The 288,358-nt window shown below is 37.9% G+C and overlaps 1 protein-coding gene, 1 long non-coding RNA gene and 1 pseudogene across 2 annotated transcripts; 2 read left to right on the plus strand and 1 right to left on the minus strand.

The window, feature by feature from the left end:
- Positions 1-577: 577 nt before the first annotated feature.
- LOC137237089 (uncharacterized) lies at positions 578-80,584 on the plus strand. Its single transcript, XR_010948808.1, has 3 exons — positions 578-796; positions 67,210-67,403; positions 80,484-80,584. It is a non-coding gene; the product is annotated as an uncharacterized lncRNA (long non-coding RNA).
- On the minus strand, positions 41,044-218,109 carry amon (amontillado). Its single transcript, XM_067760325.1, has 12 exons — positions 217,254-218,109; positions 100,640-100,747; positions 87,967-88,234; positions 87,860-87,897; positions 86,843-86,919; positions 74,768-74,856; positions 63,405-63,580; positions 62,154-62,467; positions 50,847-51,080; positions 49,919-50,083; positions 47,687-47,804; positions 41,044-47,627 (listed from the first exon to the last, which is right to left on the minus strand). The coding sequence occupies exons 1-12, from the start codon at positions 217,497-217,499 to the stop codon at positions 47,466-47,468; spliced, it is 1,995 nt and encodes a 664-aa protein (XP_067616426.1). The 5' UTR covers positions 217,500-218,109; the 3' UTR covers positions 41,044-47,465.
- Positions 218,110-286,854: 68,745 nt separating this feature from the next.
- The window catches only part of LOC137240361 (putative nuclease HARBI1), a 1,544-nt pseudogene continuing 40 nt past the window's right edge, over positions 286,855-288,358 (plus strand).

Genomic DNA, 288,358 nt, shown 5'->3' on the forward strand with positions numbered 1-288,358 from the left:
TTTGGTTTTATGCATAACAAAAATAAACATATAGTATGCAAGACCAACAGCTGCACACAAATCGGCTCACTGAATTTAAGTACCTGTAAAAGAATAACCATGGAAGAAATCAAAGAAAGAAGAGATTGCGTCGTGCAAAGCATTAAGTTAAGCGCCAAATACACGACACGAACATTTCCGCGAACATTCCGCAATCTTGTGCGCAGCTTTGGCCATACACCATACGAACTTTTGGCCGAACATTAGTTATCTTTCAGACAGCGATGAATACGGACAACAATTGTGCTGCAGCAATATTTAATTATATTACAATAATCTTTGCTTTTTACTTGCCACAATGATGGCAAAGATTTATACATTTCAATAAATTCACTCAGAAATTTTTTATTGTCCATTTTACTTTTCCGCGCACGTCTGTTCCGTTCAGAAATTACTACGATTATGAGCTATTTCGCGCAAATGTTCGCCAAAAATTAAAATATTTTGATTTTTGGCGAACATTTGCGCGAACTGGCAAACACCACCATACACGACAGAAAAGGTCGCAGAAACATGACATAACGGGAATGTTCGCGGAAATGTTCGTGTCGTGTATTTGGCGCTTTAGTCTCGTCTTTCGATGGAGACAGAAATTACCTATCGCTCTTCTTTGGCAATATTGACAACATCATTCCGCCACTCACTTCTCTTACAAATGAAGAGAAACCCTTCTACTTCTAGTGTGTAGTAATCACACTACGTGGAGCAGCTTTGGATGTAATAAGGAGAGAACAACCATCTGTTTGGCTTATACTACGTGAGTTATTAATTAGTGAATTTACGTAGCATACACCCATAACTACTCTAATATTGTCAATTGATAATATTAAGCTTAGCAAGAGTGTAAAACAATTATGTGATGATATTAACCAAGAAGTATGTAAAATAAGAGATCGTATTAAATTAAGTAATTTAGGTATTTCTCAGGAAAATTTTTTGAAAACGGAATTACAACAAATAAGTTTAAAAACATTGAAAAGAGATTTACCAAATCATCTTATTGCTTTGATTAATATTAATTCACCAGCTGATTTAAGAGCTGCTATTCAAATTTTGAAAGAAAATGGTGAATATAAAGATAGTGGTGAGTACAATGAAAATAAGCAAATCGTAAATCTTAGTAAGCAAAATACTGTTGCGCAAAATATGCACAAAGACAACAATTTCCAAGATTATGTACCAAATCCTATTTTTAAGCCCTATCCACTTTCTTCTGCAGTAGATACTAGTTTTTATCCGTACCAACCCCCTTTCCCCAGTAGTAGAGTGCAAAATATGCCGCAATACAACCAGCAAAGTGCTCAACACCGCGTTCCTTCTATGCCAGTACCTGATTCAAATAAGTTTCGTTCTAATCAGCGTAGCGTTCAAGCTGGTCCTCGAACAAATCGAGCTAACTCTAATCAGTCTCGCATTAGACGATTCGGCTCTCCAGTACCAATGGAGCAAGATGAGCAAAATTTTCATTTGCAGGCATCGAGAAATTACCAAGAATTCAGTTGAATATTCAAAACAAACTGTGCGTGAGTTATGTTAGTGAATAATTTCCTCTCTGGTAACTAACATGAATGTTAATTTTAATTTATTTGTTATGTAAAGTGTACATATAAGCTATAGTCCTTAAGTCATTTCTAACTTTTTAGTGTAACCTTTGAATGAGTAAGTACTCAATAAAGAAATTAAAACTTAAATTGTGTTTACTTAAAAAGTAAGGTCGTTACTGGCGCAGTCGTGTTTTCGAGCCGAAGTGTTTAACCAAAGTTAAAACTAAATTCTAATTTAAAGTTATATAAAACTAAAACTGGAAGTATATATATTAGGGCGGGTCGATTTAAAAATCGCTCATTGCTCTGTGAAAATCGTATTCTAGGGATCAAAATAAGAAACTTTGCCGAAGGAACCATACCTCTAAAGCGAATTCTGATGTCCCCCCCTTTGGGTCGAACTTTTGGGTAGGGGCAATTTCAATTTTACCTGCTGTGTCTTGTGGTGGCTTAAAAAAACAACACAAGCAATTTTACGATCTGCAATTGTGTCACAGTGATACCTTCATTTTTTAAAACGGTTGAATAAAAAACCCACACAACTATGTTTACGACATGGAAATGCATCACGGTGATGCCTTGGTTTTAAAACGGGGTTGTAAAAACGCTAATTTCTAAAAATTTTTTTTAATTTTTTTTCTATTACTAAGTTAAATTCATTTTTTCATTTACATATGTTATGACTAAATAAGTTTCTAAAGGGAAAAATAAACTCCAAAAAGAAAAAACATAGGCATTTAAAAGTGGGATTTTTCAAAATTTGCCCCTACGACCCAAAGGGGGGCCATCAGAATTCGTTTTAGAGGTATGGTTCCTTCGGCAAAGTTTCTTATTTTGATCCCTAGAATATGATTTTCATAGAGCAATGGGCGATTTTTTTGCCTCCCCACAAATCGACCCGGCCTAATATATCTATATATATATATATATATATATATATTTGTTATATATATTTGTTATATATACATGAAGCGAAAACTTTCGTGATAACTTAACGAAAAAAAAATGTGTATACACACATATATGTGAACTTATAAACTATATATATATATATATATATATAAGGGAAAAAGGAGTGAGATGTGTTAAGACATTATATTCATGGGTTGTTTAAAATAATTTCAAATATCTAAGTGAAAAATCAACGGGCTAAAAAACGGTACGTTGTAAACCCGTTATGACGCCACTATCTTAAACCGGCCAATCCAAGATGCATGCAGTTATGACGCCACTTGGGAAAACCGTTTCACTAAAACAGCAACAACAATGTGAAATAGACCGAAAATGAAAATACAAATTTAAAGCAAAAAGTTAAACAAAGAAGACAACAAAGAAGAGTTAATTGTTATGCTTTAAATTAACAGTAAACAAAATATGTGAAAATAAGCTAACAAATGCAACTACGTGACATATTTGAACATTGATAAATTAGCAACCTAGAATGTAAAATGAAATGAATACCAAGTGATTTACATTATAAGCAAAGTTAAGTGATAAAAAGCAAAAATGAGTAAGTGCACAAAGGACTTGCGTAAATGTAAACAAAACATGCAAATAAACAAAGTTTTCAAGGACAAATTATAAACAAAACAACAAGACAAATATAAAAAAGAACATCTATACACAAGCGACAAAGAAGAAACAGGAAAATCAGCAAGCAGTACTATTTAACGCACATTGTGGAGAAAACAACAAAAATAACAACAATCAACAGCTGGTATAAACACGATGATTGATAAGGCAAGCAAATTCGTTAATTATAGAATAGAGCAGTGCGTAATTTAAGCGAGAGGGAAATAAAAGAGAGTACAATTACATTAACTTACATTGAAAGTTGTTAGTTAAGCTTAAAAGTAGGCAAATAAGAGACTATATTATTTTTATTTTTTATTAGAGCTTTGAGAGAAATTTTATAAAAGAAAGCTAATCATGACAATTGTAATAACAGTCAATGAAGTGCTTCAGGAAGCACAGCGTATTAAAGAGTTTAGAGGTAATGATGGGTACGCCTTAACTTCCTTTATTAGAGAAGTTAAAATGGTGCAATCTCTCTCAGTAAGTGACCAACATTTTAATTTTTATGTTTATTTGAGAGCAATAATAAATAAAATATTCAAGTGCCCGCTCTACATGTTTTACGAACTTTGGGTCCCAATCCGCCATGGGCTGAGGTTAAAAAGGCGCTGACTACTAACTTTGCATTAAAGATACATATCATCAATTGTATCAGCAAGCTTTCGCTGCAATAAATACAGATCTAGTAACATATTACAAAACTTTGATTAATATTTTATGTAAAATAAACGAAAAATATGAGTTCGATAGCGAAAAACCACGTGAATTAAACCCAATATAAATGTAGACAAAATTATTTTAAGATCATTTTTGAATAACATTGATTTGAATTCAGCATCAATTATCCTAAATAACAATATTCAAAATATAAAGAATGCATTTAATATGTTGGAAAATCAAGGCCTTATCAGATATGACTCTAATAGAAATTTAGTAAACAATAATTACCAAAGAAATGAAGTAAGGAGATGCAATTGTATAAATAATGCAATGCAATATCCAAACTCTTCAATTAGTACTGGTATTTGTTCTCGAAATTCTCAACCAATTCCAAGACAATATAACTCGCCAGTGTTCTTAAATCAGTCTCTTCAACCAACGGGTCGTTATAACCCAAACAGAAGTACGTATAGTAGGAATTATAATAATAATAACCCTAACAATTTTAATAATAACAATAGGAATGTTTCAAACCAATCCAGACGCTATAATAACAATAATACTAGTAATAGGGGATTTATGCACAGTTTATCTACACCAATGGAAGTTGAATGTATGCATCCAATTTTAGATGAACACGAAAATGAGTAAGTAAGTTTTCATATCAAAGCCTCCAGAAACCATTACCCCTCATAGAATTACATATAGGAAAGGATAAAATAATTGCACTTATAGAAATACTTAACAAGGATAAACTTATACATTATAAACGTTTAAAAATAAAGAAAACTATTTCTTTTATATCTTTAAATAATAAAACAGACATAAATAATGAAATAGTAACAGGTTTACCTTTTGAATTTAATGAATATGGAACAATGTCATGGTTGTTGACAGATTTTAAAAACAAACCATTTGATGCAATAATAGGACAAAATATTTTAAAACCAATGAAAGCTATAGTAAATATGGACAACGACAACGTTTCGTTGAATGGAAATATAATACATTTTATAAAAGCATTTCCGTATAATATTAATGAAATTCATTAGCTTAAAATTATAGATTTAAGTTCTAAAATAGTGTAAAATATATTGAGTGGTTTAAATAATGACGAAATTAGAGCTGTAAAGGAAATTTTAAACACATACAAAGATCTCATTTACACAGAAGGACAAACGTTGAGTAATACAGATATAATTCAGCATGAAATACGTACGACAACAGATAGGCCTATTTATTCGAAATTATACCGATATCCTCGCGTTCATGAACAGGAAATTTGTAAACAAATTGAAGAAATGATGAAGCATGGCATAATAAAAGACAGTAATTCACCATATAATAGCTCTTTATGGATTGTTCCCAAAAAGTCAGATTGTTCAGGTGAAAAGAAATGGAGACTGGTTGTCGACTACAGAACAGTTTCAGTTGATGATAAATTTCCGATCCCTAATATTGATGATATCCTTGATAAGTTAGGACGTTCTCATTTTTTTTTTCGATAATTGACTTAGCGAAGGATTTTCACCAAATTCTTGTCAGACAAGAAGACCGGTCGAAAACAGCATTCTCTACACCTTACGGTCACTACGAGTTCATCAGGATGCCGTTTGGGCTTAAAAATGCTGCAGCCACATTTCAGCGGCTCATTAGTAACGTGCTTAAAGACCTAATTAACAAGATATGCGTAGTTTATATGGATGATATCCTTATATTCTCAACTAGCTTCCAAGAGCACTTAAATGACGTTAATCGAGTTTTGAAAAGATTAAGGGAAGCCAAGCTTAGAACACAAATAAGCAAATGCAAATTTTTTAGTAAAGAAACTTTGCATTTGGGTCACATTTTAACACCTGAAGGTGTAAAGCCTAATCCTAAAAAGTTTAGTCAAATTTTAATCTAAAACTGCCAAAAACAGTGAAGCAAATTAAGTCCTTTCTTAGTATGTCCGGATATTATAGGAAATTTATAAGAGATTACTCAAAAGTAGCCTACCCCATGATAAAATATTTAAAAAAGGACGTAAAATTAAATTTGAAGGATCCTAACTTTATAAATAGTTTTGAAAAAGTAAAAACTATTTTGACTGAACCACCGGTACTTAAGTATCCGGATTTCAAAAAACCTATCCAACTTATAACTGATACGAGTAATAACGCCTTTAGAGGCGTTTTACAACAAGAACATCACCCAATTTGCCAGCAGAACTCTTAATGACCACGAGAAGAATTATGCAGCTACAGAGAAAGAAATTTTTGCAATTATTTGGGCAACCAACTATTTTAGGCCCTATCTTTATGGTAACACCTTCGAAATATTATCCGACCACCAACCAATAAAATGGCTTTTCGCTAAAGCATAAACAAAATGTTTAAATCCAAGACTTTCCAGGTGGATTCTAAAATTAAGTGAATTTAATATCACCGTGAATTACGTAAAAGGAAAAGACAATCAAGTAGCAGACTTTTTGAGCAGGATAAATAAGTCAACATGGCAATCAACATGGCAAATATATCTGATAACGATTCTCTCTATAATAATCGTGACGATGATATAGATACCATGCATTCACAAGTAGAGAATATTTGCTTTGGTATAAGTATTGTAACGAATTTACTGCAAATCCTTTAATTCACAGCCTTCTGCTAAGTTCGAATCACTAAACTGTTGAATAAATGACTCCAATATTTAATAATGCAAAATGGCCTTTATTAAAGTACTTCACAATAACACTGATACTTTCACAACCAATAGCTTGCTTAAATGAAACTGCTTTTCTAAATAATACTGCTATTGCTCGCTAGATAGCGTCTTAAATCCAACTGATTGTCGCGCCTCTACTGTTGCTGCCTTTTATAGTGTTTGGTTCCCTCCTTCACATTTCTAGGCGGTTCCGTTCTAGAATCTACTAGTTGGTTATCTGCTATAAGTTTCTCGATCTAAACAAACGCTGCCAGCCTTTCCAAATGGAGCACTTTCATTTTGGTTCGTGGTTTACCGATGGTTTGTATGCGGTACACTACATCGTTGATCCGTTTTACAACTTTGTATGGGCCTTCCCAATTACACTGCAATTTCGGGGATACACTTTTTTTCATTGTGGGTTGTATAACAGCACCAAATCTCCTTCCTGAAAACCTTCCGAAATATTGCTTTATCGTATCTGGCTTTCATCTTGTCAATCATAATCTTTGTTCGTTGCCTTATCAGATCGTGTATTTCTCTCAGCTCCTCTTCCAAATCACCAGTGGATTTCTTGGCATTTCTCTCCGCATCGACATCTATCCCAAACTTCAAATTAGCTGGCAGTCTAAGGTCGTTGCCAAAAATTACTTTTGCAGGGGTTTGGCCCGTTATCTCATGCACTGCTGATCGGTAAGCCATCAAGAATAACGATATGCGGGTATCCCACTCTTTATGGAACTTGTCCACTACTTTCCTTAAGTGCTCCTCCAATGTTCTATTGAATCGTTCCACCATACCATCGGACTGAGGATGCAATGCACTTGTCCGTGTTTTTCGAATGCCCAATGATTTACACATTTCCTGGAACACAGCTGATTCGAAATTCCTGCCTTGGTCAGAATGTAACTCCCTTGGTGCACCATACCTTGCAACCCAATTGTTTATAAACACTTCTGCTACTGTTTCTGCTTCTTGATTTGGGATTGGGTATAATTCTGGAAATTTGCTGAAATAATCCATAACTACCAGTACATATTTGTTTCCGCAGTTGCCAGTAGGAAATGGACTTACGACATCCATAGCGATCCTTTCAAATGGCGCACCTGAGTTATATTGCTTCATCTGGCCATGACTTCGGGTTCTGGGCCCTTTCGCTCTGCTGCAAACCTCGCAGTTCGCAATCCAATCAGTGACCGACTGACGGCAACCAACCCAATGGAATCTCTGTTTAATCTTCTCGAGCGTCTTCGTGATTCCAAGATGACCTCCGCTTGGACCATTATGCAGCTCGCTGAGGACGTCAGGAATCCTATTTCTGGGAACAACTATGAGTTTCTTTTTTCTTTGACCATCCTCACTCTCCATTCTCGATGCAGGCAAACGGATATCAATTCTAAACTGTTCCACTGTGCCCAATACGACTTCACAATGGGACTCTCTGCTGACATCTCCTCTCTGCTGATCTTTCGTTTCGTTCGAGCCCTTGCATAACATGTGACAGATCTGTATTTTCTAGCTGACACTTTCTTAGTTGTTCCTTGTCCCATTCATCCGTACACGTTATAGTCATTAGGCGGACATCTATGTCTTTTTTAGCCTCGGCCTTTGAACAGTGCTTGCATTCCAAACTACATGGTATTCGTGATATTGCGTCGGCATTTCCATGGGTACTACCTTTCCGATGCTCAATGGAAAAGTCATAGCTTTGCAGCCGCTCGATCCACCGGGCCAATTGTCCTTCTGAATTACGGAACTGCAGAAGCCGTTTCAACGCTGCGTGATCTGTCCCGACGCGGAATCGCTGGCCGTAGAGGTATTTGTGAAAATGTTTAATGCACTCTACCAATTCCAACAGCTCTCTCCGTGTAACGCAATATTTCCACTCTGGTTTTCCAATCGAACGGCTGTAGTATGCAACTACCTTCTCTTGTCCATCGACCAGTTGTGATAAAACGCTTCCTATAGCATATGCACTCGCTTCTGTATCTAGAATAAAGGTTGCTCCTGGAATCGGAGATGCCAACATTGGGGGGTTTTAATTTGATGTTTCACAACGTTGGTGCGGCCTGGTTTGGAACCATCCTGGTCAAATATGTTCGCGTACTTTAGGAGCAGTTGTTTTGCCTTAGTCTGATAGGCTTCCTCTAGCCCCTGCGTCCATGCCATGATGTCATTTGAAAGATCAGTATTACTACATGAAACGTGTTCCTGGAGCTGTTCACAGATAATAACTATTTCAGCCTCTTGGCATCCTCGCAAAATAGCTCCTTTGTTCAGTTTGAGTGGTGACTTGAACTCATTGAGTACTCTTACCGGAATACGTCCATCTTGTTTTGTCATAGCCAGGATTTTTCCTACAAGTATGTTCAGTGCTGATTTGTTTGCTGCTTCGAAAACCCACAATTTGTTTGTCCCACAATCTCCATCAACCTTTGCCCAGATGACTGCTTCGGATTTTGGTGGTATTTGCTGACTCTCTTCCACCAGCACTCGTTTACTGCTGTAGCCTCTCTCGTAGCCGAAATTAAGTGGCACATCCACATCTTGATGCCTTGGTCGATTAAGAAGTCCACTCCAATTATGATTTCATCAACAATCTCTGCCACTAAAAACTTGTGTAATACCGTGACGTTCCCAATTGCTACTTCACATGCTACTTCTCCAATTACCTGTGTGTTCTCTCCCGTGCCTGTACGTAATCTTGCTCCAAGCAATGGTCTTAATGTCTTGTTGACTAAATCTGATCGATTGATGGACCCGAATCTACAGTCGGTAAACGTTCCTTTCCATCCACATATCCTCCGACAGTAAGATTGCTTGACCTTCTTGCAATTTGCGAAATAGAGATTATGGGGCATTCAATTGAGGGAGCCAGCTGTCGCCCCTTGCGGCTGACTCTCTTTAGTTTAACGATTGAGTGGACTTGGAGAATTGCTCACCTCCGTCAGCTCTGCGTTTACGGCCACCCAGAGTGTTGGAACTATTAGGACCGGTGCTGCAATGACGTGCAATGTGGCCTGGGTTTCCGCACTTGAAACATTTCATAACTCCAGACTTTTCTGGTGTGATCCCTTCAGTGCTTCCAAAATTGTGTCCACTCAATCTGGCCTTTCTACTTCCACACGATGGGCTTCGTACGCTGGCTTACTCAAAAGTGAGGCAGTTTCCTGAGTCAGTGCATGGGATACCGTTTCAGCGAATGTTTGCTTTGGGTTCGCGTATGTAGTTTGCTTCTTTTCGACGTCCCGTATGCCGTTTATAAAGCTCTGAATCTTTACCCTTTCATTGTATTCCACGGGTGCGCCCGCATTTGCAATATGAGCCAATATTTCAACATCCGAAGCAAACTCCTGCAATGTCTCATTTGCTTTTTGGTAACGGTTTTGCAACTCAATTTGATATATCTGTTTTCTGTGTTCGCTTCCGTATCGCCGTTCTACAGCAGCGATTAATGCTTCATAACTGTTATGTTCGTACTCTGGGATGGTCTGTAATATCTCAGCAGCTGGTCCTTTTAAAGCCACGAACAATGCAGCAACTTTATCTTCAGCATTCCAGTTGTTCACTGCTGCGGTCTTCTCAAACTGTAGGTTAAAGGCCTGGAAAGGAACAGAACCGTCAAAGGATGGTGCTTTTACCTTTGGGTTGCTTGCTGAAACAGCTGGGCGATTTAATTGCAACTCCTGTATACGACGTCTCAAAGCATCCACCTCTGCCTCGAATTTTTCTTCAAACTGCATTATTTTTTCGTCCATGCGCGCTTCGAGTTTTGATGATATACACGTGTCTCTTGTTCTTTCAGTTGAGTTGTCATATATACATTTTCTTCTTCTAGCTGTCATGACACTTCTGTTATACATGCCTCTTGCGCTTCAATTTGGGATGCCAATTGCGACGACATTGATGCTACTGTCGATGTTTGTGCAGATATTGCAGCCAATATCATGTTCAAGTCTGTGCTAGTAACTGTCTGCGATGATTCGTTTTTCTCTTCAATTTTTGTTGTCTTGTCGACATCAAGATGAAAGACATACTCTTGCACGTTAATTCCTTCTGCTTCCATTTCCTCTCGTAGTCGTGCCTGAAGTTCGAGTTTAATGCCAGTTGTATTCAATCCACGGCTCTCCAACTCCTTCTTCAGTTGCTGGATCTTCAATTCACTGAACTTTGCCATGTCCTTGTTGTCCTCTGGAATTTATTCAACAATTCCTCTTCTGACACCAATTGTAACGAATTTACAGCAAATCCTCTTATTTGCAACTTCTGCTAAGTTCGAATCTCTAAACTGTTGAATAAATAACTCCAATATTTAATAATGCAAAATGGCCTTTATTAAAGTACTTCCCAATAACACTGATACTTTCACAACCAATAGCTTGCTTAAATGAAACTGCTTTTCAAAATAATACTGCTATTGCTCGCTAGATAGCGTCTTAAATACAACTGATTGTCGCGAATCTACTAGTTGGTTATCTGCTATAAGTTTCTCAGCTATGCTGCAGATGTACAATTTTTATAGCTTCTCTCACAACTCATGCGCGTGTGTTTGTGCGTTGCTTCTCCGCAAGCAACCCTTCTACGTACATATGTGTAGACATAATGATTGAATTACTGATGATTGATACACGTCACTGCTTAGCATCGGCTTAGAGATGAAAATATCTTAGTGTTGCTAATATTCGTTACAGTATTTTAGACACAGCAGTAAACAGGTTTAAAACTCAATTATCCTTACGGATGAAAAACAAAAGGATATTGAAATAAAACATAAAAATAAAAAGATATTTATTGATAGTTCGGATTTAGAAACTAATTTAAGAAGACATGTAGCTAAAGGGAAAGTTGGAATTTATACAGACTTAGGCGATGAGAAATTCCTAATTTTACAAAATAAATTATTAGAAATATTTGAAGGAAACAGTAGCATAAAATTTGTGCGTTGTTCCTATCATGCAAAAGATATTTCATCCGAAGATGAAACCTACAAATACATACACAATTACCATAAAAAGGAAACAGGTCATACAGGAATAAATGAAAACTACGAAGGACTTAAAAGAAAGATCTATTTTCCAAATTTAAAAAATTTAATTCATAAGTATATCAATAGTTGTTCGGTGTGTTTAAGGGTGAAATTCGATAGAAATCCCATAAAGGAAAAAAATTTTTAACAGAAACTCCAAATGACATAAGAAAGATTGTGCATATGAATATTTGCACGAATTCTAAGTCTAATTTCTTAACCTTTATAGATAGGTTTTCTAAATTTGGTACGGCATATTATTTGGAAGATAGGACCAGCCAAACCATTATAGAAAGATAAGTTTTTATAAATCCCAAGGAGGTTATTTTAATACACTAATTTGTGATAATGAATTAAAAAGCGTAAATATTAAGGATTTTTTAAGGAAAGAAAATATTACTTTACATTATTCAAGACCTAATAACCACACAGGAAATGCTGATATTGAAAGACTGCATAGTAGCATTGGCGAGAAAGTACGAATGCTCTCTTTAGAAAGTAAGTTTTTAAACATCAAGGATAAGATGAGCAAAGCAATTGAGCTATATAACAACAGCTACCATTCAGTTATAAAAGGGAAGCCGTTAATTGCTGAGTTTGGAAATTGCAACAAAACTAAAATTTATAATAATATTGTTTCTTATAAAAATAGTATATAAATAAGAGAAATCAGAGAAGAGAAGTGTACGAAGATAGCCGCCAACAAGGCTGTATCAAAAATTACAAAGATTAAGGCACAAAGCGGCCACCGTGGTGTGATGGTAGCGTGCTCCGCCTACCACACCGGATGCCCTGGGTCAAACCCCGGACAAAGCAACATCAAAAATTTTAGAAATAAGGTTTTTCAATTAGAAGACAATTTTTCTAAGCGGGGTCGCCCCTCGGCAGTGTTTGGCAAGCGCTCCGGGTGTATTTCTGCCATGAAAAGCTCTCAGTCAAAACTCATCTGCCTTGCAGATGCCGTTCGGAGTCGGCATAAAATCATGTAGGTCCCGTCCGGCCAATTTGTAGGGAAAATCAAGAGGAGCACGAAGCAAATTGGAAGAGAAGCTCGGCCTTAGATCTCTTCGGAGGTTATCGCGCCTTACATTTATTTTTTTTTTTAAGACACAAAGAAGAACCAAAATTTAAATTTCAAAACTTAGATAATATACATAGCTCAAATGTTAAAAGAAAAAATAAATATTAAGGAGCAATTAATATAAAGTATTTAGAAAATAATAATTCTTTAATATAATTACTAGTAAATTGCACTAAGGTCCAGGTGTATCTTTATATAAATGGAGGAGAAGTTATGTTAGCGAATAATTTCCTCTCTGGTAACTAATATGAATGTTAATTTGATTTTATTTGTTATGTAAAGTATACATATAAGCTATAGTCCTTAAGTCATTTCTTACTTTTTAGTGTAACCTTTGAATGAGTAATTACTCAATAAAGAAATTAAAACTAAAATTGTGTTTACTTAAAAAGTAAGGTCGTTACTCGTGTTTTTGATTGATATTGGCTCTTCAGTAAGTTTAATCAAACCAAATATTATAAATAGTGAAATAATTTCTTCCGACCCTATAACTTTAAAAACCGTTACCGGATCAATAAAAATAAATTTCATGCAGGAATTAGTTGACGATAAAAGAAATAAAATAATATTTTACGTATATGATTTTTCTAATAGTTTCGATGGCTTGTTAGGATGGAATGCGCTCAACCAATTATGCGCAGATATAGACATACCAAGCAAAACTATTACTTTGAATGGAGTAAAATTCAAGTTCGTGGATGAAGTCTTTCGTAGTGAGTATATCAACCTCTTGGATGAATTAGGCATAAGACAAGATTCAAAAGAAAATACGTTTAGGTTAGACCACTTAAATAAAGAAGAGCGTGAAAATCTCTCTAAAACTCTTTTAGATAAATACAGTAGCTTATTTTATAAGGAAGGCGAAAAATTAACGTTTACAAGCTCAGTGAAGCATCAAATTAGAACAATCAATGATAATCCTATTTATGTAAAGTCCTATAGATACCCAGAAGTTCACAAGGAGGAGGTGAACAAGCAAATTAGAGAAATGTTAGACCAGAAAATTATCTATAATAGTAGTTCGCCATACTCTGCACCTATTTGGGTTGTGCTAAAAAAGGTCAATGCATCGGGCATTCAAGACTGGCGTATCGTTGTCGATTATCGTAAGTTGAACGATATTACCATAAGCGATAAATTCCCCATACCGAATATGGATGAAATTCTGGACAAATTGGGCAGGTGTATGTATTTTACCACTTTAGATTTAGCAAAGGGGTTCCACCAAATAGAAATGGATCCCCAAGATCGTAGAAAGACAGAATTTTCAACACAAAATGGCCACTACGAATTTCTCAGAACGCATTTTGGGTTGAAAAATACTCCGGCGACCTTCCAGAGGCTGATGAATATGGTGTTGGATGGTTTAATCGATGTCAATTGCAGAGTTTACTTGGATGACATAACTGTTTTTAGTACATCCTTACAGGAGCATATCGACTCGCTTGATAAAGTTTTTGATAGATTGAGTAAAGCTAATTTAAAAATCCAATTAAACTCTTAATGACCACGAGAAGAATTATGCAGCTACAGAGAAAGAAATTTTTGCAATTATTTGGGCAACCAACTATTTTAGGCCCTATCTTTATGGTAACACCTTCGAAATATTATCCGACCACCAACCAATAAAATGGCTTTTCGCTAAAGCATAAACAAAATGTTTAAATCCAAGACTTTCCAGGTGGATTCTAAAATTAAGTGAATTTAATATCACCGTGAATTACGTAAAAGGAAAAGACAATCAAGTAGCAGACTTTTTGAGCAGGATAAATAAGTCAACATGGCAATCAACATGGCAAATATATCTGATAACGATTCTCTCTATAATAATCGTGACGATGATATAGATACCATGCATTCACAAGTAGAGAATATTTGCTTTGGTATAAGTATTGTAACGAATTTACTGCAAATCCTTTAATTCACAGCCTTCTGCTAAGTTCGAATCACTAAACTGTTGAATAAATGACTCCAATATTTAATAATGCAAAATGGCCTTTATTAAAGTACTTCACAATAACACTGATACTTTCACAACCAATAGCTTGCTTAAATGAAACTGCTTTTCTAAATAATACTGCTATTGCTCGCTAGATAGCGTCTTAAATCCAACTGATTGTCGCGCCTCTACTGTTGCTGCCTTTTATAGTGTTTGGTTCCCTCCTTCACATTTCTAGGCGGTTCCGTTCTAGAATCTACTAGTTGGTTATCTGCTATAAGTTTCTCGATCTAAACAAACGCTGCCAGCCTTTCCAAATGGAGCACTTTCATTTTGGTTCGTGGTTTACCGATGGTTTGTATGCGGTACACTACATCGTTGATCCGTTTTACAACTTTGTATGGGCCTTCCCAATTACACTGCAATTTCGGGGATACACTTTTTTTCATTGTGGGTTGTATAACAGCACCAAATCTCCTTCCTGAAAACCTTCCGAAATATTGCTTTATCGTATCTGGCTTTCATCTTGTCAATCATAATCTTTGTTCGTTGCCTTATCAGATCGTGTATTTCTCTCAGCTCCTCTTCCAAATCACCAGTGGATTTCTTGGCATTTCTCTCCGCATCGACATCTATCCCAAACTTCAAATTAGCTGGCAGTCTAAGGTCGTTGCCAAAAATTACTTTTGCAGGGGTTTGGCCCGTTATCTCATGCACTGCTGATCGGTAAGCCATCAAGAATAACGATATGCGGGTATCCCACTCTTTATGGAACTTGTCCACTACTTTCCTTAAGTGCTCCTCCAATGTTCTATTGAATCGTTCCACCATACCATCGGACTGAGGATGCAATGCACTTGTCCGTGTTTTTCGAATGCCCAATGATTTACACATTTCCTGGAACACAGCTGATTCGAAATTCCTGCCTTGGTCAGAATGTAACTCCCTTGGTGCACCATACCTTGCAACCCAATTGTTTATAAACACTTCTGCTACTGTTTCTGCTTCTTGATTTGGGATTGGGTATAATTCTGGAAATTTGCTGAAATAATCCATAACTACCAGTACATATTTGTTTCCGCAGTTGCCAGTAGGAAATGGACTTACGACATCCATAGCGATCCTTTCAAATGGCGCACCTGAGTTATATTGCTTCATCTGGCCATGACTTCGGGTTCTGGGCCCTTTCGCTCTGCTGCAAACCTCGCAGTTCGCAATCCAATCAGTGACCGACTGACGGCAACCAACCCAATGGAATCTCTGTTTAATCTTCTCGAGCGTCTTCGTGATTCCAAGATGACCTCCGCTTGGACCATTATGCAGCTCGCTGAGGACGTCAGGAATCCTATTTCTGGGAACAACTATGAGTTTCTTTTTTCTTTGACCATCCTCACTCTCCATTCTCGATGCAGGCAAACGGATATCAATTCTAAACTGTTCCACTGTGCCCAATACGACTTCACAATGGGACTCTCTGCTGACATCTCCTCTCTGCTGATCTTTCGTTTCGTTCGAGCCCTTGCATAACATGTGACAGATCTGTATTTTCTAGCTGACACTTTCTTAGTTGTTCCTTGTCCCATTCATCCGTACACGTTATAGTCATTAGGCGGACATCTATGTCTTTTTTAGCCTCGGCCTTTGAACAGTGCTTGCATTCCAAACTACATGGTATTCGTGATATTGCGTCGGCATTTCCATGGGTACTACCTTTCCGATGCTCAATGGAAAAGTCATAGCTTTGCAGCCGCTCGATCCACCGGGCCAATTGTCCTTCTGAATTACGGAACTGCAGAAGCCGTTTCAACGCTGCGTGATCTGTCCCGACGCGGAATCGCTGGCCGTAGAGGTATTTGTGAAAATGTTTAATGCACTCTACCAATTCCAACAGCTCTCTCCGTGTAACGCAATATTTCCACTCTGGTTTTCCAATCGAACGGCTGTAGTATGCAACTACCTTCTCTTGTCCATCGACCAGTTGTGATAAAACGCTTCCTATAGCATATGCACTCGCTTCTGTATCTAGAATAAAGGTTGCTCCTGGAATCGGAGATGCCAACATTGGGGGGTTTTAATTTGATGTTTCACAACGTTGGTGCGGCCTGGTTTGGAACCATCCTGGTCAAATATGTTCGCGTACTTTAGGAGCAGTTGTTTTGCCTTAGTCTGATAGGCTTCCTCTAGCCCCTGCGTCCATGCCATGATGTCATTTGAAAGATCAGTATTACTACATGAAACGTGTTCCTGGAGCTGTTCACAGATAATAACTATTTCAGCCTCTTGGCATCCTCGCAAAATAGCTCCTTTGTTCAGTTTGAGTGGTGACTTGAACTCATTGAGTACTCTTACCGGAATACGTCCATCTTGTTTTGTCATAGCCAGGATTTTTCCTACAAGTATGTTCAGTGCTGATTTGTTTGCTGCTTCGAAAACCCACAATTTGTTTGTCCCACAATCTCCATCAACCTTTGCCCAGATGACTGCTTCGGATTTTGGTGGTATTTGCTGACTCTCTTCCACCAGCACTCGTTTACTGCTGTAGCCTCTCTCGTAGCCGAAATTAAGTGGCACATCCACATCTTGATGCCTTGGTCGATTAAGAAGTCCACTCCAATTATGATTTCATCAACAATCTCTGCCACTAAAAACTTGTGTAATACCGTGACGTTCCCAATTGCTACTTCACATGCTACTTCTCCAATTACCTGTGTGTTCTCTCCCGTGCCTGTACGTAATCTTGCTCCAAGCAATGGTCTTAATGTCTTGTTGACTAAATCTGATCGATTGATGGACCCGAATCTACAGTCGATAAACGTTCCTTTCCATCCACATATCCTCCGACAGTAAGATTGCTTGACCTTCTTGCAATTTGCGAAATAGAGATTATGGGGCATTCAATTGAGGGAGCCAGCTGTCGCCCCTTGCGGCTGACTCTCTTTAGTTTAACGATTGAGTGGACTTGGAGAATTGCTCACCTCCGTCAGCTCTGCGTTTACGGCCACCCAGAGTGTTGGAACTATTAGGACCGGTGCTGCAATGACGTGCAATGTGGCCTGGGTTTCCGCACTTGAAACATTTCATAACTCCAGACTTTTCTGGTGTGATCCCTTCAGTGCTTCCAAAATTGTGTCCACTCAATCTGGCCTTTCTACTTCCACACGATGGGCTTCGTACGCTGGCTTACTCAAAAGTGAGGCAGTTTCCTGAGTCAGTGCATGGGATACCGTTTCAGCGAATGTTTGCTTTGGGTTCGCGTATGTAGTTTGCTTCTTTTCGACGTCCCGTATGCCGTTTATAAAGCTCTGAATCTTTACCCTTTCATTGTATTCCACGGGTGCGCCCGCATTTGCAATATGAGCCAATATTTCAACATCCGAAGCAAACTCCTGCAATGTCTCATTTGCTTTTTGGTAACGGTTTTGCAACTCAATTTGATATATCTGTTTTCTGTGTTCGCTTCCGTATCGCCGTTCTACAGCAGCGATTAATGCTTCATAACTGTTATGTTCGTACTCTGGGATGGTCTGTAATATCTCAGCAGCTGGTCCTTTTAAAGCCACGAACAATGCAGCAACTTTATCTTCAGCATTCCAGTTGTTCACTGCTGCGGTCTTCTCAAACTGTAGGTTAAAGGCCTGGAAAGGAACAGAACCGTCAAAGGATGGTGCTTTTACCTTTGGGTTGCTTGCTGAAACAGCTGGGCGATTTAATTGCAACTCCTGTATACGACGTCTCAAAGCATCCACCTCTGCCTCGAATTTTTCTTCAAACTGCATTATTTTTTCGTCCATGCGCGCTTCGAGTTTTGATGATATACACGTGTCTCTTGTTCTTTCAGTTGAGTTGTCATATATACATTTTCTTCTTCTAGCTGTCATGACACTTCTGTTATACATGCCTCTTGCGCTTCAATTTGGGATGCCAATTGCGACGACATTGATGCTACTGTCGATGTTTGTGCAGATATTGCAGCCAATATCATGTTCAAGTCTGTGCTAGTAACTGTCTGCGATGATTCGTTTTTCTCTTCAATTTTTGTTGTCTTGTCGACATCAAGATGAAAGACATACTCTTGCACGTTAATTCCTTCTGCTTCCATTTCCTCTCGTAGTCGTGCCTGAAGTTCGAGTTTAATGCCAGTTGTATTCAATCCACGGCTCTCCAACTCCTTCTTCAGTTGCTGGATCTTCAATTCACTGAACTTTGCCATGTCCTTGTTGTCCTCTGGAATTTATTCAACAATTCCTCTTCTGACACCAATTGTAACGAATTTACAGCAAATCCTCTTATTTGCAACTTCTGCTAAGTTCGAATCTCTAAACTGTTGAATAAATAACTCCAATATTTAATAATGCAAAATGGCCTTTATTAAAGTACTTCCCAATAACACTGATACTTTCACAACCAATAGCTTGCTTAAATGAAACTGCTTTTCAAAATAATACTGCTATTGCTCGCTAGATAGCGTCTTAAATACAACTGATTGTCGCGAATCTACTAGTTGGTTATCTGCTATAAGTTTCTCAGCTATGCTGCAGATGTACAATTTTTATAGCTTCTCTCACAACTCATGCGCGTGTGTTTGTGCGTTGCTTCTCCGCAAGCAACCCTTCTACGTACATATGTGTAGACATAATGATTGAATTATTGATGATTGATACACGTCACTGCTTAGCATCGGCTTAGAGATGAAAATATCTTAGTGTTGCTAATATTCGTTACAGTATTTTAGACACAGCAGTAAACAGGTTTAAAACTCAATTATCCTTACGGATGAAAAACAAAAGGATATTGAAATAAAACATAAAAATAAAAAGATATTTATTGATAGTTCGGATTTAGAAACTAATTTAAGAAGACATGTAGCTAAAGGGAAAGTTGGAATTTATACAGACTTAGGCGATGAGAAATTCCTAATTTTACAAAATAAATTATTAGAAATATTTGAAGGAAACAGTAGCATAAAATTTGTGCGTTGTTCCTATCATGCAAAAGATATTTCATCCGAAGATGAAACCTACAAATACATACACAATTACCATAAAAAGGAAACAGGTCATACAGGAATAAATGAAAACTACGAAGGACTTAAAAGAAAGATCTATTTTCCAAATTTAAAAAATTTAATTCATAAGTATATCAATAGTTGTTCGGTGTGTTTAAGGGTGAAATTCGATAGAAATCCCATAAAGGAAAAAAATTTTTAACAGAAACTCCAAATGACATAAGAAAGATTGTGCATATGAATATTTGCACGAATTCTAAGTCTAATTTCTTAACCTTTATAGATAGGTTTTCTAAATTTGGTACGGCATATTATTTGGAAGATAGGACCAGCCAAACCATTATAGAAAGATAAGTTTTTATAAATCCCAAGGAGGTTATTTTAATACACTAATTTGTGATAATGAATTAAAAAGCGTAAATATTAAGGATTTTTTAAGGAAAGAAAATATTACTTTACATTATTCAAGACCTAATAACCACACAGGAAATGCTGATATTGAAAGACTGCATAGTAGCATTGGCGAGAAAGTACGAATGCTCTCTTTAGAAAGTAAGTTTTTAAACATCAAGGATAAGATGAGCAAAGCAATTGAGCTATATAACAACAGCTACCATTCAGTTATAAAAGGGAAGCCGTTAATTGCTGAGTTTGGAAATTGCAACAAAACTAAAATTTATAATAATATTGTTTCTTATAAAAATAGTATATAAATAAGAGAAATCAGAGAAGAGAAGTGTACGAAGATAGCCGCCAACAAGGCTGTATCAAAAATTACAAAGATTAAGGCACAAAGCGGCCACCGTGGTGTGATGGTAGCGTGCTCCGCCTACCACACCGGATGCCCTGGGTCAAACCCCGGACAAAGCAACATCAAAAATTTTAGAAATAAGGTTTTTCAATTAGAAGACAATTTTTCTAAGCGGGGTCGCCCCTCGGCAGTGTTTGGCAAGCGCTCCGGGTGTATTTCTGCCATGAAAAGCTCTCAGTCAAAACTCATCTGCCTTGCAGATGCCGTTCGGAGTCGGCATAAAATCATGTAGGTCCCGTCCGGCCAATTTGTAGGGAAAATCAAGAGGAGCACGAAGCAAATTGGAAGAGAAGCTCGGCCTTAGATCTCTTCGGAGGTTATCGCGCCTTACATTTATTTTTTTTTTTAAGACACAAAGAAGAACCAAAATTTAAATTTCAAAACTTAGATAATATACATAGCTCAAATGTTAAAAGAAAAAATAAATATTAAGGAGCAATTAATATAAAGTATTTAGAAAATAATAATTCTTTAATATAATTACTAGTAAATTGCACTAAGGTCCAGGTGTATCTTTATATAAATGGAGGAGAAGTTATGTTAGCGAATAATTTCCTCTCTGGTAACTAATATGAATGTTAATTTGATTTTATTTGTTATGTAAAGTATACATATAAGCTATAGTCCTTAAGTCATTTCTTACTTTTTAGTGTAACCTTTGAATGAGTAATTACTCAATAAAGAAATTAAAACTAAAATTGTGTTTACTTAAAAAGTAAGGTCGTTACTCGTGTTTTTGATTGATATTGGCTCTTCAGTAAGTTTAATCAAACCAAATATTATAAATAGTGAAATAATTTCTTCCGACCCTATAACTTTAAAAACCGTTACCGGATCAATAAAAATAAATTTCATGCAGGAATTAGTTGACGATAAAAGAAATAAAATAATATTTTACGTATATGATTTTTCTAATAGTTTCGATGGCTTGTTAGGATGGAATGCGCTCAACCAATTATGCGCAGATATAGACATACCAAGCAAAACTATTACTTTGAATGGAGTAAAATTCAAGTTCGTGGATGAAGTCTTTCGTAGTGAGTATATCAACCTCTTGGATGAATTAGGCATAAGACAAGATTCAAAAGAAAATACGTTTAGGTTAGACCACTTAAATAAAGAAGAGCGTGAAAATCTCTCTAAAACTCTTTTAGATAAATACAGTAGCTTATTTTATAAGGAAGGCGAAAAATTAACGTTTACAAGCTCAGTGAAGCATCAAATTAGAACAATCAATGATAATCCTATTTATGTAAAGTCCTATAGATACCCAGAAGTTCACAAGGAGGAGGTGAACAAGCAAATTAGAGAAATGTTAGACCAGAAAATTATCTATAATAGTAGTTCGCCATACTCTGCACCTATTTGGGTTGTGCTAAAAAAGGTCAATGCATCGGGCATTCAAGACTGGCGTATCGTTGTCGATTATCGTAAGTTGAACGATATTACCATAAGCGATAAATTCCCCATACCGAATATGGATGAAATTCTGGACAAATTGGGCAGGTGTATGTATTTTACCACTTTAGATTTAGCAAAGGGGTTCCACCAAATAGAAATGGATCCCCAAGATCGTAGAAAGACAGAATTTTCAACACAAAATGGCCACTACGAATTTCTCAGAACGCATTTTGGGTTGAAAAATACTCCGGCGACCTTCCAGAGGCTGATGAATATGGTGTTGGATGGTTTAATCGATGTCAATTGCAGAGTTTACTTGGATGACATAACTGTTTTTAGTACATCCTTACAGGAGCATATCGACTCGCTTGATAAAGTTTTTGATAGATTGAGTAAAGCTAATTTAAAAATCCAATTAAACTAGTGTGAATTTTTAAAGAAAGAGACAGAATTTCTTGGCCACATTATTACCAGAGACGGGATAAAACCAAATCCCAATAAAGTGGCATCAATTCTTAAATATCCCATTCCTAAAACGGAAAAAGAAATAAAACAATTTCTTGGTTTAACAGGGTTCTACCGCATATTTATCAAAGATTTCTCAAACATAACTAAATCTTACGCATTGTTTAAAAAAAGGTAACAAAATCAACTCAAGTAATGAAAAGTATTTAAGAGCAATCGAGACAATTAAGCTGCTGATTACTAAGGATCCGATATTGCCTTATTCTGATTACAGCAAAATTTTTACTCTTACAACAGATGCGTCGGATAAAGCTCTAGGGGCAGTCCTAAGCCAAGATGGGCGACCCGTGTGCTATGCGAGTCGTACGTTAAATGAGCATGAGCTTAACTACTGAGCAACCGAAAAGGAATTGCTAGCTTTAGTGTGGGCAACAAAGTATTTTCGGCCATACTTATATGGTAGGAAATTTGTTATTCACACTGACCATCGACCTTTGCAATGGCTACATAATTTGAAGGAGCCGAATTCAAAGTTGCAAAGGTGGAAAATTAAATTGAACGAGTTTGATTTTGAAGTGAAAGAAAATTACGTTGCTGATGCGTTATCAAGAACTAAAATTCAGGAGTGTAACTATGGCGAAGCTGATTCAATTGTTGCAACTATTCACTCTGCTTCTGAATACTCTCAAGACTTCATAAGAATTACAGAAAGACCCTTAAATATATTCAAGCGGCAATTAAAGTTAATACGAGGTGAGTAAGTATCTGCTTAATTTTAAAGCTGCTATTTATATACCAAACGATTATGACTTTATAATTTTTCAAAACGTATATAAATCGGTCTTTCAAAATAAACCAAATTCACTGGTTAGAACAACGAAGTTGTTAGAAAATATATTTGAATACGCTGGCTTTAAAACAAAAATTTTACAAATTCACATTGAAGGGCTGCATCAGGACATTGAAAAGGTTGCCAATCGTTTTAAACTAAAATACTACTTTCCTAATTATTTAAAAGAACTCACCAAAGTCATAAATGAGTGTGAATTGTGTAATCATTGCAAAAATGATCAGATCGCATTTAAAATTCCCCTAAAAGTCACACCTCCTGTCAACGAGACAAGAGAAAAATTTGTTGTTGACATTTGGGAATGGGATAAACATCACTACTTGACATGTATAGACATTTATTCTAAATATGCTATAGTGGAAGAAAAAAGTTCACTAAATTGGCTAGAAACAAAGAAAGCGCTATTAAAAGTATTTAATGTTATGGGTCCTCCAAAAGTACTTAAAATGAATCAAGACCGAGGTATAAATAATACTAATATAAAGCAGTGGTGTGAACAACTAAATGTAAAGTTAGAAGTGACTACAGGAAAAAGTGGTATTGGAGACATCGAGCGCTTACATAAAAGCTTGAACGAAAAACTTCGAATAATAACACTTCCGATAATCAAGAATTAAAATATTATAAAATAGAGCAAACAATTTTTAATTATAACCATAATATCGTACATTCTACTACTGGTGAGACTCCATATAATATATTTTTTAACAATCTCTCTCCAAAACTAAATCCGCAACTAATTAAAGAGAAAATAATATAATATATTAATTCTACACGAAAAGATACTGTATTGATTCAAATTTCGTAAGTGCGAAAAATTCCTGAAAACGTTTAGATAAATCGAAAAACCCATTTCGACAAGTAAAATTAGTCAAAGCAGAGGATGATAATGAGCATTTTGTCGTTAAATTTAAAAATAGAAATTTAAAAAAATACAAAAGCCAATTCAAGCGAAAAAGGAAAATGTGTAACCAAATTAATATAAATTAAATAAAAAGTGTTTGGTATTTACTAAAATCCTTTAACATAATTAAATTTAAGAAATTTTAATTTTACGTATTTAGTTTAAGTACACAGCAATTTCTTAGGAAGGGAGGAGTGACATTATGTCTCTACAACAATTCCCTAAAACACTGTTATTCTCTCTAACTGTATATAATTTCAATTACTACTTTAGAGTAAGCTCTTAGCTCATATCGTTTTATACAATGGTTTTTGTTATTAATATTAGAGAAAAATTGTAAGTTTACAAACTGCGATGGTTACTAGGACATGTTTCTGAATTTCACTTCTTCATCAGCTAGCTTTTAAAAAGCGAGCCTAAAAATCATATCCACACTATTAGGAATAAACTACATACAGAGTGTATGTGCCTACATGGTGATTAAAAGTAATAGAAACAAAAAGGCAACTTTTAGAGACGAATTGTACAGCGAACAACGGGACATTCATATGGCTCAGCAGCTAAAGGCATCAGCCTTTGCACTGATATGAATGTTGGAGATTCGAGTTCAATGCTCAGCTCCCGAAAAGCTAGCTGATGAACAAGTGAAATTCAGATACATGTCCTAGTAACCATCGCCGTTTGTAAACTTACAATTTTTCTCTAATATCAATAACAAAAACCATTGTAAGCTCTTAGCTTTTAAGTTCTTCCTGATTTACTCTTGTTTCTGATTTCGAACCGCTTAGACGCGTGTGAACAATATTCTGAATAAAATTATAGAATCAACTTAAATTTGTGGGCAGGCGTTGTTCTGCCCTAAATTTGGCCTATCTGCATACAGTTTAATAAGATTTTTTTTCCTAACTCTGCCCTACCGCTCTACACTTTTTCCTAATCTTTTTATTCACTCCTCCCTCCGTCTTTTTCGCCCCATCTCCATCTTCGTCTCATTCTATCTCTTTCTCAGTCTCCTTCTCTCTTTTCTCTTCTCTGAAGTTTTTCCCCTTCTTCATCTCTTATTGCCAGTCCCTGAGGGTGGTATGTATTTTGTTCCAGTCCCATTCCGAGTCTCAGTCCCAGTTCCACTCCGAGTCTCAGTCTCAGTCCCAGTCCTAGTCCTAATCCCAGTCCCAGTCCGTTTCTGGTATACTTCCCGGAAAAAAGCATCGTAAATACTAATATAGGCAAATCTATATACGAAATTTCAGGCAAATCGAATAGGACGTATGTAAATAGGTATGTGGGTATTATTAATTCTTGTCTTTATTTCGGCATCGCATGCATATTTATCAGTTTTGGCAGGTTGATGCGACTAAGTCGAATATCACAATGAACTTTAGAGCTCTCAGCAACGGCTTTCATTTGACATCCATAATACACACACATTCTAGGGGTATCCGGTCCATGTTTTGGCCTATATCTCGAGACCGTAGTCACCCAGCGGTGTAAAACTTACTCTGTACTAAAGCATACATCAACAGCTTCAATTTGATACCCATAATGTAAAAATACATTCTAGGTGTATCCGGGTCCACGTTTCCGTCTCGAGATATAGACCCTAGCCTCCCAATTGTATGAAAATTATCCTGTACTATAGCACTCATCAACAGCTTTCATTTTATATCCATATTATGGAGTGACAATCAAAATGTACACTTCTTTTTATTTTTTTTTTTTTCAAATTTTGAATTTTTTCTAAAAAAAATCATAACTCAAGAATGGCTAAACCGATTTGAGATTACAAAATCAACTAACCATCATCTCTCCTTCCTGTATCTTTCCTAAAAATTTCATGGCAATCTTTCTATCCGTTCTCGAGTTATGGAGTGACAATCAAAATGTACACTTCTTTTTATATATATAGAATATATATATGTTCACACGCGTCTAAGCATATATATATATGTATATACGAAATGGTATGTGCAAGTTTTGGCGGGAAATTGAGAAAATTTGGCGGGAAATGAGTATTATTGGCGTGAAATAATAATCCTCGAAAATGAAAACTGCCTTGATTTTTCGTTTCTTATGTATTTTTCCGTGATGGAAAATAGGTATTAAATTTGATTTACTACTCACGGTTTATAAAGGGTACTAATTATTTTGTGTTGCTGGTTCCAATAGTGGCGTCGAAGGACCACTGTTTAGGGGGGCTGGCAATACAAAATGTACCTTCCTTTTTGCTGTAGGTTGTAGCTGTTTTGGATACGGCGATGGCTGGACACGGCGTTGTCGACGATGTGGTGGTGGTATGGCGCTTCGATGATGGCGATGGTTGGTTATGGTGGCTGAACACTATTAAAACTCGCTGATTGCAGTAGGTAGTTTCACGATGATGGACAAGTTTTCTTGCTTACTTGCACAGCTATGGAACTCACCAATCTTACACTCAAACGATTTCGTTGAAATTTGTGGAAAAAAGACCTTTTATATAACTCAATATATTCCGAGTAAATTTACACTTTATTTTGATCAAATTTTAGTTAGCGCAAAGGGCACACACGAGTTTATCAATAATAACTTATCAAACTGTAGAAACAAATCTCCTTTTAACTTCAAAGGGTTCTTACAATCTTATTTCATAAAAAATTCAATGCGAGAAAAATGTCACAACCGCGGGAGGTAAATTTTTCGAGATATACAGGCCTGTTCTGAATTCCGACTCGGAATGAAAAGTAAAACGACATTGATTGCGACTCGGTTTCTATTTGGTGTTTTCAATTCCGATTGTAAAAAATCGATTCGAAGTCGATTTCGAATCGTTTTCATTCAGATTCGGCAACCAGTTTAATCAGCTGTTTTTGTTTATGTGTTTTGTTTTAAGTATCATAAAATTTTATTTTAATTAAAAAATGTCAGCAGATATGATTTTTGGATGCGCAGAAGCAAGAAGACGTGCTATTGTGCGTGCGAATCGTAAAAATGCGCTGGATCGGAATTCAGAACAGGTCGACTTCATTTCGATCAGCATCGATTTGTTTGCCTAATAGATTTCTTGATAGAAGTTTTTAAAGAAAGATTTATTATGCCAATTTAACTCAAATTTAAACAAAAAAATACATACAACTCTTCCAAATAAAATGAAGAATTAAAAACAAATTATTTGAAAGACAAATATCGCAACATTTGTGTATAATCTGCCAATTAATTTTCATTCCGACTGCTCAGAGGCAATACTTTTCAAACCGATAATTTTTGGTCGGAATTGAAATTGAGAACACCAATCCATTTCGATTCCGAAAAAATTGATCGGAATCGGAATTCAGAACAGGCCTGATAATAATAATAAAAGAAGTGTCAACAATATATATATGTACATGCAAAACCCATCTGTCAACTCACGGATGGGGTTGCCAAAGCGGCGAATTGTGAACTGTTATACGCCTTGGCAAAACTTATGAGTCGTAAATATAATGGATTCATAATCTTAAGTATAATGAATATACATTAAATAATAATGTAGTATATGTAGCGTATTTAGTAAATACTTATATATACGTAGAAGCTACATCTAAATTCAATCACAAATTCAGTATAAATTCAGTTCAAATTCAGGGTTTTTAAAATAGTTATAAAAAAAATACGAGGTTGATGAAGTTGGCTGTTGATGACTGTCACTTAAACAAACAAATATCGTGCAAAAATTTTTCAGAAAAATAGACCTTTCTTTCGTCATTTTATAAACACTGATTTTCATATATGGCCTTCGTCACGATATAAGAAGCCATTAGCCTCATTGCCAGACACTTTCTATAGTGGCTTTGATTAGCCAGACACTTTTAATCCTTCTAAACTTCAAAGAACATGGAAGCAATTTTATACTAAAATTCGAATACAAAATGTTTAAAAAAAACTTTTGAAATTCTGTTTCCGTAAAAAACTTTCAGCTTTCATTTTATGAAAAAGGTTTTTCTTTACAAAAAGTGTCTCGCTGCGCAAAGCCACTATGGAAAGTGCCTGGCAATGAGGCTAGTGGCTTCTTATATCATGACGAAGACCATATATGAAAATCAGTCTTTATAAAATGACGAAAGAAAGGTCTATTTTTCTGCAAAATTTTTGCACGATATCTGTTAAAGCCACCATGACTCAAGTTCTATAATAGACCAACGATCCTGCTTCAGTTGGAAGTATGCACTGACGAAATTTCAACTTTTATAAAATGACAAAGGTCTGGCCGTCACGGGCTCATACTCTAGTAGTAGTTTTACAAAAAAATTTAAATACGTTTATTCGAAAAAAAAATTTTGTTTACAAATTTACTGCCCGATGTGAGTGAGAGTTTTCAAATTTCGATTATCCTTATTTTTAAACCAGGACCTGTGTTATAAAACAACTCAATCCTCTAGCGAAATATTAAAAGATTTCTAGGACCTGTCACTTAATGCTTCTAGATCTGATAGATGTATCACTTCTGCTGAGTCTTAGCCTGGCAAGCGCAGGGCACGAACACCAAACATGCTCGATCGTTTCCTCCTCCAACCTGCACTGCCTACATCTGCTATCACTGGTCAAGCTTAATTTAAAGGTATGTGACGCCGGAAGGCAGCGTCCAGGCAGAATACCCGTCATGAGTCTACAGTCCTCTCTTTTTATACTCAGTTGAGCAGAGCTCACAGAGTATATTTACTTTGATTGGATAACGGTTGGTTGTACAGATATAAAGGAATCGAGATAGATATAGACTTCCATATATCAAAATCATCAGAATCGAAAAAAAATTCGATTGAGCCATGTCCGTCCGTCCGTCCGTTAACACGATAACTTGAGTAAATTTTGAGGTATCTTGATGTAGGTTCCTGGGTACTCATCTCAGATCGCTATTTAAAATGAACGATATCGGACTATAACCACGCCCACTTTTTCGATATCGAAAATTTCGAAAAATCGAAAAAGTGCGATAATTCATTGCCAAATACGGATAAAGCGATGAAACTTGGTAGGTGAGTTTAACTTATCACGCAGAATAGAAAACTAGTAAAATTTTGGACAACGGGAGTGGCACCGCCCACTTTAAAAAGAAGGTAATTTAGAAGTTTTGCAAGCTGTAATTTGGCAGTCGTTGAAGATATCATGATGAAATTTGGCAGGAACGTTACTCTTATTACTATATGTATGCTTAATAAAAACTAGCAAAATCGGAGAACGACCACGCCCACTTTTAAAAAAAAAAAAATTTAAGTAAAATTTTAAAAGAAGAGTTAATATCTTTACAGTATATAAGTAAATTATGTCAACATTCAACCCCAGTAATGACATGGTGTAACAAAATACAAAAATAAAAGAAATTTTCAAAATTGGCGTGGCTCCGCCCTTTTTCATTTAATTTGTCTAGGATACTTTTAATGCCATATATCGAACAAAACATTACCAATCCTTGTGAAATTTGGTAGAGGCTTAGATTCTAGGACGGTAACTGTTTTCTGTGAATAAGGGCGAAATCGGTTGAAGCCACGCCCAGTTTTTATACACAGTCGACCGTCTGTCCTTCCGCTCGCCCGTTAACATGATAACTTGAGCAAAAATCGACATATCTTTACTAAACTCAGTTCACTTACTTATCTGAACTCACTTTATATTGGTGTAAAAAATGGCCGAAATCCAACTATGACCACGCCCACTTTTTCGATATCGAAAATACTAAAAATGAAAAAAATGACATAATAATATACCAAATACGAAAAAAGGGATGAAACATGGTAATTGGATTGGTCTATTGACGCAAAATATAACTTTAGAAAAAAACTTTGTAAAATGGGTGTGACACGTACCATATTAAGTAGAAGGAAATGAAAAGTTCTTCGGGGCGAAATCAAAAGCCCTTGGAATCTTGGCAGAAATACTGTTCGTGGTATTACATATATAAATAAATTACCGGTACCCGACAGATGATGGTCTGGGTCACCCTGGTCCACATTTTGGTCGATATCTCGAAAACGCCTTCACATATGCAAATACCACCACTCCCTTTTAAAACCCTCATTAATACATTTAATTTGCTACCCATATCGTACACAGACATTATAGCGTCACCCCTGGTCCACCTTTATGGCGATATCTCGAAAAGTCCAATCCTTTTTAAAATACTCATTATCACCTTTCGTTTGATACCCATATTGTACAAACACATTCTAGAGTCAACCCTGGTCCACCTTTATAACGATATCCCGAAAAGGCGTCCAACTATAGAACTAAGACCCACTCCCTTTTAAAATACTCATTAACACCTTTCATTTGATATCCATATCGTACAAAAAAATTCTAGAGTCACCCCTGGTCCACCTTTATGGCGATATCTCGAAAAGGCGTTCACCCATAGAACTAAGGCCTACTCCCTTTTAAAATGCTCATTAACACCTTTCGGTTGATACCCATATTGTACAAACGCATTCTAGAGTCACCCCTTGTCCACGTTTATGGCGATATCTCGAAAAGGCGTCCACCCATAGAACTAAGGCCCACTCCCTTTTAAAATACTCATTAACACCTTTCATTTGATATCCATATCGTACAAAAAAATTCTAGAGTCAGCCCTGGTCCACCTTAATGGCGATATCCCTAAATGGCGTCCACCTATAGAACTAAGGCCCACTCCCTCTGAAAATACTTATTAACACCTTTCGTTTGATACCCATATTGGACAAAAGCATTCTAGAGTCAACCCTGGTCCACCTTTATAACGATATTCCGAAAAGGCGCCCACCTATAGAACTAAGGTACACTCCCTTTTAAAATAATCCTTAACACTTTTCATTTGATACCCATATCGTACAAGCAAATTCTAGAGTCACCCCTGGTCCACCTTTATGGCGATATCTCGAATAGGCGTCCACCTATAGAACTAAGGCCCACGCCCTTTTAAAATACTCATTAACACCTTTCATTTGATACCCATATAGTACAAACAAATTCTAGAGTCACCCCTGGTCCACCTTTATGGCGATATCTCGAAAAGGCGTCCTCCTATAGAACTTTGGCCCACTCCCTTTTAAAATACTCATTAATACTTTCATTTGATACCCATATCGTACAAACAAATTCTAGAGTCACCCCTGGTCCACCTTTATGGCGATATCTCGAAAAGGCGTCCACCTATAGAACTAAGACCCACTCCCTTTTAAAATACTCATTAACACCTTTCATTTGATACCCATATCGTACAAACAAATTCTAGATTCACCCCTGGTACACCTTTATGGCGATATCTCGAAAAGGCGTCCACCCATAGAACTAAGGCCCACTTCCCTTTAAAATACTCATTAACACCTTTCATTTGATACCCATATCGTAGAAACAAATTCTAGAGTCAGCCCTGGTCCACCGTTATGGCGATATCCCTAAATGGCGTCCATCTATAGAACTATGGCCCACTCCCTCTAAAATACTCTTTAATACCTTCCATTTGATACACATGTCATACAAACACATTCCAGGGTTACCCTAGGTTCATTTTACTACGAGGTGATTTTCCCTTATTTTGTCTCCATAGCTCTCAGCTGAGTATGTAATGTTCGGTTACACCCGAACTTAGCCTTCCTTACTTGTTTATGATAGGAGTAACTTCGTTAGTCTAAGGTTGTAAGACCTACACATTATCTTCGAAACTTAACAGCCCCACGCTTGGGTACAAGACTTTCCCGCTTGTATATGTAATTTGAGATAAATAACGGTGCATGAAGCAACAGCATTTTTAAAATCTAGTAAGAAATAATCCTATAATTTTGCACACTTTTGAAACACTTCTCTCCTCTCCTGTTTTTACTCTAACGGACCAATTAAAATAACATCACTTACTAGGTATTTCCAGATTTTGCACCACTTAAACTTATTTACCTGAGTTTTGAGCTACATAATATAAAAATGTCCCACGTATTGAGGATTGAAGTAGTTCACTACGTTGTTCACCAATTACCTCTTCTTTACGACGCATTCGAAATTATAATTTAACTACTTTCCATGGTCAGGGCAAGTGTTGTTCTGACACCACCTTGCACTCGATACCTGTACTCATTTAAAAAGATTGAGGAAACTTATTGATACCAAAAGTATCGGGGGAAATTAATCAATACCTACTTGTGTGAAGATTGATGGACGTTGTGGCAGGGCACTGCCTTCGTAACATACGATCACGGAACGGAAACTATTTTCACTCAAGTGTTAAAAATTGGGCTGTACAACTATTTGAAAAAATAATAATATATTTGTGATCTAGTGAGTACGCGTTGTCCATAGTTCACATATTTCCTTTATCCGATACACCAGTTCGAAACTATTGTAATTTAGAAAACGGCATTCGATCACGGATCGTATGTTAAGTACTAATCCCGTCCATGCGATAATTTTATTTTAATATTTATATTTTTTTTTTTTGCCGAGGAGTTGATGGGCAGCTACACAAGTGATATCATCAGCTGAGCGTAATACTTAAATTAATAAAACAGAAAAAAACATATTATACATTAACTATTAGGAGAAGTAAGAATAGTCCTTTTTATAGAAAGAAGCGAGTCCGCGCTTTAAAATGTGTTTGTGTGAGAGTTATAATTTTGGCACAAACACCAGGAAGGGTTGTTCAGTCGAAATTAGTTCTACATTGTTTCGGAAGCAGAGGTTTGAAGTGTCTCGGAGCTCGAGATCGAAGATTGATAAGCTTTAATTGATAAATGTAAGGTGGAAGATTATATAAGAAGTCCCATAGAAAATTTCTTACGGCAAATAGTAAAAATTGTTTTTGTATTGATTCGAGACTGTCTGTGGGTCCAGACTACTGAGCCGTATTCCAATCTTGGCCTTACTAATGTTTTAAAAAGAGCTTTAGTTACGTAGGGGTCGTTAAAATCGTTTGACCAACGTTTAACAAATGCAAAAACACCTTTGGCTTTATTGAATGTAGCATTAATGAGAAGTTGGAAATTAAGTTTCGTGTCCATCATGACTCCCTAGGCAATAAAATTATTTGCAATTTCTAAACTATAGTTGTTAATTGTATATGAAGATGGTAGCTAATTTCTCCGAGAAAACACATGAATTTACATTTTTTAAGATTGAGCGACATATAATTTTCAACGTACCAGATAACCAAGAGTGGTTTATGTCCGTTTAGAGCAAGGAATGTCTTTTACCGATGCATATGACTTGAAAAGTTTTACATCGTCAGCATACATCAAGATTTTTGAATATATTATTGCATTTTATATATCGTTTATGAACAACAATAACAGAATTGAATTGAGAAAAACCAGAAGAAACATTTATGACCTCAGAAAGTGTATTTTTAAAGATTACATTTGGGTACGATTAAAAAGATACGAAGAAATCCAACATGTAAGGCCTGATTGAAAACCAAGCTGACCGAGCTTATAAATAACAAATGAGTGTAATTCTATGTCGAATGCTTTACTGAAGTGTAAATTACATCAGTGTGAATATTTTCTTTAAAAAACATTAGAAAAGTGAGTGCTGAATTCCAGTAAATTGGTGATAGTTGATTTTCCTTACAAAACCTATGTTTCGAGCTTGCAGTTTTTGGGGAAATAGATAACATAAGGTAATGGGCAGCAATAGCTTCAAATAACTTTGGGCTAGCAGACAACTTTGAAATGCCCCGATAGCTTTCTATGGAAAACCTGGTTTCATTTTTATGAGGCGGAATAAGAAAAATTTAAATAAATAAAATTTAAATAACACAAATTTAATAAATCTGTTAGCGGCTGATAGATGTGCACATTTTTTAGAAAGTGTATCGGGATCCTGTCTGGTCCGTAGATATATGATTCTTTTACAGTTTTTAAAGAATATAATGCATCTTCTGAAGATACAAATGGAGTGCTGATTGAATTACATGAATCAGATGGTTTTGAGTGTTTATTACGCGTTGTGTACAATTGAGTAATTTCCGAGAATCCGTAAAATGCCTTCGGATTAAAAGTTATATTCTTTTCGTTTTGCATATGTGTCATTATTTTACAAATCTTACGGATTTGAGGAAAAAATGTTTTCACTTTTTTAAAAGACACCAAATTAATTTGTTGGAATCTTTTCGCAATTTAAGTCAACACATATATCAGGATTTCCTCGAAAAAAAATTTTTTTTTTAGAGATCTGCATGTGCTCAGATTCGATTGGTAAATAAACTTGCCCACATTCAAAATGCTATATCTTTGGTTCCACTCGTCGGATCTTATTCATTTGGTTTTATTTTGAAGGTAATAATATTTACTTTATAACTGTGTTAAAAAAATATTTAATTATAGAAAATTAAAATAATGATTTTGTTGAGAAATGAGACACCCGTTAGTTGAGGTTGCTAAACTTCGAAACGGCACACCCTTTACTTCCAGTCATCCACTTTACCCATACCGTAAGCGCAGATATGAATGCAAATATATGTATATCTATTGTCTTTGTTAACAGTTAAGAATATTATCATACAGTCCATTTCATGTACACATATTTGTAACTGCTTAAACAGGTTCGCCTAGTATCAGTAAAATTACACCATAGTCAGTACAACTTAAACAAATAAAGAGATCGGTTCGTCCGCCTTTAAGAAAAACGTTGTGCACTTTTTCTTGGTTAACATCAACGCCGTTAGTAATTCGCGCCCAAAACTGGTTGGTTCTGAACCATACAATTTCTGATCCATTCGAGCCGGATAATAGAATTAGTGCTCGTGAATTTCTTTCGGTCGGTCGTAAAAATTTTGTACGCTTAAGCCAGCACTGTAATGGAGCTGCTTCAGCGTAATCGAGCTTGGGCTAAGTTAACTATAGACCGTGCTTATAAGGCTGCCAAGCAACAAGGCCAAACTCTTACACGAGAAGAGCTGGTATACCGATTAGAAAAGTTGGAAGCTGCTTATAACGATTTCGTGCGCATAAGTCAAGAGCTGTATGCATATTCTGCAGAAGAAAACTTTGTCGACCCTATCGAAGATGTGGAAGTAACAGAGGAAAAGCATTTTCAAACGCACGCCCTCTTGCACACCCAACTTTCTAACTTGGCATCAACGAATCAAGCATCGACCTTTAGGGAAGATGACGTAATTGAGCGTCTAGCAACACAACAAGCGTCATTTTTGGAAACATTTTCCGCGAGTCGTTATGACCAAAATGTTCATTTAGCAAAAATTCAATTACCTAAGTTCAACGGAAGGTATGAAGATTGGATTACCTTTCGTGACTTATTTCTTAGCGCAGTTGGAAATAAACCTGGGCTCAGTCTTACACATAAATTTCAATATTTAGTTTCATATTTGGAAGGCGATGCCTTAGCCACCATAAAACATATTAGTGTTGCTGAAAATAATTATGAGCAGGCATGGGACCGTTTGGTCAAACGATATGAGCGCAAACCGCTCATAATTAAGTCACTTGTGCAATCGTTTCTGTCGTTGCCCACTCATACTTCGAACAACACAGCGGTTCTTCGGCAGATAGTTGATGGGGCAGATCAGGCTATCAGAGGCCTGGACGCATTGAATGTTACATCTCGTGACCCTTGGCTTATCCAACTTATGCTAAATAAATTAGACGAAGAAACTCGGAAGAAGTGGGCAGACATATGCGATAACAAGAGTGAAAAAACGTTCGCGGAGTTTATAGACTTTCTTTCTCATCGCTGTGACTCATTTGAAGCTTGCTTAACTTCTCGCTCGGCACACATTCGTCGCGTCGCTTTGTTGGCAAATGCCCATGATACTAAAAATAAACAATGTATAATCTGCAAGGACAAGCATACGCTTTGGCAATGCACTAAATTCAAACAGTTGTCACCATCTACACGTCGAGCAACTGTACAAAAGCAAAAGCTATGCTTCAACTGCTTAGCACCTTCGCATTCCGTTGGTTCATGTCAATCGAAGCATACCTGTAAAAAATGTAATTTACGTCACCATACACTTTTGCACGATGAGCGGTACGCTATCTCGTCTTCTTCTTTACCCTCATCGAACCAACAAGAAACCGCATCTGCTGTCACCACTCAATGCTCGCATTTGCCAACATCAAAACACGCTGGAACAACGCTAACCTCGAGTATTGCTCCCATACCTCATACATTTCTTCCAACAGTTACCGCTGCGGTTGAAGATAAATGGGGCAATAAAGTAGTTTGCCGGATATTGCTCGACTCAGGGTCAACAATAACCTTTGCGTCAGAAGCGTTTGTACAACGCGTCGGTCTGTCACGCAGTAATGGTCGCGTATCAGTTTCGGGTTTAGCAGCGTGTAATGCTGGTGTAACACGAGGTCGAGTTAACTTTACTATACACTCTAAAGTAAGCGATGCGACCCTTAATATCAACGCCTTTGTTTTAAGTAAGCTTACTTCGCAAATTCCTGTTCAGACCGTGAATGTACCTTCAACATTGTGGAATTCCATTGCGAAACTCCCACTCGCTGACCCTACATTTGCGGAATCAGCTCCTATTGATATACTTATTGGCTCTGATCAACTGTGGAGCATTTATACTGGTGAGCAAAAACAACTCGGGTCTGATATGCCTATTTTGATAAACAGCGTGTTCGGCTGGGTGGTAGCGGGAGCGTATTTATTAAACCATCAAAGTAATCTAAATGTTGCCACTCATCACGCGACTATTAATATTGATACCCTGTTCCGATCATTTATGGAGGTGGAAGAAGTCCAACCTCCCCCTGAAAAGATCGACCGAGCAGACCCAGCAGAGGACCACTTTGTCCGAACACACACCCGTCGAACTGACGGTACCTACGTAGTAAGTTATCCCTTCAAGGATAAGATTCCAGTAATATCATCGACGCTGCAGCAAGCTGTAACCAGATTAAAACACATGGAACGCCGGTTCAAACGAGATACCTTGCTAAAATCGCAATACATTCAGTTTATGCGTGAGTATATATCACTTGGCCATATGACTCGTATTGCGCCCCACGAGATTGACTGCGATCCATCGAAGTGCTTTTATCTGGCTCACCACGCGGTTTTTAAGCCGGAGAGTTCCACCACAAAATGTCGAGTCGTGTTTGATGGATCTTGCAAAGATTCTAGTGGGTACTCACTCAACGAGCGATTACATATTGGCCCGCCAATTCAGCGCGACTTGTTTGGAGTTTGTGTTCGTTTTCGTCAGCATCGTTACGTTTTCTCTGCCGACATTGAAAAAATGTTTCGCGGAATTTTGATATCAAAGCCGGACACTAACTTTCAGCGTATAGCATGGCGTGAAGATGAGTTGTCACCAATCGAATATTACCGGCTACTCACGGTGACATATGGGTTGGCGTCGTCGCCATTTCTCGCCGTGCGTGTGCTTAAGCAACTAGCAGAGGACCATAAAACAATTTATCCACAAGCAGCGCGTGTAATTCTACATGATACCTATGTTGACGATGTAGCTACCGGATGCAATACAGTTGATGAGCTTCTTGAACTTAAATCAGAACTTTAAGATCTCCTAAATTGTGCAAATTTTAAGTTGCAAAAATGGTGTTCGAATTGCAAACCTTTATTGGAAACGCTACCCACAGAGCTATGTGAACATAAGCCCGTTGATATTGCTGCTGAACCACATAACTTTTGCATTAAACTACTAGGACTACAGTGGAGTCCTGACACAGACGAATTCCAGATATCAATTAAAATGCCTCAGGAGTCATACAAAGAGCCTACGAAACGCCACGTGCTATCGACTACAGCCAAAATCTTTGATCCACTGGGCATAATCTCACCTAGCGTGGTGCTCTTTAAAATCTTTCTACAAGCAACATGGTGTCAAGGGGTAGACTGGAATGATACTCTACCTCCAACCTTGAGCGAACGCTGGAAGAAAATGATGTCCGAGTTACATTTTCTCGCTAATGTCAAGATTCCACGTCAAGTAGCCGTACCCAGTGTCTCCGTTGAAATACACGGATTCGCAGATGCTTCATCGTCTGCATACGCAGCAGCAGTTTATAGCAGGTCCAAATTAGGTGATGGTTATTACGTTGTAAACCTAATTGCCTCAAAAACAAGGGTTGCCCCATTGAAACCCCTATCAGTCCCACGCCTTGAATTAAGCGCTGCCCATTTGCTAACTAAGTTGATAACATCTATTAATTCGTCTCTCAGCATACAAATTTCTGATATCTGGTGTTGGAGCGATTCGGAAATCGTTCTACACTGGCTCTCATCACCACCCCGTAAATGGACTCCTTTCGTGTGCAACCGAACTGCAGAGATATTAGATGTCTGCCCACGGAAAAACTGGCAACATGTACGGTCTGCTGACAACCCTGCTGATTGCGCATCGCGAGGGGTACTTCCATCTGAACTGAGTCGCCACCCACTTTGGTGGAACGGACCGTCGTGGCTATCCTTGCCTCGAAGGGAATGGCCAACCAGCAGCAAGAAGATCACATCTAATGACACTTGCGTCATCGCCGAACAACGTAAAAAGCACCCAGGCATAGTCCTTTATGCTGAAAACGAAGTTCATACTTTGGACAAACTTATAAATAGAACATCAACATGGCTACGTTTACTACGGGTGGTAGCATACTGCCAACGGTTTATTCAGAGGTGTGGTCGAAATAAAGCAGAACGAAGCACGTATTCAAACGCCCTGAGTGCCCGCGACCTTAAACTTGCTGCTAATACTATTTTTCGCCATTCGCAAGAGACCACATTTAAAGAGGAAATTCACCAGTTAAAAGGAGGCCAACAATTGAAAAAAAAGTCGAAGCTCCTACGTTTCACCCCCTATTTAGACGAATCTGGTGTTCTTCGCGTTGGAGGGCGTATCAAAAATGCTTCCTTGCCCAATTCGGCCAAGCATCCTATTTTATTGTCTAAAGTTTCTAATGTTTCTCAGCTTATTTGCAGGTACATTCATATTAAGTACTTGCATCCTGGGGTTGACGCGACTTTTGCGCTTATAAGACAAAACTATTGGATAATTGGCTGTCGTAATATCGTACGAAAGATAGTGTTTTCTTGCAAAAGCTGCTTCATGCAACGTCGAAGTACAAGTGAGCAGCTGATGGCTGATCTTCCTGCTGTACGATTACAGCCTACTCGTTGTTTCCAACACTGTGGCCTAGATTATGCTGGGCCTGTCCAAATCAAACTCTCCCGAACTCGCAACGCCAAAACTGGAAAGGCATGGTTCACTCTTTTCATTTGCATGTCCACAAAGGCTATACATATTGAGCTCGTCAGCGATCTCACAACTGACGCATTCTTAGCAGCCTTTCGTCGCTTTGTCGCTCGTCGTGGACTCCCAACCGATTTATATTCAGACAATGGTACAACCTTTCACGGAGCGAATCGGGTGTTAAATGAGCTTCAAAGGTTCGCTGTATCGGAAGCGCATATTCACCAAGTATTGGACACCCTAGCTGCTGAAGGCGTTCAGTGGCATTTTATTCCACCATCCGCACCACATTTTGGTGGACTTTGGGAGTCCGGCATACGATCAATAAAATTGCATCTTCGGCGAGTTGTCGGGAACAACGTATTTACATTCGAGGAATATTCTACCATTCTCACACAAATTGAGGCGATCATCAATTCTCGACCATTATGCACATCATCAGATACCGAGTCCGATGCACCAGCCCATTTTTTGATTGGGGCACCATATACGTCGATTCCGGAACCTTCACTGTTGGATGTAAATCCAAATCGTCTTCAGCATTGGCGACACCTACAAGCACTGGTTCAGGGGTTTTGGAAGCGATGGCACGTAGAATACCTGACATCTTTGCAACCACGAAACAAGTGGCAACAACAGCAAATTAATATCGAGCCAAACACGGTAGTTCTCCTGAAAGAGCCAATTCTACCCCCATCCAAATGGCTTATGGGTCGTGTTGTAGCCGTAACCCGAGGTACCGATGGCTTGGTTCGTGTGGCGACAGTAAAAACAACCAGTGGTCAATATGTGCGGCCAATAGCAAAACTTGCTGTCTTACCACTTAACTGAACCAATTGTTCAGCGGGGGCGGTATGTTGAGAAATGAGACACCCGTTAGTTGAGGTTGCTAAACTTCGAAACGGCACACCCTTTACTTCCAGTCATCCACTTTACCCATACCGTAAGCGCACATATGAATGCAAATATATGTATATCTATTGTCTTTGTTAACAGTTAAGAATATTATCATACAGTCCATTTCATGTACACATATTTGTAACTGCTTAAACAGGTTCGCCTAGCATCAGTAAAATTACACCATAGTCAGTACAACTTAAACAAATAAAGAGATCGGTTCGTCCGCCTTTAAGAAAAACGTTGTGCACTTTTTCTTGGTTAACATCAACGCCGTGAGTAATTCGCGCCCAAAACTGGTTGGTTCTGAACCAGATTTAAATTGTCCAAATTAAAATAAAAACGATTTTTTAGATGAAAGTGTATCGCATATTATATATATTTTTTCGAAAATATTCGTGGGGGAAAACAGTATGTAATAATTATTTTAAAAATTAATTTTTTATTCATTATTTTCATTTTTATAATTATATATTTTTTAACGCAGTGATAAAGTAAATATTATTACCTTCAAAATAAAACAAAAATTAGTAAGATACGACGAGTGGAACCAAGGATATAGAATTTTGAATGTGGGCAAGTTTGCTTACCCATCGAATCTGAGCACATGCAGATCTCTGAAAAAAAATTATTTCGAGGAAATTCTGATTGTGTGACTTAAAATGCGAAAAGATTCAAACAAATAAATTTGGTGTCTTTTAAAAAAGTGAAAAAAATTTGTTCTACAAATCCGTACGATTTGTAAAATAATGACCCATATACATATAAGCTTTGTAACACTTTTTATTCAGTTGAAAATACTCATGGTATAGAATTGAGTACTGTAAATAATAGGTATGTAAACCCCTCTTTTTAAGGAACTTAAAAGACCGAGACTTTTTATTATTATCACGGGCATTGCTTTCAAATTGGAAAACTATTTTGAGGGACGGGTGGTAAGCATCTTCGGGTTCAATAATGGGATCGCACCCACTAACGGGTTGGGTAAAAAATTTAGATTCCGGATTCTTAATCTTGGAATAAACACTTCTTTGTTTATTTCAGTAAAAAAATATAAGGCCAATTTTCGGTGCAGTTTATGCGGCTTATGCGCAGCTGTAGATAAGCGGTTTTTTAGTCGCAGGTATAGATACATTTCAAAAAACGGCTAGTAAGAAAAAAGGAAAAATAAGAGTAGAAGCGCATAAATCATGAGCTATTCTAAGCTTTTTTTTATAAATACATACTTTTACAATTTCTGCCGCAGCAAAACTCCGGATAATAACTATTCAATAAAATTCTTTGAACAACTGAAATAACTCATGAAAAAGATGCCTTAGGTGATATGTCGTTTTTTTGGGCGGATCATTTTTTTTCGCAAGTGCATGTGCCACAAAGTAGTCGCCTTCCTAATCCTGCTGAAACTGTCGCATACTTTTTTACCTCTCGAAGATATTCACACCACAAAAGTAGAAGTGGAAATAAATTTGAGTGGGTATAATAAATATACATTTTTATTTATTTACAAAACCCTAACGAAAGCCAGATGTTAACAGAAAATCTTGTACTATAAAAAAATGAAATCAATTGTTATGAGTTGTTTGTTGTTAGGTATGTATCTGTAGATTTTACGTATGTATATATGTAAGTATGTATGTATGTATGTATGTATGTATGTATGTAGAGATGTGTCAAATTTCAAATAAATATTACATAAATAATTAAGGTATGCTTGCAAATAAATATATGTATCTGTATTTTTGTAACTAAAATATTATCTACAACATCAATGGATTATTTAAATTTTTATTATATTTATACTTGTATACGTATTATTGTTATTATGTTCAAATATAGTTTTATGTATCATTATTACTCTATGTATACTTTATAGCCTTATTTAATTCTATACAATAATTTTGCCACAGTTCTTTATTATTCCTTCATTCTTTTTTATGTAGTAAGGTTGATTTTATTTTTATTTTATTTATATCATTATATGTATGTGTGTATATTATATCTTTTTGTGCATACAAATGTACGTCTGCAAGTGCACATTTTTTACCATCCACAAACTTTAACAAATAACATTTTATGTATTTAAAATTTTTTTTTTTGTCACCATCAGCATTACTTTTGACATTCATTATCTCAATAATTGCGTCAATATTTCACACATCTATACATATCTATATTGTATTTATATTAAGTAACTACACCTCACTTGTAAATAATCATTTCTCAATCGATAGGAGTGTATGGTAGTTACATAAACCTTGTTTTTTTTTTTTTGCTTAATTTGGCCCCCGAAAGAAATTAAAAAATATTTATTTAGCAACGGAACCAGACAATTTTTTACAGAAATATATTTGTAAATAATCATTTCTCAATCGATAGGAGTGTATGGTAGTTACATAAACCTTGTTTTTTTTTTTTTTTGCTTAATTTGGCCCCCGAAAGAAATTAAAAAATATTTATTTAGCAACGGAACCAGAAAATTTTTTACAGAAATATATTTGCTCCACAGTGTTAAGGATAATATTAGTATGTTACATTAACAACAGTTAGATACCTAAATCCTGCTAAAATTCGACCCTGACATTCTTCTGCTTTACTTGCACTTATTATTGTACGAGTATGATCGAACATACATATGTACGTGTGTGTGTACAGTGGTGGGCATATAGTTGGGGATATCAGATATAGAAGTACAACACTCGGTTGGATGTTGAAACAAATTTGTTTTTTGAAGAGATTGGTCCATGAGCAAACAAGTAGTTTCCCCGTTTTTCGAAGTTAACCTCCTATCTGTCCGATGATAGGAACCTTGCTTTGCTACTAAGAGGTAAACGTACTAATGTTTAGTGGTCGAGTCAAAATGAACTTGTTCATATAGATGCGTTCCACGCAATCTTATGCATGATGAGTAATTGCACGTATTTTTATCAAGGATGCATCGTAACGTTTTTCTGTTGAAACGATTCAGATTTTACACGTTAAGGTAATATACGGAATAATATAATTTTGTTTTTTAACATATGCGAAGTCCGATCGTTGATTTTGAACACGTAATAGCAGTAGCAGGTAGATACCCCGTGAGACACTCGCACACAAAGATCATGCAAGCACAAGTACATACGAAGCCTACTCCGTTGATACAACAGCAACAAGCACAGAGATTTATTTCTTTATTTCATTTGTTTCCAACGTTAACGATTGACTTTCGTTTCGGTAATTTAGTTCTTAACCAAAAAAAAATTATTTTGATAAGCTACTTTGCGCTATAACGAAACGAAATGGATTTCTATAGTTTGTTAAGCATCTCTGATTTTTATGGAGAACGGCAATCTTCAACATTCACTTAATGTAAAGTATAAGAAGAAGACCTCGAAAATTGCTTTGGCTATGAGTGCCTTGCAAGTGAAATTATTTTTCCTACCCTCGGGCACTTTTCCTACATTTTTCACAGTTATAAACTACATTTTAAGAAAAGAATAGAAAATAAAATATGTAAGCAAGTATTTTTCTTGTAGTGAGAATATTTATAACAGTGCTTCGCGAAATTTTATATGTGAATGGGCAAGGCTAAATAATTTTCAATTGCGAACTCTATATTTACAAATGCAACACCCTATGGGATTGTGGCGATGTTACTGGCACGCATAAGATTGCGTTGAACGAGCTTGTATGAAAAAATTGATTGTGACCCGGCCATAAGTAGCTCACGGTTTATTTTATCAGCTTTTTATATCAGTCTCCTTAGATTTCATTTCCTTAATCGATCACCCATTTTCAAATAACGGTGCTTTTCACATTGCGTGTAAGAGTAATTGAAGCACCTTGTGTATAAATAAGCACACTGTTCTCTAAAGCTTCGCCACACTCAAATTACTTCATCGATACACGGTTACTTTTTTGTAAATGCGTACCTCTACACATAGATATTCGCTTTCGAAATGGAACCGACTGTAATAAATTTTTTTTATCTTCTGTGTTTAAAAAATTAAAAAAATATATATCTAGACGTTGTTTGTCTATTTTTTTGGTTGTTAAGCTAATACGCACATGATCAATTCCAGCTTTTTAAGCTAGGGCCGGAACACGATGCGTATGACCAACTTTGATGTTAATTTAATTTATGGTGGCCGCCCTGGTGTGGTTGAAGCGTACTCCGCCTATCGCACCGAAGATTCAAGCTTCAAGCTCCGGGTAAAGCAACGTTAAACATTTTGAAAAAAAGCTTTTTCAATTTTTCTAAGCGGAGTCATCCCTCGGTAGTGATTTAGCAAACATTCCAAGTGTGTTTCTGCCTTGCAAAGCTTCTCAGTTCATCTGCTTTGCATGATGTAGGTGCGGCGAATTTGTAGGGCAAATTAAAAAGGCGCACGAAGCAAATTGGAAGATTAGGTCGATATTTATTTATCGCTTCTAATTTTTTTCAAGATCGGCTTCTGAACTCTATATAATATCTGAAATATAAGCTTTAAAAAAATTAGAGATTTCAAGCAAGAAAGGAAGGCACACCATTCGAAAGCCAAAATTTATGTTTTGGATGCTTACAAGTCTTTGTTTTGCTTACGGCCACATTTCTTAAAAAAACATATTTTAATTCCATACCCAGCCGGGTGCTGTAAAGATTGATTGTGTTTAATTAAAACCAAAATACGGGACGAAATTACACTTTAAAACCTAGTGAAAACTAGTGAAAACTCATCTGCCTTGAAGATGCCTTTTGGAGTCGGCATAAAACATGTAGGTCCCATCCCACCAATTTGTAGAAAAAGTTAAAGGAGCACGACGCAAAATGGAAGAGAAGCTCGGCGGAGACTATCGCGCCTTGTATTTATTTATTTGAAACTGAAAATAATAAGCAATCATAAACCAGCATTGTGCGCATTCAGAAAGCACAACTGTAAATCAACTGTTTAGTGGTCATTCGCCATGTTTTTTTTACACATATATACGTCTACGTTTACGCGTAAAAAACGCTCATCCTCACTTAGATAATGCTTAGGAGACCCATCTAGCGGCAACTGGCTACAGAACATGTTGTATCGAAAAGCACAGACACAAACCTCTGGTGTCCATAGTGTATCACATATAGCTGAACCGGTTGCGATGAATAGTGGACACACACCATTTGAAAAGGTGATACATAGAATTAGTGTAGAGGTGAAACATAGACACATATTTCAGTTGCATCTGAGTATAATGCGTATTGAAATTTAGGAGTACTAATTTTATGCGCAGCAATTTCAGAAGAGTAGATAAAGTTTAACGCTTGGCACTCCATATATATAAAGTTTAAGCGTAAACGTAGATAGGTGTAAAAAAAAACACAGCTATTATCTCTTGGGTAGTTTTTTACCATTTCGAAGTGATGTTCGTGATTCAAATTTTTTGTTTAAATATTATATTGATGTGTAGAAAACAATTAAAGTAATCCTTTTTCTCAGAATTCAATAGAAATTAATTCACTTCACAGTTGACTCAACACACAGTTTATAAAACAATCTCTAGCATTTTTTCAGCACATCGCTGAGGGGATGTACGTTTTGAAAGCGACCAGTGATAGGATGAAGGGATTAGATTCGTTTCCTCGTCCTAGGCGTTTCTACTGTTTTAGTTATTTTGGCATATCTGCACACATGTTGGCATTTATTTGAAACCATACACATTTTCTGACCTCTTTTTAATATTTTAGGGAAAATTAAGTATGGTACCGGATTTTGTGCGCTAAGTGAAGTACCCTGCAGAAAAAACTTTCAAGGGCTAAAACGAGCTAGCAAGTCGTTACTTGTTTTACAGAAAGACCGCAAATACCTCACTTATATTTATTTAAAAAAAAGTAGTCTATTAAACTAGTTGTAAAGTCATGTAGCCTTACAATAGAAGTAACCACTGCTCACTACTTTCTGGTTATCATGCAAAGCAGGGTTAACGATCTGACTTTCTTCGGTCATCGTCAAACTAAAAGTTGTCAGCTTATCCAATAATGCTCATTAGTTTATAAAACTTTTTAACACCAACTCGTAGTTAGCTACTTTTCCTTCAGGTCATAATCAAAGCTACGTAAAACTAATGACAGCTTCGAGATGAATTCAATGACGTTATATTTGAATAATCGAATCGTCAACTAGTCAATTATGAACGAAGAACCGATGTAGAGTATTCCCTTAATTGCTGAAACAATATTAATCGATTAAAAGGAGCTTTGGTATTTTTATACAAATATTGATGTCCCTAATCTTTGGCCACCACTGTGTTTATGTGAATTAGGTAGTTTATGAATTCAGTGTCAAATATTTTATATAAAAATTATTTATAATGCAGAGATAAATACATTGTGTATCTAAGTTTGAGTGTGTGTATGTGTATAGGAATGTTTTGGTAAATATGTTCGTTTATAGTTTGACTTTCTACACAAATTTAGTTAGAAAGGAAGTGCGAGTCATGGCTTAAGTAAAACAAAACTTTATTTGTATATATCTTTGTATAAATGTGTGGTATATGTATATGTAGTTATAGCTAAAATGGACTCAAGATATAGTACATTTATTTATTAGTTTGATAAACTTTTTATAATATATTTGAGACACGTAGTCATGCGTGTGTCCAACAAAATGATTTTCCTATGGATTTAATATTTTGGAAGTTTTATTAAAATAGTATAATGACACATTGATTAACACAGATATACAGTTATTTCTTGTATAGGGAAACTCATCGTTTTCAAGTGAAAGTTATTGGAAACTAACAGTAGAAATCAAATATAAAAAAATCATATGTAGTCATTAATTTAGTTTATTCAAAAGATCAGTTTTTGATGGTAGATAGTACAGACGAGTGCAGTTTTTTTTAATTTACTGTGTATTATTTTCAAATAATATTCAAATCGACTGCAATGTTAATGTGTGTTATAAAAGATTTTTAATTTTTTTTTTATCCGTATGAAGTATTAAAAATACTTTAGCAAATAAAAATTTTTTTATCGGATAATTAAACTTTAAAGTTTACTTGAAAAACGGCTCTTAAAATGGTGTACTTTAAAAATAGGGCTAATAAAACCAACAAAAGTATGCCAATACTTTGTAGAAGACTTTTCAATATACATTAAATTGAATAGTGTGAAAACTAAAGAAAAAGATCAAGATCGCATATTTTAATTTATCCACAATCTTTGTAGAGACAATTTCATTATCGCAGTTGATGCAAACTTTGTTTTTGAATTTTATTCAAATGGAAAACGTTTTTTGAAGTTACTTTTTTTCCTACTATTTGATTATTGAGAATTTTGAAATTCTGTTTTCTTGGCCTTGCCACCTGTATTAATTTCGACAGTTTTATTTTTATTTTGTTCGTTTGCTCTATTGTTTTGTTTCAGCTACCTTTTACAAAGTTTTGCTCAGCTTTATGGTTTGAAATGTTTTAATTGCAATTAGTGAATTTATTTCATTTTACGATCTTCATGCGCCTTTTTCACAATAGCTAACTTGGAATGTGGTGAAGCAGGTGAGAGTGTACGATAAGGTGCCTCCTTGGTTCCATGTAAAACTAGCGACCATTCGGCAAGCCAACCGGAACGTGGTTGAGGTGAGTTGAATCTTGCCTTTAATTAAAGAAATTATTGATTCCCTTAAGTAGAAATATATATTGATTTTGACTTACCTCTAACTTCCAAGTTCCATGTGGATATTCCCCCCAAGAGTGCGTGGTCATAAATGGCCACTTTGTGAAGCCATCTCTATGATCATCGTCATTGGCGCGTCGCGACAAGATCATTGATCTGAAAATAAACAAGTAAAGGAAATCTAAGTTCGGGTGAAACCGAACATTACATACCCAGCTGTGCACTTGAAAGGCTTTTGTTTTTTGTTTTGTGTCCTCAATAGTGTTACAAGGCTATGCAATAATACATATACATACATATGGTTCTATTCTGAACTAATTTTTCTTCGAGTTATGGCTCCCGAAACATAGAAAATTGCTTAGTCATAAAAGGGTCAGTGCCACGGCCATTTTCTTAAATTTGAAGTTTTTCCTATTTATTGTTATAAATCCACTTGGGAAATGAAATACCATTGATATACAGCTCTTTTTTGCAAAGATATAGCTTATTTTATTCGTCCACGACCCTTTTAAAAATCTTTTATATAAAAGTGGGCGTGGTCCTTACAGATTTCGTTAATTTTTCTTTTCCATTCCTTATAGTAAAGGCAACCTCTCTGCCGAATTTTGTTACGATAGGTTTAACCATTTTTGATTTATGATTAATAATATTTGTAAAATTGATTTTATCACAAGTGGGCGGCGCCACGCCCATTTTAAAATTTGTTTTCAAATTTATATGAAGAGTCTCAATATCAGTCCACACGTCAAATTTCAACATTCTAGGTGTATTATTTACTAATTAATCAGGTTTTTTGTGTTTTGCAAAATGTTATATATATAAAAAGTGGGCGTGGTTATCATCCGATTTCGTTCATTTTCAATACCAATCTATTCTGGGCCCAGGTAAACTCGTGAACCAAATTTGGTGAAGATATCTCAATACTTACTCAAGATATCGTGTTAACGGACAGACGGACGGAAGGACAGACGGACGGACAGACATGACTTAATAAAATTTTTTATCGATACTGATGATTTTGATATATGGAAGTCTATATCTATCTCGATTCCTTTATACCTGTACAACCAACCGTTATCCAATCAAAGTACCCTGTGTACTAGTACAGCTGGGTATAAAAATGTAATAAATTGTATTATTAAAAAAAGTAACCAATAAAGATGAACATCTATTTTTTCGTCGTATATGGGCCTAATGACTGTGTTTTTTATTTCATACTTCCCTGTAGCGAATGGTACTAGTTCTGAGCGAACTACTGAATTCATTACAAGAATGAATGTTGGAAACATTTTACCCTTCCGCGCTTCTTCGACTCATTTGAGCAAGAACCTGACTTTTTACTAAAATTTTCATACAAAACCAAACGTTCTAGCTCGGATTAGGACAAACTTCTAGAATTGCAATTGTCTATATAGGAAAATGAATGAAAATTATTATATCATAATAAATAATGAGACTGAAAAGAAATAAACATTTACTAATATTGCATTGTTGCCACCTCGAAAACATTAAAAAAAATTATATTAAAGTCGCGTCAATATATATATTGATAGTCAGGCGACGAGTAAGGCAATCATCTCACACAGTACTTCATCACGAAGGGTTCTGGAATGTATAGAAGCATTGGAAAAACTATGCTCAGGGCGGAACATACTTCTATAGGGTTCACGGTCATACAGGGAAATTTAAAAAAGATAGGAGCTGTATATGATTCATCAATATTCCTAAGATCATGTGCAAAGCCTACGATATTAGACTCACAAAGTGGCTCATATCTCTGAGGAGAAAGACTTAAGGCTGACGATGGACATACTTATGGGACACTGCCTTCTGGCGTGCCATGCTTATAAGTTAGGTCTCGTCAGTAACAGCAGGTGTAGGAAGTGCGCGCTGCAGGAAGAAAAGGATGGGCTCGTTCTGTGTTCGTGTCCTGCGCTCGCCAGATCAAGGCTCCAGTTATTAGCGGCAGAGATCGAGGCATCAATTAAGTTAGGTCTAAGAAAACTTCTAGTATTTCCCAAGAGGTCGGAGTTATTCTAAACCATAAGTCCTGGTTCTTCCGTTTGGTACTTAAACAAATTCTGCGAACACTACGGAAACATTCAATCTATGTGAGATCTTTACTGAGCGGCCAGTTCAACCTAACCTAATACACTTCTTAAGAGGCTCCCTGAAGAAGCTTTAACGGTAAATTTACTAGAACGTTAAAGATCTGAATACTGATTTTCACATAAAAATAAAGCAACAATCCAGAAATTCGGTTTACCCACCTCGTCCCCATGGGTGATGTAAGGAATAACTCCAAGTCTCCTCGTCTTGTGGCATTGGCTGAAACCACGGCTTGCACGTGCTCTAAATAATTAACCTCGGTATCAGTGCCTTTACAAGAATTCGTTTTTATTTCCAAGAAAAGTGATCGTCCAGTATAAATCGGCCTGCAATAAAGGAATTTGATAAAAAATTGCAATCAATCAACATTTTTTAAGTATTTCAGAAACAAAAAACACACAGAATAGTACAGGTGTTGCGACAATTGTTACAGCATAAGTTTCTAACGTCTACTATAAATAGCTACATATAGCCAGCTTCACAATGTCCAGATAAGAGATTTTTCACACATTCTTCTTCAGTTTAACTGCTACTTTATTGATGTTTTCATATATGCCTTGCAATGTTGTCAGACAAAATGTTCAAGATTGGCTATGTCAGTAGGGTATCCCATAAAACCGATAAGAGGGTCATCGTCAAAACGCCCCCATGTCAAACATGTTTACGCAACCGACCATCACCACGTCTTGCTGTTACATACCTTTTTCCACAATTGCCTTCTGCTTTATTTATTATACTTCCTTATAGAACATAATTTCTCTATGTTCGTTTCAAACACGTTTTTTTTTCTGTTTCTATGTTTTCTATACAACTAAATATTTTTAGAATTTTTATTTTATAGAATTTTTTATATTTGATCAGGTTATTTCTTTTTCAGCCAAAGTTGTAAAGGTCATGTTAAGCGGCAAAGTTTTATTAAACATGGCCTTTTATATTACTGCTTTTATATAAGTATTTCATGCTTCAACATGTGTTTTCTTACAGTGATCCAAGCTTTTAAAAAAAGGATAGCATTTCCCCATAGCATTTCAATTTTGTTCTTAACATTGGCAGTGTTATATTTCCATATTATTTTTTTTTCCTACTTACTGAGGATCCACTATCTCTCCAGCTTCGCAATGATAACGCGCCGGCACTGATCGCCATTGTTTAGCCAATGTAACCATAGCTCCAGCATCCAACACTCCAAAGCCAAACAAGTGATTGAATTCTAACCCAACACCATTCATGGTCCAGTGGAAACGATTTTTAGCATCAAATAATGAATTACGTTTTGAAGTCAGTACAGTTAAATGCTGTATATCGCGCCATGTAAGAGATGGACTGTAAAGAAAAAGAGTTTTTAGTAGCACATTATATGTGAAATAATTACGTCCATCGCTAGTGTTATACATACGATATTTACAATGCTTTGTGGAATGGGGCTTAATGCGAACTTAAAAAAAAAAAAGCAGCGCATAAATATCACCCTAAATTTTGAAGCAAGCCAATTTTCCAATACTTATTAAAAACAAGTAAGGAAGGCTAAGTTCGGGTGTAACCGAACATTACATACCTACTCAGTTGAGAGCTATGGAGACAAAATAAGGGAAATCACCATGTAGGAAAATGAACCTAGGATAACCCTGGAATGTGTTTGTATGACATGGGTTTCAAATGGAAGGTATTAAAGAGTATTTAAAGAGGGAGTGGGCCATAGTTCTGTAGGTGGATGCCATTTAAGGATATCGTCAAAAAGGTACACCAGGGCTGACTCTATAATTTTTTTGTACGATATGAGTATCAAATGAAAGGTGTTAATGAATATTTTAAAAGGGAGTGGGCCTTAGTTCTATATGTGGACGTGTTTGCGAGATATCACCATAAAGGTGACTCTAGAATTTGTTTGTACGATATGGGTATCAAATGAAAGGTGTTAATGAGTATTTTAAAAGGGCGTGGGCCTTAGTTCTATAGATGGACGCCTTTTCGAGATATCTCCATAAAGGTGGACCAGGGGTGGCTCTAGAATTTGTTTGTACGATATGGGTATCAAATGAAAGGTGTTAGTGAGTATTTTAAAAAGGAATGGGCCTTAGTTCTATAGGTGGACGCCTTTTCGAGATATCGCCATAAAGGTGGTAACAGGGGTGACTCTAGAATTTGTTTGTACGATATGAATATCAAACGAAAGGTGTCATTGATGTTTTTAAAAGGGAGTGGGCCTTAGTTCTATGGGTGGACGCCTTTTCGAGACATCGCCATAAAGGTGGACCAGGGGTGGCTCTAGAATTTGTTTGTACGATGTGGGCATCAAATGAAAGGTGTTAATGAGTATTTTAAAAGGGAGCGGGCCTTAGTTCTATAGGTGGATGCCTTTTCGAGATATCGCCATAAAGGTGGTAACAGGGGTGACTCTAGAATTTGTTTGTACGATATGGGCATCAAAAGAAAGGTGACAATGAGTTCTATAGGTAGACCAGGGATGACTCTAGAATATGTTTGTACGATATGTGTATCAAATTAAAGGAATAAAGGGTTTTAAAAGGGACTGGTGGTAGTTGTATATGTGAAGGCGTTTTCGAGATATCGGCCAAAATGTGGACCAGGGTGACCCAGAACATCATCTGTCGGGTACTGGTTATTTATTTATATATGTAATACCACGAATAGTATTCCTACCAAGGGCTTTTGATTTCGCCCTGCAGAACTTTTTCATTTTCTTCTACTTAATATGGTAGGTGTCACGCCCATTTTACAAAGTTTTTTTCTAAAGTTATATTTTGCGTCAATAAACCAATCCAATTACCATGTTTCATCCCTTTTTTCGTATTTGGTATAGAATTATGGCAATTTTTTCATTTTTCGTAATTTTCGATATCGAAAAAGTGGGCGTGTCATAGTAGGATTTCGGCCATTTTTTATACCAATATAAACTGAGTTCAGATAAGTACGTGAACTGAGTTTAGTAAAGATATATCGATGTTTGCTCAAGTTATCGTGTTAACGGCCGAGCGGAAGGACAGATGGTTGACTGTGTATAAAAACTGGGCGTGACTTCAACCGATTTCGCCCTTTTTCACAAAAAACAGTCGTCGTCCTATGATCTACGCCCCTACCAAATTTCACAAGGATTGGTAATGTTTTGTTCGACATATGGCATTAAAAGTGTCCTAGACAAATGAAATGAAAAAGGGCGGAGCCACGCCCATTTTGAAATTTTCTTTTATTTTTGTATTTTGTTGCATCATATCATTACTGGAGTTGAATGTTGACATGATTTACTTATATACTGTAAAGATATTAAATTCTTTGTTAAAATTTGACTTAAAAAAAAAAAAAAAATTTAAGTGGGCGTGGTCTTCTCCGATTTTGCTAATTTTTATTAAGCATACATATAGTAATAGTAGTAACGTTCCTGCCAAATTTCATCATGATATCTTCAACGACTGCCAAATTACAGCTTGCAAAACTTTTAAAAAATTACTTCTTTTAAAAGTGAGCGGTGCGACGCCCATTGTCCAAAATTTTAATAATTTTCCATTTTGCGTCATAAGTTCAACTCACCTCCTAAGTTTCATCGCTTTATCCGTCTTTGGTAATGAATTATCGCACTTTTTCGGTTTTTCGAAATTTTCTATATCGAAAAAGTGGGCGTGGTTATAGTCCGATATTGTTCATTTTAAATAGCGATATGAGATGAGTGCCCAGGAATCTACATACCAAAGTTCATCAAGATACCTCAAAATTTACTCAAGTTATCGTGTTAACGGACGGACGGACGAAAGGACGGACATGGCTCAATCAAATCTTTTTTCGATACTGATGATTTTGATATATGGAAGTCTATATCTATTTTGATTCCTTTATACCTGTACAACCAACCGTTATTCAATCAAAGTTAATACACTCTGTGAGCTCTGCTCAACTGAGTATAAAAATTATATGAACACATTCGAGCATGCACTAATCTACAATAAATCCTCCCACAACAGTTAATTTAGGCGTCCACATGTGTCCCACCCCTATACACGAATTTATTAGCTGTTTTATTTCGCGCCTTAATTTACAGGCAGCACCATTGAGATGATTGTAAAACTAAGAAAAAAACCTGCATCTCTAAAATTTTTTCATACCCTGCAGCGAAAATAAGAAAGAGTCACGCAAATCACCAGTTTCGAACTACAGGTTCAATAACTACCTCCGAACTAGTGATAATCGGATGCAGAGCAGGACAAAGGCGGCGACTATTTCAGAATCACCTACGATTTAACAAGTCAAGAATGCATTCAAAAGGTTTGCAAAGGCAACAATTGTCAGTTGAAGCCACTGTAAGGGGACAAAATAACAACTAGTACCCTTTAATGCAACAGTTTTTTAGTTCGGAAATAGTTCGATTCGCTGCAGGGCATTAAGGTTCTGTACTTATATATTAAAGATTGGACAAAGTACAGCCTAAACCACTGTGCACCGTCTTTGCATGAAAAGGGAGAAGAGCTTGTTAAGAAAGTGTATTAAAGAAATCAGTCACAATAACTTCAAACCGGTAGATGAGCCATCATGCATAGAGAAGAAGGAACTCCTTCCTTAGCAATCAGAATGTATTTAAAACACGTAAGGAAGGCTAAGTTCGGGTGCAACCGAACATTACATACTCAGCTGAGAGCTTTGGAGACAAAATAAGGGAAAAGCACCATGTAGAAAAATTAACCTGAAACGTCAATGTGTTTGTATGACATGGGTATCAAATGGAAGGTATTAAAGAGTATTTTGGAAGGGAGTGGGCAATAGTTCTATAGGTGGACGCCTTTTCGAAATATCGCAATAAAGGTGAACCAGGGGTGACTCTATGATGTGTTTGTTCGATACGGGTATCAAATTAAAGGTATTGATGAGGGTTTTAAAAGGGAGTGACCCTTAGTTGTATATGTGAAGGCGTTTTCGAGATATCGACCAAAATGTTGAACAGGGTGACCCAGAAAATCATCTGTCGGGTACCGCTAATTTATTTATATATGTTATGCCACTAACAGTATTCCTGCGATGATTCCAAGGGCTTTTAATTTCGCCCTGCAGAACTTTTTCATGTTCTTATACTTAATATGGTAGGTGTCACACCCATTTTACAAAGTTGTTTCTAAAGTTATATTTTGCGTAAAAAAAACCAATCCAATCACCATGTTTCATCCCTTTTTTCGTATTCCGTATAGAATTATGGCATTTTTTTCATTTTTTGAAATTTTCGATATCGAAAAAGTGGGCGCGGTCATAGTCGGATATCGCCCATTTTTAATACCAAGACAAAGTGAGTTCAGGTCAGTACGTGAACTAAGTTTACTAAAGATATATCGATTTTTGCTCAAGTTATCGTGTCAACGGCCGAGCGGAAGGACAGTGGGTAAACTGTGTATAAAAACTGGGCGTGGCTTCAACCGATTTCGCCCATTTTCACAGCAAACAGTTACCGTTTCACAAAGATTGGTAATTATTTGTTCGAATTATGGCACTAAAAGTATTCTAGACAAATTAAATTTCGAAATATTCTTTTATTTTTGTATTCTGTTGCACCATATCATTACTGCAGTTGAATGTTGACATAATTTACTTATATACTGTAAAGATATTCAATTTTTTGTTAAAATTTGACTTAAAATTTTTTTTTAAAAAGTGGGCGTGTTCGTTATCCTATTTTGCTCGCCCATTGCTCTGTGAAAATCATATTCTAGGGATCAAAATAAGAAACTTTGCCGAAGGGGCCATACCTCTAAAACGAATTCTGATGTCCCCCCTTTGGGTCGTAGGGGCAAATTTTGAAAAATCCCACTTTGAAATTCCTATGTTTTTATACTCAGTTGAGCAGAGCTCACAGAGTATATTAACTTTGATTGTATAACGGTTGGTTGTACAGGTATAAAGGAATCGAGATAGATATAGACTTCCATATATCAAAATCATCAGTATCGAAAAAAATTCGATTGAGCCATGTTCGTCCGTCCATCCGTCTGTCCGTTAACACGATAACTTGAGTAAATTTTGAGGTATCTTGATGAAATTTGGTATGTAGGTTCCTGGGCACTCATCTCAGATCGCTACTTAAAATGAACGATATCGGACTATAACCACGCCCACTTTTTCGATATCGAAAATTTCGAAAAATCGGAAAAGTGCGATAATTCATTACCAAATACGGATTAAGCCATGAAGCTTGGTAGGTGAGTTGAACTTATGACGCAGAATAGAAAACTGGTAAAATTTTGGACAATAGGCGTGGCACCGCCCACTTTTAAAAGAAGGTAATTTAGAAGTTTTGCAAGCTGTAATTTGGCAGTCGTTGAAGATATCATGATGAAATTTGGCCGGAACATTACTCTTATTACTTTATGTCTGTTTAATAAAAATTAGCAAAATCGGAGAACGACCACGCCCACTTTTTAAAAAAATTTTTTTAAATTCAAATTTTAAAAGAAAAGTTAATATCTTTACAGTATATAAGTAAATTATGTCAACATTCAACTCCAGTAATGATATGTTGCAAAAAAATACAAAATTAAAAGAAAATTTCAAAATGGGCGTGGCTCCGCCCTTTTTCATTTAATTTGTCTAGGATACTTTTAATGCCATAAGTCGAACAAATATTTACCAATCCTTGTGAAATTTGGTAGAAGCTTGGATTCTAGGACGATAACTGTTTTCTGTGAAAAAGGGCGAAATCGGTTGAAGACACGCCCAGTTTTTGTACACAGTCGACTGTCTGTCCTTCCGCTCGGCCGTTAACAGGATAACTTGAGCAAAAATTGATATATCTTTACTAACCTCAGTTCACGTACTTATCTGAACTCACTTTGTATTGGTGTAAAAAATGGCCGAAATCCGACCATAACCCCGCCCACTTTTTCGATATCGACAATTACGAAAAATGAAAAAAATGCCATAATTATATACCAAATACGAAAAAAGGGATGAAACATGGTAATTATATTGGTCTATTGATGCAAAATATAACTTTAGAAAAAAACATGGTAAAATGGGTGTGACACCTACCATATTAAGTAGAAGAAAATGAAAAAGTTTTGCAGGGCGAAATCGAAAGCCCTTGGAATCTTGGAAGGAATACTCTTCGTGGTATTACATATATAAATAAATTAGCGGTACCCGTCAGATAATGTTCTGGATCACCCTGGTCCACATTTTGATCGATATCTCGAAAACGTCTTCACATATACAACTAAGGGCCACTCCCTTTTAAAACCCTGATTAATACCTTTAATTTGATACCCATATCGTACAAACACATTCTAGAGTCACCCCTGGTCCACGTTTATGGCGATATCTCGAAAAGGCGTCCACATATAGAACTAAGGCCCACTCCTTTTTAAAATACTCATTAACACCTTTCATTTGATACCCATATCGTACAAACAAATTCTAGAGTCACCCCTGGTCCACCTTTATGGCGATATCTCGAAAAGGCATCCACCTATAGAACTAAGGCCCACTCCCTTTTAAATACTCATTAACACCTTTCATTTGATACCCATATCGTAGAAACAAATTCTAGAGTCACCCCTGGTCCACCTTTATGGCGATATCTCGAAAAGGCATCCACCTATAGAACTAAGGCCCACGCCCTTTTAAAACACTCATTAACACCTTTCATTTGATACCCATATTGTACAAACGCATTCTAGAGTCACCCCTGGTCCACGTTTATGGCGATATCCCGAAAAGGCGTCCACCCATAGAACTAAGGCCCACTTCCTTTTAAAACACTTATTAACACCTTTCGTTTGATAACCATATTGTACAAACGCATTCTAGAGTCAATCCTGGTCCACCTTTATGGCGATATCTCGAAAAGGCGTTCATCTATAGAACTTAGGCCCACGCCCTTTTAAAATACCCATTAATACCTTTCAGTTGATACCCATATCGTACAAAATAAATTCTAGAGTCACCCCTGGTCCACCTTTATGGCGATATCTCGAAAAGGCGTCCACCTATAGAACTTAGGCCCACTCCCTTTTAAAATTATCATTAACACATTTCATTTGATACCCATATCGTACAAACAAATTCTAGAGTCAGGCCTGGTCCACCTTTATGGCGATATCCCTAAATGGCGTCCATCTATATAACTATGGCCCACCTCCTCTTAAAATAGTCTTTAATACCTTCCATTTGATACACATGTCATACAAACACATTCCAGGGTTACCCTAGGTTCTTTTTACAACATGGTGATTTTCCCTTACTTTGTCTCCACAGCTCTCAACTGAGTATGTAATGTTCGGTTACACCCGACCTTAGCCTTCCTTACTTGTTTCTTTTTGGAGTTTATTTTTCTCTTTAGAAATTTATTTAGTCAGAGCATATGTAAATGAAAAAATGAATTTAACTTAGTAATAGAAAAGAAATAAAAAAAAAGTATTAGAAATTAGCGTTTTACAACCCCCTTTTAAAACCAAGGCATCACTGTGATGCATTTGCATGTCGTAAACATAGTTGGGTGCGTTTTTTATTCAACCGTTTTAAAAAATGAAGGTATCACTGTGACACAATTGCAGATCGTAAAATTGCTTGTGTTGTTTTTTTAAGCCACCACAAGACACAGCAGGTAGAATTGAAATTGCCCCTACCCAAAATTTCGACCCAAAGGGGGGGCATCAGAATTCGTTTTAGAGGTATGGTTCCTTCGGCAAAGTTTCTTATTTTGATCCCTAGAATACGATTTTCGTACAGCAATGAGCGATTTTTAAATCGACCCGTCCTAGTGCACATATAGTAATAGGGGTAACGTTTCTGCCAATTTTCATCATTATATTTTCAACGACTGCCAAATTACGGCTTGCAAAACTTTTAAATTACCTTCTTCTTTCCTTCCTTTTCTAATTTTCTATATTTCCGTCATAGGTTCAGCCCACCTACCAAGTTTCATCGCTTTATCCGTCTTTGGCAATGAATTATCGCACTTTTTCGGTTCCTCGAAATTTTCGATATTGAAAAAGTAAGCGTGGTTATAGTCCGATTTCGTAAATTTTAAATAGCGATCTGAGATGAGTGCCCAGGAACCTACGTACCAAATTTCTTTAAGATATCTCAAAATTTACTCAAGTTATCGTGTTTACGGAAGGACGGACGGACGGTCATGGTTAAATGAATTTCTTTTTTCGCCCAGATCATTGCCACAGGTTTGGAAGTCAACCCGGATAAAACCGAGCTTGTCCTCTTCACGAGGAGGTACAAAGTACCAAATCTTACACCGCCAAGAATTGGGGGTACGTTCTTAGCGTTTAGCGATCAAGTCAAGTATTTGGGAGTCATTCTGGATAGGCAGCTATTATGGAGTGGCCATATAGTGAAGCGATCCAAGAAGGCAGCAGCAGAGCTGTTCACCTGCAAGAGGGCAATTGGCACCTCCTGGCGATTCTCCCCTAAAGTGACCTACTGGATTTACACAGCCATTGTGCGCCCGATTCTTCTTTATGGTGCCTTGGTCTGGTGGCCCGCACTAGCTAAAAGTACCTATCTTAAAATGCTTCAAAAGGTGGAACGGAGTTCGAAGCTCTGCATTACCGGGGCTCTCGGCTCCACTCCAGATTCCATTACATACATACATGGATACATATATACATAGATAGATACAGGCCAAGTTAATAAAAGCGTGTTAAAAAGGGCTCCAGTATGCTCTTTCGTAGATGTGCCATGCATCCACTTCTTTCATTAATAAAGGAATGCGTTTTTCGCATTATGTGCAAGGTTTAAAATCTATGGTCATTTAGGGTGGTCCTAAGTTCAATTGACCTTATGTCCGTTAACCTTATGTCACCCCACCATCACATTATTGCATTGTCATCAAGCCTTGATACGTGTGCAAAGTTTCAATCAAACTTATGGCCATTCAAAGTGGTAATGAGGCCAATTGACCTTATGGCCGTTGACCTTATGTCACCACACCATCACATTAATGCATTGTCATCGAGCCTTGATACGTGTGCAAAGTTTCAATCAAACTTAAGGTCATTCGAAGTGGTAATAAGGCCAATTGACCTTATGGTCGTTGACCTTATGTCACCGCACCATCACATTAATGCATTATCATCGGGCCTTGATACGTGTGCAAAGCTTCAATCAAACTTATGGCCTTTCAAAGTAGCAATAACGCCAATTGACCTTATGGCCGTTGACCCTGTGTCACCACACCATCACATTAATGCATTGTCATCGAGCCTTGATACCTGTGCAAAGTTTCAAATAAACTTATGGCCATTCAAAGTGATAATAAGGCCAATTGACCTTATGGCCGTTGACCTTATGTCACCACACCATCACATTAATGCAGTGTCATCGAGCTTTGATACGTGTGCAAAGTTTCAATCAAACTTATGGCCATTGAAAGTGGTAATAAGGCCAATATGGCTCCTGGAATATGGCCGTTGGAACCTTGTTCCATACCTTGTACCTTGTAATTCAAAATGTATACCAAAGTATAACGAGTAGCTGCATTAAATGAAAACCACGGAAAAAATCCATAGCCAAGGACGAATCGAAGTGCCAAACAAGCAATTCATACCCTAAACTAAGTATAAAGAAGTCCATGTACAATAAAAGAATTTGGTGTTGGCACGTCATTCATTGAAGGTTATTCGGGGAAGATTGTTGCTTTTGTTAAGGAGGCTGAGTGGAAGCAGTACTTCCTTGGCATGGGTAACCCTTCGCTTGCGAGGACGACGTCTACGTGCCCGTTTCCGCCCCGCATCTGGTAAGTGCACGCGCCCCCGACACCTTCCATTACTTTTGCTGGCCCCGCCCTTATTAAACTTCCAGCTTTTGCCGTCCTGATTATTTTGCAACCAAGGGCGTTGACACCCCGCCATCATACCGAAGTTCAGCCTTTTCCGTGCTAATACACCTATTTTCACGACTTCTGGCCAAAAACCAATCTCCTAACTCTAGGAGTAATCTCCGAAACCGTCCGATCTCAGCATTTCCGTCCATCACGTACTACTTAGGTAGGTCACCTCCCCCTCCTGCTTCCCATTTTTTGGCTGCGCCCCTTTCTAATACCTCAAGAGCCGTGTGAAAGTGTATTTTACCCTAGTACATCTCTTTTATTTTAGTCTTAATTAGACCTCTATCTTTTCCCTGTAACTTCCAAAAATATGTATCAATCTGCCCACTGACCTTAGGACCACCATTGCAAAGGCTGACTTCAAAAATGCTTTGTACACATTTAAACCGAATACTTGATAAAAAAAAAATGTATGTGCAAAACTCAAATTGCCCAGAAGTTACCTTCAGATCAGTTTCTGAATTCTATTTTCATTCCCTGAAAGTGCCACCCATCCCAATTGACCTAGGAGTCATAAGCAAAGCGGCACAAAGGGATTCAGGGAACAATCTGAATGTATTCAACTTTATAATTAAAATAACGAAGTTGCGCGAAAGTCGGTTTTCACAATAGCAATAATTTCTATCCCAAGCCCAGCACAACCCGCTCATCGGGGATGAGAAAATATTATTTGCACGTTTATATAGCGAGCCGCTTGATCCAAGACAGACATCCGCTTTCAGCCGCACCTCGTAGAGGACAGACGCTGCCTTCAAAATTTAAAATAATGGTTATAAACTAAACTTTGGTTTTGCAAACACGTTTCTTGAGTATATGTATGTAAGTATATTAGAAATATAGAAATACATACTTAATAAAAATTTGCCAATAAAGCTCAACCATCTGCAAGTTCATAAATATATAAAATATCAAATGACATAAAGCCAAAGAGGCGTTCGGCGGATTGCCTCTCTATAAATATGCTCAATTTCGGAAGGGGATATTATTATTCAAAATAAGTTATCACCCACATAATAACTCTCCGAAATCAGTTCTAAAATAATATTCTGCAACGTTATATATGTATGATGTTAGACTGGGTCGATTTATTAACCGATATCACGCCTTCGATTTTTCGATAGGATTTGGGCTCAGGAAAAAAATCTCCACTACGCATACCCAAAAAAATAATTTTCGGACCTGCGAAATTTCATCGATTTTTTATACATTTTTTTTTTTTTCATTTTCAAGGCGCCAACTCAGTTTTTGTGTATTTTTTTCGTGTCAATTGGTAAATGCAAAATTGGTAAATGGAGTTTTTTGAAAAAGAAAAAAATACTTTTATGGAGATTTAGAAGAATTTTGGTTGAACAATCGACTTTTTTTCGCAGGCTCGAAAATTATTTTTTTGGGTATGCCTAGTGGAACTTTTTTTTCTGAGCCCAAATCCTATCGAAAAATAGATGGCGCGATATCGGTTAACTTTCGTCCATACAAATCGACCCAACCCAATGTATGTACATAAGCAATATGCACGTTAACATTCTAACTATATATATCTACATACCATTACTTTTAAAATTACTTACTTTGCTTCGAGTGCGAGCGCAAAAACTCCTGCCGCTTCAGGCGCCGCTGCACTTGTGCCTGAATGTGTTGTTGTACATTTGCCATACAAATCTGTGGTGGCTACGCCTGTATTTGGGTCCTTAGCTCCATTACTAAATGTGCTAGCCAATGTTGAACTACAGCTCTCATCGTAGTGTGCATTTTGTCCATCGTTAATGGCGCTGTTGATAGAAATTGTCCACATAGAAGCTGCATAACCATCACAATTGCAATCATCTTCCTCTCCGCCATCTCCTGACGCCCACACGTAAATATTGCCCAAACCATTACGACCCTGCGGGATAGCAAATACTATTAGATGATAATGAAGTTATTTGATTGCCATATGAGCACAAACGGATCATTCTTACATATGCTGCATAATATATGTATGTAGTAAATGCGGATTTATTAACATATGGCACTAGTTATGGGTATTAGATATAAATGTTCAAGACCACGAGTGGGTGTAAATGTAGTGTATGTATGTATGTTAGGGCGGGTCGATTTAAAAATCGCTCATTGCTCTGTGAAAATCGTATTCTAGGGATCAAAATAGGAAACTTTGCCGAAGGAACCATACCTCTAAACCGAATTCTGATGTCCCCCCCCCCCCCCCCCCCCCCCCTTTGGGTCGAACTTTTGGGTAGGGGCAATTTCAATTCTACCTGCTGTGTCTTGTGGTGGCTTAAAAAAAACAACACAAGCAATTTTACGATCTGCAATTGTGTCACAGTGATACCTTCATTTTTTAAAACGGTTGAATAAAAAACCCACACAACTATGTTTACGACATGCAAATGCATCACAGTGATGCCTTGGTTTTAAAAGGGGGTTGTAAAAACGCTAATTTCTAATAATTTTTTTAAATTTCTTTTCTATTATAAAGTTAAATTCATTTTTTCATTTACATATGTTCTGACTATATAAATTTCTAAAGAGAAAAATAAACTCCAAAAAGAAAAAACATAGGCATTTCAAAGTGGGATTTTTCAAAATTTGCCCCCACGGCCCAAAAGAGGGACATCAGAATTCGTTTTAGAGGTATGGTTCCTTCGGCAAAGTTTCTTATTTTGATATCTAGAATATGATTTTCACAGAGCAATGGGCGATTTTTTTGCCTCCCCACAAATCGACCCGGCTTAATGTATGTATTCTCATATTTGGCAATATTTTTGTTTTCGCTTGCTGATTATACAAATATCCGCCTTTATTCATTTATTTCCACTTACCTCATTCACGCCTTGCACTATAGCTCTCATAGTGGCATTACGTGGTCCATCTACGGTTTTTCCATCATCGGTAGGTCCCCACGATGCGCTGTAAATATGTATTTTATGTGGCTCGTGGCCCATCGAATTGGCCTCGATCAAGTCGGTCATGTACGGTTGGTCCAACATGCGAATACCTACAGAATATAAAAGTGAAAGTAAATAAACGATGTCGAAATACATACAAACATACATACGTATATAATTATAATATAAATTTGACATATGTATGTATGGATTAGTATTTGACAAACACCTGTCTACAATTTTATGTATTTACTTGTCAACATAAATATGAATTTGGGTAAATAATTTGATGAATATATATTTAATATTAAATTCAACAAACAGGATTGATAACATCTGTGTAGCGCTTATAACCCAACAATGTTAGGTCTTAATTTCGTAATTTGGTAAAAAGCAGACCACTCACACTTTAGTTTGACATTCATTATGTTCCCTCCGAATCGAAAAAATAGTGTGCAGACGCCCTAAAATAATCGCCTTTAAAAAATTTCGTTCAAGTGTAAAGTTTCGTACTAAAGCGTATCACAATAGAGTAAAAATAGAATGGAAATGTGCTCCCCGGGTTTAAACACTTACCTCATGAAGAGTTTAAAAAAAATGTAATAAATAGATTTTTGGCACCCTGTGAAAGCAGCGAAATTGAGCTTTTCTCTATGTTTTCTATATTTGATTTCGACTTTCACTTTTACACTATGGTAAATACTAAAATGTTAGTAACTTATTTACTTAAATAATGACACTAATGACCTCAAAATCCATTTTACTTTGTTTTTTACTTTAAAAAAATTTGGATTATTTTGATATATGACTCGAATAATAGGGGCCATTGGGAAATCGTCGATAATACTAAGCGTGGCCAGATAGGTAAGTGTCTTCTTCCGATGCATTGTTTCCCGAGTAAAGCACCAATTTCGCTACTTTTACAGGATGCTGAAAAAAAAATATTGTTTAAATTTTTGATATCTCCACAATGAAGTAACCCATGCGATACATTTTAATTTTTTTAGTGATAGGCTCTGATTGTGTACAGTTCACTGACGACAATTGGTAACACCAAGGTAATTTAGAAAGTTTTCCACCTCGTCCTCTGCTCTCATAGGCCGGTCCCGATAAGAATACTGTTTGATCGGAGCATCACCTTTCATTCGCATAATATAACCCTACCAGCATAGCCGCTGTTTTAATTCACAGGACTATGTAGGTGTGTGCATAAAGCTCGTAAAGTTAAATCTTCTTATATAAAAAAAGGTAGGTTAAAAATGGAATTTTCGACGTAGTGGTGAAGAGTACTAGTTCTATCTGTGAGGGGTGAATGCTAATACTAGCCATTAACCTTGTCAGTAATCCCTACATGATGTCGTTCATCATGTCGGGGCACAGACCCGATATCAGTATTAGTTGCTTATCAGTATTGAGTTGTAAAGGAGGCTCACTTTATGTCCGAGTATAAATAAAAAATGTAAGATTCTCTTCCACTTTGCGTCGTGCTCCGTTTAATTTTTTCCACAAAATGGCGTGACGGGACATAAATGTTTTATACCGACTCCAAAAAGCATCTCCAAGGCAGATGAACTTTCACTGAGAAGCTTTTCATGGCAGAAACTTACTCAGAGTATTTGCCAAATCACTACCGAGGAGCGACCCAGCTTAGAAAAACCTTCTTCTGATTGATAAAACTCGTTTCTGAAATTTTTATGTTGCTTTATCCGGAGCGCGAACCCGGGATTTCCGGTGTGGAAGGCGGAGCACGCTACCACCACACCACTGCGGCCGCCAGAATATGCTGTTTGTTACAAATTGTTACGTTTTATGCAGCGCTGCCTCCTTGTCTTCAGCCTACAGCAAATGTGAACGGGCAGAAGAGCGAGAATACTATAAGGAAGTACGTAAAATATTACTAGATAGATTTTAACACTATAAACGGTCACAGTCATCATTATTTTAGTGTTTTTGTTATGAAAAAGCAACTTTAATCAAACGTAACCTCACTCATATCGTCAATAATAGGAACTATTGAATTATTTTAAGTTTTGCATTTAGACCACGAATATTTTTTTCTTTGTAAATAATTCCAATTTTACTTTATTACAAATGCTCCTTTGAGTGGTTAGTGATTGAAATTGAACAACAAAACTCGGCAAATATTCAATCAAAGTTTTTTATTGTACCAAATTTACGACGACAATAAAAATGCAATTCCCACATAATGCTCGTACATAAGCAATCAATCGCACAACTGTACATAAACATATATATAATTGTAGCAATCGATGATTGCGTTGGTGATAATAATGTAGGCTGCGTGATTTCCCCTGCAAATCTGAAGTAAACAATTAAATTGAATGTGTCGACTTGGTTTGGTTTATCACAGTCATTAGTTTATTACTTCGGGCAAAGCATGTATGTACTTGTTATACTTTAATTGATAGTGAGCTATGGCCAGTTTTCTTTATAATTTTTTCTAAAAAAAAATATTGGTGGTTTTTAAGATCTACCAAATAGTTAGGATCGTGCTAGTCATTTATTATCATAATCAAACGACAGAACGTGAATAATCAAAGGATAGCTGGCCCATTCTACCTAATCAGATTGTTTATTCAATTTAATTGATTTTCTTATATATTGTAACGAATACTAGCAACACTAAGGGGTAATATCATCTCTAAGCCGATACTAAGCACTGACTCGTATGCACATCAAAAAATCAGTCATTATGTCTACCCATATGTCCATACGAGCAGCGGAGAAAAGACGCACAAACACATGCATATATCTTATCTGAGATGCTCCCAAAAGTAGGCAATTATCTGTGGAAGTGTCACCCACATATACACGCGCATACGAAAAGCTATACACGTGCATCTGTAGTTATAATTTTATAGCAGTAAATAAGTAAATTCTGGAAGCGCCTAGAAGTATGCGAACGAGAAATCACAGAGTATAAAAGGCAGCAACAGTAGAGGCACGACAATCAGTTTGATTTAAGCAAGCTATCAGTTGCGAAATATAAGAGTTATTTCCAAGTAGTCTAATAAAGACCATTTTTGCATTATTCAATATTGGAGTTATTTATTCAACAATTTAGTGATTCGAACATTAGTAGAAGGTTGCAAATAAAAGGAATTTCCGTAAATTCGTTACAATATATATTAACATCGAAGGAGCCTATCGACAAATTAAAGGTTTACAAGGTGACTGGTACCACCCATCCCAAGCCAAGTTTAGCTTTTTTAATTTGCTGTAAAATATATTATTGTAGTAAAAATACGAATTAGATATTAATTTCTCATTAAATCATAAGCGACATACAATTTAAAAAATAAAAAATGTGTATGATTAATCTGTAATTTGCATAGTTGAAGGAGTGCACTAAATTTTGATTGTACTACACTTTCATAAGCGTAGTGAAGAAAAATTTTTGTGCACTAAACTAAAGCTAAAAATATGTTCACTATCAGCTTTTGAATTTTAGTAAACAATTTTTCAGGTTTACTACCGCTATAGCAGAGTGAGGCTAATGTTTTTGCATTACCACTCAACTGAGTGAAGGTTGATTCATTCATACACTGTCCCCACTTATGGTAATTGGGAACTTATTCCTAGCCTATAATATGGTTGTCCTACTCGTCGTTGTTGGAAAATTTAAATTTTTCGTCCAAACTTCGTAGCTAAGTTTTAAGTCTTTAAGGAATAAAATTTCGGAACTTTAAAATAACTATTCAAAGAATATTTACTTTAGATTTGCCGAAAACGCTATGACCTGCGGTATACTGTGCTGAGCAGGAAGGAAACAGATCCTACAAACTTTCAGATCACTGTACCATTTTTGAGGCGTAAGTATTAGCCGTAACCAAAGGTGCAAAAACACTGGAAGAGAATAGCTTAAACTGCAGCCGTGTTAACTTTTATGTTGACAGCCCAGCAGCAATTAAGGTAATAATCTCACATATCACAGCATCTAAAAGTGTGTTAGAGTGTAAGCAATCCATGGAAATAATCGAGACAGGAAAAAGCATACTTCTATGTATATTAGGTCCCAGGGTATATGGGAATTGGTCACTCTAAATATTAATTCGATTTATTTCTTAATATAGTCATGCGCGGTTCCAGGGGGAGCAACTGGGTGTATGTGTACAACAACAAGACAAAGCTTTAGTCGATAATCTTGATGCGATGAGTAATAAGAGCTTTCATTCTAGATCAAATCAAGAGGAAATGTTTCTAGGCTCGTCGCACCTGCTTTTACGTATTTTGTAATTTTGTGTTAAAATATGTAAGAAGTTCAAAATATATATAAGGCGTGATATAGATTAAGACCGAGCTTTTTTCAAATTTTCGTCATGCTAGTTTTTAATTTGTCCTACATATTGGCGGGTGTGTTAGTATATCTATAACTTCTCTCCTAATAAATGTACGTTCATAGTGTACAGTGCAGGGTTATTAAAAATATAATTTTAGCAATACACGTAAATAATAGAAGCAGTATTTACTGATGACATTGATATTATTTGCCTGAATACCCGCGCCGTAAGCTCGCTTACTCAAACTTGGAGAACGAAGCGGAAAAGATGGGTTGGATGGTGTATGAAGACAAAACGAAGTGTCTGCTTTCATCGAACAAAGACTCAGCGCATTTGCTCCATCTCAATCACGCCACTGTTGGCAGCTATAATTTCGAAATAGTAAAAAACTTCGATTATATGGGAACCACCATTAACACTAACAACAACATCAGCTCTGAAATTCAGCGAAAAATCATTCTTGCCAATAAAATGCTACTTTTGGTTAGGTAGGCAAAGTAAAGTCCTCTGAAGATTAAATGATGATCTATACGAGCGTTACGCGAACATTAACATAATCCATTGAACTAAAACGCATGGCTACGAAGCAGAGGAATAGGGCAGACCCCACTCCGCTGGATTGACCTGGTGGAAAACCATTTATATTCCTTTGGTGTGACCAAATGGCGACAGACAACCTAGAGACGAAGCGAAATTTATGCAGCAACCATTGACAAATTGTATGAGAAACAATAATTCATATGTGAACATTAAAATTTATCTGCCCTATAAACACAAACTTCGTTCACCAAAAATGTTTTCATTGGTCATATAGCCCTTAATTTTAAGTACTTGAGAAGTCAAAATTTTTTACTAGGGCTTATCGTTTTCCGGAATACATATATATATTTGTTTGATAAGTATCCCATGCAGTGGGACTTTTCTTCCACTATCTGTTATTGTTATTTCACTCCGAACAACAATAAAAATTTCAAGTATTTAGCTCATCGGAAAGTTGCTTGAAAATTATAGTAGTAATGATTCCCAAGGGTTTATGATATCCGCCCAACCGACAGGAGGAGCGCATCCGCATGACCCACAAATTTTTTTTTGCCGAGTTGTAGATGGGATCGATTGTAACATTCCAAAATAAGAAGAAATATTCTTTTTTTATCATGTTGCATTTTCATCGGAATCTGAAATATGTCTCTACTTAAAAGGGGAAGTTTCAAGGTGACTTTATTTTATTAGTAGCATTGTCTTTGTGCTCTGAATTATGAGCCGAGATCCAAGTGTCTAGCTTAACGGCAAATTTTAATGTTTCCTTATTAGATCGATTTTTTTTAATATCAGGGACGATCTCCACTAAGCGGTATTTTTTTATATTTGGTTGTATACCGACATATTGTAAACTGCTTTCCAGATCTCAGATATCTAGTTTTTAAGCAAATCCCTTTAAATTTATGGCGAGACTACAACTATAGTCCAAGCTTTTTGTCTCTATCTCAATGGGAAGTTACTTGAATCGATCGAAAGATTCCTAATTCTGTAGGTTCATTCCATTTCAAGACACCCGGTCCGTGCAGGACATGATTTTTGATTTTGATGAAATTTTAATATGTTGTTCTTTGGTAAAAATTATGAAAGAAGTGTTTTTTTTTTTTTGCCTCATAAAATTTTTTTTTCGGATTTATCGGCAATTGAATTCCATAAAATGCAATCGATATTTTATTCACCTATTCTTCAACTGTCAATAACTTTGTCAAAAATTAACCGATTCTAATCATTTTTTCTTTGATATATTCACTATTATATTTACTTTTATATAACTTTATAAACAATAACATATAACAAAAAAAATTTTTTTTAGTTATTAGTAAAAATTTATGACTTTTTTCAAAATTTAATATCTCAGAAAAGGTTATCCTTTTTTGTTTAAACGTTTTCTATATTGAGTGAACGGTTTATGTTTCAACTTGGCTAAATGCCCATTAGCTAAAATTCGTTGTTTCCGAAATATGATTTTTTGAATGTTAAACTTTTTTTTGCCATATATTGATGCTATACATATCAGCATAAAGGGCGATCAATGCCAAATGCTTAAAATTAATAAAAATATCATATTTTTTATTGCAAACATTCATTTGTTGTTATTTTTCAGAATTACAGTGATTTTGTAGTAAATCGGCGGCATATTTGCACATTGGATCAATATATAGAGGGAAAAAATGTTTAATATTCAAAAATTCATATCTCGAAAACAACGAATTTTGGCTAATAGGCATTCAGCCAAGTTGAATTATAAACTGTTCACTCAATATAGAAAAACTTTAAACAAAAGAAAGATAACCTTTTTTGAGATATTATTTTATTATTATTATTGGTTAGGTACTGGTATGAAAATCAGAACTAACTGAAAGAGCATTGGCTACTCCGGCCATCAGCTCTTTGAGATATTAATTTTTGAAAAAAGTGATAAATTTTTACTAAAAACTAAAAAAAAATTTTTTAAACTATATGCTATTGTTTATTTATTATTTCAAAGAAAAAATCATGAGAATCGGTTAATTTTTGACAAAGTTATTGACAGTTGAAGAAATAGGTGAATAAAATATCGATTGCATTTTATGGAATTCAATTGCCGATAAATCCGAAAAAAAAAATTGTATGAGGCAAAAAAAACACTTGTTTCATTATTTTTACCAAAGAACAACATATTAAAATTTCATCAAAATTAAAAATCATGTCCTGCGCGGACCGGGTGTCTTGAAATGGAATGAGCCCGTAGAAAATTCCTAAATATCGATCCGTGTGCTCTCTATTGGAATTTTACACTGCATTGCCACTTGGCCCACTTCCAGAACGGCAGGTTATTTTTTGAGCAGAGTAAATTTGAAAAATGATTTAAAAATGTATTAGTTCAACCCCTCATGTCAGGTTAACTCTGAGTTAAAAATTCAACTTGCCATTCTGCAAGTGGGCCTTAAGACGTAGTTGCTTCAAAATTTATATTATTGAACATATCAGAATGTTAACTAATCTGAAGGTTATTGAACTGTCTTTTTCATGCAATATGATATACACATACATTAGACCGAGCCTTATTTTCCGAATTTAAATCGCGCGTGCAGAGAAAGTTTCATTTTCACCTAAATAGTGATCATATAAAATTTGGTGAAAATCGGATAATTCGGAGCGCACAAACGACAAAGTTGGGAAATTGCAGTGGGTCATATACATTTCTTTTCTAGTTCGACCTTGGTAATTTACCAAATGATAAAATTCAGACATTTTTTTGCACATTGTCAATTTTGGGTCCTTTGCTTTGCATTGACATAAAAAGCACTACGTTTTCTTAAGTTAATTTCCCCGGTAAAATTAGGATGAAGTAAAAACTGATGGAAACACAAAATCACAAATTGAATTCATGAGCAACGAAAGAACTAAAAACTGTAATAATTGTGGAAACTAAATACGAATCTTAAAATATATGTGAATAATTGCAAATTTTCAATAATAAAACGCTGATAAGTATTTCTGGGGGGTGCTCATTAGGCTCATAAAAATATTTATATAATTCGATAAACGGGAATTCGATCACTCAATTTTTGTACGTTCATTAAGAGAATTTCGCTATTCGAATACTTAATTTGCTTATATTATTCGAATAACCGCAACTCAACGATTATTCGATTTTCAAAATCAAATTCGATTTTGTATGAAGTATTCAAACAAAAAAAAATAATGTGTACGCTACGTATGTTCTAAATATATTTTTTTTTTTGTTGAATCTTTGTTAATTCGATTGGTTAAGGCTTGGTTTCCTCGAAAGCGGTGCCGCTACGTGACAGTAAAAACTCGTTCATCAACGATTCTTCCCACCGCTATACTAAAGCGGTGAACATTTTATCAAATGTTGTAAATTATTTACAAAATAAACAAAATTTTTGACTTCTGATTTCTTTGTATATATTTTTGCGATTAAAAAAATAATAAATAAATAATCAAAAAAGAAGCATGCAAAACTGTAGAAATTTCGTCTCCGGTAAGTGTTCGAAGTTTACAAAATATCTGTGCCGCTGAAAACGGCGAATATACCCGCCGCTCTTTAGCGGTCGTAAAATAGCGGCACTGCTTTCCGATTTCGGTGAGAAAAATATAAGTAAGCATACAAAACTACCGGAAAAAAACAAAATTTGGTTGAATATAAAAAAAGGTCAGTAATTTACATTTTTTTTAACAGTTTTCGGTATATTTAGCTTAAAACATAAAGGAGATGCCCCTACTTTTTCAACGTGTTATACCTGGTACGATGAAAATGACGCTCGAAGTATTATACTACCAATGCATTTTATTTCAGAGATATATCACCGCTATTTTCGTGATTGCCTTCCTAGACTTCCTCCACAATTTCGGGGATATTATGGAATATTTTTGGAAGTTTTCGGCATTACTTACTAAGGGCCGATGACCACCGTGGTATGATGGAACCGTGCTCTGCCTACCACACCGAAGATCCTGGGTTCACTCCCCGGGCAAAGCAACATCACAATTTTAGAAACAAGTTTTTTCAATTAGAAGAAGATTTTCCTAAGCGGGGCTTCCCCTCGGCAGTGCTTGGCAGTGCTTCAGTGTATTTCTGCCATGAAAAGCTCTCAGTGAAAACTTATCTGCCTTGCAGATGCCGTTTTGAGTCGGCATAAAACAAGTAGGTTCCGTCCTACCAATTTGCAAGAAAAAACTAAAAGGAGTACGATGCGAATTGGAAGAGGAGCTCGGCCTATAATCTTTACGGAGGCTATCGCGCCTTAATTTTTTTTTTTTTTTACTGAGGGCATTTAAATGTCAGACATATTCGGCATTATTTATTATTTTTATTTTGATATTATTTTAACAATCAGTCATGTATGCAGTATTTCACAAACAGTATTTTGTAAGAGACAACACAATTGATCAAAAATCCTTATATGCTGCAAGTTGGAAGAATTAGGTAACTTAGGTAAAATTTTAAAGCCATTTGACACAGCAGCTGCTGTATTATTTTGGGGATAAAGGACCCTGGAAGTACCGTAAAATAGTCCCCAAGATTATCACGAAATCACCACAAATTTATCCCGAGTTTACCCAGGAAAAGCATCGAAATAGTCTTAATAACTATCCTAAAATTAAGCGAAAAAAGACCCTGAAAATACCCTGGAATGGTCTCCAAGATCATTACGCAATGATCATAAATTAATCCCGAAATTTCCTCAGAAGAGCCCGAAATAGTCTCCAAAACCATCCCAATTTTACTCCGAAGTGATCCCTAAATGACACCGAGAGAACCCTGTGAAAGTCCTCAAGATCATCCGAACAAAGTTGACGTTGAAATTACCCCAGAAAAGCCTCCAAATATTCCCCAAATGATTCCGACATTCCCTACAACCATCCATATATGACTCCCAAAAAATGATCCCGAAATATAATAGAAATATTAATTTCATATTTTCCCCGGTCCTAAACACGTCGTAGCTTATAAACGGCCCAGTTCATTACTATCACATTTTATGCAATGGCTCGACTCTTTAATCTATTCGTATTCACAGCCTGAACAGTAGCAGAGTATAGTTCTTATTCTTACTGCTGCTCTGGTGTAGCAAATACAAACATTGGTTTAAAAAGAAAAATACTGAGTTTTTATGCTTAAAGTTAACTTACGAGCATTCCAAAATTCGAATAATCTACAACGAACAACAACCGAAAATGGATTATTAGAGCATCCGAATATTCGATTAATCAAATATCGTGACTCTAATGCTCATAGACTTTATTTGGTAATGTGGCAAATTTACTTACTTACTTAATTGGCGCTTAACCGTCTAAACGGTTATAGCCGTCCAACAAGGCGCGCCAGTCGCTCCTTCGCTCCGCCAACCGGCGCCAATTGGTCACACCAAGGGAGTTTAAATCGTTTTCCACCTGGTCCTTCCAACGGAGTGGGGGCCGCCCTCTACCTCTGCTTCCATGGCAAATTTATTCATTTTTAATATTAAAAATAAAAAAAAGTATTGTAAGTGCCCTAACTAGGTTAGATGTGATAAAAGGTAAATAAAACTATTAAATGACAACATCTCCAGCAGTTGAGCAACATTTCATATTTTGAATTTTAGATGAAAAGAAAACTTTTTCTGCCCGGCGGTTTGAAATCTTAATTTGTTTTAAAAATAAGTGCTGGTCTCTATAAGTGAGGCCTCGTCAGTAGCAGCAAGTGCAGGAAGTGTGAGCTGCAGGAAGAAACGGTTGAGCACGTTCTGTGTTGTTGTTGTAGCATAAGGACACTCCCCGAGGACCTTGGAGAATGTAATCGATGTTGATGTTCCTTTTCCGAATGCAGATACGGTACGTTCCGGTAGCAAGCACCATGAAAGCTTCTAGGCCATACCACCCTCCAACCCGTAGATCCATAAGGAACTTGGTGTACGCCGGAGCCTCGGCTGTCAAATAATCAGGATTCGCCACGGCTAGGTAATGTTGACACTTGGGTTGGAGAAGCTATATATTGCCATGGCAACCCCTTGAAAGGGTTGCGCTACACAACCCCTTGAATCAATTTGGTATTTTAGTCGCCTCTTACGACAGGCATACCTGCCGCGGGTATATTCTAAGCCCCCTAACCCGCTGTGTTCGTGTCGTGCGTTCGCCAGGTCAAGCCTCCAGTTATTAGCGGCGGCAGAGTTGCCAGATCTCGAGGTAGCAATTAAGCTGGGTCCTAAAAAACTGTTAGTATTTGCCAAGAGAACGGAGTTATTCTATAATATATGTTCTGGCACCTGATCTGGGTTTTTCCGTTTGGTCTTCAAACAAATTCTGGTAACACTATGGACACGTTTAGTCTAAGTGAGCTCTTTATTGACCGGTCAGTTCCACCTAACAAGTGATGGTGTAATATACACTCTAAGTAATAATATTGCGCATGAACCTTTTCATAGTCAGTATGAATACGAGACATGAAATCAAGTTAAACGAACTCGAACTCACCTGCAATTTTGCTGTCATAAGCCACGCCAACGCCACAAATTCCGTTATCCCTAGCAGCAGCCACTTCACCGGCGCAACGCGTTCCATGGCTGCATGAAAAAAGGAAAAAAACAAAAAGGTAAACGAATTTGAAAGTACATAGAGGATAAATATGATATTTTAAGTTAAAGGTCATACGAGAATGGAGGGGTTTTCAACGTCGTACAAATATTTATGTATGTATTTAGATGGCTGTTTGCACAGTGTGTCTAAACTTTGTTTAAATCAAATTTTCTCTCACTATAATTTTTTTACATATCCTGAATCTGTGCAATTTTCTGAATATTTTAAATAATAAACAAAATTTAAATATTTTATGGGATTGGATTTATTAAGTTCGATATTAGCGATGAAAACAAAAGGATTTTTAAGTTTGTTCTGATACAAAAGAGTAAAGTCAAAAATACTTAAAAAAAGTAAGGAAGGCTAAGTTCGGGTGTAACCGAACATAACATACTCAGCTGAGAGCTATGGAAACAAAATAAGGGAAAATCACCATGTAGGAAAATGAACCTAGGGTAACCCTGGCATATGTTTGTATGGCATGTGTATCAAATGGAAGGTTTTAAAGAGTATTTTAAGAGGGAGTGGGCCATAGTTCTATAGGTGGACGCCATTTCGGGATATCGCCATAAAGGTGGACCAGGGGTGACTCTAGAATGTGTTTGTACGATATGAGTATCAAATGGAAGGTGTTAATGAGTATTTTAAAAGGGAGTGGACCTTAGTTCTATAGTTGGACGCCTTTTCGAGATATCGCTATAAAGGTGGACCAGGGGTGACTCTAGAATTTGTTTGTACGATGTGGGTATCAAATGAAAGGTGCTAATGAGTATTTTAAAAGGAAGTGGGCCTTAGTTCTATAGGTGGACGCCTTTTCGAGATATCGTTATAAAGGTGGAACAGGATTGACTCTAGAATGCGTTTGTACAATATGGGTATCAAGCAAAAGGTGCGGAAGGACAGACGGCCGACTGTGTATAAAAAGTGGGCGTGGCTTCAACCGATTACGCCCTTTTTCACAGAAAAGAGTTACCGTCCTAGAATCTAAGCCCCTACCAAATTTCACAACTATTGGTAAATTTTTGTTCGACTTATGGCATTAAAAGTATCCTAGAAAAATTAAATGAAAAAGGGCGGAGCCACGCCCATTTTGAAATTTTCTTTTATTTTCGTATTTTCTTGCACAATATCATTACTGGAGTTGAATGTTGACATAATTTGCATATATACTGTAAGGATATTAAATTTTTTGTTAAAATTTTACTTCAAAAATTTTTTTTTTAAGTGGACGTGGTCGTTCTCCGATTTTGCCAATTTTTATTAAGCATACATATAGTAAAAGGAGAAACGTTCCTGCTCAATTTGATCACGACATCTTCAACGACTGCCAAATTACAGCTTCCAAAACTTTTAAATTACCTTCTTTTAAAAGTGGGCGGTGCCACGCCTATTGTCCATAATTTTACTAATTTTCTATTCTGGGTCATAAGTTCAACAACTACCTACCAAGTTTCATTGCTTTATCCGTCTTTGGTAATGAATTATCGCACTCTTTAGGTTTTTCGAAATTTTCGATATCAAAAAAGTGGGCGTGGTTATAGTCCGATATCGTTCATTTTTAATAGCGTTCTGAGATGAGTGCCCAGGAATCTACATACCAAATTTCATCAAGATACTTTAAAATTTACTCAAGTTATCGTGTTAACGGAGGACGGACGGACGGACATGGCTCAATCCAATTTTTTTTCGATACTGATGATTTTGATATATGGAAGTCTATATCTATCTCGATTCCTTTATACCTGTACAACCAACCGTTATCCAATCAAAGTTAATATACTCTGTGAGCTCTGCTCAACTGAGTATAATCAAGACCGGTCATGTTTGTTTTTGACCATGGATGTCAAAAATTGGTTCACCCAAAAAAAATAACACTCTCGTGGTTAAGTCTGTATTGATATTTTTAAAATATGGTGTTCTTGATATCAAACTCAACAAGCGATATCCTAACAAAATATCGATTTTTACAAAAACAGCCTAGATTATTATCAGTGTGTATATTGTGACGAATATTAGTGACACTAAGTGATACTCACATCACTAGTCTGATGCTAAGTAAATGAAGCCACCACAACAATAAAGCAGGCAGTCACTTTTATCTACATAAACGAATCAATAATTATGTCTACGCATATGAACGTACACGCAGCGGAGAGAGACGCACAAACACATGCATATACATATCTTATCTCCCAAAAGTAGGCAATTATCTGTGGAAGTGTCACTCACATATACACGCGCATCTGAGAAGCTATACACGTGTATCTGTAGTTATAATTTTATAGCAGTAACTAAGTTAATTCTGGAAACGCCTAGAAGTATGGAACGAGGCAATCGAAGAGTATAAAAGCGGCAACAGTAGAGACACGACAATCAGTTTGATTTAAGCAAGCGATCAGATTGCGAAGTGTAATTGTTATTGTGAAGTACTTTAATAAAGGCCATTTTGCGTTATTGAATAGTGGAGTTATTTATTCAACAATTTAGTGATTCGAACATTAGTAGAAGGTTGCTAATAAGAGAAATTGCAGTAAATTCGTTACAATTGGTGTCAGAAGAGGATTTTTTGAATAAATTCCAGAGGGCAACAAGGACATGGCAAAGTTAAGTGAATAAAAGATCCAGCAACTGAAGGAGTTGGAGAGCCGTGGATTTAATACAACCGGCATTAAACTCGAACTTCAGGCACGACTACGAGAGGCAATGGAAGCATAAGGAAATAACGTGGAAGAGTATGTCTTTAGTCTTGATGTCGACGAGACAACAACAAAAATTTAAGAGAAAAACGAAACATCGCAGACAGTTACGAGCACAACCTTGAACACGATTTTGGCTGCAATATCTGCACAAACATCGACAGTAACATCCAAGTTGGAAGCACAGGAGGCACGCATTTCAGAAATGTCGTTGCAAACTTCATCTCAACTGGAATAACAAAAGACAAATGTAACCTCTCAACTGACAGAACAGAAGACATATACGGCATCCCAACTGGAATCGCAAGAGACACGCATAACATCTAAGATTGAAGCACAGGAGACGCGTAATTCCGAAATGGCGGCACAAATTTTAGCACAGATATCATATCAGATCTCCACACAACTAGAAGAGAAGGAATTCCGTATATCATCTAAACTGGAAGCGCATATGGAAGAAAAACTAACCCAGTTTCATGAAGGCTTCAGTGGTCGACAGGATAAAATAGATGGATGCTTTGAAAGATAGGATCCAGGAATTACAATTGAACCGCCCAGTCACTTCAACGTCTAATCCGAAGGTAAAAACTTCATCCTTTGACGGCTCTTTCCAGGTGTTTAAGCTTTTTTTTGTTTGAGAAGACCGTAACAGTGAACATCTGGAATACTGAAGATAACGTTGCTGCACTGTTCATGGCGTTGAAAGGGCCTGCAGCTGAGATTTTACAAACCATTCCAGAGGGCGAACGGAACTGTTATGAAGCATTGACGGGCGCTCTAGAAAGACGATACGGAACTGAGCATAGGAGACAGATATACCAAATGGAGTTACTGAACCGCTTCCAGAGGCCTGGTGAAACCTTGCAAGAGTTTGCGTCGGATGTTGAAAGGCTGGCACATTTAGCGAATGCGGACGCACCCGTGGAATACACTGAAAGGGTAAAGATTCAGAGCTTTATAAATGGCATACGCGACGTCGAAACAAAGCGAGCTACATACGCAAACCCAAAGCCAACATTCGCTGAAACGGTATCACATGCTCTGATTCAGGAAAGAGCGTCGCTTCTGTGTAAGACAGTTTTCAAAGCACGCCGTGTGGAAGTAGAAAGGCCAGAGTGGGTAGACGCAATTTTAGAAGCTTTAAAAGGAACGCAACAGAAGAATAATGGTGCGAGAGAAACACTGGAATTGATAAAACCAAAGGGACGCACGAAAACGAACGAAAGAATTTCCCAGAAGGAATGCGAGGGTAGCTTCAAGCCAGAACGCACTACTGTTGTGAAACGTGGGAACGATACTGATTATGCGAAGCCAATCCGTCAAGCGCAAGCTCTGCGAAGTAGTTCATTGGCCAAAGAACAGACTGTGAGGGAACGGCCCAGGGTAATAAGTAGTAGGATGAAACACAGGTACGACAAGAACTATAATTCGGAAGGTCTTTTGGAGGAAAATTTGGTACTGCTATACAACCCTCACCGGCGGAAAGGTGTTCCATCCAAAATTCGGTGCAGTTGGGAAGGCCCGTACAAAGTTGGGAAGAAGATCAGTGATACCATCTACCGTATACAAACCATTGGGAACCACGAAATAGAAGGCTGGTTCATTTGGAGATGCTAGCAGCGGTTAGATCGAGAGATTTGTCTGATCGGGACGATCAGACTTAGGTGGAGGGCAGTGTGACGAATATTAATGATACTAAGTATTACTCACATCACTAGTCTAATGCTAAGTAAATGAAGCCACCACAACAATAAAGCATGAAGTCACTTGTATCTACATAAACGAATCAATCTTTATGTATACACATAAGTACGTACACGCAGCGAAGAAGAGATGCACAAACACATGCATATATCCTATCTGAGATGCTCCAAAATGTGGGCAATTATCTGTGGAAGTGTCATTCGCATATACACGCGCATATGAGAAGCTATACACGTGCATCTGTAGTTATAATTTTATAGCAGTAACTAAGTTAATTCTGGAAACCCCTAGAAGTATGGAACGAGGTAATCGAAGAGTATACAAGCTGCAACAGTAGAGGCACGACAATCAGTTTGATTTAAGCAAGCGATCAGATTGCGAAATGTAAGTGCTATTGTGAGGTACTTTAATAAAGGCCATTTTGCATTATCGAATAGTGTAGTTACTTATTCAACAGGTTAGTGATTAGAACATTAGTAGAACGTTGCTAATAAGAGAAATTGCAGTAAATTCGATATCTAAGTAATGTAGCACAAATAATTGAGGCGTAAAACTGGGTTGTATTAAAAACGAAAAAAACAACTCCATTACTGAAATGATTTTTCACTGGAAATTCAAATAAGTATTAAATTTTAGTCGATTAATTTGCGTTCCCGAAATTACGATAAAAAAATTGACACATACTAATTATAATCAATTTGTAGTTCTTTTACGTTTAATTGTAACAACGGCTTCTGGAATCAGTAAATATTCATGTAAATAGGGTCAAAAGTTGCGGGCTTCATTTATTAGTGGTTCTAAGAAGCTCGCCATTGCCGGAAATTTCCCGAAAGTATGTGTTCCCGAAAAGACGAGTTTGCCATCTTAATGCCAAATTGTGTCCTCGGTATGATATAAAACCAGTTTTTTTCATGAATTATATCCACCTGTAATGACTATTCATCTTTTATACCAAGAATTATTTATGATTTCAATCTCGATGTTCTCTAAATCAGCGCACCCGGGGTGACCCACTAATTTTATACGGCATCCACAGTGGCGGATTTGAATATTTGCCGCCCCTAGGCAATACATAACTTGCCGCCCTTATTTTCACAATAACAATATTTAACACAATGAATGCGAATTTCAGTGCTTTATTACAGTGTAGTTTGTTATTAATTTAACCTTAACTTTTTTCTAAACATTCCTCATTTACATTTCTTTGCATCTAGATTTTTCAGCTGCGAATTCGCAAACGACATAATCACAATCGATAGATAAAAACAATTCTGATTCTATCGTCAACAACGCAAGAGCATTCAGTTTGTCTTCGCCCAATGAAGATCTGAAGTAGTTTTTCACGCGTTTTGAAACAAAGCGATCTCTACAATTTGCAATAGGAATTGAAACAAACATTCGCAACGCAATGTCAACATTAAGGTAAGAGATATGCAAATTATCCTGTCTCAACATTTTCAACAGTTCCAGCAGAGAATAATTTGAAATGTTTTGATTGAATCATGCAAAAATGTAAGAGCACATAACGTTAAAAGTCATAACATAAGCAGTGGCGTAACAATAGCGTGCAGGGCTGGCAAAATACCACGGGCCCCTACCCTGAGTATTTTTTTTTTTTTTATTTGAAAAGTATATTTATAATTTATTAACTTATTTATATATATATACAGGACATAGTCCCCAGAGATAGGCACAATACATCAAAACAAAATAAAATAAAATAAAAAAAAATTATCTTCACAATACAAGGAGTTGATTAAAAAAAAAAACAAACAAAAAGTGTTGGCGACTTAAATACATTTAAATAATAATTATAAAATAAAAATATTCTGTATACTTATTAAATCATTCAAATTCAAAGTCGAAAAGACGCACAGAGGTATAGGGGATTACACCTGACATATTTAACGTAGTACTTTTTAATTCTGAAAATCGGGTCGCAAGCATCTAAGTTTTTGCAGTGATTATTGAAATCATGACAAATGCCACGAAGTGGGTCATACATTTCGAAGTTCGATCAATAATACAATTTCAAGTTAATCGTTAAGCACTTCAACCAAGCTAACCCAAAATAACATGTAAAGGCAGCGGAAACAAAAAATGTAACAAAATATACATAGGAACAACTAAACGCTCACTAGGAGTTCGGATTGCAGAACATGAAGCAGACATACGGAAGGAAAAGCAAAGCACAGCATTATGTCAACATACCACACAAACTGGGCACGCAGCTAATCTAAGCAACACAAAAATAATAGACTAAAATAAGTAAGGAATGCTAAGTACGGGTGTAACCGAACATTACATACTCAGCTGAGAGCTTTGGAGACAAAATAAGGGAAAATCACCATTTAGCAACATGAACCTAGGGTAACCCTGGAATGTGTTTGTATGACATGGGTTTCAAATGGAAGGTATTAAAGAGTATTTTAAAAGGAAGTGGGCTGTAGTTCTATAGGTGGACGCCATTTCGGGATATCGCCATAAAAGTGGCCTGTGGTGACTCTAGAATGTGTGTTTGTAGGATATGGGTATCAAATGAAAGGTGTTAATGAGTATTTTAAAAGGGAGTGGGCCTTAGTTCTGTAGGTGGACGCCTTTTCGAGATATCGCCATAAAGGTGGGCCAGGGGTGAATCTAGAATGAATTTGTACGATATGGGTATCACATAAAAAAAATAAATAAATGTAAGGCGCGATAACCTCCGAAGAGATCTAAGGCCGAGCTTCTCTTCCAATTTGCGTCGTGCTCCTCTTGATTTTCCCTACAAATTGGCCGGACGAGACCTACATGTTTTATGCCGACTCCGAGCGGCATCTGCAAGGCAGGTGAGTTTTCACTGAGAGCGTTTCATGGCAGAAATACACGCGGAGCGCTTACCAAACACTGCCGAGGGGCGACCCCGCTTAGAAAAATTTTCTTCTAATTGAAAAATCTTATTTCTAAAATTTTGATGTTGCTGGGGTGTGAACCCAGAGCCTACCGTGTGGTAGGCGGAGCACGCTACCATCACACCACGGTGGCCGCCATCATGGGTATCACATTAAAGGTATTAATGAGGGTTTTAAAAGGGAGTGGTGGTAGTTGTGAAGGCGTTTTCGAGATATCGACCAAAATGTGGACCAGGGTGACCCAGAACATCATCTGTTGGTTACGGCTAATTTATTTATATATGTAATACCACGAAGAGTATTCCTGCCAAGATTCCAAGGGCTTTTGATTTCGCCCCGAAGAACCTTTTCATTTCCTTCTACTTAATACGTGTCACACCCATTTTACAAAGTTTTTTTCTAAAGTTATATTTTGCGTCAATAAACCAATCCAATTACCATGATTCATCTCTTTTTTCATATTTGATATAGAATTATGGAATTTTTTCATTTTCTCGTAATTTTCGATATCGAAAAAGTGGGCGTGGTCATAGTCGGATTTCGGCCATTTTTTATACCAAGATAAAGTGAGTTCAGATAAGTACGTGGACTAAGTTTAGTAAAGATATATCGATTTTTGCTCAAGTTATCATGTTAACGGCCGAGCGGAAGGACAGACGGTCGACTGTGTATAAAAACTGGGCGTGGCTTCAACCAATTTCGCACATTTTTGCAGAAAACAATATCGTCATAGAATCTATACCCCTACCAAATTTCACAAGGATTGGTAAATTTTTGTTCGACTTATGGTATTAAAAGTATTCTAGACGAATTAAATGAAAAAGGGCGGAGTTGCGCTCAATTTGAAATTTTCTTTTATTTTTGTGTTTTGTTGCACCATATCATTACTGGAGTTGAATGTTGACATAATTTATTTATATACTGTAAAGATATTAATTTTTTTGTTAAAATTTGACTTAAAAAAATTTTTTTTTTAAGTGGGCGTGTTCGTCATCCGATTTCGCAAATTTTTATTTAGCACACACATAGTAATAGGAGTGACGTGCCTGCCAAATTTCATCATGATATCTTCAAACGACTGCCAAATTACAGCTTGCAAAACTTTTAAATTACCTTCTTTTAAAAGTGGGCGGTGCCACGCCCGTTGTCCAAAATTTTACTAATTTTCTATTCTGCGTAATAGGTTCAACTCACCTACCATGTTTCATCGCTTTATCCGTCTCTGCTAATGAAATATCGCAATTTTTCGGTTTTTCGAAATTTTCGATATCGAAAAAGTGGGCGTGGTTATAGTCCGATATCGTTCATTTTAAATAACAATCTGAGATGAGTGCCCAGTAACCTACATACCAAATTTCATCAAGGTACCTCAAAATTTACTCAAGTTATCGTGTTAACGGACGGACGGACGGACGGACATGGCTCAATCAAATTTTTTTCGATACTTATGATTTTGATATATGGAAGTCTATATCTATCTCGATTCCTTTATACCTTTACAACCAACCGTTATCCAATCAAAGTTAATATACTCTGTGAGCTCTGCTCAACTGAGTATAAAAAGGAAGATACAGATGACGTTGCTGCTGCCTACAACCTCTGTCTCTAATAGCTGCGACACATAAGCATTTTTTCATATAGATGAGTTTAACACAAGCTTATGCATTATGAGTATATTGCACGTATTTTTATGGAGAATGATAGAGTGAGCGACACTGGCGCCATCTGATATTGAAAAGTAGCCAACTCCCCACTTTTGTTCCAAGCAAATCATAAGAAGAAGAATTTGACATTTGCTTTGGCTAAGGGTGTTGGCACTCTTTGCAAGTGAAATTATTTTTCCACTCGTTGGTAAATTTTATAAGATTTTTCGCAAGTAAAAACTGCAATTAAAGAAATGAATACGACACAAAATATGTTAGCAAGTATTTTTGTTGTATAGGGAGAATGTTTATACCAGTTCTTCGCGAAATTTTGTATGTGAATGGGCAAGGCGTAATAAACTTCAATTGCCAAGCCTGAAGTTCCTTTATATTTACATACGCAACATCTTGATTGATTGTGGCGAAGTTATTGGAATGCATAAGCTTGTGTTAAACGCATCTATAGGAAAAATGTCATTGTGTCACAATTATTATTAACAATTAACAAATTAACAATAAACAAATTAGTATGACATTCCTCGTGTTCCAATGAAACATGAACAGATACGGATAGAGATTTAACATGCACATGCAACAGCAATGTGATCTATATGGGTCACATTGTTGCTGCATTTGCATGTTAAATCTCTATCCGTATCTGGTTGACATTTCATTGCAACACGAGGAATGATACCACTGTGAAATGGTACCGGAATTAGTTTTAAGGTTTTAACGAAAAAAAAAATAGTCCAATTATGTGAGCGTTATATGTAGTGTGTTATGTATTATACAATACAATTATTCAGCGTTTTTTGCCTCTTGTTTGTGATATTTGTTTGTATGTAATATTGTGAACAATAATGTTTGAATATTATGTTTCTCATATTAATTGTTTTTTGTTTTTGTTATGAAATACAGAAATCACCCTTGAAAAAGCTAGAGAGGCTAGCGAAACATCGGATTGAAAGGTGAAATAAGTTGTTTTATTTGCACCATTGTGAATTCATACAAGTGGCGAATGTTTGATAAAAACGTTGACAATAGTAAACAGCCTCGATCACCTGTTCAATCGCTGTTCTTTACTTAAATCATTCGTTCAATAGTGTTTATCAAACATTTTTGTAGACGACTGATATATTGCATTATGTACATATTTTAATATGTTTGCTTAATTGACTGCTCACATTTAATCTACTAACTAGATTTTAAAAAGGAATATTAATATGTAGTCTGATTTTCTGTATACACATTTAAAAGAAAAGCTGATTTGGAACACAAATAGCAATTCATGGAACTCCAAATTAATAATTTGGAGCAAAAAACAAACCTTTCTTCCATTCTCTGGCCATTCGCGACAGCCCTTCCCCTGTCAGCAATTATTTGACAGGTAGGTATGGCAATGGAGGAATAGAAAGATTTTTCACTTGTATGAATTCACAATGATTTGCACCAAATGCCAAATGGTCCAAATAGCCTAAAAAAAAAAAATTCTATAAATCCTGCACGAAAAGATGGTGATTCATTTTTAAAGATGCACACGTTACACGACGATTCAATAACCACGAATTTTTTTGAAACAATTCAAGAAATTTATAAATTTTTTGGGCATAGTATCGAAAGATGGAATATTTTATCAAGTTTTATATCTAATAAAGAAAGTGATTCTTTAGCTTCAATAACATTAAAATATTAAAATCTAATAGATGAACAGGACGTTATGATGTCGTTTTTGCTTTAAAATTTGGTTTATTGAAGTCCAAAAAGCGCTAAAGAAAACATTCTGTTAAATTGCAAATCATGTGAAAGAAATGAAGCTGTTTCATTCAAAAAGAAGATCGAAAACTACAATTTCGTTATGTTATTGGTTTTCCATTAAAAGATCCTACTTACTATCGATGCACCCTCTAAAGCACTTCAGTCTAAAGCCACCGATATTTAAAATGTCTTAAAACGTTTGAAAGTGTCTAGAAGAATTGGAAAGGTATCGATATGAATTTGAAAATTTAAAAAATTAAAGATCGTTTTTAGTGTAGCAGAAAAATAGCTCGTCACCCCTGAATTTTATAAAACTCGCCAAAGGATGGTAAAACGCCATTTTGATGACCTTCGCGAAGATGAGCGTCTCCTAGATCCGGAGACGATTTTTTGAGACGATATGGAAAAATCGTTGTGTATTAGAGACCTTGCTGATTTATTAATAATAAAAAATAATTTTATGTCTTGCAGCTTTCCTGAAATATGCACTGCATTACTGTTATTTCTTACAATTCCTGTGACTGCAGCTAGTGCGCTGAACGATCATTTTCAAAACTAAAATTGATAAAAACCTACTTAAGAAACTCTATGCGACAAGACAGGTTATGTATCTTGGCTATTCTGTCTATTGAAAATTATATAGCTCGATCTGTAAACTTTGATGATTTTATAGACACTTTTGCGAACAGAAATTTCGAAAATTCTCTCTTGCCTAAGAGAGGAAGCATATGGCCATTAATGGAACATATACAACGAGTAATTGAGTACGCTTAAAATCTCGAAATTTGTTAAAATCAAACTGAGTACAACGTGACGATTTTTATTGATAGGGGCCCATCAAAAAAATTTCCCACGGGCCCCAGATGCTATAGTTACGCCACTGAACATAAGCATTTTTATACTGCATTGCCTTTTAAATTTTGTATATTTTTGTTTAAGCAAATAAATTTAAAACGTCCCAATTCATCACGAAATTTTTTATTGTGCCAGAAATTTCGGATCAAATAGCAACTTCAATAAACTTAAATCTGGCACTTATCTCAGTCGTACATATTAATTTGGAAGTTACGATTACTTGTCGCTTTCATTTCATAAGTATTTTTCTTTTGTTGATAAGTTTTTAATAAACTAAAAGCTTTGGTTGAAATTGAAAACAATTTCAGGAGAATATATTGCCCATTAACTGTCACCATGCAGAGTTCATTGTTCTTCGTGATATATGCTATAACTGTGAACGCATTAAGTTCCTTATATTACTTTGTGCTTAACAAGAGATTAACTCACCTATTGAACCAATCGTCAGTATAGCGTGGGTACGGAAAGGGATCATTGCTGCTAAAGTCATAACTTGCCTCCGCATTCTGTAATAAAGTAGAGCGCATAATAAAAAATAAACTTTTGAGTGCTAGATAAAGATGTGTAACTATGTATGTACGTTAAACGGCGCTCAGGTATATAAGAGTTAATTCATTCGTATAAAGGGTGTTAAAAAATTACGCAATGTTTGATCTTCATATTTCCTTGAATTTATTTCTGTGATTGCTGCTCATATTTTACAAATAGGTTTTTTAACAGAGTCCTGGCAGGATTTTGCTTGTTAAAGGCGCAGAACTCCATACATTTTATACAAAGCTCCTGTTACTTTATCTTTAAGATACAAACATCCTATTCAGTGCAAATACCGGACCATTTTCAATGATTTCCAATTTCTTTAACTTATTTACAAAAGCGTTGCCATATAGTTATTGTTTCTACTACACCGACCTCTCTATCGCACAGTAACAGCGCTAAACTCACAGCTCGTATCAATTTTTTAACATCCTTTACATATAATAAGGCCCCGCAGTGGTGTGGTACTTACCACACCGAAGGTCCTGGGCTGGAGCCCCAAGCAAATCAACATCAAAATTTTTGAAACACGTATTTTCAATTGGAAAAAGTTTTTCTAAGCGGGTCGCCCCTCGGCTGATTTAGCAAAACACTCCGAGTGTATTTCTGCCATAAACAGCTTCTCAGCCAGAGCTCATCTGACTTAGAGATGTCGTTAGAAGCCGGCGTAAAACATGTAGGTTCCGTCCCGCCAATTTCTCAGAAAAATTTAAAGGAGAACGACGCAAGTTGGAAGAGAAGCTCCGCCTAAAATCTCTTCGGAGGATATCGCGCCTTGTATTTATTTTATTTATTTATATATAAATATGTTTTGGGGAAACGTTTTATATATAAAGGGTCTTTATTATAACGTCTGTCTTTAAAAAAATATTTCGTGTATTGAATAGATTCATATTTTCTAGTAATACTTACATAGTTAAACTTTAAATCAGGATGCATGTAATCCACACCTGCCGAAGTCAAATTTCAATCATCTGTTACTATAAAGAAAGTCAAATTTTTCTGCCAATCTCACTCACCATCATCCATTATTGCAGTGGTAACATTTTTTCCAGTAATTCCTTGATCCCATGCAGCTTGAACATTTAAATCCAATCGTATCTTGCCACCATTCTGTCCAGTATTTTTCAAATACCATTGCAAAGGAAAGTACGGATCCGATGGTTCGATACCAATAGGTGGTTGTCCATAGGTGGCATCGAACTTAAGACCATGAATTGCTGGAACTGCTGGACGAAGACCGCGTTTGACACGTTTAAACCCCGGTTGTTGGATTGCGGTATGGATCTGAAAAAAACGATGAAACATAAAACTTACGCGTCACTTTTAAATACAATTAAATAATAAACATATACTAATCTGGCGAACTAAAACAGTAGAAAAAAGCTTAGATGGCTTTTAAAAATTGATTATACCTCGACCTATGCTGGTATATAAACCAGATGCTAAATATCGTTTGTTTAGGGGTCAAGTATACTTTGAGTATCAGCAATTAGAAAAATATGTAAAAGAACCTGTTCCTAGTGTGCTTGTAATCCCAATCATAGCCAGTGAATTAGTCTAGGCTGCTAGTTATACGTGTGCCTAATCTCATTAGAATGCATAAAATAAAACCTTTAACAATTTTAATATCTATAAGTTGATCTGACACATTTAAAAACACTCATCACTCTATTATCTCTCCCACTCTTCACATTCTCACTCTCTCTTTCCTTTTCGCTGTTATTCTTACTCCCCCATTTCCTTATTTGTCCCTTCCACACCTAACATTTGGTCTATCTACACACAATTGGTTAAAAACTCATGCTACAATCAAAGACGGTACTTGCTATTATCACCGAATATTTGGTAAAGACGCCTACAAGTGTTCAAAAGGTTGTAAATTTGTGGGAAAATAGAGCCGGAGTCACTAATGGTGGATTGCGACTCCCTAGCATCCTCGAACCGCCTCTTCGTTATAGATTTGAGTACGAAAACACCGTATCTCGTTGATTCTGGTTCTGATCTATCAGTTTACCCTTATAAACGGTTGAATTCCAAGCCTACACACGTAGGATATCAACTACATGCAGCGAATGGTTCACTAATAGAAACATATGGATGCATCACCCTTTTATTAAACCTGGGATTACGTCTAGAATACTCCTCACTCTGTTATCTCTCCCACTCTTCACATTCTCACTCTCTCTTTCCTTTTCGCTGTTATTCTTACTCCTCCATTTCTTTATTTGTCCCTTCCACACCTAACATTTGGTCTATCTGCACACAATAGGTTAAAAACTCGTGCTACGATCAAAGACGGTACTTGCTATTATCACCGAAAATTTGGTGAAGATGCCTACAAGTGTTCAAAAGGTTGTAAATTTGTGGGGAAAGATAGCGGGAGTCACTAATGGCGGATTGCGACTCCCTAGCATCCTCGAACCGCCTCTTCGTTATAGATTTGACTACGAAAACACCGTATCTCGTTGATTCTGGTTCTGATCTAACAGTTTACCCTTAAAAACGGTTGAATTCCAAGCATACACCCGTAGGATATCAACTACATGCAGCGAATGGTTCACTAATAGAAACATATGGATGCATCACCCTTTTATTAAACCTGGGATTACGTGTAGAATTCACTTGGAGGTTTGTCATCGCCGACGTCACGAAACCGATCATTGGTGCGGATTTCCTGAGCTATTTTAACTTGTTAATCGACCTCAAAAATAAAAAGCTATGCGACGGATCCACTGGCCTACACGCACGCGTTACTTCGATAAAATCGGATATCGAATGTATTAAAATCGTGGTTGAAGGAAGCACGGCCTACCATAAGCTACTTCAAAGCTATCCTTATATCGCGTTTGGTCTTCGAAATGCCGCACAGACGTTTTATTGATGAGGCGACGCGAGACCTACCATTCGTTTTTTCCCTGCATTGACGACATGCTTGTCGCATCTGAGAATGAAGAGAAACGTCTTGAGCACTTAAAAATATTATTTCAACGTTTGCAAGACTATGGTCATGTTTTAAAACCTGCTTAGTCCGTGCTCTGCCAACATGACGTGAAGTTTTTAGGCCATAACATCAGCAAGAGAGGTATCAAGCCATTGCTTGACAGGGTGGAGGCCATTACTAATTTAAAATTTCCAAGCACAATTGCTATTCTACGTGGTTTCTTGGGCACCATAATTTTTTACGCAAAATTTATTCGAAATGCTGCAGAGATTCTAGCCCCGCTGAACAAGTTACTGGAAGGTCCCAAAGTAAAATCCGATAACCATGACGCCAGAACTGAAACTAGCCTACGAAAATTCGAAACAAGCTTTAGCAAGTGCCACATTACTGGCTTACCCAAGTTCAAACGCACCCTGGGCCATATTCTGCGATGCATCAAATACATCTATTTGTGCGGTGTGCAGCAACTAGTCGACGGAGAATGGCAGCCTTTAGCCTTCTTTAGTCGGAAGTTACAGCCGTCGATACAAAAATTGTCAACGTATGATCGTGAGCTTCAGCGATTTACGAATCCATTCCCGTCACAATTTCGAAGGTAAGCACGTTGCAATTTACACAGGCCATAAGCCTTTGCTTCATGCAATTCAACAGCGCAAAGAGAGGGCATCCCCATGGAATTCCGCTGACTATACTTCATTGGGCAGTTCACGAGTGACTTTAGGAGTACATCCGGACGTGACAACATCGTAGCAGATACTCTGTCCAGAGTCGAAACCATTTCGCCAGCAATAACTACGCGTGGACTCGCCAAAGCTCAGGAGAACGATTCCGAACTACGTGAACTCGTCGAAAATAATTCTACATCACTACAATGGCAAAAGATTATCTTCGACGATTTATTCTGATATTTCATCAGGTAAACCACGTCCATATGTTCCCAAGGCATTGAGGAAGAAAGTATTCGACGCAATTCATTCGCTTGCTCACCCTGACACCAAAGCTTCACAGAAGTTAGTAAGTACACGGCACTTTGGCCGTCAATCCAAAAAGATTATCGTGAATGGGCAAAAACTTGCCTGAGATGTCAGCAAATAAAATACATTGGCTCGTAACGTCTCCAATTGCTCGTTTCGAGCTACCTTCAAAAAGGTTCGAACATATACACATCGACCTAATCACTCTAACCCCATCTCGTGTATCTCAAGATACGGCGTACCAGCCAGAATTACATCTGACAGAGGAGGTCAATTCACATCACCATTGTCTCAATCATTGATGAGATTGTTTGGCATACGGCACTTGCGCACAACACCATATCACCCTCAGCCAAACGGTCTAGTAGAGCGGCTACATCGACAACTCAAGTCCGCTTTACTATGCCGCAATGAGACATGGTTCAACGGTCTACCGCCTGTATTACTTGGTTTGCGCGCAGCATGGAAAGACGATATAAAAACAATACCAGCCGGACTTGTATACGGCGAACCAATTCATCTACCTGGCGAATTGCTAGCACCCTCCAGCAAGCATTAAAACGTTCACAATCTGCTCATTGATTTAGAAAACCATTTCAATATGTTAGCTCCAACCGAGACATCACATAACGGAACTCGTACGGTTTTTCGTTGAAATGATCTTAATACGTGCATTCATGTATTTGGGCCATACGAAATCATAACACGACGTGATAAATATTTCTTTGTCAATTATAAATATGTAAGTACCGCTATTTCCATCGTTCGACTCAAGCCTGTTTACTTCACGACCGAGGACAAATAAACTTACACCGCTACATAATTTTTTATTATTTCACTACTAGTAAACAAATATATTCTATATATTAAAAAAACTAATTCGAAATTAAAATATGTATGTACTCATATTACATAATTCTTAGATTATATAAATTTTTTTATTCTTAATCAATTACATTCAAATCTGCATTTAAATGCAAAACCATATCATTGTAAATATTTCACAAATATTTAAAGTCACACATTATTAATAATATCTGCATAGTCACATATTTATTTAACATAAATATTTTTTTAAGAAGGGAAGTACTGTGGCAACTACGCTCCCACTAATCATTATATTCATCTAATAATGAGTAACTTAAAAGGTATTATATAGGATCGCAAGAGTGGAGTGAAAGAGTTATCAAATGCTTCAAATGCGGGAAGCCCCGTCACTTTGCACGTCATTACGATCTTGGTCGTAATAGTTCCAACAATGTGGGCGGCCGTAAACGCAAAGCTGGAGGGGATGGGCAAGAGCGTGTCAGATGTAAAGAACGAAAACTTGTCCCAGCTATTGAATGTCCTGTGATACCTGTGTCGCAAATTGGAAGAAAATCGAGAAGTCTTGCCGTCGAAGGAAAGCTGGATGGCAAGGAACGTGTACTGACTGTAGATAGGGGCGCATCTCATTCCTTAATCCGATCTGACTTGGTCAAAAGGAGAGTAAAACCGTTACCTGAAGCAAGGTTGCGTACGGTCACTGGCGAGTATAACCAAGTCCAAGGAGAAGTGGTATGTGAGGTATTAATTGGTCATGGTTCTACACAAATTCTTTGTGGCGGAGATTGTTGATGAAGTCATATTGGGAGTGGACTTCTTAGTTGACCATGACATCAGGATCGATATGCGGAGAAAGATAATGTGCTATAAGAACCAGGACTTTAGTTTGGAGAAAGGGTTCAGCAGACCACGAAAGTCAAAGGTAAAGGTTGATGGATCGAATGGGCCAAATAAAGCGAAATTAAAAGTACCTGCGAGAGAAACACTGGCATTGACAAACCCTAAGTTTCCCAGAAAGAATGCGAGGGTAGTTTCAAGCCGGGGCGCACTACTGTTGTGAAACGTGGGAGCGATACTGATTATGCAAAGCCAATCCGTCAAGCGCAAGCTCTGCGAAGTAGTTCATTGGCCAAAGAACAGACTGTGAGGGAAAGGCCCAGGGTAATGAGTAGTAGGATGAAACACAGGTACGACAAGAACAATAATTCGGAAGGTTTCTTGGAGGGAGATTTGGTACTGCTATACAACCTTCACCGGCGGAAAGATGTTCCATCCAAATTTCGGTGCAGTTGGGAAGGCCCGTACAGAGTTGTGAAGAGGATCAGTGATGTCATCTACCGCATACAAACCATTGGGAAACCACGAAATAGAAGGGTGGTTCATTCGGAGATGCTAGCAGCGTTTAGATAGAGAGATTTGTTTGATCGGAACGATCTGTCTTAGGTGGAGGGCAGTGTTACAAATATTAGCAACACTAAGGGGTACTGTCATATCTAAGCCGATGCTAAGCAGTGACTGTATGCACATCAATAATTCAATCATTATGTCTACACATGTACGTACACGCAGCGGAGAAGCAACGCACAAACACATGCAGATATCTTATCTGAGATATGCAATTATAATTGTGGAAGTGTCGCTCACAAATACACGCGCATGTGAGAGAAGCTATAAAAGTTGTGCATCTGTAGTTATAGCTGAGAAACTTATAGCAGATAACCAACTAGTAGATTCTAGAACAGAACCGCCTAGAAATGTCAACGAGGAATCCAAACACAATAAAGGACAGCAACAGTAGATGCGCGTCAATCAGTTGGATTTAAGATGCTATCTAGCGAGCAATAGCAGTATTATCAGTTTCATTTAAGCAAGCTATTATTTGCGAGTTATAAGTGTTATTGTGAAGTATTTTAATAAAGGTCATTTTGCATTATTAAATATTGGAGTTATTTATTCAACAGTTTATTGATTCGAACGATAGTGGAAGATTCCAAATAAGCGGAATTTCAGTAAATTCGTTACAATATTAATCTCTCAACCTATGATGCATTTGTTATTGCATAGCGAGAAAGGAGAATAGAGTTAAAAGTAGAATGTAAAGAGACAACAAATACCACTAGGTATTGTAGGTATACACAAAAAATATAAAATTTACCTTAAGTAGAGTTTAATTAAATCGCAACGGGTGCAGTGTATTAAATCAGTGTCATAGTTAATAAATATTTGAAAGAATAAACTTTATAACTAATCACAATACTTCTTTTTCAATGATAGCCGGTACTTCTTTTCGGACAACTTTCACAAGTATGTTAAGATTGAATTTTATAAACGACAAGTAAAGGTGTTTAAGTTTGGGTGTAACCGAACATTATATACTCAGCGTGAGCTTCAATTGTACATTCCATTTCAGATAAATTATGCAGAAAAGTAATGGCGCCGCGCATTTAAAAAAAATGTCTCCCCATTTCCTCTTACAATAAAACTTGATAAGTGAAATGTCATTGATTCAAAACTATTTTTTGCTAAGTTATAGCTTATTATTCTAGTCTACGACCCTTTTAAATTTGTCTTATATCTAAGCTGCCGTGGTGTTTAACCGATTCCGTCCATTTTTTCTAGAAATATTTCCTGCTGTAGGGAAAATTTGCGTACCCAATTTTATTACGATCCGTGAATTTTTCTTCGAGTTATGGCTCCCGAAACATAGAAAATTGCTTAGTCATAAAAGGGGCGGTGCCACGCCGATATTTTAAAATTTGAAGTTTTACTATTTATTGTTATAAATCCACGTGGGAAATGAAATACCATTGATATAAAGCTCTTTTTTGCAAAGATTTGGTTTATTTTATTCGTCCACAACCCTTCTAAAAATCTTTTATATAAAAGTGGGCGTGGTCCTTAACCACTTTCGTTAATTTTTCTTCAAAGCATTCCTTATAGTAAAGGCAACCTCTTTGCAGAATTTTGTTACAATAAGTTTAACGATTTTTGATTTATGATTATCAATATTTTTATACTCAGATGAGCAGAGCTCACAGAGTATAATAACTTTGATTGGATAACGGTTGGTTGTACAGGTATAAAGGAATCGAGATAGATATAGATATATCAAAATCATCAGTATCGAAACAAAATTTGATTGAGCCATGTCCGTCCGTCCGTTAACACGATAACTTGAGTAAATTTTGAGGTATCTTGATGAAATTTGGTATGTATATTCCTGGGCAGTCATCTCAGATTGCTATTTAAAATGAACGGTATCGGACTATAACCACGCCCACTTTTTCGATTTCGAAAATTTCGAAAAACCGAAAAAGTGCGATAATGCATTACCAAAGACGGATAAAGCGATAAAACTTGGTAGGTGAGTTCAACTTATGATGTAGAATAGAAAATTAGTAAAACTTTGTACAACGGGCGTGGCACCGCCCACTTTTAAAAGAAGGTAATTTAAAAGTTTTGCAAGCTGTAATTTAGCAGTCGTTGAAGATAAATAAATAAATAAAAAAGAACAGGAACGTTAGTCCTATTATGATGTTCTGGGTCACCCTGGTAAACCCTCATTAATACCTTTAATTTGATACCCATATTGTACAAACACATTATAATCACCCCTGGTCCATCTTTATGGCGATATCTCGAAAAGGCGTCCACCTATAGAACTAAGGGCCACTCCCTTTTAAAATATTCATTATCACCTTTCTTTTGGTACCCATATGGTGCAAACGCATTCCAGAGTCAACTCTGGTCCACCTTTATGACGATATCTTGAAAAGGCGTCCACCTATAGAATTAAGGCCCACTCCCTTTTAAAATACTCATTAACACCTTTCGTTTGATACTCATATCGTACAAACAAATTCTAGAGTCAGCCCTGGTGGCAATATACCTAAATGGCGTCCACCTATAGAACTATGGCCCACTTTCTCTTAAAATACTCTTTAATGCCTTCCATTTGATACACATGTCATACAAGTACATTCCAGGGTTACCATAGGTTAATTTTCATGGTGATTTTCCCTTATTTTGTTTCCATAGCTCTCAGCTGAGTATGTAATGTTCGGTTACACCCGAGCTTAGCCTTCCTTTCTTGTTAAAATTGATTTTATCACAAATGGGTGGTGCCATACCCATTTAAAAAATTTTTTTTAAATTTTTATCGAGAATCTCAGTATCAGTCCACACATCAAATTTCAATATTCTTGGTGTATTATTTGCTAAAAGAAGCGTGTCATTATTCTGTATTACAAAATTCTGGGTGACAAAATTCTGTAAATTGCAAAAAAATTCTGCTTGAACAAAATTCTGCTTTTTTTAAAATTCTGCTTTCTAAAATTCTGCTTTTTAAAATTCTGCATGCTTAATTCTGGAAGTCAAAATTCCGGAATCATGGCATGGCGTAGCCGGTGTTGGATCGGCTAAGGGTAATGTTTTTAAAGTGCGGCCGAAAGCCGCCTACGCAGAAGGACATCACCGTGGTCATCCGCTTCCCAAGGCAGTCGGTTCTATGTACCGGAGCGACTCGGGATTATTCCCGACCAAGAACTGTCATTTCAGTGTGACCCAATTTAATTTGTTTCGTCCCTCCCACAAATTGTCATCCTCCCAGCAGCTCCTTGCAGCAGGACTGCTCCATATTCTCTTACTCCGGGAAGGCATCGAATCCAATCCGGTTCCGCCTCCTGACCCCGGTCCTGAGAAATGGGTTTTCTGCATCTGCCGGCAAAGAATCTTTTTAGGACGGTCATACTCTGTTCAGTGTGTCTCGTGCAAGGGATGGTTGCATCGGACAGGCTGTTCTGGGCTTGATCCCAAAACCCGACGTCCACGTAACTTTTAAAAATCTTTTGTGGCTCCTTGCTGTTCACGCCCAAGGGCGTCTCTCTTCTACGCCTAAGTGCCCCCCCCCCACTACCTTCCAGCAGCCCCGCTTCTCAGCAAGCCACAACAAGTACCCGCTGCTGCTCGCCCCACGGCGCTAACAACTCAAACAGCTGATACCACTCATAACTACTACCTTCGTAGTAGAGTTGGTAGCAATGCTGAGCATCAGCCCCTGCCCCCGTCTTCTCCCCCCCCCCCCTCTTTTCCGGCAGCAATCGTGCAGGTCAGGGAAACAGACTCTTAGTCCCTACCTCCGTTTGCACCGTCTGCCAGCACAGAATATATAGGTTTGCGACATCCGCCCAATGCAGCTCCTGCCTTGGGTGGTGCCACTTTCCTAGATGTTCTGGTCTCCGATATGGCAACCCCCGACGGGTTTCATCGCGCCATGTTGCCAGGTCGCAAACCCAAATCATCCAGGTACCCCAATGCTTGCCCAAGGACGCCCAGTCCCAGGGCCACAACAGCAATTGCGTCCTGGCCTTCCACAACCCAGGCGTAGTCACCCGTCAATTACCCCCAGAGTGGCGGCGTCTCCCCTTATGCACTTCAGAATTCTGCAGTTTAAATGTAATGGACTAACTGGGAAGATTACGGAGATAGTCGATTTCATGAAGCGGCACAACATCCGCATTGTTGCGATTCAAGAGACTAAACTCACAGCATGATCTGCATTGCAGACCTCCTCTGGGTATAATGTCCACAGGAAAGACCGCGAGAGCGGAAATGGAGGTGGCCTCGCGTTTATCATACACCACTCTGTGCAATATTATATATTTGATCCTGGCATCGACCGCAGGGACAATGTCTTAGAACGTCAAGGCCTATCTGTCCGGTCAGGCGATGCAAACCTAGAAATCATCAACATCTACATCCCTCCTGCCACCTGTTGCCCCAGTGGATACCACCCTAATAGCATGGCCTTACTCACTGGCAACAATCGCATTATCTTAGGCGATTTCAATGCCCATCGTGATCTATGGCAAACAAACTTGCGGGCGGAGAGTAGGGGTGAGATGTTGGCGGATCAAATAGAATAAACGACGTTCTGCACAATAAACGGAGACGCCCCACTCGTATGGCAGGAAGCTGTCACAGCTCGCCAGATATCTCAATCGTGAGCGCAGAACTCGTAAGCTGCGTCAACTGGCAGCCGATGGTAACATTGGCATCCGACCACCTGCGTACCGCCGACTTCATCATCACTGAAAAACGCACTTTCATAAACTTCAAAAAAGGAAAGTGGGAAGAATATAAATCCTTTACAGACAACCGCTTTGTTGCCCTCCCTATCCCGACTGATGCCCGCCAAGGGGAGCGTGCCTTCCGTAAGGTCATTGAATCCGCCTCGGCACGTTTCATTCCCGCCGGGAGAATTCCCGAAATCCGGCCCCACTTCCCGGCGGAGGCCGCAAACTTAGGAGAGAACGTGACCTTATAAGACAGCTTGATCCAGGCGACCCCCAAATAAGGGATATAAACCAACGCATCAGATTGCTTGTGGATGAACACAAGCGGGCGAAATGGGAGGAGCACCTAAGAGGTTGTAACCTCTCTATCGGTGTGGGTAAACTTTGGTCCACCGTAAAGTCCCTATCGAATCCGACTAAGCACAAAGACAAAGTTTTCATCGCCTTTGGCGACAAAGTGCTATCGGACGCGAAAAAATGCGCGAGCGCTTTCTGCAGACAATATATAATGCATCCTACGGTCGACAAAGATAGACGGAGAGCCAATAGACACGCACATTAACACAAATTCAGCGCGTCACCAATCAACATCACCGCTAAAGAGGTTGAGGACGTCATTGGTCGTGCTAAACCATCCAAAGCAGTGGGCCCAGACGGCATAGCCATGCCGATGCTTAAAAGTCTAGGAAAGAGGGTTTCAAATATTTAGCGCATGTCTTCAACATGTCTCTTTCCACCTTTGTCATACCCGAGAAATGGAAAATGGCCAAGGTGGCCCCGCTACTAAAGCCTGGGAAACCAGCTAACATAGGTGAGTCGTATGGTCCGATATCTCTCCTACCGCCAGTGGCAAAGACGCTTGAAGCCATTTTGCTCCCTTATTTCCAAGCAAATTTGCAGCTAGCCCCTCATCAGCATGGCTTCAGAAAGCTAAATAGCGGTTTAAATCAATACCCCCACAATAGAACAGTACTCGTAGCGCTAGACCTATCAAAAGCTTTTGATACGGTCAACCATGGCTCGTTACTGCAAGACCTGGAAGGTATACCCTTCCCCCATGTGTTAAAAGGTGGGCCGCAAATTATCTGGGTGGTCGGCAGTCATCGGTGCAATTTAGAAATGAAACATCAAAACCAAGGAGAATTAAACAAAGGGTGCCACAGGGTGGTGTCCTATCCCCACTTTTGTTTAATTTCTACACCTTCACCACCGGAAGGAGTCACAATCATTTCCTACGCCGATGACTGCACAATAATGGCCACAGGCTCAGGCCCAAAGATCGATGCACTATGCAATAAAATAAACGGCTACCTCCCTGATCTCTCCAGTTTTTTCGCCTCGCGAAACCTAGCATTATCACCGACTAAATCTTCCGCGACCTTATTTACAACATGGACGTCCCAAATCTCGACCATTTTGAACATCCACGTCGATGGCACTACGCTACCGACTGTCCTACACCCCAAAATCTTGGTGATTACGTTCTTCGCGTCACCCATATGGTCGCCAAGCCTAAAAATTACCCACTGGAAGAAACTACAGGCCTGCCAAAATACTGCTCTCAGAATCGCCACGGGCTGTCTTCTTATTTCCCCAGAACACCATCTGCATAATGAGGCGAGAATACTCCCCATCAGGGAGAGAAATGAGATGCCGACCAAACAGTTCCTGTTAAATATCCAGAAACCTGGGCATCCCAACAGACATCTGATTGATGAACCAGCACCGCCTAGGGGCTTAAGGAGTCATCTCCGTAAGCATTTTGAGGAAATACGGAACCTGAGAACCCAGCCGTATGAAGTGAAAAAACACAAGCAGGTCCTTGGTGAACTCCATAAACAGGCGTCGGACCTTTATGCCGGGAATTGCCCGGTGAATCCAGTACTTAAAGAAAAGCATCCAAAACTCGCGGAAGAGGAACGCATACTCCCCAGGGAAACGTGTGTCACTCTTGCTCAACTCCGTTCTGGATACTGTAACAGGTTAAACTCTTAGCTATCCAGAATCAACCCCGACATACAAAATGTATGCCCCGCTTGCAATGTGTCTCCACATGACACCAACCGTCTCTTTAATTGTAATGTGGAACCAACGCCTCTAACACCCCTTTCCTTATGGTCCACCCCTGTTGAAACGGCAAGTTTCCTTGGACTCCCGTTAGAGGATATTGATGACAATTTGTGATCGGTCGCGGCTATTAGGTGGGGCGAGCATTGATACAACAACAACAACAACCGTGGCGGTAGCCACGGTTATACCACACACCCGGACTTGGCATGGCGTAGCCCAGGGTTATTTTTTATAAGCGCGGCCGAAGGCCGCCTATGCAGAAAGGTGTTCTACGCAGAATTACTGTGCATGGCGCACTTTTCAAAATAATTACATGATGTAATACATACAAAATTTTGAAAGCAGAATTTTAAAAAAGCAGAATTTTGTTTTTAGAATTTTGTACATACAGAATTTCGACACCAACCCTTTGCTAAATAATCAGTTTTTTCTGTTTTCCAAAACGTTATATATATAAAAAGTGGGCGTAGTTATCATCCGATTTTGATCATTTTCAATACCAACCTTTTCTGGGTCCAGATAAGCTCATATACCAAATTTGGTGAAGATATCTCAATATTTACTCAAGTTATCGTGTTAACTGACAGACGGACGGACGGACGGACGGACATGGCTCAATCAAATTTTTTTTCGATACTGATGATTTTGATATATGGAAGTCTATATCTATATCGATTCCTTTATACCTGTACAATCAACCGTTATCCAACCAAAGTCAATATACTCTGTGTGCAAAGCACGCTGAGTACAAAAAGTAATTTAACAGGTTTTCCAAATCGAATGGAGCACTGTGATCAATACTTACCAGTGGATGACTTTTTAGCAATCGTGTATGTGTAATACTACGTCTTGTGCGTGCGTGTGGTAATGTCCGGTGTTTGAAGTGGTACTCGTTTCCATTTCCTCCGACCAACTGTAATTTGAAAGAAAGCTTATTTTAAAATAAAATTCTTAAAATATTTGGGGTATTCACAAGGTCTCTTATAAATTAATGCACAATTCGATTCGTTTTTGTGTGCACACAGTGTGATTTGGTGTTATTGCCGATGTTAGCTTGATTCGGTTCGGCAAACGATCAGCTTTCACTCGACAAGTGTGAACGAGAGTAGAATGACACTGCAACTACTATTTTCCATTGAGGCTTGAGTGGTTTGTCTTATAACTATTTTAATTGTCTTTCGAGTAGAGAGCGAAAAAACAGTCATAACAAGAAATAATCAAGTAAATTACTCGATTCATTCGAATCATTTGAACTGTTGCATTCGTTCTACATAAATATGTTCATCTTTCAGAAAATTATGAAAATAAAACGAAGGTGCAATGGATGGAGGCGTAAATATATTATTTTTAATAAACAAATTATTATACACAGCTGAGCAGAGCTCACAGAGTATATTAACTTTATTCGCATAACGGTAATCCGTAACGGCATAAACTAATCGAGATAGATATAGAAATGATCTGGGCGAAAAAAGAAATTGATTTAGCCATGTCCGTCCGTCCGTCCGTCCGTAAACACGATAACTTGAGTAAATTTTGAGATATCTTGATGAAATTTGGTATGTAGGTTCCTGGGCGCTCATCTCAGATCGCTATTTAAAATGAACGAAATCGGACTACAACCACGCCCACTTTTTCGATATCGAAAATTTCGAACAATCGAAAAATTTCGATAATTCATAACCAAATGCGGATAAAGCGATGAAACTTGGTAGGTGAGTTGAACTTATGACGCAAAATAGAAAATTAGTAAAATTTTGGAAAATGGGCGTAGCACCGCCCACTTCTAAAAGAAGGTAGTTTAAAAGTTTTGCAAGCTGTAATTTGGAAGTCGTTTGAAGATATCTTGATGAAATTTGGCAGGCACGTTACTCCTATTACTGTATGTATGCTAAATAAAAACTAGCTAAATCGGATGCCGAACACTCCCACTTTTAAAAAAGCATTTTTTATAAGTCAAATTTTAACAAGTATGGAAGGCTAAGTTCGGGTGTAACAGAACATTACATACTCAGTTGAGAACTGTGGAGACAAAGTAAGGGAAAATCACCATTTAGCAAAATGAACCTAGGGTAACCCTGGAATGTGTTTGTATGACATGTGTATCAAATGAACTTAAAGAGTATTTTATGAGGGAGTGGCCCATAGTTCTATAGGTGGACGCCATTTAAGAATATCGCCATAAAAGTGGATCAGGGTTGACTCTAGAATTTGTTTGTACGATATGGGTATCAAATGAAAGGTGTTAATGAGTATTTCAAAAGGGCGTAGGGCTTAGTTCTATAGGTGGACGCCTTTTCGAGATATCGCCATAAAGGTGGACCAGGGGTGGCTCAAGAATGTGTTTGTACGATATGGGTATCAAATTAAAGGTATTAATGAGGGTTATAAAATGGAGTGGTGGTAGTTGTATAGGTGGTCGCCTTTTCGAGATATCGGCATAAAGGTGGACCAGGGGTGACTCTAGAATGTTTTGTACAATATGGGTATCAAACGAAAGGTGTTAATGAGTATTTTAAAAGGGCGTGGGGCTTAGTTCTATAGGTGGACGCCTTTTCGAGATATCGCCATAAAGGTGGACCAGGGGTGACTCTAGAATGTGTTTGTACGATATGGGTATCAAATTAAAGGTATTAATGAGGGTTTTAAAAGGGAGTGGTGGTAGTTGTATAGGTGGTCGTCTTTTCGAGATATCGGCATAAAGGTGGATCAGGGGTGACTCTAGAATGCGTTTGTACAATATGGGTATCAAACGAAAGTTGTTAATGAGTATTTTAAAATGGCGTGGGGCTTAGTTCTATAGGTGGATGCCTTTTCGAGATATCGCCATAAAGGTGGACCAGGGGTGGCTCTAGAATGTGTTTGTACGATATGGGTATCAAGTTAAAGGTATTAATGAGGGTTTTAAAAGGGAGTGGTGGTAGTTGTTTAGGTGGTCGTCTTTTCGAGATATCGGCATAAAGGTGGACCAGGGGTGACTCTAGAATGCGTTTGTACAGTATGGGTATCAAACGAAAGGTGCTAATGAGTATTTTAAAAGGGAGTGGGCCTTAGTTCTATAGGGGGACGCCTTTTCGGGATATCGCCATAAAGGTGGACCAGGGGTGACTCTAGAATGCGTTTGTACAGTATGGGTATCAAACGAAAGGTGCTAATGAGTATTTTAAAAGGGAGTGGGCATTAGTTCTATAGGTGGACGCCTTTTCGAGATATCGCCATAAAGGGGGACCAGGGGTGACTCTAGAATGTGTTTGTACAATATCGGTATCAAACGAAAGGTGTTAATGAGTATTTTAAAAGGGCGTGGGGCTTAGTTCTATAGGTGGACGCCTTTTCGAGATATCGCCATAAAGGTGGACCAGGGGTGACTCTAGAATGTGTTTGTACAATATGGGTATCAAACGAAAGGTGTTAATGAGTATTTTAAAAGGGCGTCGGGCTTAGTTCTATAGGTGGACGCCTTTTCGAGATATCGCCATAAAGGTGGACCAGGGGTGACTCTAGAATGTGTTTGTACGATATGGGTATCAAATTAAAGGTATTAATGAGGGTTTTTAAAGGGAGTGGTGGTAGTTGTATAGGTGGTCGCCTTTTCGAGATATCGGCATAAACGTGGACCAGGGGTGACTCTAGAATGCGTTTGTACAATATGGGTATCAAACGAAAGGTGCTAATGAGTATTTTAAAAGGGAGTGGGCCTTAGTTCTATAGGTGGACGCCTTTTCGAGATATCGCCATAAAGGTGGACCAGGGGTGACTCTAGAATGTGTTTGTACGATATGGGTATCAAATTAAAGGTATTAATGAGGGTTTTAAAAGGGAGTGGTGGTAGTTGTATAGGTGGTCGCCTTTTCGAGATATCGGCATAAAGGTGGACCAGGGGTGACTCTAGAATGCGTTTGTACAGTATGGGTATCAAACGAAAGGTGCTAATGAGCATTTTATAAGGGAGTGGGCCTTATTTCTATAGGTGGACGCCTTTTCGGGATATCGCCATAAAGGTGGACCATGGGAGACTCTAGAATGTGTTTGTAGGATATGGGTATCAAATTAAAGGTATTAATGAGGGTTTTAAAAGGGAGTGGTGGTAGTTGTATAGGTGGTCGCCTTTTCCAGATATCGCCATAAAGGTGGACCAGGGGTGACTCTAGACTTTTTTTGTACGATATGGGTATCAAATGAAAGGTGTTAATGAGTCTTTTTAAAAGGGAGTGGGCCTTAGTTCTATAGGTGCTCGCCTTTTCGATATATCGCCATAAAGGTGGACCAGAGGTGACTCTAGAATGTGTTTGTACGATATTGGTGTCAAATTAAAGGTATTTATGAGGCTTTTAAAAGGGAGTGGTGGTAGTTGTATATGTGAAAGCGTTTTCCAGATATTGACCAAAATGTGGACCAGGGTGACCCAGAACATCATCTGTTGGATACCGCTTTGCTCAACTGAGTATAATAAAAAAATTAATATCTTTACAGTATATAAGTAAATTATGTTATTATTCAACTCCAGTAATGATATGGTGCAACAAAATACAAAAATAAAAGAAAATTTCAAATTGAGCGCAACTCCGGCCCTTTTTCATTTCTTTCGTCTAGAATACTTTTAATGACGTAAGTAAAACAAAAATTTACCAATCCTTGTGAAATTTGGTAGGGGCTTAGATTCTAGGACGATAACTGTTTTCTGCGAAAATGCGCGAAATCGGTTGAAGCAACTCCCAGTTTTTAAACACAGTCGACCCTCTGTCCTTCCGCTCGGCCGTTAACACGATAACTTGAGGAAAAATCTTTACCAAACTTAGTTCACGTACTTAACTGAACTCACTTTATCTTGGTATAAAAAATGGCCGAAATCCGACTATGACCACGCCCACTTTTTCGATATCGAAAATTACGAAAAATGAAAAAGATGCCATAATTCTATACCAAATATTAAAAAAGAGATGAAACATGGTAATTGGATTGGTTTATTGACGCAAAATATAACTTTTGAAAAAACTTTGTAAAATGGGTGTGACACCTGCCATATTAAGTAGAAGAAAATGCAAAAGTTCTGCAGGGCGAAATCAAAAGCCCTTGGAATCTTGGCAGGAATACTGTTCGTGGTATTACATATATAAATAAATTAGCGGTACCCGACAGATAATGTTCTGGGTCACTCTGGTCCACATTTTGATCGATATCTCGAAAACGCCTTCACATATACAACTAAGGGCCACTCCCTTTTAAAACCCTCATTAATACCTTTAATTTGATACCATATCGTACAAACACATTCTAGAGTCCCCCCTGGTCCACCCTTATGGCGATATCTCGAAAAGGCGTCCACCTATAGAACTAAGGTCCACTAAGTTTTAAATAATCATTAACACCTTTCATTTGATACCCATATCGTACAATCGCATTCTAGTCACCCCTGGTCCACCTTTTTGGCGATATCTCGAAAAGACGTCCACCTATAGAACTAAGGCCCATTTCCTTTTAAAATACTCATTAACACCTTTCATTTAATACCCATATCGTTGAAACATATTCTAGTGGCACCTCTGGTCCAACTTTATGGCGATATCTCGAAAAAGCGTCCACCTATAGAACTAAGGCACACTCCCTTTTAAAATACTCATTAACACCTTTCATTTGTTACCCATATCGTACAACACACATTCTATAGTCAGCCCTAGTCCACCGAATCCCGATATCCCGAAATGGCGTCCACCTATAGAACTATGGAAAACTCCCTTTTAAAATATTCTTTAATACCTTCCATTTGAAACCCGTACAAACACATTCCAGGGTTAGCCTAGGTTCATTTTGCTAAATGGTGATTTTCCCTTCTTTTGTCTCCAAAGCTCTCAGCTGAGTATGTAATGTTCGGTTACACCCGAACTTAGCTTTCCTTACTTGTTTTTGGATTAGTATTATTTAGTATGTGTAAAGTATACGAAATAATATCTATGTTATGGTTAACTTTAAGTAGCTCAGTAATACAGATCAATTGCCTTTCGGGTCAATGTCAACCGAATCAATTGCCTTTGGAGTTGTGGGTATAATCTATATATAAAACTAGAATACCTTGCAAACGTTGTCCTGCCCTAAATTTGGCCTATCTGTATTCCTTTTTTAAAGCTTTTTCCGTCTGACTCTGCCCTTCCCCCTCTTCACTTTTTCCTAATCCTTTTATTCACTCCTCCCTCCCTCTTTTTCGCTTCATCTGTCTCCATCTTCTTCTCATTCGTCTCTTTCTCAACCTCTTCTCCTTCTCTCTTTTCTCTTCTCTTAATTTCTTCTCATTCCTCTGCATCCCTTATTGCCTGTACCAGAGGGTGTATGTATTTTATTCCAGTCCCAGTCCCAGTCCCACTCCGAGTCTCAGTCCCAGTCCTAGTCCTAATCCCAGTCCGAGTCCGTCTCTGGATAATATATTACTCTGTACTAAAGCACTCATCAACAGCTTTCATTTGATATCCATATTGTATAAACTCTGTCTAGGCATTCACTGGCCCACGTTTTGGCCTATATCTCGAAACCCAAATCACCAAGGGGTATGAAAATTACTCTCTACACAACTAAAGAATTAAAAAAAATTGCATAGTACCTCTAAATCGCGGGCCCCCTCAGAAACCCCCCACCCTCTCCGCGGGCTATAATAGTTTTTATTGATAAGCAGGTTGTTTAATTAAACACCAAGCAATTACACGGAAGTATATCCGCACCACCTGAAAATACTAGTGCCACTGCGTATACGTAACATTTTATTATTACGTATAAACAAATAAAAAAATTTACAATAAAATAATATTGCGACTATAAACTGAGATATAACCTATCCTATCTCTCAAGTTAGATCAAACTACACACGGGGTGCAAAACAAATTCAAACTCGGTTCAGTAGGTTAGGAGTCCATCGCGCCCGGAAATATTGTGACACGTGTTTTTTATATATTAAGATTCAAATTATGTATGTATGTAGGTATAGATCGAGTTGTGTCTTAAACGGATCGACCGACCACAACCAAATTTACACAACCTACTAGAAACCTTCCTGGGATGGTCATAAGCTAAAAATAATTTCGATATATAAAAGGGGCGTGGCACCTACCATACAAATGGAATCTTTGATACTGTATAAGTTTGGATGTGGTCATGCTAGAATATTGAAATTCAATAAGGAATTATACGAGGTCAATCCCTAACACCACCAAGAAAATGTGGGGTGAGGGAGAAGGGGGCGTAGCACCTCCCATACAAATAGTGATAGTGAAAATTGGTAAGGAGCTACATATATGACGTTAAGTCCTAACACATCCAGTAGAATGTGGAGTAGGGGAAAATGGGGCGGGGCACCTCCCCAGCAAATGGGATTTTTAAGAAGTATGGCTGCCGTACAAACGTAGGTTATTTTAACAGCTAAAGTTTGACTACAGAAATGAGTTTGTTGTTCCTTTTTGTACGTTTAGTAATCTGCCGCCGTTAACATTTCTTCTATATATATATAAAGTTCAAAATTTCGAAAATAACAATGTTTTCATACCAACGATTCCATTAATACCTTCCAATTTTAATGGCCTCCTATTTCTTATTAGGTTGGCTTTCGCAATGTCTATCAATAAAGTTCAAGGACAGTCATTAGCTGTAGCAGGAGTCAATCTTACCAACTCATGTTTCACCCATGGCCAATTATATGTAGCCTGCTCTAGAGTTGGCTCATCGAAAAATCTTTTTATTTATACTCCAAATAATATTATATATCCTATTGTTGTCAGTAATACCTAAATTCGCAAATACACAACCTTAAAATAAGTTTAAAATTTGTGTTATTTATTTTGCATATTTTTATAGAAACGTGGGGTGAAGACCACGGGAATAAGCTAGTCAGCTATAAAAGCAAGCAGCGTAGTGAGTGAGATGCACTCTTGCTGTTTGCTCACGAATGATTTCGCTTAGATTCTGAGTTATTAGCCGTGTTTTTTAACACGCGTATATCCGTTTACGCTTAAACTTTATATTGACTGCTAGTCGACAAACTATAAATACACCTCTGAAATTGCTGCGCATAAATTTTGTCCTACTAAATTTCAATACGCATTATACTCAGATGTAACTGAAATATGTGTCTTTGTTTCACCCTCTACACTAATTCTATGTATTCTATGTGTGTCCACAATTCATCGCAACTGATTCAGCTATATGTTATACCCTATGGCCATCAGAGCGTTGCGTCTCCGCTTTTCGGTACACCCTGTTGCTGTAGCTAGTTGTTTAACCACAGCCGCTAGATGGGTCTCCTAAGCATTATCTAAGCGAAGATAGGCGTTTTTAACACGCGCAAACGAAACGTATACGCGCGTGTTAAAAAACACGGCTATTGTTGTGTAGATAGAGTAGCGAAGCTTTATGCTTATGACACCGAATGGATGAATTGGTGCAGGGGTTTAGTCTCTTTAATAACTTTTATAGTATTTTTAAAAATGGCACTCTTTGTATTTTTTATTTAAATATAACCGAAGGAGCGGCCATCAGTAGAAAGGATTAGGAAACCTGAGTAAATTTACGAAACCTCTAATCTGTTTTCAAATATTTACCAGGATTTTTTTAATATTTTACATTATTTTATGATAAACCCCTTAAAACTTGAAAAAAAAAAATTGGTCATTTAACAATAACTTGGCAAATATTATATGAAAAGGCTGCTAAGCTATATTTTTGTTAGTAAAATTTTATATGAGAAACAGCAATCAGGAGGATTTTAAAATCACAACACTTACGACGTCGAGGAGACATTTTTAATTATAAATAAATAAATGTAAGGTGCGATAGCCTCCGAAAAGATTTTAGGTCGAGCTTCTCTTCCAATTTGCGTCGCGCTCCTTTAAAATTTTCCTAAAAATTGGCGGGACGGGACCCACTTCTTTTATGCCGACTCCGAACGGTATCTGCAAGGCAGATGAGTTTTCACTGAGAGCTTTTCATGGCAGAAATACATTCGAAGTGTTTGCCACCCAAAGCCGAGGGGCGACCCCGCTTAGAAAAGTTGTCTTCTAGTCCGATCACAGGTTGTCATCAATATCCTCTAACGGGAGTCCAAGGAAACTTGCTGTTACATCAGGGATGAACCATACTGAGAGGGGCGTTGGTTCTATAATACAGTTGAAGAGATGGTTGGTGTCATGTGGGGACATGTTACAAGGAGGACATATGTCTTGTATGTTGGGGTTGACTCTGGATAGGTAAGAATTTAACCTGCTACAGTATCCAGATCGAAGTTGAGCTAGAGTGACTCGCGTTTCCCTAGGGAGTGTGCGTTCCTCATCTGCAAGTTTAGGGTATAGTTCTTTGAGTACAGGATTCACCGGCCAATTCCTGGCATAGAGGTCGGACGCTTGTTTGTGGAGTTCACTGAGGACCTGCTTGTGTTTTTTGGCTTCATACGGCTGTGCTCTCAGGTGCCGTATTTCCATAATGTTTACGGAGATGACTCCTTAAGCGCCTGGGCGGCGTTGGCTCATCAATCATATGTCTATTGGGATGCCCAGGTTTCTGGGTTTATCATTAATTTCTCTCCCTCATGGGGAGTATTCTCGCCTCATTATGTAGATGGTGTTCTGGGGACATAAAAATACAACCCGTGGCGGTTCTGAGGGGAGTATTTTGTCAGGCCTGTAGCTTCTTCCAGTGAGTATTCTTTAGGCTTGGCGACCATATCTGGGGCGCGTAGCATGCAATCGGCTGGCCAATTGCTTTGTAAGTGGTAATGAGCGTTTCTTTATCTTTTCCCCAAGTACTACCAGCAAGAGATTTATGGATTTTATTACGGCTTTGGATTTTCGGAACAATTGCGGCTACATGCTCATCAAAATGTATATCCTGATCAAACGTCACACCCAAGAGTTTGGGGTGTAAGACAGTCGGTAGCGTAGTGCCACTAATGTGTATGTTCAAAATGGTCGACATTTGGGACGTCCATGTTGTAAATAAGCTCACCGATGATTTAGTCGGTGATAATGTAAGTTTTCGCGAGGTGAAGAAACTGGAGAGATCAGGGAGGTAGCAGTTTATTTTTTTGCAAAGCTCATCTGACTGTGGGCCTGGGCCTGTAGCCATTATTGTGCAGTCATGGGCGTAGGAAACGATAGTAACTCCTACTGGGGGCGAAGGTAGCTTTGATATGTAGAAGTTAAATAAATAATAGTTTAAAAAAACTAAAAAAACACGTTCTATAGCTAACCGAACTAAAAAAATAGAAAATAATTTTCAATTAAAAAGAGTTTATATAACAGTAGTAGAAGGTCAAACAATCGTTTATAGTTAATCACTTCAAAATAAAATTATAATAAAATGTAAGTTATTAACAGAATAATTTAATTCATAGTAAAATGCGTGGGGTGATTGATATTGAATGTTACAATCATTCTATTGGAAACTATCTGAGAGGAAAGATATGAGATGTAGTCAAATGCATCCCACGCTTTTTAATCTGAATTAAATTATTCTGTTAATAACTTAAATTTTATTATAATTTTATTTTGAGGTGATTAACTATAAATGATTGTTTGACCTTCTACTACTGTTATATAAGCTCTTTTTAATTGAAAATTATTTTCTATTTTTTTGTTTCGGTTAGCTATAAAAGCGTGTTTTTTTAGTTTTTTTAAACTATTATTTATTTTTAATTTTTTAGTTCAATAATTTTAAAAGTTTTAGTCGAGAGTGATGAAACCTCGAAACGCCAGCGGTTCATGGCAGATCATTGGCATTATAGACGAGAGCAGCGAAGATGGCAGGATCCCTAAACAACAATGGAAGTGGATCGAAGCCGCGCTCGCTACGGTGACCGTTAAGGTTAAGAAAGACCACCCTGGTCCTCCGCCATCTTTCACCGGCGCAGGGTGGTTCCAGGGCAATGTCAAGCTAATTGCCAGGTCCCCGTCACGCTGATAGGGGTGGTATATCCGGGCGCGCGCCTCAAGCTAGTGGAGGCGCGTGATATCCCCTCACGACCAAGGGCTAGAGCCTGGGTTCCAGTGACGCCAACGGACCCAGCTGACACCCTGCAGCTGCTCCAGGAGTACAACCCGGCTCTACCGACCAAGAACTGGAAGGTGGTCAACGTGGAGATTCCCTCAAAGATTCCATTACATAAATACAGGCCAAGCTAATAAAAGCGTGTTAATTAATAAAAGTTGCGATAGGACACCACCCTGTGGTACCCTTTGTTTAATTCTTCTTGGTTTTGTCGTTGCGTTTCTAAATTGCACCGATGCCTGCCGACCACCCAGATAATTTGCCGTCCACGTTTTAAGACTTGGGGGAAGGGTAGACCCTTCCAGGTCTTGCAGTAACGTGCCATGGTTGACCGTATCAAAAGCTGTTGATAGGCATAGCGCAACGAGTACTGTTCTGTGGTGGGGGTTCTGATTTAAACCGCAATTTATCTGGGTGCTAATGGCATTTAGCGCGGTGGTTGTGCTATGAAGTTTTCTAAAGCCACGCTGATGGCTAGTTGCAAATTTGCTTTGAATTAGGGGAGAAAAATGGCTTCAAGCATCTTGGCTAATGGCGATAGGAGAGATATCGGGCGATATGACTCTTCTATGTTAGCTGCTTTCCCAGGCTTTAGTAGCGGTACCACCTTGACCATTTTCCATTTTTCGGGAATGACAAAGGTGGAAAGGGACAGGTTGAAGACATGTGCTAAATATTTGAAGCCCTCTTTTCCTAGGCTGACTGTGCCGCCTGGGCCCACTGCTTTAGATGGTTTAGCTTCACCGATGGCATAATCAACCTCTTTGGCGGTGATGTTTATTTGCGTGTCTGTTAGCCCTCCGTCTAACTTTGTCAATCATAGAATGCATTATATATTGTCGGCAAAAAGCGATAGCGCATTTTTTCGCATTCGACAGCACTTTATCGCCAAATTCGATGGAAACTTTGTCACTGTTCTTAGACGGATTCGATTGGGACTTTACGGTGGACCAAAGCTTACCCACACAGTTAGAGAGGTTACAACTACTTAGATGCTCCTCCCATTTCGCCCGTTTGTGTTCACCCACAAGCAATCTGATGCGTTGGCTTATATCCCTTATTTGGGGGTTCGCCGCGATCGAGCTGTCTTATAATGTCTCGTTCTCTTGCTAAATTTGCGGCCTTCGCCGGAAAATGAGGCCGAAGGCGGGTTCCATGACCTTGCGGAAAGCGGCTGTCTGTAAAGGATTTGTATTCAACCCACTCTCGTTTTTTTTTTTAAGTTTATGAAAGTGCGTTTTTCGGTGACGATGAAGTCGGCGGTACGATCGAGCCAAATAAGTATTGGCAGGTGGTCGGATGCCAAGGTTACCATCGGCTGCAGGTTGATGCAATTTACGAGTCCTGCGCTTACGACAGATATATCCGGCGAACTGTGACAGCTTCCTACCATATGAGTGGTGGCGTCTCCGTTTATAGTGCAGAACGTCGTTTCTTCTATTTGATCCACCAACATCTCATACCTGCTGTCAGCCTGCAAGTTTGAATGCCATAGGGCGGTATCCACTGGGTCAGCAGGTGGCAGGAGGTATGTATATGTTGATGATTTCTAGGTTTACAGCGCCTGACCGGACAGGTAAGCCGTGACGTTCTAAAATACTGTCCCTGCGGCCGATGTCGAGATCAAATATATGATATTGCACTGAGTGGTGTATGATAAACGCGAGACCGCCTCCATTTCCGCTCTCGCGATCTTTTCTGTGGACATTATACCCAGAACAGGTCTGCAGAGCAGATCTTGCTGTGAGTTTGGTCTCTTGAATCGCAGCAATGCGGATGTTGTGCCGCTTCATAAAATCGACTATCTCCGTGATCTTCCCAGTTAATCCATTACAGTTTAACAGCAGAATTTTGAAGTGCAACGGGGAGACTTCGTCGCTCTAAGAGTAAGTGACGGGTGACTACGCCTGAGTTATGAAAGCCTAGGACGCGAATGCTGTTGTGGCCCTGAGACTGGACGTCCCTGGGTAAGCATTGGGGTACCCGGTGTGTTTGAGTTTGCGGTCTGGCAACATGGCGCAATGAAGCCCGTGGGGGGTTGCCGTCGCACATCTGGTAATGTGATGATGGTGTGTGTAGGGTGCTTGTACTGGTTAACTTAAGTGTATAGCTTTATTTTAATTAAACTTTAATGTAATAGCAATTCGCATTTTGAGAATTTTTTTATGAAGTATTTCAATATTAAAGTTAGGCAATTCACGAGGTCTTTTATTGTCTTATGAAGTATATTTTTAAACACTTCCCTTGTGAACACTACAATTAGTATGTTGTATTAAAATACGCCCATAAAGAGATCCATCAGCAAAAAGCATTAGAAACCCTAAGTCAATGCGAAGGTAGCATTACTTATATTGACGGAAATTTTTTGAAATTTAAAAAAGGGCGTTTGGCACTCGGGGACTGCCGCGGTAAATCTATTGCATATTATCAACTTATGCAATTATAATATTTATGCAACATTTTGTTTTCTTTGATATTAATTCAAGTTTGTCTTAAAATTTAACTTTAACTTTATTTTTAACTTTAACTTTCACTTTAACTTGAACTTTAACTTTAACTTTAATTTTAACTTTAACTTTAACTTTAACCTTCTTTACTTTGACTTTAACTGTAACTTTAACTTTAATTTTAACTTTAACTTTATTTTAACTTTCACTTTAACTTTAAAATTCACTGTAACTTTAACTTTAAATTTAATTTTAACTTTAACTTTAACTTTAACTTCCACTTTAACTTTAACTTTCACTTTAACTTTAACTTTAAATTTAACTTTAACTTCAACTTTAACTTCCACTTTAACTTTAACTTTAACTTTAAATTTAACTTAAATTTTAACTTTAACTTTAAGTTTATTTTTAACTTTAACTTTCACTTTAACTTTAAAATCCACTTTAACTTTAACTTTAACTTTAACTTCCACTTTAACTTTAACATTATTTTTAACTATAACTTTAACTTTCACTTTAACTTTAACTTTAACTTTAACTTTAACTATAACTTTAACTTTAACTTTAACTTTACCCGCGGGGGTATCGGTCCCCCCTTTAACTTTAACTTTAACTTTAACTTGAACTTGAACTTGAACTTGAACTTTAACTTTATGATAGAGATCCAATTTTATGTATTGCCCGCGGGGGTATCGGTCCCCTACCGGGCGCCTCCTCAGGTGGTGGATAGAGGAACGCTTCCCACAAGACGGGAGGTACTGAGTGAATTAAGATCCGACGTTGGCAAGATCAGTGGAGCAACAGCATCGTAGGAAAGTGGACTAGGGAACTAATCCCTGAACTTGATCCATGGTTGAAGCGACCGCACGGAGAGGTAGACTTTTACCTGACCCAGTTTCTAACGGGACATGGTTACTTCCGCAAATACCTACACAGAATGGGTAAGGCTGATAGCCCGAGCTGTCTGTACTGTGGGGAAATAGACGATGTACGCCACACCTTCTTCGAATGCAGGCACTTCTCCCATCAGCGAAGGAGGGTAGAAGAGGTACTTGGCGACCTATCCCCGGGCAGTGTCATTAATAACATGACCTGTCGAAGAGACAGATGGGATACGGTCAGCACATATGTGAGGCATATACTTACCAGTAAACGAGAAGACGGATGCCTAGCCCATTAGCGTGAGAGTAGCCATAGAGCTCACGTAGCGCGCACCCGTACCCGAAGTAATGCTAAACGCGGTCCCAGGTACGGGGATTTGCGCGGGCCGTGGGAGGTTAGGTTTTAGTGGGTAGGCCTTCATGGCAGAAGGGAGTCCTACACTCGGAGAGTCTCGCAGTGAGGCTTAAATATCCCGGTCAGTGCATAAAGCATTTCCTCCTTCCACGAAACACAAAAAAAAAAAAAAAAAAAAAAAAAAAAAAAAACATTCACCCTAACTTTAACTTTAACTTTAACTTTAACTTCCACTTTAACTTTAACTTTAACTTTACCTTTCTTTAACTTTAACTTTAACTTTAACTTTACCTTTAACTTTACTTTAACTTTAACTTTAACTTTAACTTTAACTTTTACTTTAACTTTAACTTTAACTTTAACTTTAACTTTAACTTTAACTTTAATTTTAACTTACACTTAAACTTTAACTTTAACTTTATTTTTAACTTTAACTTTAACTTCCACTTTAACTTTAACATTCACTTTAACTTTAACTTCCACTTTAACTTTAACATTCACTTTAACTTTAACTTTAAATTTAACTTTAGCTTTAACTTTAACTTTAACTTTAATTTTAACTTTAACTTTATTTTTAACTTTAACTTTAACTTTCACTTTAACTTTTACTTTAACTTCCACTTTAACTTTAACATTCACTTTATCTTCTCGTTGAGGAAAGAAAAACAATATATGACAACGGATCGCAAGCAAGTAGAGCTGCTGTTGCCATGCAGGCGCGAGAAGAATCGATCCGACGTTGGCAAGATCAGTGGAGCAACAGCATCGTAGGAAAGTGGACTAGGGAACTAATCCCTGAACTGAATCCATGGTTGAAGCGACCGCACGGAGAGGTAGACTTTTACCTGACCCAGTTTCTAACGGGACATGGTTACTTCCGCAAATACCTACACAGAATGGGTAAGGTTGATAGCCCGAGCTGCCTGTACTGTGGGGAAATAGACGATGTACGCCACACCTTCTTCGAATGCAGGCACTTCTCCCATCAGCGAAGGAGGGTAGAAGATGTACTTGGCGACCTATCCCCGGGCAGTGCCATTAATAACATGACCTGTCGAAGAGACAGATGGGATACGGTCAGCACATATGCGAGGCATATACTTACCAGTAAACGAGAAGACGGATGCCTAGCCCATTAGCGTGAGAGTAGCCATAGAGCTCACGTAGCGCGCACCCGTACCCGAAGTAATGCTAAACGCGGTCCCAGGTACGGGGATTAGCGCGGGCCGTGGGAGGTTAGGTTTTAGTGGGTAGGCCTTCATGGAAGAAGGGAGTCCTACACTCGGAGAGTCTCGCAGTGAGGCTTAAATATCCCGGTCAGTGCATAAAGCATTTCCTCCTTCCACGAAACACAAAAAAAAAAAAAAAAAAAAAAAAAAAAAAACATTCACTTTAACTTTAACGTTAATTTTAACTTTACTTTAACATTCACTTTAACTTTAACTTTAACTTTTCCTTTAACTTTACTTAAACTTTTACTTTTACTTTAAATTTAACTTTAACTTTGACTTTAACTTTGACTTTAACTTTAACTTAAACTTAAACTTTAACTTTAACTTTAACTTTATCTTTAACTTTAACTTTAACTTCAACTTTAACTTTAACTCTAACTTTAACTTTAACTTTAGCTTTAACTTTAACTTTAACTTTAACTTTCACTTTCACTTCCACTTTAACTTTAACTTTATTTTTAACTATAACTTTAACTTTCACTTTAACTTTAACTTTAACTTTAACTTTAACTATAACTTTAACTTTAACTTTAACTTTAACTTTGACTTTAACTTTAACTTTAACTTTAACTTGAACTTGAACTTGAACTTGAACTTGAACTTTAACTTTATGATAGAGATCCAATTTTATGTATTGCCCGCGGGGGTATCGGTCCCCTACCGGGCGCCTCCTCAGGTGGTGGATAGAGGAACGCTTCCCACAAGACGGGAGGTACTGAGTGAATTAAGTACTTAGGGCGAACCAAAACGAGCAATCCAGTGGAAAAATGGGAATGTGTTGCTCTAAGGGCAACACATCCCAAAGTTCCGGTGGAAGGGCGATAGGATGCCGCCCTAAAATACCCCATCAAGCATCCACAGGATCGAGACCAGTAAGATCCTGTTGACCAAAACTGGAAATATGATTATGAACTGATTGCTACGGGCTGGCGATGACGATAGGCTACTACCTTAATAAGCAAGGGTGACACCTTGCCGAAACGGCTGGTAGGTTAATATCGGCATCGTCTCCGTCTCGTTAAAACCTTGGCAGGTCTTCAAGTACGTTCGAAGCACGTCGCCATTAAGTTGGTGGTGCAGGCTCAGTTGAGACGACTCCTGACTAACGCTGTATTCTGGCTCTGAACACAGACTCCCATAAGGACCTGTGTCAACCCACGCGTGGCCTCCCTGCTTCTGCAAAGATAACCACGGGAATTGAAGACGGCGACTGCACATCGTGCGGAGATAGCGGCTTGAAGCGGAGACCCAATAGAACAAATGAGCAACAAAATAAAAACAACAAAGGAAGATAAAAGTAGAGAAAGCGAGAAAGAAAGGGGCGATGAAGCGGTGTTCAAGAAGAGCACTAAACTGCTGAGATCGCCGGTTTTAACAACCCCCGCTAAAGCGACCTTGTCGGTAATGCCCACACAAGGCACCGAATCGGCGGAAAAGACAAAGGCAGCGAAAGCACAGCTGCGCAATAACCCCAGCCAGTCAACACCTGCTACTGCAAGGGAAAAAGCGTCGGTCAGCTCACCCAATGTCGTTGCACAGCGCACTGTTGGGAAGGAGAAACGTGCGACTCCGCCAAGAGGCTCACTCTCATACACAAGCCTCGAAGGGAAGAGCCAAGACGAACTGCTGGAGTACGCGGTATCAGTGCTGCGCGAGATGCAGGAAACCGCTCTCAAGCAGAAGACCGTGTCCAAGGACATAAAAACCGGTATGGCTCTTCTCGAGGAAGCGTTAAGCTGCATGGGATCGTTAAGGGCCCAAAAGGTAGATGAGAGCAGAGAATCGGGCCGAAAAGCAAGAGGGCACGAACGAGCTCAGATTCCCACTCGGAGGACTTGGAAGCCAAAAAGAAACGAGATGAAAGAACAAATACGCTTTCACAAGGTGAGTCTTGGTCCAAGGTAGCGCGCCGGAGGCTGAAACAGCGGGCCCAGCCAGCCAAGCAGGCAACCCCCGTCCAAGCTCCTAAAGCTCAAAAACGGGCGAGAAAGAGGAGACAAGCAGCAACTTTTGTGGTAAAACCTGTGGAAGGCAAAAGCTATGCCCAGGTACTAGGGGCCATACGCGGCCAGCTCCGCCCTAATGACACAGGTACGGTGGTACGGTCAGTACGAAAAACCAAATCTGGTAACGTACTGATTGAAACGGCGCGCTGCAGTGACCAGACGGCCTTCAGAGCAGCTATAGGTAGTGCAGTAGGAGAGGTCGGTGAAGCACAACAGCTCTCCAAGCGGATGAAGTTGGAAGTACTTGGCATGGACTGTCTCACAACTGAAACAGAAATCCAAGACGCAATAAGGAGGGAGGTCGGGAAAGAAGAAATCACTAGACCTCTCCGTGTCTCTGTGTTCGCAGCAAACCAAAGAGAACAGAAAATGGCGGTCGTCGAAGTGGACGAGAATATTGGCAACGCCCTACTCAAAAAAGGTAAAATTCCGATCGGATGGATACAGTGCCGAATCAGACAGCGAGCAGAAGTACAACGCTGCTTTAGGTGTCTCGGCTACGGACACCGGAAGGCAGAATGCAAGGGTCCAGACAGGAGTAACGCCTGCTGGAAGTGTGGGCAAAGCGGCCACAAAGCTTCGGCCTGTACCGCAGCTCCAAAATGTTACCTGTGTAATACACAGAAGCTCGATCATGTCCCTGGATCTGGAGCATGCAGCATTTTCAGAGCGGCACTCGCTGTTGCAAAGGCCAAAGTCTCAATTCAATAGTGATTAGTTTTATCCAAGGCAACCTAAATCGGAGCAGACTTGCTGATGAGCTACTACAACAGTTGGTCTTAGACCATAAAGCTAACAGCGTTATCATCAGCGAACCCTATAGAGCCCGAAATGATTGGCATATAGACAACACCGGCACCGCCGCAATCTGGATGACAGATGCAAACGCCAATATTGTGAACCGTGTTGCCGGACAAGGCTACGTCCGCCTAACTACGAATAATACCACAATAGTAAGCTGCTACTTGTCCCCGAATGATCCCATTCAAACGTTCAGGGAGAAGCTTGAACTTATTGAAGACGACCTGAGGGACTTAACTAGTAACCTGGTTGTGGCGGGAGACTTTAACGCAAGAGCCGTCGAATGGGGAATGCCGCAGACTAACACCCGTGGAAGGTTAGTCCTTGAGATGGCAGCCAGGCTCGGTTTGAACGTGCTTAACACTGGTACGACCCCTACATACCGACGGCCAGGCTTTGGATACTCGATCCCCGATGTAACACTAGTGTCAGAAAGCCTGCTGCTGACCGCTGCTGGATGGAGAGTCATAGAGGATCTGACTGGCAGCGATCACAACTACATCACTTTCCACCTAAACGATCCCGGTCAGAGGCAGATTCCGAACGGGCCACGCAGAACAAAAGCATGGGACGCATCCAAGGTCGACTCTGCCACGTTCTCCGCATCAGTACTGGGGGATGCCCGACGGATAATCAACAACTCCAGTCCGACGGAAGAGACGGTTGAAAAGACAATGAGCTGTCTTCGCCACGCTTGCAACCTCTCTATGCCACGGAGGGGAGTGTGGAGGGGTAAAAAGCAGGTATACTGGTGGAATAGCGAAATCGCGGAGCTGCGGAAAATATGCCACAGGATGCGAAGGCTAGCAACTCGCGCGCGCGGCAGGCCTGAGGCTCTAGAAAAGTCGGAAGCGTACAAAGGAGCGAAGAAAGCTCTTAGTGCTGCCATTAAGCAAAGCAAGCTTAAGTGCTGGAAAGCGCTTTGCGAGGAAGTGGATCGAGACCCATGGGGGCAGGGATATAAGATAGTAATGAAGAAGTTCCGTCCGCCAAACCAGCTGATGGACGAGAACCAAATAAGGAACATTGTGGATGGCCTGTTTCCCACCCAACTGCCTAGGGAGGGCGGGTACGTTACCCATGAAGATCGCAACGTGGAACCATTCCAAGAAGAAGAGCTTAAAACTGCCGTGCGAACTATGAAACCTAGGAAAGCATCTGGGCCCGACGGAATACCCGCGGAGGCAATTAGACTAGCTGCAAACGACTGCCCAGAACTTATGTTGCACATGTACAACAAATGTCTCGAAGAAAGAATTTTCCCCACCATATGGAAGACAGCACGACTGGTTCTCATTCCAAAAGGGAAAGGAGATCCCAACTCTCCATCATCCTACCGTCCCCTATGTATGTTGGACACAGCAGGGAAATTGATGGAGAGTCTCCTGAAGCAACGCCTCACCAGAGCGTTACAGGACGCCGGAGGACTGTCGCCCAGACAGCATGGTTTTCGGAGGGGGCACTCTACAATGGATGCCATAGCAGAAGTTATAGACGCAGTCAAGAAAGCCGAGACAGCGTGCCACAGAGCAAGACCTATAGTGTTGCTGGTCACGCTGGACGTCAAAAACGCTTTTAACTCAGCTAGGTGGGAGGACATGCTTGAGGCACTAGAAAGCACTTTCAAAGTACCGCAATATTTGTTAGAAATTTTAAGGGACTACCTAAGAGAGAGGTATCTAATATATGAAAGTACTCACGGTCAAAAAAAGGTAAAAATAACAGGTGGAGCAGCCCAGGGTTCGGTACTAGGTCCCGATCTCTGGAATATAACTTACGACAGTCTTCTTCGGTTAGACATGCCAGAAAGCACCTTCCTCGTTGCATTTGCAGACGACGTGGCAGCTGTGATAACAGCACCAAGCTGCGAGCTGGCACAGCTAAAATTAAACCAGGTCATGCGTAATGTAAATAGGTGGATGGCTGAGCACGGTCTCCAGTTAGCAACAGCCAAAACGGAGATCGTCATCCTCACAAAGAGACGTATTCCCACTACCAGGAACATGATGGTTGGGGACCAGCCAATAGAAACACTCGCTTCAGCGAAATATCTGGGAGTGAGGTTAGACAGCAAACTCAACTTCTCGGATCACATACGAGGGACCTGCGAAAGAGCTGCGCGCATAATAGCGCAGTTGAGTAGATTAATGGCAAACACAGGTGGCCCAAAACCATGCACAAGGAAGTTGCTTGCATCAGCCTCGGATTCTATACTCTTATATGGTGCAGAAATCTGGGCGGACGCAATGAAATACCGGAAGAACCGAGTCGCCCTCACCTCGGTCCAACGCAGAGGGGCGCTGCGAATATCTTCGGCTTACCGCACGGTCTCAGCTGAAGCTGTCCTGGTCGTTGCGGGAACCATACCGATATATCTTCTCGTTGAGGAAAGAAAAACAATATATGACAACGGATCGCAAGCAAGTAGAGCTGCTGTTGCCATGCAGGCGCGAGAAGAATCGATCCGACGTTGGCAAGATCAGTGGAGCAACAGCATCGTAGGAAAGTGGACTAGGGAACTAATCCCTGAACTTGATCCATGGTTGAAGCGACCGCACGGAGAGGTAGACTTTTACCTGACCCAGTTTCTAACGGGACATGGTTACTTCCGCAAATACCTACACAGAATGGGTAAGGTTGATAGCCCGAGCTGTCTGTACTGTGGGGAAATAGACGATGTACGCCACACCTTCTTCGAATGCAGGCACCTCTCCCATCAGCGAAGGAGGGTAGAAGAGGTACTTGGCGACCTATCCCCGGGCAGTGTCATTAATAACATGACCTGTCGAAGAGACAGATGGGATACGGTCAGCACATATGTGAGGCATATACTTACCAGTAAACGAGAAGACGGATGCCTAGCCCATTAGCGTGAGAGTAGCCATAGAGCTCACGTAGCGCGCACCCGTACCCGAAGTAATGCTAAACGCGGTCCCAGTTACGGGGATTTGCGCGGGCCGTGGGAGGTTAGGTTTTAGTGGGTAGGCCTTCATGGCAGAAGGGAGTCCTACACTCGGAGAGTCTCGCAGTGAGGCTTAAATATCCCGGTCAGTGCATAAAGCATTTCCTCCTTCCACGAAACACAAAAAAAAAAAAAAAAATTTTATGTATTGGCCTGTTGCTAACACCGAACCTTTTTCGAACCTTTTTTGACAATTATCCATTACGGTTTTTTTTTTTATTTAGTCGCCAAGCACGCGATAAAATCTATGCAATAACTTAAAAATTTATAAATAATTTGGAAATTCACAAGAGTGTCGTATGCATGTAAAACTTTAAGAATTAAGTTGTTTCCCATGGTTTCCAATATAAAATTTGATTAAAGCATAGCACAGACGGCGAATATGATACCTTAAATGGCTCAACTACTTATATGGTTGGTTCATCTCATCAGCTAATTTTATTTTTACATTTCACTGGAGTATGGATTGCCAAAAGGAGATGGCAAACTCAAAATGAAACCAACACTTTCGTTGCATTCCATTCGCCTAACACCAACACGCAGATTTTGACAATCTGAACAAAGGTATGTTGTTGCTGTAGATATGAGCCAACCATATAGTTGAGCCTTGATACATTGTGAATTGCTTAAACATTTTTTGAAAATAAATTAACGCGCCCGATATATGTACATAGGTTGCTGAATTGTATTTTTTCACAAAAATTTTATATGAGAAACAACAACAAAGCACACACGACAGGTTTAAAATCATAGCACATACATTACAGACGACAGCTTTTGAATTGCCTAAATATCAATTTTCATTCCTCCACTTTTCAAAAATGTTCATATTCTGTTGAATAATGTATAATTATTTTAAAATTTTCTTAAATTAACTTTTGGGATGCCATCGACAAGACGTTTATGGTAATAACTTAAAGTACATTTATGGACTTCAACCCATTCCTTGTGCGCAACTAGATTAACGATTCAAGAAAAATACTTATATAAACATTAAATTAAATCTTCTTCAAACAGCTACCAATTAATAAAACTCAAATGTAATCGCAACACTCTCATTTCTGAAAATACAAGTCATTATTCTACAATGAAAACGAATTTCGCGCTTCACATTCACGCCGTCATGTCCTTAAATAGCTCATGGCTTGTGTTCGTGGCAGCAAGCCGGTAATGAGACACATTACACTCCGAGAAACCAACAAAATGAAAAAAAAATCGACATAATAAGCAAAGCGTACACAATAACGAACTTGACAAGTTGTAATTTTATATAACTTAATTGAGTACCCAACGATGGATTGGTGCCGACAACGTAGGAGAGAAGAAAGTTGAATTACTATGCAACAACAATGGCACTTATTTCACGACGGCCGCCGCTGTATTGCGCTGAGTGCGCAGGTTCAGTTCCTGGTTATAGTTAAACTAGACTTGCAAATTATTCAGGGAAATCCTTTTCAAAACGGTCTGTCGCTGGAACGTTTTTTTGCAAACTGTAACACGCCGAAAATTGAAAAATAAGCTCGGCCTAAATCTCCTCAGAGATATATCGTGCCACATCATTATTATTACTTGTAGCGTTGTGAAATTACACACTTTTTCCTTTGTATCGAGAATCCTCTTAAGAAGCTACTGTATATTGAAGCTTATTCATAAACAGTATATAGTGTTCAACAAACAATTATATTTAAATGCGTAATATCTATTATTTCGTTGGTTTACTTAAGTAAAAATCAATAACGTGTGAATGTGTGTGCGTTCGCAACAGCTGGTGTGAACGCAGTATAAGTAGGAAATTAAAGGACTTGGTTCCTTATTTTACGTTGTAAATTCAAACAGCGAACAAAAAATTTCGCCAGCTTAACTTCTGGCAAAGAGTACTAAATTATACACCGATCATTGACCGCTCAACGAAAAGAGGAAGCACAATTTTTGCGAAGTTTGCGACAAGTTTTTGGAAAAGGTGTTTTTAGTTATACCGTTTAAATATTTTTGTATAAAAATTGACCACACCGTTTTTTTTTTTTTTGTATAATTAAAGGGCTCGCTATATACATAAATGTGTAACTAGCTCGTAATCCCCTACCGCGGATGTGCGATGGGTCTGGAAACCGCTACGCAAAAACCAAATTGATAACGACCACCGTAGGCATGGCACCATTAAAAGGGTCCCAAAATGCTTTAGCAGACTATATTTTTATTCCCAGCATGTACTTGTATACAACTTTGATTGATGACAGTTTCATGTAATGGCATAATGGAATTGAGATAGATATAGTTATCGGCTTCGAAAAAATTTAGATATTTTTACAAAATTTGGTAAACTGGCGTATCTGGACACAAAACAGGTTAGTATTGAAAATGGACGAGATCGAGCGATAACCATGCCAGTTTTCCTATATCGAATATTTTGAAAATTAAAAAATGCAATTTTTCGTTAGCAAAGATCGATGAATTGATGAAACTTGATATGTGACAGAAAACAGAAAGTTGGTAAACATTTTGAAAATGGACGTGACACCGCCAACATTTCCAAAAATACAATTTACAAGTTTTCCAAGCCATTAATCAAAAGCCGTTTAAAACTAGTAAAATTTTTAAAATAGACGTAGCGCCATCCCTTTTCTTGATAATTTCTCAATAAAGGTATTAATGCTATACATCGAACAAAAATCAAAAAATCCCAACAAAATTTGGTATACGGATCGTCTCTATGACAAAAACTATTTCTTATAAAACGGTCGAAATCAGTAGGAACCCACACCAACCTGTTATACCCAACAGTAGGTCTGTTCTTGCGTCCGTTCATTAACACGATAGCAAAAACCTAAATATCTTCAGCGAATTTATTACATAAGTTTATCTGAATAACCACGCCTCATTCACAAATACTGATAAAGTGTGATACGTAAGGTGTGAGGGATTCAAGGGGTTGATAAGGGCAATACAAAGCTTTATAGCTTCAAAACTTCCTCAACCCAATTGTCAATTTTACCTACGTGAGGGGAATCCTGCTACAAGTATGAATGTATCATACACATATTTAGCAGGCGAGGCTCTGGCGACCCAAGTTCCTTATGGAACTAGAGGGTGGTGGGCGGGATGGCCTAGAAGGTTTAATATGGTCATATAAATCGTTCGTGAGATGGTCGGGCTAGTAGCTTAGTGGTGCTTTGTTACCGGAACTTACCGGATCTATATCCGACAAAGGACCATCAACATCGATAACACTCCCAAAAACATTAGGGGGGTTAGAATATACCCACGGCAAGTATGCCTGTCGTAAGAGCGACTAAAATACCAAATTGATGTAGTGCAATCCTTTCAAGGGGTTGCCAGCGCAAAATATAGCTTCTCCAACCCAATTGTCAACCTCACCTACCCATGGCGAATCCAGTTTCTATAACAGTCGATGCTTTGGCAACCCCAAGTTTCTCATGTATCTAGGGGGTGGGAGGGCGGTATGACCTAGAAGGTTTCATGTGGTCATACCAAATCGTTACCGAGATAGTCGGGATAGTATCTTAATGGTGCTTGTTACTGGAACGTACGAGATCGGCATCCGACAAAGGACCATCAACATCGATAACACTCCCCAGGGCCTTCGGTAGCTATCGCTACAACAACAGCTGAAGTAGGAAAGGACGAATTATCTTGCCAGATAAATAAATTAAACCGATAACAGCGTTCTCCTATCGGATAGCGATACCAAACTAATTAATCGACAACGGGCAACGTACGACGGAATCGGTTCAATAAAATAAAGAGGGCGTAATTCCCCAGACGTTTGAAAATATCCAAAGGCTTGACCATTTTTGAATAAGTCACTTCGAAACAATTGTTAATATTTATATAAAGACTGTTCATAGCACAATAATCGAAGAATTTATTTAAAAAATAAATAAATCTAAGGCGCGATAGACTCCGAAAATATTTTAGGCCGTGCTTCTCTTGCGTCGTCCTCCTTTTTTAAATTGTTCCTACAAATTGGTGGGACGGGACCTACTTGTTTTATGCCGACTTCGAACGGCATCTGCTAGGCAGATGAGTTTTCACTGAGAAGCTTTTCATGGCAGAAATACGCTCGAAGGGCTTGCCAAACACTGCCGAGGGGCGACCCTGCTTAGAAAAATTTTCTTCTAATTGAAAATACTTGTTTCTAAAATTTTGATATTGCTTTGCCCGGACGTGAACCCTGGATATTCGGTGTGGTAGGCGGAGTACGTTAGTATCACACCACGGTGGCCACAACTTTAAAGTAGAGATGAATCACGCGAGTCTCTTATTACAGAACATATTTTAAAATCTTCGGAATATAAGAGAAATCTAGACGATTTGAAAAAAAAAAATATCATTAATAAACAAGATGAATAAAGGATGCTACCTTGTGGCACACCAGATGTAGCAATGAATGATTCGAGAATTCATCATCTATAGCAACCATGCAATTCCTGTTATGTAAATATGATTTGGTCATGTTAAGAATACTGGAACGAAAACCTATGAGCGCAAGTTTTTTAATGAGGATTATGTGAAAAATTTTGTCAGACGCCATTTTGTCAAATTTTGCAAAACGGTCACTGTCAAAAGAGATATACCAATTTTAAGAACTTTTTTCTTCTGACGGTAACTAACCTATAAATTCTTAGGTGAGACATATCGTCGCATCCGTATTAATAGTATATTTAAGCATTCATATTACTCTGTTTTACACTAAAAAATTATAAGGGGGCAGTAATAATATTTTTCTTTGAAACCACGTCTTCATCAACATCTGCAAAATTTCGAGGTAAAAACCGAGTTTCGGACAGAGGTTAACTCAAAGGCCCGTTACTTCGTTGGGTATAAATATATCTAGAACTTCTTAATTACTTACTTACTTTCTTAATTGGCGCTTAAGCGTCTAAAAAAAAAACTTCTTAATTACTTTATAGAAAAAAAATATAGGGTTTCCAAACGGTAAGAAAATATTTATAATGTGAGAAAATTTGGCCAAGAAACACGCAAGTTGTTTACTTTGACCGGGTGTTTCTACCGTAGCTGGGCAAGTATTTTCAATTTGGACCACATTTTTCATGAAGGGGCATAAAAGTAATACTGTAGACCATTTTCAAACATTTTCAATTATTCAAAGTTTATTGAAAAAGCAGCAGGAAATGTTCAACAAATTTTATCGCTTTTCCGCAAAAATACCTCATCCTTATTAAAAGTTGACTAAGTGAGTTATTTTGAGCCGATCTTTGAGATTAGCCTGTGTTTGACTGTTAAAAATGTCAATACTTCTTCTCTATGAAACCATTAAGAAATGCGCTAAAGTTCTTTAAACCGGTTTTTACTCATAGCTTAAGTTTTTGAAGATGTTTGGGAAAATTCGTATGCCGATTCTTATCAACGAGGCCTATACGCAAAATATCACCACTTCCCCAGTATTTTGAATGTTTGCCTTTTTTGTAACATTCTTTTTTTTCAACGTTTCTGCCATTTTTCTTTAAATATATATTCAAAATATATGTTCCCAGACTGCTGGGTGTATAGTGCTCGGTTTGTCCCGATCTTTGCCTTCCTCTTTTGTTTCATTTAATCAACTGCCGACATTGTTACTAACACTGCTAAATTTTTTTTAGAAAATTGAAAACGATATGTATTGAACAGACATTTTTCGTATAACTCGACAGCCAGAAAAATGCCGAATAATCGAACACGAATAGCCTAGCACAACCCACTTACGGTTGTAATAAAGTAGTACCTGCGATAGTATACCAACTCTGGATGGAGTTGTGCATTAACTTTTCAATTCAATCTGATAATTATAAAACAAACACAACACACAAACTACAACTAGTTACTAGTCTAAACGGAAAATTTTGTTGACTACACACAACTCCCACTTTACAATGCATGGCGATCTCAGAGGCAAAGTTTTATTATGACTGACATCTGTTGCTTTTTGGTTTTCATAAAGTTTGCCATATCACTTAGCTATGTTTGTACATAAAACTTTTGTACTTACCAACACCCTCTCAAAAAGTTTTCATTACAGTTACAACCCCATTCGAAGTTGAGCACCATTAAGAATGTTAAGAGAAAGCACAATGGACCAACACAATTGAATTTTTATTTAGTCTTCGGCTATATAATGACGTCATCATGTGCTCAGTCTAGAGTTTGACGGCTCGTTTTACGATTTACGAACACGTGTTAAGAGAGAAGATTAATGATGGCGATTGGCGCTTAACTTACAAATCCCAAGACCATCCAACGTGCTATGGAGAATTTGATAACAATTCGCCTTTTGGGAAAGTATGAACAAACGCTGTCCCTATGAGAATTTATCTACATTATTTGTAATAGTTAACTTTTTAAAATGCCTAGTAGATTTAAATCTTTATTATTCTTTAATTATTGTCTCAATATTGTTGCACAATAATTACATATCAATTTATCTAATTTTTACACTAAGAACGCAATTGAGACATTATGTCCCTATATTAATTTGTGTGTTACGTAGATTTTGTTTCTCGTTGTTTTACATTGCGAATAAGAAGGTTTTTGTTATGTTTGTATGTTTAATGGTGGGTTAAATTTTTACTTAATACTTAAGAATTTATGAGCTAAGCACCGGCTTAATTGAATATTCAATTATTAGTTTTTATTTAAGAGAAGCTGAAAAGGAGAAACATTTACTGGTATATTGCGATGGTACCATTTCGAAAATCGCCAGTAAATGTTTCTTTCTTCTCAGTTTCTCTTAAACAAAAAATAATAATTGAATATTCAATTAAGCCGGTGTTTAGCTCGTGAATTCTAAAATATTAAACACGCAAATGGCAAATATTTCGTTTAAATTTTTGAGTAGACTGAAGCAATAAAATTGAATTTATGTGGCATGTTTGCGAATTATTTTGCTAGTTGTAAAAAACGTCCATACGTCCTATCTCGTTGGGTTCAATCAACGACTGAACCACTACAACTGCGATGATGTAACTCTCACTAATACAGCCGTGCTTTCAGTTTTTGTGTCCACTGGTCTAGACTTTTCACGAACAGCCTTCTCAAGCATCCACATACTTATTTATTTCTCATTTGAGCATCTGATATTCACGTTTGGCTTCTAGTTATATGCGTGTATATGTGTAAGTAATAACTTCTGTTCCGAGGTGATTATTACATGGTGTGCTGTTTCTCTTTCTTCTTCGCTCTTAGCTGCTGACTACACGTGCATATGTGAAATAATATCTTCGCTCTTACGCAGCGGACCAATTATCAAGCCTTTCGCAGAATTCTCAGAAGTGAGCTCATATGTAAACAAAAGAAAATAGAAACTTTATTTTTATCGCAAAAAACCTGTAAACAAGCTCCTGCGCGAAAAAAGAGCGATAGAAAATTTATTTACAGCATATCGCTCGCTTAATGTTTGCAGGAACTCTCGCAAGTGAGCAAAGAACAATGTTGTGGTGCAAAACACTTTCTTATGAGCTTTGCAACATGTGTTTTGTGACAAAAACCTAAATGCAGACAAAATAACGGTTCATAATTTCGTACATAGCGTTATTTCGTCTATCGATGCGCAGCGCAAATAAGAAATAAAACATTTTTTTAGTTCTATGATATCCGTGAAAATGAATACTTGAGTTCTGTGTTTGAAAAATTATTTAATATTTATTATACGCAAACAAATACTGTGCAAAGTAATTATAAACGCCTCAAGTGTGCTTCGATGTATTTAATAAAGGGGAACACAACGGAAAACGGAACAACTGAAAAATTCGCTCATACTATTTCTTATGATCATTTTGCAATATCCTTTCTGATACTTATATAATATTGTTTCCGTCTCGGGAAAAATATTCTAATTTGAGTCGAAAATGTATCTAATCAAATATTTTATCCGACTAAGCAGAAGTATCAAAAAAAAGCCTATAAAAAATATTGCTTAATATTCGCTAGCTTTTTCACTGCCACAAACTGAATGACATAACTATGAATCATATTGCTATCGTTTTCAGATGCGTTTGCGAGAGTTTTATCCGGTTAAATATCAAAAATTGCTCAAATGGGGTATCATTTGTGAGCATTTGGTCCGCTGGGATAGCTTGGTTGTTAACATGTATGTGTGGCTGCTTGCTTAGATGTTTACCTGTACATATGGTGGTTGTTTACTTTGCTATTGTTGTGCATTTATTTACTAGCAGCATAGTGATGTATCGAATTGCTAATATTCACCACACTATATATGAATATCTCTGGAGGTATTTCTGTCAGAGAACTGAGATTCAGTAAAATGTTCTATGAGGCTAATTTTTAATAAGTCCAGAAAAAAGCGGGACAGTAAAAATAGATGCAAGGTACCTCCTATACAAATGGAAGTAGAAGAAGAAATGATGTTCGAATACTGAAATTTGGTCATCATCTCTATGGAAAAAACTTGACTTGCGATAGGGACGAAATTTAATTTACAAATGAAAGTCCCCTGGATATGTGGTGGAACATATCACACGCCTAGATCAATAGAGTGCCAAGTCTAAAATAGGGAATTTTGAAGTTATCAATACTACCGAGCTCGCCGATTGGCACATTCTTTGTATAGGAAGAGTGCGAGCCTGCCGACGAAAACAAAAAAAATTATGCATAACAGACAAAAAGCTATTTTAATTTTTCATTGGAAACATCAATTAAAATTACTTTGTGTGTGGCGAATATTTCATGTTCTTTTGTGCCAGGTTGATGCATTACCTCCATCTCTTCGTTAAGTTTAAAAAAAAACCTTTGAGCATAAAATCAACGTAGGTATCAAGCCAAAGAAGTTGCCTACAAAACCTTTTAAATAATAATAACTAACATAATTCTATATTTTATCAAAGAACGCCCGTGGAATAAAACGATAAGCTGATCGATAAATGACTTCCTGGCAGTAACTTTTACACAATTTGTGAGGATAAGAAATGCAAGACAACGTATCATAAGAGCAAGACTCGATTTCTTTTGTTTGTTTATACATATATAAAATTTAAATCATAAATCAAAAGAGACGCTGGTTGCAAAATTAACGGAGACAAAAATTTATAATATTTTTTGCAATTCTTTCCAAAAAGATGGAAACAAAAAACTATTACCGTTTCTTTACGGATCAAATTTTTCCCATAGTTAACAGCTTTGCATCTCGCTTTAAAAATAAATGCATACATAATTCAACGGAGAACTTTAAAAACCTTATATATTTAAAAATATCATCTAGACTGCAGACTGTAACAACATATTGCATGTAAATTCTAAAACCGTTATATTCAAGAATAACAAATTCCAAAAATGTGCAAGTTTACGCATCTCTCTTAATTTACGTTAACGAAAAATTTACATAATTTATGAATATATTTAAAACCCGATGGAAAATGTTGAAGGTACCGCCTACAAGCTGTCCATATAAATCCTTTTTAAAATAATGCCAACAAGAAGGAAGATGGTCGTTATGTGCGACACTTTAATCAGCTGGCGGATTAGTTTACGGCTGTGGCACCACAGGTTTACAAACGAACCGTCCATGCGGCAATAATGTGCAACAAATTTGCGTAAACATAAAATACGTATGTATGTATTTATGTACGTATTTAAATATGTATGTATATGCGTATTTATACATATGTGTGAGAAATTATACTTTCCATACAGGGAAATCAATGAGACTTTTGGTTAAGAAGAACAGCTGTAATGCTCGGTAGGAATTAGTTCGATTATGGCATAAGTCTTCAAGAGTTCACAAAAGGCAATGAAATACATCTCTTAGACAATGCCGGGCTGAGTGGATAGAGGCATCTGCCATAACACCAATATAAATGCAGGTGATTCTCAGTTCAATACTCAGCAACTGAAAAGCTAGCTGATAATGAAATGAAATTCATAAACATTTCTTAGTAACCATCGTCGTGTGCTAATTTTGCAATTTTTCTCTAATACCCGTCTCGTTTTTCAAAATACAATTAAATTATTAACTTTAATTTAATACCTGTAGTTATACATAATAGTGTGATTTCTTTATTACTTAATATGTTTATAACTCATCAATCAACTTTAATTTTTAATTATTTTAATCATTATTTTGATGAATCAATTCGTTTGTTTACTAACTACAGTTGTGGAGGTGCAAACCAAAACGCTTGATTTACATATTTTGGAAAAATTGGCCTTTTAATGCAGATCCCTTCCGCTTGCAGATATCTACCGAAATTAAACCAGGTCTTCATTACGTTGACTTTCCAATTTCTCAATGGTTTCCACTTAAAGTATAAATTTAAACTATTTTTTTACTAAAGCATTAATCAGCCAACGGCCAAGGTCGCTAATCTGGAGGTTTTATAGTTTTTACGACTTTTTCCTATTTGAATGGAGACATGGACGTAACATTAACATTTTTTAAATGCTTGTAATGGCTAAAGGGACATAATTATTTGAAATACAAATAACTCATTCGCTTCATGCTTATTAAGGCAAAATTACTCCATATACAAAAAAACCAACTTTCGTTGGTATGAATAGTAAAATAAAATTTGTTAGTTTAGATTTGGTGTGGACCTCCACAGTTTGAATAAAGTGCACCTTTTAAATTTTATTAAATGATGATCAGCTGTCATATGCAACACCATTTCAAATTTTTTTTAATGGACCTTGTGACACCACACTGACCTCAAGTATCTATGTGATACGGGTTGCGAATACACTAGAATCGCGTCTGGTTCAAATTTATGAATTTCCATGTAGGGCATAAACTCTCCTTACACGTGGGTGCAAATTTGTGCCTTCAAGTGTGTTTTAAGTCTGCTCCACTTCAATTAACTTATGCAATGAGCGCTTTCATTTACTAGAAATATTTCTTCTATTTTTGTTTTATAAATGCTTTAGCGAAATCAGCCTTGACACTTATAAAGAAAAAATATATTTAGGCAAGTCACAAGGTCTCCTATTCATTGTATATGCTATGCTTTAATGAAATTTTATATTAGAAACCAGAGAAACAACTAAAAAACTAAACATTACAACCAATACTGTAGCAAAAGAAGAAAAAGTGGCGAACTTTTATTACATTTAGTATGATAATAGCCACTGAAAAGCCACGCCAGATTTTTTTAGCTTTTTAATGAAACGAGAAAAAAAAATCAGGAAAACCGACATATGCGAAAAATCGGTTGTGTCGGAGATATATCCTATAGTGGGCTGATTCGGTCGATTCCGAAAAATAATTAATAACACACCACCGTTATCTAAATTACATCGGGGTAAAATAAAATTCGAGGGATTAGTTTACATTCAAACCTACAGACGGACATGGCTAAACCAACTCAGCTTCTGATCCTAATCAATTCGGTTGACTTATTGCTGATCCTCTGCCTTGAGGACTTACAATTTCGTTTTTGGGACCAAGCTTTATATATTATTCCTTTTTCATGAAATGTAAAAACAGTTATTCAATACATCGATTTGTGTATACACTGAAAGAAAATTTAGCTCTAAAACAAGTGAAACAATTCTTAAATCAGAAAAAGGCTTTTTCTTAAGATGTAAGCCATGATCTTGTTTTGAAAACACAATTTTCGTATCCATCGCTCGCATTTCATGAATATCTGGGTTTTGATTTGTGATCCGTGTGTGCTCATTTCTAGCCCTATTTAAGCTTAGTTTACGATTTTTCCTTTTCATTTCAAAAACGTGTTTGCTTGATTTCAGGGACGTCTAACCTCAGCCTTATTCTCGTCGGTGGGATATTGCGCAAAGTATCTTGCTTTTTATTAAAGGAATATTAATAATTAGAGATCACAAACCATATATGCAATTTTTTTTGATTACGAAATATGGGAACAGGTAAGAAACTAAACGGCAATGAGAGTAAGGTCAGCAGTAGCAAATAAACGTTTACTACTTCACAAAATTGTATAGCGCCATTACTGAGGTATACCCCACGTATGTTCAAGTTATAGGATTTGCCGGAGATTCCGTTGTCCGTAGAACAATGTTTGTTGCACTTCGCATTCCGAATGATTTTAAAACAGTCACCCACACCATGCTTCTCCAACAACCACAATTAAGCAAGGCTTGACAACATCCTTAGCCAAGAATTGACTACTTTATTACCCGGCAGCCACAAATACAAATCAAAAATTAGAGAAACATTTAGAAAAAAAATAATTGTTTTTAAATAAACATAAAAATGAACGATTTTAACTTATATTATCTGTTATTTACTTTTTATTGATAAAATAAAAAATATGCCACTCTCTGACGCCTACTAAAAATAGAATTAGATTTAATCTAGCGAAGCGGCATTCGTTGACGTGCTACTCTGTTGTGCCGAAAACAGCGTAAAAATTATTTAACAAATGTCGCTTTGTAGCCGTCATCGTCAATGTAATCAGGACTGATTTTTGCAACAAGAAAGTTGACCATTGATATGGCTTTCAAAGCCTACAGCATGAATATCCTTACAGCTTCGAATCAATCATTTGGATTTTTTCTTAGTTAACTATACATATGTACATATGTATTCGTAAAATATTTATTTGACATAAGAATTGGTTGTTATAATAAAATAATTTAAAAAAATTGTTTAAGTTAAACGGTTTTATTGAAAACAATACTTACATTAAGTAATAATAATACTAAAAGCTAGAAAATAATTAGGTAGGTCGTAGGCAATAGTCATCACACTCCTCATTAGCGCGTGAAATTTGTAAAAATATGAGGCGTAGCATAACCTGATTAAGGTTCAGTTGGTCTTACTTATAACTATCAATAGAAATTTGACGTGTTCAATGCTTTTATTTAATTGTATGATCAACGCCCTAGATTTATGAGGAGTGTGATGACTAGTACCTAGGACCTACCTAATTACTTTCTAGCTTTAAGTATTATTATTACTTCATGTAAGTATTGTTTTCAACAAAACCGTTTAACTAAAAATTTTTTTTTAATTATTTTATTTTCAAGTTTTTAGTCTTTATTTAATTGCCTATTATTTCTCATTCTATTTAGTTCATTTAGTGACTGATTATTACAAGGAATCTTTCCTGACAATTTGTTACAATCTAAGTCCTCAATACATAATCCTTCCAAAGACTTTAATCGACTTGGCGCCACGTATGCTTGTCCCTCCTCGAACTCGACAGAATTTTGACGTCACTTCTCCCGGACTGTATGTAATATTTGTTCAAAATATGAGCCAAATCGGACCACAAACGATTTTTTTGAATATATCGATACCTGCGCCATCTAGCGGCGATTTTTATCTTATTATTGCATTATCATCGGGTTCTGAACTATATTCCAACTTTCAAGCTTGTAGCTTATGGCGAAGTTACTTAAATTTTAATTATAAAATTCGTTCCAACGGCCTGTCAAGTCAAGCTAAATAAACCCGTCTAAAAATTCAGGCCCATGTGCATCGGTTAAAAGGAAAGGGCAATATTTAAAATTAACATCCAGCTTTTATGCGCGTGTAGATGCATCATTACCTCATTACTTAGTAATTTCTATGGTGGCAGAAGAAGGGCTCCAGCGCACATTTGAATACCCACCCTCATTTTTTATTATATAATCCCTGTCCATACGGTTTTCAAACTGGCCAATACAAAAATAATTGGAATTAGAACGAAAGTTAAACAAAAAACAAGTAAGGACGGGACTGTCTTTGGCTGTGCCGAAGACTTTATATCTTTCATGAATGGGGCTGAACAATAATCTTATCCCGTTCGTAATCTCCAAATAATCGTATGTATAAGATAAGAAATATATAGTGAACAGATGTACATACCTAAACGATTTTTAAGATAAATATAAAATAAAAAATGGCAAAAAACCCCCTTATCTGAACGATCGGTTGTATGGGTTAGGTATATACTATATACATATAGCTCCGCTCAAAGTGATTTTTTCTGGAAATATTCTATAATATATTGAAATATATATCACTGGGTTTCACGTTTATACTTCCTAAATTGCGGCAGGAATGACCAAAATCGTCTTATCTGAACGATCGGTTGTATGGGAGATATATGTTATAGTGGTCCGATCCTATCGGATCCGACAAATGTCTAATATAATACAAAAATACATCCTTGTGCCAAATTTCATTGAGATATCTCAAAATTTGAGGGACTAGTTTGCGTTCAAACAGACATACGGACGGACAGACAGTGCGTGCTTACAGGAGTCCCTGTCGTGAAGACTTACCTCCGGTGTAAAACACAGATCAATGTCCGTTGATCTTCGGCCCAACAAGTTGGTACCAATCGGTGAGCTGGGGTGTTCAAGTCAACCAGCCTTGGTTTGGCCGAGGAGGACTATCCATCCTCCTCTTCCATTTTCGGGTAATGGCACCCGGTTGCACGGCAACTCCACCGCGAGTTCCGTGTTTGCCTCAGAATCCCTCTTTCATTGATTTGATATCTCGATATCTGATTAACAAGTTAACCAGGTTGAGATATTGTGTTTTTGTCACAATTTAGGAATGTGACCAACCTTTTCTGTCCTGCAGTGTTACAACAATGTAAAATACACTGTTAACGACGGAGCTTGGTTTTGCTTAGATATTGCTTAAAGGGCCGCACTACGTTGACAAACAGTGTGAGCTTGGCATCAAATTATGCTCCGTCTTAAAACTCCATCACAATTAAAATCAAGGGATGTGACCAACCTTTTCCGCACACAGACCTATGAGTGCCGAGTGCCCGCCTCAACAATGCCCCTCGACATCGCTTGAGGCCACACTACGTTGACAGACATTGTGTGCCATATTGTCTACTATTGGCTTCCATTTTTGCTACTAATTTCGCTCCAATTTCCACTCAATTACGCAACAATTATGCTCCGATATGCCTCCAAATAAACTCCTACCACAATTAAGGGATGTGTCCAAGCTTTTCCGCTCACAGACCTGTAAGTGACCGAGTACCTGCCACAGCAACATCCACATGTAGGATGTGGCCATCCACACAGCGAACGCCTCCTATTCGCTTACGCAGTCTAAAGCAGCCTCAAACATCTCAAAAGACGAGATGAGCACCGGCCCACTCGTACAATTATCGATTGTTTTTCGGCTGGCGATAGACATGCGTTCCTTCACCATCTTTCGTCATCTTTTTGCAGCTTATTTAACCGGCATCTCCGGTTGTCACAAATTAAGGGATGTGACCAACCTATCATCTGCCCCTCAGGGTCAGTTTCTCAATGAAATTGGGATTGCCGTGGCAAGCATGAGACCGAATTCCCTTGGGTCTTAGGTCCCCAAGGGAAAACAAGTCTACTCAGAGCGTGTGTCATAAGTGAACTCTATTTGAAACCACAGCCACCGCGATGCTCCCACAAGGGGGCCATCCCAGGACAGGAGGTGAGACCTGAGTAGAAAGCATCGTTCGATGCAGTGCACCAGATCACACTGGCTTCTCCTGCTCCCGCGGTAGCAGTTTTTATAAAGACCTTGCCTAGGGTCCCACAGGGTGATACCCGCGTCTACCCTGCTACCTTTCGAGTAAAACACCTTACTCATGGATTGGGTACCCATGGTATTATGGTCGCCTTATACGACCGGTATACCTACCGTGGGCATATTCTAACCCGGACGGACAGACGGACATGGCTATATCAACTCAGTTCGTCGCCCTGATCAATTCGGTATACTTAATGGTGAGTCTATCTTCTATATTTCTCAACGCTACAAGCATCGGACCAAAGTTAGTATACCATTTCATGTTCATGAAAGGTATAATAATGGCCATATACTGAAAGTAACATATAATATGTTTTCGACTATAACGGCGTTACGTTCTATTAGCTTACGTACGCAAGTAAAAAACACATTAATTTGTATTAAAAATATCAAAAACTACATCCCGATAATGCTTAACATGTATTTAATGAACTGAACAATATTTACCATTTTGTTACGGAATTTCTTACTTCGTAATATGTACGTTGACTTTATGGCGACAAATATAAATTTGTTGAAATTTTGGAATATGGGCATGCCTCCGCCCACATTTAAAAGATGAAAGTTTAAAAGCTTTTAGGTATTACGTATACACATTGTGAAAATCAAAAAAATTTGTTGGCGACCGCGCGATAATTCGAAATCGCAAGCAAAGGTAAAGTGACAAAACTTGATAAGTGAATTTATTTTAGGGCAAAAAAAGAAATTTCGTAAAATTTTGGGAAAATGGGCGTGGCGCCAGTTACATTTAAAAGAAGAAGGTTTAAAAGTTTTTCAAATCGATATTAAAAAGGCTTGAATGATTTGTTGAAATTTGACATGGCGGTTGTCCTTGCTGTGCCGAAAACGCTTTCTTCTTGGAAATAAAGGCTATGTTTTTCAGGATGGTTGCTAGCAAAGTGTGATTGTGTTTGACAGTTCTCTGATAAAAACCGGACTATAATGTCAAAAATAAAAAAGGCTTAGCACTCACAGAAAATTTTTCAAAATTTTGTAATTTTAAATTTGATACCGTTTATTTTTAAATAAAACATTATCAGTTGCGGTAAGAACACGCCAGGAACAATAGAGTACATGTACACTTATAACATTTCGCAGCTTATAAGCCCATGTTGTTGTTGTTGCAGCGATAAAGACACTCCAGTACTTTCCGAGGTACAAGCGCGACCATCCCGGAACGATTTATTATGGCCACATTGAACCTTCTAGGCAATCTCGGCATCCACCTCTAGATCCATGAAGATCTTGGGGTCACCAGAGCCTCGCCTGCTAAATATTTGTATGATACTATCATATTTGTAACAGGATTTCCCTCGAGTGGGTGAGGTTGACAATTCCATTTAGGTCATAGAAGGGAGAAATATGAAAAGGAGCACTAGGCATGAAGATTGTGGGGCGTGTTACAAAAATAGAGTCCTTTTTTTTTAAAACGCCATCCCGCGAACAATGGTAGAAGCGATGTATTAACAAATTCATCTCGTCTTTCCGGGAATAATTTTAAGGAAACTGATTTTATCAGCAGTCCGTCAGATCTGAGTATCTACAAACGTGCTCAGTTGTATCCAGGAGCTGTTCCCATGCCAATTGGGCACAGTCTTTTAAGTGTGAGCACAACTAAGCAAAAGGTCATATATGTTTTCGATTTGGAAACTCAAACAGAAAGCCCTTTCTTAACCAGTTTTCGAAGCGAGAAAATATAAAACGTGGAAGTAAGGTTCGAGGAGGTTAGGTGTATAAACTCAAAAATCCTAACAGAAAGTAGTTCCGGAAGTGCGAAGATAATTAATGCGGAAAACCATTAATCTTGGACAAAAAAATGCAAAACGGCTGAAATGGTTTGTATACAGATATGTTTTATTTTTGGCCAAAAACTCTTTAAATCAAATGTAACTTGTGTGTTGGGTTTAATTAAACTAAGTACGGTCGGATTTTGAAGTTCTTATATTCTTTTCTTTGTAGTCATAAATAATGCTGTCACACAATATAAAATGCAAAAAAAAAACAGAAGTGATAAAATGCGATATGCAACACATAGGGTTAATTCATTTGTTTATATTTGTTTGACATAAATTATATTCCCTTACAAGAGAATCATATTCAACTATCAATCACACTTTGATAAAATACTTTGATTGTTGGGCAGGTGCTATTTTAATTAAAAAGAATTTTGAAAATATCCACGATTACAAGTCAAAAATTTTCACTAATTTATATATATTTATGCCATCATCAATGTTTTAATAAGAAATGCTCCTGATACAGAGGTAATTGCATATTTTTGCTTTATTGATATTAAAATAAAAATATTTATATACCAAGTACTGAAAAAAGCTAACTAAAAGAAGACTTTTCAACGGGATTCCAAAAAGTAACTCACCTCCAGTTAACTTCAAAAAGACGGCTACTAACCGGTTATAAAGCTATGCGGCGTTGCATGGCAACCACTGTACCTGAGAAATTAAAAAGTTAAACCGAAATAATTATTATCAAAACTTTGTTTTCTCTTCACGCTTGACATTATTTTTTCTTCAAAACAAAATATGAGAAAAATGTCTTCTCTCTTCGCCAAATCTGATTTCATGCATTCGGAGTAGAAGGCTATCTATTAGTTGGTTATGATACACCACAAATCGGGAAGTGTTTTAGTTTAGCAGTTACACATGAAGCATAAACCAGGCAGGGGAAGTCAATATTACAAAATGGAGTCGCATTTTACAATACTCGCCCTCATAAATTTAAGTGCTGCTTCCTAACTTAACTGCAGCATTGATTTTTTCAGTATTATAAAAAATATTACACTAGAGCCCATTTTGAAATATGAAATAACGTGCAGAAAAATAACACCTGCAGTCTGTATTTTCCCTTTTGGGAGAACTTATTTCCTTTCCTTCCTGGTTGGATCTTCAGAGTATCACATTGTCCACAACTAAGGAATATGGACACATACTGCCGACTTCAAAAAGATGACTGACGACGATGAAGTTGCAGATGCGTAACTGGGAGGCTTGTAATGCGAATATGCGGTCCCAAGACCCAACATTTATCTATCTAAACCAACAATTGAGGTAGGCTACCAAACAACCATTGGGTTAGGCCTCTTTCTGAGGTGGCTAGAATAAAAACATATAGCCGCAGAGGTGTTACAGCAACTATGCTTCAACAAGTCCGAGCTTATAGATTCAGCAGATGGAAAAAAACATTGGCTTATTTTGAACAGCTCTGCCTAGTCCTGGAAGCGTTTGGATTAACATGAAATAGTCCCAGTCGTATGATCACACCCTACATATATTGTTCTGACTTTATCTATCTATCCACCTGCTTTTCTTCTATCTAACCCTCTTCCTCTCTTATTTCCTATCCCCTTTGAATTTTCTAATTTAACTTAATCGGCTCATTCAATTTATCTTTCCCTATCATTCTTCCGTAAATCTTCCCGCTTTTCCTCTTACTCTTCCCGCTCTTGCTCTTATCCAAGTCTAACTCGCACGATTACTCTTATTCTTATCCTTATTTTTAATCTTCGGTTAACCTCACTCTCTATCTTCCTCATGTTATCTTTACTTTTCCGACTTCCCTCCAACTTCCTATAATATTTCCTCCCATTTCCTCTTTCTTCTCTTCTCTTTTATTTTCCTGTTTCCAATGTGGAGATACGTCGAGTTTGGCTTTTTCCGCACATTACATTACTAAGGTATTAAACCAGTGGAAAATAATACCAAAAACTGTTCCTCCCTTCTACTTTAAAGTTCATGACCGGATTATGGGGGCCGTCAAATTTTTGTTGTTGTACTACTAACTTCACCTGTTTGGTTTTATTGCGTCAGACAGTTGTTGAACTTTAGCTGGCTCGAGGTCAATAAAAATATTTTGATTAAAACCACCGGTATTTGAATGATTTAATCCAATATATTTCGGTTATTCCGCGATAACCGTTCTCAAGGATCTATAAATGTAATATAAACAATTTTCTTTATAACAAAAACAAAACATAAACAATATTTGCATATACATACATTCCTTTGCACGTCTTTATCACTTGACGGGGAGCTTAACACTGTCTATTTGTTCGTTAGTAAATGACGAAACAAGTGAGCAACCACATCGGTATCAGTTTTGTAGTTTAGTCGAATGTCTGGTGGTGTGTTTGTTATATGTAACATTTCTAGTGTGAAGCGTTTGTTGTAGTGTTGTTCTTGTTGTAATATTCTTACTTTATCGAAGTTGGGAGAGTGACCGCTACTTGCACAGTGTGCCATAAGTGCAATTTTTTGGGTATTTGAATGATGGCACTGTTTAACGTCGCATTTGTGTTGTGCTAGTCGGGTTTTTAACTTTGATTTCATTGTGCCAATACCCTGCAAAAATCGTTGAATCATGTGGTCCACTGGAGTACTTACCATTGTACTCCACTGTAATGCAGCAATGGACCAACTCATCTTTCTACACGAACATATTGTAAGCCGACCATTGCTCGTTTTTAACGATTGTAATCACTACACGATGTTTATTGGTCTGTGGGTACTCCATGGATTACTCTGATGTAATGCGGAGCTGGAGTATATGGTCCCGTCCTATGACATCGCAATGTTAATTGGACCATATTTTTTGTATGAATTGTGGTTAATTTTGGAGCACTCGGTTGATCCATAGCGAGTACTCCATACATGCATGCAGGCATGCTTAACGAACGAAACGATATCATTTCGTTACGATAATCAACGCTAATAAACGAAACGAAGTGACTTCGTTTCGTTTATTAACGTTAAGATCGTCAAATTAACGTTAATTTGACGTTCTCAACGTTAATAAACGAAACGAAATGACTTCGTTTCGTTTATTAACGTTGATTATCGTAACGAAATGATATCGTTTCGTTCGTTAAGCATGCCTGCATGCATGGATGGAACCTTGGAAAAGTGTGTATACCCTGCAAAAATCGCGAGTACTCCATCCATGCATGTATGGAGTACTCGCGATTTTTGCAGGGTATAAACACTTTTTCAAGGTTCTTGGTTATTGCCATTACATGGAATTTTATAAATTACATTACGTTTTTCTAATTGAGGTATTTTTTACTTAGTTTTGTTGAACATGGTTTTCAGAGTGTTGGTAGGCTTATGGGCTACTCTTGCATTTTCTTTATCATAACAATCTGACTTCGCTAGTCGCTCTGATAAATGAGGTACACAACTGACGGATTTGAAATTTTTTTTAGGGGTTTCACGGTTTTGTTAATTTTTTGTAAATTTGGCACCTTTTAATAGTGTTTTTATCAGGTCTTCCCGAAAATCGTTGTCTTTTAACAGTAATTTTGCTTCGTTTTTAATCTCATTGTGGTAAACTTCGTCTGTTATCTGCAACATACGTCGTATACAGCCCATTGCTGTATTTATTATAATCGCTTTAGGATGTTTCGAATGAAAGTTGATGATTCGTGCGGACGCTGTTGCTTTTCTATACCACTTTAGTTTTAGCTGATTTCCTCTACAGATTATAATAGAGGCAAGGTACGGCAGTGACTTTTCCTCTTCAAGTTCTATCGTGAATTTATTATTTCTGTCAAACGAATTTAATATGTTCAGCGTATTTTGTACTTCATCCTCCCGTATGATCGCAAATAAATCATCGACATATTTAGTTAATATTCTTGGTTTTCGGCTTGGCTTTTCCATCGTTTTGTTGAGCAATCCTTCCATTATGATATCCGCTATAACTGGGGATGCAGGGGATCCCATTGGCATTCCTTTCAATTGTGTGTATACCGTCTCATTAAGTTTGAAGTATCTAGTTTCTTTAAGGAAAATTTAAGTATTTCCATGAAAATTTGTTTGGGTATATTAGTGTGTTCTTTTATAACCGCCCATTTTTCTCGAATTATGTCTAATGCTAAATTTGTTGGTGGGGAACAATGACACCACGTCAAACGAGATAAGTTTTTCATCATCATAAATAAATGTGATATTAGTTCTTTCTTTAAATTCGCATGTGTTCTTTATGTTGTAAGTGGAGTTCGCCGTTACATTTTTTAAAATATTCACGATGTATTTGCACAAACCGTATGATGGTGAACCAATGGCAGAACAAATAGGTCGGAGTGGCGTTCCTTCTTTGTGTATCTTGGGAAGCCCATAAATCCTGGGTGCTGGCGCGGTGGTCGTGGTTAATTTGTACTTTTCAGCTTTTGAGATGCACCCGATTTTAAAAAGTTTTTCTACGAGAGTTTTATTTTTATTTTGCAACCTTGATGTAGGCTCCTGTCTTTGAATTCGATAAGTAGTCAATTCATTTATAATATCACCCATTTTGCTGTTGTAGTCGTTTATATCCATAGCTACGGTTTTGTTTCCCTTATCCGATGTTAAAATTCTACTGTTGTCATTTTTGCTAATGTTTGCATTTTCTTAGAAATTTCTCATTTTCTCATGACAGTTACAGATGGTATCACCAAAATACTTGTTTCATGCGTATACAACCCGAATAAATTTTTATTATTAGATGGCTACTTTTCTGATTTATCTGTTCATGTTATTGAGTATGAGTGTTATGTTATATGTGGTGATTTTAATGTAAACTTACTTGTCAAAGATTCGATTAGTATCAAACTGCGTGATCAAATATCAGCAGCTGGACTAACTATTGTTAATGAGAAAATACCTACAAGAAACGCTAATAACGCTAGGCCAAGCCTTCTAGATTTTTTCATTACCACTGATCTGGCCTTAGTTCTTAAATTTGACCAACTATTTTTCATATCGGACCATGATTTGCTTTTCTGTACTGTTGATGTAGTGTTAGAACGTCCTGCTGCTGGTGTTACTTTCTCGTACCGTGATTTCCGTTCTATAGATACCAGTGCTTTGTTCTCTGATTGTAACGCCATTTATTGGAATCAGTGTTGGAATTACGAGTCGGTAGACTCAAAGCTCGAGTTTTTTAATAATCAATTGACTTTCCTTTTTGATCGACATGTGCCCCTACGTAGTGCTAAAGTCATAAATAAATCTTGCCCATGGTTTAACAATAGAGTTAGTGTTGCAATCCAAAAACGAAATAAGTTGCATGCAAAGTGGAGAAGACTAAAGACAAATGCATCATGGTGTGAGTATAAAGTTGCCCGCAACTCGGCGACAGTTGTTACTAGGCAAGCAAAAAGATGGTACTGTCAACTAAAATTGAATCCGTCTCTCCCATCTAAGAAGCTGTGGAGCAATCTGAAAAGTCTGCACATCCATGGAAAGAATAATGTGCAATGTGAAATTGACCCTGATGTTATAAACGATTATTTCACTGAGAATTTCACTGAGAATGTAAGCTCCGTCAGTATTAGTGACGACACAGAGTTGGCCTCACAACTTTTAATCCAAAACCCCTTTGAATTCATCTGCGTCAGCGAAAATGAAGTGTACAAAGCTGTAATGGCGATCAAGTCTTACGCAGTTGGAAATGATGGTATATACTTGAAATTTGTTAAAATTTTACTTCCGTATATAGTAGGTGCTCTCACTCACATTATTAACCATATCTTCACAAGTGGCTATTTTCCGGATGCTTGGAAAAAGGCAATTATTTTTCCGACTCCTAAAAAACCTCTTGCGTCCAACACGAGTGACTATAGACCAATTAGTATCCTGCCATCATTTTCCAAAGTGTGTGAAAATTTGATGGCTGACCAAATTGCGGTGCATATTCAAAAGAATAATTTGCTTTCTCCATTGCAGTCTGGGTTTAGGCCTGGGCACAGTTGTGCTACTGCTATGCTTAAAATTGTAGATGACATAAGAACGCCTTTTGATAAAGGAGATATAACTATACTTTGCCTCTTAAATTTCTCTAAGGCATTTGACTCAGTCAACCATTCTCTGTTATTCTGGAAGCTAAGGCATTTTTTCGGGTTCTCTGATAGCTCTTCGAAACTGTTGTTAAGTTATTTAACGGGAAGGGTTCAACGTGTTATATGTGGTAATGCCTCATCTCAGTTCAAAGCTATCAAAACAGGTGTCCCGCAAGGCTCAATACTTGGCCCGCTCTTGTTTAGTATGTTTATTAACGACGTATTTTCAGTGTGTAAACATGTTAGTGCGCATGCGTATGCTGATGATATTCAGTTATATCTTTCAAATCGTATCGGTCTTGTAGAAGATTTATGTTAAAAAGTAAATAACGATCTGTCTGCTATATTGTGCTGGGCGCAAAAAAATGTTTTGTGTTTAAATGCAAGTAAATCATATGTTGTACCCATATGTAAAACCGAAATAGACCCTGATGATATACCGCCTTTAGTAATCGGTACATCCACCCTTGAGATCACTCACAAAATAAAGAACCTTGGGTTTTTAATAAATAATAAACTTAGCTGTGGTGATCATGTTAACAAATTGGTAAGCAATGTTTATTTTATTCTGCGTAGGTTGAGAATGTCTGCAGCGTTTACGCCACAAGAGACACGTAAAAAACTCGCGATACAATTGATTGTGCCCCATTTTACGTACGCGGAATTAGTATATAGTAAACTTGACTCGCTATCAGCAAATAAGGTAAATGTAGCCTTCAACAATGTTACACGGTATGTTTATGGCATAAGTCGTTATGCTCACATATCACCATGGCACGACAAAATTTTGGGTTGTAGTATTATGCAATATTTGGCCGCCAGGAACTGTATTTTCATGTTTAAGTTGTTAGAATGGAAAACCCCTAAATATCTGTATGACAAGATTCAATTAACCAGATCTCAGAGACTAAACAGCTTAATAATCCCGAAATATAGTACACTAACATATAGCCGGCTGTTTTTCATTAGTGCAATTAAAATGTGGAACAGGATTCCAGAAAATTTAAAATCAGAACTAAATAGAAGCAACTTCAGAAAGCTAATATACAAATATTTTAGTGACCTTGATATGACGCTGGCCTCGTAAATACAAATAAGCTGCTAGTATATTAATCTCTATTTTCTGTCTCTCTCTATTTTCTAAATTTCACTTACTATCTATATCACTTACTGCCTTTTAAATTGTTAAGTGCCATTGCATTAGTATTAAGCTTGAATCAAATATTTTATTTTATCTTTTAAGTAATGTTTTTTTAAATATAAATACTAAATAATAGAATGTATCCCATTGCTGATGTACATATAAAAGACTGACTAGTCTTAGTTGTACAATGAAATTAATTAAATAAATGTTATGTAAATGTTATGTTATGTTATATATAACAGTTGGCAATAGCCTAACCGATATTTTGACAAAAATGAGTTGACTCACAGTTAGTTGACAACGAATGCAGAAATTACCACCTCTGACTATTTTTCGGTCATTGCCATTTAAAAGTAGTCAGCTGTTTTCAAGAAAAATGAACAGATAATAGGTCATGTTGGTCCAAGAAACCAACCTGTAGTTAGCGTCATTTCCTGCTTGGATACTTCTTTAGTTCCATATGAAGACTTTCTCTGATAAGAAGAATTTAATGGGAAATGGTATGGAAAACATGTTCTTACAACTGTCTGTTTGATTTAATAACCGCTTCAGAAGACCACTACTTAAATCGTAATTAAAAGTATCTACACACCAATGCTCTGCTGTCATAAACCATAACCTTGTTTGACCCCTAAATGAAAACATGTATGCTAAAAATATTTATAATGGTGCCGCTTTTAATGAAAATATGATTATAGGTATTCTTATGAAATATTGCAATAATTGAGTGTGAATATCTTCTCAATTTCATTATTTCATATACGACGTTCCTCTCATTTGTATCCATTTCCATTTCACGGAGGCAGCTGGTAATTGCTTAAAACAAATGGCTTTACTTTATCCGATAAGTTAGGCAAATGAAGCAGAAGATGCTGCTAATGACAAATCGTGGACGACAGGAACTTCCAAAGAGTGTCACGCACAAAATATATTCAACGTAAATTACGCTGGAATACAGTGGAAGCTACTGAAATTTATACAAACGTATATATGACCTTGGGTGTATGGATGTGTACATATAAATATGTACATATGTTTGTTCAAAGCCACTCATATATTAATCTTTCTTTGTTTTACACATTCTAACTAGAAGATAACATAAACGACTTTAGTGCTAATTATTTTGCTTGCGCAATTTTTTTCATTCAGGTTATCTATTGCTCAACATATCACATATGTATGTATTCCGTTTAGTAACAAATAATCGGATTTAGTTATTTAATTTATATGGAAATAAACGCAAAAATCACGAAAAACACTGTCGTCGGCGTTGGAGATAATTTCATATTATTAAAGAATCATGTGATAGAGTTTAACATAAACATTTTTTGGCACAGTTATTAGCATGTCGTTCGATCTTGACGATTCTCAAGGGTCATCTTGTATATACATCTGTATATGTAGTTATAACAAGTGTAAAAGTCAGTTCTATGGTAACTGTTCGTTATAGTATTTTGATATCAATGATCTTTACTGGCTATGATGTTCACAATAGTTGAAAATTGTAAAACCTTATCATCTTAGCTAGTTCATCGGACGAATCTTTGCTACATCGCTGGAAAAATTGGTGCTATGAATGCTAATGGTCATAAAAAAGTATAAAAGGGGAAATATTATAAGAAAGCAGTATTTGGACAGGATAAATATAGTGTAACGAATTTACTTGCAAATCCTCTTATTCGCAATCCTCTTCTAAGTTCAAATCACTAAACTGTTGAATAAATAACTCCAATTTGTAATAATGCAAAATGGCCTTTATCAAAGTACTTCACAATAACACTCAAACTGTGCAACGAATAGCTTGCTTAATAGCCAAACTTATTGATAGCTCAAATGCAACTCTACTATTCAAAATAATACTGCTCTTGCTCGCTAGATAGCGTCTTAGTCGAAACTGCTTGACAACTCAAATCAAACTGAATTCCAGCGCCTCTACAATTGTCGCCTTTTATACTTTTTTATTTCAACCTTCGCATCTTCTAGGCGCTTCCAGAATCTACTAGTCCAGCAGCTCTCAAACTTCTCAGCTGTAACTATAACTGCACAATTTTATACATCTTCTAGGCGCTTCCAGAATCGACTAGTCCAGCAGCTCTCAAACTTCTCAGCTGTAACTACAATTGCACAATTTTATAGTTTTTCTCATTGCACACTTATAGGAGTATCTCAGATATATGCATGTGTTTGTGCTTTGACTCTCCGCTGCTCGTATACATACATGGTACATATGTGTAGACGCAATTATTGTTTCGTTTATGTAGATACATAATGATTGAATTATTGATGTGAATTCGCGTCACTGCTTAGCATCGGCTTAGAGATAGCAGCACCCCTGAGTTTTGCTAATATTCGTAACAATAGTAATAAGCAAATAAAAAGGCCAGGTGTCAACGTTCTTGAAAATTTCTAAAAATTTAATATAAGAGTCGCTACTTTCCCCAAAGATGCAATTTGGTGATTGTAGGTCCATTTTTTGATGATTTTCAAAATTGCATATATATAAAAAGTAGGCGTGATTTTTGGCTGATTTCGCCCATTTCGAATATCCATTGGAAACGAGCGCCAAGAAGCCCACATACCAAATTTCGAAAAGATATCTCAAAGCTATTGTGGTCACAGACGATCCGGTAATTGAGCTTTATCCTTATTATTTTGTTTCTGGCAAAATGTTAATGTAATTTTGAAATCAACACTCATCACCTTATGGTTTCTCTAAATATATTGCTGAGTGCGATACCACCCAGAACTCCAATATCGTATGAATTTTCTAATTACGCGAGCCGTGCGCTACCGAGCGAACATTTTTTAATTGAAATTGAAAAAAGTAAGTAAATACTCAGCGTAGGTTACAAATATGAAGATCGCTAAAAGTCAATCACTGTGCATGGGGAATATTATAGGACAGTAGTTAACCGAGGGTGTTGAAATTTGAAAATATACATCACTTTTGATGAAAGCCTCATATGTGAACCTCGAAAAAAGTGTATTAAATTGTATACTTAATGCTTTGATCCAGTGGACGGTACGTATGAGTGATTTTTTATTGTTTCAAAGTCTCAATGATTAATTGGCTCCTGACCTATTGTATAGGCACTTCGGAACTGGTAAAGAGTTACCAACAACGACAAAACTTTCAACATTGCTATGTTTGGTTACCGTTAAATCTTAGCCTAGGCCGTGAGCTTTAATTTTGCTTATTTCTTTTATGCCAACTCCGAAGAAGCTTTTAATGGCAGAAGTATGCCAAATCTCTGCCAGGACACGACCCCAGAAAGCTTCTTCTAAATTATTTTGTATCTAAGTCCTCACGAAGACTGTGGACATAAATTTTATTTTGATATACACAGTTCCATCCAAAACCCTGTTTTATTATAAGTAAATGAAACACTCCGACAAACGACATGTAATAGAAAAGTTAAATGGAATAGAGTAGGAGCGTAACTAGGCAAAGTCTTCATACATTCATGCAACCAGCACCTACGTTGTTGAAACTGTTATCGCCATGTGTTTGTGTATATACGTTCCAAATAAAAAATGTTAGAAGCGATTGTATGCAATTAAGAATTTAAGCTGCTTTGTCTACTGATAGATAAACTTCATTTTTAGGCGAATATATATAAGACATTTTTGCAAATCTTCGTACTTAAGAGATAGAAAGTAAAACGCACCTCTAAGAACACAATGTTTGTCTTACTTTTTCCATCTGGAAGTCATCTTGCATCTATTTTATTTATGCTTCTTATTAATGACCTCTACAGTTGAGTCGTTCTAATATATAAATATACGCTGTTGATGTTAAGTGGTTGATGATCATACCCCAGGTGAGAGACTTTGCCTTAAAGCCGACCTAAATAGTTTGGCTACTAGTTTGTGAATGCCTTATCAATCAACCTGAAGGAGTGCAAGTTCTGTTAATTTATTAATCATTGCCCTCCTACGACTTTTGATACCTCCGACGACCTCTTCCTAATTAAAGAGATTATACTTATTATATTCATACTAATTATATAATACCTAACTCCAGATAGTGGCTGGAAAATGCAGCCATTTCCATCTCCCAACCAGAGGAAAGTTCTTTTTCTGTGTAAATATAAAGTAAAAACAAATTTTCATACATCTGATTAAGTTTTTGTTCGAAATTTGGTCGTTCTTCACCTCACAAAACAAAAAATTCCACCATCTCGCTCACACGCGCCACTTAATTTTGTGAGATTACACATCTACTACTGCAATTGACGTCCATTCGAACAGCATTTCCTAATCAAATAAATGCGATTGAGTGTTTCTCGGAATCGCGTTCATTCCAACAATGTCTTCAATAACAAATATACAAATATGAATTGTTTTGGTAATCCCCTGCATATTGAGAATTTTGAACTTATTTCTACGAGAAAAAAAATGATAGTTTGCCCACCAACAAACTTCTACTACAATGTTCGTAGTCCCGCACATCCCGCCGTCATCAGCAATACACTTTTGAATTTTTTTCTAAAGAAGAACCCAGGACCTTTGGTTTGTGTAGGCGAGTATGCCACCACACCGACCACCTTTAAATATTTTTGCACAACTACTCTTTAATGCTAAATCAATCTGTATGTAAAATAAATAATTTACAACTGTTTTTGTTTCATCATTACATTGATATTTTCAATTACATAAAAATTAAAAAAAAAAATAATTATCTTATTATTGAGCTGATCCAGTTATTCTTTTTAGATGACTTTTTTGTACGTAGGCTATTATGGATCCATGTAGTGAAATTAAAAAACCAGGTTTATGAAAATTTTTCACTTAATGCCCGACGTTTCGCTAACGATTCTTAGCTTCTTCTGGGGCTTATCTTTTTTATTTATGTAAAGAAACAGAAAAATTTTGTATAAAATTAACAACCCTGTACACAGGCAAATTCAAAAATGTAAAAAACACTCACATAAATTGACGTAACAAATTTCTATAAAAATTAAATATACATATTTATATATATATGTGTGTCTGTATCAGTAACAGCAGGTTTCGGTACACTTGTCATACTAATTTGTGTTTTGTGTTTTGTAAACACAAGAGGTAGATTGCAGCAATATCTTTGGTGTCTTCCTTTATGTTGACAGTTTGTTCTCTTTTTTCCAATATACGAAGGCTTTCCATGGTGTATCTTATTCTTCCTCTCTTCTCAATATCTAATATTTTGGTGTTTTTTATATCTGCTTCGTGTCCACTGTTTAATATATGTTGCGATAGCGCGGTATTATCTTTCTTCTTCCTTATATCTGCTTCATGTTCTGACAGTCGCACTCCAAGGGAACAACAAAACGAGCCCTTGGAGTGCGACTGTCAGAACATGAAGCAGCCGTGACAACAAAACAAATTCTTAATAAACCAACTGCACATGGAAATGTCAAAAAATAAATGACAGTGAACAAAAATCCAACATTATAAGTGATTTGCAACTGATGGCGCAACGCTGATAAAATATAGTCGATAAAGGGGAATAGAAGTAGTACCAAAATTTTTGAAGATAAAGATGTTGCATGCGAGAACTTAGTAGAAAGCAGCGGAGCTTCACAAAATTCTAATAGTTCACTTCCACGACACCACAAACTTTAACACAATTTTTAACATAATTTAAGCACACGAAATACGCTGATTGTAGTTTAAAATAGTAAAAATGTTAATTCTGAACATATTAGCTGAATAAAAAGTGTACAAATAATTGTTAAATAATAAATAAGGCAGTGGTAGTTTAACACATTCTGCTATGGTGAGTGGTGAATGTGACCTACTAGAGTTTTGTGAAGGTTGCTTCACACTATTTTTCGTCCATGCATCATCTCTACTTTAAACTTATCTCTGTTAGTACACTGCTGTGTAGCTAATGGTTTGCGCAGTGTGCCTATAACGTACTGATGATGAAGGCTTAGCAACCATCGAAATGGATCTATCTGCGCAGCTATGGCTATTGTCTGAAAAATTCTATATTCTATTCTAAATTGATTAATGATTTTACAATTATAGAAAAATTAAAATAAAAAGAAAATTAAAAATTTTAAGAATTTCCTTTATACAAATGGACAAAATCAGCGAAAAATGTATCCTTATATAAAGACATATTCTTGCTAAACTATGATTTTAAAATTTTGATATAGAAGTTGTAAAAATATTTATATGAAATAAAAATATAAAAGTGGAGCGTACATTACTTGGATTGGAAAGTTGGCAGAGCTACTTGAAAATTGTTCATATATGCCAAGCATGAATTGCGACAAGTGAGTATGTGGATGAAGTTCCAAGATTGTAACTCAATGGAAAGTCTCTTGAAAATTGATCGCAAGATTCCCACATTACGTACGATTATTCTTAATATCCCAAATCGTGCGCCCCTATCGAAACCTTTGTATTATGTTTTATACTGTCATCAGCAGAAATTTCAGCAAAAATTTCAAGCCTCTAGCTCATCGATAAGTTACTTAAAAGACGGTCTCAAATTTCCAAATTCTCAACTAATTATTTCGATCTGTGCGCCGCCTAGCGGAATTTTTTTCCTTCTGTTCCCTTGTCTCGGTTACTATATTACTACAAAAATTATTAAGCCTTGTGCTCGAATTGGAACACGGAATAAATAAATGACTAAATGTCTTATACTGATGCCTTACTTTAACCTTAGGAAACTTATTCTTACGACTCATATCGATAACACAAAAACATATGTATGTTTTTTTTTTCGAGATTTCAATAATTTCTTAATTCGTATAGCGATAAAACAGTTGAAGAAGTTATTTGTCCTTTTGTCCAAATAATATAAAGCACACATTTTTTGGTTGGCTTGTGTTAGGTTTCTTGCAAACTTACTATGTGTTCGGAGAAATTACGAGCATATGGGTGTTATTTTTTATTTCACATTTTTGCCAGCATTTCAGGCACGCAAATGCCAGCGTGTCAATGTCATTTTGTATACTTAATGCCTGGTAATTATGTGCAAAAGGGGCTAATGACTGAAGACAACAGCGTAAAGTCAGCGAAATTATTTGTTCTAAATAACTATGAGTGCAAAAAAATTGAAATACATACTTAAATCGCGAATGTAATTTTTGAGTACCAACACGGTTTAGATTTTTTTATTTATGTCACGCGGCTTACATAAATTTGTTACAGTAGGGCGGTTACTACTAATCTAAAAGCAAATTATTGTCACGTTGCAGACCGCCATAAAATTTTCCGCGATCAACGAAAAAATTTCACTAAATATTTGGTGAAACTGGACATTTTTTAAGTACACAGCCATCTTTAGTACCTACTGAAATTTCTTAAAATGATACATTTTAAGAAAAAATTGGTCATTACCGCTAATTAATTCTTATGTTAAAACATTTTTTTGCGAAAAGAATTTAGTGTAAATAAGTAAAGTGCAACCATGCACCCCAAATTTTTTGTTTGACACCAGTTGTAGGGTCAGAACATGTTCGCCCTTAACTTTTGGGCCCGTTTCGTAGCTATCCCCTTTGTGTTGAGCCTTCAAGAGCTTGTATATCTCAACACATCTTCGAAAAGAGCCGTCCTAGGATTAAGAGCTATGGGGATTTTGCGTTTCAGGATATTGTCTCTTCGGAACTTCTGAAAATAATCGGAATCTTTTTTTCTAAAAGGTTTCTCTCCACATGGTTCACTATAACATTCGATTGTATGACTTAAGTCAACGACCATAACGTCAGTTTACCTTATTACCACTTCAAATGGGGATATGTTCAAATATCCTTATGCAACAAGTTTATGAGGTCAATTTATTTTATGACTTCTTAAATTAAACTTTATGACCATTTAGTTTCAATCCGTTTGAACCTTATGCAAATTTTTGAAGAAAGGCCATATTTGTTATTTATCAAGACCAGCATCGAGAAGTTTACGTATAGACATGAAGGTGGACGTCTTGAAAACTAATAGGTTTTCAATTAACTAGAGCTTATCCAGGGGTTAAATTTAAACTTCAAAAAAGATAGCTTTACCAGAAACAAATAACTTTGGGCTTTGTGAGAATAGCTTCGTCGGCTTCTTATCAGCAACAACCGTTATCGAAAAATTATTGTATTACTATCGGATTTTTATCGATACCGAATTGTTAACGTCGAGTTATCGGTTTGTTATGGAATTGTGATTAACGGATCGATTTATGTTGAGATTTTAACAATATCTGTTTTATAACAATTCGATGAGTTTGGTTACGTTGAACTGGTCGGCCAATAAAGGCCTCACATATACTGAAGGTGTCCATAGTGTTACCAGAATTTGTTTGACGACCAAACGGAAGGACCCCAATCAGATGCCAGGACATATGTTATAAAATAACTCCTTCCTCTTTGCAAATTTTTAGGAGCCATCTTAATTGCTGCCTCGAGATCTGGCAACTCTGCCGCCTCTAATAGCTGGAGCCTTGACCTGGCGAGCGCGGGACACGAACACAGAACGTGCTCAACCGTTTTTTCCTGCAACTCACACTGCCTGCACTTACTGTTATTGACGAGGCCTAACTTATAAGCCTGTGACGCCAGAAGGGAGTGTCCAGTCAGTATGCCCATCGTGAGCCTTAAGTGTTCTCTCTTCAGAGATATGAGCCACTTTGTGAGTCTAATATCGTAGACTTTGCACATGGTCTTAGAAATTGTGCAGCCCGGCGCTTTTGTCCGGGTCTTTCCTGCTTGATTGATCATATGCATCTCCTGTCCCCTCTTGATTTCTCCCAAACGGATTGAGCCGTCTATCGTCGACTCAGCGAGTCTGGCACCCTCTTTTGCCAATTCATCGGCCTTCTTTCCCTTTATGACTGGGAACCCAGTAAAGATGTATTGTCTAGCCTAGGCGTTTTTCCAATGCTTCTTTGCATTCCAGTACACTCCTTGATGAAGTTCTGTGTGAGAGTATTGCCTTAATCGCAACCTGACTATCAATATATAAATTGACGCGACTACAGCTTAAGCACGCTTGCCACAGAATTTCCGCTGCTTTCTTTACTGGGAGCCTGTAGGATCTACTTATTTTTGGGTCGACACAGTAAACAGCAAACCCAACTCTTTCCATTAATTTGGAACCTTCCGTATACACGCGTATAGTATGTTCTGCCATTTCCGCACCCCGTCACCAACCCTCCCGGTCAATTGTGGCCCCAATATCTCTTTCGAAGCTCAGGCATGGGCCAAATATATTCCGTTTGCCCGCTGTGGCCATGAAGCCTGCACTCAAGCTGCGCCGAGGCGTTAAACCTTGTTGTAGTAGCAAACGCGATGTTTTTTGGACGTAAGGTCGGGATGTGTAGAATGGCATGCAATGCTGCTGTCGGGGAAGTTTTAAGGCTCCCTTTATTCTAGTCATTGATACTCTGCATACCCTCTAAATTTTTTTCATATACGTACTTTTTTGTGTGGCTCTCCACCAAACAAGAGTCCCATAGTAAAGTATGGGTTTGACGATTATACGTGTGATAGGCCCACGTGCATCCTAGTATCCTCTTGCATGCATAGAGTGCCGCGGAGGCTTTCTTCGCTCTCTCTTCAACATGGAGTTTCCACGACAACTTACTATCTAGTGTAACTCCTAGATATTTTGCGCTATATTTTTCTTGCGGGTTACTAGGTTTTGTCCAATTTGGGACCTTATACTTCCTAGCAAATAATACCAGATCGTTGGCAGCTAACCCGACTCCAGACTACTAAGTAAATTCTGGAAGCGCCTAGAAGATGCAACGAGGAAATCACAGAGTATAAAAGCACCAAAGGTAGAGGCGCTACAGTCAGTTTCAATTAAGCACGCTATCTGTCGGGCAATAGTAGAGTAATTTATTGTGAAGTACTTTAATAAAGACCATTTTGCATTATTAAATATTGGAGTTATTTATTCAACAGTTTAGTGATTCGAACTTAGCAGAAGGTTGCAAATAAGAGGATTTGCAAGTAAATTCGTTACAATATTAATAACCACCCTATGCAATGCAATATCGACTGGATTGCCTTTGGTGTAAGTATGATGTGCTGAAGAGTATAATTCCTCGTTCACTTTTGATTTTATATTTTTTTTTTTTTTTTTTTTTTTAAGGCGCGATAACCTCCGAAGAGATCTAAGGCCGAGCTTCTCTTCCAATTTGCGTCGTGCTCCTCTTGATTTTCCCTACAAATTGACCGGACGGGACCTACATGTTTTATGCCGACTCCGAACGGCATCTGCAAGGCAGATGAGTTTTCACTGAGAGCTTTTCATGGCAGAAATACACCCGGAGCGCTTGCCAAACACTGCCGAGGGGCGACCCCGCTTAGAAAAATTTTCTTCTAATTGAAAAACCTTATTTCTAAAATTTTGATGTTGCTTTGCCCGGGAGTTGAACCCAGGGCATACGGTGTGATAGGCGGAGCACGCTACCATCACACCACGGTGGCCGCCTAGGGTTTTGAGTAAAAAAGATGTCAAAATAATAGGCCTGTACTATTTCGGATGCAGATGACTGGCTTTTCTAGCTTTCGGTATGAAGACTACTCAAAAATTATTCCTAGCAATTCTATAATCGATCCACCGCCCATCTGCAGCATAGCAGGTAATATCCCATCTGGGCCCGGCGATTTGAACATTTATATTTTTATTGCCCATTGGTATATGTCAGAAATCCTTATACCTCTCGCTCCGTATTAGGACTGTAGACGTGGTTACATAACACTTCCGCATCATCTCCTGATGGGAAGTGTGTGTTAAGTAGTGCCTCAAGGAACTCTTCACTATAGTGTGACCATTCCCCGTCGTCCTTTTTTATGAGTCCCTGGACAACATCTCCTTAAGATAGGACTTTCTTCAGTCACGCCGTTTCGCTGGAGCATTCTATGTCGGCACAGAAATTCTTCCATGAAACCCGCTTTGACCTGTTGATTTCATGTTTATAAATCCTCAACAGATCTCTCTCTAAGAAGACTTTTCCCTTGAATATTCTCAAAGGACAAGCTCCGTTGTACGCAGTTGTCAGCGCCTTTGATAAGAAGTTATTGAACTCCTCCAACTCCTCTACGGTGGCAACCTCTTTAGGCTGCCCCAGTCTTCCTTATACACATTGCTGAAATTTGTACCAGTCCGTTGTCCTAGGGTTTCTAAAGGGTTTCCCCTTCTCTGTCCTCTTTAGGGGGAAGCTGATATATGCATGATCTGAGAATGATATCCTGTCAAGGAATCTCCATTCATGCCCCGATTTATCCTGCTCAGAGCTCAATGTTATATCAAGCACATTGCTTGACGTAGGGCCAGCATATGTGGGTACGCCATCCCTGTTGGCCACCTGTAGAATACTCTGTCGTATGTAACAAAAAAGGGACTCACCTCTATCATTAATATCGTCCCCTCCCCATACGCTGTGATGCGTATTCACATAAAACGAACCCTCCTCAAGAGAGGAGGAGCTAGCTTGATGCCACTTTACTGTGTTGGAGGTTTATCGGTAAGACCCGCAGCGACATTGAGCTGCTTGTCTCCCTCCAAATTATCCGTCACTGCGCTCACGCAATGGGTTTTTTCCGCTGTTTTCCGAGTCTGGAGGTCCCTGAACGAAGCGTCTTTGCTAGACTCGCAGCATCATTGAACTGTTCATCCACTTCCAATACCTCCGACCTTACGCTTATACCCTTGGATTTTCCTGCTACTTCCAGGTCCTCGTGGTCCTTTTCCACCTCTCCTGCCCTTAGCAAGTTTTGTTTTTTCTTAAGTTTCCCAGCATCATTGATTTGCTCGTGCACCTCTGCCCCCGTCATTTGCCGCTACTTTCAGGTCCTCGAGGTCCTTTTCCACCTCCCCTGCTGTTAGCGTATTGGGGTTATTGTCCTGAGGTCTCCTCTTTTAAGGCGCATAAAGGACAATCTTTCCCCAGAATATTTTCCCACGCTGTGAGTGCAAGAGATCCTCCGATTCCTTATTAATTTGGAGGATGTAGTACTGGCTCCCCTCCTCGGGTCGGCATACGTGGATTACCTACCAATCCAGTGTTGGTATTTTCGGGTTCTGCCGCTAAAGCATGTTAATGTATCGTGGAGATCAGTGCTCTATCCACCACCTTCCACCTTGGGCCTTCTTATTTTTGAAGGTCTTGAACAATTCTCTGCAGTCATTCTAAAGTCGAGTTATTTGTGCAGGTCATCAGTTTAACACCATTGTGCCATCCAGCTGTTTCGAAGGCTGGTAGCGATCTGTTCGGTTCATCATGCATCATTTTGATCATGATACTGATCAGCTTCCCTTCTATGGATCTCCACCTTTCGGTTTATATCTGCCCATTGGGGATGCAGCAATGCCACAGTCAGGGACTGCTTCGCAACTTCGCTCATCTTCTTCTCGATGAAAAGCGGAGTCTCAGTGTTAGCTCCCTTTAGTATCATCGAGTAAGCTAGAGTGTGATTGTTATCGCCATTTATCTTATTAACATCTCTGTCTTTGCTTCGCAGCCCATTATTGCCTTCCTCTTCCTGTATTACAGCTTTTGAGGTACATGGCTTCCCAGTACTTATATTTCCCCCTTCGATCTGCTTTACAGATTTTGAGATTTGGTTCCTGTCATTCCGGCTAGTTCGCCTCCTTGTTCTTGGATTGTGGCCTTCACCCTCCCCCTCTGGATCTTAAAAGCAGGCTTGTTCGGTTCAGCCGATCGCTGCCTATTGCCTCTCGGTGCTTTTTCTCTTCCTCCCATGAAGCGCAACGGCGTAGATGCAGTCTCCTAACCGCTCATCCCCATAGTCGGGCGCTATGGAGTTGGGCTAAGCCCTCACACCAACGACAAGGTGCCTGCTATAGTGAGGGCAATTCGATGAGTATCCTATAACAAATTGGTAACACTCCGATAAGAAGTTGACAACATTTTAATATCAAAAAGATAGCTTTTTGATACCGAATCGATAAATTTTCGATAATAAATCGATAACTTTCGATAAAAATATATAACTTTACGATAAATAATTGATAAGGTGCCGATAATTTGTTAATAAATTGAAAACACTAATCCATACTGAAAACAATTTTCATTTCAATGCACCAGTTCGTTTAATTTTCAAGACCTCGATGACCCAGCGCACTCTAATCGACTTCGTATGGCTAATTAAAATGAACTGAAAGGAGGTTAAAAATAAAAAGAATTATTTTTTATTTTGGGAAATAATTCTGCTTTGCATCCCCCTATTTTTATACTCAGTTGAGCAGAGCTCACAGAGTATATTAACTTTGATTGGATAACGGTTGGTTGTACAGGTATAAAGGAATCGAGATAGATATAGACTTCCATATATCAAAATCATCAGTATCGAAAAAAAATTTGATTGAGCCATGTCCGTCCGTCCGTCCGTCCGTCCGTTAACACGATAACTTGAGTAAATTTTGAGGTATCTTGATGAAATTTGGTACGTAGATTCCTGGGCACTCATCTCAGATCGCTATTTAAAATGAACGATATCGGACTATAACCACGCCCACTTTTTCGATATCGAAAATTTCGAAAAACCGAAAGAATGCGATAATTAATTGCCAAAGGCGGTTAAACCGATGAAACTTGGTAGATGGGTTGACCTTATGACGCAGAATAGAAAATTAGTAAGATTTTGGACAACGGGCGTGGCACCGCCCACTTTTACAAGAAGGTAATTTAAAAGTTTTGCAAGCTGTAATTTAGCAGTCGTTGAAGATATCCTGATAAAATTTAGCAGGAACGTTACTACTATTACTATATATGTGCTAAATAAAAATTAGCAAAATTGGATGAAGAACACGCCCACTTTTTAAAACAAAAATTTTTTAAATTCAAATTTTAACAAAAAATTTAATATCTTTACTGTATATAAGTAAATTAAGTCAAAATTCAACCCCAGTAATGATATGATGCAACAAAATACAAAAATAAAAGAAAATTTCAAAATGGGCGTGGCTCCACCCATTTTCATTTAGTTTGTCTAGAATACTTTTAATGCCATAAGTCGAACAAAAATTTACCAATCCTTCTCAAATTTGGTAGGGGCATAGACTCTATGACGGTAACTGTTCTCTGTGAAAATGGGCGAAATCGGTGGAAGCCACGCCCAGTTTTTATACACAGTCCACCGTCTGTCCTTCCGCTCGGCCGTTAACACAATAACTTGAGCAAAAACCGACATATCTTTACTAAACTTAGCCCACGTACTTATCTGAATTCACTTTATCTTGGTATAAAAAATGGCCGAAATCCGACCATAACCACGCCCACTTTATCGATATCGAAAATTACGAAAAATGAAAAAAATGTCATAATTCTATACCAAATACGAAAAAAGGGATGAAACATGGTAACTGGATTGGTTTATTGACGCAAAATAAAACTTTGGAAAAAACTTTGTAAAATGGGTGTGACACCTACCATATTAAGTAGAAGAAAATGAAAAAGTTCTACAAGGCGAAATCAACAGCACTTGGAATCTTAGCAGGAATACTGTTAGTGGTATTGCACATATAAATATATTAGCAGTACCCGACAGATGATTTTCTGTATCACCTGGTCCACATTTTGGTCGATATCGCGAGAACGCCTTCACATAAACATCTAAGGGCCACTCGCTTTTAAAACCCTCATTAATACCTTTAATTTGATATCCATATCGTACAAACACATTCTAGAGTCACCCCTGGCCTACCCTAATGGCGATATCTCGAAAAGGCGTCCACCTATATACCTAATGCCCACTCCCTCTTAAAATGCTCAGTAACACCTTTCGTTTGATACCCATATCGTACAAACATTCTAGAGTCACCCTTGGCCCACCCTAATGGCGATATCTCGAAAAGGCGTCCACCTATAGACCTAATGCCCACTCCCTCTTAAAATTCTCAGTAACACCTTTCGTTTGATACCCATATCGTACAAACATTCTAGAGTCACTCCTGGCCCACCCTAATGGCGATATCTCGAAAAGGCGTCCACCTATAGACTTCATGCCCACTCCCTCTTAAAATGCTCAGTAACACCTTTCGTTTGATACCCATATCGTACAAACATTCTAGAGTCACCCTTGGCCCACCCTAATGGCGATATCTCGAAAAGGCGTCCACCTATAGACCTAATGCCCACTCCCTCTTAAAATTCTCAGTAACACCTTTCGTTTGATACCCATATCGTACAAACACATTCTAGAGTCACCCCTGGCCCACCCTAATGACGATATCTCGAAAAGGCGTCCACCTATAGACTTCATGCCCACTCCCTCTTAAAATGCTCAGTAACACCTTTCGTTTGATACCCATATCGTACAAACATTCTAGAGTCACCCTTGGTCCACCTTTATGGCGATATCTCGAAAAGGCGTCCACCTATAGAACTAAGGATTACTCCCTTTTAAAATACTCATTACCCCCTTTCATTTGATACCCATATCGTACAAACACATTCTAGATTAACCTTGGCCCACCCTAATGGCGATATCTCGAAAAGGCGTCCACCTATAGAACTAAGGATTACTCCCTTTTAAAATACTCATTACCACCTTTCATTTGATACCCATATCGTACAAACACATTCTAGAGTCACCCCTGGCCCACCCTAATGGCGATATCTCGAAAAGGCGTCCACCTATAGACCTAATTCCCACTCCCTCTTAAAATGCTCAGTAACACCTTTCGTTTGATACCCATATCGTACAAACATTCTAGAGTCACCCCTGGCCCACCCTAATGGCGATATCTCGAAAAGGCGTCCACCTATAGACCTAATGCCCACTCCCTCTTAAAATGCTCAGTAACACCTTTCGTTTGATACCCATATCGTACAAACATTCTAGAGTCACCCCTGGCCCACCCTAATGGCGATATCTCGAAAAGGCGTCCACCTATAGACCTAATGCCCACTCCCTCTTAAAATGCTCAGTAACACCTTTCGTTTGATACCCATATCGTACAAACGCATTCTAGAGTCACCCCTGGCCCACCCTAATGACGATATCTCGAAAAGGCGTCCACCTATAGACTTCATGCCCACTCCCTCTTAAAATGCTCAGTAACACCTTTCGTTTGATACCCATATCGTACAAACATTCTAGAGTCACCCTTGGTCCACCTTTATGGCGATATCTCGAAAAGGCGTCCACCTATAGAACTAAGGATTACTCCCTTTTAAAATACTCATTACCATCTTTCATTTGATACCCATATCATACAAACACATTCTAGAGTCACCCCTAATGGCGACGTTTCGAAAAGGCGTCCACCTATAGACCTAATGCCCACTCCCTCTTAAAATGCTCAGTAACACTTTTCGTTTGATACTCATATCGTACAAACATTCTAGAGTCACCCCTGGCCCACCCTAATGGCGATATCTCGAAAAGGCGTCCACCTATAGACCTAATGCCCGCTCCCTCTTAAAATGCTCAGTAACACCTTTCATTTGATTCCCATATCGTACAAACACATTCTAGAGACACCCCTGGTCCACCTTTATGGCGATATCTCGAAACGGCGTCCACCTATGGAACTAAGGATCACTCCTTTTCAAAATACTCATTAACAGCTTTCACTTGATACCCATATCGGTCAAACATATTCTAGAGTCACCCCTGGTCCACTTTTATGGCGATTTCTCGAAAAGGCGTTCACCTATAGAACTAAAGCCCATTCCCTTTTAAAGTACTCATTACCACCTTTCATTTGATACCCATATCGTACAAACACATTCTAGAGTCACCCCTGGTCCACCTTAATGGCGATATCTCGAAAAGGCGTCCACCGATAGACCTAAGGCCCACTCCCTCTTAAAATGCTCAGTAACACCTTTCATTCCATACCCATATCGTACAAACAAATTCTAGAGTCAGCCCTGGTCCACCTTCATGGCGATATCCCTAAATGGCGTCCATCCATAGAACTATGGCCTACTCTCTCTTAAAATACTCTTTAATACCTTCCATTTGATACACATGTCATACAACCACATTCCAGGGTTACCCTAGGTTCATTTTCCTACATGGTGATTTTCCTTATTTTGTCTCCATAGCTCTCAACTGAGTATGTAATGTTCGGTTACACCCGAACTTAGCCTTCCTTACTTGTTTTTTAATAATTTTGAATTCTTATTTTAATGCAACAAAAATAATCATGGGAACAGATTTTAATTTTTAAACGCAATGTATGCTGCAAGAAAAACCAAGGTAAAACAATAGCATTGCTCATCAGAATTAAACAAATATAAAAGCGATAGCACGAGAATGTGGAAAACAGAACAAATCCGCGAGGTGGGATTGTTTACTTATTGCTATCCTGCGGCACTTCAAAGGAACATCTGATTATATTAAATATATTATTATTAATAAATTTGTTACTCAATACAAATGCAAAGAGATAAATGAGCACATACACACAATCATGGGCACATTCATATATTGAAATAACAATATTAAGTAACACAAAAGCAACAAAATGGAGCAATCTTCAATCACGTCAACAAACAATCAACTTTACAACGTAACTTTACTATGAACAATCGAGTAAGACAATTGATGGCATTGAAAGTTTGCCACGAACAGTTTGTCAAAGCCGCAAGCAAATGCGCTTGTTGGGATTAGAAAAAGCTAAGTATCTATGCAAGAAGGTTTATGCAATCTAACAAAAGGTATTTATTTGACGCTTAGTCACTTAGAGGATTAAAGGATGAGTGGCTCGCGGAGATATAAGTTAATATGTATACATATATATACATGATGAAGGAGACGGTGCAGAGAACAAATGACAAAATAAATCATATCACATGAAGGGAGCGGTGATAAAAATACCTACTAGGTATAACCGTTTCTAACATTAGTGACTTTTCCGCTATGAAAAAAATTCAAATTTCTCAATTGCAAACATACATGTTTATGTTTTTCTCAAACAAAAACATACTCGAATACTCTACTTCGTTTATTTTTCATTTCCCTTACATTAGGTCGGTTGAAAGTTTGTCCGCATTCTCATTGAGCTACAAACGTGAAACTTCACATATAGGTTAAGACACCGAGACAATGCAAAAAAGGGGAAGAAATTCGTATTTTCGCAAAATAGTTAGAGCAATATTTGTTTCCGTCCAATTGTATTTAATCATTTTAGTTAAGTTTCGAGCTATAGCTTAGAGTGTGGTCTTACGTTGCGGATCAATGCATCTATAAATAGCACGGCGCAAGCGCTTTTTCCCTCTACAGGATCAAGAATATTCTGTGACTTGTGATACTAAAATCGATTTCTTTTTCTGGCCATTACCATTAATTGGTAAATTATATTCCATAAGTTTGTTTGAAAGAACATCACTGAATATTTTTACATCAATTTTGTCATAATTAAACTTCTCAGATAATTGACAATTGAGTACGGTATGATCTTACATTATATTTAATTCAATCGCGCTATGATCTGATTCAAATGGAAGTATTCTCAAACAGTCTCGATACCCATTTGGCACATCGAAATCAGTTCCAACAACCAACTTTCCAATCAAAGTAATGTGCGCTCCACTTATATATTTCACATAAATATTTTTACAATTTCTATGTCAAAGTTTCAAAATCAAAGTTCAGCAAGAATATGTCTTTATATAAGGACACATGAGTTTTGTCCATTTATATAAAGGAAATGCTTAAAATTTTTTATTTTCTTTTTATTTTTTTTTTATTTTTTTGTTTGGAGAATGATTTTTAAATATTATATAACGCAAAAATTAAAAACAAGTAATAACTGATCAGAAGAGAGAACTGTTTAAGCTTGTAGTGTTTTTATCACGGAGAGAGCAGTAATGCTGAATGAAAGAAAATCAATGTTACGTATACGCCATGGTATGGATTGCTTAACCTCCCTAAATCTTTATAGGTTCGTTATTTCGTTATCCGATAAAAGTTATAATTCCCTTTGATTCCAATTTCATATTTCGTGAAACCGGGCCACTCAAGTGATAACTATGCAACTTTCAAACTATTTCTTAAAATTGTAATAAGTTATGGATCTCAAGAGTACTATTTGTCGCTAGTTCACATATGCCATAAATCCAATCCACCATTTCACAGCTATTATGATTTAAAAAATTAGTTTCGATTACGGATCTTAACGCGTAGTACTGGCCCAGGTTGTATACAGCTTTCAGGCTTCTACGTTTTTGTGGATGATGCCATTTTCAAATGAAACCTATGCAACTATTCAGGGATGTCAACACACTTTTAAAAACAACACAGATTATAAACAGCTTATCGATGTAGTTCAATGACTGATAGTACTTAGCTATCTCATGTTTTCATTGTAGTGGCATTTCATTATTGGTGGCATTTTTCCATTATGCGGATTTTCGCATTTTATTAAAGTTAAAAAAAATTCCGAGCACAAAGGAACAGATGCACTATGTATATGAGTAGATACAGAAAAGACAAATGTAGATGATTAAACTCTGGTCAAAGCAAAGTTAGTTGTTACACGCCGACAGCTCGAATTATAGCAACGCAGTGGGAATTCCTGTATGCATTTAATCTCATTGCTTACGTGCATACATACGAATATTCAGATTGTAGTTGAAACAAAAACATAACAGTGAAGTTATACTAAAAGACTAATGTTGACATATAAATGTTCCTTAACGTAAGGATGGTGAGCAAAGGGACGTTCTGTTTCTGTCAGCCTACAGATGCCCAGCCCTTTCAACTGTTAGTGTTGGCAAGAATTGCTTTCCGATGCCTCCCAATGCACTGAAGCTTTAATCAGCTGTTAGACTCTAGTTCCAGCAAAAGCAGTGACATAAATAGGTCAACCTTGGCTGTGATGTTTCACAAAATCTTCTTAGTGATTGCGTTGTTGATGACAACAACACGAAAAATGCAAAGTGCTACAAAAGCAAAATTTCAAATATTTAGATATTTAACTTTATGGTGTTTGCAGTGGTTTTGAATACTTAGACAGGCCAGCGGTCAAGGGAGATCTACGGTTAGTCTTACTGGATAGCAAGACAAGGGCAGTAGCTCCAGCTTATATGGGTGTTTTTGCCTAACGTCGTGGCGTGGAGCAGATGCCAGGGACGGGGACGTTTGCCAACATTTAAAGTGGATCTAACTACGATTATGCATGCCACCAATAACCTACATATGTATATTGGACCAATTAGTATACACGTCTACCAAAATGGTATGTGCAGATTGTGATCCATATTTGATAATAAAAATTCGATTCTTGTGCCGCTCATATCAGCGCGAATCCATTCGAGACCACCACTTCTTGATCTTCAACAAACGATCGGACATTAAGCGCAGCATGAATCCTCGTCCTCTGATATATCTGGTACTTTTAATGAATGGGCAAACGTTTTTTATTTGCATACAAAATTTTAAAAACAATATATTTAGATTGAAAATTATGCCCAAAAAAATTCTAAATTTTTTCTTTTGCACTGCCTTGCCGACAGTTTCCAGTGATTTAGGTTTTTTGTGTATTTAGGTAGCAATTTAGGCAAACTCGCACACAGCCTTAGTACTAAATTTTTTCTTCGAAATCCGCCTTGGAAAAATGCTCTGCTTTGATTATCAAAATCTACCTACATATATCGGCCTATCGTAAGAGAAAGGTATTAACTTAAAACTTTGTTAACAAGGGCGAATTTCGGATATTCTTTTTAAAATGCCGTACCTGGGGAAAGTCATCATTAAATGTGTATCTCAGGAAGGTTTTTAAAATTATTATTTTGGCAGAAGAGATATGAATTAAATTTAGTTTTATTCCTTTTCGCTGTTCGTAAATGACTTAAACGCTTAGCTACACCATAGAATACTTAAGAATCTATATTCTGGTTTACTAATTTAAGCCCCTTGCGATTTTTGACAGTAAAATTATTTTTTCAGTTACAGCCTTTTAAATTGTTCTCTTGAGATACGACTTAGTTAATGAGATCGCTGAGATACGGCTTTAGTGACAGAATGTCTGAGAAAAGTCCTCGCAAATTTTTGGACACATCGTTTAGCTGATTTGTATGAAATGTAGACTAATTTTTTGGAAATAAAGTTCTTCGGTGCATAGGGGTAATTTTGGTATGTAGGGGGCGTGGCATATATTGCTTCGCCCCATTCATTGGGTGCTCCCACTCACAAATTGTCATCAAAGCCCTCTAGCGGAAGTCCAAGGAAACTAGCGGTTTCAACAGGTGCGGACCATAGGGACATTGGTGTTAGAGGCGTAGGTTCTCATTACAATTGAAAATATGTATCGCATGCAGGTTGGATTCTGGACAAGTAAGAATTTAGACTGTTACGGTATCATGTCTCCCTTGGTAGTGTGCTTTTTTTCTGCAATAGTAGGGTATTGTATATTGATAACAGGGTTGACCGGGCACATTCTGGCAAATGCGTTTGTTTACCTTCTGTGTGTGCCTAGGGCCTTCTTATGCTTGTTTGGTTAAAACGGCTGTGTTGGCAGGTGCCGGATCTCATCATACTGCTTATGGAAAAGTTCCCTTAACCCTCTTGGAGGCGGTGCTAGATCATTGTTTGCTTGGGTGTCACGGTTTGTTACAATTTAGCAAAAATTGCGTGTTCAGCATTTCGTTATGCTTTTTAATGTTGAGCTCTTTGGCCTCACTATGTAAGTGATGTTCAGGGGTCATATGGAGGCAATCGGTAGGAATTAAATTGAATACCTCGCTCTACCAAAATTCGGAAAGAGCACTGACTAGATCTAAACGGAGGTATATTGTGCCAATTTATTAATATTACTAGCAGACCCGGCAGACATGGTTCTGCCTTAAATTTGGTCTATCTGCATACATTTTAATAGGCTTCTTCCATCTAACTCTGCACTCCTCCCTCTTCAATTTTTCTTAATCCTTTTATTCACTCCTCCCTCCATCTTTATCGCTTCATCTATCTCTATCTTCTTCTCACTTTATCTCTTTCTCAGTCTCCTTCTCCTACCCTCTTTTCTCTTCCCTCAAGTTCTTCTCACTCTTCTTCATCCCTTATTGCCAGTCCCAGAGGATGGTATGTATTTTGTTCCAGTCCCATTCTGAGCCACAGTCCCACCCCGAGTCTCAGTCCCAGTCCTAGTCCTAAGCCCAGTCCGTCTCTGATCTACTTCCCGTAAAAGAGGATCGTAAATACTAATATAGACAAATTTATATACCAAATTTCAGGCAAATCGAACAATACGTATGTAAATAGTTATGTGGGTATTATTAATTCATGTCTTTATTTCGGTTCCGCATGCATATTTATCAGTATTGCCAGGTCGATGCGACTAAATCGAATATCGCAATGAAAATTACTTTAAAGCCCTCAGAAACAGCTTTCATTTGATATCCATATTACACTAACATTCTAGGGGTATCCGGGTCCACGTTTTGGCCTATATCTCGAGACCGTAGTCACCCAGCGGTATAAAAAATATTCTGTACTAAAGCACACATCAACAGCTTCAATTTGATACCCATAATGTAAAAACACATCCTAGTGTTACCCTGATCCACGTTTTGGCCTATATGTCTAGACCCTAGCCACCAATGGGTATGAAAACTACCCTGTATTAAAGCACTCATCAACGGCTTTCATTTGATATCCATACTGTGTAAACACTGTCTAGGGGTACCCGGGTCCACGTTTTGGCCTATATCTCGAGACCCTAGTCACCCAGGGGCACAAAAAATTCCCCGTATCAAAGTACTCATAAACAGCTTCCATTTGATAGCCATATTGTACAAACACATCCCAGGATTACCTTAGCTTATACATGTAAAAATACCAAAAAATAAAACTTTTGTTTAATAATTTTAAGGAAATTTTCAATATTTTTACATATGTCCATATGTACATACTTATGTCAAGCTGATATGATATGAAAATGCATACATACATCCATACATATAAATGTACTGCCGAAGTTAAATAACGCAGCGAATGGTATGTGTCGCCTCACTCAAAATGATGAGATGAGCCAACCATATAATTGAGCCATGCTACCATGGCAAACCCATCTCAAAACTTTCTAATTTTAAATGAAAAAGTTGAATGGTCGAAGGATGTAGCAGGCATGTTAAGCCCAATTAAGAAATTGGCATGATAAGTGTTTTATTATCGCCCACTACGAGTATTAAAATAGTCGTAGAATGACTTAATACCCTCGCACATTTGTAATTGATTTCACTACCCCTATGTGTCAGTAAATGTATGTTAAAACAAGTAAGGAAGGCTAAGTTCGGGTGTAACCGAACATTACATACTCAGTTGAGAGCTGTGGAGACAAAGTAAGGGAAAATCACCATGTTGTAAAAAGAACCTAGGGTAACCCTGGAATGTGTTTGTATGGCATGTGTATCAAATGGGAGGTATTAAAGAGTAAGAGGAAGTGGGCCATAGTTCTATATATGGACGCCATTTAGGGATATCGCCATAAAGGTGGACCAGGCCTGACTCTAGAATTTGTTTGTACGATATGGGTATCAAATGAAATGTTTTAATGATAATTTTAAAAGGGAGTGGGCCTAAGTTCTATAATAAGTGGACCAGGGGTGACTCTAGAATTTATTTTGTACGATATGGGTATCAAATGAAAGGTATTAATGAGTATTTTAAAAGGGCATGGGCCTAAGTTCTATAGATGGACGCCTTTTCGAGATATCGCCATAAAGATGGACCAGGGGTGACTCTAGAATTTGTTTGTACGATATGAGTATCAAATGAAAGATGTTAATGAGTATTTTAAGAGGGCGCGGGCCTTTTCGAGATATCGCCATACAGGTGGAACAGGAGTGACTCTAGAATTTGTTTGTACTATATGGGTATCAAATGAAAGGTGTTAATGAGTATTTTAAAAGGAAGTGAGCCTTAGTTCTATAGGTGGACGCCTTTTCGGAATATCGTTATAAAAGTGGACCAGCGTTGACTCTAGAATGCGTTTATACAATATGGGTATCAAACGAAAGGTGTTAATGAGTATTTTAAAAGGGCGTGGGCCTTAGTTCTATAGGTGATATATCTAGAATTTGTTTGTACGATATCGGTATCAAATGAAAGGTGTTAATGACTATTTTAAAAGGGAGTGGGCCTTAGTTCTATAGGTGGATGCCTTTTCGAGATATCGCCATAAAGGTGGGCCAGGGGTGACTATAGAATTTTTTGTACGATATGGGTATCAAATGAAAGGTGTTAATGAGTATTTTAAAAAGGAGTGGGCCTTAGTTCTATATGTCGACGCCTTTTCGAGATATCGCCATAAACGTGGACCAGGGGTGACTCTAGAATGTGTTTGTACGATATGGGTATCAAATTAGAGGTATTAATGAGGGTTTTAAAAGGGAGTGGCCCTTAGTTGTATATGTGAAGGCGTTTTCGAGATATCGACCAAAATGTGGACCAGGGTGATCCAGAACGTCATCTGTCGGGTACCGCTAATTTATTTATATATGTAATACCACGAACAGTATTCCTTCCAAAATTCCAAGGGCTTTTGATTTCGCCCTGCAAAACTTTTTCATTTTCTTCTACTTAATATGGTAGGGGTCACACCCCCTTTACCAAGTTTTTTTTCTAAAGTTATATTTTGCGTCAATAGACCAATACAATTACCATGTTTCATCCCTTTTTTCATATTTGGTATATAATTATGGCATTTTTTTCATTTTTCGTAATTTTTGATATCGAAAAAGTGGGCGTGGTCATAGTCGGATTTCAGCTATTTTTTACACCAATACAAAGTGAGTTCAGATAAGTACGTGAACTGAGTTTAGTAAAAATATATCGATTTTTGCTCAAGTTATTGTGTTAACGGCCGAGCGGAAGGACAGACCGTCGACTGTGTATAAAAACTGGGCGTGGCTTCAACCGATTTCGCCCTCTTTCACAGAAAACAGTTATCGTCCTAGAATCTAAGCCTCTACCAAATTTCATAAGGATTGGTAAATTTTTGTTCGACTTATGGCATTAAAAGTATACCAGACAAATTAAATGAAAAAGGGCGGAGCCACGCCCATTTTGAAATTTTCTTTTATTTTTGTATTTTGTTGCAACATATCATTACTGAAGTTGAATGTTGACATAATTTACTTATATACTGTAAATATATTAACTTTTCTTTTAAAATTTGAATTTAAAAAAAATTTTTTTTTTAAAGTGGGCGTGGTCGTTCCCCGATTTTGCTAATTTTTATTAAGCAGGCATATAGTAATAAGAGTAACGTTTCTGCCAAATTTCATCATGATATCTTCAACGACTGCCAAATTACAGCTTGCAAAACTTCTAAATTACCTTCTTTTAAAAGTGGGCGGTGCCACGCCCATTGTCCAAAATTTTTCTAATTTTCTATTCTGCGTCATAAGTACAACTCACCTAACAAGTGTCATCGCTTAATCCGTATTTGGTAATGAATTATCGCACTTTTTCAATTTTTCGAAATTTTCGATAACGAAAAAGTGGGCGTGGTTATTATCCGATATCGTTCATTTTAAATAGCGATCTGAGATGAGTGCCCAGGAACCTACATACCAAATTTCATCAAGATGCCTCAAAATTTACTCAAGTTATCGTGTTAACGGACAGACGGACGGACGGACGGACGGACATGGCTCAATCGAATTTTTTTTCGATACTGATGATTTTGATATATGGAAGTCTATATCTATTTCGATTCCTTTATACCTGTACAACCAACCGTTATCCAAGCAAAGTTAATATACTCTGTGAGCTCTGCTCAACTGAGTATAAAAATATGTACATATTGTAACGAATTTACTTGCAAATCCTCTTATTTGCAATCCTCTGCTAAGTTCGAATCACTAAACTGTTGAATAAATAACTCAAATTTGTAATAATGCAAAATGGCCTTTATTAAAGTACTTCACAATAACAAACTGTGCAACGAATAGCTTGCTTAATAACCACACTGATTGATAGCTCAATGAAACTCTACTATTCAAAATAATACTGCTATTGCTCGCTAGATATCGTCTTAATCGCAACTGCTTGACAACTCAAATCAAACTGAATTCCATTTTACTCGCTTGTGCCGCTTTTATAGTTTACGCTGCATACATCTAGGCTCTTCTATTTCCAGAACTTACCAACTATTTCGAGTGTTTATAGTTCTCATATAGTTTCTACTTGTTTACAATTTTCTACTTTTCAGCGTCTCTCAGATGTATGCGAGTTTGTAGTTTACAGTCTCTCGCACACACATAGGCGTATAAGTAAATGCATCTGTGTGTGACATCTCTCGGCTGCCTTATATATGTGTATACATGATTTGATTATTGACGTAAACATCGCTTAGCATCGCCTTAGTGATGGTATAGCTTAGGGATGCTAATATCCGTGACACTGCCCTCCACCTAAGTCTGATCGTCCCGATCAGACAAATCTCTCGATCTAAACGCTGCTAGCATCGCCAAATGTACCACTCTTCTACTCCGTGGTTTCTCAATGCTTTGTATGCGGTAGATGGTATCACTGATCTTCTTCACAACCTTGTACGGGCCTTCCCAACTGCACCGAAATTTGGATGGAACACCTTTCCGCCGGTGAGGATTGTATAACAGTACCAAATCTCCCGCCAAGAAACCTTTCGAATTATTTTCCTTGCCGTACCTGTGTTTCATCTTACTACTCATTATCCTGGATCGTTCCCTCGCACTCTGTTGCTTGACCAATGAAGAACTACTTCGCAGAGCTTGCGCTGGACGGATTTCCTTTGCATAATCAGTATCGTTCCGACGCTTCACAACAGTAGTGTGCCTTGGCTTGAAACCACCCTTGCATTCTTTCTTTGTTTCAGTACGTCCGTTAGGGCTTTTCAATGTCAGTGTTTCTCTCACAGGTACCTTCGGTTTTGATTTGTTTGGCCCATTTGTTCCATCAACCTTTACCTTTGAATTTTGTGGCCTTCGTCGAGTCTTCTCCACCAGTACCCGATTACTGCTGAACCCTTTTTCCAAACTAAAGTTAAGTGGCACATCTTGGTTCTCATAACACATCACCCTTCTCTGCATATCGATCTTGATGTCATGGTCAACCAAGAAATCCACTCCCAATATAACTTCATCAACAATCTCCGCCACAACAAATTTGTGTAGAACCATGACCTTCCCAATCAATACTTCACATATCACTTCTCCCTGAACTTGGTTATAATCGCCAGTGACCGTACGCAACTTTGCTCCAGGTAACGGTTTTACTCTCCTGTTGACCAAGTCAGATCGGATCAAGGAATGAGATGCGCCCGTATCTACAGTCAGTACTCGTTCTTTGCCATCCACATTCCCTCTGACGGTAAGACTGCTTGATTTCCTTCCAATTTGCGACACAGATATCACAGGGCATTCAATAGCTGGATCTAGCTCTCTACCTCTTACTCGCTCTTGCTCATCTCCTCCAGCTTTGCATTTACGGCCACCCACATTGTTGGAACTATTAAGACCAAGATCGCAATGACGTGCTATGTGACCGGACTTCCCGCATTTGAAGCATTTGATAACTTTTTCACTTCGCTTTTGCGATCCTTTCAGTGCCTCCAATATTGCGTCTACCCACTCTGGCCTTTCTACTTCCACACGGCGTGCTTTGAAAACTGGCTTACACAGAAGCGACGCCGTTTCCTGAATCAGAGCTTGTGACACCGTTTCTGCGAATGTTGGCTTTGGGTTCGCGTATGTGGCTCGCTTCGTTTCGACGTCCCTTATGCCATTTATAAAGCTCTGAATCTTCACTCTTTCCGTATATTCCACGGGTGCATCCGCATTTGCAAGATGAGCCAATCTTTCAATGTCCGAAGCAAAGTCCTGCAAAGTCTCGTTAGCTTTTTGGTAGCGGTTTTGCAATTCTATTTGAAATATCTGTTTCCTGTGTTCGCTTCCGTATCGCCGTTCTACAGCAGCCATCAATGCGTCATAACTGTTCCGTTCGTACTCTGGAATAGTCTGTAAGATCTCGGCAGCTGGTCCTTTCAATGCTACGAAGAGTGCGGCAACTTTATCTTCCACATTCCAGTTGTTCACTGCTGCGGTCTTCTCAAACTGTAGCTTAAAGACCTGGAAAGGAACAGAACCGTCAAAGGATGGTGTTTTTACCTTTGGATTACTCGTTGAAACTGCTGGGCGATTTAGTTGCAACTGCTCGATACGTCCTCTCAAAGCATCCACCTCGGCCTCGATTTTTTCTTCAAACTGTAAAATTTTTGTATCTTGCGCCTCCAACTTCGAGGAAATACGTTCTTCTTGCTCTTCCAGTTGAGCAGAGATCTGCGATGATATCTGTGCTGAAATTTGCGCCGACATTTCGGATATCCGTGCCTCTTGTGCTTCAATCTTCGCTGTTATACGGTTCTCCTGCGATTCCAGCTGAGATGACATCTTTGATGTTATACGTGTCTCTTGGGATTCCATCTGTGATGACAGTTGAGATGTTATTTCTGTCTTTTGCGATTCCAGTTGGGATTCCATCTGTGATGACAGTTGAGATGTTATTTCTGTCTTTTGCGATTCCAGTTGGGATGCCAATTGTGACGACATGTTGGTAGATATTTGTGATGACATTTCGGACATTTGTGCCGATATTGCAGCCAACATCATGTTTAGGTCTGTGTTCGCCATTGTCTGCGGTGTTTCATTTTTCTCTTCAATTTTTGCTGTTGTCTCGTCCTCATCAGGATAAAAGACATACTCGTCCACATCAATTCCTTCTGCTTCCATTGCCTCTCGTAGCCGTGCCTGAAGTTCGAGTTTAACCCCGCTTGTATTCAATCCACGGCTCTCCAACTCCTTCTTTAGTTGCTGGATCTTCAATTCACTGAACTTTGCCATGTCCTTGTTGTCCTCTGGAATTTATTCAACAATTCCTCTTCTGACACCAATTGTAACGAATTTACTTGCAAATCCTCTTATTTGCAATCCTCTGCTAAGTTCGAATCACTAAACTGTTGAATAAATAACTCAAATTTGTAATAATGCAAAATGGCCTTTATTAAAGTACTTCACAATAACAAACTGTGCAACGAATAGCTTGCTTAATAACCACACTGATTGATAGCTCAATGAAACTCTACTATTCAAAATAATACTGCTATTGCTCGCTAGATATCGTCTTAATCGCAACTGCTTGACAACTCAAATCAAACTGAATTCCATTTTACTCGCTTGTGCCGCTTTTATAGTTTACGCTGCATACATCTAGGCTCTTCTATTTCCAGAACTTACCAACTATTTCGAGTGTTTATAGTTCTCATATAGTTTCTACTTGTTTACAATTTTCTACTTTTCAGCGTCTCTCAGATGTATGCGAGTTTGTAGTTTACAGTCTCTCGCACACACATAGGCGTATAAGTAAATGCATCTGTGTGTGACATCTCTCGGCTGCCTTATATATGTGTATACATGATTTGATTATTGACGTAAACATCGCTTAGCATCGCCTTAGTGATGGTATAGCTTAGGGATGCTAATATCCGTGACAATATGTATGTATATATAGTTATAAGTGCGTGTAAACGTGGTTACAATAACTGTGTGTAAGAACAAATATGTGCCTACATACATGAGAGGGTAAATGCCTACCTGGCAAATCTACTATTTACTTTTATTTTAATTTCTATACATTGACATAATCGATTAGTGTTCATGTTTTATTGGCTTGGGTCGTATTTATGTATGCATGTAACGGAATTTTTGAGCGAAATTTTAATTCAACTTCTAGAAGATTAATTTGAAACTTTTCACACGTATTAAGGACCGATGACAATACAATAATCATTACCACATCAAAGGGGTTGTAAGGCCAATTTACTTTATTTAGAATAGCCATAAGGTTAAGTGAAACTTTGCACACGTGTCAAGGACCGACTTCAAAGTAATAATTTAATTCTTGAGAACATAAGGCCGGCGGACATAAGGTCAGTTAACCTTGTGACCAATTTAAAGGGTTCATACGGTCAATTTACCTTATGGCCACTTGAATTGGTCATAAGGTTAATTAGCAACTTAAAGTGGCCATGAAAAATTATAAATAAATAATAGTTTGAAAAAACTAAAAACCTACGCTTTTATACTGCCGTCCTAATAAAGAATGTAGGTATCTACATTTGAACGGAGACTGAGTTATTGAACATAATGTGTTTGTATCTGTATTTTTCAAATGTGCAAATTTTTATGTGATTTTTTTTTTAATGCCAAAAAAAAATTTAAACTTGGCTCCTTATATGCAAAACTATAGATACTGCTTTCGCTTGAAGCAAAATGTCTTAGAAAAGCAATTTAGGAGCCGTATCTACAATTTTGTCTGTAGATTTTTCTAGATACGGCTATCTAAAAAACGAAGGTCTTCCTAAAAAAGCGTATTTGCGTACATAAAGTATTTTTTATTAGGATACATTAAATGGGAAGGACATAACGAATTAAATGGGGTTACACTGAAATGACAGTTCTTGGTCGGGAAAAATCCCGAGTCGCTCCGGTACATAGAACCGACTGCCTTGGGAAGCGATTAGGATACATATAAAAAAAAAAAATAAAAATAAAAAAATGAAAATTAGGATACATATTTTAATATCACTTGATTTCCTACAAAAACTGTAAATACTCCTGTAATTTTGTAGATACCCACATTTTTCACTATGATTCGCGAAAGATTTGTGCAGGCGCTGTAAAAGTGTGAAAACTAAACCATTATAGCTTTGTGTTTATTTCAAATTTTAAAAATATTTTTACACGAATAAATTTTCACTTTCAAGACGAATTCGCCTATGTAAATAACTAACTTTCGAAAAGAAATGCAGATACTTATATTCTTAATAAGGACGGCAGAATGCCTAACCGAACTAAAAATTAGAAAAAAGTTTTTAATCACAAAGATTTTATTTTACTTTAGTAGAAGGTGAAATAATTTACTCAAAGTAAAATTACCAATAATAAAATTTATGTTATTAGCAGAATAATCAGATTCAGAGTAAAAAGCGTGGGATGCATGTTATATTAAGTATTACAATTATTCTATTTGGAACTATTATGAAAATATAGTAAAATAAACCACACGCTTTTCACTTTGCATTTGATTATTCTGTTAATAACTTAAGTTTGATCATGGGTAATTTCATTTTGAGTAAATTATTTATGGTAAAATATTCCACTTTGTGATTAAACATTATTTTCTAATTTTTAGGTCGGTTAGCTAAAAAAGCGTAGGTTTTTAGTTTTTTTCAAATTATTATTTTTCCATATAAGAAAGTGGTGTATTAAAAATGCTAATTGTCAAATTTCAGTTAGAAAACAACTAGTTTAAAACTAGTTTAATATATACCCAAACAAAATCATATATCTATATTCAACATATAAAATGAAGTTGTTAAATATCGATTTAATGTTATTTAATGAAATTCAACCACTGCAGTATTCGCTTAGTATAACTCGTAAAACTATAAAAAAAACATAGCCTTCCTACGAATCTTTTCTTTTCTGTTTTTCTTTCCTTTTCTTCCGTTTCTTTTTATTTCTCTTGATTTCCTGTCATTTTCCTTCATTTCCCTTAATTTCCTTTTCTTTCCCTTCCTTTTATTTGCTTTACTTTACTTCGCTTTCCCTTCCTTTCCTTTTCTTTCCTTTCCTGTCCTTTCTTTTCCATCTATTTCTTCATTCAGTTAATTTATATTTTATTTATTTTTGTTTTCTCGTGTTTCGTTTTATTTAATTTTATTCCATTTAATTTAATTTTATTTTATTTCATTATATTTTATTTTTTTACTTTATTTTGTTTTTGAAATTCGTTTAGACGCGTTATGAAAAAATAAGTGAAATTTTAAGATGTGACACAAAATTAACAGGTTGAAAATGAAGTATTATTGTGTGGACTTTGACTTTCACATTATGCGTTACGTATTTATATACATACATACTCGTATGTACACGTTGATACGTTGCATGAAATAATTAATCTTAAATGTGATTATTTCGTACACTTCACTGTAATACTAAGAGGAAAAATTGTATTAATAACCAACAATTTTGAATTGCAAAAGACTGTCAAGCAGCTGAACAAACACGTTGAGCTCATGTAGCGAAAAAAATAGATACTTAGTAATTTAACGTAAAATCCCAAACGTTGAGGGGATCAAAAATATTCAACAGTTGTGTTCGCAGAAATAGCCAATGTATATATTTTCATTTTTTTTTTTTTTATTTATGTATTTTCATTTCATATTGTGGCGAATATTAGCAGTTCTACACATCACTGCTAGTAAATAAATGCACAGCAACAGCAAAGTAAGCAACCACACATATGTACTTGTAAACATAAAAGCAAGCAGCCACACATACATGTAAACAGCGAAGCTAACAGCTAAGAGAATATTTCACATAGTTACATTCATGTAGTCAGCAGCTAAGAGCAGAAGTTATTATTCTCATACTGTAATAGACCGCATAGACAAACTCCGACTCGTGCGTACTGAGTTGGCCAACAATATACAAAACGCTTTTGAGAAATCAGCTCAACGCTACAACCTCCGAAGCAGAGTAAAACCATTTAGTGTTGGTGAAAATGTATATCGGCGCAATTTCGTTCTGAGCGACAAAGCAAATAAGTTTAACGCCAAGCTAGCACCCGTTTTTGTTAAAGCTACAGTTCTCGCCACAAAAGGAAACTCCATGTATCAATTGCAAGACATACGTGGTAAGATAGGGTGGTACCACGGAAAAGATATTAAAGAATGCAAGGGTTAAAAAACAATTTACAGATAATGTCCTATAAAACAACTAAAAAAGGACAAATGTATATAAATATCGATCTCTATCCCTGTTTAAATATCTCTGTTTCGCATCACGCCACCTTTTTGGCTTGTTTTTCCGTGCCTATAAAAGCTTCGGATTTAGACATAGCGGGGTATTTTGGCTGGATAAAGTTTGCCTTAAACGTATACTCGCGCGATGATCCTAGTATCGGCGAAAAGTTAAAAATCGTTCGGATCTAAGTTCCACAAGTAAAGCGGAAAGTTAAATATTCGCTAATCCTTCTTAGAGAAAAATAATTCGGGTTTTCGAAAATCTAAACGCGTAACCCGCAAATTAAAGCTATAATATTTAAAAGATCCATCAATTTTCGGATTGGTATTCACAATGACACGGATTGGGGCTACATCATCATCAACTTCACCATGGAAAACTCGCAGGCTTGGTTGCAGTGACAAAATTTGGAGTGATAAAATAGTTGTATAAGTGTATTATATTTAAACCTTGGGAAAAAAAATAATTCTTTTTGTTTAAAGAAAAAAAAAGTTATATACATGCATAAGTAAATGCAGTCAAGAGTCGTGAAAAATCGAGAAATTCCGAGTTCCTCTTGACTTCCAGTATACAACTAGTTTTGTCGCGGTATAGTCGTAATAGTCTGACTAAAAATATTTTCGAGGTGAAAATCGAGAAAAAAAAAACATATATAATAGAAAAATTTAAGTTAAACAAATTTCGGAATATGGGATGTTCAAAAAAGAAAGGGAAAAACCCGGAAACAATTTTTAACATAAAAAAAAATGTAAAAATTAAATCTTTCGAATAAAAGCAGAAATATACGAATATGTATACTTGCTTCTAGAATATAACTTAAAGACACAAGTATATACATACTTAATATGAAAGAGAGAGAAAAATATAGTGTAGGTAACATAATTTTATTAAATTAAATGTGTGCGAAAGTTATCAATGAACTTCCTTTGAATTTAACAAAGAAAATTATAATCTTTTTGAGTTTCATGGTTCATGAAAATTTAAGTAAAATTAGTATAATAATATAGTTTATTATAATTAAATGTTCAAGTTAGAAAAGGAGAGAGTGATATTTTGTTAAGTGATTGGAGAGAGAGAGAGTTTCCAATGTCTTATTGGCGTTCCAGTAAGAATAAGAAAACAAAAATCTGATTGCAACTCGAAGCAATGCAATATCAAATTCTAATTAGAATATTTACATATGTGCTAAAGTACCATTTTACAGCAAAGCAGAAGCATCGTAGAAGGCCTTCGTCGAGTTCCTGCAACATCAATGCACGTAAGTTTATAATAAAATTGTTATATTTTCATACCATTTGGTTTTTTTGTTTTGCATATGTACATATAATTTTTTTATTTAACTACCGTGTTAATGATCATTAAGTATGATCAGTGAATCGTGAGAGAACAAGAGAATCAACGAAATGAGTTGGTATTAGAAATGTTTTTAAATTATTTGAGATTAATATTTACTAATACTGAATTCGTAACATACTTCAAAACCGCGGAAATTTCAATCAAATAACTTATATTTGATTTAATATGATTCGTTTCTCTGTGTTAATAATATTTCACCTGTTTAAATATCACACACTCTTTAGTAAGTTTGTAAGATTCCTTTTTGCATATGTATAGTTTCGATTCCATGCCGTTACTATAGGTGTTCGGACTTAAGCCTAATAGTAAATATTGGTACTATTTTTTTCCTTAGTACTAAATTTAGTATGAAATCAAATTCTGATCATTTTCTTTCTAATTGATTAGTCTTTTATTAAATAAAACATGAATTGTTAAGTTTGTAAGAATGGTCTGAAATTCGTTGTTGTTGTAACAGAGCCCTAATAAATATTAAAATGTCACCCTGTGTTCAAGTTGCTGCAACACCCGTTGTTTACCCACGGGTGTGGAACAACTTGAACACAGAGCAATTCGGCTCTGAATAATTAATTAAAAATTTGCCAGACGTAGCATTCAGACGTGCTTGTCCGAAAAACTAAAATTAAAATAAACGTGTTTAGATTAAAAGTAGAAAGAAGTGTTTTTTATTTGTACCGAATGAATGCCCGGCGGGAAAGACCGCCCTTTCTTCACCATAACCTACAGGAGAGCATCGATCTGGAGGCGGCGCCCTCCACGGCAACTACCCAAAGAAGGCAACTTGACGCGGATAGACCTCCACCTGGTAAGGAGAGTTTACATGGCGACCGTGAGGCTGGAGCCCGGTCTTTCTTTTTTAATCTTGGCACCGTGGCGAAGCGGCAGTGGTGAGTGGAAATTTTTTTTTCAAGTGGACAAAAAAAAGGAAAAGTGTGTGTGGTGCGAAAAACGTGCAAAAATATAACAATACAATTTTCTAATAAATTCTGAGATTACAATACCTAAATTGCTAATTAAAATTCTAACCTACGGCGTAATTTTCTAAATAAATTCAACTAAATTTCTTCTAAATAAATTTTCAATAAACTACAATGCAATTTTCTAAATAAAATTCAACAAAACCTCAATATACAATTTTCTAAAATGAAATTCTACTAAACTACGATATAATTTCCTACATTAAAATTTAACAATAAAAGTACAATACATAATTTTCTAAATAATTTCTACTAAACTACGATATAATTTCTTAAAATAAAATTTAACAAACCTAAAATATGTTTTTCTAGTACAACTTTAAACAATTCTACGATTCAATTTTACAAATTAAATTTAAAAACGACAATACAAATTTTCTACATTGAGTTTAATAAACCCCAAAGACAATTCTACTAATCAAAATTTAATAAAAGCAAAATTCAGCAAAATTAAAATACAATTTAATATTGAAAATTCAACGCAAAATTTTATAAATTCCATAAATTTTACATAACGGCACTCGCACCACGCCACGCATAACGGCGAAGGTAACGGCACCCAAAAACATACATATACACAATTCCAAAAATTTTCCACCACCACCAACTCTAACACGTGAAGACACATACCAGCAGCAGCAACAACACCAGCAGCGATCCAGGTCTGCCAGCGCAGCAGCAGTGACGAGAAAAATAAGTATACATATATGTATTTAACATGTTGCCTACGGGTATTTTTCTTACGCTTTATGTATGCATATCAAAATATTTATGAAACTTTTTAAAATTCGGTGTTTTCGCATTTAAATCAAAATTTTAAATTTCAAAATTAAAGGAAAAAGTAATTTCGCATTCATATAAATTTTGGATTTTGATAAACGGTGGGTTGTTAGAAAACCAATTAATTTTTTTGATACATACGGTGGTTTTCGAAAAAACAAATTAATTTTTCGGTACATGCGGTGGTTCCGTGAAAACCCAAATTGAGATTCTTTTGAATAAAGCGGTGCGTCCGTGAGTACATTTTAAGACTTTTACCAATTAATACTTACATACTTTTGAGCCATTTTGAATTCAATTACTTTTTACAAATTTTTCATAAAAATTTACTGCAGTTTCAATTAATTCTTCTAATAAATTGTTAAATATTTCTTTAATTTTTTCCTTCGCTCTTTTTCCTCGACAATTTAACTTCAAATATAAATTCAAAATTCAAACAAGTGCTTTAGTAATTTCATATCTACAACCTTAGAAGTGGTAGACAAGTGCAAAAAACTTCAGATTCAGAATCCGATTCAGATAAATCAGGCTCAAGCTACGAAAGTTTAGCTTCATCTTCGACCGAAAATTCACAAACCAGGAAAATAGATTTTCTTTATCAACAGATTTTCCAGACTTCGAAAATTCTTCCATTAAAAATTTAACTTCTAATTTAACTTCAAATCTTAACGATTCAAATAGTGAAATTTTAACTTCTTCTACTTTAAAATCAGATCCTACCGACCCAAATAGTACAAACTTAGTTAACCCTTCTACTAACGTAAACCCAGATCTTAACGATCCAATTAGTACAAACGTGGCCTCATCTTCTGCTAATTCAGCTCCAGATCTTAACGATCAAATCATGGCAACGCCTGAGGAAAAGAGAATTTTTATTAACACATGTGCTAGTTCTATTAGAGAAAACTACAGTGGTGATCCACTAGCACTTGATTCTTTTATAGACAAAATTGCACTACTTGAGCAATTCGCTACTGCAGATTTAACCGATACTTTTACAGCGTTCTTAAAATCAAAATTAGAGGGTAAAGCTCGCGAAGCTCTAACAACACAAGTAACTTCAGTCAATGATATTAAAACAGCTCTGCGTAATAGGATCAAACCAGACAACTCGAAAGTTGTAGCAGGGAGAATTGCAGCGATGCATGTTAACGGTAACAATTATACAGATTTTGCCAAAAAAGTTGAAGCTTTAGCTGACTCACTTGAGCGGTCTCTTATTATTGAAGGGATCACTCAAACAAAAGCTCATGAAATGGCAGTCGAACAAACGGTTAACGTGTTTCGTTTAAATGCAAAACCAAATTTAGTCAAAACCATTTTAGCCTCAACGGCATTTACAGATCCGAAAGACGTAGTAGCAAAATTAATTGTAGAACAAAACAACGAAGTAACTGAACATCAGGTTTTAGCTTTTCGATCACGTGGTAAGAACACATTCAGAAATTCACTTGGTAGTTATCGAGGTTTTTACCCAAACCGCGGCTATACTGGTTATAGAAATAATATTTCATTTTCATATAATAGTAACTATAACGGTAACAACAATCAAAGATATAGAAATTATAACGGAAATAGATACCAGAATAACAACAGTAATAATACGCGTCCAATTACAAATTCCAATTCAAATACAAATAATGGTAACAATAGAGGTAACGATTCGAGATCAGCCAATGGTAGAGGTCGAAACGCAAACGTTCGCGCTTTAAACGCCAGCGCCCCTCAGGAGCAAACACTGAGGGAGGACGAATTAAGCGAGTAAGCGAACTTCCCTCACCAATAGCCATATATTGTTTAAATTTAAATTACTCAGATTTCATAGAATTACAACTAAATGAGTCACAAAAATTTTGTTCTTTCCTTGTAGACACTCAAGCCGACATTTCTTTAATAAAAATATCATGTTTAGACAGAAATATTTCCTTAAATACGAACGACATTATTAACATTACCGGTGTCACGTCTAATTCAGTTTCGACTTTAGGTAAAATTACCGTAAATTTAAATTTTTCTAACTTTTCTATTAAACATACTTTACACGTAGTAAATGAAGACTTTAATATTCCATCCGATGGCATACTGGGTAATGATTTTCTGAAAATTAACAAATGCATTATTAATTATGAAAGAAACAGTATTTCCTTTTGGGTAGGTAATGAAAAAGTCGTGATACCAATCCTACACGGAACAGAAGGCGACAGTTGTATCATTCCACCAAGATGTGAAATATTCAGACTTTTTGATTTAGGAGATTCACCCGAACCACTTTTCGTGGACTCGCAGGAAATTGAAAAGGGTGTTTTCACAGCTAGGTGCATTGTTAATTCCAGTAACCCAATAATTAAAGTCATAAATACCACGGATGATATAAAGTATGTGAAAAGTAACAGCATTCGAACAGAAAAACTTTCAAATTATAATGTTTATACAATTAACAAGACAGAAACAGAAGACAAACGTACGAAAAAACTGACTTCAATTTTAAAAAATCAAATACCTCAACATGCTCATAGTAAATTAATTGACCTTTGCGTAGATTATGCCGACATTTTCGCTCTTGACACGGACAAAATTACTTTAAATAACTTTTACGAGCAAAAACTAAGATTGACAGACAACGATGTGGTATATGTTAAAAACTATAGATTGCCATTCTCTCAACGCGAAGAAATAAATCGACAAGTAAATAAATTGTTAGACAATGATTTGATTGAACCCAGTTATTCGAATTACAATAGTCCTTTGATTGTAGTCCCAAAGAAAGATACAAATGGTCAAAAAGCATATCGTATGTGCGTATATTTTCGCGCAGTAAACAAAAAACTCATTGCTGATAAATTCCCACTAGCTAGAGTTGACGATATTTTAGATAATCTCGGTAGAGCAAAGTATTTTTCCACATTAGATCTTTTTTCAGGATTTCATCAAATTCCCTTGCATCCTGACTCTCGTGACATTACGTCTTTCAGCACTGACCGTGGCGCATTTAGATGGAAAGTGCTTCCATTCGGCTTAAATATAGCACCAAATTCATTCTCACGAATGATGACCATAGCTTTTTCGGGCATACCACCCAATGTCGCATTTTTGTACGTCGACGATATTATCGTCATAGGGTGTAGTGAAGCACACCACATCAAAAATCTTTCAAAAGTCTTCGATACTTGTAGATCTTTCAATCTCAAACTTAACCCAAATAAATGCAACTTTTTACGACCAGAAGTTACATTTTTAGGTCATAAATGTTCAGCCAAAGGTTTGTTGCCAGACGACTCTAAAATAAACGCAATTAAAAAGTATACAAAACCGACTGACAAAGACGCGGTACGACGATTCGTCGCGTTTGCAAACTATTACAGACGGTTTATACCTAATTTTGCGTCTCTGGCAGCGCCTCTAAATCGATTAAGCAGAAAAAGAGTTGAATTTGTATGGGATGTTGAGTGCGAAAGAGCATTTTTAACTTTAAAAGCAGCGTTACTTTCACCAAAATTACTTCAATATCCAGATTTTACTAAACAATTCATTATTACAGTTGATTCTTCCACAACTGGATGTGGCGCTATTTTGAGTCAAGAACAGCAAGGTAGTGATTTACCAATTACCGAACAGAAAAAACCCATTATAGAATTAGAGCTTTTAGCTATTTACTTTGCAATCAAGCAATTTCGACCATATGTGTATGGTACCCATTTTATTGTAAAATCAGACCATAGACCTCTAGTATACTTATTCAACATGAAGGACCCATCTTCAAAACTATCAAGAATAAGACTGGAACTATCTGGATATAACTTTACTATTGTATATATAAAAGGTAAATCAAACGTTTGTGCTGATGCACTATCGCGTATAACAATCGATGAGATTAAAGAAGCTAATAAACAAATTTTGGCAGTACAGAGAAGAGCCATGACAAAAAAGGCAAACGACAAAAATTTACATAGGAAAACAGACAAAAACGATGAAAAACAACTTACTTTACATGTCTACGACAAATTTTCATTTAACTTTTCTAAATAGTTCCACGAATAAGATCTGCAATTACGTACGATAAATATAATAAAACAACAAATTTAAGAATTATTGCGCATATTAAACATAAGAAACTCGAGTTACTTAGTTTTGAGCTTGTTAACGAAATAATGACTTTAGAGAAATTACTTTCGAGGCTTGAATCAGAAGCCGGCAAATGCAAAATTAAGCAGATTGAATGGCCTAAAAACGATATTATGTTCGAACATTATACTATTACAAATTTCAAAAATATTGGAAATAAAATTTTAAAATCTTTAGAAATTATACTAACAGATCCAGTGGAGACAGTAACAGATGAAGATACAAAATTAAAGCTTATGAAAATTTACCATAATGATACCATTTCCGGTGGACATTGCGGAATGAAAAGACTTTACGCAAAATTGCGAACAAAATTTTATTGGAAGAATATGACTCGTGATATATCGAAATATATCAAAAATTGTAAAGATTGTCTTTTAAACAAGGTTAAACCTAAAACAAAAGAAAAACTTGTTTTAACACCAACTCCTTGTAAACCATTCGATATATTAGTAATTGACACAATAGGACCCCTACCTGAGTCCAAATATGGTAACAAGTTCGCACTTACCATGATTTGCGACATGACTAAATACCTGGTAACAGTCGCTGTGCCAGACAAATCGGCAAAAACAATCGCTTCAGCAATTTTTGAAGGATTCATTTTAACTTACGGCACAATGAATGCCATAAAGTCAGATTTAGGTACTGAATTTAAAAATGAATTATTCGAAGAATTAACAAAGCTTTTAAATATTCAACATAATTTTTCAACTGCATACCATCATGAAACTGTTGGCACGATTGAACGTAACCATAGAGTTTTTAATGAATACTTACGTGCATATCTAAAAGACACTTTTTCTGATTGGGATGTTTATTTAAAATACTTTACTTTCCTACACAATACTACGACTAGCACAGTTTTCGGCAATCAATTTTCGCCTTTCGAGCTAGTTTTTGGGAAAAAGGCAACTTTGCCTAATGAATTGACAAAAGAAACAATTGACCCAATTTATAATGTCGAGAACTATGCCAAAGAAGTTAAGTTTAGGATGCAAAAAACGCACAAAATGGCACAAAATCTAAATGATAAAAATAAGTTACAAAGTAAAAATCTGTACAATAAAACGGCACGACCTTTAGTTGTAAAAATCGGAGATAAAGTACTTTTACAAAAAGAACCACATCATAAGCACGAAAATATTTATCAAGGTCCTTTTATTATAACTAAAATTAACGAACCTAACGTAACTATTTTCGATGAAGTTAAAAACAAAGAAAAAGTAGTACATAAAAATCGCCTAAGTAAAGTAAATTAACATTACTTTAATACTCTGACTAAACTTTAAATTTGATTAAAAAAACAAATCCAAATTTCCTTACTAGAATTTAAGCAGCCACGAAGGCAAAAAAAATTGTTAAAACAAAAAAACAACAAAAAAAAAAAAGCATAAAATTTTGTATATTCAAAAAACATATTTCAAAACAGCTAAGACTAAAAATGTAAAACTTTAACAAATCTAATATATATATTACAATGTAACTATTTACAAAAGAAAATTCAAACAAAACAAACATACAAAGTATTTTACTAATTTAAATTGAAATTAATATTCTCGCCATTAACTTTCCAGTTCCTACCAGTAAACAAACATGAATGTAAATAAAATTTAAGTATTTTTACTTCTAAGTTCATTTGTAATAATCAGTCATAAAAATGGTTCCGAACCAACGAATTAAAAAGGGGAGGAACACCCTAATCAAAGAAGAATGTGTTACGGTCTGCTGCTGCGGTCTACGGCCATGATCCCCTTGGGAGCGTGTTCACGCGAACACACCTAGCGATGTGGTGAAAGTGGCGATAAAAAGAAAAATATCGAAAAGAAGGGAACAGACTGAGCGGCCATCACGAGAGGTAAAAAAACCAGCACGTTTTCTTGTTCCGGAAAAAAAAGAAAAAAGAGGTTGGAAAGGATGATCTAAGTGTCCAGAAATTAATTTTTATCACTGCTAAAACAAAAAGGAACCAAAAATTATGGAATTACCAACATTTGCTTAGACGAGTTGCCGGAAAAAAAAATTGAGCTGAGTTGGTTAACTGTGGGGGAGTTGTGCTCTTAAATTTTCCAATTAAGGGCAAGCGTACTTCCAATTGAATTTTAAAGCCGATACGCATTGTGCACATGAAAAGGATCTTATACTACTTTTCGAACATAAAACTGCATTAATTTTCTGCAAGTCACATTTGATATCATCAAAATCGCAATTCCAGACGCGTCTGGAAGAAATGCAGCGACAATCAGCTCCGCAGTTACCAATGAACCGAGTTAAAAGCACCGTAGAATCAAAAGACTTCTCAAAGGCAGTGTAACTAATCCCCCACTACTAACAAACATTTGTTCATCGTACACAAAATCTTACCTGCATTCCAAAGTGGGTAATTTACTTACATTTGCCATTCTGACTGCTTTACTACTAGCCGCAATTTCACTTTTTCGTATGGCAACCTACAACGGCCACATATTATCGTGACGTGGTCTGTGCTGACTTAATGGTGATTTTCCTTTCTTATTGTCTCCACGATACCACTTGATGTCACAAATTGAGGACGGACAATTGCAGAGTGCAGAATTGGACAATTAGGGATTAAGCGAACAAATTGGGAAATACCCTAAAGCGCATTCGTGTACGTATGAAGGTACACCAAAACCACCACAAACTCCATACGCAGTAGCATATGATACAACACCAACAACAACAACAGCCAGGCCGCCAGCTATAAGCCTGCGGAATGCCACATACAATAACCACAACGTTAAAACAATGGGTGAGTTCGTTCCGTACTACGGACCATTATAATCTGCCAAAACCGAATTCGACAGTAGGATACTTTGGAAACCACTTAGAAGAAGATTTAGTATTTAAAATTATAGAAAGTATTATACTAACTAGATTGGAGTAATTAACACACATACATTTACATTTTCATATACCCTTAAGCATAGCCATTTAAAGATAAATTGAATGCATTTCAATAGCATTAGGAATGCGCTGCTGTAGACAAGCGCTTTGAGAAGGCCGTACGCCCATTAATTTTTGTATTGCTTAATTGAATAATTGGAATACATATTATAGAATACTATTTTATAAATGATTTGGCATATATTTACCTTATTTTGGCTATTCAATTCGGGGTGATTCAAATGTGACTCAGGAACGTAGCAAAACCAATCTTGTTACCACATTCAATGAGTCCCAGGTGAACATATAGAAAAAAAAAAAAAAAACATAACTTAAGTTACGAATCAAAATAGCAGTAAATTGATACATAAAGGTGAAAAGCGTGTATGAGTACGCCCTTTTGTTTGAGTGAAGTTGGAAGTATAATCAATAATTAAAAAACATGAGAAAAGGGTATTAGAAAAAAAAAGGAGGAACACCTTTTTTCCAAATTTTTTTTTCACTTCCTAAAGTCCGGTTCTTTTGGATATACGCTCACTTAGAACTCGCAAATATCTATAACGACACGCTCGTACCCAGACAGCGTCATCAAAGTTGTATAAAGAAATGAGTCACATGTGACTTATGAACTCATTCCACTACGCTATTATGAGTCACATATGGTTCATCGAACAGGGAAGTTGCCAATAAACTTCCATGAATACTTTTTTTTGACTTCTAGTTTTCCTTCAACTAACCCGAAGTAAACTAAATTAGGATAAAATAAAATACAATGAAATAAACTAAATTAAGATAAAATAACCTCAAATGAAATAAACTAAATTAAGATAAAATAAAATAATATGAAACAAACTAACTTAAGATAAAATAAAATAAGATGAGATAAACTAAAATAATTAACACGGAAATAAAACCGGGGAAGAAAATATATCAAATTTGTTCAACGCCTAGTAACTTGAATTTCGAAACATTCCAAGACGTGTGAAATATATTAAAAGGATTCCGTACGGATACTAAAATTTCCGAATGGGTTTAATGATACAATTTTTAAGTTTATTGTATGCATCTGCAAGTTGAAGAATAGATAAAGAGAGATAATTTTAGTTCTGCATTTCATCAAAAAGAACCTACTGTAGTGAACGTGGAAGTACCCGCAAAAATTGTTAACAAATTTTAAAAGTTATTTAATTTCTTCTATTTACCTATATAAATTCTAAGTTATTACATAAGGAAAGCTATGTAAAAGAAAATGTCCACAACGATTTCGAAAAGAAAAAAAATTGAAAACTTGAGAACTGCTTTATAACCTTGAACATTTTGGAATTTTCAATAGATTTCTGTCTATACCGTTTTACACGGATAAATAAAGCCCAATAACGTTACGGAGAATTAGAAGCAAAATTTTGGAATTTCTTTCGAAAACATTTTTTTTCTGTTATTTTTAAAAGCTTTCAATATACCGCTAATTAAACTGGTTGTTAAAATTAGCGAAATAAAAAAGGGGGAAAAGTTCGTTGGTCTTAACCTCAGAGATTTATCTAGTATGTATTAAATATAAATATAGTCTAAGTTTCACAGGAATGAATTGTCAATAAAAACATTGTAGTAATGGGAATGCTGGCGTTCTTTTTTACTTAGAAGGCACGTAGGGTATACAGGTAAGGGGCCACCGAAATTTAGGTGCGTCGGTGGCCATGGATTTTGAGGGTGGGTATAGGCACCGGGCGTCGCAACACCAACCGCGGCGCCCCCTCTGTATATTCGGCCCTTTTATTTTTCAGATTTTTGTATATTATTTTTATTTTTCAGCGTTTTTTTTCCGAGTTTGATTTTAACAGTTAGTAACCGGTCATCTCCGGTTCGGTAATTTTTTTTGCGTCAATTTCTTTTTTTGCGGTTATTTTTTATTTGAATTTTTAAATTTTGAATGTCAACGGTCTGTCCGTGACATCCGGTTCGGCCGGATGTTTTTTTTATTTTGAATTTCAAGCGTTTTGAGTCGGTCTCTGCGCTTCTGTCAGGGTTTTTGATTTTGACAGCTTTCAGTTTTGATAGGCATGATAGGAACTTTTTTCTGTTTATGGCGCAGGAACAGTAAGGTTGGCAAGGACCCGCCCCAGCCGACAATGACTAGCCACTGTGCACCAACATATCATGCCGACCGCCTTCCCCACTGCTTCCATTGTAAATGCGTTACCATAACAGATGGCGCCCAACGTGGTTTGGTGCCCGAGGCGCTGTCGCGCTGGTCATTTTGGTCAACTTGTGAAGTTGACCATCCCATCAGTCCGAGGTGTGCAGCCGCAGGAGCAGCCACCTGCGTTGCGGTGGGATGGTTGGGCGGATCAAGTTGTCCAGAATGATCATCGATGACAGTTGCTGAGGGCGCCATAACAGATGGCGCCCAACGTGGCACCTGAGGCGCTGGCCGCGAGGGTCAGTCGGGTCAACCTGTGAGGTTGACCATCCCACCAGTCCGAGTGAGCAGCCACAGAAGCTGCCACCTACGTTGCGGTGGGATGGTTAGACGGATCAGGTTGTCCGGGCTGGTCATCGGGGGCAGTGGCTGACGGAGCCACGTGACTTAACGTCAGTTATCGGGATTTTGTATTCACCCGATGAGGCAGTGCTGCACGCACTTTATTTTTTTTTTTGTAGTTGGGGTTTTTATTTTCCCGGAATGTTGTCCGTTAGTCGGCTATGGAATAATTTTGTCCGCTAATTGGGTTAAAATTTTTTTTGTAAAGTAGTTTTTTTTTGTTTCCTTGCCGAATTTTGTATCGTCTTGGTATGAGTGTGTGAGTGTATGTGTTGTAGGACCCCATCTCATCCCACGTCTCAGGTGGCAACACATAGTGCCACCTGGATTGTGACGGGTTGAGCTGGGATTCAGAGTGGCACCCCTTCCTGTCCCACCAGACTGGGGGAGCGGTTTCGAAACCGCTCCACCCATTGCGGCGGAGGCAGGAGGGGTGTCCAGCGAGAATGGACGGGAGGCCTCAACACCCCCAACCAGTCCCAGGGGCAAGCCCCTGGAGACTGCCCCTGCGTTGCGGCTGGGCGTGTTGAGACCTAGTCGTGTGTGCCTGGAGCGGACCCTGGTGGCCCCAACCAATCTCGGAGGGGGGCCTTAAGACCCCCCTCGATTGCGGTTGGGAGCACTAGGGCCAAGTATGAATGTGTTTGTATCAAATTTTTTTTTGCCTAACCTGCGGCCTTCTGGGGATGGGATGTCAGCATTCCCATTGATTAACTGAGGATTTTTTTTTTTGGGAGCTGACCTCTGCGACCCGATACGATTATTGACCAGAGGTTTTAGCAAATATTTGCGCTCAAAAAATTTTATATAATTTTTTTTTCTAAACGCCCCACGTGGCAAAAGTTTTCTTTTCACTTGAACAGATTTTTTTTTGATATGTCGCGCGACCAGTCGTACGGCCAACAGGGCCGAACTACTCCGTTTGGGAGTGCGGGAAGATTCCGAGGGAGGCAGAACCGGGGCGGTAGTAATAGGGGGGTTTTTTCCAAGGCTAGGCGTCCCTTGGTGGTGCATACCCCAGTAGGGGGACATCGCGGAGATCCCGCGCTAATCAACATAGGCTCGGACCTGAACGACCCGCGTGACAAAATAGACAGACCCATAAGCACCAGTCACGCGAACGCGCACGACATCTCGGGGCTAATGCCCAATGTGCAGATCTACGCACCCGAAGGAGCTGGTGCTTTACCACCAAATCATGGGATTGGAAATTTCGGAGACGCTGCAAGTGATCGGGCGAATACCGTAGGAATGCAGGACGAAGCCACTCGTGGAGGCTCGTGGGTGGACGTGCTACACCAACTGTTCCAGGCTTCGCAGGAGGAAATGCGGAGAGAGATGGGCTCAATTAGAGCCAACATGGCCCAGCTCAACGCCGCTCTCGAATCCACGCAGCAAGCAAACCAGCAACACAGGAACGCGAGTAGGATGGACCGTAACCCATTGCCATCGGTAGTACCACCAATGTACCCGACTCCAAGCAGCATAGCCGTAAAACCGCAGGAGTGGAAAATCGCATTCGACGGCACTGGGAGTGTAGCCGATTTCCTCTTCAAATTAAACACCTTGTGTGAGCGCACACAATGCCCTGACGAACAAATAATGGCCAGTTTCCACTTATTCCTTTCGGGACGAGCCGAAGAGTGGTACTGGCTGTTCACAAAACAAAACCCAAATGCGACATATGCCTTTTTGTGCTACTCGTTAAAAAGAGAGTTTGGCACTTTGAAAACGGACCACGAGATCATGATGGAGATCTCCATGCGCAAGCAAAAGGCAAGTGAGTGTTATGACGTGTTTCACGCGGACATAATCTCCTTGAACGCGCGCTTAAGGGAGCCGATGTCAGAGCTTCTACTGATTGACATAATAAAAAGGAACGTCAACAGTAGCCTTAAGCTAATGCTTTTTAATGCGGACGTAAGGACCCTCTATGATCTACGCGATGTAGCACGCAGAGGTGAACAACTGCTGAAAGAGAGCAAGCTGCTGGGAGCCAATTACCCAGGACGGCATGTAAGCGAGGCACGCGTGACAACCCCGGACATGAAGATGGAAGGTGAGGACGGCGAGATAGATCCGCAGATAGAGGCGCTGGAATATAGACGCAGCAGAAGACCGGACTACTCGGGAATCCAATGCTGGAATTGCCAGGGAATGGGGCACTCCTATATATATTGTGAGGAACCCATAAAAAGTCCTTTTTGTTTTAAATGTGGGTATAAGGGTGTATTCACCCCTAAATGCCCTAGGGACCATCGCAGGCAGGGAAACCAGTACCCGAGCGAGAAGGCGGGGGAACCTCGTTCGGCTTCATAGCTCCCACATCAGCCAGTGCTCGAGGCGTCGTCCCGTGCGCTGACCCAGAGGGCGAATCTCTGCATGGAGGTGGTGAGCTTCCGAGGTGCAGTAGTACCCTGGCAGAAGAGCCCTCAAAAGTAATAATAACTTACCCTGACAGTACAGACAGTTCTGAAGCCGAGAGTCAAACGTCTTCATCCGCGATGAGCGAGCCGATTAGAATTCTGCGACGCCAGCATAGGGATGTCGCTTGCCAGACGCAACTTTCACCAGACCTAGAAGAAAGGGAACATAGGTACGAACACATAAGACATACCATTTTTGAACACTACCCGGTATCGGAAAATATTTTGAAATGTAGGAAGAGATACCACAGGAGAGTACAGGAGCGTAGACTGCTGCAAGCCACCACGTTAACGCTTACAGAGGACGAAAGGCCTTTAGTAAAGGCTAGAATTAAAAATAGTTTTCTTGTAGGGTTGTTAGACTCGGGAGCCAACGTCTCCATCTTAGGGAAAAATGGAGTAGAATTCCTAGAGGATAACGGCTTCGAATATCAGCCCTTACATGCGTTCGTATATACCGCGGGCGGCAACAAGCAAAAAATTTTAGGCTCAGTATCCCTACCGGTCACTTTTAAAAATATCACAAAGGTTATTCGTTTTTACCTTGTTCCCTCATTGCTCCAAGAAGCATACTTCGGGGTAGATTTTTGGAGAGCATTTGCGTTAGCTCCCGAAATATTCCCAAGCGTAGAGTGCCTTGAGGTTAGACTTGAAAAGGAAGAGGAACCGAACCTCCATGAATTGTCACCAAACCAGAAATCAGAATTGCGAAAAGTCATCGAGACGTTTCCTTCGTACGAGAAGTTAGGCCTAGGGCAAACTAAATTAGTGGAGCATCACATCGACACCGGTGATGCTGTGCCTATAAAAAGCAAGCATTTTCCTCTTTCGCCACCGAGGCAAGCCGAAGCTTTTAGAGAACTAGACAGGTTACTACAGTTCGGAGTTATCGAAGAATCCAACTCCCCGTGGTGTAGTCCTGTAGTACTGGTCCGGAAACCAGGTAAAGTTAGGCTATGCATAGATTCGAGGAAGGTCAACGCGGTGACTAAGAAGGACTCGTACCCCCTGCCCCGTATCAACGGCTTATTGAGCAGACTAAAGGATACGCATTTTATTAGTGGCATTGATCTGAAGGACGCGTTCTACGCGAGCAGATCCGTAGAAATTTAGATCAGGCCAAGGATAGGGGAGTAACCACCTATAACAAGCGCTCTAGACAGGTCAACTACAAGGAAGGTCAGGAAGTTTTCCGAAAAAACTTTGCCTTAAGTAACTTCAAACAGGGCATTAACGCCAAATTCCTACCCAAATACCTGAAATGTCGCGTGCTTCGAAAGATAGGCAATGCATTGTATGATCTCGAGGACCTAAACGGGAAATTGATAGGTCGCTTCCATGCTTCGGATATTCGTCCGCAATGAACCAACAAGGGCGTTTCTTTTGTCAATTTACAATTTGATTTTTTTTATATATACCCACCAATTGGACTTTTTTTGTCTGGGCGTTTTGGCGGTCGGGGACATCTCGCCCAGTATTCTCCCCGAGCAATGACCTCATAGGTTGTTCACACGCGTACTCACCGAGGACCGTGAACACCCTGGCAGTCCACGCTTAGGTCGGACTAGCCTTTCGGAGTTTGGACGAGTTCTCCAGATCAAAATGTCTACACCTTTTTTTTTGTTTTGCATTCCGGTGGGAGCTATAAACTCTAGGAATCATCTTTCGGAGTTTTGACGAGTTCTCCATAACAAATGTCTAATTGCCGCAAAGCCCGTATAACTAGGAAACAGAAATTATTCCCAACTTGACTTAATTTTTTTTTGATAGACCTATGTTGCCCGGCTAGCTTCGTAGTAGGACTTTGAGACTCTTATCTCAGGGGTGAGTCGTGCCCCACGTTGCTTGTCGTCGGAGATCCCTGGCAGTAGCTTCCCACAGAGGATCCGGTTTCCTGTTCGCTTCATCGTCAGGTCTTCAAAGCGAAGCAGGTTTGTTACGGTCTGCTGCTGCGGTCTACGGCCATGATCCCCTTGGGAGCGTGTTCACGCGAACACACCTAGCGATGTGGTGAAAGTGGCGATAAAAAGAAAAATATCGAAAAGAAGGGAACAGACTGAGCGGCCATCACGAGAGGTAAAAAAACCAGCACGTTTTCTTGTTCCGGAAAAAAAAGGAAAAAGAGGTTGGAAAGGATGATCTAAGTGTCCAGAAATTAATTTTTATCACTGCTAAAACAAAAAGGAACCAAAAATTATGGAATTACCAACATTTGCTTAGACGAGTTGCCGGAAAAAAAAATTGAGCTGAGTTGGTTAACTGTGGGGGAGTTGTGCTCTTAAATTTTCCAATTAGGGGCAAGCGTACTTCCAATTGAATTTTAAAGCCGATACGCATTGTGCACATGAAAAAGATCTTATACTACTTTTCGAACATAAAACTGCATTAATTTTCTGCAAGTCACATTTGATATCATCAAAATCGCAATTCCAGACGCGTCTGGAAGAAATGCAGCGACAATCAGCTCCGCAGTTACCAATGAACCGAGTTAAAAGCACCGTAGAATCAAAAGACTTCTCAAAGGCAGTGTAACTAATCCCCCACTACTAACCAACATTTGTTCATCGTACACAAAATCTTACCTGCATTCCAAAGTGGGTAATTTACTTACATTTGCCATTCTGACTGCTTTACTACTAGCCGCAATTTCACTTTTTCGTATGGCAACCTACAACGGCCACATATTATCGTGACGTGGTCTGTGCTGACTGCATGGTGATTTTCCTTTCTTATTGTCTCCACGATACCACTTGATGTCACAAATTGAGGACGGACAATTGCAGAGTCCAGAATTGGACAATTAGGGATTAAGCGAACAAATTGGAAAATACCCTAAAGCGCATTCGTGTACGTATGAAGGTACACCAAAACCACCACAAACTCCATACGCAGTAGCATATGATACAACACCAACAACAACAACAGCCAGGCCGCCAGCTATAAGCCTGCGGAATGCCACATACAATAACCACAACGTTAAAACAATGGGTGAGTTCGTTCCGTACTACGGACCATTATAATCTGCCAAAACCGAATTCGACAGTAGGATACTTTGGAAACCACTTAGAAGAAGATTTAGTATTTAAAATTATAGAAAGTATTATACTAACTAGATTGGAGTAATTAACACACATACATTTACATTTTCATATACCCTTAAGCATAGCCATTTAAAGATAAATTGAATGCATTTCAATAGCATTAGGAATGCGCTGCTGTAGACAAGCGCTTTGAGAAGGCCGTACGCCCATTAATTTTTGTATTGCTTAATTGAATAATTGGAATACATATTATAGAATACTATTTTATACTTATTTTGGCTATTCAATTCGGGGTGATTCAAATGTGACTCAGGAACGTAGCAAAACCAATCTTGTTACCACGTTCAATGAGTCCCAGGTGAACATATAGAAAAAAAAAAAAAAAACATAACTTAAGTTACGAATCAAAATAGCAGTAAATTGATACATAAAGGTCAAAAGCGTGTATGAGTACGCCCTTTTGTTTGAGTGAAGTTGGAAGTATAATCAATAATTAAAAAACATGAGAAAAGGGTATTAGAAAAAAAAAGGAGGAACACCTTTTTTCCAAATTTTTTTTTCACTTCCTAAAGTCCGGTTCTTTTGGATATACGCTCACTTAGAACTCCCAAATATCTATAACGACACGCTCGTACCCAGACAGCGTCATCAAAGTTGTATAAAGAAATGAGTCACATGTGACTTATGAACTCATTCCACTACGCTATTATGAGTCACATATGGTTCATCGAACAGGGAAGTTGCCAATAAACTTCCATGAATACTTTTTTTTGACTTCTAGTTTTCCTTCAACTAACCCGAAGTAAACTAAATTAGGATAAAATAAAATACAATGAAATAAACTAAATTAAGATAAAATAACCTCAAATGAAATAAACTAAATTAAGATAAAATAAAATAAAATGAAACAAACTAACTTAAGATAAAATAAAATAAGATGAGATAAACTAAAATAATTAACACGGAAATAAAACCGGGGAAGAAAATATATCAAATTTGTTCAACGCCTAGTAACTTGAATTTCGAAACATTCCAAGACGTGTGAAATATATTAAAAGGATTCCGTACGGATACTAAAATTTCCGAATGGGTTTAATGATACAATTTTTAAGTTTATTGTATGCATCTGCAAGTTGAAGAATAGATAAAGAGAGATAATTTTAGTTCTGCATTTCATCAAAAAGAACCTACTGTAGTGAACGTGGAAGTACCCGCAAAAATTGTTAACAAATTTTAAAAGTTATTTAATTTCTTCTATTTACCTATATAAATTCTAAGTTATTACATAAGGAAAGCTATGTAAAAGAAAATGTCCACAACGATTTCGAAAAGAAAAAAAATTGAAAACTTGAGAACTGCTTTAGAACCTTGAACATTTTGGAATTTTCAATAGATTTCTGTCTATACCGTTTTACACGGATAAATAAAGCCCAATAACGTTACGGAGAATTAGAAGCAAAATTTTGGAATTTCTTTCGAAAACATTTTTTTTCTGTTATTTTTAAAAGCTTTCAATATACCGCTAATTAAACTGGTTGTTAAAATTAGCGAAATAAAAAAGGGGGAAAAGTTCGTTGGTCTTAACCTCAGAGATTTATCTAGTATGTATTAAATATAAATATAGTCTAAGTTTCACAGGAATGAATTGTCAATAAAAACATTGTAGTAATGGGAATGCTGGCGTTCTTTTTTACTTAGAAGGCACGTAGGGTATACAGGTAAGGGGCCACCGAAATTTAGGTGCGTCGGTGGCCATGGATTTTGAGGGTGGGTATAGGCACCGGGCGTCGCAACACCAACCGCGGCGCCCCCTCTGTATATTCGGCCCTTTTATTTTTCAGATTTTTGTATATTATTTTTATTTTTCAGCGTTTTTTTTTCCGAGTTTGATTTTAACAGTTAGTAACCGGTCATCTCCGGTTCGGTAATTTTTTTTGCGTCAATTTCTTTTTTTGCGGTTATTTTTTATTTGAATTTTTAAATTTTGAATGTCAACGGTCTGTCCGTGACATCCGGTTCGGCCGGATGTTGTTTTATTTTGAATTTCAAGCGTTTTGAGTCGGTCTCTGCGCTTCTGTCAGGGTTTTTGATTTTGACAGCTTTCAGTTTTGATAGGCATGATAGGAACTTTTTTCTGTTTATGGCACAGGAACAGTAAGGTTGGCAAGGACCCGCCCCAGCCGACAATGACTAGCCACTGTGCACCAACATATCATGCCGACCGCCTTCCCCACTGCTTCCATTGTAAATGCGTTACCATAACAGATGGCGCCCAACGTGATTTGGTGCCCGAGGCGCTGTCGCGCTGGTCATTTTGGTCAACTTGTGAAGTTGACCATCCCATCAGTCCGAGGTGTGCAGCCGCAGGAGCAGCCACCTGCGTTGCGGTGGGATGGTTGGGCGGATCAAGTTGTCCAGAATGATCATCGATGACAGTTGCTGAGGGCGCCATAACAGATGGCGCCCAACGTGGCACCTGAGGCGCTGGCCGCGAGGGTCAGTCGGGTCAACCTGTGAGGTTGACCATCCCACCAGTCCGAGTGAGCAGCCACAGAAGCTGCCACCTACGTTGCGGTGGGATGGTTAGACGGATCAGGTTGTCCGGGCTGGTCATCGGGGGCAGTGGCTGACGGAGCCACGTGACTTAACGTCAGTTATCGGGATTTTGTATTCACCCGATGAGGCAGTGCTGCACGCACTTTATTTTTTTTTTGTAGTTGGGGTTTTTATTTTCCCGGAATGTTGTCCGTTAGTCGGCTATGGAATAATTTTGTCCGCTAATTGGGTTAAAATTTTTTTTGTAAAGTAGTTTTTTTTTGTTTCCTTGCCGAATTTTGTATCGTCTTGGTATGAGTGTGTGAGTGTATGTGTTGTAGGACCCCATCTCATCCCACGTCTCAGGTGGCAACACATAGTGCCACCTGGATTGTGACGGGTTGAGCTGGGATTCAGAGTGGCACCCCTTCCTGTCCCACCAGACTGGGGGAGCGGTTTCGAAACCGCTCCACCCATTGCGGCGGAGGCAGGAGGGGTGTCCAGCGAGAATGGACGGGAGGCCTCAACACCCCCAACCAGTCCCAGGGGCAAGCCCCTGGAGACTGCCCCTGCGTTGCGGCTGGGCGTGTTGAGACCTACTCGTGTGTGCCTGGAGCGGACCCTGGTGGCCCCAACCAATCTCGGAGGGGGGCCTTAAGACCCCCCTCGATTGCGGTTGGGAGCACTAGGGCCAAGTATGAATGTGTTTGTATCAAATTTTTTTTTGCCTAACCTGCGGCCTTCTGGGGATGGGATGTCAGCATTCCCATTGATTAACTGAGGATTTTTTTTTTTGGGAGCTGACCTCTGCGACCCGATACGATTATTGACCAGAGGTTTTAGCAAATATTTGCGCTCAAAAAATTTTATATAATTTTTTTTTCTAAACGCCCCACGTGGCAAAAGTTTTCTTTTCACTTGAACAGATTTTTTTTTGATATGTCGCGCGACCAGTCGTACGGCCAACAGGGCCGAACTACTCCGTTTGGGAGTGCGGGAAGATTCCGAGGGAGGCAGAACCGGGGCGGTAGTAATAGGGGGGTTTTTTCCAAGGCTAGGCGTCCCTTGGTGGTGCATACCCCAGTAGGGGGACATCGCGGAGATCCCGCGCTAATCAACATAGGCTCGGACCTGAACGACCCGCGTGACAAAATAGACAGACCCATAAGCACCAGTCACGCGAACGCGCACGACATCTCGGGGCTAATGCCCAATGTGCAGATCTACGCACCCGAAGGAGCTGGTGCTTTACCACCAAATCATGGGATTGGAAATTTCGGAGACGCTGCAAGTGATCGGGCGAATACCGTAGGAATGCAGGACGAAGCCACTCGTGGAGGCTCGTGGGTGGACGTGCTACACCAACTGTTCCAGGCTTCGCAGGAGGAAATGCGGAGAGAGATGGGCTCAATTAGAGCCAACATGGCCCAGCTCAACGCCGCTCTCGAATCCACGCAGCAAGCAAACCAGCAACACAGGAACGCGAGTAGGATGGACCGTAACCCATTGCCATCGGTAGTACCACCAATGTACCCGACTCCAAGCAGCATAGCCGTAAAACCGCAGGAGTGGAAAATCGCATTCGACGGCACTGGGAGTGTAGCCGATTTCCTCTTCAAATTAAACACCTTGTGTGAGCGCACACAATGCCCTGACGAACAAATAATGGCCAGTTTACACTTATTCCTTTCGGGACGAGCCGAAGAATGGTACTGGCTGTTCACAAAACAAAACCCAAATGCGACATATGCCTTTTTGTGCTACTCGTTAAAAAGAGAGTTTGGCACTTTGAAAACGGACCACGAGATCATGATGGAGATCTCCATGCGCAAGCAAAAGGCAAGTGAGTGTTATGACGTGTTTCACGCGGACATAATCTCCTTGAACGCGCGCTTAAGGGAGCCGATGTCAGAGCTTCTACTGATTGACATAATAAAAAGGAACGTCAACAGTAGCCTTAAGCTAATGCTTTTTAATGCGGACGTAAGGACCCTCTATGATCTACTGCTGAAAGAGAGCAAGCTGCTGGGAGCCAATTACCCAGGACGGCATGTAAGCGAGGCACGCGTGACAACCCCGGACATGAAGATGGAAGGTGAGGACGGCGAGATAGATCCGCAGATAGAGGCGCTGGAATATAGACGCAGCAGAAGACCGGACTACTCGGGAATCCAATGCTGGAATTGCCAGGGAATGGGGCACTCCTATATATATTGTGAGGAACCCATAAAAAGTCCTTTTTGTTTTAAATGTGGGTATAAGGGTGTATTCACCCCTAAATGCCCTAGGGACCATCGCAGGCAGGGAAACCAGTACCCGAGCGAGAAGGCGGGGGAACCTCGTTCGGCTTCATAGCTCCCACATCAGCCAGTGCTCGAGGCGTCGTCCCGTGCGCTGACCCAGAGGGCGAATCTCTGCATGGAGGTGGTGAGCTTCCGAGGTGCAGTAGTACCCTGGCAGAAGAGCCCTCAAAAGTAATAATAACTTACCCTGACAGTACAGACAGTTCTGAAGCCGAGAGTCAAACGTCTTCATCCGCGATGAGCGAGCCGATTAGAATTCTGCGACGCCAGCATAGGGATGTCGCTTGCCAGACGCAACTTTCACCAGACCTAGAAGAAAGGGAACATAGGTACGAACACATAAGACATACCATTTTTGAACACTACCCGGTATCGGAAAATATTTTGAAATGTAGGAAGAGATACCACAGGAGAGTACAGGAGCGTAGACTGCTGCAAGCCACCACGTTAACGCTTACAGAGGACGAAAGGCCTTTAGTAAAGGCTAGAATTAAAAATAGTTTTCTTGTAGGGTTGTTAGACTCGGGAGCCAACGTCTCCATCTTAGGGAAAAATGGAGTAGAATTCCTAGAGGATAACGGCTTCGAATATCAGCCCTTACATGCGTTCGTATATACCGCGGGCGGCAACAAGCAAAAAATTTTAGGCTCAGTATCCCTACCGGTCACTTTTAAAAATATCACAAAGGTTATTCGTTTTTACCTTGTTCCCTCATTGCTCCAAGAAGCATACTTCGGGGTAGATTTTTGGAGAGCATTTGCGTTAGCTCCCGAAATATTCCCAAGCGTAGAGTGCCTTGAGGTTAGACTTGAAAAGGAAGAGGAACCGAACCTCCATGAATTGTCACCAAACCAGAAATCAGAATTGCGAAAAGTCATCGAGACGTTTCCTTCGTACGAGAAGTTAGGCCTAGGGCAAACTAAATTAGTGGAGCATCACATCGACACCGGTGATGCTGTGCCTATAAAAAGCAAGCATTTTCCTCTTTCGCCGCCGAGGCAAGCCGAAGCTTTTAGAGAACTAGACAGGTTACTACAGTTAGGAGTTATCGAAGAATCCAACTCCCCGTGGTGTAGTCCTGTAGTACTGGTCCGGAAACCAGGTAAAGTTAGGCTATGCATAGATTCGAGGAAGGTCAACGCGGTGACTAAGAAGGACTCGTACCCCCTGCCCCGTATCAACGGCTTATTGAGCAGACTAAAGGATACGCATTTTATTAGTGGCATTGATCTGAAGGACGCGTTCTACGCGAGCAGATCCGTAGAAATTTAGATCAGGCCAAGGATAGGGGAGTAACCACCTATAACAAGCGCTCTAGACAGGTCAACTACAAGGAAGGTCAGGAAGTTTTCCGAAAAAACTTTGCCTTAAGTAACTTCAAACAGGGCATTAACGCCAAATTCCTACCCAAATACCTGAAATGTCGCGTGCTTCGAAAGATAGGCAATGCATTGTATGATCTCGAGGACCTAAACGGGAAATTGATAGGTCGCTTCCATGCTTCGGATATTCGTCCGCAATGAACCAACAAGGGCGTTTCTTTTGTCAATTTACAATTTGATTTTTTTTATATATACCCACCAATTGGACTTTTTTTGTCTGGGCGTTTTGGCGGTCGGGGACATCTCGCCCAGTATTCTCCCCGAGCAATGACCTCATAGGTTGTTCACACGCGTACTCACCGAGGACCGTGAACACCCTGGCAGTCCACGCTTAGGTCGGACTAGCCTTTCGGAGTTTGGACGAGTTCTCCAGATCAAAATGTCTACACCTTTTTTTTTGTTTTGCATTCCGGTGGGAGCTATAAACTCTAGGAATCATCTTTCGGAGTTTTGACGAGTTCTCCATAACAAATGTCTAATTGCCGCAAAGCCCGTATAACTAGGAAACAGAAATTATTCCCAACTTGACTTAATTTTTTTTTGATAGACCTATGTTGCCCGGCTAGCTTCGTAGTAGGACTTTGAGACTCTTATCTCAGGGGTGAGTCGTGCCCCACGTTGCTTGTCGTCGGAGATCCCTGGCAGTAGCTTCCCACAGAGGATCCGGTTTCCTGTTCGCTTCATCGTCAGGTCTTCAAAGCGAAGCAGGTTTGTTACGGTCTGCTGCTGCGGTCTACGGCCATGATCCCCTTGGGAGCGTGTTCACGCGAACACACCTAGCGATGTGGTGAAAGTGGCGATAAAAAGAAAAATATCGAAAAGAAGGGAACAGACTGAGCGGCCATCACGAGAGGTAAAAAAACCAGCACGTTTTCTTGTTCCGGAAAAAAAAGGAAAAAGAGGTTGGAAAGGATGATCTAAGTGTCCAGAAATTAATTTTTATCACTGCTAAAACAAAAAGGAACCAAAAATTATGGAATTACCAACATTTGCTTAGACGAGTTGCCGGAAAAAAAAATTGAGCTGAGTTGGTTAACTGTGGGGGAGTTGTGCTCCTAAATTTTCCAATTAGGGGCAAGCGTACTTCCAATTGAATTTCAAAGCCGATACGCATTGTGCACATGAAAAAGATCTTATACTACTTTTCGAACATAAAACTGCATTAATTTTCTGCAAGTCACATTTGATATCATCAAAATCGCAATTCCAGACGCGTCTGGAAGAAATGCAGCGACAATCAGCTCCGCAGTTACCAATGAACCGAGTTAAAAGCACCGTAGAATCAAAAGACTTCTCAAAGGCAGTGTAACTAATCCCCCACTACTAACCAACATTTGTTCATCGTACACAAAATCTTACCTGCATTCCAAAGTGGGTAATTTACTTACATTTGCCATTCTGACTGCTTTACTACTAGCCGCAATTTCACTTTTTCGTATGGCAACCTACAACGGCCACATATTATCGTGACGTGGTCTGTGCTGACTGCATGGTGATTTTCCTTTCTTATTGTCTCCACGATACCACTTGATGTCACAAATTGAGGACGGACAATTGCAGAGTCCAGAATTGGACAATTAGGGATTAAGCGAACAAATTGGGAAATACCCTAAAGCGCATTCGTGTACGTATGAAGGTACACCAAAACCACCACAAACTCCATACGCAGTAGCATATGATACAACACCAACAACAACAACAGCCAGGCCGCCAGCTATAAGCCTGCGGAATGCCACATACAATAACCACAACGTTAAAACAATGGGTGAGTTCGTTCCGTACTACGGACCATTATAATCTGCCAAAACCGAATTCGACAGTAGGATACTTTGGAAACCACTTAGAAGAAGATTTAGTATTTAAAATTATAGAAAGTATTATACTAACTAGATTGGAGTAATTAACACACATACATTTACATTTTCATATACCCTTAAGCATAGCCATTTAAAGATAAATTGAATGCATTTCAATAGCATTAGGAATGCGCTGCTGTAGACAAGCGCTTTGAGAAGGCCGTACGCCCATTAATTTTTGTATTGCTTAATTGAATAATTGGAATACATATTATAGAATACTATTTTATACTTATTTTGGCTATTCAATTCGGGGTGATTCAAATGTGACTCAGGAACGTAGCAAAACCAATCTTGTTACCACGTTCAATGAGTCCCAGGTGAACATATAGAAAAAAAAAAAAAAACATAACTTAAGTTACGAATCAAAATAGCAGTAAATTGATACATAAAGGTCAAAAGCGTGTATGAGTACGCCCTTTTGTTTGAGTGAAGTTGGAAGTATAATCAATAATTAAAAAACATGAGAAAAGGGTATTAGAAAAAAAAAGGAGGAACACCTTTTTTCCAAATTTTTTTTTCACTTCCTAAAGTCCGGTTCTTTTGGATATACGCTCACTTAGAACTCCCAAATATCTATAACGACACGCTCGTACCCAGACAGCGTCATCAAAGTTGTATAAAGAAATGAGTCACATGTGACTTATGAACTCATTCCACTACGCTATTATGAGTCACATATGGTTCATCGAACAGGGAAGTTGCCAATAAACTTCCATGAATACTTTTTTTTGACTTCTAGTTTTCCTTCAACTAACCCGAAGTAAACTAAATTAGGATAAAATAAAATACAATGAAATAAACTAAATTAAGATAAAATAACCTCAAATGAAATAAACTAAATTAAGATAAAATAAAATAAAATGAAACAAACTAACTTAAGATAAAATAAAATAAGATGAGATAAACTAAAATAATTAACACGGAAATAAAACCGGGGAAGAAAATATATCAAATTTGTTCAACGCCTAGTAACTTGAATTTCGAAACATTCCAAGACGTGTGAAATATATTAAAAGGATTCCGTACGGATACTAAAATTTCCGAATGGGTTTAATGATACAATTTTTAAGTTTATTGTATGCATCTGCAAGTTGAAGAATAGATAAAGAGAGATAATTTTAGTTCTGCATTTCATCAAAAAGAACCTACTGTAGTGAACGTGGAAGTACCCGCAAAAATTGTTAACAAATTTTAAAAGTTATTTAATTTCTTCTATTTACCTATATAAATTCTAAGTTATTACATAAGGAAAGCTATGTAAAAGAAAATGTCCACAACGATTTCGAAAAGAAAAAAAATTGAAAACTTGAGAACTGCTTTAGAACCTTGAACATTTTGGAATTTTCAATAGATTTCTGTCTATACCGTTTTACACGGATAAATAAAGCCCAATAACGTTACGGAGAATTAGAAGCAAAATTTTGGAATTTCTTTCGAAAACATTTTTTTTCTGTTATTTTTAAAAGCTTTCAATATACTGCTAATTAAACTGGTTGTTAAAATTAGAGAAATAAAAAAGGGGGAAAAGTTCGTTGGTCTTAACCTCAGAGATTTATCTAGTATGTATTAAATATAAATATAGTCTAAGTTTCACAGGAATGAATTGTCAATAAAAACATTGTAGTAATGGGAATGCTGGCGTTCTTTTTTACTTAGAAGGCACGTAGGGTATACAGGTAAGGGGCCACCGAAATTTAGGTGCGTCGGTGGCCATGGATTTTGAGGGTGGGTATAGGCACCGGGCGTCGCAACACCAACCGCGGCGCCCCCTCTGTATATTCGGCCCTTTTATTTTTCAGATTTTTGTATATTATTTTTATTTTTCAGCGTTTTTTTCCGAGTTTGATTTTAACAGTTAGTAACCGGTCATCTCCGGTTCGGTAATTTTTTTTGCGTCAATTTCTTTTTTTGCGGTTATTTTTTATTTGAATTTTTAAATTTTGAATGTCAACGGTCTGTCCGTGACATCCGGTTCGGCCGGATGTTGTTTTATTTTGAATTTCAAGCGTTTTGAGTCGGTCTCTGCGCTTCTGTCAGGGTTTTTGATTTTGACAGCTTTCAGTTTTGATAGGCATGATAGGAACTTTTTTCTGTTTATGGCGCAGGAACAGTAAGGTTGGCAAGGACCCGCCCCAGCCGACAATGACTAGCCACTGTGCACCAACATATCATGCCGACCGCCTTCCTTACTGCTTCCATTGTAAATGCGTTACCATAACAAATGTGACAAAATTGATCACTTTGTCAATTCTTCTTTTTCCCCAAAAAGGATGATGTAATAGAGCCCTAATAAATATTAAAATGGCACCCTGTGTTCAAGTTGCTGCAACACCCGTTGTTTACCCACGGGTGTGGAACAACTTGAACACAAAGCAATTCGGCTCTGAATAATAAAAGTAAAAAGAGGTGTTTTTTATTTGTACCGAATGAATTCCCGGCGGGAAAGACCGCCCTTTCTTCACCATAACCTACAGGAGAGCATCGATCTGGAGGCGGTGCCCTCCACGGCAACTACCCAAAGAAGGCAACCTGACGCGGATAGACATCCACCTGGTAAGGAGAGTTTACATTGTTGTTGCTTTACTTTGGGACATCTCATTAACATCTGAGAAGCTGTGGTTGGGTGGGTTAAGAGCGGTAAGTAATTGGTAGGAGAACCGCTAGGTTAATCAGCGGTCCTATTGAGTGATGAGGTAAGAAATTCGTTACCCTTACGTGTGCCTAAATTTTTTCTTGTTAGGCCTTGGGTTTGTCGTAACTGGTGGTTTGGTCGGTCGCTTGGTCAACGAACCCACATAAGTGGCTGAAGCTCCGGGACAGCTAGACGCACACGGGCAGACACCGATCATCTTCTTCGTGCCACCAGCTAAACTTGGTACAACTGCGAAACAATTGTCAACCCAGAGTAAGTATGCTTGTCAAAGGTCACATAACAATACACACGCATATAACAAGAGGACAAAACGTGAATATCAGACACATACAGGAGAAATAAATAAGCAGCTGTTCGCGAAAAGTCTAGACCTTGGGAGAAATATGCGAACGAGGCATCGAGAGTATAAAAACAGCGCAAGCTGAGGAATAATCAATCAGTTTGATTTTAACACACTTTGAGTGAAATACGGGAGTAATTAATTTGTGAAGTACTACCACTACAGTAGAGTTGTAAATAAAGAATATTTGCCTATACTGAATATTTCAGTTATTTATTCGACAGTTCAGCGATTCGAACGTAAGAAGCATAGTTATCAGGAATTTCCCAGAACTCGTTACAATATCCGCGTTTTTTTACACGCGTATACGTTTACGTTTGCGCGTAAAAACACGCTTATCTTCGCTTAGATAATGCTTAGGAGACCCATCTAGCGGCAACTAGCTACACAACATATTGTACCGAAAAGCGCAGACTAAAACCTCTGGTGGCCATACTGTATAACATATGGCTGAATTGGTTGCGATGAATTGTGAATATACACCATTTGTTGAGGTGATACATGGAATTAGTGTAGAGGTGAAACATAGACACATATTTCAGTTACATCTGAGCATAATGCGTATTGAAATTTAGTAGTACTAATTTTATACTATGTTCAAACAGAAAAATAAATTGAGGCTATTTCGATTTAAATTGAGTGGTGTTCATACAACTCTATTTAGCTTACACAATAGTAATTTGATAGCTGGTTGGCTCATCTCTGCAGTAAGAACATGTCTTTGTTGAGACTGTCAAAATGTGCGTGTTGGTATTAGGTGAATGGAATGGAATGAAAACATAAAATTTTGAAATTTTTGTGCGTTGTAAGAAAATGTGTTCAATGTCTTGGTTTCATTTTGATTTTGCCATCTTCTTTTGACAATCCTTACTCCAGGGAAATGAAAGACATAAAATCAGCTGATGAGATGAGCCAACCATATAGTTCAGCCATGCGTAACTGACTTTTAAATATACTCAATAAACACACTTTACAATGTTGCATTTGCAGTTTGAAACAATTTATTAAGTAATTTTTTTAAATTGGAAATTAATTATTACAGTTTATTATATGACAAATTGCGTAATAAATTGCCCAAATAGTATAAATTGCCAATTTGGTGTGTGTTTGAACCTAGTATTATGCGCAGCAATTTCAGAGGAGTATTTCAAGTTTGACGCTTAGCAGTCTATAAAGTTTAAGCATAAACGTTTATAGATGTAAAAAATTACACAGCTAATATCGTTTTGATTTCTGCGTTGCGTATACATTTATCAAACCAATCCGATTAAAGCCCCATACGTACATCTTTTGAAACACTTTTCCGTTAAAACTCAAGCCGATTTTGTTAAAATTTCCATGATAGCTTCATTGACACATCCAGAGACTGTTCCTGTTAAGTTTTTATCGGGAACTGGACCAGAGGCCGATCAATTCTAAAAACCATAGTAAGGAAGTGAACGCAGATTGCCAATGGCATAGCAAAGCAGAAAGAGAGGGCGATTAAGAAATAAAAAGTTCTTAAAAGTCATGCAGGTAGAACAAAGCTAGGGCAGAACTACGTCTGTCGGGTCTGCTAGTATCAATTACAAAAAAATACGTAGTGCAATATATCTACGAGAAGATTAAGGCCGAGATTATCTTCCAATTAGCGGCGTGCTTCTTTTTTATTTTTTATGCCGTCTCCGAACTGCACATAGTGGTACAAAGGCGCGCGTTTTAACGTAAAATGCGGCGACACGTGGAAGGTTTTAAGTTCGGGGCAAATTCTGTAAGAACAATAAAGGCGACCTTGAAACCGCTGTACAAAGATTGCTTAGATTATGAAAGAAACACTTTTCTGCTATCTTCAATGGATGACCCTCCCTGGTAAACCAGATCCCAATTAATAATGAACATCAATTCACAATCCTTATTTAAAAAAAAAAAATTTAGGAAAGGTTTTGATTGAATGTATTTATGTAAATAAACGTTTTGGCAACTTCGGGCCTCCCACAGCAACCAGTTCTATATACTGGAGTGATCCGGGTGTTTTTCCAGGACTTATGGCTTACATCTTAATGTAACGCGGCTCGAGATCTCTCAAACAATTCCAGGAGTAGCTCCTTGCGGAGGGACTATCCTTTATCCACTTACTCTAAGGAAGATTCCAACCTTACCCCTATTGTTGTTATTGTTGTGATAAAAACACTCCCCGAAAGTTTTTAGGGGTGTTATAGGTATTAATGGTACTGTACCTGGTATAGATCCGGGTGTTCTGGTAACAAGCATCATTAAGGCACAAGCCCGACCATCTCGATAATGATTTTAATTGATCGCATTAACGCGCTGGGGGCCTTTTAATGGACTAGCATCAATGCTGGCCTATTGTTGATCGCGCCAAAGGGCGCCTCCAGTCTTTTCGGTTGTTTTTAACAGCTACCGCGCCTCCTGGCCTTCACACCGTATGGCAGCATAGAACCTATAGCACTGCGTCTTCGAAATCATACCTTCGACGACGGCACTTTCCTAGAGCTCTAGGTGCAGCCCCGAAGGGTTCCTTGTTCTTGTCACGCCATGCTACATAGAGACTATACAAATCATAAGAGAAACAGCTTTAAGCGTTAGGGAGTAACGAAATCATAAGCTGTCATAAAAAATCATATAATCCTCGGCGCATCTTCAATTTTAAAAAGACCCTGGACAAAATTTTTAAAATGTAGGCAAATATTTGCAGACGTTTGTGTTCGAAACATTGATTTAATAGTCTTCACTACACAACAGCGATATTTTAAAATAAATAATTTTAAGTTGAAAGATTTTAATGGTTTTATGTTCAGTCCAAATTATTTTTTCCCGACCTTTTGATATAAGAGTTCATTATGCTTTTGCCTCAACACTTTGAGTCTTCTTCGGAAGGTCAGAACCTCCACTAGTAAATATACGTCCCTACATATTCACATTTGTAACAGGTGCCGTAACGTGTAGGTGATATTTAAATTTAATCGATAGGCTATAATCAATGCGATTCACTCCAAGGGACTAGTTGGCGATAGGACCGCAAACTTTAAGAAATTAACATTTCAGACGCTCTTTTAAAGTTTCCCAAATATACAACAGAGTTTCGAATATAAAGTCAAGCGATTTCCCAACCCTTTGCATACGTACGTATATCTTCAATTTAAATATGGCTTTTTTTTCAATAACTTTTGAACGGCTAGAAAGAGTTAAATTTCGCAATTTGATTCATATAATTGACAGTGATGCGCATATATTAATACCTCTTATACTTCTGCATCATAGAAGCATGAACAATGACTTTCAGTTCTTCGAAAGATTGTTCGACCTGTAAAACCATTTGGCGTCAGTTAGCACAGCAAAGAAGCAACTGGCGAGACATGTTGGACGGCCAGCGGCAAATCAATTAAGTAAGTTAGTTATCACGCCTTGCAGATGTTGTTCTTAGCAAAATTTGTGCATAGCAACGAAAACTAAGAACATTTTTGACGAGTATCCGATAAGCTCAACATGATCGGAAAGAAAAAACTGCAAGTATTTCGAACCCAAATAAGGATTAAGATGACATGACTCTCTATAGCACGATTCCTTTAATCCACAGTTTCTGTTCTCGGATAATATTTATTGGCTTAAATAAACTCGCAGTAAATTTTTCCCTCAATGCCCTGGATAAGAAGGGGAAAAAAGTTAATTTGCAGTAACTGAGGATACAATGTTAACGAGCGTTTGCAACAGAAAAAATGTCACCTACAATTCCTTTTAAGAAGCTACATATATCCTCAGTCGACCAACAAAGACTATTTTTTATAAGCCGTTCATAATGGACAAGAATAAATAAAATAATTTAAGAAAAAAATTTTAAGTTAAACGGTTTTATTGGAAACAATACTTACATGAAATAATAATAATACTAAAAGCTAGAAAATAAGTAGGTAGGTCCTAGGTACTAGTCATCACACTCCTCATAAATCTAGGCGTTGATCAGACAATTAAATAAAAGCGTTGGGCGCGTGAACCCTGTCAAGTCAACCTAAATAAAACCGTTTAAAAAAATAACTAATATCCTGAGCTTTCGAATGAAAATTTCAACCTAAGGTTCATGATCTTTGTTCATCGAGAGGGACGCATTTGTGATTTTTGTTTAGGTGAAATAGGATTTAAAAGCACTTATTTTTACTTAGGCGGTTATTACGTTTGAATTGTGAGACGCAAATGTAACATTTTTTTGCAGCAACAGCAAATTTATTGATGACAATCATGTATCATTTGATTATGCATTTGGGACTCCCATAACTGTAATACAAAAAGCAACTGGGTTCTAATAAAAACAGATGCATGCATATGTAAGTGCCCGTGTACCTAATAAACATTAAGCTCATGACAATGTTTCTGGCAATAAAAGTTGACTTTAGGTAATTTGCTTGCTAGTAATAGACTAATGCAAAGATTCAAAATAACTGTAACCACGGCGTTCATTATACTTAAAAACAAAAATATGTAAGAGTAAAAAAATATAAATAGTGATGATAATGCTATATTTAAATAGCACCAAATACATCATTTGAAAAATTTCCAAACGCGAGGCAATGATTCATTTGATCGCATTTCATGGTATTTCGCCTGTAAATGCGAACCACACGCACCTTTAACATTTCCTTACCGAAAATAACCCCGCAAGAATAAAATGGTTACATATCCTAATCTTAGTACCACATCAGAGTTACAAACAGGTTAAGTTAGGTTGAACTGATTGGTCAATAAAGACCTCACGTAGACGAAATGTGTCCATAGTGTTACCAGAATTTGTTTGACGACCAAACTGAAAACACGCAGATAGGCACCAGGGCTTATGTTTTAGAACAACTACCTCCTTTTGTCAAATACTAGAAGTTTTCGAAAACTTAGTTAAATTGCTGCCTCGAGATCTGGCAACTCTGCCGCCCCTAGTAACTGTAGCTTTGTCCTCACGAAACCTAACTTATAAGCATATGACTCCAGAAGGAAATGTCCACCAGGTATGCACATCCCGAGCCTGATGGTTTGTCTCTTTTGGTATATGAGCAACTCTGTGATTCTTGCATCGTAGGATTTGCACATGCACACGCTTTATGGCCGGGAATCAAATACAGATGTATGGTCCGGCCTGAGCGAAGTCTCTCCAATGCTTCTTTGCATTGCAGGACACAAATCTCTTCTTTTGATTTCTCCCAAACGGATTGGGACGTCAACCGTCGATTTATGTAGTGCTGCAGACTCCTTTGCCAACTCATCGGCACTTTCGTTATCTTTTTCCCCTTTATGTCCGGGAATCCAGTAATATGTATGGTCCGGCCTGAGCAAAGTCTCTCTCTCAAATATTTCTTTGCAAACGCTTTCTAATGACTCATTAGGAAGTACGCATTTGAGGCCATTATAAATGTGGTGTTATTGGAAATATGAGTTGAAATTTTAACCCATTCATCGGTTTCATGTTGTTCTTGTTGTAGCGATAAAGACAATTCCGGAAGGTTTCGGGGAGTGTTATCGATGTTGATAGTCCTTCGTCGGGTATAGAACCGGTACGTTCCGGCAACAAGCACCATTAACGTACTAGCCCGACCATCTCGGGTACGGTTTAATATGACCATATGAAACCTTCTTAGTCATACCGGTTTCACAGTTACAACTAATTTCCTAAATTTTTAGCAAATGTATTTATGCTGAAGAAATCACATACAGTGGCCGAACAACTTTAGAATCTTTAGTATGATAATAAGAAAGTCGCATGGTGGGACGATACACAAAACAAAACGTTTTGCATATTTCAACATTACAATTAAATACAATTACTCCTTTCATCACCAATATCTACAAAGTCCGTAATTTTGTGTACCAACTCAAATTTGAATACAATCAACTAAGGGCGTCAGAGTGTTACAGGCTTAGAACATTTCCGCGGTAAAGCACGCCTGTCGTAACAGGCTTTTAAAATCCACAAACCCAAAGATTCGAGGGATAAAAGAAAACGTTTCCGCAGCAATCGGGGTAAGTAGTACCAGAAGGTTAACATAACCGCAACACCTTGCCCCTAAACTTTGAGAAGTGTTATTGGAGTTTATAACAACAGAGTTCGATTTAGATGTTGCATGGACTATAAGTCTGTATAACTAAAGATATCATGTAAGAGGAAGCTAGAAATAATTCTGCTTTACTTAAAATAATCCTAAAAATATTTTACAGATCTACATATATTGCTATAAAGAAAGAAAATTTTGCATCTTTTTCCAAGTAAATTCCACATTTAAAAGCTTTTGAATTTGAATTAAAAAATTACTTGCATTTTGCCTTTAAACAAATTTTAAGTTAACATTATTATTTTGTCTGAGCTGACACAAAATCGGGTAGGTGGAGAAATTAGTTGTAGAAAATTTTGAGTGCGACCGCCGTGGTGTGGTTACGTGCTCCGCCTACCACACCGAAGTCCCTGGGTTCACGTTCCGGTCAAAGCAAAGTTTTTTCAATTAGAAAAAAGTGCTATTCCGTAGGAAATCACAATACTACAGTTGTCAGTTGAAAGCGCTGCGAGGGAACAGAACTAGATATTAATTTTTGAACATAAAGTCAAATAAAACTTAATTTTTCAGTTGTATTGAAATATTGATTATTGTTGTAGATTTTCGGGTAAGTTTTTATTTCTCAAACGCGCCTTGAGCAATATGGACAATTACAAATACATGTCATGCATTCTACCTCATTTATTCTTCAGCAACCAACAGAATTAAAAGCATTAAATGTAAGTCCGAAAAATGGTCTAAATAAAAACGTATTCAGCCCAATTCTAAACGAAAATTCCGTGCGAGTTTTTTCCCTTCTCCCATTCCTCGTATTCTAAATAAAAATTCCTTGTGAGTTTTTTCACTTCTCCCTTTCCTCCTATTCTGAACAATTTTCAAAAAAGCGGAAACTGGTTATGGGAGAAAAGTAGGTATTATGAATGTGAGGGAGAGGGAGATTTCTCTGCCATTTCATAGGAGTTTTTTCACTAGTTAAATTAAAGGGAATGCATCAAAATAGATAAGTACATTGGTTCTTTTAAGAAAGAATACTTATTTGTACAAATTTGTGCTAAAATATGTATTTACATTCTACCACAATATTCTCGCTGTTAATACAACAACAACAACCACAATATTCTTTATTTTAAGTCGAAAAGTATATCATAAGCAACGCAAGATCTCTTCATATATTTGACGCAGCCATCCAGAAATTGCGCAAAGATTTTTTAAGAAGGCTTAAATAGATTTTGGAATATGGCGAAAGGCGAACTCAACTCGACTTGGCCGCCAGAAAATTGCTTTGCAGAATGAAAGCAGGCAACTCCGGCGGATTCCCGCCGCCTTCTTCTTCTTATGCTTCTCTGTCTGCTGTGGCACCAATTCATTACTCATTTCAGTGTATACCACGTAAAATGCAATAATGTGCATTGTTTATACCTTATTTCTTAATTTCAAACAAATTCGCAACAATAATAAAACTTTTAAATTTTTTAAACAAAATAAGAAATGCGCAACGAAATTTCAATTGACAAAACAGCTGACTTCGAAAATTCGAAATTCCCATTCCCCAATTATTCTTCTCCCTAGGAGAAAAGAATTGGAGGAATAAAAAAATCCGCGAGAACAAAATTCCGCGACAATATTTAGAATTGGTCTGATTATAGTAATGACAAGAAAGGAGAACGAAACAAGAAAAAAATATTTTGAGTTGTTCCTAAATCCTCCCTTAATAATAATTTTATATGACATAAACATACGTTCGTATGGTAAGATGGCAAAATATATGAAAACCAAATTACGCAAAATGCAACGTAGAAAGCAATTTAAATGCAAAATAAATTTCGAACGTCATGGATACGAGGGAAATCAAAAAAATCCTTACAGTAGCAACGAAATTTCTCGCACCCTACACGTTGAAATATGGCAGTCGGCTGCACGGACGTGCGACCAATCTCAGTCCCAGATAAAATGCACATGGTATAGGAAATATGAGGAGCTCCAAGTTAAAACGCAATAATCACATACAATCGAATGTAATGTCTTATTACAAGAACAATTTCTTAAGGTTAATTTTAAGTAGATTACACCAATTATTTTAATAGCTCCGTCACATAAGCAGTTTTTCATATAGATAAGTTTAATACAAGCTTAGGCATTATGAGTAGATTGCACGTATTTTTATGGTAGATTGAGCGACACTGGCGCCATCTGATATTGAAAAGTAGCCAACTCCAAATTTTGTTACAAGCAAAGCATAAGAAGAAAAATTTGGCATTTGCTTTGGATAAGGGTGTTGGCACACTTTGAAAGTGAAATTATTTTTCCCACTGGTTGGTAAATTTGCTAAAATTTTTCGCAATTAAAAACTGCAATATAACAATGGAAATCGACACAAAATATGTTAGCAAGTATTTTTGTAGTGTAAGGAGAATGTTTATAACAGTGCTTCGCGAAATTTTGTATGTGAATGGGCAAGACGTAATAAACTTATATTGCCAAGTCTGAAGTTCCTTCATATTTACAAACATCTTGGTTGATTGTGGCGATGTTATTGGAATGCATAAGCTTGTGTTAAGCGCATCTATATGAAAAATGTCATTGTGCCGCGGCCTTAATGCTTTTTAGTAGTTATCTTGAAGATATTGGAAAGGATAATATGAATTTATCAGAATCTGAAAAAAATTCTATGTGCACTCATTGCGTTTTGATATGGAACTCTTCACATGTTACATATGTGAATGTACTTCCATACATACCTAGATATACATATGCATTCATATTCATAGTGTATACATACATATGTACATATGTAGGTGTGTGTTGCATATTGAATGCTACCTACACTTGCAGTGCAAGTACATGCATTGATATCAAGAAAGGAATTAAAGAGAGAAATTTCACACATTTCAGTTTTCTTTCCTTATTTGTTATTTACATATATATTCTGTCTTATTTTGTTTTACTTGCCGTTGTACTCTTTTTCGGTATTTTATTCGGAGTTTTAAGGGTTTAATATGACGTTATTATTGTGCAAGTAGCTGGAAGCAAATTGATTTTTACCATAGGCAAGGGACGAAAGACGAAGCAAAACAACAAAATGCAGAAACCCCAAAATATACAATATGAAAATGTATGTAGCATACTTTAAGGAGTTGCATTAAGTTTCTACAAGCAAGAAATAGGCATTTCGCTGATGAAAAGGAAGTAAGCATAAATTTCCTCAAATTGATATTAATTCGTTGCTTTAAAGCAATAGATGGATTTAAGTTTTTAGTTTTTTTTATTTACTTACAGGTCCAATATTATCGAATCCATAGCGGGTTGCTACTTCGCCAGCCAAGTCATTGTCTACGCTACGCTTAAATCGCACCAAAAAGGAGCTAGTGAATACGTCATTCCTTCCATTACTTGCGGCATGAGCACCACTTCCTCTGGCAGCCGCCGCAATGCTGGGCACATCAATAGCTAACAGCAATGTCAACGTACATACCAGGAACATCAGCAGGCCTGCAGGATGACCCCATGCACCAAAGACCATTGCACACTTGCCGGAATCTCAAATTATTTCTTTGCGTAGTCTTTTTTATTTCAAGCGCTACTTGACCACTTTAATAAAATTTCTAAATTTGCTATTTTACGGCAATATTTTTAATATATTCGCGATATTTTTTTATTACTATGCGATTGAAATGTTTATTTTGTCTGCTGCTTATACATAAATTGTGCGCTTATACTTATTTCTTTTCAACAATCACTCTCTACTCGCTCTCTGAACAATAATGCAGCTAGATTGGCAACACTGTTCTCTACAACAACACAAAAACACTGTTTCCAGTCGTAATTTTTGACAATTGCCAAATTTCGGTGATACCGACATACATACGCACACAACTCAATAACTTTTCTAGCCCTTGTTTTACAATGGGTTAAATGCCTAAAAGTATGCAACTTAATTGTTTTGTTGATTGAGAATTAAGTCAATTTGTTAGTCAAATTGTTAGTTCAAATGTACACATAGATGGTGCATAGCTATATTTTAGAAAATCTCCCTTCCACGGTTCATCACTATCACACTCTCTTTCACCGTATTAACAAAACTCCAAAAAGTATATATACGTCGTTTTTAGTCGTGACTGCGAACTTAACTGCTACACTAACTGAACGAAACTGTTGAAAATTTACTCAATGGACACCATAATAAATGCCAAATAAGTAAAGCTGTAGTACCGAAGCAAGCGAAAGTATGTCTGCACATGCAGACAAGCTTTCAAAAGCTCACTTCACAATGTTGCCTCTAATGTGCCCGCCTACCAAACCAGCTGCCGATGCGTCGCTTTCAGACGTCTAAACTCACTTGTTGTGTTTAGCACCCGTTTCTTTTTGTGTTATTTCGTCAAGGGAAAGCTATTATTCTTGTCTTTGATGGAAAAATCATATGCTCGGCTTTGGGGTAGTGTACATCCGCCCCTTGCACCACTCCGCAAACCAATGTCAATTGTTTCACTTCGCAGCAGTAGCGTTGTTGCGAATTGTTAATTTACTTGCACGCGTATTTTATTCATAGCGGACTACATACACACTTTACTCTTGCGGTAGGTGGTATGCCCGGAGGTAGATGATGAAAATTCTTCCAAAATATACCAAAACATAAGGAAATATATCGTATGTGTGTATGTATTTTTATCACGTATACGTAGACAGATGGCCACCATGTCTTTTACCACTTGTTTGATCACGCGATATAAACGTTAAGATTTCATACTTTATAGAAACCAAAAAAGAATCTTCGATCTGAGTGCGAAAAATTAAACGAATAGTTTTCAGTTTTTTTGTTAAAACTTTTACTGTCAAAGGGTTCTGTGTACGGTACGATAGTGGTAGCTTGTAGAGTTCTACACAGTCCTAAATTTTTAGCAAAAATCAGCTTACTGAGTCGTGTTTGACTAATGACTAAACATTGACTTATCATTCAGACGACTAAAAGAAGATCCAAAATGATTGCCTTCTACGATTGCGAATTCATTTATTGAAAATCACAAATTAACTACATATAACTACGACACGAAGAAAACTAAAAATTGATTCGAACATGGAGTTCGCCAGGAAGAGTTGCGAGCCCCGGTACCATTTACCGCCAATGAGGAAGACTTTTATGATCGGATATTAAAACGCCAATATGATATAAAATGGTGTTTCGGTAAATGGTGTTTTGTTACTTATAAAAGCTTGAAATTTTTCTGGAGTTTATGAGACTTAGAAAACTCTGACAAAGGATATAAATTATTAGTGTCATAAACTAACAGGGGCCACGTTAAAAAACGCCTGAAACTCTAAAAAAATGGATTCACTCTATTAAAGGCCGTTCACTCACTTCAAGCCTTATTTGGACAGTATATAAAATGAGAAAACGGCTATAAAGCTCAGGTAACTACCACTTAATCTAATCTGATCGCATTGATTAGGTAGGTTGTCAAAAAACCTAAACCTCGGGACTAAAACTATAATTTGCAAACCTTCTAGCTGTCCATTAAATCTTTCAGGGTTTCGATCTCATATAATGTCTTGTGAGTTGAAATTTACATATTGTTTGCTGGGATAACCCACCAGGTGACGTTTTTATATGCATACATACATATATGTACATATATTAAAATTTTCAATATACATATGTGTTTGTGCATATACAGCTTCCTCTCATGATTGATGGGTTATACGCGTCGGAAGGGTTTTTTATTGAAGACGTCATCAATTTTCTTCTCCAACCACTTTCGCTGCAGTTAATGGAATTTAGTTGCAACTTAAAGCACTTTGCTCTTTAAGGTTATGTCAACTTGACTGATATTTGCTATAATTTATTGTATTATATAGGTTTTTAAACACATATATATATTTAACAATGGCTAGATATGGTTTTCACCGTAGTGTAGAGCGAGTACGCTGGCCTACCATATCCAAGGTCCCAGCTTCAAGTAACGGGACAAGTAACATCAGAAATTTTTTAAAAACGGGGGAAATGGGAAATGGTATCAAAATGTTTCATACATTTTGTGTGTTTTTACCGCTCATGTAAGTTACACGCATAGGTACCATAATACGGCACACCCTACGATCACGTTGCTAAGCATGTGACTTATTTAGTTCAACAGAATAAAGTCGCTGACGCGGCACACGCGCAACCATCGATCAGGTCACCTTACATTACTTATGGGAATCGCACGCTAAGCATTTCCTGTTTACACAAGCGAGCAGTTCTGGGTAAAGCATGGGAACTGCAATGTAAACATTTTAGTTAATCTAAGAAGTTATTTAAGTAAGTTACAACGTATGTTTAGAGCAGTAGTTAATTAGCGTGCAAGTGGCACGAATAAAGAAGTTGTGACGTTAATCTAAAATCGTTCCTTGTTTCATTTCACAAGTATCGGAGGACAGTGAGTTCTCCGCACCTTTAATTTTTTTACATCTCCCACGAGACGGGAGATAACTGGCGCCCGAGCTTCGGAGTACAGGGTTCGCGACGCGTGTGTTAAGTGAAAAGTGCACGAAGAAGAGAGAAAATTTAAAATTCTCCAATCTAACAGTGAAAAGTGAAAGAGAAAGAGAGAAAATTGAAAATTCTCCAATAGAATCCTCAAATGAGACATTGGATTGTGTAGGTCACACGTATATTTTCTAACAGTTCTTATCTTTTCAGCATACCTAATCATGAACGCCGACGAAATGAAGAAGTCGCTGACTGAAATGAATGGCGCCGTGAACGCCATCCTCGCTCAGCTGAGGAGATTCGAAGAACGCCTCAAAAGCGTAGAATCGACGAACGCTGACGAGTCCATACAAGGACTTATTCAAACCCTAGAGAGACTAGAAAGTAGGGTAGAAGAGGTTCATCGGCAATCTGTCGATAGTGAGGCAACACCAGTAGAAGAGCCTCTTGTGACTCCTCAGACGGAGGAGGACCTCAAAGAAATAGCAAGGTTACCAGATTGTGTGAAAGAACTTCAAGTGTTTGGTGGATCTCGGGAGCACTATACCTCCTGGATCCATAGTGTAGAACAGGTTTTAAGTGATTATAACCCCGTTCGGCAAAAGCCAATATATAGGGCAATTTTAAGGCACATAAGATGCAAGATTAGGGGAGCGGCAGATGCCGCCTTGGTGTCTCACAATATTTTAGATTCGGATTGGAAGAAAATCAAGGAGATTCTCTCCTTGCATTATGCGGACGTTAGGGATATCGAAACCCTTGATCAGCAACTTACCCTCATGACCCAGGGGCGGCAAAAGTTGTCCGAATTCTATGCCCAATAAACAAGCAATTGTCACTCATGATAAATACAATAAGCACTGATAAATATGTGCACACAGAAACGGTTAAGACATTGGCCGAGGCACATAGACGAAGAGCCTTGGATGTCTTCATCAGGGGGCTAAACGGCGACTTGCCGACCTTGCTTCTTATGCAGAAGCCAAAATCCTTACCTGAGGCATATTCGTCATGCCTCACGTTCATGAACGTGGATCGGCGAAACGCTATTTACCGCCCCCCACAGGTATTAAACAGAAGTGGCCGAATGTTCGGCGATTCGTACCAAACTCCATCACAGCGTTATTTTCCTCGCGGCAGCACAGACTACTCTGGCACACCGCAGAATCCAGCCCCGAACCATTCAAGGTACAATAATGCAACCCACTCCAATGGGAGCTTTATAGACCGACATCAAAATCAGAGGGGATTCAACTCCCCATACGCCAGGTCAGGGCAAACCAGGAATAGCCACCAATCTGCGCAAAGCTGGCGCAACAACAGTGACCCCCCCACGGCTTTAAGAGCGGATGCCGGTGCATCATCTCAAACCCGCCAGACAGGAAATTCCAGGTTCTCTAGGTACGACGGGCCAAGGAAAAGTCAGTTTCCAACAAAATTTTCAAACAACGAAACAAACAAGAAACAAAAATTGTTTCATCTGGTGGCCGTAGACGAAAAGGAGGGAGAAGATGCCTCCAACGAACAAAAAGATTCAACAATTGACCAACTAAATTTTACAATGGGAGCCTCGTGTCCGGCGTACCATATTTAGAGTACGTCACTCAGGGTCAAGGTATATTAGAGTTCTTAGTTGACACCGGCGCAAATAAAAACTACATTAGCTAGCGCGTAGCCTTAAACACTACCTCAGTGGAAAAACCATTCCATGTAATCTCGGCGGGGGGTAGAATCAAAATCGACAAGAAGGTTTGCGGAAACTTTTCAGTTTGTTGGTAGGGATCTGCCGACTACATTCTTTGTCCTTCCCGGTCTAGAATCATTTGACGGGATAATAGGGGATGATACTCTCTCAGAAATTAAAGCGGTGTTAGATAGGGAACTCAATACCCTCATCCTTAAACCAGACATCCTTCTGCCTCTTAAGCGAAAGACTGCGCAACAAGTTAACTCCATTAATATAGTCATCCCCCTTGACAACTATGTCACCGAACATACGAAAAGCAAGCTATATGGAATACTAGAAAAGTACAAAACTTTATTCGGTCCAGTCGACCAATCCACGGAAATTCAAACCAACCTCCAGGCTGAGATAAAAACAGTAACCGAAAACCCCATTTACACCAAAAGCTATCCCTACCCCGTCAATATGCGTGGAGAGGTCGAAAGACAAATTCAAGAACTGCTTTCACAAGGCATCATCCGTCCGTCAAAGAGTCCCTATAACTCCCCCCTATGGATTGTCCCAAAGAAATCCGGCTCGGATGAAGAAAAGAAATACCGGATGGTCATTGATTTTAACAGGTTAAACGCCGTAACGATTCCCGATACATATCCCATCCCGGACTTCAACGGGACTATTGCCAGCCTTGGCGAAGCCAAATATTTTACCACACTGGATTGAACGTCAGGATTCCATCAAATCCCAATGAAAAAGTGTGACATCCCTAAAACGGCATTTTCCACCATGAATGGAAAACATGAATTCCTGCGACTTCCTTTCGGGCTAAAGAATGCGCCCTCTATCTTCCAAAGAATGATAGACGATGTCCTCAAAGAATTTATAGGTCGAATTTGTTTTGTATATATCGACGATATAATTATCTTCAGCAAGGACGAGGCCACCCATTTGGAGGACATCGAAACAATTCTTTTTAGACTACTAGACGCGGAACTCAAAGTTAACCTCAAAAAAACACAGTTTTTAAAAAGAAGCGTTGAATCTCTGGGTTATATAGTAACCTCCGAAGGAATCCTGCCAGATCCTAAGAAAATAAATTCGATAAGAAATCTGTTGCCACCCTCAAATCTAAAAGAGCTCAAAAGTTTTTTAGGTTTAACTTCTTACTATAGGAAATTTATTCGGGACTACGCCAAAATCGCGAAACCGCTCACTAACCTCACAAAGGGGTGAACACGCACAAGTGAAGGCTACGCAGTCCAAAAAAGTGCCAATATCACTAGACAGGGACGCCCTTAGGGCATTCGATGACCTTAAGGAAATGTTGACAACCTCAGAAGTCCTAACACTTCCCAACTTCGAAAAAACCTTTAACTTAACAACAGACGCCTCATACTACGCTATTGGCGCGGTATTGTCGCAGGACTATGATGGTAAAGACAAGCCAATTCCGTTTATATCGAGAAGCTTAACAACCACAGAGGAAGGGTACGCTACAAATGAAAAAGAGATGCTCGCCATCGTTTGGGCGTTAGACAATCTGCGAAATTACTTGTATGGTGCCAGGAAAATACGTATATTCACCGACCACCAACCACTAACTTTCTCCCTCAGCAATCGCAACTACAATGCTAAGCTGAAGCGATGGAAAGCCCGGATCGAAGAGTACAATTATGAACTCATCTACAAACCCGGAAAATCTAACGTCGTGGCTGATGCCCTTTCTCGTCTAAAAACCCAAGTAAACCAATTGACGGATTCAATGCCGCCCACATCCGAGGTCGGTAGTCATAATGCAACCATGGGATCAGATTCCGATACAGTCCATAGCGCAGAACAGGATAACACAGACCTGATCCCCTTCGTGGAAGTACCACTAAATGTTTTCAGAAACCAAATTGTGTTCGGGGGCAGACTTCAAATCTACGAAGAACCGCACCCTGGACACTCACGCCACTACGTAGGGATAGAAAACATTAGTAAAAACGAACTAATTAGCATCTTGAAAGAAAAACTGAGCCCAAATGTCATCAATGGTATCAAAATACCGGAAGATCAGTTAGGTCTATTACAGAGAGTTTATTTAGACCATTTTACCAACTATAAGGTACGAATAGCGCAAACCCTTGTGGAGGACTTAAGAAATCCAGATAGTGTGTGTGAAGCAATAGCAAAGGAACACAAGAGGGCTCACCGTAATGCCACGGAGAATAGGAAACAACTTCTTGAGCGTTGCTATTTTCCCAAGATGAGCAGTCAAATTAGGAAATATGTACTGGCTTGTGAGACGTGTAGACTCAGTAAGTACGACAGGCACCCCCATAGGCCAGAATTACAGGCTACACCAATCCCATCGCGACCATGCGAGATCCTTCACTTAGATATATTCGAAATTCAAGGGGAAAAATTTTTGAGTTACATCGATAAATTTTCTAAATTCGCAAAGCTTTTTCACATCAGAAACAAAGGAACCCTGCACCTTAGGCAAAAAATAGTGAAACTTCTGCACTATTTCACCACCCCTAGAATTTTAGTCACTGATAACGAACGCGGATTGATTAGCCCTGTTATACAAAGCTTGTTAGAATCTCTAGGAGTTCAGCTTTACCGCAACCCAACTCAGAGGAGCGAGGTGAACGGCCAAATCGAGGGATGTCACTCTACGTTACTTGAAATTTTTAGATGCCTAAAGGTGGAGACTGAAGCCCTCAGGACCAAGGAACTTGTTATCATAGCTGTAGATCGCTATAATAATTCAGTCCACTCGGTAACGAACAAAAGACCAACAGACATATTTTTTAATCGCTCACAAGCCTCCAACTTCCAAGAACTCCTTGACCAGAGCAGAAAAATGAATATCCAAATTAAAGCACTATTGAGGGAAAAGCAAATGGCTCAGATAAAAAGACACAATAAAAAAAGGATGCTACCGGAGCGTTACGACGAAAATGACGTCATATACGTGAAGGATAAGCAAATAAAGGGGAAGCAAAAACTTCTATACAAGAAAGAAATCGTTTCAAAAGACAATAAAGTTTCAGTCACCACACTTAGTGGGAAAAAAATTCATAAACTCCACATTAAAAATATAAAAAGAAGGGGACAAACTGCCCCCACACAATAAAACAAACAAACATACAAAAAACATGAAAAGAAATTATAAAAGATCTGGCACCAAGAGGGATTTTATCTAACAAGAGCGGGCTTGTAAGTGGGACAAATCGTGCCTTAGTAGGCTCGTAACGCCATCGAATTTGACAAATGGCTACACTACTTCCAAACGGGATTCTGGCGATCTTCCCATAGCTGGTTCGAGAAATGTTAACACCTCTGGTCCAGGAGAAAAAAGAAAAATTTGAGCTTATGCGCCTAATCCGCTAAGCAAATATTTATTTAATTCTCTGCGCATAATCCGTAGATGAAACAGAAAAAATTTGAGCTTATGCGCCTAATCCGCTAAGCAAATATTTATTTAATTCTCTGCGCCTAATCCGTAGATGAAACAGGAAAAAATTTGAGCTTATGCGCCTAATCCGCTAAGCAAATATTTATTTAATTCTCTGCGCCTAATCCGTAGATGAAAAAGAAAAAAAGAAAAATTTGAGCTTATGCGCCTAATCCGCTAAGCAAATGAATATTTAATTCTCAAAAAAAAAAACAAAAAAAAAAAACTTAAGCTTATGCACCTAATCCGCTAAGCAAAAATAAAACAAAAAATTTTTTTAACAAAAACAAATAAACAAACAAAAAATAAAATTAAAATATTAATCCAAAGAAAAGAAGAAAAACGAAAAAATTGTTAACAATGAAAAAGGATACAAAAAAAAAGACAACCAAAATTTTTCACCTTTTTAATTTTCCTAATTTTTTGTTCCCTTTTTATTTTTGAAACCCTTTGTAATAACAGTATAAAGCAAAATTTTTTAATTTTATTTTAATCTTCCCCACTAATCATAATTTGTAAACCATCGACACATTAACAAATTAACATCGCTAGAAAGGCGAAAATCCTAAACTAAAACAGTAACGCTAGTTTAATGATAATCAATCTAATCTTAAGAATTCCGCTTACTAATAATACTTTCCTACTATCAATAACATTTTTTTCTTTTTTATTAAATAGATAACCGTAACTTAGTACTTAGAACATAACAACTACTAACTACATTAAATTAGAATTAACATCTTGCGTTGCAGATTCCCACTGCTGGCATCAGCCATCAGCGCACTACACATATTCAACTACAAGGCCCCAATAATAACCATCCAGAGCGGGGATGGGTGGATCATAGGGGCCTCATTCAAACTCATACACGTCATCGACCTACAAAAGTACACCACGATGGTGACTCAAATGGATAAATTAGCAAGTCATCTAATCAAACGAACCGACGAGCAACTCTTAGCCCAGCACTACATCAACCAACACTCGAACGACTCGAAGAGTTGATGGGAAGCACAAGCAAGACTAGAGTCACCCGATCCATTGACTGGATTGGGTCAGCATGGAAATGGCTGGCAGGATCGCCTGACGCAATAGATTGGAATAACATCCTCCACAGCCAAAACCAGATAATAGCGAACAACAACCATCAATATAAGGTCAATAGAAAGCTATTCACAACCACCGAAGAAGTATTGAAACGAATTGAAGAAATGGTGAACCGCACCAACTACGTAGTAAAGGAAACAGAAGGAATCGAATTCGAGCAAAGCGCACTTCGCAACATCGTCCTCATTCGTGAAGAGGTCAATGAATTTGTGCGAGCATGTCAATTGGCAAAGCGAGGAATTGTTAATACCAACTTGCTAGACATAGACGAAGTGAACCAAATCCTATCCGAAACAGAAACCCTCCCATACCAGAATGTAATTGAGGCAATCGAATATGGCCAACCATCGGTCCTCACAAACGGGACACTTCTACTCTACGTCCTATCGATGCCGAAAGTGACGGCCAGTAAATACAATCTTCTGATTACCCGCGCTGGAATCTACGCTGGTAAACAAGTGGACTTACCGTTCGACAGAATGCTGGTCAATCAAGAGGAGACATACGGGTTGACGAAGGATTGCATGGTTATCGGCTCATCCACAGTATGCAGCTCCGAGTCCTTGATTGCGCTGGAAGAAAACAACTGCCTGCTACAACTCTTAAAAGGTGGGGCTGCTAGTTTTCAATTTATTAGACGAAACGGATCCCGTATAGAGCTGGTAAACGAAAACACCATTTTCATTTCAAACTACCAGGGCATAATAAGGAGCAACAATTCCACAATTACTATTAATGGCACATACGTAATTCAATTCAACAACGAGTCAATCAAGATTGGCGATCAGGAATTTTCCAGCAATGAAGCTGTTACCGCACACGCCCTCCCAGCCGTACTTTCTAACATAAAAAACCATACCATGAAAGTCAACTTGGAGTACATCCACGACATCACAATGGAGAATGTTAAGTATCTAGGCTATGTCAATGAAAAAATCAATTTTTCTATCGTTACAGAGGCTATCTCGATTTGCGCAATAGGCCTTATTGCCGGAACGCTGTGGAGATGTTACACAAAGAAACTAGACCTTCCACCGGTTCAAATTCCAACGCATTGGACGGGAAACATTAGCATAAATAGGATCCCCAAAGGCAAATCTGCACCTGCATTTTATCGCTCAGATCCTAGCCTGCCAGTCACAAGCGTCAGTACTAAATCATCACCAGAAGGCCGCAATCACTCCTTACAAAACTTCTCCCCCTCACGCTTTTCGACATTTGATCTACGAGACGCAGATCTTTAAAGAGGGAGGAGTTACACGCATAGGTACCATAATACGGCACACCCTACGATCACGTTGCTAAGCATGTGACTTATTTAGTTCAACAGAATAAAGTCGCTGATGCGGCACACGCGCAACCATCGATCAGGTCACCTTACATTACTTATGGGAATCGCACGCTAAGCATTTCCTGTTTACACAAGCGAGCAGTTCTGGGTAAAGCATGGGAACTGCAATGTAAACATTTTAGTTAATCTAAGAAGTTATTTAAGTAAGTTACAACGTATGTTTAGAGCAGTAGTTAATTAGCGTGCAAGTGGCACGAATAAAGAAGTTGTGACGTTAATCTAAAATCGTTCCTTGTTTCATTTCACAAGTATCGGAGGACAGTGAGTTCTCCGCACCTTTAATTTTTTTACATCTCCCACGAGACGGCAGATAACTTGTATAAATTGCCAAGCATCGTGAAATGCCAAAAGCCAGGGTATTGACAATACTCTAACTAGGATTTCGTAGATACATACCTATTTTGTTGCTACAAAAAATTGTTTTAAAATTGAAAATCACTTAACTAAAATCATAAGCATCAGATCAAAAACTATGGGGCATAGTCATAGTCGAAATAAAATGCGATTTTAAGTTAGATAAACGTTTTTGACACAATTTTATAAGCGCTATCTGTCAAAAATGCTTCAACTAACTTAAAGTCACATTTTATTTCGACTTCCCAACGACTTAAGTGGTCGCCATTTCCTTCAAATCATACTCCATACTACTCTAAAAAAAACGGAGAAAAAATTAAGCGTGATTGGCTCGTTTGGAGTGCACCCAAAGAAGCGCTTTTTTGTTTTCCACGCCGGCTTTTCAGCAAAATTTCCGAAAATACCCGATCAGCTTTGACAAAATCTTCAGGTTACTCTAAAGAAAAAGGTTGGAAGATGTTACAAATTCCTGAACATGAAAATAGTCACAATCATAAAACTTGCTATATAGAGTGGCGCCAATATGAAATGAGAATTCGAAATGCAAGTTCAGTGGATTTTCTCTTAGCGGAAACCCTTAAAATGAAGCAGCTCGCTGGAGAGAGATACTTCGCAGAATTCTTGATGTTGTTTTATTTCTTGGAGAAAAAGGATTGGCATTTAGAGGGGATAATTCATTGATCGGAAATCCAAAAAATGGAAATTTTCTTGGTATTTTGGAACTGATCAGCAATTATGACCCCCTATTGCATGAACATTTGGAGAAGGTGAGGGAATCTCAAACGAAAAAGAATCGTCTCCAAGCACATTATTTTTCTGATGGAATACAAAATAAGTTCAACGACATCTGTGCAAGTCTAGTAATTAGAAAGATAGAAGGCGAGAGAAATTCCGTCAAGTATTACACAGTACTATTGAATGCAACCCCTGATTCGGCGCATATTGAGCAGACTGTTTTATATTGCGTTATGTTTTATTAGACAGGGACTTCGGAAAATCCAAGAACGCGTCTTAGATTTTGACGATTGTAACGCAAAAACAGGAGAAGCTATCGCTGAGCTGATTAGCAGCACTCTAAAGAAGCACATTATTCCCCTGGATGACTGCCGTGAGCAAGGGTATGATAATGGCAGTAATATGAGCGGTCATTACAAAGGAGCGCAGAGTCATATCCTAAGAGATAACTCCCTCGCAATATTTGCACCTTGTGCTTGTCATAGTTTAAATTTATGTGGAGTGCGCAAGCTGCTGCAGAAGTCATCACATTTTTCGGTATTATGCAAAAATTTTATAATATATTTAGCGCGAGCCCTCAGAGATGGGAAATTCTCAAGGAACAAGTAATTGCTCCTTGCATAGCATGTCACAAACACGATGGCCTGCTCGTGTGGATGGTGTGAAACCTTTCGCAACTCACATTCCCGAAATATTGAAAGCTATTAATGAAATCAAGCTTTTGAATCTGAGTTCAGAAACACTAACGGATTTGAAAGGTATTGAAGCATATATGAGGAAATTTGAGTGTATCCTCTTAGCCTCCATTTGGCTCAAAGTGTTGACGGTAATCAACCATCGAAATCTGGTACTGCAAACTAGAAATGCCACACTGGACGTGGAAACAGAATATATACGTAGCCTAATTGATGAGTTGAAGAAGTTCAGGCATCAATGGTCGATCATAATTCAAGAATGTAAAGATCTGGCAGGGAGTATAGGAGTTGTGAATACCTGCGCAGAGAAAAGAAGAAAAGAAGGAAGAAAGAAAGCGCCAGTTCGATGAATTACCTGGCGAATCACCTGAGTGTGATTCCGAAACTCAATTCAATCAGCAAGTTTTTTACGTTCTTTTGGACTGCTTGATTGGTAACATGACAAGACGTTTCGAAGCCGTAAATGACATTGCGATTAAATTTGGTATTTTTGTGGAAGTATCAAGATCTGACGGAAGAAGAGCTCAGAGAAAAGGCAGCGGCATTCTGCAAGATTTATGGTATCGATATTTCTACGGATCTAATAGAGGAAATCATTCATCTCAAAGCCATCCACTTAGCAAATTTGGGATGTGATTCCTGCCACCATTTCAGCTTCTGAACAAATTTCATGACTTGAAGATGGAAGTATTATCTCCGAACATCAGCATAGCATTAAGAATATTTTGCACACTTCCGGTCAGTGTGGCTGAAGGAGAGCGTTCTTTTTCTATTGTCTTGTATGAAACATTTTTTACGTTCTACTATGAGCCAAAATCGCTTGACAAGCCTTGGAACATTGGCGTTGGAGTCCAGCCTTACTCACAGCATTAGTTTTGAATCGGTAATTTCCATATTCGCAGACCAAAAAGCACGGAAGGTTTTCCTTGGCTGCTTCAAGCTCTTAAAATGTGCATATTTAGAAAAAGTTAATGTAAGCAAATCAAAAAATGAAATCTAACATTTCATTTACATATGTTAATCTTATTTTATATGAAATAAAACTGACAATGTGAATTGAAAAATTTATGTGTTATGTTATTTTTTTTAATGGATTGAGTTTATTTTTTAGGGGACCCGTAAACGCGAACTGTCCCAGGGCCCGGCTCGGCTCTCTGCGGCCCGAATACCTTTTGTATTTTTTATTTGGTACTTTTATTATCACTGGATGTGTACATTTCATACTTATATAATTTTAATAAAACAATGTACTTAATAATAACAATGTAAATAAATGTTATGTTTGATTATCGCCATTTGAATTGTCTTTGTCCTTAGTCTTTTAAAGTTGAATAGCAGCCGAAAGGCTCCACCGATTTTGACAATTCGGTAAAAGTCTAGTTGAGGGGTCGATTGCTAATACGCTACCAAAAGTATTAATAATCAAAGGCGGAAAAGAAAATTTTAACTCGTTCAAAAGATATTAAACAAAAACCGAAAAATTACCCGCGGGTCCCTCCGAAACCGGGGGTGATATCCATAGTATTTTTGCGCAGAACACCTTTCTGCATTGGCAAAATGGCGACATGTCCTCTATTTCCCCCCCCCCCCCCCCCCCGTAGATCCGCGTCTGGGTTATATACAGGTATATGAGGCGTGTTCAAAAAATAACGAGATTTTTTTTAATTTCGCGGGCTTGGGGTGTCCAATTGTCACTTTCCATTTTTTATAATGTTGATACACATGTCCCTGAAGTATGATAAAATTATAAGCTGAATTCATTGTTTACTTTGTCAGTGACAGCTGCTAAGGTTAGACGTGTTTTTATCAGGTCGGCGATTTTCGTCTGTTAAAAAAAATTGATCAAAGGATTTGTATCAAGAATGAAATAAAGTGTAACAAAGTGTGTGAAATGTTAACAAAGGCCTACGGTGAGTCTGCAATGAGTAAAACAGTGGGGGCATTCTGGATCGCCAAGACCGAAAAAAGCTCGACAAGTGCGGTTTTTCATGGCTTTTGCGCCACGATAATTTACCTGCTCACACTTCATTGCTTGTTCGTGAATTTTTGGCCAAAAACAATACTGTAACGAGGCCATAGTCTCCATATTCGCCAGACATGGCTCCGTGTAACTTTTTTCTATTTCCAAAAATAAAGAGAACCTTGAAGGGCCGTCGTTTTACAAGCATAGATGAAATTAAAAGCGCATCGCTGAAACAGCTGAAGACTATCCCAAAGATCAAGCTTGAGAAGTGTTTCGAGGATTGGAAGAAGCGCTGGCACAAGTACATAATATTTAATGGGGACTATTTTGAAGGCGACAACATTAATTTAGATGAATAAATAAATATCTTTTCCAAAAAACGAAAATTATCGTTATTTTTTGAACACACCTCGTATACTTAGGGATTCATTCTGTATTGTAATTTCGTCTAGCTATGGTATTCTCCAATATTTTCGTTAGGCCTGCACGTTGCTCACTTTATGTCAACCGGGAATGCGAAAGCAATTGTTAAGTGATATATTGCCATCGTTTAACATGGTGAAAATGCACTAGCGATTCGTTTCTGAAGCGAAACGAACGTCCGTTTCGTAATAGAGAGTGAGGCTCTTAGTTTATGTAATGGCATATGAGCTCTTTGTTACAGTGTACATGTGTGTGCAATGTCGTCTGCGCTCTTTGTTACTGTGTGCATTGTGCGTAGTGTTTGCGGCCGCATTAGAGGTTTACGCCGATCACTTTATCGGCACTACAATATATAGGCGGTGGCGGCGAAACTTTAAAAAGCCTATTTTTTCTATTCTATTCTAAAAATAATATTTAGTTAAGGTGTAGTTTATATGTATTAAAGGAAATCAACGTTTGGCCATTTCGGAAAGATTCGGGGTTTTTGCCTCAAAGTCTCGCGGATCGTTCAAAAAATTTCTGGAGTTGCTGATTGCGGAGGGACCGCCCTTCGGTCACTTACTCCAGGCAGGCTTCAAACGAAACCCTGGTCTAAGGTACTGATCAGTACCAGTGACATAATATGGTCAAATTTTTTCTGTATGTCTCATGCAAAGCATAGTGTCACCGAATGAGATGTTCAGGCCTAACTCCTAATAGTCGTTGTCGACACAATTTCTTTAAATAATTTGTGGCTCCTTGCTGGTCATAAGGCGCCTTAATACTCATGACTCTCGTGGTACAGATTCAATGATTATTGTTGTTCGCGCCAAAGGGCGCCTCCAGTTCCATTCTGTCAAGATTGCCGCCCTCGAAATCTAAGCGGATATCATTGCGTAACGCATGGGTGAAAAAAGTATAATCCTACATAATTTTAATTTTACAAGGAACCTGGTTACATTTTTTTAAATGTAGATCAAAATTTGCAGACCTTTGTGTTCGAAACATTGATTTCAATAGTCTTCGTCAAACCAAAACGATATCATAGAATTAAAGTCGACCGATTTTAAGTTGAAATATGTTAAGGTTAGGCTCAGTCCAAACTGTTGTTTTCCGGCCTTTTGATGCAAGAGTTCATTATAAATAAGCGCGTAGCTTCAGTTTCAGACTAGGTCGACTGTCCAGTACGTTAGGATAATAGCACACAAGGTCATTTGTTCGACTGTCTTGGGAAAGCTTTTGTTTCACCAATTTGAGTGTTCTTGCGAAGGACAAAGCCTCACCTGTAGTGGAATTCGCTAACTTTTTTAACAACATTTGCCATCGCTTTATTTGCGAATCGATAACTATAACCATTTCGTTATTCAGTAACTATTTTGTATCGATATTCGTTTATCGACGATCAGCTATGTTGTTAAATAAACGGCAAGTAAATTGACTGCGTTAAAAATTACGAAATTTTTATTTCTGGCAATTTTAGTTAAAAAAGAAAATCGGAACTTTAATTAAATACTTTAAAACATGAAAAGCTGCTTTATTAAAAAATCAAAGAGCATTTGAGTACTTGGCGTACGTCTTATCACAAGATGAAGAATTACTAAGTCCATCGCCAGTGGACAGACATCTTCTTAAAGAAGTAGATAACCCATTCCACTTGAAGGCAACGGAGTTTCGAAAGCTGTACCGAATAACCCCAGACTTGGCTCATGATATTATTTTTGAAGTTGATGGTCAATTAAGGGATACAAGAATAACGGCGATATCAACAGAGAAAAAAACAGAAATTAATACCGCATTTGCTTACCTTTTTTTTAAAATATGTAAAAACTTGCACAATAATGACTTTTAAAAGCAGTTGGTATGCCGAATTTATATATTTTTGGAATTCCTTTTGTGCTTTTCGCATTTTTTAGGTTTCGTTAAGCTTTGCTGCCACCTTTCTGCTATTAAAACGAAATTTAAATGTCATTTATTTCGAGTAGTTAAAACTAAGTTAGTGAATAGTGCAATCGATAAGGCAAGCGACAAAATCGTTAATTAAAATGTCGACAAATCGCATCGTTATAAGTTAGTGAATTCCACTACTGGTAAATATAAATATGTGCCTTCGCATTCACATATGTAACAGGAGCGGTAACGTGTAGGTGCTATTTAAACTTGGTTGATCGGCTATAATCAATGTGATTCACTCCAGGGGACTAGTTGGTATAGAGCTACCAACTTTAGGAAATTTTGAACCTGGAGATTGGGGTGTTGAATGATGAAGTGTGAAAAATTTAAATTAACATTTCAGACGCTATTTTAAAGTTTCCCAAAAAACATCAGAGGCTCGAATATAAAGTTAAGCGATTTTCAAACCCTTCTCATACGAACGTATACCTTCAACTTAATTATGAGGTGAACGTGGAAATGGCCTAGACAGTCTTAAATGAGAAACAAAGTATAGTACCGCGCGGAAACCACCGCCGCGCCGATTTTTTTGGCATTCGACGGCGGCGTTCGATAAACGACGAAAATCGGCGGCTGCGGCGGCGTATATCTATGTCGCATCCGCTAACATTGCTGTTATATACGTACATAAATATGCATGTCCCGCCAAATTTTAGGAAACCTTTTAAAAGTGGCTCACCATAAATTTTACAAGCAAAAGAAATGTAGGCGAGTGACATTTTTCACTCGGCATACCAAAAACATATTAAACTCACCAACCGACTGACTGAAGTAGAAACTTATGAAGACCAGGTATAGCTTTCGAAGAAGCTCAAGAGATGAAAACTAGAGCTTGTACAGGGTAAGTTATTGGAGGAAGTAACACGGCAAACTTTCCTTCAGTATTGAACGCGCGAAAATGCCATACTTTCTAAGCCAAAAAGCGATAGACGATCAGTGGAGAAATTACGTTCAGTGTGTCAGTCTTTCTCTAATGAAATGTCAATTTTTCAAGTCGAAGTTGGCCACATTGAAAGAGAAATGAGGGGTATCTATTGATGCTAATACATTTCAGGGAGATTATTTTGTGGTAAAGTGCAAAAATGTGATTGCATCTAACGTCAATTCACATTGTTTCTGTTTTGAAAGCGAACTTGAGTCAGTGATAATAATTCTGAACCCGAAAGAGAATTCATTTCAATTGACTTAAAACGCTGCTCGAAGTAAAAGGGCTGCGCATTGCTATTGTTAGATCAGGCAAAATTATTTAATTTTATATATCGGGCTGCGTATTGCTATTGTTAGATCAGGCAAAATTATTTAATTTTATATATCGTACACCAAAATTAAAACAGCGATCAACTGAAAAAATCGCAATGTTCAGAAGTGGGGGTCTTACTAAATCGAGTACACAGTTCGGTCGGTAATGAAATTTGAAACAAGGAGGTACTGATTAGAGATATACGCCGCCGCCGCCCTCGTTTTGGTCATTTTTCGCACGCCGCCGCCGAATGTCAAAAATATCAGCGCGGCGAAGGCGGCGTTCGGCGCTACTATATTTTCTACTCTTTTAAGACTGTCTAGGCCATTTATTGTTAATTTCGATTGGTCCGATATGGTCGAAAGGGGTTTTCTAACCGTTCAAGAGTTATTTGAGAAAACAGGCGCTTTCAATGTCAGCTTAACACTGATTTTGCATCACCGAATTCACTAAGTTATTAAAACAAAACACTAAAACAAAAGTTATATAATAAATTTAAATGCTCTTCTTGCATAATTTTTTCAAAAAATTAATAAAGGACAATGAGTTTAAATAAAATGACCCAAGTAGAACATGTTTTCAAATTGTCCCCAAGTTGTTAAAAAAGGCAGTTACTGAAAAGGGTGCCGATTTTTTTTTTTAATTCTATATCCTGATTGACTGAAAGAATAGGCGAAATCAGTGATGCAAAATCCTTTAGTAGGCCCCAGGGGTTTGAAAAGTCTGAAAAGTTAATTTTGATTTTCGCACTTCATCATTCAACACCCAAGTCTACCGGTTTGACATTTCCTAAAGTTGGCGGCTCTATCCCCAACAAATGTGAATCCGTAGGCACATATTTCAATCAGGTTAGGCTTTGTCCTTCGCAAGAACACTCAGAATGGTGAAACAAAAGCTTTCCCAAGACAGTCGAACAAATGACCGGCTGCTCTACTATACTAACGTAGAGGATAGTCGGACCAGTCTGAAAACAGAAAGCGGTCATCCATAATGAGTTCTTATATCATACGGCCGGAAACGAATACTATTGAAGTCAATGTTTCGAACACAAACGTCTGCAAATTTTGGTCTATATTTTGAAACTTTTATCCGCGGTCCTTGCACAGTTAAATTATGTAGATGCACCAGAGATTATACAATTTTCACCCATGAGTTAGGCAATGATATCCACTTAGACTGCTTATGATTTCGAGGGCGGGATCCTAGGTCGAATAGTTACTCTCTAACGTTTCAAGGTGTTTCTTTAGTGTAGCTCAGTATAGCGCGACAAAAACTGAAGGTGCTCTCTGGCGCGATCAAACATTAACCCAGCAATGATGCTAGTCGTTAAAACTGTGCCACGAGAGTCATGACTAGTAGTGGATAATTGATAACAACCGTAAGTCGCCTTTGTGCGTAACCAGCATGGAGCCGCAAATGATTTAAAGAAATCGTGCCGACGACGAGTATTAGAGTTAGCCCAGACCATCTCCTTTGGTGAAACTACGCTACAAAGGTGTGACCATTTTAAGAATTTCTCCCTCCCTCCGCAAGGAGCAACTCCTGAAATTTTTTGAACGATCCGCGAGATTTTGAGGCAAAACCCCGTATCTTTCCGAAATGGCCGAAACGTCTATTTCATTAAATACGTATAAACAAAACTTTTCCAAATATTATTTTTTTAAAATTTTCGTATTACAAGCCTCCCAGATACTCATCGGCAACTGTATGATATTGTTCCAGATCGTCAAACATACCATTGTCGTCAGCAGTGTGTTTCCATATTTATTAGTTGCGAAGTGTAGTGTGATTCTCTGAAGTCCAGCCATTCAGTTTAGAGTTTTACGCCAATCACTTTGTCGGCGCGCCGACCCCGACGCCGCCGTAGAAGGGTTCAAATCTGTACTGGAATTCGGTAACTTTTTTAACAACATTCGCCAAAACTATATATCGAATCGATGAATATAACGATAAAGATTTTAAATAACGGTTTGTCATCGATATTCGATAATTTATGATTTTTTATCACATCCACTTTTTGACATTCGAGTCCAATAAAATTTTCACCTGGAAAGCCATGTCAAGACTGAGTTTGTGAATAGCACAGTCGTTATGGCAAGTGAAAAATTGTTAGTTTAAATCAGGAATGGGCCTTATCAACAAATTCGAATAACCATTGACGAAAAAATAAAAAATAAATTTTTATTCATTATTCAAGAAAACTTGAGTGATGAATAACATGTTATTTTTTATTCAATCATTTCTTGAATAATGAATAACATTTTCTCGTTATTCAAAATATTCTAATTGATGATAACCGCACATTCTTATTTTTGCAAATTTTGAATAAAGAGTTGAGTTATATTATTCATTATTTACAAAATATGGAATAACAATAAAATTTTAGTTTTTATTCAGTTATTAAAAAATAAAATAATAAACCCTCGAGATGCACTGAAAATATACCCATATGCGTAACCAGTTCGCGTGTAGTTCTGAAGCTTCTTAGGGTAATATTGAAATGATTTTGGGGACTATTCGCGGGGTTTTTTGGGGGCCGTTTGGGGGTAAATTCTGGGACGCCCTGATGATCCTCCAGGGGTCTTTTGGGGTCCATTCCAGGGGCTCCCTCGCGATCCTCCTAGGGTTTTGGGGTCATTTCGGGATGGCTTTTGCGACTCCCTCGGGGTCGTTTGGAGGTCATTTTGGCATGGTTTAGGGGAGTACCTCAGAGTCCTCTCGGGGTCATTCCATGACCTTTTTGGGACTCCCTCGGGGTCATTTGGGGGTCGTTCCGGGATCTTTTTGGGGACTCGGGGTCATTTGGGGGTCATTTCGGGATGGTTTTGGGGACCCTCTCGGCGTCATTCCAGGATATTTTTGGGGACTCGGGGTCATTTGGGGGTCATTTCGGGAGGGTGGGGCCGTGTGTAGAAGTCCACGAAAGTGGGGAAAGCTTCTGACCGCCATTCACCTGGGAATGGCCAGAGCGATTCTTTTGCATGCGGTTCAAGCAGCTCACTACTGCCGGTCGCTTGCGGCCAAGTATCCTCTGGGTAGCCGCTAAACACCCGTTTAGCGGTGAGCTAATGTGAGAAGGCGACAACCTGGCTAGGCCACTCTGACATAATCGGTTTAAGGGCTAGCCGGGGGAGATTTCATCGGCAGCGTCTGTACACCTCTAGGTGCGGCTGCAAGCGGGCGTCTGTCTTGGAGCAAGCGGCTCGCTATATAAACGTGCCAAGTAATATTTTCACCCCCGCTGAGCGGGTTGTGCGCTGGGCTTGGGACCCGCCACGTAAAACCATACTCCAATGAAATATAACAACAAGCCTCGGATAAATACACTCTCTATTGATGACGACCATGGCAAACGTTTGAAGGACAATGAATTGAGGGCATGCACCTGGAACGTCCGCTCCCTGAATGGGATTGGTGCAGATGCCCGGCTGGTTGATGTCCTCGTCAAAGCAAAATCTGACATCACCGCCATCCAAGAAATGCGTTGGACGAAGCAAGGAAGAAAGAAGATCAAAAACTGTGACATATATTGGAGTGGCCATGCGAATAAGCGCAGTTTCGGCGTCGGATTCGTGGTGGGAGAGAGACTTTGTCGCCAAGTGCTGGCGTTCACGCCTGTGGACGAGCGTCTCGCCGCTATTCGAATAAAAGCAAAATTTTTTAATATATCATTCATCTGCGCCCATGCGCCGACAGAGGAGAAAGACGATGAGGTGAAAGACACTTTTTATGAACAATTAGAACGCACATATGAGCGCTGCCCCCGTCATGATATAAAAGTCGTGCTTGGCGACTTTAACGCCAGGGTGGGCAAAGAAGGTGTTTTTGGCCCTACAGTCGGAAAGTTCAGCCTACACAATGAAACTTCTCCTAACGGACTGAGGCTGATTGACTTTGCCGGTGCTCGAAACATGGTCATATCAAGCACAAGGTTCATGCATAAAAAGATACATCAAGCTACATGGCTGTCTCCTGATCGAAATACTCGCAATCAGATCGATCACGTTGTGATAGACGGACGGCATGCCTCCAGTGTTTTAGATGTGCGAACGATCCGAGGACCTAACATCGATTCGGACCATTATCTCGTTGCAGCCAAAATACGCACCCGCCTCAACGCGGCTAAAAACAAGGAACAAAAAACACAAGGAAAGCTAGACGTCGAAAAGCTTCAATCACAACAGACTGCCAATGATTTCGCAACTCGACTCTCACACCTGCTCTCTGAGGGCACAACTCATCCTGAAGGAATACAGGAGCAGTGGGAGCATATCTCCAAAGCACTTCATACTGCCGCCGAGGAAAAAATTGGTTACCGGCGGCCACGAAAAAACAACTGGTATGATGAAGAATGCCGCGTTGCAACCGAAAGAAAAGACGCTGCCTACAGGGCTACGTTAAAAGCGAGCGCGACAAGAGGAGTGTGTGAACGCTATCGTGAGTTGAAAAGGGAAGCGAGACGCCTTTTCAGGAAGAAAAAAGCAGAAGCAGAAAGGCGTGAGTGCGAGGAGCTTGAGCTGCTTGCCACCAGGAATAACGCCCGAAAATTCTACCAAAAAATACGGCGACAGACGGAAGGTTTTAAGACCGGGGCAAACTCCTGTAGGAATGAAAACGGCGACCTTGTAACTGATGTCCAGAGAGTGCTTAGATTATGGAGGGAACACTTCTCTGCTCTCCTAAATGGAGGCAGCAATTCACCGCGCAGAGATGAAGAACCCGATCCCGCAATCGATGATGATGGAATATATGTCCCCCCGCCCGATTATGACGAAGTTAGAATAGCAATAACCAGATTGAAAAACAACAAAGCCGTGGGCGCTGATGGATTGCCTGCGGAGCTATTCAAGTTCGGCGGCGAGGAGTTGGTAAGGCGCATGCAGCAGCTTCTTAGCAAAATATGGGCGGACGAAAGCATGCCCGACGGTTGGAATCTAAGTGTTCTTTGCCCAGTCCACAAGAAGGGGGATACTGCAAAATGCACCAACTATCGTGGAATCAGCCTTCTTAATATCGCATATAAGGTCCTTTCAAGTGTATTGTGCGAAAGATTGAAGCCCACCGTGAACCGGCTGATTGGACCTTATCAGTGCGGCTTCAGACCTGGTAAATCTACCATCGACCAGATTTTCACAATGCGCCAAATCTTGGAAAAAACCCGTGAAAAGAGAATCGACACACATCACCTCTTCGTCGACTTTAAAGCCGCCTTCGACAGCACGAAAAGGAGCTGCCTATATGCCGCTATGTCTGAATTTGGTTTCCCCGCAAAACTTATACGGCTGTGCAAAATGACGTTGAGCAACACCATCAGCTCAGTCAGAATTGGGAAGGACCTCTCCGAGCCGTTCGAAACTAAACGAGGTTTCAGACAGGGTGACCCCCTATCGTGCGATTTCTTTAATTTGATGCTGGAGAAAATTATACTAGCTGCAGAACTTAACCGCACTGGAACAATATACTATAAAAGCGTGCAATTACTGGCATATGCTGATGACATTGATATCATCGGCCTAAACACCCGCGCTGTTAGTTCTGCTTACTCCAAGCTGGAAAAAGAAGCGGTAAAGATGGGTTTGATGGTGAATGAGGACAAAACGAAGTACCTGCTGTCATCGAGCAAAGAGTCAGCGCATATGCGCCTTGGCAACCACGCTACTGTTGGCAGCCATAATTTCGAAATAGTAAAAGACTTCGTTTATTTGGGAACCAGCATCAACATTAGCAACAACATCAGCACTGAAATCCAGCGAAGAATCAATCTTGCCAATAAATGCTACTTTGGACTAGGTAGGCAATTGAAAAGTAAAGTCCTCTCTCGGCGAACGAAAATCATACTCTACAAGTCACTTATCGTACCCGTCCTGCTATATGGGGCAGAAGCATGGACCATGACAACAGCAGATGAAGCGGCTTTGGGAGTGTTCGAGAGAAAAGTTCTTCGAAAGATTTATGGACCTCTACGCGTTGGCGATGGCGAGTACCGAAGAAGATTTAATGATGAGCTGTACGAGCTATACGCAGACATCAACATAGTCCAGCGAATTAAAACGCAGCGGCTGCGCTGGCTAGGCCATGTTATGCGAATGAAAGATGATGCTCCGGCCAGGAAAGTGTTTCTATCGGAACCCGCCTATGGAAGCAGAGGTAGAGGGCGGCCCCCACTCCGTTGGAAGGACCAGGTGGAAAACGATTTAAACTCCCTTGGTGTGACCAATTGGCGCCGGTTGGCGGAGCGAAGGAGCGACTGGCGCGCCTTGTTGGACGGCCATAACCGTTTAGACGGTTAAGCGCCAATTAAGTAAGTAAGTAAGTAATCGCGTCGTTTAAAGCTAGTGAGTTCGCCTAGAAAATAATATTTAATCAAAAAGTCTTGAGAATCTAAAGAAAAAATTTACACAGTCTAAAATTTAAAACAAAATAATAAACTCTATGCTAGTTGATTCGTTAGTCGATAGTTAGTCGCTATTTTATGCAGGCATGCTTAACCAACGAAACGATATCATTTCGTTACGATAATCAACGTTAATAAACGAAACGAAGTCATTTCGTTTCGTTTATCAACGTTAAGATCGTCAAATTAACGAAATGATTTCGTTTCGTTTTCTGCCATATCAAAACGAAATCAAATCGTTTATGTTGATTATTAATTTCAAACTATGCTGGCAAAGCTGATTGATGGCGGAGTCATTAAAGGTGAAAGCATTATCCAAGCTGATTGCAACTTTTCTCATGAATTTTGACAGTATAAACATTTCTCAGAGTATTTTTGACATTACCACCAACGAATTACACAAACAAATTACATAGAGTTTGTGTGTGTATGTGCGCTCGTTGTTGCCACCTTACGGCTTCACCATGGCTATAGCATTGCCAGCACAATTCAAACATAAAGTATCACGTTTTTGTTAACGTTTTTAACGTTAACGAAAGCTTTTCGTTTCGGTTAAAAACGAGATACAATTTATCTTGATAATTTCTTTATCGATAATATTTCGAAGTGTTTCAACGGAAACGGTGGAAATTTTTTGATAAACGATTAGCTTAACGTTAAGGTGCATCCCTGATTTTATGTGTACCTTGCTTTTATAACATGATCGTCGACTTTAACTAGTGGTTTTTCGATTCGATTCATTTGGAGGATTCATAAAAGCTTATAAATTATATCCGTGTACACACATTGTTATACGAACGCACCTAGTAATATTCTTGATAAACTTAATTGTCGATCAGATATATTATTGCCACAAAAAATTGTGGTTATTATACAAATTAAAAAATGCCAAGGTCAAGTGAAAAATCAAAACTAAAACGGCGTTAAGAAGATATTCTTGTAAATGATTTACTGATGTTGAAGATTTCTGATGAAAATGACTGCTGTAATGTCGGCAACGTTGCATTCCTTTGAATGCACCGCTTTTACGCGATGAAATGTGCGCGTAAATTTGTACAAATTGTGTAAATGATTTTTCAGACAAAATTTGACAGTCCATTTAAGCACCAGATAAATTTATACGTTTACACACTTTATAATGCATTTATAAGGATTAACGGATCCCTCTATTATACTGAAGTCACTTAGCGCCAAATACACGACACGAACATTTCCGCGAACATTCCGCAATCTTGTTCGCAGCTTTGGCCATATACCATACGAACTTTTGGCCGAACATTAGTTCTCTTTCAGACCATAGATTAGATTGATACGAGTCTTTTGTTTACGCTCTCATATTTTCGCTCTCACTAGGGATTTATCTTCTAGTTGTTGCTGGCAACAATCACAGATAAATCCCTGGCGCCAGCTGAAGCGGGTGCCAGAACAAAAAATGTGCCAGCCAAAACAAAAAACGTGCCAAAAATTTTGGTAAACTTTAGTTTGACCTACAACTGTAGAATAGCGTTCAAAAATTATGGGAAAAAGGATAAAAAAGCTTGTTTTAGTGTAAGTATTATTAGTTCGAAGGCGGAGGGTAAATATTATTTCCCATTCAAAAGTTATCACTAGAAACAGGGTTTGTAAATATGAACTCCCGATGCAACCATTCCATTTTGATCACAGAACCTGGAACGCCAGACATGTAGGATAAGCCCTATCCATTAAATAATGTTAACTATTATATCATAGGTCCGATTTACTGAAATATAGATAGAATATATGGTTTTCACTGCGAGTTAAATGCGTTACAATATTTGACTAATTAATTTAATCGAAATATTAGTTTTACTTAGATTTGTTTATATTTAACTCTAACTAGTCGTATTATTGTAAAATAACTTTAAGGAAATAAATATTTTACGACTATCATTTTATTAAATGATTGAAACTATAATCGCCGAAATGTATGTCAAAAATCCCCATTTTCAGATCTAGTAATTTTTGTTTGGAGTGGCATCATTGATAAATGTTATAAAAAATGTGCATTTTGACAGCGCTCTCTCGAAACAAAGAGTTGCAAATCCATTCACCTATGTTTCAGACAGCGATGAATACGGACAACAATTGTGCTGCAGCAATATTGCTCGCTGTGGCAATTAAGCGTAAAAAAAAGAGAGAAGATTCAATAAAGTCACTCAGAAATTTTTTATTGTCCATTTTACTTTTCCGCGCACGTATGTTCCGTTCAGAAATTACTACGATTATGAGCTATTTCGCCATACACGCACGAACAGTTCGCGCAAATGTTCGCCAAAAATTAAAATATTTTGATTTTTGGCGAACATTTGCGCGAACTGGCAAACACCACCATACACGACAGAAAAGGTCGCAGAAACATGACATAACGGGAATGTTCGCGGAAATGTTCGTGTCGTGTATTTGGCGCTTTAGTGGGATTTACTACTTTTTTTAGCATAATCGCAATCGCTTTGTTATCGAATAAATGACTTTAACGATTCCGGCATTGAGTAATAGTTGAAAATTGTTTTGTTATTGTTAAAACTGACTAAGGGAATAGCACAAACGTTAAAGTGATCAAAGAACCCTTAAAACAAACAAATTACATCGTTTAAAATAAGTGGATTCCACTTCATATGTGAAAACCCCTAATGTATGTAAGTTATTATAGAGAAAATTAAAAATTGCAACCACATTTATACTCCCCGACGGGTTTTGGGAGTACTGACGGCTTAATAGCAGTAGGTCGCTTGTGTGTGAACGTGTCAGCGAGCTGATATGCCCACGTTGAACCTTCTAGGGTATCTCAAATCGAAAAATCCCTTCATTGAATGTTATTTGTGAGGTCAATAGTCGCCCCATACATATGAAGCCAACTTTCTATTCTATTATGATTTAAGATTCTCCTCAATGAAAAATAGCACAAAATTAATCAAAAACCCTTTCATTCTCCCTCGCTTAGACATCCGCATAATGACTAATAGCATTTAGCTTCCTTTTATATCAATATCTTAACATATGCTGGCACATTTGTACGAAAATGGTTGAGTAAAAGCCAATGTCCAAAAGACATACACAAATACACAAATATCACACGCTTCAATGTGGCTCGATGTGACGTCAAATGCATAACAGACGAAAAACAACGATTAACCGGCGACCAGCGTATAGCGACACAAAAAAGCAAAGCACAAGGGGCCAAAAGCATTCTAATCGCAAATAACAAATACAGATTAAATGATAAATGCTAAAAGCACTATCAACACAGTAGGTTGCGTCGTGCCCACGCATGTACAATATATATATGAATGTTTATTTATATAAGTTAACCCGTTGTGGGTTTAAAACTTAAAAAAAATTATTTTTTTTGCGGCTTATGCCGGTGTTTTTCACTTTATTACTTTTACATGAGCAAGATACAACTGAAATACAACTGAACTTCAACTGAACTTAAAACTATATTAGTATGGCTTTTTATTAATTCTTAGCGACGACCCAATTGCAGCGGCGTCGCATTGTTGTTGGTATTTTCATATGTTGCAGTGGTATCGTATCACTGCCAATGTTCCCATCCGCTGGTGACGCGCGGTTGACGTTTGTTGGATGCTCGTATAGAAATATGAAGCTAAGGTATGCGCAGTACTGGCAGTGCGAACTATGTTCCCACGGAGCGGTAGTGAGGCATCAGCATTTATTTCATATGCATGCGCTTTTGTAACTGGAGTGAAGAATGCAGGTGGCTTATGTTGTTGATATCATATCACCAGTAATGTTCCCATGATGTGAATATGCTTAGTCAGCGTTTATCGCATTCTCGTGTGCTGCGATGTGACTTAGAGAATGCAGGCAACCCACTATGTGAATGTTTGTGAAGTTTGAATGTGTGTGGTGTTAACTCCTCCCCTCTTAAAGACGGTTGTCCTCGATCGTCTGAAAAATTTGAAAAGTCCTTACTTCGGGTACTGGGACTTGGACTTGCCTGGTTGTTTCTTGGCTCTGGCTGCCTTGAGTGATTGATTGTAATGGTTGCTCTGTAGGTTTATTTGTTTTTTTCCTGCAGTGCCTCTTGAGGCTGGCAATGACAAGGATAACTAGGATTATGGTAATCCCTGAGAATATTCGGTTGGCCGTGTTTTCTGTTTGGAGGGACTGGATTTTTATAGTGTTGTTCAGGTGTAACTCGCTAAGGGCTTCGAGTGACAAAAGTTTGGTGAAGCTCTCCTCCCTTGGATTTGGCTGTGCTATTGCTGGCATCACCCTTAAAGGAGGTGTTTCGAAATTCCTATAAGTTCTGCCGTTAGCTATTACCGTCTCATTTTTGAAGTTCAGTATATAGGTGCCATTTATTTTGCGCATATCTCCGCTGATACTTATTTTGCCATGGTAATCGTTAAGGAATAGTATTCCTGGGGCAATTAGCTCGTCTCTTGGTATGTGGTGGCAATTTATCATTGGGCACGAAGAATTAAGGCTTTTAATTAGGTTAGTTATACAAAAGTCATTTTTTAAATCTAACAATTCGTCTTGCTTACAAATGCTAATTGAGTTATATTTTTTACAACTAGTTTTTATTCCGAATATTTCTTCTTTATTTTGAATAATATTATTGAATTTTAAATTAATTATTATATCTTTTTTTATTACTGATTTTATAATAAAATTGTTATAAATTACTTCTGTAGTTAATGGAATTTTCAAGACATACAAAATAGAAGTTGAGTTGCTTAATACGCTAATTTCGGCTAATTCTAGAGCCTCTTCCATTGTGTTGAAGGGCATATTTTCCTTATTAAACTCCTTAATGGATATTTCAATTTCTTTCCTATTCAAAATCATGGAATTTATAATACCTAATCTAGCCCATTGTATGGCATATTTTATGTTAATTATTTCTTCTTTTATAAGCCTAATTTTATTTTGTAAATTTAAAGCGATTTCGTTTACGATTACCTCTTCGTTCTGAAAGGTACTTAATATATCGTTAGTGATTTTCGTTAGATTATTTATCTGCTGCTTAAAAGCATTGTTTATATAATATTGCTTATTATTATTGTTAATTAGTTTTTCTAAATTACCATTTATCATAATTAGGTCGTCATGATCTGGGTTTCCTGCCAGGTATTTCCAGGCAGTGCCAAGGATATCTAGGGATCTTCTTTGTCTGGGACTATGAGGAGGCTCTACGATTTCCAACATTTCAATAGCTTGTTGGGCCTCGTGTTGCAAGGTGGGATAAATAGGATTTTCGGTGGTTAAAACTTTGTCTATCATCTCAGTAATGTTTTGCAGAACTTGACGGTAGACTGCGGTATCAATGATGTGGATAAAGTTAAGGGTGCCATCCTTGATTTTTGAGAAACCATTATCGATGGTTATTAGGTGGGATGAGGAATAGTCGTGAATTTGGACTTCTCCCTGGGTAGTGCAGGCGAGTAGACTGGAGAGAAAAAAAAATAAAAATTTTGGGGATACGACCATTTTATGAAATTTCCTTACTCTATTCGAAGTTTTGTGAAATTTATTTGTTAAATCGTTCGCCTATGGCGTGTTAATCGATGGAAAATTCGTTACATGGAGGTAAGATAAGAAATGAGAAAAAGTGATTTTTCTTCTTTAAAAAAAAATTTTTTTTATTTTTTTTTTTGTTATATTTTTATCAGCTCCTTATCAGCCCTTTGTGCACCGTCTTCCCTGATTGGGTTATGACTGTGGAGTTCCTGTCTTCTCTGACGACCTCCTTCCTGTACCTGGGTGTAAGCTTATTGCCTACTCTTTTGTTTATTCTGACATAGATGATGTCATTGGGACTGTAAATTTTGAAGATTGATCTTTTTTTATTGTGGAATTCTAAATCTTTTATTTGTTTTTCAGCTAAGTTTTTTATGTTTTCTTGCCTGTGGTTTTCCAATTGTTCGGGGTCGGTACTTACAGTCCTTCCGAAAAATACTTCTATTGGTTTTCTCTTAATTGTCGAATGGATGGAATAATTGTACTTGCAGAGTGATCTGTTAAGTAGATCTTCGAAGCTATCGTGCGTCCTTTCACTTTTCACGCATCGCATTATTTCTGAAAGGGTGGAATGGAAGCGTTCAACCTGACCGTTGACAGTACTGGTGTAAGGGGGTGTCTTGTAAATCTCTATTCCGTATTGGTTTTCGAGCATAAAGGTTATGGTTACAGAGTTTAAGGATTTTTCGTTATCAATAACGATTTTTTCTGGGATACCAAAAGAGGTTAGCAATTCTTGAAGGGGTTGTTTTATATCCTCTGTCGCCCTTGATGTAAGTACTTTCGCTTGGGCGTATTTAGAGAATTTGTCGATGGCTGTGAGGATAACCTTATTGTTTGTGTGATATATATCGATATGGACAATGTGTCCTGGGTAATTGGGAATTGGGGTTGCTTGTATGATTGGGGGAGTCAGATGTCTTTCGTACTTATTTTCATTGCATATTTTGCATTGTTTTGTGATTCTTTTTATTTTAGCAGTCATTTGCGGGAAATAGCATTTATCTAAAAGCTGTTTTTTATTTTCTATTGCATTTCGATGAGCTCTATTATGCTCCTTTATGATTTCTGTTTCTTGTTCCGCTTCGTTCAAGATATCCTTTATGAATTTGCGGGTATAGAGTACTCTGTATCTGCTAAAATGAGTTTGGTATATTGTTTGGATTTTGCCCAGAATGCTATCTTCGGTTCTTATGCAGTTTGTTGTTGAAGGATTTAAGTATCGTTTAAGTAGGGTGGTGAGAGTTTCCTCCGTAAAATCTCTTTCGATTATGATATGACGGTGGTAGGTGGGGAAAATTATCTTAAATTGGTATGAAGGAATTTCTCCTACTGAAATAAAAATTTGGTTCTTGAATGCATTGATGGGTGCATCGGTGTAGGGAATAAGGGTTTGACCTGAACTTTCGTCGCTGTGTTGGGTGGGTGTCAATGAATTTATTTCTTGTGGTGGTCTAGAAAGTGCGTCCGCTACGACGTTTGTGTGGCCGGGCTTGTATTTGATCTCATAGTTGTACTCCTCCAAGATGGCTTTCCATCTCTTCAGTTTGCTATTGTTGTTCTTGTTGCTGAGGGCATATGTAAGAGGTTGGTGGTCTGTGAAGATTTTGACTACGGCAGGGCCGTAAAGATAGCTTCTCAAAGATTTGAGGGCCCAAATGATGGCTAACATTTCCTTCTCATTTGTTGCGTAGTTTTCCTCGGCCTTTGATAGGGTTCTAGATATGAATAGAATTGGTTTATTATCTTGTTCAAGCACTGCTCCTATTGCGTAATTGGAGGCGTCGGTAGTTAGATGGAATTCTTTACCAAAATTGGGGTATTGTAACATCACGTCGTTGGACGTAAGCGTCCTTTTTATTTTATTGAAGGCGTCTATTGCTTCGCTGTTCATGGTTATTGCTGTTTTTGCGGATAAATGTTTACTCGTTCGTCCTTCCTCCCCTCTTAAGATGAGAGTAAGAGGTTTTGCTATTTTGGCGTAGTCCCTAATGAAACGTCTGTAAAACCCAGACATTCCTAGGAAAGATCTGAGGTCCTTTAGTGTTTTTGGTATAGGTACCTTTTCTATTGCTTCAATCTTTAATGGATTTGCTCTAATGCCGTCTGCAGTGACTATGAATCCTAAAAATTCTACTTCCTGCGCGAAGAATTTGCATTTGTCTAGCTGGATTTTCATATTGGCTTGCTCTAGTGTATCGAAAATTATTTGTAAGGATTTAGCATGGTCTTGTTCTGTCTTGCTGAAAATTATGATATCGTCTATGTAGACGTAACACAACTTCCCTATATGTTGCCGTAGTATATCGTCGAGGGTGCGTTGGAAAATTGATGGTGCGTTTTTCAGTCCGAAAGGGAGTCTAGTAAATTCATATTTTGCATTGTTTATGGAAAATGCGGTTTTTTCGATATCTGATTCTTTCAGGGGTATTTGGTGGAATCCGCTTTTCAGATCGATGACGGAAAAGAACCTATTACGTCCTAGTTGCGCTAGTACTTCGTTTATTTCGGGGATGGGGTACCTGTCTGCAATAGTAACCGAGTTGAGCTTCCTGTAGTCAATTACTAGCCTGTATTGTTTATTTCCTGCAGAGTCTGGTTTCTTGTTAACGATCCAAACGGGGGAATTATAGGGGGAGTGAGATGGTCGTATAATCCCATCTTCGACAAGTTTATTGACCTGTTTTTCAACCTCATTTTTTAGAGACATTGGATAAGGGTAATATTTGGTGTAAATTGGAGAGTCGTTTGTTGTACGGATTTCGCCGACGATTCTAGTGGTGTATGTTAGTTTTTTATCGGGTTCGGCGAATAATGTGGGGAACTGTTGCACTAAATTCCCGATAATGACTTTTTGTTCTGGATTCATATGTTCAGTTTTTATTTCTATGTTGTTCACTGACTTAGAAATTTGTTGCTTAATGGGGACTTTTATTTTGTTTTCTATAAGCATGTAGTCGTTAGAGGTGTAAATAACAGCTTTGAGTTGTTTTAAGCTGTCGTTGCCAATTATGGCGTGAAAGGATTTCAGGGTTGGTAGGATAAAGAACTTTAGCTTTTTATCTCTAAGGCCAAAAAGGTTAAGTTCGGTATGATGTGATACCCTTATTTTTCCGCCTACGGAGTTTGCAAAGAACACGCTGTCATTTGGTTTAGGGTTTGTAACTAACGCGGGCTGAATGTAATTTTTGTTTGAACCAGTGTCGATAAGGAATTTAAGTATTCTGCCATCGCTTGTTTTACATTCAAAGTAAGGAAGCGATGAGGGAGTTAATCTAAAAAATGAACGTCCACGTATTCGTTTGCGTCGTCTTGGCGATACTGGTGCTCCTGTTGTTCGTAAGTGTTGTAGTAGTCCTGCCATGATTGTTCCTCGCTCTCCGGATCGTATGTGTTGGTGTCGCCTTCGTATTGGCCGGAGTCGGTTGTGGTGGAATCGGGGGTTGGGGAAATATGGTTTACACGTTGAACTTTGTTTGGGAAATTCCTAATATGTTGATGGGATTGCGTGGGCGGTGGTTGTTTCGACGTAGCATTGTTGTCGTTAGGTCTGTTGATGTAGTTAACATTCCTCGTTTTCAGCGACTGGTCTACTTCCATTGGTACCGGCGGCTTTGGCTGAGTTGGTCTTGGAGGTGGTTTATTGTTAAGAGGTCTACCAGGAGGTACACCTTGCCCATAGTAGTACTGAGGATAGGGCTGTCGGTATATGTGTTGTTGGTATATGGGTTGTTGATATGAGGTATGCTGGAACTGTGGGGGGAACTTTATCATTGGAGGGGTTGGTTGAGGCATGTGGGCGAGCTGTGGGTAGAAGGGATGATTTCCGTGTTGGAACTTCCTTGCGGGAATAGAAGGTTTTTGGTGGGTGTCGAATGGGGTTGAAGGTGAACTCAGTATCTTCGGAAAGCTATATTGGTTGTTAGCATGTATGGACCTAAAGTTTTGGTTTTCTAATTTAGTGCATAAATGTAATGCTTCGGGTAAGTCTGCAGGTTCTTTCATGCCGAGAAGCCTGGAGAGGTCACCTGATAATCCTCTTACGAAGGTATCTAGTGCTTTATCGCGATATGTATTGGTGAGTACACGCATTGCTTCGTCGTTAATTTCCATACAGGAAATTTTATTGAGGATGAGAGATAGGTGCTTGTAAACTTCTGCGTAAAACTCCTGTACCGACTTCCGTCCTTGGATGAGACAGGTCATTTGGTACTCGAGGGTGCTGAGATCCCTCTTGTCGGCGTAGTGCGTTGTAAGACAACGCGAAATTGCCTTCCAATTGAGCGGGGTGTTGTATGCTTCGAGCGCGGCATCTGCACCACCGATAATTTTGTTTCTGATAATGTTCAGGATACCAAAATACCTTGGAGTACCTACACTGGGTTCGTAAATTTTTAGTACTCTTTCTACGCTCTTCTTCCAACTACTGAACTCAGTAGGGTTTCCGCTGAACTCTCTTAGGGAACGGACGACGTCAGGGATTTTGTCCATGTCGGAAATGCTATTTCTGAACCTCTCGTCAATTGTCTGATCAGTTAGCAAAGGGGGTTGAGCACTGATTCTGGTCAGGACTGAAGCGTCGGTCTGAAGGATTTCGGCTAGGGTGCTTCTTACAACTTCCCTAAATTCCTCGGTCGTTGTTACGACTTGGGGAGGGGAAAGGTTTGCAGGTGCTGTTGAGGCAGCTGTTGCTCCTGTATTTAGGAGTGGAGGCCTAAGTATATTATTCTGAGCCATTTTTCTCATTCGCTTACCGACCTCGCAAGTTAGTAAAAACAAAAATTGTTTAACGATAGCAGTTCACTTTCACTTTCACTTCACTTAACTTAGTTCTATCTTTATTGGTTAACTATATATTACTCTAATTTAATTATTTCTTACATTAGTCCCACGGCGTAGAGGGTTTTTGGTCCTTTTTGCATCTTTTCTCGATAGTTATAGAAATTCTCTGCTACTCTGGTTCCCTCGATGCGCACTCTGCGTGGGTGCGTGACTTTCTTCTACTGAAGCTATTCACTTGTGGATTCCCGTTGTCGCGATGAGTTTTCCGCGAATCTGTTTGCGAGGCACTGCTTTAGGGCCTTTTGGAGCATTAAATTCGCGGGGCACTACTTTAGGGCCTTTTAACTCGCGACTGGGCCGTTGGGCGCCAGTTAACCCGTTGTGGGTTTAAAACTTAAAAAAAATTATTTTTTTTGCGGCTTATGCCGGTGTTTTTCACTTTATTACTTTTACATGAGCAAGATACAACTGAAATACAACTGAACTTCAACTGAACTTAAAACTATATTAGTATGGCTTTTTATTAATTCTTAGCGACGACCCAATTGCAGCGGCGTCGCATTGTTGTTGGTATTTTCATATGTTGCAGTGGTATCGTATCACTGCCAATGTTCCCATCCGCTGGTGACGCGCGGTTGACGTTTGTTGGATGCTCGTATAGAAATATGAAGCTAAGGTATGCGCAGTACTGGCAGTGCGAACTATGTTCCCACGGAGCGGTAGTGAGGCATCAGCATTTATTTCATATGCATGCGCTTTTGTAACTGGAGTGAAGAATGCAGGTGGCTTATGTTGTTGATATCATATCACCAGTAATGTTCCCATGATGTGAATATGCTTAGTCAGCGTTTATCGCATTCTCGTGTGCTGCGATGTGACTTAGAGAATGCAGGCAACCCACTATGTGAATGTTTGTGAAGTTTGAATGTGTGTGGTGTTAACTTATATGCACTTACATAAAATTGCAGAAGCAAATGTTATTATTATGGCTGACATTTCCCATAATTTCGTAAGCTCACAATTAAAATAAATGTTGGATAATAAAAAGGGATAACATTATCAAAGGCGCTGATTTGCACTTATCAGTGAACTGTGAAGCGCTCCAGCAGAGGTTTGGGTCTGGTGAAAACGAGTGTGAGAATAAAAAGTAAACATATGACACTTGCGAACCATTTTTTCTTGTGACCAATGATGAGATTCTTTATTTCTATAAACAACAAAGTCATTTAAACAACAATTCGAGCATGCGCACTTGAAGGAATTAAAAACTATTTATTTTTCAAATTCTTCAAGTACTGAAACATGTATACATACAGTGGTGGCCACGTACATAGAACCCTTTTATAACTAGTATTTACAACTGCATTTATATTTAACTGTTTTGTAGATTTTCAATCAAAACGTAAATTTCTATTTCCGATTTCAACACTTAAAACAAAACTTACAGCAATTGAATGAACCCCAAAAATTTTACATCAAAATTTTCCAGTTTCTATTAGGAGTTTTTAGAATCCTTTCGAGTACAAAGTTTTGTAGCTCATTCAGTTTATTCTTAACGATGTGGAAACTTCAAAACGCTATCGATTGCTTTTTAATTTTGAGATTTTTTTTTTGTCGAGGGTGTTGCTTATATTTCTTCATGCAGTGGATGAACGAAATTGGCTTTTATATGGCAAAAAACCAGGGGCAAGCTTTACAAAAAATTCTCAAAATTAAACAGTATTTGAAAGCATTTTATAACTTGCACATCGTTAAGGTCGAATTAAATTAGTTACAAAACCGCTTACTCGAAAAAGCTCTAAAAAGTTAAAAAAAATGTATGTCAAATTTGTGGCGTTTGTCGAATTGCTCTGAACTTTGCTTATAGTATTGAATTTGAATTCTAAGGAAATTGGAAAGAAAGTATTTTAATTGAAAATTAACAACAAAAAAATAAATAAATGTAAGGCGCGATAACATCCGAAGAGATTTTAGGCCGAACTTCTCTTCGTCGTACTCCTTTCAATTTTTGCTTTAACTTGTCGGGACGGGGCCTACATGTTTTACGATGACTCCGAACGGAGTCTGCAAAGCAGATGTGCTTTCACTGAAAAGCTTTTCATGACAGAAATACACTCGGAGTGCTTGCCAAATCACTTCCGAGGGGTGCCCAATTAGAAACATTTTTCTTTTAATTGAAAAAACTTGTTTCTTAAATTTTGATGTTGCTTTGCCCGGGGCGTTAACCCAGGATCTTCGGTATGGACGGAGCACGCTACCACCGCACCACGGCGGCCAAAACAGTTGGACATAAAAGCAGTTGTGAATATTGTCTGTCTAAAAATAAAACGTTTTTATTAATGTGGCCGCCACTGTAAATACACTATTACATTAGAGCTGCAAAAGTATCGATATAAATATCGATACATAGAATACTAGGTTCATGGTGCGATTATCGATGTTTTTTCTAAATATCGAGTACTTTTCCCATTTCTTATTCCATCTTCTAGCGGCAGAATTACCAGCGTCTAAAAATTTGGTAAGACAAATAAAACATGAATAAATAAAATTACATACACTCTGAGAAATACGCCGTTCTAAAATCTAGCACCACCGGACTCAATTCAAGCTTTTCATGTTCTTACTCTTTTGTTCTTGAAAAACGAACGACCTGTTCTCAAACCAACAAACTTGTTCTTGAACTGACAACAATTTTCTTGAAAAGAGAACAAATGTTCTATTAATGAGAACAATGTTCTTAAATTAAGTTCGAGTGAAAAGAAACGGTATAATTCATGTGCACTACAATGTTAAATACAACATTTGGCACAAGCCACTAAGCAGTTGTAGTGGCCGAGTGGCTATGATGTTGCGCTTGCGATCGTGTGGCACGGGTTCGATCACCATCAAACTCTGAAGTTTTAAAACAATTTTTTATATTCTATTTTTTTTGGTTCAGAACCACATTTTTTCAGAAAACATTAGTCAGAAGTCTTTTTTCAGAAAGCAAAAATTCAGAAGTCAAAACTCAGAAACAAAAATTCAGAAATCAAAATTGCAGAAGTCAATTTTCAGAAGTCAAATTTCAGAAGTGAAATTTCAGAAGTCAAAATTCAGAAGTCAATATTCAGAAGTCAAATTTCAGAAGTTAAAATTCAGAAAGTAATCAGACAGCAAAAAAACATTAAATTTTGCGCAGAGGAAATGGTGATCGATGCATTCGGATTGATATCTGAACTGGAATTTTATGTGGATAACGAAGAAAAGGAATACAATTCCGAAATACAAAACTTATTAAATTATTTCGAGGTAACTTATATTGGATTGCCACTTCCTGGAACACAGCAACGTCAGAAGATGTCGTTTGATTGAAGCCCAAACAAATAATTCTATCGAAGGGTGACACAACGCCATTCGAAATGCATTTGGGACACACCCTAACATATTTAATTTCATAAATAAAATAAAAAACGAACAGGCAATAACAGAAACAAAACAACAGCAATTTTCAGCTGGAGGTGAGCCATATCGATAACATTCCACTTTCATAGCATCTGGTGCATGTAAATGTATGCCTGTTATCCGCATGTTGTCATTATTTTCACCTAGTTCCACGTTGTTATATCGAATTAATTTGGCACCACAATTCGATTCACTTTTTTTACTAAAAAATATTCACGAAAGTGAAAAAACTTCCAATTTGGTGAATTAGAATTAAGTTCTTACTTTCTACAGAAAAAATAGTCCGTTTCATTATACAACCTATCGAATGTATATTCAAATCCATCTAAGAAAATTTACAATAACACGAAAAAGTGATGATAAAAAATAAAGTCAGCGATCATACATTAAAAATGGATTAGTAGTTTATACTTAAAATATATCAAAACTGAAAAACCAAACATTTAAGTAATCAGAAGGCAGAAAGGCGTTTATAACTTAAAATTTGGAAAATAACGAGATGGCTGAAAAAAAAATTCAGAAGTCAAATTTCAGAAGTTAAAATTCAGAAAGTAATCAGACAGCAAAAAAACATTAAATTTTGCGCAAAATTTCATACATTGTATGTATTTGAATACAGTTCTCGATTCTATTGAAATTCTATTATTTGCAGGAGGTTTAAATGGTTTAATAGTTCCCTTGGTATATGTACTAGTATGTAACAAAAAACAAGAAACATATAATATCACAATGAAGACTTTATTAGAACAAAGAAACTCATTTTAACCTAAATATGTGATGTTGGATTTCGAGAAGGCGGCAATTAATTCAGTAAAAAACTCGTTTCCCGAAGCATTAATTCATAGATGTTTTTTCCAATTTTCCAAAAACATTTGGAGACATATCCAATCATTAGGGCTGCAAAAGAGTTATAATGAATTTGAAATATTTATTAGCACTTGCATTTGTTCCAGATGAAATGGTGATCGATGCATTCGGATTGATATCTGAACTGGAATTTTATGTGGATAACGAAGAAAAGGAATACAATTCCGAAATACAAAACTTATTAAATTATTTCGAGGTAACTTATATTGGATTGCCACTTCCTGGAACACAGCAACGTCAGAAGAAGTCGTTTGATTGAAGCCCAAACAAATAATTCTATCGAAGGGTGGCACAACGCCATTCGAAATGCATTTGGGACACACCCTAACATATTTAATTTCATAAATAAAATAAAAAACGAACAGGCAATAACAGAAACAAAACTACAGCAATTTTCAGCTGGAGGTGAGCCATATCGAAAACGCAAGAAAAAATACAAAGACTTCTATCAGCGTTTGTTTAGTATTGAAAATTCATTTGAAAAAGATGAACGCGAAAATGATTTAATTAATTACATGCTTGCCATTGCACACAATTTAGAATTTTAGATTGTACTACTTTTTCTTTATACATAATACCTTCCAAATAAATAAACGTTTCTGAATTTTGAGAAAAATTTTAAGTTTTTTCTGTTTTCTGATTACTTTCTGAATATTGACTTCTGAATTTTGACTTCTGAAATTTGGCTTCTGAAATTTGACTTCTTAATTTTGACTTCTGAAACTTCACTTCTGAATAATGATTTCTGAAATTTGACTTCTGAGTTTTAACTTCAGAATTTTGTCTTTCTGAAAAAAGGGTTCTGACTAAAGTTTTCTGAAAAAGTGTGTTTCTGAATTTCTGTTTTCTGAATTTATGGGGGGCACCATTTTCTTAACTCTTGTTTTTCGTTCAATTCCATTCACATATACACAGGTAATTCTCAAACTGGTTATGAAATGTTTTAAATATATATTCAGATTGCATCATCAAATAAGAAGGATTTCTCAATAAGAGAAATTTATGAAAAAATGCATATTATGCTTTTTTCAAATCTTTTGGAATTTTAATAATAATTTTTTATGTTATTAATATTTTTTATTAATGACAAAAAAATTATTATGAATAAAAAAATAAATAAATAAATGGGTAATAATCAAAAAAAATTACCTTCATCCGACCAAAGATCAAGCAGAAACCGTTCTTGAATTGAGACCGAAAAATGTTAAATCGACCACAAATCGTTCTCGAAGCGTGAGAACGAAAACTGTTAAATCAAGCCCAAGTAGTGCTTGAATTGAGCACAGAAAGTTCACACATCAATACCAAACTGGTCATAAAATGCGAACGGTGTGCTTGGAAAAACCGTTCTTAAAACAAGTCCATCGGTCACGAGTTAAGAAAAAACGTACTTAACATACCTTTGTCAACGAATGTTCTTAACTTTGAACTGGTTTCGTTCGTTTTAGAACGATTTCTTCCCTGAGTGTACATTATGTCAGATTTGTGTTTACTTACTTACTTACTTACAAGTTGGTGGCTCTGAATATTGAAAAATTTTTACAAAAGTTCAATGTGAAGGTACGTTATTTTTTTCATATTGTCACTGATATTAGCATCACTAAGTTATCCCATCACTAAGGCGATGCTAAAGCCATGCCAAGCAGTATTTACGTTAATAATCAAATCAAGTATACACATATATAAGGCAGCCCAGAGAGATGTCACACACAGATGCATTTACTTATACGCCTATGTGCGCGCGAGAGACTGTAAACTACAAACATTCCGATCAATAATTCAATCTTTATGTATCTACATAAACGAATAAATAATTGCGTCTACACATATGTACCTTGTACGAATACGAGCAGCGGAGAGTCAATGCGCAAACACATGCATATATCTGAGAAGTTTGAGAGCTACTGGCCTAGTAGATTCTGGAAGCGCCTAAAAGATGTATAAAATTGTGCAATTTTAGTTATAGCTGAGAAGTTTGAGAGCTCATGGACAATGCTAGTACATTCTGGAAAAATGCGAACGAGGAAACCAAAGGTCAAAGGGTATAAAAGGCAACAGATGAAGAGGCGCTGTAATTCAGTTTGAGTTGAGCTATCAATCAGTTTAATTAAGCACGCGATCTGGCGGCCAATAGTAGAGTTTCATTTGAGTTATCAATCAGTTTGGTTATTAAGCCAGCGAGTAGCAAAGTATAAGTGTTATTGTGAAGTACTTTAATAAAGGCCATTTTTCCATTGTTCAATATTGGAGTTATTTATTCAACAGTTTAGTGATTCGAACTTAGCAGAGGATTGCAAATAAGAGGATTTGCAGCAAATTCGTTACAATTGGTGTCAGAAGAGGAATTGTTGAATAAATTCCGAAGATTGGGAATACAACTTGGACATGGCAAAGTTCAGTGAATTGAAGATCCAGCAACTGAAAAAGGAGTTGGAGAACCGTGGATTAAATACAACCGGCAATAAGATCGAACTTCAAGCACGGCTACGAGAGGTAATGGAGTCGCAAGGAATTGATGTGGACGAGTTTGTCTTTTATCCTGATGGGGACGAAACAACAACAAAAATTGAAGAGAAAAACGAAACATCGCAGACTGTTACCAGCACAGACTTGAACATGATATTGGCTGCAATATCTGCACAAACATCGACAGTAGCATCAATGTCGTCGCAATTGCAATCCCAACTGGAAGCGCAAGAGGCACATATAACAGAAATGTCATCGCAAATATCCACCAACATGTCATCTCAGCTGGAATCGCAGGAGACACGTATAACATCCAAGATGGAAACTCAACTGGAAGAACAGAAAACGTATATGTCATCACAGATGGAATCACAGGAGACATGTATTGCATCTCAACTGGAATCGCAGGAGAACCGTATAACATTGAAGATTGAAGCACAAGAGGCACGAATGTCCGAAATGTCGGCACAAATATCAGCGCAGATCTCTGCACAACTGGAAGAGCAAGAAGGACGTATTTCTTCGAAGATGGAGGCGCAAGACACAAAAATTTTGCAACTTGAGAACAAAATCGATGCCGAGATTGAAACATTGAGAGGTCGTATACAGGAGTTGCAACTAATTCGCCCAGTTGTTTCAGCAAGCAATACGAAGGTAAAAACTCCATCTTTTGACGGTTCTGTTCCTTTCCAGGTCTTCAAGCTACAGTTTGAGAAGACCGCAGCAGTGAACAACTGGAATGCGGAAGATAAAGTTGCTGCACTGTTCGTGGCATTGAAGGGGCCAGCAGCGGAAATCCTACAGACGATTCCCGAAGGAGAGCGGAACAATTATGAAGCATTGATGGCTGCTGTAGAACGACGTTATGGAAGCGAGCATAGAAAACAGATATTCCAAATTGAGTTGCAAAACCGCTACCAAAAAGCAAATGAGACATTGCAGGAGTTTGCTTCAGATATTGAAAGATTGGCTCATCTTGCAAATGCAGACGCACTCGTGGAATACACTGAAAGGGTAAAAATCCAGAGTTTCATAAATGGCATACGGGACGTGGAAACGAAGCGAGCTACATACGCAAACCCAAAGCTGACATTTGCTGAAACGGTATCACATGCATTGACTCAGGAAACGGCCTCACTATTGAGTAAACCAGCATACAAAGCTCATCGTGTGGAAGTGGAAAGACCAGATTGGGTAGACACAATTTTGGAACCACTGAAGGGATCACAACAGAAAAATGCCGGAGTTATTAAATGTTTCAAGTGCGGCAACCCAGGTCATATTGCACGACATTGCAGCAGCGGTCCCAATAGCTCCAACAATGTGGGTGGTCGTAAACGCAGAGCAGAAGGTGATGAGCAAATCTCCAAGACCACTCAATCGTTAAACTAAATCGAGTCAGCCGCAAGGGGCGACAGCTGGCTCCCGCAATTGCATGCCCCATAATCTCTATCTCGCAGATTGGAAGAAGATCGAGCAATCTTACTGTTGGAGGACATGTGGACGGAAAGGAACGTTTACTGACTTTAGATACGGGTGCATCTCATTCCATCATTCGAGCGGAGTTAGTCAACAAAAAGATAAGACCATTGCTTGGAGCAAGATTACGTACAGCCACGGGAGAGGACACCCAGGTAATTGGCGAAATAGAATGTGAAGTCGCAATTGGGAACGTCACGGTAGTACACAATTTTATAGTGGCAGAAATTGTTGATGAAATCATAATTGGAGTGGACTTCTTAGTCGACCAGGGCATCAAGATCGACATGCAAAGCAAGACGATGCGATATAAAAACATGTATGTACCACTTAATTTCGGTTACGAGAGAGGCTACAGCAGTAAACGAGTGCTGGTGGAAGAGAATCAGCAAATACCACCAAAATCCGAAGCAGTCATCTGGGCAAAGGTTGATGGAGATTGTGGGACAAACAAATTGCGGGTTGTTGAAGCAGCAACCAAATCAGCACTAAACATACTTGTAGGAAAACCCCTGGCTATGACAAAACAAGATGGACGTATTCCGGTAAGAGTACTCAATGAGTTCAAGTCACCACTCAAACTGACTAAAGGAAGATGCCAAGAGGCTGAAGAAGTTATTAACTGTGAACAGCTCCAGGAACACGTTTCAGCTAGTAATACTGATCTTTCAAATGACATCACGGTGTGGACGCAGGGGCTAGAGGAAGCATATCAGAGTAAGGCAAAACAACTGCTCCTAAAGTACGCGAACATATTTGACCAGGATGATTCTAAACCAGGCCGCACCAACGTTGTGAAACATCAAATTGACACTGGAGATACGAGGCCGATCCGTCAAGCTCCACGTAGTGTTCCACTGGCGAAGCGGGAAGTTGTGAGTCAAATCATTCAAGAAATAAGCGACAACTTCGTCATCGAACCATCAGCTAGTCCATGGAGCTCACCGGTAGTACTTGTAAAAAACAAGGATGGAAAAATGAGGTTTTGCGTGGACTACCGGAAGTTGAATGACGTAACGAAAAAGGATAGCTACCCATTGCCAAGAATTGACGACACTCTGGACTCGCTATCTGGTACGAAATGGTTTTCCACACTGGACTTGAAAATCGGCTACTGGCAAGTTGAAGTGAAGGAGGAAGATAAAAAGAAAACAGCCTTCAGTGTGTGTGATGGTCTTTGGCAATTTACAGTGATGCCTTTTGTACTTTGTAATGCACCAGCTACTTTTGAGAGACTCATGGACCAGGTACTGAAAGGACTACATTGGAAAATATGCTTGGTGTGCCTGGACGACATCATCGTATTGGGCAAGAATTTTGATGAACATCTTAAGAACTTGGAGGAAGTTTCCAGAGAATAGCTGGCGCTGGTCTGAAGTTAAGTCCCAAAAAGTGTTAGCTGTTTAAAAAGGAAGTAAATTATTTGGGTCACAAGGTAACGACAGAGGGCATCTGCGCTACGAACGAAAAGATAGAGGCTGTAAAGGATTGGCCAATACCACAGAACCTACATGAATTGAGAAGTTTTCTTGGGCTGTGCACATATTACCACCGATTTGTACCAAATTTTTCCAGCGTAGCCCATAATAGCCTCCATGAGCTTACAAGAAAAAACAAAGCTTTTGAATGGAAGAAGGAGCAAGAAGTGGCTTTCCAAACATTGAAGGAGCGTTTATGCACTGCCCCAATGTTAGCATATCCGATTCCAGGAGCAACATTTATTCTAGATACAGATGCGAGTGGATATGCTATATGAGGCGTTTTATCACAACTGGTCGATGGACAGGAGAAGGTAGTTGCATATTACAGCCGTTCGATTGGAAAACCAGAGAGGAACTACTGTGTTACGCGGAGAGAGCTGTTGGCATTGGTAGAGTGCATTAAACATTTTCACAAATATCTCTACGGCCAGCGATTCCGTGTCAGGACAGATCACGCAGCGTTGAAATGGCTTCTGCAGTTCCGTAATCCGGAAGGACAATTGGCACGGTGGATCGAGCGACTACAAAGCTACGACTTTTCCATTGAGCATCGAAAAGGTAGTACCCATGGAAATGCTGATGCAATGTCACGAAGACCATGTAGTTTGGAATGCAAGCACTGTTAAAAAGCCGAGGCTAAAGAAGACATTATAGATGTCCGGCTAATGAATATAACATGTACAGATGAATGGGACAAGGAACAGCTAAGAAAGTGCCAGCTAGAAGATGCAGATCTGTCACGTGTTATGCAAGGACTCGAACGAAATGAAAGACCAAACAGAGAAGAGATGTCAGCAGAGAGTCCCATTGCGAAGTCATTTTGGGCACAGTGGAAAAGTTTAGAATTGATATCCGGTTGCCTTCATCGAGTATGGGAGAGTGAGGATAGTAAATACAAGAATAAACTGATAGTTGTTCCCAGAAAGAGGATTCCTGACGTGCTCAGCGAGTTGCATAATGGTCCAATCGGAGGTCATCTTGGAATCACGAAGACGCTCGAGAAGATTAAACAGAGATTCTATTGGGTTGGTTGCCGTCAGTCGGTCACTGAGTGGATTGCGAACTGCGAGGTTTGCAGCAGAGCGAAAGGGCACAGAACACGAAGTCATGGCCAGATGAAGCAATATAACTCAGGTGCGCCATTTGAAAGGATCGACATGGATGTCGCAGGTCCATTTCCTACTAGCAACCGCGGAAACAAATACGTACTGGTGGTTATGGATTATTTCAGTAAATGGCCAGAGGTATACCCAATCCCAAACCAAGAAGCAGAAACAGTAGCAGAAGTGGTTAAACACGAATGGGTTGCAAGGTATGGTGTACCAATGGAGTTACATTCTGACCAAGGCAGGAATTTCGAATCAGTTGTGTTCCAGGAAATGTGTAAGTCATTGGGCATTCGAAAAACACGGACAACTGCATTGCATCCTCAATCCGATGGTATGGTAGAACGATTCAATAGAACATTGGAGGAGCACTTAAGGAAAGTAGTAGACAAGTGCCATAAAGAATGGGATACCCGCATACCATTATTTTTGATGGCTTACCGATCAGCAGTGCATGAGACAACGGGCCAAACCCCTGCAAAAGTAATTTTTGGCAATGACCTTAGACTGCCAGCTGATTTGAAGTTTGGGATAGATGCCAATGCGGAGAGAAATGTCAGGAAATCCACTAGTGATTTGGAAGAAGAGCTAAGAGAAATACATGATCTGATAAGGCAACGAACAAAGATTATGAGTGACAAGATGAAAGCCAGATATGATAAAGCAATTAATTCAGAAGGTTTTCAGGAAGGAGATTTGGTGCTGTTATACAACCCACAACGTAAAAAAGGTTTGTCCCCGAAATTGCAGTGTAATTGGGAAGGCCCATACAAAGTTGTAAAACGGATCAACGATGTAGTGTACCGCATACAAACCATCGGTACACCACGAACCAAAATGAAAGTGGTCCATTTGGAAAGTCTGGCAACGTTTAGATCGAGAGATTTGTCTGATCGGAAAGATCAGACTTAGGTGGAGGGCAGTGTCACGGATATTAGCATCACTAAGTTATCCCATCACTAAGGCGATGCTAAGGCCATGCCAAGCAGTATTTACCTTAATAATAAAATCAAGTATACACATATATAAGGCAGCCCAGAGAGATGTAACACACAGATGCATTTACTTATACGCCTATGTGCGCGCGAGAGACTGTAAACTACAAACATTCACATCAATAATTCAATCTTTATCTATCTACATACACGAATAAATAATTGCGTCTACACATATGTACCATGTACGAATACGAGCAGCGGAGAGTCAATGCGCAAACACATGCATATATCTGAGAAGTTTGAGAGCTACTGGACTAGTAGATTCTGGAAGCGCCTAAAAGATGTATAAAATTGTGCAATTTTAGTTATAGCTGAGAAGTTTGAGAGCTCATGGACAATGCTAGTACATTCTGGAAAAATGCGAACGAGGAAACCAAAGGCCAAAGGGTATAAAAGGCAACAGATGAAGAGGCGCTGTAATTCAGTTTGAGTTGAGCTATCAATCAGTTTGATTAAGCACGCGATCTGGCGGCCAATAGTAGAGTTTCATTTGAGTTATCAATCAGTTTGGTTATTAAGCCAGCGAGTAGCAAAGTATAAGTGTTATTGTGAAGAACTTTAATAAAGGCCATTTTTCCATTGTTCAATATTGGAGTTGTTTATTCAACAGTTTAGTGATTCGAACTTAGCAGAGGATTGCAAATAAGAGGATTTGCAGCAAATTCGTTACAATATTATATATACATGTATTCGTATATGAAGATATACACGCAACAGAAGACATCATTGAGTTGGAAGACGAAAATTGTGTTGCCAAAAAGCTATGAAGTACAAAGTCAAGCATTTGGATATATTTTGACAAAATCAGTAATACTATTGCAAAAAATGTTATAAAACTAGTGGTAATACGTCCAATTTGTTTCACCATCTAGAAAGATAGCATACAACTGCAAATATAGATTCAGTTTGATTTTTATATGAAAAAAACATGAAGATCCATCATTACGTAAAAAGGCTTTTGACAGCACCCGACTAGGGTTTAGCTACCGCAGACGTTCGACCTTTTCCCATAATGGATGACAAAGCGTGTCGTAACTTTGTATATACCCCCGTTATAAGCTAGCATCGCGGACAACTTTGCAGAATGTGTTTTATGATTGTTTCGAAGTTATGAAGACAATATTACATATATATATATATATGTACATATTGTATTTACATAAATGTCTGATATATACCTGATATTGCGTTTAAATTGAGTAAGCGCTTTTCAATATAAAAAAAATCGATATATATCGCGACATATCGATACCCTTCCTCTTAAATATCGAAAATATCGAGTAAGCCGAATATCGATACTTTTGCAGTTTTAGTGTACATTAGGGCTTGACTTATACAAGTGTTGCATCAAATATTCTGAAAGTTTAACAAATTTCCCTTTTCATAAAAGATAAATATAAAGGTTTACTGTCATCTGATAACGTTTAGAGGTTGAAGAAGGAGGCTCGAAGTTATTACTTCTTTATTCATTTTTGGAAGTAAATCAAAAATGTAAATACTTCATGGATTAGAATTGTTTTTGTTTAATTTTAAAATTTATTTTTTTTATTTAAGGAGCCTAACTACACAACTTAAATAAGTATTTATCAAAGCATTTAAATAAACCGCTTTATTACCAAACCTCTGAGCGCTAAATTTTTACTCAATTTTATGCCACTCAAAAAAATTTGAGAAACGTACCAACAGATGAATGTCAGAGGGTGTTAAAGGGTCAATATCGGACTTATGGGAGGATTGGCTGTATAAATGTCCATTACTGGTGGGAATAATGACACTTGAAACTAAACCTCAAAGAACGAGGAGTTTAACGAAAAAAGACGAAAACTAGAACCAAAATATTCAGGAAGAAGGAGAAGACAAAAAATTTTGAAGTACTTGCGTTATATAAATGGACCAGAAAAAAAATATCTCTTTTAACATAAACATAATCTTTTCCAACTTTTATATTCAAATTTTAACATAACCGCTATAAAAATTTTTGAAGAACAAAAACATAAAACTTAGGTAAATATTAGTCTACTCATTGCACTCCACCTTTATATTGTATCGAATTTTGGGGTTTCCTGATAATTATGCACCTGCTGCTAACGTTCGAATCGCTGAACTGTCGAATAAATAACTCCAATATTCAGTATTGCAAAATTATCTTAATTTAGACTATTTTGGGAGTAGTACAATTATATTTCACTATCATGTACTTCACAAAAGCTTGTTTAAATCATACTTATTAGTTATACCTCAGATTGCGCTGCTTTTATACTCTTTGTTACCTCGTTCGCATATTTCTCCTAAGGTCTAGACTTTTCACGAACATAGAACAGTTGTATAGCATACTTCGTTATTTAGCTATATACGTGTGTATGTGCGAGTAACAACTTCTGCTCTTAGTCATCAATATGTGTATGTGAGATATTCTTCGTCGCCTTCTATGCACGTGTGTAAATGGATTAATTGATGTGTTCATGTAGACAAGTGTGGCTGCTTACTTTATTGTTGTTGTGCATTTCTTTACTAACAGCATAGTGATGCTAACATTCGCTACAATATTTTTGTTCCCCATACAAATTTTTGCAGTGGTTATGGTAAAATTTGAATTACAAAGTTCAACAAGACTAAGTCTTTGTTTAGAGAGATATCTTCCGTATCTTCTCGTCCATTCATGTACTGGAAAGGCTTACATTTTTTTATACTCAGCTGAGCAAAGCTCACAGAGTTATTAACTTTGTTCGCATAACGGTAATCCGTAACGGCATAAACTAAGCGAGATAGATATAGACTTTTATATCAAAATGATCTGGGTGAAAAAAGAAATTCATTTAGCCATGTCCGTCCGTCTGTCCGTCCGTCTGTAAACACGATAACTTGAGTAAATTTTGAGGTATCTTGATGAAATTTGGTATGTGAGATCCTGGGCGCTCATCTCAGATCGCTATTTAAAATGAACGAAATCGGACTACAACCACGCGAAATCGGATGACGAACACGCCCACTTTTAAAAAAAAATTTTTTAAGTCAAATTTTAACAAAAAATTTAATATCTTTACAGTATAAAAGAAAATTATGTCAACATTCGACTCCAGTAATGATATGGTGCAACAAAATACAGAGATAAAAGAAAATTTCAAAATGGGCGTAACTCCGCCCTTTTTCATTTAATCCGTCTAGAATACTTTTAATGCCATAAGTCGAACAAAAATTTACCAATCCTTGTGAAATTTGGTAGGGACATAGATTCTATGACGGTAACTGTTTTCTGCGAAATCGGTTGAAGCCACACCCAGTTTTTGTACACAGTCGACCGTATGTCCTTCCGCTTTGCCGTTAACACGATAACTTGCGCAAAAAACGATATATCTTTACTAAACTTAGTTTACGTACTTATCTGAAGTCACTTTATCTTGGTATAAAATATGGCCGAAATCCGACTATGACCACGCCCACTTATCCGATATCGAAAATTACGAAAAATGAAAAAAAATGCCATAACTCTGTACCAAATATGAAAAAAGAGATGAAATATGCTAATTGGATTGGTTTATTTACGCAAAATATAACTTTAGAAAAAACTTTGTAAAATGGGTGTGACACCTACCATATTAAGTAGAAGAAAATGAAAAAGTTCTGCAGGGCGAAATCAAAAGCCCTTGGAATCGTGGCAGGAATACTTTTCGTGGTATGACATATATAAATAAATTAGCGGTACCCGACAGAAGATGTTCTGGGTCACCCTGATCCACATTTTGGTCGATATCTCGAAAACGCCTTCAAATATACAACTAAGGGCTACTCCCTGTTAAAACCCGCATTAATACTTTTAGTTTGATACCCATATCGTACAAACACATTTTAGAGTCACCCCTGGTCCACCCTTATTGCGATATCTCGAAAAAGCGTCCACATATAGAACTAAGGCCCACTACGTTTTAAATAATCATTAACACCTTTCGTTTGATACACATGTCATACAAACACATTCCAGGGTTACCCTAGGTTCACTTTGCTAAATGGTGATTTTCGCTTATTTTGTCTCCAAATCTCTCAGCTGAGTATGTAATGTTCGGTTACACCCCAACTTAGCCTTCCTTACTTGTTTATATTCTTTTTATTTTCTTCTCCTGTTGTCACTCGAAAGCAAAATTTCGAATTTCAGACAATTTTTTAATTTTCCCTGGACCACCTAACGAAAAATGTATCCCCTTATGTTGCATTGTTATGTTGACTCCCCAATTTTGTAGGGAAATTGGCGGAAAAATATCAAACAAAACTAATACATAGGAAGTAAAAATAAATAATTGTTTAAAAATACGAAAAATAAAAAACACGCTTTTATAGCTAACCGAACTAATAATTGTTAATCACTAAGAGTACAGTAGAGAAAGTTTATGGCTTATATTTATAATTTTATTTGGAAGTAATCAATAATGATTGAATGTTAGACCTTCTACTACTCTAACATAAATTCTATTATTTATTATATATGTTTGGGATTAATGGGTTAACGTCGTCTCTGGTGTTGCTCATACGCCATGTACCCATTGTTTCAAAACTACGCACGACCGCAAGGCTTCAATTTTCTTCCATAAAATAAACATCTGTACACAAAATCTGGAATTCTTTAGCGAAAAAATCCACGTGCTTTTATGTCTCAAAATGCACCGAAAAATGGTACACATAAAAAATTAAGTTCAGTTTTAATACTTTTCGGACTAATATCAAAAATAATTTTAGTGAACTTTCAAACTTACAAAGAAAGAAATGATCACAGTAAAATCAACAGTTTCATACTGTTGCTTACAAGTTGACCAAATTCTGTCAAATCAACCAAATTTTTGTTACTTCAATGGAATTTACTGTTACAACAACTGCACTGCACTGCTGAATGAATAGTAGTAAAACTGTTAATACTTAATTGACAAAATTCAGTCAAGTTGGTTGATCCTACAAGACTACTGTCATTTTAATTCATTGCATTATCCAATTTTCAAACACAATTGTGAGCCACAAATCACACATAGAAGATTGCGCATTCACGAGTTCAAAATAACTTCGTTCTGCGCATCTACGTGACACTTGACTTCTTGAGCGAATCAAAGAAAGAGAGAAAAAACAAGAGCTAAAGGAAAATTACGTAAAAATTGCCCATAAAAAACAGCTGATCTTTTGTTTACATGCACAATGCGCAATCTTGTTTGTGTGATTTGTGAGTCACCATTATCAGTAGGGGGACTCATGATAGCATATAAACTTATAAGGTGTAAAATTATATCCATTTACACACGCGGTTATATGAACGCACCTAGTAATACTCTTGATAAACTTGATTGTTTTACAGCTGTATTATTTCGAAAAAAATTTTTTTGATTGTTATACAAATTAAAAAATACAAAGATTAAGTGAAAAATCAAAACTAAAACGCCTTTACTTGCTGATGTTGGAGATTTTTGGTGAAAATGCCGTCTGTAATGTCTGCAAGGTTGCATTCCTTTGAGTTTACCGCGTTTACACAATGAAATGTGCGCGTAAATTTATACGAATTGTGTAAATGATTTTTCATACAAAATTTGACAGCTCGTGCGTAAACTAGATAAATTTATACGTTTACACACTTTATAAGGCATTTATACGGTTACATGAGTCTCCCTAGTATTTTACGCTAAACTTCGGGGAATACCTGATAAAATAAATATCGTGATTCACTATTGAAAGCATTGCCTAAACCAGGCATGCTTAACCAACGAAACGATATCATTTCGTTACGATAATCAACGTTAATAAACGAAACGAACTCATTTCGTTTCGTTTATTAACGTTAAGATCGTCAAATTAACGAAATGATTTCGTTTCGTTTTCTGCCATATCAAAACGAAATCAAATCGTTTATGTTGATTATTAATTTCAAACTATGCTGGCAAAGCTGATTGATGGCGGAGTCATTAAAGGTGAAAGCATTAGCCAAGCTGATTGCAACTTTTCTCTTGAATTTTGACAGTACGAACATTTCTCAGAGTATTTTTGACATTACCACCAACGAATTACACAAACAAATTACATAGAGTTTGTGTGTGTATGTGCGCTCGTTGTTGCCACCTTACGGCTTCACCATGGCTGTAGCATTGCCAGCACAATTCAAACATAAAGTATCACGTTTTTGTTAACGTTTTTAACGTTAACGAAAGCTTTTCGTTTAGGTTAAAAACGAGATACAATTTATTTTGATAATTTCTTTATCGATAATATTTCGAAGTGTTTCAACGGAAACGGTGGAAATTTTTTGATAAACGATTAGCTTAACGTTAAGGTGCATCCCTGGCCTAAACACACTTGCTTCCAAAGGTCATAAAGAAATTATTGAAGCTTTCTTACAACGTGTAAGCCACAATAAATTGAGTGATTTTATTAATGCTAAAACAATGGTTACATCGTTCCAGTTTGCTACTGAAAATAGCTTTTTCGAAGCTGTAAAGTCTTTGATGCAATTTATAACATCAAGAATAAAGAAGGTAAAAAAATATTTGCAGTTGAAGTTGGCGATTTTCATGTGTTGTAATGTTGGGGTACACACAAAAAAAATAAAAGACATAAAAAAAGATATAGTTCTGGTCTCCAAACCGGTGTTGGACCCAACCAGGGTAATTTTTTATAAGCTCTTTTTATTTTTTATTTTCCGCCTTCGGATTATTAATACTGATGTCAAGACGCGTCTTTTGACAACTCTCTCGATATTTTTGGACGCGTATTAGCAGTGTCATGCTATCGTAAAAAATTGCCGCTCGGCCGAAGGCCGCCAATGCACAAAGGTGTTCTGCGTAAAAGTACTATGGATCCCACCACCGGTTTCGGAGGGACCCGCGGGTCATTTTTCGGGTTTCGGTAATATCTTTTGAATGAGTCAAAAATGTCAAGACGCATCGTTTGACACCTCTCTTGATATTTATGGGCGCATATTAGCAGTCGACCCCTCAACTAGACTATTGCCGAAATTAGTAGAAGAGCTGGGTAATTCTATACGACAGCATGACACTGCTAATACGCGTCCAAAATTATCGAGAGAGGTGTCAAAAGACGCGTATTGACCTCGACAACAATAATCCAAAGGCGGAGAAGAAAAAATGTATGCCCGTCCGGATATATTTGCAGCTGAAGTTGGCGATTTTCATGTGTTGTAATGTTTGCGTACCCACAAAAAAAAAATTGTGAACATAAGTGTTTTGCGCGGATATAGTTTTGGTCTCCAAACCGGTGTTGGAACCACCCAGGGTAATTTTTTATAAGGGCGGCCGCAGGCCGCCAACGCAGAAAGGTTTTTTGCGGATATCTCGAGAAGTATCACAGATATCAAATTTACGCCCTAGGATTCGAGATCTTGAGGCCAAAACGCTTCTCTGGGTACCACGTTTGAATTTTTAGCTATATTTTTAGCGCTCGGCCGCGGTTCTAGAATATTACCGCGATTACTATACGCACGCATCCGAGCACGAAAATAGTAGTAAACATTCAAATATCGCATGCATATTTTTTAACACTTCCTGAATTTTTGTATTTTTTCGCAAACGTTTTTGAAAATGGTTTGCATAGCTTTAGTTACACATTTCTTGGAAGTAGAAAATAAATGATGAAATTTGTTAGTAAAATTTACTGCTATTTTCGTGTTCGCAGCTGTAAGACTGAAAGTTATAATTTTCCCTAATATTACGGATGTGGGCCTAAAGGCTAAGTTTCGGTCTAATTGCGGCTACTGGAAAACATGAGTAATAATAATAAAAATTGTGTCTTTTGGAAAATCGATACAGTTTTTATGAATTTCATATCAAACCCTATAAAATAGGCATATTTTGAACCCGAACACCACAGATTTTGATGAAATTTAATTTAAAAATTTTTTTAGTGTGATAAACAATTTTTACAGTATATGTTTTGGAAAGCCGTTCGGAATACCTTTCCAATGGTAGCAAGATCTTTTAAATCTGTTGAGCCATTCCGTAGCTATCCCAGCTCAAAAGTACCATCATTGAATTTCTAAAACTAAGGTTGTGTTTGTATAGGTAAAATGTGCCCTATGCAAAACTTCATCAAAATCTCAGGGGGTCGGGTTCAATGCATATCGGCTTTGATATAAAATTCATCTTTTATTAAATTTATTGCAAATAATTTTTCAGAATTCGCTGGGTTGTATCTTGGAGCCTCCAAATTTTTGAATTTTTATGAATATTGTCAAAAACGTCTAAAATTCCTACTTTTTTCAAACACGTTTTAAAAATTATTTCGTTCAGTTTTCGGTATACAATTTATTCATTTGATAACCGAAAAATGTTTAAAAAGTTGTGACTGCTATTTTTGTGAACACAATTGTACATTACGTCGTTCCTTATGTACACTTGAATATGATGCATTTTGGTCAAAAATCTGCTATGTTGCATTATATTCCGCCCGGCAAAGTAAACCTTTATTAATGGACAGCTTTATTTATTTTTACATTTATAAGGATTTGAGAGCTATTTTGATAAAAAACACCTGCTGTTCAAGACGCTTTGGAATACTATGACAATAATAAAACACTCAACAAGAGGTTGTGAATTGCATTATAGACAATTGCTTAGCTGGCGGGCAGAAGACCTTGATCAAAGATATGGAGGCTTTGGCAGATTGTATTTACTCACAGTTTCGAGGAGAAAATGTGGTGAGTTCATATAATCTAAAGCTGGATATATGTAGGTTCGAATTTATTACAACTTCGACTCCGTCAGTTTTCAATTATTTTTGTAATATTTTTTTATTCACTGTTTAATAGGCTACATATTTTTGTCGTCGTGGTAAAAAACCCTCGGGAAAGCTTTACGACCGCTATTTCAATGCCCGTAAAAAGCGTAGACTATCACTAACAAGTTCATCTAGCACCATAGCGGACACAGAGTCGTTTTACGAAGACAGTGAAAGCTCCTCCGATGAAGTGGATGACAGCGTTTTAGAAATATTTAAATCTTGGCTGAAATATAACGACGTGCCACTAGAGGAAGTCCAGGAAACGTGGAGACGAACCTTCACGGCAAGAAGGAAGTCCATAATAAATTTAGATATTTTGGATGTAGTTTCCGAGTGGCCGCTCTATAGGAATGCCACCCTAGGACCGATTCTGGTAAAAATTTTGAATAAGACATTATGAAGGGTATGGTAATATATATTTAATTGAATTTTACTTTCAGATTGAATCCGATTTCAACATGATTTTTAAAAATACAGATGTTTAATTTTTTGCAATGTGGGAGAATGTTTTACCCCACGTCCCCAAAATATTTAGTGACGAGATAAAGGACAAAGCATCCAGGGAACTATGTTCCAAGCTAGACTACAAATCAAAAGATGATAGTGAATGGTTCTAGAAAAAAACGCTGAAGAAAGTCACCATAAGTTAAGCCATGGACTGTTTGGTTTTACGAATTTCGTCAACGTCAACTTTATAGGAAGAAGTTTTGAATATGAGGCAACGTTTTGAACGCCAAAACGGTACATTGCAGTCAATAACAATTGTAGTTGGTGAAAGTCCAATTAAACTTACACAGTTTTTTGTATACCGTGACGGGCTAAAGCTTAAGTTCTCATCCTTCATTAAGTGCTTAGATATGTGCTTCAAAACTTTTCAAGTTTTAAATTTTCAATATCCGCTATATTGCAAAGGCGTTTGGAACTTCATAGAAATTTTTTTTATAACATTAAAACTCCATGCTACGAAAACTCACTAAAAGTATCAAGTCTAGTTTCGCACTTAAACACTCTATTAGCCAATAATTAATTGTTTTACTAAAAATGTTTGTATGTTTCGTGTGCAGTAAAAAGTTTGAAAGTGTTAAGGAAATCTAGAAACACTTTAAAGACCTTCATAAATTAAAAAGCTATGGAGTTTTTAAATGTTGTCAAAGAAATTGTTTTCAGCATTTCTCCAGTAAATACTCGTTTGCAAAACACTTAAATTTACATGATGAGGAGGATGATAACTTGAACTTTTTAAATGAGCTGAAAAATTACAATAAAACTGCCTTAGCATCGCTGCCAAATGCTTCCGAATCTGTAAAGGACAATCTGAGCAATGTTGACTTTAACTTTTCGGAAGAAATTCATAAATCTGCTTTAAGCTTGACAAGTGAATTGTATGCAAAAGATAATTTCTCGCGTAAGGACGATATATATATTCAATCCAAAATAACAAATTTTTGTCAAATAATTGCTTCAAATGTCAATCTTGTATTTCAAATCCAACACAGATTACAGAAATCCTAAATATTCTGTCAAACCCATTTAACAATATACAAACCGAGCTTACATTTACACAATATTTAAGTCAAAATAACATGTTTGAACAATATTACACATATAATGTAAACAATGACATAGCAGAAAATATTGCTTCCGGTCGTACAGTTTTAAAAGAGTCAAAATCAGAAGCATATGTATTTAAGTTAAGATATTGCAAAACAAAAATATTTGAAGTTGGCACACTTCTCACGGATACAATAGAAAACATAGAGGTTTTAGAGAAAAGTAAAAATTAATCAAGCTTTGTTAACGGTTCCTTATATGAGCCGTTTATTTTGAAAGTGACATAAGTCATTTCATGTCGTTTAGGTTCAGTGATAATTTGTTTGTATCTCTCCTCGCCTCCAGTTTGTTAGAGTCCAATATCCAAAAGATGCAATTCTTATTATTATTTTATAATTGTAGAACTATCTATATATGCATTCGTTCAAAAATAACAATGCATTTAAGACCATGAGTTGGAAATGACCTATGCCACTTTCAAAATAAACGGCTCATATAAAGAAAAAAGCTGTAATAAGTATTAACAAAATACTAATACCATACTGTAACGAATGTTAGCAGCACTGAGCGATGCTATCGTCTCTAAGCCGATGCTAAGCAATGACGTGAATGCACATCAATAATTCAATCATTATGTATCTACATAAACGAAACAATAACTGCGTCTACATATATGTACCATGTACGTATACGAGCAGCGGAGAGTCAATGCACAAACACATGCATATATCTGAGATACTCCTATAAGTATGCAATGAGAAAAACTATAAAATTGTGCAATTGTAGTTACAGCTGAGAAGTTTGAGAGCTGCTGGACTAGTAGATTCTGGAAGCGCCTAGAAGATGCGAAGGTTGAAATCAAAGAGTATAAAAGGCGGCAATTGTAGAGGCGCTGGAATTCAGTTTGATTTGAGTTGTCAAGCAGTTTCGACTAAGACGCTATCTAGCGAGCAAGAGTAGTATTATTTTGAATAGTAGACTTTCATTTGAGCTATCAATCACTTTAGTTATTAAGCAAGCTATTCGTTGCACAGTTTGAGTGTTATTGTGAAGTACTTTAATAAAGGCCATTTTGCATTATTACAAATCGGAGTTATTTATGCAACAGTTTAGTGATTCGAACTTAGCAGAGGATTGCAAATAAGAGGATTTGCAGTAAATTCGTTACAATTGGTGTCAGAAGAGGAATTGTTGAATAAATTCCGAAGATTGGGAATACAACTTGGACATGGCAAAGTTCAGTGAATTGAAGATCCAGCAACTGAAAAAGGAGTTGGAGAACCGTGGATTAAATACAACCGGCAATAAGATCGAACTTCAAGCACGGCTACGAGAGGTAATGGAGTTGCAAGGAATTGATGTGGACGAGTTTGTCTTTTATCCTGACGGGGACGAAACAACAACAAAAATTTAAGAGAAAAACGAAACATCGCAGACAGTTACGAGCACAGACTTGAACATGATATTGGCTGCAATAACTGCTCAAACATCGACAGTGGCATCTCAGTTGGAATCGCAGGAGACACGCATAATATGTAAGATTGAAGCACAGGAAACACAAATTTCTACACAGCTCGAAGACCAAAAGACATATATGGCATCCCAACTGGAATCGCAAGAGACACGCATAACATCCAAGATGGAAACTCAGCTGGAATCGCAGGAGAACCGTATAACAGCGAAGATTGAAGCACAGGAGGCACGTATTTCAGAAATGTCATCGCATATGTCATCTCAACTGGAAGAGCAGAAGACATATATGGCATCCCAGCTGGAATCACATGAGACACGTATTTCAGAAATGTCGACACAGATTACATCAAAGATGGAAACACAACTGAAAGAGCAAGAGGCGCGTATATCATCAAAACTCGAAGCGCGTATGGACGAGAAAATAACGCAGTTTGAAGAAAAATTCGAGGCAGAGGTGGATGCGTTGAGCGGTCGTATACAGGAATTGCAACTTAATCGGCCGGCTGCTTCAGCGAGTAATACGAAGCTAAAAACTCCATCTTTTGACGGTTCTGTTCCTTTCCAGGTCTTCAAGCTACAGTTTGAGAAGACCGCAGCAGTGAACAACTGGAATGCGGAAGATAAAGTTGCTGCACTGTTCGTGGCATTGAAGGGGCCAGCAGCGGAAATCCTACAGACGATTCCCGAAAGAGAGCGGAACAATTATGAAGCATTGATGGCTGCTGTAGAACGACGTTATGGAAGCGAGCATAGAAAACAGATATTCCAAATTGAGTTGCAAAACCGCTACCAAAAAGCAAATGAGACATTGCAGGAGTTTGCTTCAGATATTGAAAGATTGGCTCATCTTGCAAATGCGAACGCACCTGTGGAGTATACCGAGAGGGTAAAAATCCAGAGTTTTATAAACGGCATACGGGACGTAGATCCGAAGCGAGCGACATATGCAAACCCAAAACCCACATTCGCAGAAACGGTGTCACAAGCTCTGATTCAGGAAACAGCGTCGCTTCTGTGTAAGCCAGTTTTCAAAGCACGCCGTGTGGAAGTATAAAGGCCAGAGTGGGTAGACACAATATTGGAGGCGCTGAAAGGATCGCAAAAGCGGAGTGAAAAAGTTATAAAATGCTTCATATGCGGGAAGTCCGGTCACATTGCACGTCATTGCGATCTTGGTCCTAATAGTTCCAACAATGGGGGTGGCCGTAAAGGCAAAGCTGGAGGAAATGAGCAAGAGCGTGTCGGATGTAAAGAACGAAAACTTGCCCCGGCTATTGAATGTCCTGTGATATCTGTGTCGCAAATTGGAAGGAAATCAAGCAGTCTTACCGTCAGAGGGAATGTGGATGGCAAGGAGCGTGTACTGACTGTAGATACGGGCGCATCTCATTCCTTGATCCGATCTGACTTGGTCAACAGCAGAGTAAAACCGTTGCCTGGAGCGAGGTTGCGTACGGTCACTGGCGAGTATAACCAAGGCCGGGGAGAAGTGATCTGTGAAGTCTTAATTGGGAAGGTCATGGTTTTACACAAATTCGTTGTGGCGGAGATTGTTGATGAAGTTATATTGGGAGTGGATTTCTTGGTTGACCGTGACATCAAGATCGATATGCAGAGAAGGGTGATGCATTATGAGAACCAAGATGTGCCACTTAACTTCAGCTTGGAAAAAGGGTTCAGGAGTAAGCGAGTGTTGGTGGAGAAGACTCGACAAAGGCCACGAAAGGCAAAAAGAAAGGTTGATGGATCGAATGTGCCAAATAAAGCGAAATTAAAAGTACTTGCGAGAAAAAGACCGGCATCGACAAACCCTAATGGATGCACTAAAATGACTGAAAGAATTTTTCAGAAAGAATGCAAGGATGATTTCAAGCCAGCGCGCACTTCTGTTGGGAAACGTCGGAACGATACTGAGTATGTGAAGCCAATCCATCAAGAACAAGCTCTACAAAGTAGTTCTTCATTGGCCAAGCAACAGAGTGCGAGAGAACGATCCAGAATAATGAGTAGTAAGATGGAACACAGGTACGACAAGGAAAATAATTCGGAAGGTTTCCGGGAGGGAGATTTGGTACTGCTATACAACCCTCACCGGCGGAAAGGTGTTCCATCCAAATATCGGTGCAGTTGGGAAGGCCCGTACAGAGTTGTGAAGACGATCAGTGATGTCATCTACCGCATACAAGCAATTGGGAAATCACGAAATAGAAGAGTGGTACATTTGGCGATGCTAGCAGCGTTTAGATCGAGAGATTTGTCTGATCGAGACGATCAGACTTAGGTGGAGGGCAGTGTAACGAATGTTAGCAGCACTGAGCGATGCTATCGTCTCTAAGCCGATGCTAAGCAGTGACGTGAATGCACATCAATAATTCAATGATTATGTATCTACATAAACGAAACAATAACTGCGTCAACATATTTGTACCATGTACGTATACGAGCAGCGGAGAGTCAATGCACAAACACATGCATATATCTGAGATACTCCTATAAGTATGCAATGAGAAAAACTATAAAATTTTGCAATTGTAGTTACAGCTAAGAAGTTTGAGAGCTGCTTGACTAGTAGATTCTGGAAGCGCCTAGAAGATGCGAAGGTTGAAATCAAAGAGTATAAAAGCGGCAATTGTAGAGGCGCTGGAATTCAGTTTGATTTGAGTTGTCAAGCAGTTTCGACTAAGATGCTATCTAGCGAGCAAGAGCAGTATTATTTTGAATAGTAGAGTTTCATTTAAGCTATCAATTAGTTTAGTTATTAAGCAAGCCATACGTTTCACAGTTTGAGTGTTATTGTGAAGTACTTTAATAAAGGCCATTTTGCATTATTACAAATTGGAGTTATTTATTCAACAGTTTAGTGATTCGAACTTAGCAGAGGATTGCAAATAAGAGGATTTGCAGTAAATTCGTTACAATACTTTTTATACGCAGATGACTTTGAAAAAGGAAGTCGTAATTTTAAAGATTCCATATGCGGAATATATTTATCTTTTCCTACAATTCCTGATCATTTAACTGCAAATCTTAACCTAAATCTTAACAAATATAAGTAGCAAGCCTTTTCAAATCTACACTGATCAAAGCTTACGGAAGTAACAAAACGTTGTATGCACTCCAAGAGGAAATAAGGCACTTAGAAGAAGAAGGAATCAAAATTAATGGCAGTGGAGGTACTTATCATGTTTATTTCATTTTAGGTTTAGTATTAGGAGATAACTTAGGTCTTAAAACGATTCTCGGATTTTCTAAATTTTTCAGTTCCAACAAATACCGCCGTTTATGTAGCAGAAAAAAAGAAGATATGCAGAAAGGTGCAAAAGAATACCCATCATTTTTGAGAAATGAAGATAGTTATAAAACTGGCTTAGAAATTAATAATGCAAAGGAAAGCGGCATTTCTGAAAACTCAATATTTAATGAGATCAAAACTTTTCATGTCACTTCTAATTACTGTGCAGATATAATGCACGACATTTTTGGAGGGGGTATGCCGTTACGAACTTAGCAAAAGCATTTTATATTTTTTAGAGAAGAAATACTTTACTTTAGATTTTTCAAATATGCGAATAAGGGTGTTTCCGTATGGAGAGTTAGAAGTTAAAATTTCGTGCCCGTTGCCTTTGATTAATCTGAAAAAAGGATGTATTAGAATGACAGCATCGGAGGCAAACACATTTGTACATATTTTTCCTTTAATTATTGGCGATAAAATTCCCCTAAATGACAAAGTATGGAAACTATTAACCCTTCTTATAAAGATAACAGATTTGTGTCTTCTTTCTTCTTTGAGTGATCAAAATTTAGAGACTTTACAGCAAACCATATTCAAACATTATTTCAAATATTTTGGAAAATTAAAACCAAAGCATCATTTTATGGTGCATTATGCAAGTATTGTTAAAATGGCAGGGCCATTAAAAAAAAAATGTGGTGTATGCGATATGAAGCAAAGCATAAATCGTTAAAAAAGTATACGAGTAATATTAATTCAGTAAGTAATGGCGCATACTCACTCGCCAAAAAAGTTTCTTTTCAATTTTCTAATTTTATATTTAAGTGTAGCATTCCGCTTGAATTTAAGTATAATGAAGAAATTTCAAAACGTGTACAAATTTTCATAAAACTGCATTTTGATGTCAAAACCCTAATATTTTTAAAGAAATTGTATACAAGTGAACTTCATATAAAAGTAATTTCTTTCTGTTCTTGTTTTTTAATGATAAGTTGTATGTACATAAAATTGAATACATAGTTGAGCCGTTTATTTTGAAAGTGGCTTAAGTCATTTCCAACTCAAGGTCTTAAATGCATTGTTATTTTTGAACGAATGCATATATAGATGGTTCTACAATTATAAAATAATAATAAGAATTGCATCTTTTGGATATTGGACTCTAAAAAACTGGAGGCGAGGAGAGATACAAACAAATTACCACTGAACCTAAACGACATGAAATGACTTATGCCACTTTCAAAATAAACGGCTCAGTTATTGATTTAAATAAAAAAGTACATATTATTTCATCGGAAATAGAAGTTCACAGTTTTGATGAACACTATCAAGCTTTCCTTACCAGAAAAAATACTAAAGTACTTGCTGTAAATGAAATTGAAAATTTTATTAGTTTTTCTCTTAAAATTCATACAATGTCTAATGCTTCATCTTATATACAACTGAAACCATTATAAATTTTATAATAAAACAAAGTTATAGTAAATTGAAATAAAAAATAAAATAAAAAAATAAAATATGATAAAATGAAATAAACTGAAATACAATAGAATAAATTACAATAACATAAATAAAAGAAAATAAAATAAATATTGTAAGAAATAAAATTATAACATAAAATAAAATAAATAATATAAAAACAAATAAAATAATTAAATAAAACAAAATACGGTTAAATCAAATTAAAAACATAATCATATAAAACAAAATGACATGAATAAAATAAAATACAAATAAAACAAAAAAAAAGAAATTAAATGCAACAAAATAAATAATAAAATAAATTAAATTAAAATAAGATAAGTTAAGATAAAATAAACATTAAAATAATAAATAAAATGGAAAAATAAAATATGATAAAATAAAATAAACTGAAATAAAACAAAATAAATTACAAAAAAGTAAATAACAGAAAATAAAATAAAAAACATAGTAAATAAAATGATAACATAAAATAAAATAATAAAATAAAATGAAACAAAACGAAATACAATACTTGTACTTTGTAATAATATAAAATAAAATAAAATACAGTAAAATAAAATAAAATAAAAAAGAACAACAAAAAGAAAATAAAATAAAACAAAATTAAATACAATAAAATAAATAAAAGTATAAAAAACTAAAGTAAAATTAGATCAGATAAAATAAATAATAGATTTATAAATAAAATAATAAAAAATAAATAAAAAACAGTAAATTAAGACAAAATGAAATAATATAAAATTAGATGAAACAAAATAAAATTAATTAAAGTAAAATGAAATGACAATAAAATATATTACAGCAAAATTAAATAAACTACAATAAAACCAAATTGCTATTTTTTCCATAGCGTCATTGCTCATTTGGGCATTATTTCACAAAACAATTGTAACTTTTTTAATATGTACAATATTATTCCTTAACATTATTTAAAAATTACAATAAATATTTGTATTTTACTATTAAAGACTTTTTATAAAAAAATAAAACTCAAAACAGTATTTAACTGCGTTTTGTTCATTCAACGGGTATTATGGTAGATTAGAAATTAAAAGATATGGCTGTTATTTTAACAGTATTCATAGTTATTTTAAAACTAACAGCATATCTGTTATATCAACAGCATTCACAGGTGTTTTACAGCTAACAGGCTATCTGTTATTTCAACAGTTAAAACTTTTATTTTGTAGTCTACAGGAATCTCTTTTAATTTAACACAAATACTGTTGTTTTTAGGACAACAGAAATTACTGTGGTTCAAGCTGTCAATTTCAAAATGACGAAAATATGTTGATTTAACATAAATAAATAAATGTAAGGCGCGATAACCTCCGAAGAGATCTAAGGCCGAGCTTCTCTTCCAATTTGCGTCGTGCTCCTCTCGATTCTTCCCTACAAATTGGCCGGACGGGACCTACATGTTTTATGCCGACTCCGAACGGCATCTGCAAGGCAGATGAGTTTTCACTGAGAGCTTTTCATGGCAGAAATACAATCGGAGCGCTTGCCAGACACTGCCGAGGGGCGACCCCGCTTAGAAAAGTTTTCTTCTAATTGAAAAATCTTATTTCTAAAATTTTGATGTTGCTTTGCCCGGAAGTTGAACCCAGGGCATACGGTGTGATAGGCGGAGCACGCTACCATCACACCACGGTGGCCGCTGTTGATTTAACAGGGTCACTGTTAATATGAAGACAACAGATGTTTCGTTGTTTTAACTGCCAAATGCTCTTGTTTTAGGATTAACAATTTTGATGCTGTTGAATTAACCGTTTCGAGTAATGGATAAGAATTGACAGTAATTTTGGTTGATTCTACCCATGTTTTGGTTGATTTTACCAGTTTTTTTCTCTGTGTAGCACCATAATAGTACAATGTGAAAAAGTTTGGTATAAGTGTTCATACACTACAGGAGTCAACGCTGTTGTTCTTTGTCTTGAATATGTTCTGGATATTACATTGAGCTCCGAGCGTGATATATCAAGGTATGATTGGATGGTTCTCGATAGACCATCCTTCTCCGACCATGCGTATATAAGCTTCAGCATCCCACTAAAGAGGGTAGAGAAGGGAGGAACCTTTAGAAACCCTAGGGCAACGAATTGGACTAAATTCCAGAAACATGTAGAAACGAAACTGGGATAACCCAAAGAGGTTGCTAATGTAGAGGAACTGGAGGAGTCGAATGAATTCCTAACAAGGACGCTTATGACTGCGTATAACAAAGCTTGCCCTCTAAGAAGATTCAGAGGAAAAGCAAAGCCGCCATGGTGGAGCAATGAGCTGAGTCTTCTAAGAAGACAGGTAAAAGAAATGTTTAAACTCGCAAAGACCGCGGAAAGCGAAGCGTGTCGGGACGAGTACAGGGATCTACTGAGGATCTACAAGCGTGAAATTACCAGGGCGAAGAGAAACTCATGGAAAAGTTTCTGTACGGACATAGAGTGCTCCAGTGAAACAGCACGGTTGAAAAAAGTCCTAGCAAAGGGAAACATAGTCCAGGGACTAATAAAGAAAGAGAACGGGGAATGGTCACGTGATAGTGAGGAATCCCTTGAGGTGCTTCTCGATACACATTTCCCATCGGGAGACGGTTTAGAAGAACCAGCAGACATCACTCACACTTCGATCACGGAGCTAGTGGTGCCGGGCTTGGTGACCGATACCAAGATCGAGTGGGCAGTGAAGCCGTTTTCTAAGTTTAAATCGCCGGGCCCAGATGGTATATTCCCGGCCATGCTACAATTCTCAAGCAGGGCGGTCGTGGAATGGCTTAAAATAATATTCGATGGGTGCATAAGACTGAATCATGTTCCGCACTCTTGGAGAACTGCTCGTGTAGCTTTTCTACCAAAGGCGGGGAAGATCGGTCACGTGTATCCCAAAGACTATAGACCCATTAGCTTAACATCATTTCTGCTCAAAACCTTTGAGAGGCTGATAGATGTGTACATAAAGTCCAACGTGGATGGAAAGCTGCTCTCCACAACACAGCATGCGTACACCAAAGGCAAGTCGGTAGACACCGCATTGCATAGGGTGGTAATAAGCATAGAGAAATCCCTGGAATATAAGGAGTATGTTCTAGGAGTCTTCTTGGACATTGCCGGGGCTTTCAATAATGTTGCAAAATGGGCGATTATGGATGGTCTTAATTACATTAAAGTACATCCTGCCTTAATCAGATGGATCGGCTGCATGTTAAATTGCAGAAAGATTACATCACAATGGGGATTGTACGAGGCCACGAAATCAGTGGACAGGGGCACGCCGCAGGGAGGGGTGCTATCACCTCTGCTGTGGACACTGGTCATCAACCAACTGCTCAGGCAATTCGATGAGGGACCCGTAAAACTTACGGCTTACGCAGATGACGTTGCAATTGTCATAAGTGGAAAATGCCTTCCAACGATTAGTTCTTTGATGGATCGGGCGCTTCGGGATATTCATACCTGGGCATCTAATGTCGGGCTGAAAGTCAATGCGGAGAAGACGGATATGGTCTTGTTTACAAAGAGGTACAAGGTCCCAAATTGGACCAGGCCTAAGTTAGGAGCGGTGACCTTACAGGAGAAACCTTGCACAAAATATCTAGGAATCATCCTAGACAGTAAGCTGTCATGGAAGCTCAACGTGGAGGAGAGGGTCAAGAAGGCCTCAGCGGCACTCTATGCATGTAAAAGAATGCTGGGGTGTACGTGGGGCCTATCGCCCTCTCTTTCTCATTGGGTTTTTACAGCGATTGTAAGCCCTATTCTATACTATGGAGTTCTTGTTTGGTGGAAAGCCACACAAAAAACAACATACCTCAAAAAATTAGAGGGGGTATGCAGACTATCGATGCTTTGCATTACGGGATCCCTGAAAACAACCCCGACGGCTGCACTGTATGCCATTCTGCACATTCCACCTGTAGACCTGGTAGCAAAGAACAAAGCGTTAACGACCGCAACCAGGCTCGGTGCTTCGGGGCAGCTTGAGCGCCGACCATATGGCCATAGTAGTATAGCGTCCTCAGTCACAAGACGAACAGACTACATTGTTCCCTACCTGCACTTTGAGGGAGATCTTAAGGCCACAATAGAGGTGGACGGTTGGCGCAAGGGTGCGCAAATGGCGGACGAGGCGATACATGTGTACACCGATGGTTCCAAAATAGTGGAAGGAGTAGGGTCTGCGGTATACTGCGCTGATCCGGAATTAAGCAGATCCTACAGGCTGCCGGATTACTGTAGCGTTTTCCAAGCGGAAATATTAGCCGTAACCAAAGCAGTAGAAACCCTGGAAGAGAATAGCTTAAGCTGCAACCGTGTTAACTTTTATATTGACAGTCAAGCAGCAATTAAGGCAATAATCTCGCATAGCACAGCATCTAAATGCGTGTTAGAGTGTAAGCAGTCTCTGGAGAGAATCGGGACAGGGAGAAGCATACATCTATATTGGGTCCCAGGGCATATGGGAATAGATGGGAATGAAAAAGCGGACGAATTAGCTAAAAAGGGCGCATCCCTTGAAGCTTGCTCCGTAGACGTCCCAATTAGATTGGGCGAGATTAAGCGAAGGCGAGAGGTGGACATGATCGACCAAGCAGAAAAGGCGTGGGTTCAAGCGCGGGGCTGTAAAGTGTCGAAGATTATGTGTAGGTCTTACAACCTTAGACTAACACAGTTGCTTCTATCATTAAAAAGAGAGGACTGTAGGCTCATGACGGGTATTCTGACTGGACACTGCCTTCTGGCGTCACATGCCTTTAAATTAGGCTTGGTCAGTGATAGCAGGTGTAGGAAGTGCGGGTTGGAGGAGGAAACGATCGAGCACGTTCTGTGCTCGTGCCCTGCACTTGCCAGGCTAAGACTCCAGCTATTAGGAGTGATACAGCTGTCAGATCTAGAAGCAGCAAGTGGCTTAAGTCCTAGGAAGCTTCTAGTATTTGCCAAGAGGACGGAGTTATTTTATAACATAGGTCCTGGTTTTTGATAGGGTTTTTCAGTTTGGTCGTTAAAACAAACTTCTGGTAACACTACGGACTCAATCATTCTATGTGAGGTCCTCATGGACCGGCCAGTTCAACCTACCTACCTTGTCTTGAATAATGGCAGATGTGAACAGCAACCCCCAGTCATTTGGTTGTAGCATGATCCGCATTTCATACCGAACGTCCTGAGTTCGAGTCCCGGCCGAAGCATCATCCATTTTTTTTTATTATTATAATTTTTTCAGCACTTCTTGAATGCGGGTTTAACAATGTTATGGTTTTTATACAAAACAACACCATAAAATGCGGTTTTGACACCAAAATATTTTTCCGTGCATATGGATTACATGACTATTATCATCTGAACAAACAAATTTAGGAGAAAACAAGTAAGGAAGGCTAAGTTCGGGTGTAACCGAACATTACATACTCAGCTGAGAGCTTTGGAGACAAAATAAGGGAAAATCACTATGTAGGAAAATTAACTTAGGGGTAACCCTGGAATGTGTTTGTATGACATGGGTATCAAATGGAAGGCACTAAAGAGTATTTTAAAAGGTAGTGGGCCATAGTTCTATAGGTGGACGCCATTTCGGGATGCAGGTGACTCTAGAATATGTTTTTACGATATGGAAATCAAATGAAAGGTACTAATGAGTATTTTCAAGATATCGCCATAAAGGTGGACCAGGGGTGACTCTAGAATTTGTTTGTACGATATGGGTATCAAATGAAAGGTGTTTATGAGTATTTTTAAAGGGAGTGGGCCTTAGTTCTATAGGGGTGACTCTAGGATGTGTTTGTACGATATGGGTATCAAACGAAAGGTATTAATGAGTATTTAAATGGAATTTACCCTTAGTTCTACAGGTGGACGCCTTTTCGAGATATCGCCATAAAGGTGGACCATTGGTGAATCTAGAATGCGTTTGTACGATGTGGGTATCAAATTAAAGGTATTAATGTAGTACCACGAAAAGTATTCCTTCCAAGATTCCAAGGGCTTTTGATTTCGCCCTGCAGAACTTTTTCATTTTATTCCAATTAATATGGAAGGTGTCACACCCATTTTTCAAAGTTTTTTCTCAAGTTATATTTTGCGTTGTTTCATCCTTTTACAATGTTTCATCCCTTTTTTCATATTTGGTATAGAATTATGGCATTTTTTTTTTTCATTTTTCGTAATTTTCGATATCGAAAAAGTGGGCGTGGTCATATTCGGATTTCGGCCATTTTTTATGCCAATATAAAGTGAGTTCAGATAAATACGTGAACTAAGTTTAGTAAAGATATATCGGTTTTTGCTCAAGTTAGGCAAGGTGCACCAGAAGCTACGCGTCATAGACGCTGCAGGCGATATGTGTACGCTTTGATGCCGAACACATGTATTTGAATGGAGAGCTGCATACGAGGCGTCAGCTGCATGAAAGCGACAAAGCCTGGGGGCCTACTCTGTATTGCGATGCGAAAGGCAGTGCGATGCGAAAATAAATTGCGATGCGAAAGGTAATTGGAACTCTGTAGCGCTATCGCATTGCTAACAGTGTCGCTTTTTTATTTTTCGCTAATTTTTTGCTTGAGTATGCATCACTGACCAAAGTCAAAGAAAGAGAACAAAACAAACAAGGCGATTACAATTTCGGCTAAAGATTAATTTTTGTTCAACAAATTAAAAAATGGATTCTGTAGCATTATGGGACGATTTAAATGAAGAAAGAATTGATAGGAGGATTATAAGGGACAACTCCAACATTATGAGTCTCAGCGATCAAAGGTAATTTAAACGTTACAAAATTACTCATACATATACTATTGCTTTATGTTCTATTAATTAGTTTTGTGCAGAATTTTCGGCTTAATAAAGAAGCATTTTTGTATGTGCTAAATAGCATTAAAAGTGAGTTGAAAACCCCACGTAGAGCAACGGCAGTTCCTGAAATAATAAAAGTTTCTACAACGTTGAAGTTTCTTGGTCAGGGTGCATACCAACACTTGATTGGCTAAGACCGTCACGCGGGATTAGCACAGCAAACCGTTTCGAGTTGTATTTTGGAAGTTTGCAGTGCAATTGAAACTATATTGTGTCCAAAGCATATTACTTTTTCAATGAGCAATCGCGAAAAACAGGATGCCAACCGTAGGTTTTATGCTAAATGCGGAATTCCGGGTGTGATCGGAGCTGTAGACGGAACGCACATTCAAATGATAAGGCCATCAAAAGACGAACATCTATTTTTTAACCGAAAGCTTAAGCACAGCATAAATGCAATGATCGTAAGTGTATTTCGATTAAATAAGATTACTTTTATTGTGCCTACATGTTTTGTTCTATTTTAGATATGTGATCACAAAATGCAAATAAGAGCGGTCAATGGTAAATTTGGAGGTGCATCGCATGATTCGCACATATGGAACTTGTCCGCTGAGCGCGAATATTTAAGGACTGCCTATGAAAATGGAGATACTGGCCAACGAATTCTCGGTAAGCTTTTTAATATATCGATTTAATGTAATGGTAGCATACACGTATTAACATAGTTACTTATGTAATATATAACATAATATATATACATATAATAAATGGTACTGAATGTTATTCAGCTAAAAAGACCTTTATGTTTTTGTTATCTGCAGGTGACTCAGGATATCCGTTGGAACCATGGCTTCTTACCCCATACAGGAATTCTGCGGAGGATTCTGACGAGAATTTTTTCAATCAAAAACATTCAAAGGGAAGGTCTCTCATTGAGAGAGTTTTTGGTGTTTTGAAAGGTCGATTTCGCTGCCTTTTGGCCTCAAGAGAATTGCATTATGCTCCAGCAAAAGTGGTGCAAATACTAAATGTTTGTTGTGCCCTGCACAATATTTGTATAATGTTCAAAGTTGAAAATCTTCCCAGTTCAGAAATTGAACCGGAAGAAGTGAACGTAGTAAATGCAGAAAACGTGGAAAATTATAGAATGGGAAATATTGCTAGTTGTATCAGAGACCA

Source organism: Eurosta solidaginis, chromosome 1 (genome assembly GCF_040869045.1).
Source record: "Eurosta solidaginis isolate ZX-2024a chromosome 1, ASM4086904v1, whole genome shotgun sequence".
In the NCBI taxonomy this organism is placed as follows: domain Eukaryota; kingdom Metazoa; phylum Arthropoda; class Insecta; order Diptera; family Tephritidae; genus Eurosta; species Eurosta solidaginis.

Coding starts and splice junctions, on each gene's coding strand:
- amon (XM_067760325.1), bottom strand. CDS start 217,499: ATGGTCTTTGGTGCATGGGGTCATCCTGCAGGCCTGCTGATGTTCCTG. Junction 100,748..217,253: donor GATTCGATAATATTGGACCT/GTAAGTAAATAA, acceptor TTCAAATTACAG/TTGGTCGGAGGAAATGGAAA. Junction 50,084..50,846: donor GGAGAGATAGTGGATCCTCA/GTAAGTAGGAAA, acceptor CCTTTATTGCAG/GCCGATTTATACTGGACGAT.